The following is a 288,358-nucleotide window of genomic DNA, read 5'->3' on the forward strand; positions in this document are numbered from 1 at the left end:
AAATGAACGTTGAAAAAATATATTTTTATGGATGGAGGTAATTTTCAAAATCTTTGACATTAAGGAAAAACCAAGCCGTTTGAACATAGGTTGAAAATGCATTTATGCAATTTATAACTTTTTTTTTTTTTTTTTTATGTAAAGTGCCATTGACTACCTACTAAAATGTTAAGAATGCCACTGATCCAAAACGGCCGTTACGTAATGCTAGTCGTCCTGATTGGCTCACAGCGGGCATTACTCATCTAGCTCTTCGTATATGTAAGATGTATTGTTTCGCGTTCGCATTGAATTAGGTCTTGTTCTACGCTTTTTGTGCTTGTGTACATCTTCCATAAATATTTTTTTTTTATATATATATATTTTTTTTACAAATAGTCCTCAAAGATGACATTAAATTCAATTAAACTAAAGGCACTTGTGCAGTCAATCACGTATTTCAGTAGACACTGGGTTATTTTTTATTACTTTTAGAAATCTCGAAAGATGACCTTTGGTAGTACTTCATGATCACTTTGAATGTTGTTTTGATAAAGTTTTTAGCTAAAATGTGCTTCATTTTCACATGTAATGTTGTGCATCGCTCTCTCGACTTGCTGCCATCTTGAAGCATGTCATGTCTGTTATCCACAGATAGGTGGGGTGCTAAGCCAAATCTGTCTCCATTATGCGGTTCTACGTAAACCTCAAACTCATCATAGCTGCATACAGTGGTGGATGAAGTACTTTTTTTTTTTTTTTTACATAAGTAGAACTACAGACACAGGTGCAAAAAATAATTAAGTGAAAGTACAAGTATCTAAAAAAAACGACTCAAGTAAAAGTACAAAAGTACTTGTTTTAAAATTTACTTTACAAGTAAAAAGTAAAAGTATTCTCTCCCGATGCAAAAATGTAATATACGTATGTATGCATATCTATGTGCAGTTATGTGGAAAAAATTAGGACACTCTATGGGAGCCTGTGTGTTTTCTAACATATTTGGTCATATGGATATTTAATATCAATTTTAACAATCTTGAGAAATTCAAGCAATAGAACCAAACAATTAAAACTGGGAAAAAAAGATTTTTGGGGGGGTTATAACTTTCGGTAAAAAGTAATTTTAAATAAATGCAATTTCTGTTGAGGAATAAATTAGGACACCCCCACGTTCAATCCTACTTAAAATGGCAAAAATCACACACACGTGTACCACATCAGGTGCACATGATTAGAACATCATTACCCAGTGTTTTGAAGGCGGCTTGCCTTATTTAAACCTCACATGTAGTTTTGTGTGCCCCTGACTGTTGAAGTGAGAGAAAACACCATGGTAAGATCGAAGGAGCTGTCTGAGGCATTCAGAAAGAAGATTGTAGACACTTATGAGTCTGGTGACGAATTTCAGAAGATGTCCAAAGCATATAAAATCAGCCATTCCACTGTCCAGAAAATAGTCTACAAGTGGAGGACATTCAAAACAACTGCCAACATGCCCAGGTCTGGCAGTCCAAGCAAGTTCACCCCGAGAGCAGACTGCAAGATGCTAAAAGAAATCTCCAAAAATCTCTAAAATATCATCACGGGACCTACACAGGCTCTTGCTACTGTTGATGTAAAAGTGGATGCCTCTACAATCAGAAAGAGACTTCACAAGTTTAACCTTCATGGGAGGTGTGCAAGGAGGAAACCTTTGCTCTCCAAGAAGAACATGAAGTCCAGACTGATCACAAGACCTACAGCAGGCTCTTACTACTGCTGATGTGAAGGTGGATGCCTCTAAAATCAGAAAGAGACTTCACAAGTTTAACCTTCATGGGAGGTGTGCAAGGAGGAAACCTTTGCTCTCCAAGAAGAACATGAAGTCCAGACTGAAGTTTGCCAGAGTAAATGTAGACAAAGACCAGGACTTCAGGAATAATGTTCTCTGGACAGATGAATCAAAAATTGAATTATTTAGACACCAGAACAGAGGACATGTTTGCCATAAACCCAATACAGCATTTCCAGGAAAACAACCTCATACCAACTGTGAAGCATGGAGGTGGAAGTGTCGTGGTTTGGGGATGCTTTGCTGGACCTGGCCAGCTCACCATCATAGAATCCACAATGAATTTTATCGTGTATCAGAGGGTGCTTGAGGAACATATGAGATCATCTGTGAAAAAAATAATAGCTGAAGCAAATCTGGACCCTGCAACATGACAATGACCCAAAACATACCTGAAAGTATTCAGCGTTGAGGAGTGGGGCAAACTCTCTTCAGACTGATGTCAAAGACTGGTAGATGGCTAGAAAAAGCATCTCACTGAAGTTATTTCAGCCAAAGGGGGCAACACTACCTATTAGGTGTTTGGGTGTCCTAACTTTTTCCTCAGGTAGAATATGCATTTTTGTTGATATACTGTATTTTGTTGTAGTGAGTAAAACAATGTTAATTATTGTTGCTGACTATATATATATATATATATATATATATATATATATATATATATATATATATATATATATATATATATATATATATATATATATATATATATATATATATATGAAGTACATGTTTGTTCTCAAGTAAAATACAGATACACAAAAATGTACATAAGTACAGTAACGAAGTACTTGTACTTAATTACATTCCACCACTGGCTGCATGTTGCTTGGCTGCATGTTGCTATTTAATGGTAACCTGTAATATCAAAATGTACACTTTGAATCGTAAATCGATCAGCTTTCTTTACAAACTCCAGTTTCAGATATCGAGAAACAAAACACAAGATATATTTATTCATTCATCGTCTGTGCTGTTTATCCTCACGAGGGTGCTGGAGGCTATCCCAGCTAACTATGGGCAGGAGGCGGGGTACACTGTCAATTGGTTTGTTTTTGGGATGTGGAAAGAAAACCCAAGTAAACCCACACAGACGAGAACATGCAAACTCCACACAGGAAGGCCGGTGCCCTGGCTTGAACCCTTGATCTCATGACTGTGAGACTGACGTGATAATTACTCCTCCAGCGTGATACTCCTTTTACAAGTTATTTGGGGAAAAATTGATTGTTAATTCATCTTTACGAGTGTAAAGTTGCCCAACTCTTGTTTCTTATTAGGCCTGCTTAAATTTGAATTATCTTTTTATTATTATTTTATTATTATTTATTATAATTATTTTTATTATTATGAATTATTATTATTATTATATCATTATGTCAGAAAGTGTCAATTTTGTCACTAACTCCATTTATGTCAGCTTTTACATCTATCCAAAAGTGAGATAATTTGCCGGATGACACAAAATGACATCTGTCATAAGCATTCAGTAATGCTCATGGCAGTGTCATGTCATAATTATGATGGTCTTATAACAGTCTTATGGCACCACTCTCAAATAAAGTGTTACCAAATACCATGACTACCAATTAATGAAACAACTGGAACAGTAACTGAAGGAATATTTAGCACAGAACATGAATTTTGATTATTATTTACATCTGTAGTGCTGCAATGCATGCTAGGAGGCATGTTAGAAGACAACAGTGTTGACAGCAGGTGGCAGCTGAGGTTGACTGTCTACCTTAAGGGAGCAGTGGTGGCCAATGAAGCTTCATGAAGCAGTGAAACTTTGCAGCCAATTAGTTGAAAGCTTCATCATGGTTAATTTGTTCTTATGACAGTCTTATGATACCGCCGTCAAATAAAGTGTTATCGGTTAACATCTTTTGGTGAAAATATTCATAGAACAGTGAGGACAGCTGCGGCTTATATTCCGGTGCTGCTTATATATTAACAAATGCGGTTATCGTGTCAAATTTGGTGGGTGGCGGTTTATAGTCGGGTGCATCTGATAGTCCAAAAATTACGGTAATAAGTTTTGCATTAAAAAAAAAAACAAGAGACTGAGAAAGTGTTTATGCGCCGCTAGCCTCCCCGAGTCAAATTGGATTGGACGTCTAACGGTGTCAATGGCAGCCAATGAGGTAAGTGAGGCTATGAGGTTCTGCCCATAACTGTTAGTTATACTCTGTGGTTTCTGCCATGTTTTGCTTGAATTACTTAATATGAACATTTTAATTTTGTACATTGTGGGACAAAAGACCATGTCTAAGGTCACGTGACTGTTTGATTTTTGAAATGGAAACATGTCACAGCGCCAGAGGTGGAAGTGTCACATCTCAGTTCAGCTCAGTGTAACGGAGTAAATGTAACATTACGTCATCACCAATATGTTCAATAAATAACAACATTTAACCACCTCTGATTGACACTTGGATACAGCAATGCCAGAGTACCTTTAACAGTAGCAAACATGGAGATAATAATAGCAATACTTGCACAATAGCCCCACAAATGGACTTGATGAACTTTGCTTTTATGTTTTGCTGTGAGTGAGCTTATAGAAAATGCACGGTTCTACAAGTGTGAATATTACCTCCTCCCACTGCCCCTCTCTGTCTGTCTAACTCACAGACACACCCAAGGCAACACTGGCGCCAACCAGCAAACCCCCCCAACCCCAAACCCCTCGTCATCACCCCCCCTAAGTGACCTCTAATTATGTCATGCGAAAAAGCTGCGTCCCATTGAAAAGCTCTCTTAATCAAACCCAATTAATTCAGCTATTTTCCCTTATTATCCTCTGCTAGGAACGCGTCTTCTCAATAAGACTGTTAACTCCAGCCGCGGCCCTTTCAGATCTGTCCAGGCACCGGAGTGAAATAATAGAGCGCACAATTACTCAATTAGTAATTAGGGATTGTGTTGTTCTTTACGGACACAAGGTCTGTTGTGCATTGTGGGGATGGGTTTGTGGCTGTCCTATTTACATTTTAGTCAATAAGCTTTCAGTCTAATTGCCATCAACGTTACATTTATACTGGAAACATGAATGGTAAACTGGTATCAAGTTTTGTCATTTTATGGGCGGAAAAACACTAAAAAGCCAAATTGGTTCAGTTCATGTCACTATATTAATGTTGACACAGGTGTCACTTAATAAACATAAAGTTTCTTTTCCTTATATTATTACCATACAATTACATTGGACTGTATCTGAGACTTTTTGAGTACTTTTACTATTATATACAAGTGTATCAAACTTCACGCTTTAAAGTTCAAGCTTTAATATTGACAGTACTATATACAGTATGTACATATGTTATATATATTATCCGGTATACATTTAAAAGCACTAATTTGTATGAACTGTATATTGTATTTATGTTTGTATATTAATACCATAAAAGTTAAAGCTTTAACTTTAATCTCCAGAGTTGAAGTGCCTATGACACCAAAAACCATGTTTATTTCATATTTCACACGGTATTTTATGCTCCTGAATTGGATGTGTGTGGAAGCGACCATTTTATTTATTCAATTTTTTTAATCCCGCGCCATGAAAATGAATAACTTCCTGTTTTGAGGAGGAATGCAAATGTGACGTCACCCGGGTCAGCATCTCAAAATACAGCATTGCTTTATACTACAGATTCAGCTGATTTTGCGGATTAATTCGTTTATTTTTCGCATCACGCCAGCCAAATGTGCTGCAGGGATTTGTTGCTGCGCCAGGGAGAGGCGTTGGGTTTCAAAAAGTTCCCGTTCACCCTCGGAGAATGGCCAAAACAAGTCCTGTGTACTGTGGGACCATTGGACTTACGAGGAAGTGAGTAAACACTGTATTTTGTATTATGTCAAATACTGGGATCATGGCACACGTTCTAATACAGAGGTGGCTTGCATTTTGTGACTGACAATGCTCCTTGTCCACCGAGAATGCCACTCGGCCGTCAATCGGTGACTTGTTGCACGAGCTGTAACTTGCTCGCCACCGGGCGAGTTGCCGATCGGCGACTGTTATCCGTCATGACCATACCATTTATTTAGCAATTGGGGGTAAATACTGACATAAAAAGAATATCCTGTAAAAATATTGGAGTAGAGAGATTGAAAAAATGACATTTTGCGGCTCTCTTTGTCACATTTTCCTCGTTCTGAATAATTCCCTCTCAATGGGCTGAATTCTAAATCAGATGAAACCATGACCCCGCCGATGTCATCCTCCTGTCGGGGACGCTAGAGCGCTATAATGACAGGCAGGTGCTAAATGGCAGATTAAAAGTGTAATTTCTCGTCATCTGCGCTTTGCCAAATTCTTGTATATAGTCGAATCGTCTCAAAATATGATTGTTATCCACATAATAATGCTATTTAAGACTTTTTAAAAATCCCGTTAAAGGCACTTTAAAACTCTAACTATGATCCCATTAATTGAGAATTTAATAACTTTATTTTTTTTGCATTTCATATTTCGGGGTTGCATTTAACATAAAATATGTCCTTGTAAAGATTATGATGTTCTGTTTTGATTTCCACAATCAAAAATTATTAGTTTAATAATCCACTTTTTTGGGGGTGTATTTGGCAAAAATCTTAATAAAAATAACAAATAACATTTTGAGTGTTATATCCATTAATTGTCACACAATGTTGAAGAGCTTTGTATGTATATGAGATAATTTTATGCATTTTCATTGAGTCTATTAATAATATAATTCTGTTTAATTTACCGATGAGTCCATAGACAACCACCATTTAAACATATGGTTACATTAAATTATCATCCCGACAGAATTGTTTATATACTGTAAATCTTGCATTTGAGATTAATGTGTGTACCCATTTAAGTTCATAGTGTGTAAATGTGTGACATATGGTGGCCTATAACCTTGCAGACCTTCTGTTGCTCCATGCACGTGCGTCCTCAAGGTCAAAAGAAATCTCCTCGTCGGAGTCTTAGCTGTTGTGACAGAAGAATCGACACGTCACCAGCGCCATTGTCTGCTGTTGCAAAAGCTACTTTGTGTTGAAAAAGTCATTCACTAATGGCTGAAGTCAGTTTGTGCATCGGAAGACGCAATAAGATGACAAATTGATTTTCCCAGTTGTGCCATTGTGCAGATAGGATTACCGTATTATTGTTTTGGAAGCGCACAGTGGCTCTGATTGATGTAATAGCTAATAATCAACGCATTGAATGCAAGAAAAAACTTTTGTTTTATTTTTAAACTCCTAAGCTTTTATTTTGTCCATTCCCATCTAATGTACATGTATGGGTATTTGGTGTAAATTTTTACAAAATCCAAGTTATGTACAATGTACTAATAGCTATGCTGATATTTAGACATGCAGGAAGATAAATTGTTAATCAAAGGTTGCTGTAGGCCGACCTCTACACATATCATCATAAGTTTTGAGATTTTTCACCTGATTTCACGGAACAAATGTGAGATTTTTCATTGAAACTAATCTACACTGCTGGCCAAAAGTATTGGCATCCTTGCAATTCTGTCAGATAATGCTCAATTTCTGCCAGAAAATGATTGCAATTACAAGTGCTTTGGTAGTAATATCCTAGTTTGTCTTGCTTGAAATGAAAAAACACAAAAGAGAATGGAAAAAAAAAATAATTCAATCATTAAAATTACAATTACAATCAAAACTCCAAAAATGGGCTGGACAAAAGTATTGGCACCCTTTGAAAAATCATGTGATGCTTCTCTAATTTGTGTAATTAACAGCACCTGTTACTTATCTGTGGCACATAACAGGTGGTGGCAATAACTAAATCAAACTTGCAGCCAGTTAGAATGGATTAAAGTTGACTCAACCTCTGTCCTGTGTCCTTGTGTGTACCACATTGAGAATGGAGAAAAGAAAAAAGACCAAAGAACTGTCTAAGGACTTGAGAAGCAAAACTGTGATGAAACATGGGCAATCTCAAGCCTACAAGTCCATTTCCAAAGACCTGAATTTTCCTGTGTCTACCGTGTGCAGTGTCATCAATAAGTGTAAAGCCCATGGCACTGTGGCTAACCTCCCTGGATATGGACGGAAAAGAAAAATTGATGAGAGATATCAACGAAAGATTGTGTGAATGATGGAAAAAGAACCTCGACTAACGTCCAAACAAGTTCAAGCTGTCCTGCAGTCCAAGGGTAAGACAGTGACAACCCATACTAACCGTTGAGGTCTAAATGAAAAGGGACTCTTTGGTAGGGTACCCAGGAAGACCCCACTTCTCTTTCCGGAGAAAGCCAAAAACATTTTGGAAGAATGTTCTCTGGTAAGATGAGACAAAAGTAGAGCTTTTTGGGAAAAGGCATCAACATCGAGTTTACTTGCCTGGCACGGCCAGACTTTTCTCCCAGTGTTTTTCAAACACTGAGAGTATAGTCTGGGACCCAGCCCATTAACGGCCTCTCGAGCAAGTACAAAATCAATCGACAAATCAGATTCGTTTATTTGCGTGACGTGTTCTTAACGAGCAACATCACTCTTCCGCGTCGGAAGTCGTCTCCACGACAACACAGATGGCGAAAAGGAGAGCCGAGAATATGTTCCAATCCACAGTAAAATCAGTTTTAAATGACCAAAAACACATCGACACAAGTCATTGACAACAGTCTGTCTCGCGGTCGCCATGTTGAATAAACTCCGCTCTCCTCGTATGTTTACTTCCGCGCGCAAGTCCCTCGTCCCACCCGTCGCTGATTGGTCCACTCCGCTGTCTGTTTGCTGTGGCTTGCTCCGCCCTGGAGATTTTATCCGCTTAATGGTGGCCAGACTCAATAGCTGGAACAGCGGTGAGTCTGGAGTACCAGGCTAAGAGTTTACAGGCAAAAAAACCCCGAGGCCTTCAAAGAAAAGAACACGGTCCCCACAGTCAAACATGGCGGAGGTTCCCTGATGTTTTGGGGTTGCTTTGCTGCCTCTGGCACTGGACTGCTTGACCGTGTGGATGGCATTATGAAGTCTGAAGACTACCAACAAATTTTGCAGCAAAATGTAGGGCCCAGTGTGAGAAAGCTCCCTCAGAGGTCATGGGTCTTCCAGCAGGACAATGACCCAAAACACACTTCAAAAAGAACTAGAAAATTGTTTGAGAGAAAGCACTGGAGACTTCTAAAGTGGCCAGCAATGAGTCCAGACCTGAATCCCATAGAACACCTGTGGAAGGATCTAAAAATGGCAGTTTGGAGAAGGCACCCTTCAAATCTCAGAGACCTGGAGCAGTTGGCCTAAGAAGAATGGTCTAAAACTCCCGCAGCGCATAGTAAGCGGTTGTTCACCGTTATTTTGTCTAAAGGTTGTGCCACCAAGTATTAGGCTGAGGGTGCCGATACCTTTGACCGGCCCATTTTTGGAGTTTTGTGTAAAATGATAATGATTTAATTTTTTTTCTTTCTCTTTTGTGTTTTTTCATTGCATGCAAAATAAATGAAAATATTACTACCAAAGCATTTGAAATTGCAATCATTTTCTGGTAGAAATTGAGGGGTGCCAATACTTTTGGCGAGCTGTGTATTGTTTCGAGTAGATGTCATGATGTTAGGAATGCATATTAGCCACTCTTCCACACACATTTTTGAACCTGAACTGAAATGCAGGCAAAAAGGAAAGTATGCGAGCTTGCCGACCAGGTGGACAATGACAGAGTTGACATTTTTCGTCGGTTTTAATATTGTCCAATTAACCAATAAATACACTAAATATAGTTGTTTTTTGGGGGGGGTCAGATTAATCCAGTTATTATTCAGGTTTTTTTCTATTATGTTATTTATTTAATAATATGAGTTCCGAATGCTTAGAAGTAGAAAAAAAATGTTTGATAATATTTCTTTGGTACTGACATTTCAACAATTTGTTTTCACGATGTGATCTCTCAACTTATTTGCTTGTAAGATGATGAGTGAGTGTCGTAATGAGAGCTTCATCGGGGGTGCTCGTTTCTTTAATTAGCTTCTCAAATAAGACCTATGTACTGTTTCACAGTAAGCAGAGCCAACACATTCACCCATTCACTGGACATATTACCTCTAGTGGCAAAAGTAGACGCTACAGAGCTACTTGCTTGCGCCACTGTAACTTCTGGTTTTGGTATTGTTATTTCCGCAAAAATAAAGCATTTCAGACCGAAATGCCGAAAACCTTCGTCCACTGAATTTTCGGTGCATCTCCAATGTTAAGATTGACAACATCCAACCACACATGTTCTCCATCCACCGGTTTCAGACTCAGATTCGAACTGAGCAATATGTAGGGGTTAAATTGCATGTAATACAACATTTTTTTTTGTGCTGTTGCTCTTTTCCCATGCTTTTGTTTGTGCCACTCACTGCGGCTCAACGCATGCCTACCCTGGCCCCCGGCTGGGACCACGGCCCCGAGTGGGCCCCGGTTGAGCAGTGCCAAGTTGCCCGGCTAGTCAGTGTCTGTTCAGACCCGGTCCGGTTGGTTTCGGCCTGGGTGCTAATCCCCCGGGGCTGTCAAAGGACCCCGCACTGAACTCATCCTGAAACACAGGAAAACGCTCTAATTGGGGGATTTTCTCCATCATTAATTCCGATGAGCAGCCCCCACCAACACTACCTTCCTCCCTACGCCTCCTCTATCTCCCCCTCCCTCTCTCCCACACTTTTCTCCTGCTTAATCTTCTGCTTAATGTTTCCGTTTTTCCTTATTTTCACTCCGACATCCTCAAATTGATGTGTGTGAAGAATGCGCATTCTGTGAGCGCACATGCATTTGACCTACAAGTTGTGCAAACATGTTTTCCAATCTAAATTACAGACTGTTTTGATGTGCTCTACACCACTGCTCTAACAGATGAGATTAATAGTTATTTAGTGAGGCTACTGTTGGTCCACTAAAAGGAGCACGAGTTGAAACTTGAAAGGGCATTCATTTAACACATTGGCTGCCACTGACAGCATTAGATATCCAATCCATTTTGATGGGAGTGCTGCCAGTGATCATTCGATGAAACTTGAGCAGTCATTGTTTTCAATGGCAGGCAATGAGTTAAATATTATGAAAAAAAAAAAAAAAAATCAACTTTAAAGTACTATTGGGGGTCAAAACCAGAGTGTATTTCAATTAAAAAAAAATCATTTTAATATTATTAATTTAGCTTTTATGATTTTTTAAAAATTTATTATTGTAATTATTGAATAAAAAGATATTAACAAAAATAATATTAAAAATACAATAATGATTGATAATAATAATAATAATAATAATAATAATAAGCATATAATTATAATTATTAATATTGCCTACATGACCCAAATTATGATGTCAATTTATGTGGACACCACATTAAAATATTAATAATAATTACTAAAAAAAACAGTGACTTACTCATTTCTCAATTTAGGCTCATATCTCAAACATCTTTCACTCAAGACCCAAAAAAACTAATCTTAGTAAAGTCTACCACTGACAAAACTACAACATCATTAATATTGTCCTTCTATCAAAATATTAACTAATAATAAAGAACACGAGTTTACTCATAAAAGCAACAATAAAAAAGGACAAGGTACGAGACTACGATACTTTCGAAACTGGTTGCCAGTCAATTGAAGGGCACAAACAATTCTAAAACAAATGCAATGTTGTTAATGAAGGCGTTAGTGTATAACGGTGTCCCTAACGGCGTTATTTTTGTCAGTAGTGAGTAATGTAATTCATTACTTTTCCAATCTTTGCAACGCCGTTACCGTTACTGAGGATGTGAAGGCGTGCGTTACTAAAATTTGGTTGAATGATGAGGGAGATGTCTGAAACGGAGAGAGCAGAGCGGGAGGGGGGGTTGTGACGCCGTTGCAAACCCGATGCTAGGTGGCTCGGAGCGTTAGCATAGCACCCACGTTCTCGCTAGCATTAGCATTTAGCGTGGCGAGTGTCATCTTACAGACCAAATGTGAAGTAATTTCATAACATGCCAAATAGGGTCACAATTAAAGTAATTAAACATTGTCCAACAAATAAAGCATGAAAAAATAATTTATATGTTGTATATTTGACAAAACAATTGCATTTCCGAAGTTCGAGTCTGAGAGGGGACGAACCCGGAAGTGATACGTCACACCGGGAACGCGATGGCACCTCCATACATACGGCCGCCATACAAAGCCCTTCAAACAATGATTCAAACGGTGATATAAGCGATAGATCAAGAGCAAGGGAGGAGATCCAAGTTTATGAAGAGTTGGAAGAAGAAGAGGAGGTTGGAATTTTATGTTGGACCTAACATGTATTAGCCAGACGCTAATCAGGATGCAAACAATGTGCCTAGACTACCTGACATGGAATGGAGACAAGACCCATCAAGATTACAAGATTGGTAAAATATAGGCTGTTATTATTTTCATGATTTGAAGATGCAGGCATTTGCACATAATTTTATGTTTTTGTCTATCTGATGACATTGTTTAAAAAAAATAATAATCAGACTTCATATTCATTTTGGCAGATCCGGAAGCTCTCGTGCATATAAAATAATAATATAAAAACGTTGGGGGGAAAGAAGGAAATGAGTCGTTGATGGCTTTCTCCGCTTTATTGTGGCAACAATAAGAAAACAAAATAATAGCGGACTGCCGCCACATTTGACCGCGAAGTTTTGCTCTCGCTCGTCTCCCTTTCGCCTCCTACTACTCACAGCTGTCCAGTCCCAGCGTCTCTTAAACGGATCATGCATAGTGTCTTGTTATGAGCTTTGTGTTTTTGAACACACGACGTGCTGACAACTTTGTTTCTTTATCAACACATGGAGCTAATAGTAGGAACACAGCTTGGGGCTCTTGGCAGGCTGTTCGGAGCGATAGATAGAGCCTGTAGAAGTGGCCTCTAATGGCGTGAGGAAAAGTAGTTTTTTCACACAAGCGAACAGATTACAAAGCACCACTTCAGTATTGTCCCGAGACATTTCCCATGATTCACTGTGTGACCTGCGCCGCTCGCTGATTCGCTGCGAGATTGACTCAATGGCTACGCTAAACCAACACGCTAGTTGTCAACTGTCACCTGTCAGCGGCTCTCGTAAAACACAAACTAGAAGGCTATCATGCAATCACAGTTAAAGAAACGCCGAACCGTCCCAAAGCAATGCAATGCTTGAAGCATGAAGGTGGAAATACATAATACAAATACAAGTAAATGTGCACAAACTCACTGGCGTTGTGTGTCTCTTACGGCAACGTGACCGTGAATTACCGCGACGCCGACCCGCTTATATGCACATCCACACCCCTTTCCCGATTGACAGTGGATTAACCCTTTCGGACAAGATCGGAGATGACGCACATTTAAACACGCTTAACCTAGCGAACGCAACAACAACTATGATCGGGGATTGCCACGAGTTAGCTTTCGGCTAACGTCGCTAGCTTTTACTGTTCATTCCACAACAGTTGGCAGCTCTGCTTTGACAAAGTCATCAGTCATCTATCCAAAAATCATACTTACTTTTTGGCAAATCCTTGATCATAAGCAGACCGGTTGAGGAAGCAGGCATCTTCGAAGTCTTTGTAGCAGAGAACACGACTCGATGATGGCGTGAAATTCATTCGCTTAGTGCGAACAAAAGATGTCCATTTACGTGCCCTGCTATCCTTCGGCCACTCATACAACTTTTCTTTAGATTGAGAACAATACATCGCCAAACACCACCTTCTTACCAAGAAGCAATGCAACAATACTATGTGCATGGCGGACTTCCCTCGCAGTTCTCGGTGTGACGTAATTTCCGAAGATTGTCGAAGAAAAGCATTTTCGTTGTCAAGGGCATTGCTATGGGTTAAACAAAGAATCTGGAAGGGGTGCGTTTAAAAAAATAACGAAAAAATGCTTATAATTGTTTAGCCATTGCTATTATTCAAAAACATGGTTGGCTAACCTTACGTCACATTTGTTCTTTAAGCTCTCGTGCAACTCTTTTTTTTTTTTTTTTTTTTTACATATACAGTGCTGCTCGAAAGTTTGTGAACCCCACAGCGATGGTCAGATTTTTTGTAAAAAAAACTAAAATAACCTTATTAAATGTTAAGTTATACCCAAATCCACAATACTGACATTCCAAATAATGGACTGAAACAAAAGAAATAGTTATATTGTCATTCTTTATTTAACAAAAGTGGTTGATTTAAGAAAAACTCAGATATCATGTGTGCAAAAGTATGTGAACCCCTTCAGTTAATAGGATATTGCGCCTCCTTTTGCAGAGATTACCTCAACCAAACGGTTTCTCTAGTGACTAATCAGCCTCTCACATCTACTTTGGGGGATTTTTGCCCATTCTTCCTTGCAGAACGCAGTCAGTTGAGAGAGGTTTGATGGGCGTCTGGCATGAACTGCTCGCTTCAGGTCCCGCCACAGCATTTCAATGGGATTTAGGTCAGGACTTTGACTGGGCCAGTCCAGAACACGAATCTTCTTCTTTTTCAGCCATTCCTTGGTTGTATTGCTGGAATGCTTTGGATCATTATCATGTTGCATGATCCACCTTCTGCCAAGCTTTAACTTCAAAACAGATGGCGTCAGGTTATGTTCTAGGATTTGACAATATTCCTCAGAATTCATGATTCCCTGGACTATGTGGAGTTGTCCAGGTCCTGAGGATGAAAAGCAAGCCCAGATCTTGACATTCCCACCTCCATGCTTCACTGTTGGGAAAAGGTTCTTTTGGTGGTATGCAGTGTTGACTTTTCGCCAGACATGGCGGTTTTGGTTGTGACCAAACAGTTCAATTTTGCACCTACATCAGTTGATGAAAACTCTTTTTAATTTAGTCTCGACAACACAACTGTTAAAAAAACAAAAAAAAAAACTACTGAATTGATTGATTAGGAAATCAGGTTGAAATAATAGAAAATTCCAAAATGTTGAGGGGGTTCACAAACTTTTGAGCAGCACTGTAGTTCGTGGCGTTCAGGTGGGTACAATTTATTGAAAATAATGGACTGTTCTTCTGTTGAGTATGCATTATCATCACCAAGTGGGCGTTGTCCTTGTAGATGCGTAGATGCTACAATATAATAATAATTTGGTTTTGTTTTATATTATCAAAAATAGTTACTTGCCCTCAACCTTTCTTGAATGGCGTATCCATAAACCTTGTGTGATTTTTTTCCTTTAAATCAAAACAACTACAGTAAAGACAGAAGTGGGAAGAGATTCAGAGCCTCACCTGCATATTGAAAAATATATCTATACAGTCATGTGAAAAATATTAGAACACCCCATGAAATATTCAGTTCTTTGTTAAGAAAAGTTCACATATTGATGTCTGATCTTGTTTTTCTTTATTTCTGGAAAAGAAAGTTATTTAATTGCAGGTAAAGAACAACAATTAACATTGTTTTACTCATTAAACCAAATTTATCAACAATGCATATTGTAACTGAGGAAAAAGTTTGGACACCCTAACACCTAATAACTAGTGTTACCTCCCTTGGCTGGAATAACTTCAGTGAGACGCTTTTTGTAGCCATCTACCAGTCTTTGACATCGGTCTGAGGAAAGTTTGCCCCATGCAGAATACTTTCAGCTGCAAGATGATTGAGGGTTTCTTGCATGTACAGTCCGTTTCAAGTCACCCCACAGCATCTCAATGGAATTAAGATCTGGGCTTTGACTCGGCCATTCCAGTACTCTCCATTTCTTCCTTTTCAGCCAGTCCTTGCTTCAGCTTTAATATTTTCACAGATGATCTCACATGTTCCTCAAGCATCCTCTGATACACGATAGAATTCATGGTGGATTCTATGATGGTGAGCTGGTCAGGTCCTACTATACCAATGCATCCCCAAACCATGACACTTCCACCTCCATGCTTCACAGTTGGTATGAGGTTCTTTTCCTAGAAAGGTGTATTGGGTTTATGCCAAACATGCCCTCTGTTCTGATGTCCAAATAATTCAATTTTAGATTAATCTGTCCAAAGAACGTTATTCCAGAGGTCCTAGACTTTGTCTACAATCACTCTGGCAAACTTCAGTCCGGCCTTCATGTTCTTCTTGGAGAGCAAAGGTTTCCTCCTTGCGCACCTCCAATAAAGGTTAAATTTGTGAGGTCTCTTTCTGATTGTAGAGACATCCACTTTCACATCAACTGTAGCAAGAGCCTACTGTAGGTCCAGTGATGACATTTTAGGGTTTTTGGAGACTTCTTTCAGCATCTTGCGGTCTGCTCTCGGGGTGAACTTGCTTGGACAGCCAGACCTGAGCATGTTGGCAGTTGTTTTGAATGTCCTCCACTTGTAGACTATTTTCTGGACAGTGGAATGGCTGATTTTATATTCTTTTGAGATCTTCTGAAATCCCTTACCAGACTCATAAGCGTCTACAATCTTCTTTCTGAAGGCCTCAGCCAGCTCCTTTGATCTCACCATGATGTTTTTTCTCACTTCAACAGTCAGTCAATGTTGAAAGTACTCTGCGTTGAGGAGTGGGGCAAACGTTCGTCAGACCGATGTCAAAGACTGGTAGATTGCTACAAAAAGCGTCTCACTGTTAGTTAGTTATTTGAGCCAAAAGGGGTAACAGTAGCTATTAGGTGGTAGGGTTTCGTAACTTTTTCCTCTGTTAGAATATGCATTTTTGTTGATAAATTTGGTGTAACGAGTAAAACAATGTTAATTTTTGTTGTTTACCTGCAATTAAATCACTTTCTTTTCCAGAGATAAAGAAAAACAAGATTAGAGATTGATATGTGAATTTTTCGTAATAAATAACTCAATATCTAATGGGGCGTCCTAATTTTTTCACATGACTGTATATATTAGGGGTGTGACAGTACACACAAATCACAGTTCAGTAGGTACCTCACATTTGAAAGTTAAAGTTTGTATACCATTACACTCTTATACTGTACATGTGAAATAAAAAAATGTAAAAATTGTGACCTATGTTGTTTTGAGATGAAAAGACAGTTCAATTCAGTCAGTTAGTTCATGTAGAACATGAACAGTAACATCAGTTACTTTGCCGAGTAACTAATTACTCTTACTTTCAGGTAACTGACTAACTAACTCAAGTACTTTTTGGGAGAAGTAATCTGTAACTGTAACTAATTACTTTTTAAAGGTAAGATTAACAACACTAAACATATGTAACAATCATTGAAGAATCCAAATTGGCTATAGGCATGCATATGAATCATACCCTTCTGTTAGTTTTTAAAAGTTTTCATCTCGGGTCAGTACAGCGTGGTTTATTTAAGTGGGTTCCCTTCCCCCCCATGTTATCAGATAAATATGGATTACGAACTGCTGTACTGTAAGTGGAACAGTTGTGTGTTGTTAAATATTTCAATAGTATTGATGACTTCTCCAATTGCCATATGAAGAGGTGGATTAAGATAAGTAAATCCCCATTCAAGGCCCAAGGACAAAATGTACATTGCAAAACCACAATTAATATGGAAAGCCTCTTTGTAAGCATAAGGGGGCGAAATCAATACTCCACTTCTGTCCATATTACAATTTTGGAAAAAAAACAAGTTATTTTTGGAAAATGCTTCTTTCTTATATACTCTACATCAGGGGTTCCCAACCTATTCCACTAAGGCACACTGTGGGTGCAGGATTTCATTCTTACCAAACAAGATGACAACACTTTTTCCCCAATCTGGTGTTTTACAAGTGCAATCAGTTGATTGCAGTCAGGTGTGGCTTGTTTTAGCAGAAGCCTCATTGGTTCAACTGTCTCTGCTGGATCGGCTGGAACAAAAACCAGGACCCACAGTGTGCCTTGAGGACTGGGTTGAAAACCCCTGCTCTACATATCGCTTTTCAGGACACTCAAAGATACATCGCATAATTTGTTCACTCCACACTAGAGCCATGTAGAAAGAGTTGCGACACTCCCATAGGGTTCCATCATATGATTTTACTTCCGGGTAATGGAGCCTTAACAGTTAACATAGTTTTCAGTTGTTGCCTTATCACTCCAAATGTAAAACTAGCATTTACAAATATGTTATAATTAGGGTTGTTCCGATCATGTTTTTTTTTCGCTCCCGATCCGATCCCGATCGTTTTGAGTATCTGCCGATCACGATATTTCCCGATCCGATTGCTTTTTTTTTGCTCCCGATTCAATTCCAATCATTCCCGATAATTTTTCCCGATCATATACGTTTTGGCAATGCATTAAGAAAAAAATGAATAAAACTCGGACGAATATATACATTCAACATACAGTACATAAGCACTGTATTTGTTTATTATGACAATAAATCCTCAAGATGGCATTTACATTATTAACATTCTTTCTGTGAGAGGGCTCCACGGATAGAAAGACTTGTGACTTTGTATATTGTGACTAAATATTGCCATCTAGTGTATTTGTTGAGCTTTCAGTAAATGATACTGCAGCCATGCCCCAATGCATGATGGGAAGTGGAAGCATGATGGGAAGTAAAACCATGACTGTGCGTCGTGCTACCAATGGATATATCTTCTCTGCTTTGGGAAAGAACTTAAGGTGTTAAGACAAACATCATTTGCCACCTTGCTTCCCCCACATTGCTACCCATGATATTTCTAATCATAGCGAGAGGGATTGCAATGCCTTAGCCAACTGAAGAAAGGCTTCAAAGGCTGTCAAAATTCACTCTACTCATTTTGCGCTGCCATTTATCTCCCTATATGGGTAAAACAGCGTCATACATTAATTGCGGTAATTATTTTAACGTGACACAATTTTTAATAAATTAATTGCCGCCGTTATCGGGATATTTTTGATAGCTCTACCTTAAGCCTAAACTAAAAACTCTGGATGAGTGTAACGTATTATGTCTGTAACGTTAAATACAATTAGAAAACAATTTAATTAAAAAATATATATGTATATATTAAAAAAAGGCATGGCCAGAGTCGTAGCAAGGGTCCCCGAGGGCCCCAGGCAACAAACAACATGGGGCCCTTCAAGCGTGTGCAGGTAAGGGGGACAGTTGGACTTGGAGCAAATTGCTCCAAATCCAACTGTCCCCCTTACTTGCACATGTGTATGTTTAAAGGCTTTACACATACCGTATTCTACTGACTAGCTGTATTGCTTTTACTTAGTAAGGATAACATTCTGGCACAGAAGTGAATCATGTAACATCTTATCAGTTTGGCTGATCAGTGTGTATGTTGATTCTAAACACTGATTTTATGTTCTAGGTAACATCTTTATGTATGAAGAAACGCTAGCATGCTGCAATGCTGTTAGCAAATGCTAACAAGCTAGTTACAACAAGTCAAGGCAGTTAATTGGTTTAGGACATAATACTACTACTACTACTACTACTAGTCTGCAGTGCTTCTACTACATTAGGACATAAAACTACAGTAACATAGTACACTCAGCTCTGTCTTGCTTCCTTTTCTTCTCTTCTGCTTTTTCTTTCTTTTTTCGCTTCCAGAAGGATAACTTCTCTTCATTTTAAAAAAATGCCAGATCGCCGCCCACTCTCACTCTGAGTCACGTGACACGTATACATACTCGTGCAGTATAATGAACACAAGGGTGGGGGGGTGCGAGTACGTGCTGCGTACACGTGCGGTCATCCTGGCCATAAAAGTGGCGAAAACTAAGCACTTTACACTGACTCATATGGATGTACTTACATTCGTTCATGGACACAAACATCAGGTGGCTGTCCTCTGCTCGAAATGCGCACCTTATGCCTATTTTCGCCCCCAGAATACGCAGCGCTTGTGACATATGCCAATAACAGGACTGGTTGCTATGGGAACGTATGCATACCCAAGGAACCTTGCTAAAAGGAGTATTAAAATTGCTAATAAAATCGTTTAAGATTATTTTAGAGGCATATGTTATATTTTTCTTATAGAGTATTCGACAAGGAATACGGTAGACTCATTAATAGACTTTCTTGGAAAAATCACCATTTATTTAAGTAGTCACATGAATAATGAGGTGGCCTGTGAAAATCAACGTAAAACAACTCGGCAAGGACTTTCCAGAGAGTACTTGGTGAGTCACTCTTCAAACAATCATGTGGTGTTAATAGCTGATTGGACTTTCTTCAACATGTGTAATCTCTATGAGATGGTTAATGCTGATTGGGATTGATAACAGAATCGTGAGATAATCTGCCAAATGATTCCATAGTATTGAAACACTCCCAACACTTGTCGCTGTGACAGTGCAGTAAAGCTGTGTGTGCTAATTCTGTTGGTCCTCTGGGGGCCTCTGCTGGCTGGGGGCCCTAGGCAATTGCCTGCGTATGCCTAATGGGACGCTACGTCTCTGGGCATGGCCGATATTTTTTTGCCGATTCCGATACTTTGAAAATGACGTAATCGGACCCGATCGATCGGGATCGGGACATCTCTAGTTATAATGCCATGACACAATCAAACAACATACTTAAATAGGTGATTTTATTCATTTTTCTCATAAATGGCACAATCACCTCTGTCAGTTCCATAGAAAACCATTACAGCACTGCTTGTGCTTGGAAATATTCACGCCTACATGAACCACGTGACCACCTGTTCTAGATCAGAGGGTGTCGCAACTCTTTTTCTACATGGCTCTGCTCCACACTAGGTGGTGATAAGATACTATTTTAACCACAGCTTCCCTGCGGATGACTATCAGAAGCGAGGTAGCCAATTTGCACCATTGACTCTTCTGACCATAGACATCATAGCTATATTTTCTTCTTTTCCTTTCGGCTCCTTTCAGGGTTTATGTATATTGGGAGGGCACCTCTTCCAGTCAAAAAACATTGGACGTCTAGTGCCGTCAATGATTAAAATGAGTGTCCTGCCTCAATTTTTGAAAGTGCCTCAGCTAATCAACACAACATCATGCACTGACGTGGAACACGGCAGCTGATCTCTTTGGTGAGATGTTAACAGAAACATGTCAACATTGCCCTCTTACTGTTTCTCCACGCGCCTCGGCGCATATGGCCGTCCGTCTGTCCAAGAAAGTGATGCAGCGGCCTTTACGTCAACATGTGCTCACTTGCTTGGGGGGCAATTAGGGAGCCGGGCCCTGTGGTCAGAGGCCCCCCCTTAGAAGCCCTGATTGATTGGAGTCTCATCTTCCTAACGGGCTGGCTCCCTGCCATCCAACTTTGGAGGATTGGGAGGGGTGTGGAAAAAAAAAAGAAGAGAGAGAGAGCAGGGAGACACAGAGGGAGTTTGGAGCACGAGTGACAAGCACAAGGAAAAAGAAAGAAAAATGTCTCCGCGCATGTATGTCAGATGATAACGATTATTCTCTTGTAATCTTGGATTTCTCTTTAGACTTACTGGGCTCCAAACTGTGGGAATGGGCACACGGGTCAACATGAAAGTGAGAAAGCAGTGACACATGTTCTAGCAAACTATATTTATTTCCAGTAAATCTTTGTTCACGTCTTTCCAGAATATGCTCGATGTTCCAGACAAAAGGAAAGAAAGTAATTCTATCACTATGACAAACACTGAATTTCTAAAGAACAAAACAGCTTCACAGAGTTGAAGAAATAAAACAAGAGAAACCCTGTGCCATTAAAAAACAACAACAAAACATCTAGTGCAGTTTTGTCTGTAACCTTTGGCTTATTGGTAGTTGCATATCACACATTGCTGGTGTCAGGCAGAAATCATTTAAAAACGAATTAAAGCACCGTTTCATCAAATGTTTCGACTTGCTTCTGATTTGTTGTGGCTGCAACAACTACCGTAATTTTCGGACTAGAAGCTGCTACATTTTTCCCCCTCATTTTGAATCCTTATTTGTTGATTGCTTTGGGTTAATAGGTAACACTTTCTTTGACAGCGGCCATCATAATTATGACATGACATTAATGACATAATGAATTATGTCACTAACTCAATTTATGTCCATCTCAGATGTTTACATCCATTCAAAAGTGAGATAACTTGCTGTATGACACAAAACGACATCTGTCATAAGCATTCATTAATTGGTGTGTCATGTCATAATTATAATAGTCTTATGACAGTCTTATGGCGCCACTGTCAAATAAAGTGTTACCAAATACCATAATTAATGAAAGAACTGGAACAGTAACCGAAGAAATAATTAGCACAGAACATGAATTTTGATTGTCATTTACTGTGTATGTGTAGCTCTGCAATGCATGCTAGGAGGTATGTTGGACAACAACAGTGAAGACAGCTGGTGGCGTCACAGGTTGACTGTCTCCCCCAAGGGAGCACTGATGGCCAAATAGAGCTTCTTGAAGCAATGAAGCTTTGCAGCCAATTGGTTCAAATCTTCATGTTGGTTAATTTGATCTTATGACAGTCTTATGATGCCACTGTCAAATAAAGTGTTACCAGTTTTGGTAAAAATATCCCATTAAACAGTGAGGACATCTGTGGCATATAGTCCAGTGCGGCTTATCCATGAATAAATGCCGTTTTCGTGCCAAATTTGGTGGGTGGCGGCTTATAGTCAGGTGTGGCTTATACTCCGAAAATTACGGTAATCGATTTTGTTGCCAACGAATTTGCTAATATATTTGAGTAGTCCCGTTTGGGTCCCTGTGTGTGTGTAATGTGAGGCTGCGCGCACCCGCCATTGATTAGAGCAAAAGAGAGTGCTACTCTCATGTTAGGTTGCTGAATCAATAATATTACAAAGTGTCGAGAGTTAGATTGTCTTTTGTGTTGTCAGATCAAGTGTGCCTCCGTCACAGGTGAGTATATGAAGCCAATTGTATTGTTTATATTCTTTGTTGATGAGACGTTACTACTTAGCATGGAGTGCTAAGCTAGTTAGCAATTATGCTAATTAGTGTCATAGGTGTCCGTTAGTGTTGGGTTTTGGAGAGGCATATTAGCACTTGAGTGATTGTTAGATAATAAAGTTGTCTCATTTCGTTTTACGAAGAAACCACACACATAAACCTATTCATATAACAGTTTACACGCTCATTTAAACTAGACATGTGCCGATTACCGGTTTCAAGGTATACCGTGGTATAAAAACATTAAGGTTTCAAAACCGCAAAAATTTTCCGTCATAGCGTCCCTAAGATGTTAAGATATTTTTTATGTCCCAAAATGCATGGAGAAATCCCTCGCTTCAGGTGTGAGGCTCAACCCTCCCCCACCGGTGGTTGCTCAGTGTCAGTGAGTTAGCTGTGCTACACGATGGCTGGAGGAGGTGAAACTCCTGAACTTTTTCCCCCATCGAAGAAATTGAAATCGCTGGTATGGGCTACAGAAAAGATACAGAGGGCTGCAGCTTAGCGGAGGAGGGCCAACCAATATGTAAAATATGTTTGCAGAGAGTGGCTGCTGAGGAAGTAATACCTTCAATATGATTTTGCATTTATACAAAATTAAAAAGGTTAGTAAACACTGTCACATTAACATTTCCCACCAGTTACGAGAGTTAACTCCAAAGTGTTTAGTGCTTCTAGCGGTGGTAAAACATGTGTTCTTTTGTCTTGGGCAACTATCTGTGTTGAGAAAGAGTGTGTGTATGATGTAAATATGATCCGAGCATACACACGGGCTTTTTATGGAAAATAATTCAATTATTTTTGTTTTGATGGTAATAATGTTGAGCTGTGGCTTTAGGGTCACCTTTTTTTTCTTCAAATTTATTTTAACTTAAGATTATACTTACTATTTTCCAATTTGCTAATATGTTTTGAAAAATAAAAATCATGTTGAATGGAAAAGGTTTTTTTTTTCCAAACCCAGATTGTCAAAGTAACACATTGTAGTGCTGTAATTGCAGTACTGTGATGCCGTGATATTTTGGCTTAAGGTTATCATACCATCAGAATATCATACATATGCCTACTTTCAACACAAACTTCCATTTAAACTGTACAATGTCATACAAGAGAGTGTGCTTTGAAATTGGATTTGGATTGTATTTATGAACAACTGTTTGATAAAGAAAACTGATTCATTAAAGTTTGCCTCCTCCTTATTTTAAATTTTTTGTTTGGTTTGTTAAAAGAAAATAAATTACTCATTTACACAATTTATATCAGTGCTTTGCCAACAAGAATCAAAATGTAAATCAGTAGCACTTTTATTATTTTGAATGAACAGACTTTTGTCTGATTTTTTTTACTGAGAAATTATTTTTGTTTTATACTCCGGATCTTTATTAAAAAAACTTTAACAATTTTTTGTACTTAAAACAGTACAGTTGTAGACGACAGTTAAGTCAGGAAGTTGTCGTAAAGTATTTGAATGAAATAGTCATCCAATTTGTCTTCATTGTTAAGTACAACATGCCAAAAACAACTTTAAGTTAAATTGTGAGGGTAATTGAAAAAAGTGGCATTTAAAAAAAAAAAAAATCGTTAGTTGCAGCCCTATGATTTGTAATAATATGAATCGAGCAGTTTCCCCCAGGGAAACCATACCTACAATTTTGCCCACAACAAAAGTAAGTTTGACACCCCTGACATAGATGGTTTCGACCTGACGCCAGTGACAACATGTAGGAAACTATTTGTGCAACAGTTTGCGGTCCAATCAGGTGTCTAACCAGTAAAAACCCAATGTACACAAAAACACCATACAATGCAAAAATGAGCAGCTTATTGATAGTTAGTGTTTTAGGTGAGCGTCTTTACCGACAACTGGAGACAAAACTCAGGGACAGATGGACAACACCAACATGGTGTCACTAATGATCATAGCAGCTCTAATCAATGATTCCCCTCCTTTGATTGGGAAAGAAACACAAATGGTTACAAGGGCCTATTTAGTGCTGCCTGAGACCCTCCCCACCTCAAGTGCAGACAAAGAGAATACACTTGGATCAATTGTGCTGAACAAAGGCTGAACTATGTGGGGTGACGCATCACACAGTGCTGCCCCGCACGTACGCGCAGCCACCCAACACTGAGCTGCCAACAGCCTTTCTCCTCCAACAGCCACTCAAGCACAAAAAATGAAGCAAAACTGTTGTTTTTTTTTCCTTACAGCCCTTGTCGGCGTCTTCTTTTTTGTTGTTGCTACATTCCATTCCTCCCTCATTAAAACATAACAAGTGTACCGAAAAAGCAACTGTGCACGATTATTTTTTTGGTATATTCCCACTTAGAAGGTGCCGTCTTAACTCAGTGTCTACCGTCCGCGCTAATGTACCCACACTGAAGTAATTATTGAAGTGATTGTACCTTTGCCAGAACCTAAAATGTACAGCTATCTCTCCGTACAGAAATTAAAATAAAAGCAGTAACCATAGACTTCACTATCAGTTGACGGGAAACGGGGCTCAGGGCTGATCAGTAGGGGGCCTATTTTTAAAAAACTTTAAAATTCAAATATTTTAAAAACCAAAGCACTCGCAAGCTAAAACCAAAACAGGCACCTCCCTTAGGCATATATGAGTCTCCATGAGCAGCGACATAAAAAAAATTCAGTCGTTCCCTAATAAAAATCCTGATTAATTATTCTATTATTCAAGTATAACAAAACTTAAAATGGCGATAAAAGTCTCAAATTTTACGCTTGATGCACAAAAATCACCAAATGTAGAGATATGCACCTATATTTTCAGGATTAATAGCAGTATTCAACATATCATGTAAGTTTTTGCCCAAAATAGCAATTTAAATCTTTTTTAATTTAGTGCAAGTTTTCAACAGCTAAAAAATCACTCAATTCTCAGAAACTTAATACTTGATGAAAACATTCAGAATCATCTTAACTTTACTCAACAAAAGCAAAATTTGCATTTTTTTCTATACCCAATCACTTATTTAGGCAGAAATCCGCTACTGTGTAGAGATAAAAAAAATCCAACATGGCGGCCGTCACAAAACAAAAAGCTTTTTAAATTGAAAATTCTATAGAATAAATGCTTAAATCGCAGAATTTCTATAGATAGGAACATAAAACGGTCTAGATTCTTGGTTAAAAGTGAAAAGCGGGCAGTTATCGTTCATTTTACGTAAATATTTCAAGCCAAAGTTACAGTATTGTGTAATCCAACATGGCGGCCATTACAAAAAAAAAAAAGCTTTTTAAGTTGAAAATTCTTGTCAATAAATGCTTAAATCGCGGAATTTCTATAGATATGAACGTAAAACAATCTAGATTCTTGGTTAAAAGTGAAAAAAAAAAAAAAACGTGCAGTTATTATTCATTTTACGTAAATATTTCAAGCCAAAGTTACACTAATTTTATCCGTTGATTTTTTTTTCCCATTTCAAAGTGCTTGCAGAGTGCTATTTAAAATAATAATTACCTTGAATCCTCGACCAAATCACTCTCGAGACACTCCTGCCTGCTTGTAGGCAGTAAAACCTTAGTCCGGTTTCCAACTAAACCCGGCATTTTAACGCAGCGTGTGTTTATCACAGTGAAAGCCAACTCAAAGTTCTGCCTGGGTCAGCCCCTTATGGGAAGGCGTGGCGCAATGTCTGTGGGAGCCGTCTTGTCAACTGATGGTGGAGTCTATGCAGTAACTTTTAAGTAAGCAACCCAACGACAACTCAATGAAGGACTATCAGAGCACACTGACAAAAAAAAATATGAGGGAGGGGCATTTTTCGGGCGTGTAACTTTAGCAAATTTATAGTTGTTGTTTTTTAATAGGTCATGAATTTGTGAAAACAATCTTTTAAAGGAGAACTAAAAGACCTGAATTTGTAATTTTACGAAAATTAACCATTGGGTTGAGAATAAAAGCAGTAATTTTTCAAATACATTTCTTAAATTCAAGAAAATTTGGATCTTATTATGAAACTAAATTCAGTGCAAGTTAAATTTTAAAAATCTTTGTCAAAAAGTTTAATTTTAAAAATAAATTGGGGGAAATTAAATCTGTCATTTTATGGTGTGTTGCAAGGGCGTAGGTTTGGTCTCAACATTGGTAGGGACGACAGCATAACCTGTATGCACACTATTTGCTGGGGACGGGACATTAATAAGACCAAACAGATTGAGTGAACAGAGGTCAGGGCTACATTTCTCACGAAAATGAACCGAATTATTTGATGGGCTAAATCAGATGTGCTCATTATGTCGGTCGCGAACCAAAAATTTTTTTGTCTTTTTTCCTGGGATGCATTGCTCAATGATCCTTAAATAAATAGCAATTTTTAATGTACATAGTTAATTATGATTAGATTGTGTGAGCAACATATGAGGTTATGCTGCAACACCATTTAATTAAATGTACATAATGCAGCACCTCCACCACAACACTGACGTACTTTTACATTACTTAAACTGGCTGCTGCTGGCCGAAAAAAACTAATGTCCCTCCTCTTTGAAGGGGGCGGAGGAGGTGGCATGTTGTCAACAATCGACATGTAATTTCTATTGGGGCTGTGTGAGCGTGAGCGTGTATGATGTGGCGGCGGTGGGTCAAGTCATCAGCTAATCAAATGTGCGTTTGAGGGTGAAAAAAATGGACCGGCACATTCAGCAAGTGAAAAGGGGTAAATGTAAGTCTGAGCGTAAACAATTCTATCCTTACAACATATGGGAAGACAATCTAAATTACCTGTAAACTGAACCCGTTACAGTGATCCCTAGCTACTTCGCGCTTCAAACTTCGTGTCCTCAGTCCATTGTAGATTTTTTTTTCAATTAAAAAAAAAATTCAGATGAGCTGTCCCGAGCCGATCGTGTTCTCTCACTCTCGCTCCCTCCCCCTGCTCTTTGTTCGTCAGGCACTGGAATTCCCTTTTAAAGTTAACGATGTTGACAGATGTTTGTGTCTGATCTTACCAGAGTCACAAACTTCAAACGCGCCGCATGCATCAATTATCTTTTAACTTGTTAAACAGTTGCTGTAGCAACTCATTGTGTGTAAGTGAGCAGATAAGTGGAGTTTTTTTTTTTAATTATATTTTGGGGAAAAAAAAGAAGAAAAAAAAACGTCTTACATGTATGAATTTCAAATGTTAAATCTGAATAAATACATTGGACATAAATTAAAACTTTTTTTTTTTTTTTTTTTAATTTGGGGGTGGGGTGGGTGTGCGCTACTTTGCGTTTTTTCACTAATCGCGGCGGGTTCTGGTCCCATTAACCGCGAAAAATGAGGGATCACTGTACATAATACAAATAAGGTTGGCTAAAAGTTGGTGGGGACAATTTAAGCTTCCTGAAAAGTTGCTAGTGTTATGTCCCTACCGTCCCTATGCAAACCTACGCCCTTGGTATGATATTAAAACTGTGTAAAACTCATTTAAAAAAGGTTGGAATTTTTAAGGCGGAGGAAACACAGGGAAAAGATATCTTCAAGAATTTTTCATCAAGAAAAAAACGCATCTATTCCCACCCAAAATTTCAAGAAATATATTTTGAGATAAATTGGTCAAAAATTAAAAAGCTTACCAAAAAAAAAAAAAAACCCTCTGTTATATTCATGAAAACAAGGTTGCAATACTGTACAGGCAGTCCCCAGTTTACAATGAACTCGAGTTGTGTGATTTCGACTTTATGACGACGGTGTCTCGTCCACCATTTTGTCTCCAGTCGTTTTCTGTTTTTTTTTTTTTTTTTGCTTGTGGAGCATCCACAAAGGCAACATCTGTATATACACCTGTTGTACTGTGCGTTTTCAGCTGTGGTCAAATACTTGGGGCGACTTTGTGATTGTTTTTGAGGATGTGCAGACGCTAACTGATACATGCTAATCGTTTTTGTGGATTGTTATTGCTGTATCAGCAGCTATGCAAATTTGAATTGCTGTTATTGACCGAGTTAATTTCATTTTTTTATTTTCGTTTCATTCTGCAAGTGTTATGTCATTAGCAGCTGAATAAAGTCAGCAGACCACACGGACGGCCGACATCATTTCAGAGCTTAGCTCTCTGTCTAGTTAGGACTTAGCTCCAATGTCTTGGCGAGGACAGTACAATGACATATAATACATGTTTTTGAATAGTTATTTTAAAATTTAGGGGTACTTAAAGGGTTAACGACGACTTACGCGGAAATTCGGGTTACTTCGCTAGCGTAGGAATGGAACTCGTTCGTAACCCGGGGACTACCTGTATATGAATATCTCACTTTTTAAAAATTGGGATGAAGTGTTACAAAATTCATTTTCTCAGTGTGGCTCTAAAACTTATCACTTTGATTAGCTCATTAATAAATTGGCAATTGGGTTTAAATCGTTGGGGGAAAAAAACACAATTTGGGATGAAAGAACAAAGAGCAAGGTGATTAAGAGTAACAAATGAAAAGCAGAAAGTACATCGGATGGAAATGGCAAATATGGCCCCACTTTCAAAACAATAGGGCAGTTCATAAACATATCACTCATCCACTTTGTCCTTGAGATGTATAAAAGAAAAGAAATACGGTAATAAAAATGTAATAAGAAAGTCTCGAAATCCTCATTTTCCTTCGTATTGTGGGTAACGTCCCTGCCATCACGCTAAGTGTCACTAGTCGTCGCCGGTCACATGGGTAGCCAGGTTTTATCCATGGACTGGATGTGTTCCTTGGCTTTCATCCTCAGTGCGGCAATACTCGAACTGCGCTGGTCCAAGTCCTCCAGCGGGAACTTGTCGGGGTACGGCGCCGGACACTGATAAGGGGGCGGCGCCATACTCTGCATTCCCTGCCCCATGGACGGGTGCGGGTTGGAGTTGAGGAAGCCGTGGCCGGGGTAGTTGGGCTGGAGGCCTTGCGCCGGGCTCATGAAGCCTGGGATACTGTGGACCGGCGTGGCGCTAGACAAGGGGGAAGTCAGCCACGGGTCCAAGGGCAGGGAGTTGCTCATGGGTCCCATGGTGGTGTGGACCGGTGCCGGGCGGTTGAAGGACAGCATGGGCGGGTCGTGGAGCTTCATGGTGCTGGCGTCCATTTTCTCCTGACGCCTCCATTTAGCTCTTCGGTTCTGAAACCACACCTGTGGATTGATTACATTGTATCAATGTATTTCATAGCTTTTCGCTTGGCCGAACTGTTTCCATTGAGTGTATCAGTGTTGTTTTCGTTGTTAATGAAAATAGTATGTCAACGAACAATTTACAAATGCCAGTTTTCATCGGACAAGACGTGAACAAGATAAAAATTCACCATAGTTTCTAGAGCAGGGCGGTAAACCGAAAATTTACCGTCACAGAAATTCTTCACTATGACCGACGTAATTTTGACCATGTCGGTAAATTCGGTAATTTAATAAAACAAGAAAATATAGTCTTTTTATCCCGCTTTGACGCTGTGTTGTTCGGCTGTGTTCATTCCCCTTTAAGAAGGCAGACAGTGTGCTTACGTATGGAGTCACGTGGTTTTCAGGAAGTCCGGTAGCCTAATGCTAGCGGCTAACGCTACTAGTAAACAGGATGGAGTCGGGCTTAAGTTAGCTTCGCCAAACTTTCCCCCGACATTAAGTAAACTCTTGGCGGGTTCCAGACGGGCTTTCACCCGCTGTCCTCCCTGGTTCTCACGATATCAGGAGAGGATGCTTTCAGTGCTTTCTTCTGGTAGCCAAGCCACAGGCTAACGCTAGCGGCTAACAACGGCTACAAATGAATGTGAAAGAGTCGGACAGCGGCTCTAACCTTGTCGAAACGGCTGAAATTAATGAGTGGACTGGGCACGGACTTCATGTAGCAATCATCATGTCGCGTTATTTGACATCTCTGTGTGATTTCTCTGAAAGCTTTCATGATGGTAAAGCACTCAGCATAAAGTATAATCCAACAGTGAAGCCTATATATAATATGACAGTTTAATGGCCGCAGCTATTTTTCTGTATGTGTTTGCTTCATTCTGCCTTCATAAAACCTTAAATGTTTCTTTGGCATCAGAGCAATACCGCTTTAATCTGGTTGTGTCCGTGTGGGGGGTGCATGTATTAAAAAATGTTAAAAAACCTGAAACTTTGACGTAAACACTTGTGTTGAATAATTATGTCACAGCAGCCATTACCAATAAGTTACTAAGTACTGTTATAAGTACTATAAGTATAAGTACTATAGTATAAGTACTATAATAAGTACTGTTAAAGCTGCAAGTCATTTGTGTTAGAATGACATGTTTGCACAATCGTCATATTGATTTTTATAATGTACATTTTTCAAGTCATACAAGCTGTTATAAATGTTCACACTAGAATTCTTATTGTTTACAATATTTTTTTTTAATACTTAATGTTTAGACTGCATGTGGAATTGTTAAATTGAAAGCTGGTTAAATAAATTTAACGAGAAACAGTTAATTTGTATTCCATGCATTGATTCAAATTTTCAAATTATATAACAGTCTGCTTGGGTGAATTTATCGTCATTTATCGTTATCGAGGTAAATCTGTTCAATTTATCGTGATACGTACTTAAGGCCATATCGCCCAGCCCTAATAGTTTCCATCATAAGTTCACAAAGTGAGACATTTTCTTATCGTATGTGTAGTTAGCACGCATCGTAGAAGTGTTTGGCCGTGTCACTCATGTGACGTGCTGGATCCACCCCCATGCACATGTCAGGTGTTGCTTTGTAAATTTAGTTTTCTTGGCTAGATATGCCATATTGATTTTGCCTTTAAAGGTCTTTGATGAGTGATCATCATACACTAATTGTAACTTGTCGCGTTAGAATAGCGTGCACGTTAGCATTAGCATTTAGTGTTGTGAGAGCATTGTTAAAGTTTTAGAAATCTTTTTACATACAGTTGTGGCATCCAGGTGAGTAATTAATTGAAAATAATGTACTATTTTCCTGCTGAGTGTGTTTTATCATCACCAAGATAGTGATGTCCTTGTACACGCTACAATTATGTGCTCGTCTGTCAATTTTCATTAAAAATTGTGTTTAAGTTTACTGTCGAAAAAATTTTAAGTAACTGTCGACAAAAATTAAACGAAAATATTTCGTTTTCGTTGACAAAAAATTGACCAAGATGAACACATTTTGAAATGACTAAAATGTGACTAAGACTAATAGTTTTTTTAGTCCAAAAGACAAAGACTTAGATGAAAATTAAAAGGGCTACCAAAAACAATACTGGAGTGTATGCTAGTTTTTTTTGTTTGTTTGTTTTTTTTGTCCGATCAGATTTCAGCCTCTACGACTTGACACGTCAAACTAATCATTCGTGCTGGCTGATGTCACAAATTACAAATGGGACTAATTCCTTTACCAATTACACTTCAGATTTTTCCTCACAGGGTGAGGGCACTGTACCGCAATGATGTCAATATTTTCTATTCCTCTATTTGGCTGGTTAGGGCAAATTTTTTACAGCTAAATTGAATTGGTAAAATATGTCTGTAGCAATTTGCATAGATATTATAATGAAATACATATGAATATTCCTTTAAAAATCACTGTGTCTGGTGAAATGTTATATTTCTGTCGCGTTCAATATTGATTTAAGGGATTCATGCTTTAATGCAGGAATTTTGATTTTTTTTTTTTTTTTTTTATTTAAAACATGCTGCCCAGGGGCCATTTGAGGCCCACAGGAAAATATTTTGCAGCCCCCATTTGACATCCAATTGTTCCAATTGTAGTACAGGTAGTCCCCGGTTTACGAACGAGTTCCATTCCTACACTGGCGACGTAAACCAAATTTCCGCGCGAGTCGGAATTAACCTTTTAAGTATCCATAAATACCCCTTAAATATCAAAATAACCATCCAAAAACATGCATTATACATCATATTATTATGATTAATAGAAAAATAACAGCATCGTAAAGTCGAAATCACATAAGTCCGGTATGTCGTACGTGGGGACTACCTGTATTACTGGTTCCCGCATTTATTTTGCGGTGGGTAATTTTTTAAAAAAATGTAAATTTTAAGTATAATGAATGATTGAATTGAAGGATCAAACTTGAGGGGAACAATCAATTATTTAAATTGTAATAAATTTAAAAATGGGAAAAATACCAAAAAAAAATATATATATATATATATATACATTTCTCGTGACCTCACATAATAATGCTCTAACTGTAACTCATGGCAATTGACGTCCAATACTTTGCTGTAAATAAGTGTTTTCAATGTCTATTTCCCTCTTTTACTAATGACCACAACATACAGTATACTCTGTGACCTGGGCTGGCAGTGGATGAGTTAGAGTGTAATAAATTTTTGAATAGATGTCCAAGTGACCAGTGTCCCTGAATGGGTTAATTCTGGAGATTAAAGTCTAAGCTTCTTAGCAGCATTCATAAACAGTAAATACAGGTACATACATATATACTGTATATATACACATTTACATATATTAAATATTTACAGTGGTATGAAAAAGTATCTGAATCTTTTGGAATTTCACATATTTCTCCATAAAATCATCATCAAATGTGATGTAATCTTTGTCAAAATCACTCAGATGTAAAAACAGTGTCTACTTTAACTAAAACCACCCAAACATTTATAAATTTTCATATTTTAATGAGGATAGCATGCAAACAATGACAGAAGGGGGAAAAATACTGTAAGTAAGTGAATCCTCTGCCCCAAGGAGACTTAAAGAGCAAATGAAACCAATTGTTACAAAACATTTTAAGTCAGGTGTGTGCCCAATCACTTATGAGTGGTTTAAAGCTGCCATACCCACTATAAAACACACACCTGGTAAGAATTGTCTTCATGAGAAGCATTGTCTGACGTGCATCGTGACTCGGTCAAAAGAGCTGTCAGAAGACCTGCGATCAAGGATTGTTGATTTGTATAAAGCTGGGAAAGGATACAAAATCATCTGTAAAAGTCTGGATGTTCATCAATCGACAGTCAGAGAAGTTGTCTATAAATGGAGAGAGTTTGGCACTGTTGCTTCTCTCCTAAGGAGTGGCCGTCCACCAAAGATGACGCCAAGAGTTCAGTGCAGAATACTCAAAGAGGTAAAAAAGAACCCTAGAGTGTCTGCCAAAGACATACAGAAATCACTGTCACAGTCCAGTATCTCTCTGCACACATTAACTATATGTAAAACTATGGCCAAGAATGGTGTTAATGGGAGGACTCCACAGAGGAAGCCACTGCTCTCTAAAAAAAAACATTGTTGCTCGTTTAATGTTAGCAAAAAAAGATACTTGGACACATCACAGAAGTTTTGGCAAAATATTATGTGGACTGATGAAACCAACGTTGAATTGTTTGGGTGTAACACACAACGTCGTGTGTGGAGGAAAAATGGAACAGCTCACCAACATCAAGATCTCTTACGCACCGTGAAGCATGGTGGAGGGAGCATCATGATTTGGGGCTGTTTTGCTTCCTCATGGCCTGGACAGCTTGCAATCATTAACAGAAGAATGAATTCAAAAGTTTATCAGGATGTTTTGCAGAAAAGCCTGAGGCTGTCCGTCAGACAGTTGAAGCTAAAAAGAGGATGGATGCTGCAACAAGACGATGATCCAAAACACAGAAGTAAATCAACTTCAGGATGGTTTCAGAAGAACAAAATACACATTCTGGAGTGGCCAAGTCAAAGTCCAGACTTGAACGCCATTGAGATGCTGTGGCATGACCTAAAGACAGCAATTCAGGCCAGACATCCCAGGAATCTGACTGAACTACACCAGTTTTGTAGAGAAAAACGGGCCAAGATTAGTCCTGATCGATGTGCCAGACTGATCTGCAGCTACAGGAGGTGTCTGGGTAATGTTATTGCTGCCAAAGAGGGGGCCACAAAATATTCAATGTGATGGTTCACTTACTTATTTTTCCCCTTTCTGTCATTTTTTGCATACTATTGTCATTAAAATATGACAACCTATAAATGTTTGGGTGGTTTTAGTTAAAGCAGACACTTTTTTTCATCTGTGTGATTTTGACAAAGATCAGATCACATTTGATGTTGCTTTTATGTACAAATGTTAGAAATTCCAAAAGGTTCAGATACTTTTTCATAAACTGCATATAGTGCTGTGAAAGCAACAACAAAGTCAGATGGTGTATGGGACAGAGCTATGTGCTATACTGCATTAGCATTGGTACAAAGAAGTAGTTTCAAGCATCACATAGAAAAGACAACGTTGTCAAAATCCAACACTCAAATGCAAAAATAGAAACAAAATGAAACTATTGTTATCAGGGCCGGCCCAGCCTACACGCAGACTATGCAACTGCTTAGGGCCCCTGATCACTAGGGGGCCCCCAATCTGGCAATTGTTAAATTATATTCTATTTTGTTTACTACAGTACTTTATTTGACTTTTGTGAGTTTTGATACTTGATTACAAGATTAAAAAAATAAAAGTTCTTCCTTAACTTCTTTCTTTCCTCTTTTAGAGAAAGGTTTAGCGCTATCTACTGTAAGTACTGACAATCATTTGGGGTGAGAAGTTTGAATTATGCAGTGCAACAAAATCTGATTAATATAGAAAATATGGACGTATGGGTTGGATTGCATGTATGGGTTTCACAGTACACTGTGACGAAATGGTGGGCCAAAAATATGGGCCCCTTTGCATTATTTTGCTTCGGGCCCCCCCTCAAATGGCCTGGGCCGGCCCTGATTGTAATATGTATGCCAAGCCAGTTGGTGATGTTACCGGATTCTTATGTACTGGTACCCTTATGTAATTATGTGACTCTACAGGTAACATTTAGACTGTAGTACACAAAATGCTACGTATTTAGTGTAATACAGATGAACTGTGACATAATTAAACATGACTCCAGTAAATGCCTTACATTTAGATGTAATGATTGATTTTTATGCAACAATTTAACAGGATGATGTTTGGAAACACACCACTGCTACTTGCGTAATTATCTAGTCCAATCACTGGATTTGGCAAGCGAGGCCCATGGCTTGTTGGCACGCTGCTGGTATCCTATAACAGTGTTTACCTAACACAGAGTTAGGGATCCCCAGCCAGTTTTACTGTCGACCCCTGCTCGCAAAAAACAATTTTAGATGTATGGCAGTCCGTGTGTCCCACCTGAACTCGGACTTCGGGGAGGTTGACTTTCATGGCCAGCTCCTCGCGGCTGTACACGTCAGGGTAGTGGGACTTCTCGAAGGCACGCTCCAACTCGTGCAGCTGGTAGGTAGTGAACGTGGTGCGGTTGCGTCGATGCTTTTTCTTGGGCTGATCGTCCTTGCACGGCTCGGGTGACTTGGCTTCGTCGCTCTCCACGCTCTTCCTTAGATCCTCCTCGCACTTGTTGGTAAACAGATCGCCATCTGCGAAAGCACACAAGAGGTATGACTTTAAATCCAACGGCGTAGGTTTACATAGGAACGGTAGGGACATAACACAACCAACTTTTCAAGATGTTCAAATTGTCCCCACCAACTTTTAAGCAACCTTATTCGCAATATATAATGAGTTCAAATATACAGTATAGGTCATTTAGAGTGTCTTCCCATATGTTTTAAGGATAGAATTGACCCTACCATTATTAAGTGAATTACTTTTATGTTTAGACTTACATTGACCCCTTTTCACTTGCGGAATGTGCCAGTCAATTTAATTTTTTTCTTTTTAATCAAACGGACGTTTGATTGGCTGCTGACTTGACCCCCTTCCCTCCCACACACACGCAACCTCAGCCCCGACACAAATATAACATGCCGCCTCCTCCGCCCCCTTCTAAGACGAGGAATATTAGGTTTATTTCCGTCAGCAGCAGCCACTGTAAGTAATGTAAAAAGACGTCAGTGTTGTGGAGGTGGGGAACACACCACTAATTTTGCTCCTGAAAATCTTCGGACAAATGTTTATTTTTGTCATACCTGAATAATTAAGAGATTATTAACAGCTTTGTATTTATTGTGTTTGTTAACATAATTTATGTTCGAATTTTGCAATTTAAATTTGCTAATAAAATGGAAGTTTTTGAAATGTTTCTTTAGTAGGTTTTGAAAACAAAGGTTTGAATCAAACAGTGTATCACCTGTACCAATACATATGCACTGCAAAAACACACCTTCTTAAATCTAGTTCAATTCCCTTGTTTTCAGTGTAAATCTACTAGAAATAAGTGAAAATATCTGCCAGTGCGTCAAGAAAATTTTACTAACTTAGATTTCTTGACACTAGTCTTTAACAATCAAAACAAGATGGAAAAAAACTCTTTGACTACACTTACGAAAAAATTGCAGGTTAAAAGTTAGAATAATACAGATTTATTTTGCATTGATCATTTAGCTGATCAATTAATTAGGTTCATATTCGTGAGAAATGTACCTCTGACCCCCGTTCACCCAATCTGTTTGTTTTTATTAATGTCCCGTCCCCAGCAAAAAGTGTACATGCAGGCTATGCTGTTATATCGTCCCTACCAATATTGAGACCAAACTTACGCTCTTGCTTTAATCCAAGGGCGTAGGTATTAATTAGATACATATTTGGGTGAACGGGGGTCAGGGCTACAATTCTACCAAATATGTATCTAATTAATTGATAGGATAAATGATCAATGCAAAATAAATCAGTATTGACTTATACTAACTTCATGTGTATAAGTTCAGGTGATACACCGTTTGAAGCTTCGTTCCAAAACTACTGAAGAACCATTTTGAAAACTTTCACAATAATGTCTGGATTTTATTAGCAAATTTTTAAATTGCAATATTTGAGAATAACTTAAATTATATTAACATACACAATAAACACAAATTTGTTAATAATCGCTTAACTATCGAGGAATTAAAATAATAAACATTTGTCTTAAGACCACTCAACATTGTCAGTCTAAATAAATAAATATAACTGAAAAAAACCCTCTGTCAGTGAATAACAAAAATAAATAAAAATGGAGCCCTCCTTCATGTAAAACACTATTAAAACACATACAGGTGGACACGTCTCTCTAAGCAGCCTCCTACTCGTGTTTTGCAGGTTAGCAAGTTCACACAGTTTAATCTTATGCTAACTCTGATACAGGTCGGACTTTCAGTAGCAAAATTAGTGGTTTGCTCCCCACCTCTACAGCGTTGACATCTTTTTACATTACTTACTGTGGTTGCGGGCCGAAAAAAAAAAACAACTTCTAATATCCTGCTCATGTAGTCGACATGTAATTCTGTCGGTGCTTTGTTTGTTCAAATCATCAGCCAATGTGTGTTTAAGGGGAAAAAAATGGACCCGCACATTCAGCAAGTGAAAAGGGGTAAATGTAAGTCTGAACATAATGAAAATAATTCACCTAATAATAGTAGGGTCAATTCTATCATTACAACATATTTGAAGACAATATAAATGACCTATTTAACTGAACTCATTATATCATGAAAATTAGGTTGCTTAAAAGTTGGTGGAGACAATTTGAGCATTCTTGAAAGTTGGTAGTGTTATGTCCCTAACGTCCCTATGCAAGCCGACGCCTTTGCTTTAATCATTTATACATATACATATCTGCCTTTATAAATATAATAATGTTCCATTTTAATTGGCAAATGAAGAGAACGTGATCGTAAAAATCCAATGATGTCATGAATTAACGTGCTTTGAGTTGAGTTTAATTTGGTTGCTGATCTACTTGCTGATCTGATCGACTAGCCTGTCGACTTTCGTGAAGCAAAATTAATCCACAATATGCATTTTGACTGCCCATATCATTAACATACCTGTCGAGTTGTACGGTTTCGGCGTAATTTGTACAAGTGAGCACTGATTTTTAAATGTGTACGCCGTGTGTTCAAAATCTGTACGTTTTTTGTGCATTATGTTTTTTTTTTCTCCGTCCGGATTCTGTCACCGTTTCGGCAACGAGACAATGTGTGTTACTATGCGTTACTACGTTGGTTAAATGACGCGAGAAAAGTCAGAGACACAGAGAGAGAAGAGTGTTTGTTGTGACGCTGTAGCAAACGCAATGCTAGGCTGGGTGGCTCCAATATTTCCTGACTGTAGCCGATAGCCTAAAATCTACGCCTAGATATCACATGCATATAGAACTACATGCGAAATGACAGAGTCGGCGGCGTTAGTAAACAGCCGCCATTTTAAAGCAACAGACTTCTCAGAAAGGCTCTGTTGTAGTGAACCTTCCTAGCGAACCTAAGTAACTTTTTATCTAAAATACTCCTGAATCGGCAAACTCTTGACTTGAATCTATCTTTAAATGATGAAACCGTTTTAAAACTTTCACATGTCGAAAGTAGACAGAAGGGAACTAATGCAAAAACGGGAGCAATTTTAACAACTTTAACAGTTGATTCACAACATTAAATGACTTCCAAACATAGCAACGATTAGATCGGGTCCGATCACATCATTTTCAAAGTATCGGAATCGGCAAAAAAATATCAGCCATGCCCTTTTTTATATATATATATATATTTTTTTTAAATTAAATCGTTTCCTAAGTGTATTTAACGTTACAGACATAATATGTTACACTCATTCAGAGTCTTTAGTTTAGGCTTGAGGTAGGGTTATCAAATTTATCCCAAAAGCGGCAGTCATAAGTTTTTAAAAAAATGTATCACATTAAAATATTTAACGCAATTAGTGCATGCGTTACACGACCCACTCACGCATTGTCGTGCTCAATCTGTAATGGCGCCGTTTCACCTATTTAGAGAGATATAAGGCAGCCTTTGGAGCCTTTTTTAAATTGGCTATAGCCTTACAATCCCTCTCCCTACGATTAGAATTATCATGGGAAGCAATGTGGGGAAGCAAGGTAGCAATTGATCTTTATATTAACACCTTACTTTATTTCCCAACGCAGAGAAGATATATCAATTGGTAGCACTACGCACAGTCATGGTTCCACTTCCCATCATGCATTGGGGCATGGCTACAGTATCATTTACTGAAAGCTCAACAAATACATTAGATGGCAATATTTAGTCACAATATACAAAGTCACAAGTCTTTCTATCCGTGGATCCCTCTCACAGAAAGAATGTTAATAATGTAAATGCCATCTTAAGGATTAATTGTCATAATAAACAAATACAGTACTTATGTACTGTATGTTGAATGTATATATTCGTCCGAGTTTTATTCATTTTTTTCTTAATGCATTGCCAAAATGTATATGATCGGGAAAAATTATCGGGAATGATTGGAATTGAATCGGGAGCAAAAAAAAAGCAATCGGATCGGGAAATATCGGGATCGGCAGATACTCAAACTAAAACAATCGGGATGGGATCGGGAGCAAAAAAACATGATCGGAACAACCCTAGTTAGGTAAAAGGTAACACCAGTTACTTCGCCAAGTAACTAATTACTCTTACATTCAGGTAACTGAATTACTAACTCAATTACTTTTGGGAGAAGTAATTTGTAGATGTAATTAATTAACTATGATTAAAAACACTGGTCATAAAGATGAAGTCTGTAAAATGAGGAGTGATGAAAGCGGAGATTTTATTCTGCCAATTTGTTGCCGAACACAATTTGCCCACAACTATTGCTAAACACTTCTCAGAATTAGGAAAAGAAATGTTCCCTGACTCAAAGATTGCATTGGTAAGTTAATTTTATCAATTGACCATTTTAATTTTTAATTGGACACACTAACGAACTACCTTCAAGTCAAACTGAATTGCGAGCTGAATTGCAGCCATCAAAAGACATGATAGAAATTGCCACAAGTGCAACATACAATTATAAAAAAAAGTCACTGTTAAATTTTAGTAATCATGATGTAGCTGAAGATATTGTTCTTTGATTGCACCAGGTTATATGTTAAAATATTACCAATAAATTCATATTATTTAAAAAATTGAGTTTTATTTTTGTTTTATATTGCACACAATATACAAAGCTGTAAGATTAGTCACCAATTTGTAAGGGCATACATCACTATTTGTAAAATTGCCAACGGCCTCGGGTTGACAGGTATGCATATCTCGAAAATACTCAAGTCAAGTGGATTTCAGTTTCTTAGAAGCACGCAGCCACTGAGCTTATAGTACCACAGATTCTCATCGACAGCCTGCAACTGAGACTGGAAGAGGTACAGAGAGGCAAAGAACTGGACATCTTGAAAAGCTGTTGTTTTTTATCGCTTTAGATTGTGCCGGTTGACCATAAAAGTGTAACATTTCAAATGTTATGCAAACATTCCAGACAAGAAGCCATTACTTAGACACATGCATCATTAAGCTACTGTAGATGAGTGAAGCCGTCAATCCTCTCAACCTCAATGAGGCTCGTAAACACTCCTAATCGGATTTGTTAAACGTGTTTCCACCCTTTATCTTCTCCCAAAGTAAAACTGACAAAACGAAATACTGTAGCCTGGATGGTACAGGAAGTATTTGACATACAAAAATACAATGCAGCATTGTTTTCCAGTGGAATAGAAATACATTCCATCATAATGGAATAATTCATTAAGTCTAAATGACGCTTAGAATTTATAATTAAACGGGCTTAAGCCTTCCTAGCCTTTAAATCGAGTTACCTTTTGGAGTAAATATCTATTCTAAAGAAGACTATTATACAAAGTTAATACTAGTACTACCTTTTAGAATCCCCCTACGACAGTGCTTTCAAACCTTTGTGCCACTACACATCAGCGTGTCATGAAAGATCATCAAGTGATTAAATTCTACTGAATAAGTACAGAAATGATATTTCTAAAAAAATAATCCTCATCTTTACACGACTGAGCAATGAAATGCTCATACATTCGATGGCAGAAGGTAGAATTAACTTGTTGGCTCCCATTGACGGTGATAGGCGTAAAATCCATTTGAAGTGGAAGGCCTGGCAGTGATCATTCGATTCACTGATACATGATAATTTACTGGAAACCCTTCTAGAGTGGTACCTCGACATACGAATTTAATTCGTTGCAGGACGTGGTTTGTAAGTCGAAATGGCTGTATGTTGAGTGGGATTTTCCCATAAGAATACAATATAATTCGATGAATTCATTCCACAGCCCAAAAACCTACGCTAAATCCTTAAATAATACTGCAGGTACAATTACAAATAGCAATTACACATAGCAAAACAGATAAATTATAAATACAATTTGGAATAATAATAATAATAAAAATAATAATAATAATGATGGAATGAATCGGGTTCTTATATGACGGTTGTGTTTTGCATGCTGTTCCTGAATGCAGAAGAGTGGGAATTTTTACTTTCTCTTTTCATTTTCTGTTGTTGTTGGCATCAGCTATGTTAGACAGTAGCTGCTTTACATTCCACAATTTCTGAAATGAATTATTAAAAACCTGACGAAGCTGGCGAGTTCCTTGCTGATGTTACATAATAATAATAATAATAATAATGAGAGTCTTGCTCAAGATCGTAGACATACTCCGGCCGGATTGTCACGCAAGTTCACTGATGCACACACCACGCTCATATTTTTCTATTATTTCCTTCTTAATTTCAATTGTAAGCATCACTTTTCCCTTTTTTCCACCACCTGCACTAACCTTCTTGGGACCTATATTGATTTTTCTTACAAAAAAATCCACCGAGCGTCTGTCTTGCGGGAAAACCATGAAGTTGCGATGCTGTCATAAATTGTATTTCGAGCATGTCGTCGTATGTCGAGACAAATGACAAGTCAAATTTTACGTCGGCTGTCTTAAGGATCGTATGTCGATAAGATCGTAGGGTATTGCATTTTACATTCTGAAAGAAGTTTGAAATTAGGTGACTTGGGTATTTCCTAATGTTTGCGTACATACTGTAAAGCAGTGCTTCTCAATTATTTTCTGTAATGCCCCCCCTAAGGATGGCGTAAATGTTTCGCGCCCCCCCAAACTCTAGTGTAAAGCGCTTTGAGCGCCTTGAAAGGTGGAAAAGCGCTATATAAGTAAAACACCATTTACCATTTACCGCCACTGTAAATAGTATCATTTGTCGATAATATTACTATTATAAGTACGCCTCTGCCTCACATTGTATCCTTTTTTTTCGATTAGAGAAAATAACAGAGATCAACTTATAAAGTATAACATTATTAACATCGTTTTGTTTGTAACAGAAAAGACCTAACGCGCATCAATTTGCCTGAATTTAAAAAAAAAAAAAAAAGTCACATCCAAACTGTAAAAATACACTCAAGGTACATTTTTGACTATTTGACACTGAAAAATAAAATCAGTAAATAATAACAAATTCAAATTGATTAGAAACATTAACTCATGAGGACAATATGCCAAAAAATTTGACCGAAAAAACAAAACTGAATAGAAGGGGGAAAAAAAAAAGAGTGTCTTTGGACAGAGGGAGTTTTTATTTTCGCTGCTCACAGTATCACCTCCAGTTTGCAATGGTATGGGGTTATTTTGCACTGAGCATGCTTACAGTGCTCACTGGTTAATAACACTGACAAAGCGGGACGATTGTTGGCTATATTCGTCACGTTTTCGCTGAAAAACAACCAAACGGCTTATCAATGAGATTGGGGTCTCATGTCTTTAAGTGGCGTCTTAATTGATTTGGCTTCCGGCTGTCCGCTATAATCATTTTTAGACACAGTAAACAGTGGTCTTTCCTCATCTACCACTGTATTAAATGTCAAAGCCAAAAGGCAAACGGCCCGCAAAAAGCGCATTCTCGCCGGCAGAGGGAGAACCGTAGGTGAGAGCGGCCATCATGACGATCCCAAGCCGAAAATGGCACTTCTCGGGTGCACACGTGAGAAATGGAGAAGACAGTGGGTTGCTGCGTGAGTCCGGCCGGAAAACGGCTTTCGAAAATGGCGCACAGCTCTCCAGCTCCTCATGAGTCACTTCCGTGTGCTCTTGCTTACTTCAGAAAATACTGCGCGCACTTTGAAAATGAGAGCGCCACTGCCACCGACTGAGTGGATATGCAAGTACACTTTATTCTAGTACGGTGAAAAAAAATAAAATAAAAATAGCATGTTCCCCGAGGTCACACGCGCCACCCCTGGCATCGCTTTGCGGCCCCTGGGGGGGCGCGCCCGCTATTTGAGAAGTACTGCTGTAAAGCAATAGGCATGTGCCAGTAGGGTATGCTGACTGTATGATAACCTTAAGCCAAAATATAACGGTTTCATGGTATCACGGTATTGCAGTTACAGCTCTAAAATGCGTTACTTTGAGACATATTAATAAATTGAATAATAAAATTAAAATAAATGCAGTCATTAAGGTGAGCCTAAGCCCTAAACCCACAGCCACAGCTCAACATTATTACCATTAGGAAAAAAAATAATTATTTTCATAAAAAGCACGTGTATTTGACTTGTATCATGTTTAAATTATACACACACTCTCTTTCTCAACACAGACAGTTGCCTGAGAGAAAAAAAACACAGCTTTTTTTTTTACCACCGCTAGACACACTAAACACACTGGAGTTAACTCTCATATTAGCGTACCGTACGAATGCTATTTTTAGACCGTGAAGTTGCATCATAAAGCGTAAGTGGGACATTATAGACACGCCCTGGCATACAAACCATTATATTTCTGCTAGTTTTTTCCAGTAATCTTTCAAAAACGAACATGCCGATCAAGCACTGCTGATATGGAACTTGTAGAAACGACTCCAGGCATTACGACATATGAAGGATGTTTTCTTCATACGTTTCCCGAAACCAAAAACTTGGAGGAAAAAATGTGAAGAATGGATCAACTTGTGTTTAACGCCAGCAAGGTCAAGTCATTCACATTTCATATGCAGTAAAGATTTTGTTGGGCTGGCATGGTCCTTCAGAGGACAAAGAGGTAAGCCATTTTGATATTTTTCACTTGTTTGTTAGCATGGTGTTTTGCCGTGCTGCTTCTGTCTGACAAAGAATGACCTGAAAAGAATTAAAATGGTATCTGACAGCCACTGTTACCTTTTCTGTTGTGAAAAAACAACTTTAGTAAGGGGGAAGTGTAAATAAATTATAGAATTAAGATTTGTTATTAATGAAAAAATTTAAAGTGTTCGTTGGCTGTCAACGAGTAGCATTTGCGATCGCTACACAAAAATAGCAATATAAATTGCCTCCAAGAACAGTCAGAGATGTAAGACAACTAGAGGATGTAATATATAAGAAAGACAGGGCATATGGCGGTAAAGGATAGATTGTTGAAACAGGAGAATGTCATTGTCAGTGGCATAAGAAAAAGGTGTCGATAAAAAAGCTAAGGCTAAGCTTAGGTGAGCTCGTTTCTTTTTTCCGTCTTTTTCAGCCCTTGACACTCAAGCTATCTCTTTAACTGAACATTTGTATGTTCTTCCACATCTTTACCAGTGAATTTGGAACAAGGGACATCATTTTCGAACAGAATTGGTAGGTTTAGCTCTGTAAACATCTCCTTCTTACACTATTTCCATTCATTTATTATTGGAGACAAACAGGAGCTTGTCCCCCCCTTAGCAATAGTAGCTAATGTCATGAATATTGATGAGCAGAAGTGATGTGTAGTGTGCGGTACGTCATTGGTGGGAAACATTAATGACAGTGTTTACTAACCTTTAATTTTGTATAAATGCAAATCATATCCGAGGTATTGCCTCCCTGGCATCCACTCTCGACATATATGCTTTAAATGTCGGTTGGCCCTCCCCTTCTAAGCCGTGACCGTCTAACTTTTCTGTAGCTGAAGTATTCCCATACCAGCAATTTGTTTTTCTTCGAGGGGGGATAAAATTCAGGAGTTTCACCTCCTCCAGCCATCGTATAGCACAGCTGACTCACTAACACTAAGCAACAAACGGTGGGGGAGGTTTGAGCCTTGCAGCTGCAAGCGAGGGATTTCTCCATGCATTTTTGAGGACATAAATAGCTAACACCTTAGGGACAGTATGACGGAAAATTTTTGCGGTTTTGAAACCTTGACACTTTCGGTAATGAGCACATGTTTTTAAAGCACACTCCAAAAACTTCAGCACGCAAACCTTAAAGTAAAAGTTTCTGAATGGAGCGTTTATTCGTAAATCATATTCAGAAATGTGATCAAAATGCACAGTTAGTTAAACTCATTACTTGGCTATCAATGGCAGTCGCTGAGTTAACCGATGTATCAACCTGTTGCCATCAAAAATTTTTGTGTTAACTAACTGAAGGGACTCATAATTTACACTGAGTAAGTCCATTTGTGTCTTTTTTCCCTCCATTTAATACTGCCTTGCGTCAGAGACAGTTCACAAGTCAGAAATAAACAGTTGATTGCATTCATTAAGAACGTTCCACTCGGTAGCCCGTATGACATCATTGTTTAGAAAAAGCAAACAAATGGGCCATGTAGCAGTCGGCTTGTTTTCTGTGAATGAGCCGCGCCGGTGGCGCATAAAGGAGGGGTCATGGTGTTCTTTCAAGTGGCGAGCTGGAGCGCAGGCGGCGACAATGCTGGATGCGGAGCTTGGTTTATCCAGCTCTCATTAAGCAGCCATGACAAAGGCCGGGCCGGGACAAAGGCCCGAGGTCGGGTGTGGTTCAGCGACTAGCTCTTGTGCCTGTCAGCCCATCGCAGCCACCAGTCTGAAGGCTGCCCACTGTTTATCAGCAAGCGCACGAGGGTGGGGAAGCGGGGAGCTTAGGGGTGGGGGTGAGTGACATCCAACTTGGGAAAAGTTGCCCATCCAAGGGGAAGTGGCCTGACTTCAACGGACGGTTACATACTGTACAAAAGGAGTGATGTCATCGCTGTGGCTGGACGTGCATCGCAAAAGGGTCTATCTAATCAAGTATTCCTCAAAATATGTCGTTTTCTATACGGCCTTTCCGTTTGACATTTACTGTATTTTTCGGGCTATAAGTCGCACTTGAGTATAGGTCGCACCAGCCCTAAAATTCCCAACGAAGAGGAAAAAAACATATGGCGGAAAACACTCAGGTGACTTGAAGTTCCGCTCCGAGACCCCCAATTTGGCCAACTTTCAAAATTGTCCAATATGCATGTGTGATACATCATTGGAAAGCTTAAAATCTCAATTTTCAGGGGGAAGAAACATTTTGAACAGGAGGGCATTTAAAAAAACAACAAAAATTTTTTTAAACAGCGAAACCCTATCTGGAGGTGAGAGCAGAATTAAAGACGCCATGACTTTAACGAGATATTATCGCGAACTTACCTTGTTTCGATACAAAAACTCCATGTAGCATGTATCACTGAGTGTCAAGACACAGCTGTGAATGGCCACAGCTGGATTTTGGGGGTGAAACATGTTAATATAACAAGGGTCGCGATGCAGAAATCGCAGACATCAAGGAGTGGTCGAGATGTTCTTTTTCATATATTTACCCTTTTAAACGTTTTTTTTTTTTTCTTTCAATTTTTCTTTGTTTGGATCCATTATTTATCATCTAACATATGGGTGAAAATGCAACAGTAACAAAAATAAAAAATACAGTTAAGCGATAGTTATGAGGTAGATATCCATGACCTTTTTACAGACATTTTTTTCATTGTGATGTAATTTGTTTAAAAGTTTAAAACATGCGAGTGAATAATTTTTTAAATTTTTTTTTTTTTTTTTTTTAAGCTAAATATTAGACATCAATGAATGACTCTAAGCTAAAAATGATAGACATTTCTACTAATGAATATAATTACTGAGCTTTCTATGGCTGGGTTGAAACAAAAGCGGTTGCGCGACGTCTGTAAACGGGGGTTTTCAGGGTAAAACGGACAAATTAAAAATAGTACGGGGGCTTAATGCGCCATGAACATGCTATGGCAGCATATAGACATATTGTTCTATCAAACACAACAGTTGTTTTTGCTTAAAATACAGAAGTTTATTTTAAAGGGGAGTAACTGCTTTTTCAGTCTTGTCTGTTTTATATAAGTCACATTTTTGGGGGGAAATTTAATTGATAAAATTTAACACATAGAACAGATATGTCATTTTGAAAGGCAATTCAAAATAAAAATACAATAGAGAACAACATGCTGAATAAGTGTACAGTATGATAATGTTACATGATGCATGAACAACAAAATGCGAACGTGGCCAGTATGTTAACGTAACATAGCTATTAAGAGTTATTCAGATAGCTATAGCATAAAGAACATGCTAACAAGTTTACCAAACAATCAAAGTCACTCCAAAACACGAAAGTAACATGTGAAATGATATAATAATGTGTTAATAATTTCACACATAAGTCGCACCCCCAGCCAAACTATGAAAAAACTGCGACTTATAGTCCGAAAAATATGGTACTTTACATTCCAGAATTGGATGACATTTTACATCACATCTTTCAAATTATAGATAATCCACATACTAAAACATGCCGTTTCTGAGTGAATTTGACAGACGAAAATATTTTCAGTAAACGTCGACTAAAACTAAACGAAATTAGTCTTGAGTTTTCGTCAACAAAACTAGATGAAGACACATTTTGAGATGACTAAAATATATGACTAAAAAGTATTATTGTCCGAAAGACTAAGACAAAAAATTAAAAGGGCTGCCAAAAACAACATTGATTAGTACAGATTTGCAAAGCTCTTATTTGCAACCCTGTTACTTTGATAATACTGTACTAAATATTGTATACATCACATAAATCATGTACCGTATTGGCCCGAGTATAAGACTGCCCTGATTATAAGACGACCCCCTCTTTTTCAAGACTCAGGTTTGAAAAAAGACTTTTTGAACACCAAATTAATTTTTATACAGAAAATAATTACAGTACATCTGAAACAAATGATTAGAACAATATATTTGAGAGAAAAAGCATGTTATTTTGCCTCATTCAAATCTATCTGAACATTTAAATATGTCAACTAAAGTGCAATCACATTTGTAAATGAATGGCTTCTGGTTTTTGAAATGTAAATAAGCCAATCTATTGTGATTAAAAAAAAAATGCAATAACTGCATTAACCAACAAAGTGAAGTCTAACTGTAACTGTAATCTTGAAACAAATCTGCATAAGGGAAAAACATTGGGATAAAATAATGCAAACTGATTAAACTTGAGAGTAGCTGAGATCTGTCATGACAGAACATCGCTTCAATGATATCTGGCGCCATCTAGCGTCGTAAATGGGTATAATGTCTAGGCCATGAATATAAGACGACCCCCACTTTTTCAGTCTTATTTCAATGCAAAAAACACCGTCTTATATTCGGGCCAATACGGTAATACAAATACAAAGCTAACCTTCAATTCTGGAATGACCCTACTACTGTTGTTTTTGTGACTGTTCTGGAAACAACTTTCTTCAAGTTTATGATTGGCTAGACTGGCCTCATACATAGGTTTTATATTGCCTCTTGTTAATCTGGAAATCAAAAACATATTTTGAAAAACACACGTGTACTTGAGGATAAATCCTAAATTTGAATCCATGTACGAAAGCATGTACTCCTGCCAAATTCACGGAAATGAATATTTGTCATGTCTGTGCTGCAAAATCATTGACCACCTGTCAGATGTGACGATAGCTTCAGATTAAACATCCGCATAACATGACGGCGATAACCGAACCGAGGCCCGTGCATTCTAATCAGCACACAAGAGAAGAGAAGATTAGGGGGGAATTCCACAAGGAGATGGGATTGGGCTTTGGGGGCATAAACCCATTGCACCATCTTGTTCTGTGATTTATCTCCCAATCTCAGCCCACACAGTTCACTTAATGCAACACGCTGGACATGGCAGCTGGGGGGAACATGTTGATGTCACAGATTTGACATGATTGGAAGATGTTTTTATTTTTATTTTTTTTAATGAATACATTTAATCAGTGTTATTGAAGTTACCCGCTGGTTTGAAAAACACACAAATATCTCATATATGGCTGCAACAACTGATCAAATAAATCGATTAAAATCGATTAATGAATTAGTTTCCAAAGAATTTGATAATCGCCGGCAGCTATGAGCAGTTCCGTTTGGTTTTTGTTTGTGTGTAATGTGAGGCTGTGCGCGCACGCTAGTGATTAGAACAAGAAAATTCACTGCTAGTCTGCTACAATCAGGTTGGTTGCTGAACCAATAACTTTACGAAGTGTCAGGAGTTAGATTGTCTTTTGTGTTGTTAGATGCTGTGTGCCTTTAGTCAGAGGTGAGTAAATGAAGCCAATTGTATTGTTTATATTCTTTGTTGATGAGACGTTACTACTTAGCACGGAGCGCTAAGCTCGTTAGCCATTATGCTAATCAGTGTCTTAAGTGTCCGTTTGTATTGTGTTTTGGAGAAGCATAATAGCACTTGAGTTATTGTTAGATAGTAAAGTTGTCGCATATCTTTCTATAAATAAACCACACTCATAAACCCATTCATAGAAAAGCTAAAAGCGGATGTTCAGAATTTTTGACATTAGGCTTAATCTTCAGGTCAGCAGGGGTTTAATTAGTTGGTGGAGTTGATTCCAACAAATTCCGTGTAGTTCTAACCTTCAGGTTAGCGGGGGTTTCATTAGTTGGTGGAGTTGCTTCCAACAAATTCCGTGTAGTTTGTTAATTATTTCTTAGTTTCATGGCTCTGGAGTGGCTAAACTAGCGCATGTCAATGGGGCCAACTTTGCATGCCAATTAAAAAACGATACAGATCTACGAACAGATTCAACATAGTCAAATAAATTCAAAATGCAGATTATTGTTCCAAAACACCCATGCCACCAAAACAATGTCCCCAAAAAACTGCCGAAATTAATTTCATTCTGCAGGACTATTTTTGTAGATGCGTAATACGACCACAATAGAGAGGAGTGCTTTGGCCACTCGTGCTCACGCTGCATTCGAGGAAGGTGGGAAATCTGACCTATCCCGCTCGGAAGGTACATGTTGCGACCTCAAAGCATTCCAAGCGAATGTAAACAGTAAAGAATGTCTGAAGTTGTTTTTTTATTTTGGCCATCAAAAGACATTTTGACCTCCAGCAAATCTGCCGCTTTGTAAGCGATCAAATAGTTGAGGCGGTTCAATTATATTTTTCCAGATTGGAGGTTGGAAACTCTGACTACCTACTTTCCTCGAATGTAGCATCTTTCTGCTGAGTTAACTGACAGCCGGCAGCATGGTGAAATGTGCATTTAGAGGTTGTGGAAACAGACAGAAGAAATGGGCAAAAGAAAGTTCCACAAATTCCCTATGAAGAAGGAGGAACAACATAAACTTGTTACCGTATTTTTCGGACTATAAGTCACAGTTTTTTCATAGTTTGGCTGGGGGTGCGACTTATACTCTGGAGCGACTTATGTGTGAATTTATTAACAGCTTAATTATATCATTTCACGTGTTATTTTGGTGTTTTGGAGTGACACTGATGGTTTGGTAAACTTGTTAGCATGTTCTTTATGCTACGGTTATCTGAATAAGTCTTTATAGCTATGTTACATTAACATACCGGTCACGTTCGCATTTCGTTGTTCATGCATCATGTAACATTATCATACTGTACACTTATTCAGCATGTTGTTCTCTATTGTATTTTTATTTTAAACTGCCTTTCAAAGAGACATATCTGTTGTATGTGTTGGATTTTATCATGTAAATTTCCCCCTAAAAATGCGCATTATACTCCGGTGCGACTTATATGTTTTTTTCCTCTTCGTTGGGCATTTTATGGCTGGTGCGATTTATACTCAGGTGCGACTTATAGTCCGAAAAATACGGTACTTGCTGCTGGCTACGACATCAAAAAATCAATGGTGGGGAAAAAAAACGATGTGATATCACTCCGCCCTGCTTCTCTGCAGAGCTTCTGGATTGCAAAATGTTGCTCATCATACTGCAATCATTGACTTGCAATGGTAAGTTTAAATAAACTTATCCAGAAAACATACACTATTGATTGCATGGGTCATCAATGATTTCCATGTGTATTTAGGTTATTTTTTTCATTGATATGCTAAATCGGCCCAATTGACTCGCACTAGTTTAGCCACTCCAGAGACCTGAAACTAACAAATAACTAACAAACTACACAGAATTTGTTGAAATCAACTCCACCGACTAATTAAACCCTCGCTAACTCGAAGATTAAGCCTGATGTACAAAAATCTGAACTTCCCCTTTAAGCCCCTTTCAGACTTATATCCAGGTAAATTCCCGTGTAAGGTGATGCGGGACTTTCGCGTGTCATTGCTTTCAGTTATGGGGAGATGTCCCAGAAATAACCTGGGTTGTATGTCTGATTTATCCCGTGTTTGCAACTCGAAGCTCTTTGTGCGGTGAGGGCGACTGGTGTGATTTTATAACCCGGACATTATGTCATTTTTGTTTGGCGTTGGCAACAAAATAGACCACACATTTCCAGAGATGAACAATGAACTGTTTCTTTCTTCCTCGGCTCTACAACTGGAGCAATAGAATTTCTTTATGTTTTCAGTTTCATTTTGCCATTTCCAGTCAGACATGTTGATGATTGCGATGTTTGTTTACCGCTTTTCGTTTTACTGCAAAGAGGAAATGACGATCGGCAGCTGCTGTTTTTACACATGCCATATCCCGGGTAAGTCCCGGACAGAGGTTGCGCTAGACTTTTTCGTTGTCTGTCATTTTGACTGACAGGGTCATAAAAATACGGTCATAATCTATTTTTACCCGTCACTTAAATTTTTAAAATGATGATAATGACATTGTGGTGACCCTTTGTTTGGCATAATTCACCTTCCGTACTTGTGTGTCCATTTGGCCGAGCGCGTTACCGGTGTAGGTTCAAGCGCCTGCACCGGCTACGACAGTCACGTGACGGAGACACTTAAGACCCGTGCGCGGTTCCCTCACTATCCACTCGCTCTCGCTATATGATTGGCCGAAGAGTCGAAATGCTCTCCCGTGAAATGCCTGTTTAAAAATGTTCCCGTTGTTACTTCTTGCGTTCGCTTATAAGTGCCCATTTAAAAAGGAAAAGCGATGGATGATACTACACACAGAGCGTATTATTAACAAATGTTAAAGTTGTATAATCATATAGCGAGAATAAGAAACGTCACTGAGGCCCCAGTAGGTAGGTAGCCTACCATATGTAGCATATGGAACAATGAAATTAACAGTTCACCTGCTGTGGCCTGAACGTAGTCTCACACTTTCCTCCTGGTGCGCATGGACTTGAATTGCGTGCCCGCTTGTGCAGTCCCTGTTTTTTCACCTCTTTTATCAACACCATCGTCGTTTTGGGGCTTTTTGAAGAAACTTCGGACACTCGGTTGCCTTGACATTTTTTCAGAGTAAGGCCAACGACTTCATGCATCAAGAGAGACAATAGCTAATTAATATGCTCACTCGCCACCCTGTGGTCTGGGGTGTGAATTGCAACCGGTCAAAATGACGGATGGACTTCAGTTTTTTCCGTCACTGTTTTAAAAAATCGGTCAACGACGTAAAATATTCGGTTAACGCGACCCCTGGTCCCGGACATTATACGAGGATGCGACCCGGTAAATTTTCGTTTCGTCTCCGTTTCAGTCGACCTGGGAAATGGCTTTCACACATAAGGGCTACCCGTTTAAAATCGTGGGAATTAACTAGAGTTCAGGTATGTGTGAAAGGGGCTTTAGAGTCTCCTTTCAAGTTTCAACACATGCTCCCATTCAAACAGTAAATTGTCATACGAGAGAGTGCTTTGAAATTGGATTTGGATTGTATTTATGAAGTGTTTGATAAAGAAAACTATTTCGTTACAGTCTGCCTCCTTATTCGATTTTGTTTAGTTTTTTTTTTAAAAGAAAATATATAAGTCATTGACACAATTTATATCAGTGCTTCTCCCTCAAGATGAAAAATGTCAATCATCAGCACTTTTTTAAAATTTGAATGAACAGGAGTTTTGTCTGATCTGTGTACCGAAAAATTAGTTTCAATGTTTTATACTCAAAACATTTATTAAAAACGTTAATAAGTTTTATCTACTTAAAACCGTACTGTGTTAGTTAAGTCAGGAAGCTGTAATAAAATATTTTTTAAGGAAATATTCATCCATTTTGTCTTCATTGTTACTTACAACATGCCTATAACAACTTCAACTTAAATTATGAAGGTAATTGAAAAAAGTGACATTTATCCGATTATTCCTTTAATAAATCGTCCTATTAATCGATGATAAAAATAATAGTTAGCCCTAATCTCATCATATTGTATTTGTCGGGCATTAAATCACACTAGTTGTACTGTGTTCATTTTGTCTACACTTATAGATTAGTTGATTTTTTTCTTTTATTACAGACAATTGTTTTAGGTTGTTTTATTTACCTGACATGTTTCAGCAACTACTTCATTGTCTGTGATAAAAGAAAAATTCAACTAATATTTAAGTCACACTTTTCTAATAATTTGGCTGGGCCTACGATTGATACAGAGATTTGTTTTCACACTGACACCTGCAAAAAGGGTGCCCTCGGCAGGGTTGCTCAGAAGAGAAGACTTTTATGGATTTCACAGTGATTTGGCGTGAAATCAAAAGTTTGGTATGGTTTATGTTCTGAAAATTTGTTAATATGTTGTGTTAACAGACATCTGTTTAGCCTGTTCTCATTTTATTGTTATTACCATCATTTACAATGTAACAAAGTTCTTCTTTGTTGTACATTTTTGGGCTGGTGCAACTCACACGCTGATAGTCTGAAAAATGCAGTACTTAGATATACAATATGGATGACTTGGGTGACAATGATGTTTGTTTTGTTGCATTTGTCCAACGCAAATATATGGAAATGTTGTTAAAAACACTGATGTTAAAGATGATTTAGGGGGAAATTTGAATAGTTCTGATGTGGACTTATGGAAAAAAGAAACCAACCAGAAAAACATCTTTTCCATTCTCGTCTTTTGTGGAAACAAAATATCGCTTGACGTGTACCAGACAAAATAAATATGACTATTTATTTGTAATTTAACACTATGAGACATAAATCTCATTTACAGAATTTACATATTTTATGATTGCATTACTTTCTATGATTCTCACTTGTGCCTGGTAGAAATCACGTGGTTTCATTGCCTTATCACAGTACTTATCAAATAGTGGGGAGCGCCCACCCCAAGGAGCGCATGCGATTTTGCAGAACATATATTTTTTGGTCGCAGTAGAATAATGTGTAATTGCACATCCACTCAGTGGGTGGCAGTTGTGCTCTCCTTTTCAGATTGCGCGCAGTATTTTTCCATTAAACAAGAGCGCACAACAAAGAGCAGGATACAGTGTATCACAAAAGTGAGTACACCCCTCGCATTTCTGCAGATATTTAAGTATATCTTTTCATTGGAAAACACTGACAAAATGACACTTCGACACAATGAAAAGTAGTCTGTGTGCAGCGTATATAATAGAGTTAATTTATTTTCCCCCTTAAATTAACTCAAAATATAGCCATTAATATCTAAACTCTGGCAACAAAAGTGAGTACACCCCATAGAAACTACGTACATCCCTAAATGTCCAAATTGAGTACTGCTTGTCATTTTCCCTCCAAAATGTCATCTGACTCGTTACAGGAGTGCTGTCAGCATTGCTGCAGAGATTGAAGAGGTGGGGGGGTCAGCCTGTTAGTGTTCAGACCACACGCCACACTCTACATCAAATTGGTGTGCATGGCTGTCACCCCAGGAGGAAGCCTCTTCTGAAGACGGTACACAAGAAAGCCCGCCCGTCTCATCAGACCATAGGACATGGTTCCAGTAATCCATGTGCTTTGTTGACATGTCTTCAGCAAACTGTTTGTGGGCTTTCTTGTGTACCGTCTTCAGAAGAGGCGTTCTCCTGGGGTGACAGCCATGCACGCCAACATTAATGGATGGATGTAGTTTCTAATGGGTGTACTCACTTTTGTTGCCAGGGGTTTAGGTATTATGGCTATATTTTGAGTTATTTTGAGGGGAAAATAAATTAACCCAATTATATAAACTGCACACAGACTACTTTTCATTGTGTGAAAGTGTAATTTTGTCAGTGTTGTCACATGAAAAGATATACTTAAATATCTGCAGAAATGCGAGGGGTGTACTCACTTTTGTGATACACTACATATGAAGTCTCCCGAAAGCTAAGGCGAGGAAATATGACAAGCACGTACGTTGCGTTTGGCTTCACTTTTAATACAGTGGGAGACAAGGAAAGACCTGTATGTTTATTGTGTCCAAAAATGTTGGTAGCGGACAGCATGAAGCGAAATAATTACCGTAAAGACGTTACTTAAAGACATTAGACCCCAATCACTTTGATAAGCCGCTTTAATTTTATTTAGCGAAAACATGCTTGATATTGCCAACAATCATCCCACTTTGTGACAGCTACATCAGTAAACGAGCGAGCACTGTTAGCATCATACAAGGTAGCATACCAAGTTGTTCAGTGCAAAAAAAAAAAACATTCAATAGCAGAGGAGCTGCTTCTGCCTGCAGCATAGACATGGTCTCCGTCAAGCTGGACGATGCAAGTGCTGCAAAAATAAAAACTGTCCCTCTGTCCAGTGACACTCCGCTTTTGTTTTATTAATTTTTGTTTGGAATATTCTGCTCTGAGTTAATGTTGCAAATCAATTTGAATTTATTATCATTTATTGATTTTACTAAATTTTTATTTTTCAGTCTTCTTTTACAAACAAAAAAATGTAAATAAAGTTATACTTCATTGTAGATTGATCTACATTTTTTTCTGTAATGTTAACATGGAAACAATGTTATGCAGAGGTGTGCCTATAATAAATTAGACAAATGGCAGGGAACATTTACTTCTTTCTAGGGGGTGCATAACAGAAAATAATTGAGAAGCACTGGCTTATGATGAGGCATTCAAGATGCATTTCTGCTCACGTTATCGAATGAAACATATTTTGTCATCTCCGTCCATTATTTGCCACCAGCATATTTCAAACTAGTGGATGAAAACTAATGAGTGAACTCTAATGTTACTCAATAAGTACTTTCAAAAGTGAGTAGCAATGGTGTGAAGCTCCGCTCACCTTGATACTGGTGCTGCTGCGCGGAGCCATTGTCTTGAAGGTGGCCACTGTAGGACGGGTGGGACTCGTGCTGCTTCCCAGGATCCTCCAGGCCCTCCACGCCCACCTTCTGAGGCCCCGGGACCCCGGCGGGGCCGAGCAGGGAATCCTGATCTTTACTGAATCCGAGAATGACGTCGATGCTGTGGACGTGGCCCCCCACCGTGACGCCTCCGCCTTTGGCCAAGTCGTGGAAGTTGCTGGGCGAGAGGCAGCTGTCGTCCACCATGCTCATGGTATCCAGTGATAAATGCATCCGAGCGTGCGGGCCCCTCAGCGGCTCCTGCGGCCAGAGGGGATGAGGTCTAATTGAACGACGTGGCGCAAATGCGAGGTCAGAGATCACCTCGTTACCTCGGAGGAGGCCTGACATGCATCTAAACCCGCTTAGCTGGGCACTGTGGCGGGGGGTCCTAAAGTATACCCCTCCCCGACCCCTGATTTTCAAAGTTGTGACCATTAAGAGGAGGCAAATCCTCACTGTTGATTTTTTACCTCATACATTAAGCCTCTTTGCCCCACCAAACTATTACCAAGAATGTAGTTGTTAACACAGGAGAATGATGGTCAAATATTCACCTATCCCTTATTGACACTGACATTATTATCTTTTTAAGTTTTATTCATTGATAATTTCCTGCATATATTATCAGTTGCACAATACCCAAAAGATTCACAAAGTTTTACAATATTTTAAATTTATACAAATCTAACAAATGAATATTACACAATTTTAAATGTATAAATTTTGAATCGAAAGCAGAGAATACAGTACCATTTAAAAATATATATATACATGTAATATCAGTATTTCCAACAGTGTATAAACTATATGTAATAAAACTTCCAAAATAGTTTTACACAAATCTATGTGTCATGCTTATTTTCGTTTACATATGTGATATTGCTTTTTCAATCAATATGTTTCTATATGTAGGCTGAAAAAGCAGTTTCTGCTCTTGCACCCCTCTTTAAAATGCACTGTTGTGTTTTAAGCCAAAAGAACTGTTGTGTTTGATAGAACAATATGTCCACATGCTGCCATAGCAGTTTCATGGGGCATTAAGCTCCCGAACTATTTTTAACATGTCTGTTTTACCCAGGAGACCCCCGTTTACAGACACCGCCCAACCGCTTTTGTAAGAAGGTAAGTAATTATATTTATTATTATTTGAAATGTCATTTTTTAGCTCAGAATCATTAACTAATGTCCAATATTTAGCTAAAACAAACAAACAAACAAACAAAAAACTTTAAAAAATGATTGACTTGCATATTTTAAACTTTTAAACAAATTATGTCACAATGAAAAAATAGTCCCTGTAAATAGGTCTCGGATATCTACCTATCGTTTATTGTATTTTTCTTTTTTTTTTTTTTTTTTACTGCCGCATTTTCCCTGATATTTTAGATGATAAATAATCGATCCAAACAAAGAAAAAAGACAAAGTTTTAAAGGGTAAATATTTGAAAAAGAAAATCTTGACCACTCCTTGATGTCTGCGATTCCTACGTTGCGACCCTTGTTATGTTACCGTGTTTAACCCATAAAATCCCCAAAAAGGCCATTCATAGCTGTGTCTTGACACTCGGTGAGACATGCTACACGCAGTTTTTGGATCGAAACAAGGTAAATACGCGATAATATCTTGTTAAAATCATGGTGTCTTTAATTATGCGCTTTCATTCTCTCACCTCAGTTCGGGTTTAGAGTTTCATTTTTTTTTTTTTTTTTTTTAATGCCCTCCTGTTAAAAATGTTTCCTCCCCCATAAAATTGAGATTTTAAGATTTCCAATGATGAATCACACATGCATATAGCACAGTTTTTAAATTTGGCCAAATTGGGGGTCTCAGAGTGGAACTTCAAGTAACCCGAGTGTTTTCCGCCATATATATTTTGTAATATCATCTAATATTTTGCAATATCATCTAACATTAATCATATATTTTTCTTACACAAAGACCTGGCATTTACATGTCACGAAGGCTACAATATTAACATTTGGTATATAAGTGTGGACAACATGACTTAAAATGTGATATCCACCTATGTGGATGCCACTGCCAGCTATCATTTATTATTAGAATTCATATAATTGAATAAAAACAGAAATCTGGCTATGGCCCCTAAAAAAGCACTCTAAAGTTGATTAAAAAAACAAACATAGTATTATACTGATTGCCTGCGATCGAGAATGATAGACGTTCAATTCATTTAAATTGGGAGGAGTAGCTGCTCATCTTTCAGTGTCAGTGATGGTGCTAGATGTCCAATTCATTTTGACTGGGAGACCTGACAGCAATCATTTGCTTTGCAGAAAATGATTAAAATGAGTGCCCACGAATGGGTTCAGTACTTTTTAAAAACATTTTTCAATTTTGAAACACCTTCACTTAATCACATTGTGTGGTACATACATGATTATTGGCAGTACAGCACATACATGAGAATGCAAAATATAATCCTCCAATAAATAATACACCCTTGCACGAGCAAAATCATCACACACCAGCTGGTAAAACACATTTGAACTAAATATGTCATTAAAATGTAACGGATACTTAATGAATACAAATGCTATTTTCTTCTCATATCTATGCAAACTAGACCTTTAAAAGCATCCATAAGTTCACGCAACAGGAAAAAAGTAACAGACCAAATAAAGCCCATAGCTTACCTGCTGCTTCAAGTAAACGTGTTGCTCAGTTTCTGATGGTCCTCTCCTCCACGTTCACTCCTGCGGGATCCACTTTGCACTCTCACTCTGCAGCCTTGGCTCACCTTGCATCCCTTTAAAAATTAAAAAAATGAGAGAAAAAAAAACAAAAATCTATATGTAAAACACACTAAACAGTGCAGCCAGAGACGTAGCGTTGTGAGAAGAAAGTTTAGGGAGTGGAGTTCAGCCAGCGTGCACTGCAGAGAGAAGAAGAGTAAAGGAGAGGCGGGTGGAGGCGAGGGGGAGAGGTGGACAAGGCTGGTGGGAGGTGAAACTAGGGGATTACAAGGAGGGTTTATTAATTGGAATCCTTCCCCTTTAAGAGTGATTGGCAGCTGTTTTCTGTTCAACTAATTGTATTAAATGTCAATTTCATTGACGGCCACGGGAGGAGGCCTCGCCTAATGAAGCCCAGCAAAAGACTTTCTTTTAAGAAATTCTTTGTCTTTGGGACAAAAGATGCACTGAAAGTTTTCGCTTGTCATTGTCTTAAATGGCGAGGGAGAGGAAACTTGGGCATTAGAACACTTGAGAGTTGGAAAACAAGTGATTTGCTACGAAGTAAGCCTTACCCATAAAATTCAGCAGAATATTGATGTCTTATCATTCCATCAATACAATAACTGCTAATTATGTTACACAGATACTACCTAATTCAATGACATTGGGTTCAGTTCATCTGTGGTTGCAATTATACGTACATGAGTTGCAAAACACTTTAACACACAAAAGATTTTTGGAAAATGGAAAACAAAAAAAAAACAAAACACCTGTAAATATCACACCTGAAATGAAGGTTTACACTATTGAGCACTGTGAAAAATTATATATGTAGTGTTTATTGATATAAATATGTGCCTTAAACATTTTTACAGTATTTTAGAGCACGAAATGGTCAACGCTAGGAGCACGGTTTGCATAGGGACGGTAGGGACATAACACTAGCAACTTTTCAGGATTCTCAAATTGTCCCCACCAACTTTTAAGCAACCTTATTTGCATTATGAGTTCAGTTTTATATATAATTTATATTGTCTTCGAATATGTTGTAAGGATAGATTTGACCCTACTATTATTAAGTGAATTACTTTCATTATGTTCAGAATTAAGGCCGAGTTATGCCTCCGCGTCAGACCTGCGCCGTCAAGGAAACCCGATTTACGACCATGCGGCGTAGCCAGACGTGCTACTATTGATTTTTCAAACCTAGCGTCACGTCGACGCAAATAACGTGGTGGAAATGGACCGTGATTGGTCCGCTCAGACTGTTGTTTCCGGTTCAGCGTGAAATCACCGCCATTGTCAAACATGATTTTTCTACACATGCAAAAATGGACCAAGCCGACAAGAGTATCAACGAAGAGCAAGTACGACAACTTCTACAGTCTCGTCAATATATTATGAAGATTGCCAAATGGCAAGCAATTCGTCTGATTGCTGAAAATACGGGGCAGGAGGCATAGGCGGATCTACTATTCAGGCGAAGTAGGCGATCGCCTTAGGCCCCCAACCAGTAGGGGGCCCCCAACCAGCTGCCCTTGCCCCAAAGAGCAAGGGCTTGGGTCACCGGAGCCAGCAGCACACCCAACTATATGTCATGTATAATTATGTCAGCATACCAAACAAAAAAATAACAAAACAAAATAAGAAAGCCATTTGAATGCTACATTTATATTATCTCTCCCCCACACACACGCACTACAATGGACTGTTCCACGATGACGGACTGAATATCAGTCGCTTAGCTTCATTTAGCGCCGTTTAGCTTCGCCTAGCTCCGTTTAGCATCGCTTAGCTCCGCTTAGCTGTTCGTTAGCTTCACTTAGCTTTCCCGCGTTTATCACGCCATTAGGCTCGCTATTTTTACAGCTCACTTGCTACTTTGCACGTCAACTATCGTTTATTTCGAACACATGAGCGAAAGTGCTTTCCATGAGAGCCAAAGTGCAGTGAGGGAGAGGTTGAGAACAGGCCGCTAATGCCCCTTTTAACTTTCTTCTTCTTCTTCACACCGAACATAAAATACACGAGAGCATACCCTGTGGCGAAACAATGCAGTACAGTTCCAATCAGTCATACAATAACACTCAACAGCTGGTTAACAGCATTAACAGCGAACGAAAAAAAAAATGGAGTTAATCCCACATACTTTTGAATTAATATTATAATATGTTGAGTAAATACTACGGAATACAGATTCTACACTAAGAATAGCTTTCAAATGAAACTATGACAAATATGATTGCAATGAAAAATTATTATAATTATCATACTACTATTATATATACAGTGCCTTGCAAAAGTATTCGGCCCCCTTGAACCTTGCAACCTTTCGCCACATTTCAGGCTTCAAACATAAAGATATAAAATTTTAATTTGTTATCAAGAATCAACAACAAGTGGGACACAATCGTGAAGTGGAACAAAATTTATTGGATAATTTAAACTTTTTTAACAAATAAAAAACTGAAAAGTGGGGCGTGCAATATTATTCGGCCCCCTTGCGTTAATACTTTGTAGCGCCACCTTTTGCTCCAATTACAGCTGCAAGTCGCTTGGGGTATGTTTCTATCAGTTTTGCACATCGAGAGACTGACATTCTTGCCCATTCTTCCTTGCAAAACAGCTCGAGCTCAGTGAGGTTGGATGGAGAGTGTTTGTGAACAGCATTCTTCAGCTCTTTCCACAGATTCTCGATTGGATTCAGGTCTGGACTTTGACTTGGCCATTCTAACACCTGGATACGTTTATTTTTGAACCATTCCATTGTAGATTTGGCTTTATGTTTTGGATCATTGTCCTGTTGGAAGATAAATCTCCGTCCCAGTCTCAGGTCTTGTGCAGATACCAACAGGTTTTCTTCCAGAATGTTCCTGTATGTGGCTGCATCCATCTTCCTGTCAATTTTAACCATCTTCCCTGTCCCTGCTGAAGAAAAGCAGGCCCAAACCATGATGCTGCCACCACCATGTTTGACAGTGGGGATGGTGTGTTCAGGGTGATGAGCTGTGTTGCTTTTACGCCAAACATATCGTTTTGCATTGTGGCCAAAAAGTTCAATTTTGGTTTCATCTGACCAGAGCACCTTCTTCCACCTGTTTGGTGTGTCTCCCAGGTGGCTTGTGGCAAACTTTAAACCAGACTTTTTATGGATATCTTTGAGAAATGGCTTTCTTCTTGCCACTCTTCCATAAAGGCCAGATTTGTGCAGTGTACGACTGATTGTTGTCCTATGGACAGACTCTCCCACCTCAGCTGTAGATCTCTGCAGTTCATCCAGAGTGATCATGGGCCTCTTGGCTGCATCTCTGATCAGTTTTCTCCTTGTTTGAGAAGAAATTTTGGAAGGACGGCCGGGTCTTGGTAGATTTGCAGTGGTCTGATGCTCCTTCCATTTCAATATGATGGCTTGCACAGTGCTCCTTGAGATGTTTAAAGCTTGGGAAATCTTTTTGTATCCAAATCCGGCTTTAAACTTCTCCACAACAGTATCTCGGACCTGCCTGGTGTGTTCCTTGGTTTTCATAATGCTCTCTGCACTTTAAACAGAACCCTGAGACTATCACAGAGCAGGTGCATTTATACGGAGACTTGATTACACAAGGGTGGATTCTATTTATCATCATCGGTCATTTAGGACAACATTGGATCATTCAGAGATCCTCACTGAACTTCTGGAGTGAGTTTGCTGCACTGAAAGTAAAGGGGCCGAATATTATTGCACGCCCCACTTTTCAGTTTTTTATTTGTTAAAAAAGTTGAAATTATCCAATAAATGTTGTTCCACTTCACGATTGTGTCCCACTTGTTGTTGATTCTTGACAAAAAAATTAAATTTCATATCTTTATGTTTGAAGCGTGAAATGTGGCGAAAGGTTGCAAGATTCAAGGGGGCCGAATACTTTTGCAAGGCACTGTAGTAGTAAACTATAATAATAATGCTAGAATTTTTTAAAAGAATTGTTTTGAATAATGGTGGAAAGACAAAGTCAGTGTTCTGAATCTGTTGACTTTCCATTCTTTTACACTAGTAAATACTATCAGGATTTAACCTCATTGTTTATTTGTGAATATTGTTATTTACATGATTATTTGTACTTCAATAAAGAATTTAAGTGTTCCAAAATGGTTTTGTGAATTAATAAACGTCAACAACAATTTCATTGCTAAATTAGTAAAAAAAAGAAAATTACTAGATTAGTCGACTAATCGTAAAACTAGTCGGCTGACTAATCAGGAGAAAATTTGTCGTTTATGACAGCCCTAGTGTACCGGAACATATTTCCACCACACCCTTCTCACCTTTTTAACCCCTGAGCCATGAAGAGGGCCCCTTGATATGTTCGCCTTAGGCCCCAAAATTGCCAAGTCCGCCACTGGCCAGCCAACGATTGTATAAAAAAATGGAAGAACCACCGGGACAAGTACTGTATGTGTGTGTTCAAAATAGAGTGGCCACACGAAGCGGTGACCCAGTCGCCCAAAAACTGCCAGCTTTTTATCACTTTATCTCGTATTTTTGGTTGGTGAACTTCATCATTTATTGTGTACATATGTTTGCTGTGAGTCTGTGACTTATTTACGTGTCACACTTCAAGTATATGAAAAATAAAGCACAGGTTTGGTGCCAAAATAGTTCTTTTGATGTTTAATCTTCAACAACAGACAGTTCACACACGATACATCATCACTGATTGAGAGTGCCTCGGTGCTTTTGTGATAACGTTAACATCAAGGCTTCCAAAGCAGTTTGGGAAGTTCCATAGATGCCAGAAATCTGCTATGGCTTCCCACTGGCTGGTTGTAGGACGCAGCAAACCAATCGGGCTAGAGGGCTTTGCAGACCTCGGACAAAACGCTGGACGCAGTGCTCGACGCCAGTTTGAAACTAGCCGCTACAGCTAGCTGGTTTCCACCCGAGGCTAGAACTCTCTATGCGGCATCAAAAGTTGGACAGACCGCCTTGAAACAGTCTTCTGTGTCGCCTGCACCTCAACATTTGTATGATCAACATTTAATCAATGTTGATTAGCTGAAGATTCACATTCAAGCGTTCCATCTTGCATTGTTTATTTTTTCTCCATTAAACTAGACAAGAGGAAGTCAACAAAAATGCCCCCGTCACCTGGCCGGAGAACCATCGAATGTTGAATGACGTCGTAGTCGCTGCGCCGTCACCTCAACGCAGGAGCATAACTCAGGCTTTACATTGACCCCTTTTCACTTGCTGAATGTGCCAGTCCATTTTCTCCCCTCAAACGCACGTTTGATTGGCTGATGACTTGACCCGCTCCCCCACACACACGCAATCACAGCCCACCACAAATACATGTCACCTCATCCGCCCCCTTTGAAGGCGAGAAATATTAGAATTTTTTTCCGCTAGCAGCAGCCACTGTAAGTAATATAAAAAGAGGTGGGGAACACACCACCAATTTTCCTGCTGAAAGTCCGACCTGCATCAGAGCTGCATAACATTAATCTGTGTGAATTTCCTGAACTCGAGTAGGAAGCTGCTTTGAGAGAAATATCCTCCTGTTTGTGTTTTCTACTGTTAGTGTTAATTAAACCGTGAGAAATGTAGTGAAGCAAGGTTTACCCTCTTCTGTCCAATTTTAATTTTATTTATGTGGTCTTAAAGCAGCCCAAAGAATCTTTCATTTTTTTGTCAAGTTTGTCTGTGCTTGTGGACAAAAACAGCAGTGAAGGAAGGCTGCATTTTTATTTATTTTTGTTATACGCGAAGAAGTTTTTTCAGTTAATTTAATTCATTTATTTAGACAATATTGCGTTGTCTTAAGACAAATGTTTATTTTTTGCATTCCTGGATAGTTAACAGATTGTTAATAGGTTTGTATTTATTGTGTCTGTTAATATAATTTAAATTATGTTCAAATATTGCACTTTAAATTAGCTAGAAAAATCAAGACCTTTATTCTGGAAGTTTTCGAAATGTTTCTTGAGTAGTTTTTGAAACCAAAGGTTTGAACAGTGACCTGAACCAACACATGTGCACTGCAAAAACCCACCTCCTAAAACGAGCTAAATTCCCTTGTTTTTAGTGTAAATCTACTAGAAATAAGTGAAATTATCTGCCAGTGCTTCAATTTTACTCACTTAGATTTGTTGAAATAAGAAAAATAGCTAGCTGAAAATAAGCTTAAGACTTATTTTAAGCAAAAAGTATGTTTAATATATTTATACGTATATGGCGGAAAACACAGACAAGACTGAAAAAGCAGTTTCTGCTCTTGCACTCCTCTTTAAAAGAAACTGCTGTATTTTAAGTCAAAACAACTGTTGTGTTTGATAGAACAATATGTCTATATGCTGCCGTAGCAGATTCATGGCACATGAAGCCCCCAAACTATTTTTAATTTGCCTGTTTTACCCTGGAAACCCCGTTTACAGACGTCGCGCAACCGTTTTTGTTTCAACCCAGCCATGAAAACAAGGTAACTAATTATATTTATTATTCAAATGTCTGTCATTTTTAGCATAGAATCATTAATTGATGTCTAATATTTTGTTTAAAAAAAAAAAAAAAAAAAAAAAACGACTTAAAAAAATTATTCACTCGCGTATTTTAAATTTTTAAACAAATTACATCACAATGGAAAAAAATGGCGTCTGTAAAAAAGTCACGGATATCTACCTCATAATTATCGCTAAATTGTATTTTTTTGTTACTGTCGCATTTTCCCCGATATGTTAGATGATAAATATTCGATCCAGAGAAAAATTGAAGAAAAAAAAAAAAATTGAAAAGGGTAAATACTATATGAAAAACAAAATCTCGACCACTCCTTGATGTCTGCGATTTCTGCATCGCGAACCTTGTTATATTACGACGTTTCACCCACAAAATCCTCCAAAAATCCAGCTGTGGCCATTTACAGCTGTGTCTTGACACTCAGTGATACATGCAATATGGGAGTTTGTGGATCGAAACAAGTTAAGTACGTGATAATATCTCGTTAAAGTCATGGCGTCTGTTCTGCTCTCACCTCCAGATAGGGTTTTGCTGTTTAAAAAACATTAAAAGAAAAAAAAAGCCCTCCAGTCCAAAATTTGTCTTCCCCCAGAAAATTGAGATTTTAAGCTATCCAATGATGTATCACACATGCATATCGGACAATTTTGAAATTTGGCCAAATTGGGGGTCTCCGAGCGGAGCATCAAGTCACCTGAGTGCTTTCCGCCATATATTTTTTAAACTTGTCAGAAATGTTCTTAATTCAAGAATAGATAGTTCAAAGCATTATTGAAAGCAATTTTTTTCTGGATTTAGGGGAAAAATGACCAACTTTTAGATGTATGGTCTTTAACACTCAAAACAAGATGGCGAAAATTATTCGACTAAATTTAAGAAACTAAATTTAAGAAAAATTATCAGATTTAGACATTATAAATTTGCAGTAAAATTCATCACAGATTTATTTTGCATTGATCATTTAGCCTATCAATTAATTAGATTCACATTGCTGAGAAGTGTAGCCCTGAAACCTCGTTCACCCAATCTGTTTGGTGTTATTAAAGTCCCGTCCCCAGCAAAAAGTGTACATGCAGGTTATGCTGTCATATCGTCCCTACCAATATTGAGACCAAACCTATGCCCTTGGGTAGAAGTGTAAATCATCAATTTCCAGACGACACAACACAATATCAATGCTTTTGTCAATTGTTCGGTGTTTGCAACCATTTGATACAATGTTATGCATACACATTCAAAACAATCAGCTCAATTTTAAGCAATAAAAATATAAATAAATAAAGCAATAAAAAAATACAAAGCAAATTTAATGTTTTTGACAAATCTGCAGCTGTAACATTTCATACATTTGAATGAAAACCATATACAGTGCCTTGCAAAAGTATTTGGCCCCCTTGAATCTTGCAACCTTTCGCCACATTTCAGGCTTCAAATATAAAGATATGAAATTTAATTTTTTTCTCAAGAATCAACAACAAGTGGGACACAATCGTGAAGTGGAACAACATTTATTGGATAATTTCAACTTTTTTAACAAATAAAAAACTGAAAAGTGGGGCGTGCAATATTATTCGGCCCCTTTACTTTCAGTGCAGCAAATTCACTCCAGAAGTTCAGTGAGGATCTCTGAATGATCCAATGTTGTCCTAAATGACCGATGATGATAAATAGAATCCACCTGTGTGTAATCAAGTCTCCGTATAAATGCAGCTGCTCTGTGATAGTCTCAGGGTTCTGTTTAAAGTGCCGAGAGCATTATGAAAACCAAGGAACACACCAGGCAGGTCCGAGATACTGTTGTGGAGAAGTTTAAAGCCGGATTTGGATACAAAAAGATTTCCCAAGCTTTAAACATCTCAAGGAGCACTGTGCAAGCCATCATATTGAAATGGAAGGAGCATCAGACCACTGCAAATCTACCAAGACCCGGCCGTCCTTCCAAACTTTCTTCTCAAACAAGGAGAAACTGATCAGAGATGCAGCCAAGAGGCCCATGATCACTCTGGATGAACTGCAGAGATCTACAGCTGAGGTGGGAGAGTCTGTCCATAGGACAACAATCAGTCGTACACTGCACAAATCTGGCCTTTATGGAAGAGTGGCAAGAAGAAAGCCATTTCTCAAAGATATCCATAAAAAGTCTCGTTTAAAGTTTGCCACAAGCCACCTGGGAGACACACCAAACATGTGGAAGAAGGTGCCCTGGTCAGATGAAACCAAAATTGAACTTTTTGGCCACAATGCAAAACGATATGTTTGGCGTAAAAGCAACACAGCTCATCACCCTGAACACACCATCCCCACTGTCAAACATGGTGTTGGCAGCATCATGGTTTGGGCCTGCTTTTCTTCAGCAGGGACAGGGAAGATGGTTAAAATTGACAGGAAGATGGATGCAGCCACATACAGGAACATTCTGGAAGAAAACCTGTTGGTATCTGCACAAGACCTGAGACTGGGACGGAGATTTATCTTCCAACAGGACAATGATCTAAAACATAAAGCCAAATCTACAATGGAATGGTTCAAAAATAAACGTATCCAGGTGTTAGAATGGCCAAGTCAAAGTCCAGACCTGAATCCAATCGAGAATCTGTGGAAAGAGCTGAAGACTGCTGTTCACAAACACTCTCCATCCAACCTCACTGAGCTCGAGCTGTTTTGCAAGGAAGAATGGGCAAGAATGTCAGTCTCTCGATGTGCAAAACTGATAGAAACATACCCCAAGCGACTAGCAGCTGTTATTGGAGCAAAAGGTGGCGCTACAAAGTATTAACGCAAGGGGGCCGAATAATATTGCACGCCCCACTTTTCAGTTTTTTATTTGTTAAAAAAGTTTAAATTATCCAATAAATTTTGTTCCACTCCACAATTGTGTCCCACTTGTTGTTGATTCTTGACAAAAAATTAAAATTGTATATCTTTATGTTTGAAGCCTGAAATGTGGCGAAAGGGTGCAAGGTTCAAGGGGGCCGAATACTTTTGCAAGGCACTGTATCTTAACAACACGGGATATCCACACGAGGATATTGCTCGATCTTTTGGGTTTTGAGCATGGGTGAAGGTGGGCCAGGACGGTCCGATACGCTGTTCCGGTATAAAATTCGGGGGCGGAATGGTGATTTGATGCCGAAAATATGACGGAAACTGTCAAACCTCCATGTTAAAAAAAAAAAACTGACAGGCTGCCTCACACTCATCTCCAAGAAAAAAAAAAAGAGTCTACTAACATCAAGATTTACATACACAAGTCTTAACGACAAGCCTAATAATGTGCTTGTGTACTCGTCACCCGTCACCCGTTTGCACAGAGATATTTATTAGTCATTTATTCCACGGAATTCTCCCAGTGTGTGTATCGACGAGATAGTCCACTCATGTCGATGCGCGCATGCTCGCAGCGAACTACCCTGCCCTGGACTCCAGTTGTCCGTTTAATTGGCTGACATACTGACATGTGATTAGCATGGATAGTTAGCTCTGGTTTGTTTAAATGCGCATGTTTCTGAGACAGCAAAAAACAAAAAAGCTTGTTGAATTAATGCGATAAAAAAAGGCTAACTGTAACTGTAGTCTTGAAACAAATCTGAATAAGGAAAAACATTGCAATAAAATAATGCAAACTGGTTAAACTTGAGAGTAGCTGAGATCTGTCATGACAGAACATTACTAAGTTCAGCATTCGCTTCAATGATATCTGGCGCCATCTAGCGTCGTGAATGGGTATAATGTCTAGATCCCGAATATGAGACGACCCCCACTTTTTCAGTCTTATTTCAATGCAAAAAACACTGTCTTATATTCGGGCCAATACGGTATTTTGCACTAGACATGTGGTATGAAAACGTCAAGGTTTCAAAACCGCAAAAATTTTCCATCATACCTTCCCTACAGAATTAGCTATTTTTTTATGTCCCAAAAATGCATGGAGAACTGCACTCGCTTGCAGCTACAAGGCTCAACCTTCCCCCACAGGTTGTTGATCAGTGTCAGTGAGTCAGCTGTGCTACACGATGGCTGGAGGAGGTGAAACTCCTGAACTTTTTCCCCCCATCGGTGAAAACGAAATAGTCGGTATGGGAAAACTTCGGCTACAGAAAATGTACACACAGCCGCAGCTTAGAGGAGGGCCAACCGACATGTAAAACATGTTTGCGGAAAGTGGCTGCCAAGGAGGCATTACCTGATTAACGTTCCCACCAGCTACGAGAATTAATTTCAATGTGTTTAGTGTGTCTAGCGGTGGTAAAACATGGTGTTTTTTTTCTCTCTAGCAACTGTCTGTGTTGAGAAAGAGTGTGTGTGTATAATGTAAACATGACACGAGTCATACACACAGGCTTTTTATGGAAAATAATTCAGTTATTTTTGTTCTGATGGTAATAATGTTGAGCTGTGGCTGTGGGTTTAGGCTCACCTAAAGGACTGCATATATTTTAATTTTATTTAGAATATTTTGTTATTTTCTATGCCTTGTTACAGTAAGTGTAATGCAGTTAGCCTGGTACTCCAGACTCACCGCTGTTCCAGCTATTGAGTCTGGCCACCATTAAGCGGATAAAATTTCCAGGGCGGAGCAAGCCACAGCAAACAGACAGCGGAGTGGACCAATCAGCGACGGGCGGGACGAGGTACTTGCACGCGGAAGTAAACATACGAGGAGAGCGGAGTTTATTCAACATGGCTAGCGCTAGACAGACCGTTGTCAATGACTTGTGTCGATGTGTTTTTAGTCATTTAAAACTGATTTTACCGTGGATTGGAACATATTCTTGGCTGTCCTGTTCGCCATCTGTGTTGTTTTAGGGATGGGCGGATCAATACCAAAATATCGATATTTCGATTCAGTTTTAGGTATCGATTCCCAAGCAAAAGTATCGATATTTGGAATTAACACATGATATTTTCTTTGTCTATTTTTTGGTTGTATTTTTGTGCACACTTTTGCACGTAAGCAGTGCACGCACATAAGCAGTGACTTTAATAAAAGTGTTAAGTAAATGGTTTGTTAAATATTTAGAGATTTAAACTATCCTGCTGCAGACTTTAAGGTTCTCAAGAAAAGGAAACCTACTGACCTAATGCCTTAGTTGACCTTATTATTTCTTATTCATTTATTATTATTTCTTGCTACTTTATGTTTAGTATTTATTTTGTTTAATATTTTATTTATTTTTCTGTAAAATATATTTTTCCATAATGTTTTATGTTACATACAATTAAATGCTTGATTTCTTATGTTTTGTTGGTATTTATTTTTATTTTGTCAAAGGTCTGTTTCAATTATTTCAAAATCTGTTTGAAAATTGTGTTAGTAAAATAAAATTCAAAAGCGGCAAGTGACTATTGTTTATTGGATTTGTTTTTAATAATCTACCATTAGAAGGTGGTAACATGCTACTATTAATTCGTTCTTTAATTAGATCAAGAATATTTAACTTAGGTAGAATAAAATTTAAATCGAATACGTGTTGCAGGGAAATGTTCCGTGCATATGAATTTAAGGGTCATGGCTAAAGAGTAAGACTGACTATCAGATTTTGTTGTTGATGGATTGGTTAGTGAGTTTGTAGGGAAACTTCTTTGCTAGTTATTAAAAGCAGCAGTTTTTCCATTGCAATGCATATTTGACACAAAGAGACTTTTAATAATTTTTGAGTGCTTGCTGTAGTTGTACATTAGATGACATCAGAATGGCTGAGAAATCTGCAGGGTTGTGTATATATAAAATATGAACTTCCGGTATCGATATTGGATCGGGATCGCAATATTTGGCTATGTATTACTTGGTATCGGATCGAATCCAAAATCAATGGTATCGCCCATCCCTAGTTGTTTTGGAGACGACTTCCGACGCGGAAGAGTGACGTTGCTCGTTAAAAACACGTCACGCAAATAAACGAATCTGATTTGTCGATTGAGTTTGTACTTGCTTGAGAGGCCGTTAATGGGCTGGGTCCCAGACTATTCTATCAGTGTTTGAAAAACACTGGGAGAACAGTCTGGCCGTGCCAGGCAATAATGCAGTAGTTTAATGTAAATGTAAAACTTGTTGTGTTTTATAGTTATAATTGCCAAAAGCAGTTTTCTTTGCATTTCTGTGGTTTCAGAAGATTTGACCCCCCCCCCCCCCCCCCCAAAAAAAAAAAAAAAAAAAAAAAAACACGAAAAATCATTCTGGCTCTGTTTCGACCTTTATGTCAGGGACTTCTGGTAAAAAAACTCTCACCACTTTCACTCCTGGTTTTGGGTGATTTCAATTTGTTTCACAAATCAATATGTCAATACATATCGACTAATTGTTGTACTCCTAGTAAAAATTGCACCAAATGTTTAAATTGCTTTTGCTACTTCTGTCATATTTACAGAATCAAGCAACAAAGCTTAGCTTTCTCCATTTTAGAGAACCTGTCTAACCATGAGCTGTTGGACATCAGTGGCCTATACTACGAACCGAGTTCAACCTCCCCAGAAGTAATCCAGTTTACCAGCGGGTAACCGGAGTTGACAAAACCTGGTTGTCTAGTTTGTGATCAATCGGTGCTACGACGCTGATTATGAGGTTGATTAGTCGAACCTGTGTCAACCCAGTCAGAGTTACTGCGCGTTCACATAAAAGGGGCCGGAGAGCAGAGTCAAACACTACTTGTGACGATGGCACGGGCACCTCACTTCACAGAGGAGGAATGCGCGATGATTAAAATCCACCCTCACCGCGAAATCCAACACCGATTCGGCGAGTTGAGCGCGACGGGTCTGTTGACAGCGAATTTACAGATCGTGTGATTTGTGAATGCGTCAATATGCCAGTTTACTTATGTCCATGAAAAGAAATAAAGCCTGCTGTCAGGACAATAAAAGAAGATTTGGTACATTAACAGTAAGAAATAATTTATCGCGCATCACCACATGAAGCAGGATGATTGTATGTTTAGTCTCCTTGACTGTATGAACACGTATGTTCTTTTTTTTAGTTTGGGCCTAAAAAATCCAGCTCGACCCGACCCGAGTCCGATCAATCAACTTGATTTGCAGGCCCAAGCCCAACCCCCCCTCCCAAAATTTTATGTTATATTTGTGAGGACTCAGGAGAGGAAGAAAATGCGGGGATGCCATGCGTTGTTGCGTAAATTAAAGCCCGTCTTTTGTAACGAATATTCGCTGACAAACAAGACTGTAAGATGCATATTCAATAAACATTTATATCTTTTATATTTGTGCGTCTGTCCTAGCAGTGGATTTGACAATTTAATCTCTTCGAGTTGGCAGAAAAAAACGCAAGTTTTCTCAATGTTTAAATAGTCTACATATTTCTATGATTATTATAAATACATTTACACAACGAAATAACGCTGGAAAGTCCGTTAAATATATTTCTTGCATGAGAGCAAAGCTCCGCATTCGTTTACATTCAGCGATTTCAACAATCAATTTGAAGCGTTTCCATACCCCACTCCGAATCGCACGGCATACAGTGTTCTTACGCAGATATTCAGCATCACCGATGGACTCATGGAATACATATATTGTTCCTGGCAAAAGAGCGCACGGACAGGCACACAAGCTGCGCGGTTGTGAGGGCCTGACTCGGCGGGTTACATTAGTGACGTCCGCCTCGATCAGTTGGCACAGGTAAAGAATTTCCTCACTTGAAAATATGTCTTTCATGGGGAACATCTTCCGGGTACGCCAGCGAATTTTGGCGGTCCCGAAATACCCGTGCCCTCCGTAGAGAGCCCCTCACAATCCGCGCGCCAATGTCGTATGGGTCGTCCAAGTACGCTGTCATTGTCAGGAGGACACGTCCGCGGAGGGGTGCTGTTTAAATAGAGCGTGGTTAATTGGAATCCTGATGTTAAGCAAGATCTAACTCTGACACGACCAGGTTTGGCGTGTGGCGTGTGTTGCCATGGCAACACTTCTCGGTTCCAACATATCCACCTTTCGTAGTCTCGCATAGCCGCGAACTTACGTCGCACGTGATAAAGTTACTCTCGAAGTTACCCTGCTAAGCCAGAAAACCGGCTTCGTAGTATAGGCCACAATTCTTGTGTATATAACTTCTCCCAAGTTAATACAACTTTTTATATAAAGTCCTCACCTCAGCCCATTAAAAATAAGAAGACACGTTGCTTTGGTATTGTTTTAACTGTTTTATTCTTGTGATTTTGATCATCATTACGAACAATTTGCAGACATTTAATGAATTCCATAGGGTTCACATGCTTTTATTTGTTTACAACAACTCAAAACTAGTAAATATACAAAGAAAAAAAAAGGTAAACAGTCAGCAATGCAAACTGTGTCAGTTGTTCTCACTCTCTTGGAGTGTTTCCCAATTTGGGCAGCGTAGTAGCTCAGGCCAGCTTCGCCATATTTAGCTTGAACCCTGGAGAAGAGCCGGTAATCTTAGAGTAGCCGACCTGAGAGCTTTTCAAGGTTCAATCTGGAGGAGTGTATTTTCAATATAAGCTGTACAGTTTAGTGACGTGATATGTGGCATTTAACTACGATGTCTATTCGCGGAGACGTGCTGCTTTCCATGGCAGTTCAGAATGTGTGCTCCTTCATGTGCACTCTATATGAATAGTGGAGTAATTCTTTTGGTTTTAATGTAATAATATGATATTCGTCAGATGGTTTACTGCACTGTTTCTCAAAGTATTTATTTTTACATTCTCAATTTCTACAGAACATAAGTATAATGATCTCTCTTGAAACACTAAGCTATGGCACAGTGGTTGAGGATCACTGGTGCACTTTGTAGACTGATGTTGGTCTTCAAACATTTTCGAATTTGACTTTTGACAATGACGCATGTTTTTACTGCCCCTTAGGGCCACCATACTTAAAGGTAAAGACAATGCCTTTGTCATATGTATCGCAGCAGAAAGAACGTTGTCTAATAAAATGAAAAAACACAATTTCATTTTTTGATTGTTCAACATTGGAGAAAAACAAATAAAAGCCACTATTTGTAGGAAGTGGCCACTTGTACTGCCAGTGCTATTTAGCCAATCAAATGCACCTAATCTAGATTGCTTGCCCCTTTTTTTGACATCATTAATATCGATTATCACACGCACTTTTGCGCAAGTCTATCAGTGTATATGTAAAATTAACATTACAAAATGACTGCACTCAGAAGTCGGGTCATTTCTGTGTTTATTTAAGGGCTGCAGCTAGCGATTATTTCAGTGATCGATTAATCTATCAACTAGTTAGTTTGAACAATCCAGTAATCGGATTAGGAACATTTAATGCGTTGTACAATAAATTTTAGGAAATGTGAAAGAAAGGCTTCCTAAGACTGCACTTCCAAAAGAGCATTAACTGCGAATACAAATAAATAAGATTCCTGAGTATTTCTTCAATTTATTCAGGATTGCACATTCGTTTCACAAGAGCAATGAATGCATTTAAAAATGAATTAAAATACCTGAATAAATAAATGAGGATCTAAGTACAACAAAAGAACTGGCTAACTCGCATAGCAAAAGTCTCCAAACATAAATGCTATGAAATGCAAACATTAAAAAAAAAAAAAAAAAATACTCTTAACAAATTGTTCAAACCCATCCCGCAAAAAAATGCTAAATATACCTATAAATTAAATTAGGAATATATATATATATAAAAAAACATATCAACTAAAAAAAAAACCTTGTCTTATGTTGGTCTTAACAAGGAGCAGCTGGATTCAGCCTTGTTAAATGAATAAGGTCATATTCCCCGTTGCCACTAGAGGGAAGTGAACTCACCCAAATCAATAAAACTAAATGGAAACACTTTCAAAACAAACCACTCTAATTAAACATATTACTCGAGTTAATTGAGTAATCGTTGCAGCAGTAATTTATTTATCCTGTTCAGAATCTGAGTGTCCTTATGGTCTGAACAGCTTAAATGTGCTTCATAGAAGTTTATTCATTTTTTTCATTTTGATGCTTAGACTATGGGTAAGGCTATAAATCGTTAATTATGATTAATTAATTACACAAGGAAAAACGGTTTTAAAAAATGAATTTTCACGTCGAAGCAACGCGGAACATTTGTCATATGTACATGGATGCAAGTTAATTAAAAAAACAACAACAACAACAACTAGAGACTCGTTATGTTTTTGATACTGTGGTTGAAATCAACCGCAAAATTAAACACACATAACAAGGAAACATCCTGAGGACTGAAATACAAAATAGATTTAATTTTCCTAGAGGCAATGGTGCGTACACACTCAAGGCTGTTCTTTTCATAACTTACAGTAGTGTTGAGGCTATTTCTTATTTTTCTTGACTATATATACCATCGAAAAAGCCCCTACATTGTGATCAAGAGATATATGTATAAATTCTTGCATTGTTGAACAATTTATTTTTTCATTCATCTTCCGTGCCGCTTATCATCACCAGGGTGCTGGAGCCTACCCCAGTTCAGTATGGACAGTAGGCTCAGTACACCCTGAATTGGTTGCCAGCCAATCACAGGGCACAATGAGACAAACAAGCATTCACACACACACTCATACCTACGGACAATCTGGAGAGTGTTCGGGATTGAACCCTTAATCTCAGAACTGTCAGGCAGACATGCTAACTACTACAGTGGGGCAAATAAGTATTTAGTCAACCACTAATTGTGCATTGTTCTCCCACTTGAAAATATTAGAGAGGCCTGTAATTGTCAACATGGGTAAACCTCAACCATGAGAGACAGAATGTGGGAAAAAAACATAGAATCACTTTGTTTGATTTTTAAAGAATTTATTTGCAAATCATGGTGGAAAATAGGTATTTGGTCAATACCAAAAGCTCATCTCAATACTTTGTTATCTACCCTATGTTGGCAATAACGGAGGCCAAACGTTTTCTGTAACTCTTCACAGGCTTTTCACACATTGTTGCGGATATTTTGGCCTATTCCTCCATGCAGATCTCCTCTGGAGCAGTGATGTTTTGGGCTGTCGTTGGGCAACACAGACTTTCAACTCCCTCCACAGATTTTCTATGGGGTTGAGATCTGGAGACTGGCGAGGCCACTCCAGGATCTTGAAATGCTTCTTACGAAGCCACTCCTTTGTTGCCCTGGCTTTGTGTTTGGGATCAATGTCATGCTGAAAGACCCAGCCACGTCTCATCTTCAATGTCATTGCTGATGGAAGGAGATTTTCACTCAAAATCTCTCGATACATGGCCCCATTCATTCTTTCCTTTACACAGATCAGTCGTCCTGGTCCCTTTCCAGAAAAACAGCCCCAAAGCATGATGTTTCCACCCCCATGCTTCACAGTGGGTATGGTGTTCTTTGGAACCAATTCAGTGTTCTTTCTCCTCTAAACACGAGAACCTGTGTTTCTCCCAAAAAGTTCTATTTTGGTTTCATCTGACCATAACACATTCTCACAGTCCTCTTCTGGATCATCCAAATGCTCTCTAGCGAACCGCAGATGGGCCTGGACATGTACTTCCTTCAGCAGGGGGACACGTCTGGCAGTGCAGGATTTGAGTCCCTGGCGGTGCATTGTGTTACTGATAGTAACCTTTGTTACTGTGGTCCCAGCTCTCTGTAGGTCATTCACTAGGTCCCCCCGTGTGGTTCTGGGATTTTTGCTCACCGTTCTTGTTATCATTTTGACGCCACGGGGTGAGATCTTGCATGGAGCCCCAGATCGAGGGAGATTATCAGTGGTCTTGTATGTCTTCCATTTTCTAATAATTGCTCCCACAGTTGATTTCTTTACACCAAGCGTTTTACCTATTGCAGATTCAGTCTTCCCAGCCTGGTGCAGGTCTACAATTTTGTCTCTGGTGTCCTTCGACAGCTCTTTGGTCTTGGCCATAGTGGAGTTTGGAGTGTGACTGACTTAGATTGTGGACAGGTGTCTTTATACCGATAATGAGTTAAAACAGGTGCCATTAATACAGGTAACGAGTGGAGCCTCGTTAGAAGAAGTCAGACCTCTTTGACAGCCAGAGATCTTGCTTGCTTGCATACAGTTTGTGGCGTCCAGGTGGGTATAATTCATTGAAAATAATGAAATACTGTTTTCCTACTTAGTGTGTATTATCACCAACTTGGTGTTGTCCTTGTTGACGCTACGAGATATGTGCTCGTCTGTCAATTTTCATTCGAAATAGTTAGAAACCTTTATTTATTCATTTATGGACTTTTATGCATATTAATGGTACTGTAGAGTATTCAAGGCAAGACAGCCTGAAAATGTTATGATTTAACAACTCCGAGCACAGTTTGGTGGTGTCATGCTAATGTCATGTTTTGACAGAAGATCACTTAAGGCCACGCCAACTCTCACTTGACTGTGGAGTAACTCAATCATCCATTCATCAATCAATCATTAGGCGGAAAGGTGGTGGGACTTTGTAAGTGCAGTCATTTAAAATGTTGGCATTCACTGAGAGGCCACCAGGTAAGCTCATAAGAAGTTTTGTTTTCCGTGAGGAATAATCCCATACACAATAGTAAACAAAGCGGTTGCATAAGGCTGTACAAACTCTCCTCTATTTGATCGTGCGTCCATTACAGAGGTGGGGTAAACTATGGCACATGGGCCATACATGACCAACTCAGTTCTAAGGTTTTTGGTCATTTTTGGACCACTGAGATCCCTCGCCAATTCACGCTTCGAAAATTTAAGGTTTCAGATATTTCGCGGATTTTTTAGATACCGTATAAGGCTCCCTTGACACCTGTGCACAGTGTCATCTTCATCGTTTTAGTCGAAGTGCACAGGTGTTTCATCATCATCATCGTCATTATTGTATGTCAAGGAAGGAGCCACTCGGGTCTAATGTGTTATCTAAATATATTAAGATATATGCATATCTATACATGTACAAATCATTGTTTTCTTTTATATGTGTATATATCTCATTTATATCATCATTATTAAATTTGCCATGCTTAAAAAACATTTATAAAACTATACATATACACATAAGGTTTTTTTTAATTATACTGTGGGGAAAAACATGTCTTGCGTGTATCTGTCTCTAATGCTGTTAAATCTGAACAGATACATTGAACACACAAAAAAATAAAAATAAAAAAGGAAACAGCTAGCTGAAAATAAGCTTAACAGACTTATTTTAAGCAATAATTTAGTAAATTTAATCTTTAAAAAAACTTGATGGTCAGATATATTTTTAATTCAAGAATAGACACATTTAAAACATTTGAAAGCAAATTTTTCAATTAGGTGAAAAATGACCAACTTTTAGATGTACAGTGGTATGAAAAAGTATCTGAACCTTTTGGAATTTCTCACATTTCTGCATAAAATCACCATCAAATGTAATCTGATCTTTGTCAAAATCACACAGATGAAAAAAACAGTGTCTGCTTTAACTAAAACCAACCAACCAAACATTTATAGGTTTTCATATTTTAATGAGAATAGGAACGCCACTTGAACTGCGCGGGCCTAGTCGCAAGTACCCCGACTTCACGAGTTGCTTCAATCAGACGTCACTCGACAAAATCGCTGCCCGTCGAAAAGCAGACTGTCAATAGTAAAACTAACGAAGGCAGTTTACTATGTGGCCATTGTTTTTCCTCCACTATTTGATCGCTTATGAGAAGGCAGGTTTGCTGGAGGTCAACATGCCTTTTGATGCCAAAATAAAAAATAAAAAAACACTTGGAACACTTTGAAGTCCCAACTGGTAACATCAGAGTGGGATATGTCCGACTTCCCACCTTCCTCGAATGCAGCATGAGCACGAGTGGCCGAAGAACTCCTCTCTATTGTGGTCGCATTACATATCTTAAAAAAAAAATACTTTCGCAGAAATAAATTAAATACTTTCGCAAAAATAAATGAATTACGGCAGTTTGGTGTGACATTTTGGTGTTTACATTTTTTAAATGTAAACAGGCTCCACTTTTTGATATTTGCGGGGTTGGGAGTGGTACCCATTAGCTGTAAAAAACGAGGGACCATTGTATTGTCATTGTTTGAAACTCGCGGCCTATAGTCAAATACGCTCTATATACAAACATTAACAACTTTATTACACGTTTATTCATTTATCTTGTGATCCGTTTATCCTTACTAGAGTCGCGAATGTGCTGGAGCCTATCCCAGCTAACTAAGGGCAATTAGGTGTGGTACACCCTGAATTTATTAAAAGTCTACATTTCAACATGACCTGGTCCATCTGTCCGATTTGAAATTGAAATGAGGCCCTCGACCAAGGTTTGCCAAATGTTTGGTCCCAAATAACTCATTACACCCAAAATAAGTGTAAAAAAATTCTACACCCCCCCTACCCCAAACACCCCCAAACACCAACATGTTTTTGAGAATTTATTTCATCCCGTTCTCCTGACTCACATCTCTGAACAACGAGATCAGTAATCATGTGGAAGCGCTCTACGTACCATGGCTTATCCTTTGACAAACAAAATGTCAGGAAAACTATTGTTTTCATGTTAAAAGAGAAAGTACAGTTGTGGTCAAAAGTTTACATACACTTGTGAAGACCATAATGTCATGGCTCTCTTGAGTTTCCAGTTATTTCTACAACTCTGATTTTTCACTGATAGAGTGATTGGAACAGATACTTCTTTGTCACAAAAAACATTCATGAAGTTTGGTTCTTTTATGACTTTATTATGGGTGAACAGAAAAAAGTGATCAAATCTGCTGGGTCAAAAATATACATACAGCAGCGCTAATATTTGGTAACATGTCCCTTGGCCATTTTCACTTCAATTAGGTGCTTTTGGTAGCCATCCACAAGCTTCTGGCAAGCTTCTGGTTGAATCTTTGACCACTCCTCTTGACAGAATTGGTGCAGTTCAGTTAAATTTGATGGCTTTCTGATATGGACTTGTTTCTTCAGCATTGTCCACAAGTTCTCAATGGGGTTTAAGTCAGGACTTTGGGAAGGCCATTCGAAAACCTTAATTCTAGCCTGATTTAGCCATTCCATTACCACTTTTGATGTGTGTTTGGGGTCATTGTCCTGTTGGAACACCCAACTGCGCCCAAGACCTAATCTTCGGGCTGATGACGTTAGGTTATCTTGAAGAATTTGAAGGTAATCCTCCTTCTTCATTATCCCATTTACTCTCTGTAAAGCACCAGTTCCATTGGCAGCAAAACAGCCCCACAGCATAATACTACCACCACCGTGCTTGATGTTAGGCATGGTGTACTTGGGGTTAAAGGCCTCACCTTTTCTCCTCCAAACATATTGCTGGGCATTGTGGCCAAACAGCTTGATTTTTGTTTCGTCTGACCACAGAACTTTTCTCCATAAAGTCTTATCTTTGTCCATGTGATCAGCAGCAAACTCCAGTCGAGCCTTAAGGTGCCGCTTTTGGAGCAAGGGCTTCCTTCTTGCACGGCAGCCTCTCAGTCCATGGAGATGCAAAACACGCTTGACTGTGGACACTGACACCTGTGTTCCAGCAGCTTCTAATTCTTGGCAGATCTGCTTTTTGGTGATTCTCGGTTGAATCTTCACCCTCCTGACCAATTTTCTCTCAGCAGCAGGTGATAGCTTGCGTTTTCTTCCTGATCGTGGCAGTGACAAAACAGTGCCATGCACTTTATAGTTACAAACAATTGTTTGCACTGTTGCTCTTGGGACCTGCAGCTGCATTGAAATGGCTCCAAGTGACTTTCCTGACTTGTTCAAGTCAATGATTCGCTTTTTCAGATCCATGTATGTATATTTTTGACCCAGCAGATTTGATCACTTTTTCTGTTAACCCATAATAAAGTCATAAAAGAACCAAACTTCATGAATGTTTTTTGTGACAAAGAAGTATCTGTTCCAATCACTCTATCGGAGAAAAATCTGAGTTGTAGAAATAACTGGAAACTCAAGAGAGCCATGACATTATGTTCTTCACAAGTGTATGTAAACTTTTGACCACAACTGTACATTTCCATGACATTCACAAACGACACAATAAAAGCTTTAGACATTCTCATTATGCGTGCGCGCGCGCGTCGTAGACAAGTGTCCGCTTTAAACAAGGGGAGGCCAGAGAGTTGAAGAAGCTGATGCCAGCTTAGTGTCCTAGAAATCAGCCATGACTCTAAAGACACTAAAGAGATTTCCGTTGACCTCAAACAAATCTAAAGATAAAGTTAAAAGGAGAACATTTACTAGAGAGACTGTCCAAGTGTTTACAGGTATAAACTGTTACACAATAAACTAAGGATGCTGCCAAGCGCGAAAGACAGTGATTGTGATTGTCTTGATTTTGTTCTGCCAACAAGTGAGTTAAAGGCGTCCCATGTATGATGTACTTTCCATTAACCTCATTAGAGATTAGTTTGCTGTGCCAACGATGCTCTTCACAATAGCATTCCCTGTACGTTCTGCATGTTCTTGATTAACCCATGGGTAAACATACGCCAAGTTTGACTTTTGTATGTGTGTGTTGGGGGGGACATGTTGAGACCCCAAAACGCAGTGTCAGCAATAATATTAACTTACAATATATATACCAGTTGAAACTTTTGAAAGCTTAGGTTTAAAAAAATTCTAAATATCCATCTAGCCTCCTCAGGAGTAGTTTTGGTTAAGCAAAGCAAAAAGAACGTCTCTAAGGTGCTAGTCACATGATCTGTTGGAAAATTAATTTTGACCAATTATGAAATACTCTGTGGGATTCTTGTTCATTTCATTCATTTTTGTTGTTTGTTTTATTGCTTTACAACTTTACAACCTGAAGCTTTTTTAAAGATTAAATTTACTAATTTATTGCTTCAAATCTGTTTAGCTTATTTGCTAGCTATGTTTCTTATTTCAAGAAATCTAAGTAAAATTTACTTGAAGCACTGACAGATAATTTCAGTTATTTCTATTCCCGTAATTTTCGGACTATAAGCCGCTACTTTTCTCCTTCATTTTGAATCCTGTGGCTTATAGTCCAGTGCGGCATATTTGTTGATTTATTTGGGTTATTTGGTAAAACTTTTTTTTTTTGACAGCGGTGTCATAAGACCGTCGTAATTCTGACATGACTCTATCATGAGTAGGGATGGGAATTGATACGATTTTTACGATTCCGATTCCATTATCGATATTGCTTAACGATTCGATTCTTTATCGATTCTCTTATCGATTCTAATTTCGGGAAAAAGAAGAACAAACATTTTGATTGGCATCAAGTTTGTTTAATCAGAAGTCACAACCTTACAAACTCACAACGAGGTCAAAAGAGGCCCAAAGCCTCAATGTTAACTGTGGCAATAAGTGGCAAATGCACAAGAATGTGTAACATTTTACTGAAACATTTTTCAAATAGAAATAAAAAATATTGGTATATTTTGGCATATAGGTCGTTGTTCTTCCTTTGGCAATGTCCCCAAACTTTTTCCTGTGAGGGCCAAATAACTTTTCCCTTCTCTGATGAGAGGCCGGGGTCAGTTTGTAACAGAAAGAGTGTGACGATTGCAGGAGTGCGAAATGTAAAAAAATTATTGTTTTTCAGAAAGCCACAATCAAATAACCCTCTGTGGATTCTTCACGGAACAAAAGTAAATAAAATAAAAATAATAATATAATATAATATAATACTAATAAATAATAATAGCACTATTAATTAAATAGATAATAACCAAATAACCCTCTCTGAGTTATTCACTGAAAAAGGCCAGGAAATAAATAACACTACTGAGGGAGAAAAAAACAAAAAAAAATTCAAAATGCTCTCTGGAATTGTTCAGGGGGCCAGACCAAATATGGAGCCGCGGGCCGTAGTTTGGGGACCCCTGTTTTTATTTACCAGTATATTGAAATGCATGCCTTTTACTTTTTATGGCGCTTTCACGCTCAAGTGGTGGTGCCCTTGCGCTTCCTCACGCGAAGAAGAGCGCGAAGAAGAAGAAATGCCGCATCCAAGCCAGTGAGCGAGTTAGTGAGAAAGGGAAACACTGCCACGAGCCTACGTTCTTTGTTAATGTTTGTAAAATATCCACAGAGCCAACGCCTGTATGTATCATCTTCTGTGTTGTTGTTGTGTGTTTCCACTCGCGATCGGACACTTAAATCCAGTTGTGTAGTGGTTTAAACGATGTGCTAATGCTAGCGAACGCATGCTAACTGTTTGTTATGACTGTGTTAGCAGCTAATCATCGCTGATTTACGTTGATGCGAACCTGTTTGTTATTGGGGACGAAATTGATTTGTTTCATTTCTATTTTTAGTTTCAAATGATGGTTGAATAAAGTCAGCAAATTATAACAACGTCTTCTGCATCGTCATTTGGGAGTTTAGCTAGCTGTATAGCCAGGACTGAACCTTAGCGTCTCGGTGAGGACAGTGCAGTCTATTCCCTCCCGATGCAGTTATTTCCATCTCGCAATGACTGCAAGTCGCTTTGTTGTAATTTTTCCTCGTGAAGTGAAGACACACTTTCGAGCGTTCGAACCTACGTCATTGTTATGTTTACGGCGGCAACGCTCGTGCTAAACTATCGTAACCTTTCATTTTCACTCTTTTTCCTGGTGAAGTGTAGCCAAACTTTGGAGTGAGTGGTTCGTGCTAGTTTGATGCGTCTGGACAACAAGACACGTCACGACGCAATATGCGTCTTTAGGGATTGTTAAAGGGATCGTTAAGGCTTTTTCATTGTGATGTCGAGGCCTCGAAACACTCGGAACCGGTTCTGAATTGGAATCGGATTTCGATTCCCATCCCTAATCATGGGCATTACTGAATGCTTATCACAGATCTCATTTCGTGTCATCTGGCAAATTATGTCACTAACTCCATCTATGTCCAGCTCGGATCTTTTACATCCATTCACAAGTGAGATTATTTGCCGGATAACACTAAATGACATCTGTTTAAAGCGTTCATTAATGCTCATGACAAAGAAATGTCAATGTTAAGGTGCCACTGTCAAATTAAGCGTTGACAAATATCCTAACTAGCAATTAATGAAACAACTGGAACAGTAACTGCAGAAATAATTAGCACAGAACATGAATTTTGATTGTTCTTTACATTTGTAGCGCTGCAATGCACGCTAGGTGGCATGCTGGACGACAACAGTGTTGACAGCAGGTGGCAGCAAAGGTTGACTGTCTCCCCAAAGGGAGCAGTGATGGCCAAATGAAGCAATGAAGCTTTGCACCCAAATGGTCTAACGCTTCATGGTGGTTCATTTAGTCTTTTGACAGTTGTATGATGCCGCTGTCAAATAAAGTGTTACCGGTTAATATCTTTTGGTGTAAATATCCCATAATACAGTGAGTGCGGCTTACAGTCCAGTGTGGCTTGTCTATGAACAAATGACGTTTTCGTGTCAAATTTGGTGGGTGGCAGCTTATAGTCAGGTGCGCCTAATAGTGCAAAAGTTACGGTAGATTTACACTGAAAACAAGGGAATTTAACTAGTTTTAAGGAGGCTTATTTTTGCGGCGTAGATGAAAGAAATGGTAACTACTTTGAAAGCTCCAGTAATACGTTTTTTTGCAGAGGATAAAAAATACTTTATCCTCAAAAAGTAGCATATTGTGATAAAGTTCATTATTTTCTGTAATGTACTGATAAACATTAGACTTTCATATATTCTAGATTCATTACACACAACTGAAGTAGTTCAAGCCTTTTATTGTTTTAATATTGATGATTTTGGCATAAAAGTCAAGAAAACCCAAAAATCCCTATCTCAAAAAATTAGCATATCATGAAAATGTACTCTAAAGAAGCGCCTAAACCTGGGCTACAGAGAGGCAGCACTGGACTGTTGCTCAGTGGTCCAAAGTACTTTTTTCATTCATTCATTCATTTTCCATGCCGCTTTTCCTCACGAGGGTCGCGGAGGTGCTGGAGCCTATCCCAGTTAACTACGGGCAGTAGGCAGGGGACACCCTGAACCGGTTGCCAACCAGTACTTTTTTCAGATGAACGCAAATTTTGCATGTCAAGGTGCCAGAGTTTGGAGGAAGTCTGGGGAGAAGGAAATGCTAAAATGCCTGAAGTCCAGTGTCAAGTACCCACAGTCAGTGATGGTCTGGGGTGCCATGTCAGCTGCTGGTGTTGGTCTACTGTGTTTTATCAAGGGCAGGGTCAATGCAGCTAGCTATCAGGAGATTTTGGAGCACTTCATGCTTCCATCTGCTGAAAAGCTTTATGGAGATGAAGATTTCATTTTTCAGCACGACCTGGACCTGGCTCAATTGGCCTGCCAACTTTCCTGACTTGAACCCCATAGAGAATCTGTGGGATATTGTGAAGAGGAAGTTGAGAGACACCGGACCCAACACTGTGGATGAGCTTAAGGCCGCTATCGAAGCATCCTGGGCCTCCATAACACCTCAGCAGCCTCCATGCCACGCCGCATTGAAGCAGTCATTTCTGCAAAAGGATTCCCGACCAAGTATTGAGTGCATAACTGATATAATTAATTGAAGGTTGACTTTTTTTGTATTAAAAAACACTTTTTTGTATTGGTCGAGTGTTTTTTGAGATAGGGATTTTTGTTTTTTCTGGACTTTTTTTGCCAAAAATCATCAATATTAAAACAATAAAAGGTTTGAACTACTTCAGAACTTTATCACAATATGCTAATTTTTTTAGAGGGACCTGTATACGTGTGAATATTGTTATATTGTTTGTCTCCATGTGTTGCATTGTCATTTGGGTTCAAATATCTGTTGCATAAAGGGTTGTTGATGCAGCAAATACAGGGTAATAAATACAGCAAGAACGAAAAGGAGCAAAAGGAATATTTCAGTGGGTTCCTGCTACTTAAAACCTGATCTAAATTCATTCCCTAGTAAGGTAAACAAAACCATAATGGTTGCAAGTTAAACGTCAACTCCCTCAGAGCCAACAAGATCGCGGTGATTATCCTGTTCCAATTTTGCTCTTACAAATCTTTGTCCTTCTACTGTTTGCCCGTTATCCTGTGCATAAATTGGCTAAAGGGGCAGCAGTGTAGTTTTCAAGCTGCTTGGTTTTATCAAATGACAACATAAGTCGCCCTGATCCTATTAAAGGTAAAAGCAGCTAACGCGTAAATGCGCAGTGTCAGCTTACCCAGAGTGGTGGACGGACAGCCTGTGGGGGGGATGGCGGATGAATAAAAAGAGGGAAGAGTGAGGTAGCGAAGGTGACGCTCATGTGATTCACTAGTGCTACTTTACTAAGACATGCTGCATGCATGGAAAATATTAAGACTTTTCATGTCAAGTAATGACAATTCTATTGGTTTTATGCCTTAAAAATGTTGGACCGTTTTTAAAATCGGGACTATATTCTTGAGATACTATGAATTGTTTTATTAAGACTTTGATTTAACACATCACCGCAAATATAAACATTTATTGCTAAATTTATTATTTGATTCATCATAGTATTAATCATATATTTTAAGAATGTTAGCACTACAAAGTAATTTTTCAACAACAATCACTTAATTTTTATGTCAATGGTGACATTTTAATCCTGATTTTGAAATAGCAAAGGTTTTTTTTCCCGGTATTTTTCAATAAAAATTAAGGCAGTCCTTAATAAAATTAGTGGCGCAGAAGTCACGCGTTTCGAGCCTGAGCATGACCTAATAGCTGGCACTGAAACACATTGTGGACTAAAACATAAAGTCCTTAGCGGGTTAGAGGTAATCAATGCAATTGCTCTACTCCAATGATCTTAAAGATTCCCTGTGTGTAACAGTTATACTTAAATATCTTATTGTAATAGTGTTAATCAGTGGAGAATACGGTAATTTAGATAAGATGTTGATTAGAAATTATGGAACAGAATAAAGAATACCATGACTTAATAATAATGTGTATAAAAAGTAGAAAATGCCCAAACTAAATGATTGTGATTGATAGACAGTCATAGATAGTGATAAAGATACAGTACAGTATAGGCACAGATAGACTGCGATTTAAAGTACTAGTGAAAAGAAATTAGACAGCTTGCTCTCTGTCAAAGTAAAGTAGAAAGCCCACCTTAGAAGGTATTAGATGCACCATTAACATATGGCCAGTGGGATAAAAGCACCAGTATGTCCTGTGACACAAAAACAAGCCTCCAGTACACAGCAAGCAAAAGTAAATCCTTCACGCAACCCCATCAAATCTTTTTTTATTATTATTATTATTATCATCATTTTTACATTTGATTTTACGGTAAATCCTTGTGTGGAAAATTGCAGCGCATCCTATTATTGGTCTGGAGGAAAAAAAAAACATGAAGCAGATTGAAGCAATACTTCTGGACTCTGGTTCATTGGGTGATCAGGATCAAGCCTCAATTTGGGTTTGCGTCTCACGGGACAGAGACAAATACTGAGCTTACACCGATTTAAATCTCCTCAGAGTGCTCATCCAATGTGACAACAATCCAGCAAAAGAGACTTCCATTTTCTGCTGACTCCTCAAGTGAAATTGCTTGTAGGCCAGCAGCAAAATAATGTTTTCCCCCCGTTTCTGCTACAAAGTCTCTCAGGGGGTAGGCATTTCAACGGAGTCTAATTGAAATAACAATAGATAAACAGGAGGTTATTTACAATTTTCTCCCTTTACCAATTTAGACCAATTTCCCTCCTCTAATTTGAGCCTTTTTGCTAATGTTTCATTAAGTGTCATCCGGCAAATTATGTCGTTAACCCCATTTACCTTTTACATCCATTCAAAAGTGAGATAATTTGCCGGATGACACAAAATTATACGTTTCATTAATGCTCATGGCAGTGTCGTGTCATAATTATGATGGTCTTATGACAGTCTTATGGCACCACTGTCAAAGTGTTTCAAATTCCAACTAGCAAATAATGAAACGACTAGAACAGTAACTGAAGAAATAATAAGCACTGAACATGAATTTTGTTATTTACATTTGTAGCACTGCAATGCATGCTAGTAGGCATGTTGGACAACAACAGTGTTGACAGCAGTGGCATCAGGGGTTGACTGTCTCCCCCAAGAGAAGAATGATGGCCAAATGAAGCTTCTTGAACCAATGGTGGTTCATTTGGTCTTATGACAGTCTTATGATGACACTGTCAAATAAAGTGTTACCGGTTAATATCTTTTGGTGTGAATATCCCATAATACAGTGAGGACATCTGTGGCCTATAGTCCAGTGCGGCTTATCAATGAACAAATGCCGTTTTCATGACAAATTTGGTGGGTGGCGGCTTATAGTCAGGTGCACCTTATAGTGTGAAACTTATGGTATATTGCCAAGGCTCCACACTTACTTTTTGCATAGGTTGCACTGGTGCGCCAAACGTTTTTCTTAAGTTGCACCAGCACAAAATGTAGGCGCACACACGTTTTTCATTGCATCAACTTTACCGCCATATTTTTAATCCCGCTCCATAACATTCAGATAATTCAGTCATCTTCTGATCGGTTTATTCTCACGAGGGCCCATATAGACACACAACCATTCACGCACACTCACACCTTTTGAGTGTTCAATCAGCATTATATTCACATTTTTTTGGGATGTGGCAGGAGCCCGGAGAAAACTCATGCAGGCAGAGGAAGAACATGCAAACTCCACACAGGAAGGTCGGACCTGGGATTGAACCCACAATCCTAGTAGTGGACGTGGTAACCACTGTGCCACCGTCAAAATGTGAATTATTTTTAGACTAGAATAACGTGGAAAAATGCTTGTCTTTATTGAATGCTTAATTGAGTGAGTCCACTCAAATATGCTCACGCTGCCGAGAATAGCCTCTCACTTACACAAGGAGTTGCCACAGCACACTACCGCTAGTGTGAAACAAGCTAAACAATGATTAACACATTTGTACCTTCGATTCATAGAGCTACCGAGCCTCCTCTGCCAGATCAAAGCTACAAACCTGTCAATCATCGTTAAGTTGAAGTACCAAACGTGAGCTGCACTGGTAAGGAGGGAGGTGTGAGAGGCAGTGGCACTGTACTACCATGAAGCAGAAATATGAGTTTGCGTGTTCAAAAATAAATAAATAGATAGATGGATATCGCGCGTCCATGCGATGCGAGTATTACGCATCCACACATCGCAATGGCGATGTTCAAACTATTTAGGCCTAGTTGAAATGACAATCATAATTCAGGGGCCGTTTACATGGTGACTCTCCGAGAATACGAAAATTTTCAAATTTGCATTTATATGGGCCTGTTTTCATTCAAATAATGTCGCAATTCCGTATGAAAACAAATGTAGTATTCATGCCAGGCCCTAGGGGGCAGTTCAGATTTACAAGGCGACAGCGAATGATGCACTTTGACCCCACCAAGTTCCTCAGCCCGGAAAAAAATATGCCCGCCCACTCGAAGCAATGGCAATTTTCTTTTGTTCAAAAAGGCAAAAAAAAAAAATGAAACATTCAACATATTGAATATATAAATATTATTATAACAGTAAATTAAAGCCGACATTAAGCTGTTTTTAATGTTTAGTAGCACCGCTAATGTTTAGTAGCACCGCTGCGCATGCCCAATGTGACGTGTACGAGTGCTGACGTTATCGGCGCGGTCTCTTGCCGCAGGAGCCTTTGATATGTATGCGGAGCAAGCCCCCCTCAATCGAGTTCTTCCACTTGGAGGCAGGATTCAGAATTTTTTGTCTCCGCCTTCAGTCTTCGCCGACACCATATGCACGCGAGGCCATTCCGCTACTCAGTCATTGCGTCTTTGTGTCGCCATGTAAACTGCCCCTCAAATGCCATTGGAAATTACTAGTGAAGTTTTTGGTTTAACACCTGTGAATATATTCACTCGTGATTGTCATAAAAAAAGAAGAGGGAAAGTTTCGAAGCTGAATTTTTTTAATGTGTAATTGGCAATTAATGGGATTTTTTTGTTAAAAAATAGTGAAATATTGGAAAAACCGTGATTTTGGGAGGGGGGGTTGGGGGGGTGATTTTTGGAATACGTTGAAGTTTGAACGCAGTCAATCAGTAAAAGGGTGCAGAAGGAGCATCGAACTGAAAAAGTGAGTAGAATAAGATTAAGATGAAGAAAGGAATTTTAGAAGATAGTAACTTTCCATTACATGCAAAGCTACCAACAAATGAAATGCACTCTAGTTATGGCCCTCAATTATAATCCAAGGTTTATATATTTACAGTATTGGATTAAATTTCATAGAATTTAACTCATTACCTGCCCGACGATAGATGTCCAATTTATTTAAACTGGGAGTGAACTGATTGTGAATGTTCATCTTTGAGTCCACGAGGGGTCCAAATGATTGCTACCATCCCTTCCAGTCCCAACGGATTGGACATCTAACCTCGTCAATAGCATCGACTGATTTAAATGAGTGTCCTATAAAGGATTTAAAGGTCCCTCTTCAAATGGATTGGCAATGAAACATGAACTACTTATCAGTGACATTCCAAAAGATGCAATTCAAACATTGTAAAATAGCCACCTGCACATCCAGATCCAAGCCAGACTCCCATTTGATATTCCGACTCATAACTCGTGCTGCATTTAGCCATCGCTTGTTCAAGTTTCTCCCCGAGTTTGTGGAAAGTAGGTCTTCTGTGAGGCTCCCTGGCCCAGCAAAACGTCATTAGGGCGTCAACCGTGGGGAGACAGTCCTCTGGTGCCTCCATACAATAACCACTCTCCACTAGCTCTCTTACTTCATTTATAGACTGCATCAGCCAAAAACAAAAGAAAGGATACTTCAGGCATTCTAAACAAGCAGTTCAATTCATAGCACATACTTTTTGTTGTAAATGCAGTTAAAGTATAATACAATATCTTTCTGGGACCCTTGCCAAGTATCTACATCCTTGGCAAGGGTCCCGGAAATCTGGATCTGAGTCCAAACATCATAGGAATCAGCCATAACTCTTGAAAAAGTCACTTCATTAATACAACAATATCATTCTGCATTTGAGGCAGTGCCCCACCAGAACTTAATGCTTGGGCTTTAATTCATATTAACATGGTAAGCTTATAAATGCACATATAGACCTCAAGTGACACACTGTATCGTGTACTCTACCGTAGGTACATACCATCTTTGGGTATGGTTGACGACCATAGGAGAAGATTTCCCATAGAAGAACTCCAGACATCTGTCTTTGTGGAGTAATTCTGCATCATGGAGAAAATATTATTCAAATACAATTCAAATGGTGACATATTAAACCTTTAGAGGGCACTCATTTAACTCATTGGCTGCCACTGACAGTGCTGGCGTCTAATTCATTTTGACTGGCAGGGCTGTCATTCACAGCCTGTCAGCCCAATTCAAATGAATTGGACCTCTATCATTGTACTGTAGATAGGCAAAGAGTTATTGAGGCCCATAACAAGTGTATTTCTGTTTTGAGTAATCTGATTAATCTTTTTATTAGCATTTTATTAATTTATAATTTTACTTTTCATAAAAAAAACAAAACAAAAAAAAACATAAAAATACTACAATGATTAAGAATACAAAATATTTCATACATAATAATAATTAAGACCTGGCATCCACATATGTGCATATCAAATTTTAGGTCATGTAGGCCATAGTTCTTTACCAATTGTTAATTATGGGCGGCACGGTGGAAGAGTGGTTAGCACATTCACCTCGCAGTTATGAGATTGAGTTTGCATGTTCTCCCCGTGCCTGTGTGGGTTTTCTCCGGGTACTCCGGTTTCCTCCCACATCTCAAAAACATGCATGGTAGGCTGATTGAACACTCCAAATTGTCCGTAGGTGTGAGTATGTGCGTGCAAGGTTGTTGGCGTCTATGTGTCCTGTGACTGACTGGCAACCAGTTCACATGACCTCCTGCCCATTGTCAGCTGGGATAGGCTCCAGCACCCCCGATCCTTGTGAGGGTAAGTGGTTCGGAAGATGAATACATGTGATGTCCACGTTCAGACACCAGGTCTTTATTAGGTTTTGTTTTTTGTTAAATGACCAAAAATTGTCACTCACGTAAATATAGAGAATAATTCTCGATTTTGATTGACATAACAATAAGTGCATATGATCTACAATTTGTGAATGTCACAAGAAATTAATGGACAATGATGCTTTCTTCATTAAACTGTAGGTGCCCATTTGGATATTCTCCGAAATATGTAAATTTATCTGCTTCTAAAATAAATGCGTTGAGTTCTAACGGCCGTTTATGGACAAAAAGAAACCATGTAAAATTGCACTAGATCATCTTGAGAACTGTTTCTAATGCTTTGGTTTCACTCACAACCTACCTAAAGGAGTAATAAAAATAAATACCCCAACCTCTCAGTATGAAGCAGTACAGTTTTTAAACAGCTCTCATCTTAAATCTTTTTACAAGTATGATTATGCCTAGAGGTGCAACAATTAATCGATTAATCAATAACTGATTAGCAAATTAATCAACAACTATTTTAATAACCAATTAATCGTTTGGGACCTTCACCATAAACTTGTCTAAATTCTTGAAATTATAACATATATACAACTTCTCAGTTGTAAATGTCAGATTTCTTCATTATATTTTTGTTAAGTCAAAGTAAGACATGAACAAAAATCAGCTTTTACTTTGAAAAAACAACAATTCACATTTTTGCCACTTTTCGGACATCTTACAATCTAAACTAGCTTTTTAATAAGGCTGCAACAACTACTGGATTAAATCGATTAATACATTTATTGCCAACAAATTTGATAGTCGATTTTTGCCGGCAGCTATGAGCAGTCCCGTTTGGGTTGTTGTTTGTGTGTAATGTGAGGGCCAGTGACTAGAACAAGAGAGAGTTCCATCTACACTAGGTAGGGCTACTGAATCAATAATCTTACGAAGTATCGAAGAGTTTGATTGTCTTGTGTGTTGTTAGATCCAGTTTGCCTCCTTCAGAGGTGAGTAAATAAAGCAAACTGTATTGTTTGTATTCTTTATTGATGAGACGTTACTACTTAGCACGGAGCGTTAAACTAGTTAGCAATTATGCTAATCAGTGACTTCAGTGTGTTTTTATTGTGTTTTGGAGATGCATAATAGGACTTGAGTTATTTTTAGATAGTAAACTTATCTCATTTCTTTCTATAAAGAAACCTCACACACAAACCCATTGATATAACAGCTTACTTTCAACACAAACTCCCATTCAAACTGTAAATTGTCATACAAGAGAGTGTGCTTTGTAATTGGATTGGGATTGTATAAGTGTTTGAGATTGAAAACTGATTCATTACAGTCTGCCTCCTCCTTATTCGATTTTGTTGTTTAGTTTGTTTAAATAAAATAAATAAGGCATTACCACAATTTATATCAGCGCTTTGCCCACAAGAAAAAAAAAAAGTCAATCAGCAGCACTTTTTTTATTTGAATGAACGGGACTTTTGTCTGCTTTATGTACAGAGAAATGTTTTATACTCGGAACCTTTATTGAAAACCTTAGCAAATTTGATGTATTCAAAACAGTGGACTACGGTTAAGTCAGGAAGCTGTGATATTTTTTCTCGTTACTGACAACATGCCTAAAACATCTTCAAGGTAAATTGTGAAGGTAATTAGAAAAAAAAAAAGAAGAGACATTTATGTGATTAATCGTTTAATTATCGTCCCAATTATCGATTATAAAAATAATCGTTAGTTGCAGCTCTAATTATGCTTTTATAAATATAGTGGTCAGCAACCTCTTTCCACAGAGCTTCAGGGGCACTCCAGCGGACAGGCAGTTTAGCATGTTGGTTAGCTGACACCCTCGTCAGCCCGAAGTCGCTGACCTCGGCCACATCGTTGTCAGAGACCAGGATGTTGCTAGCCGCCAGGTCTCTGTGGATCAGCTTTTTGGATTGCAGGTACTCCATTCCGTCACACACGTTGCTGTGTAGAAGCAAGAAAGAATTCCAATAGCAGTCTGTTTACACATACACATACTCTGACTTTAGTAATTTACAGGGCAAAGCGAAGAAGCTGAACGAAGCTGATGTGTTAAGGGCCTTTTGTCCTAAGGATGTTTGCCAGACTTCCCTTCAACATTAATAAGTTCAGTCAATTATAAAGAGGAGCTATAGGCACTTTTCAGTTAACATGATAACAATTATTAATTGCCCATCCCATATTTCAAAGGTCATTTGCTGGATTTCCTTCATAAAAAAACACTTGATTTATTATAGGGCATTGCTTTCTGTAATGCTATTCAGTTATGTTCTGAAGAACTTGTCGAAATGTTACTTAATACAGTCTTCTCTTCGAGTCCAATTTGTAAAAGCCTCAAAATTGAAAAATGTGCCAGAGTAGAATGCATGCAGTATGTATTAAGCTAATGATTCCAGCTTTCTTTGTACAAACAGATCTGTGATGTACCTTCGCCATGAGTTCTGTGACAATGAGAAGACCTTTGTGCATGATGACACCCAGCAAATACAACAAGTGTTTATGTCAAAGCTTCCAGGAACGAACAGATCAACACAACCAAGTTAAAACACTTAGTAGAAAATAAATCACATGGTTAAAGATGTGCTGCTGTCAATTTAGTGTGATCAAAAAGGAACCACAAAACACCTCCAGACTCACGTCATCACTGTGGTCTCCTGCAGGAAGCCTGTGACATCACACTTAATGGTCTTTACTGCCCCCCTCTGGCCTCGCCCTCAAACACAGCTGAGGACACAATCGTACTCACTCAGCAAACTCATTGTGGAAACAGGCTATAAGGCTTAATAGGAAAATGAGCTCTACAAAGGGTTAACTGTTCAAAAAGAGCTCAAATTCAAGCCGTGTAAAAATGGAATATAAAGTATTTCTTCATATTTGATTCATAATTTCAGAAAAAATCACCCAATTAAGATGTGATGTAAATTTGCATTTAGAAAATATACAAAATTCTCCCCTTCACCAATGGAGAGTCCAAGTTCAGCGGAGTGATGTCCAGAAGCCAACCAGCTTCAAAGAGGGACATTTCTAAGATCAGCAATTATTTAAAAAGACCGCATTTTCATTCTTACCTTTTCTCAGCTCCAGCTCAGCTGATTTAGCGCCGTGTTTTGGTTTCGGCTTAAGTAGAGTTTGAGCAATAGCCCCATTGTTTTGGGAATAGAACTGCAAACAAGGAAAGAAACAGTAAAAAGGTTACACTTATATGCAACACATGAAAATGGCATTATATTATTCCTCTTTTGGCCCTGTTTTGTGTTCCACATTTAGAGGTTATGAATAAGTCACATTACCAAAAAGGCAAAATAATGGACTTCTCTCTATGCGTTTTTTTATGCATGGCTTTAGGCTGCAAATCATAGTACAGTCAAAGGTGAAAGTGGGCCGGAACGGTCCAGTACACCGTTCCAGTAAAAGATTTAGGGGCGGAACGGTGCTTTGATCTTGAAAATATGACGGCAACTGTCTAAACCCCATTTAAAAAAAAAAATAAAAAAAAACTACCAGGCTGCCACACATGCATCACCAAGAACAAAACAATATACTAACGTCAGATTTACATGCAAAAGTGTTAGCAACAAGCCTAATTAAGTGCTTGTTTAGCGTAAATCCATTTTCCACAGAGATTTATGATTGAGTCACGCCAGTGTGCACATGCACGCAGCAAACCACCTTGGTCAGTTGTCCGTTAATTGGCTCACAGACTGACATGTGATCAGCATGGATGGTTAGCTCTAATTGGTTCAAATTAAGCCTGAACGATATATCATTTAAACATCGCCATTGTGATGTGCGCATGCGCGATAGTCCCATCGCAAGGACGTACGATAGTTTTATTTCTTTTAATACACAAATTTATGTTGCTTTATGCTTTCTTTGTCCCGAGCTGATCGCTTTAGTCACGGATGTCTACCTCATAACTACCGCTAAATTGTATTTTTTTGTTACTGTCGCATTTTTCCCGATATGTTAGATGATAAATAATCGATCCAAACAAAGAAAAATTGAACAAAAAAAAACGTTTAAAAGTGTAAATATGTGAAAAAGAAAATCTCGACCAGTCCTTGTTGTCTGCGATTTCTGCATCGCGACCCTTGTTATATTACCATGTTTCAACCATAAAACCCCCCAAAAATCCAGCTGTAACCATTCACAGCTGTGTCTTGACACTCAGTGATACATGCGACATGGAGTTTTTGGATTGAAACAAGGTAAATCCGCGATAATATCTCGTTAAAGCAGTACTTCTCAAATAGTGGGGCGTGCCCGCAGAGCGATGCCAGGGGGGGCGCATGTGACCTCGGGGAACATGCTTTTTTTTTTTCTTTTTTTTTTTTGGGCCGTACTGGAATAAAGTGTACTTGCACATCCACTCAGTGGGTGGCAGTGGCGCTCTCATTTTCAGAGTGCGCGCAGTATTTTTGAACTAAGGAAGAGCACTCAAAACACACAGAAAACAGATATGAAGAGCACTGTACCGCCGCCGTTTTTGAAAGCCGTTTCCCGACCGGACTCACTCACGCAGCGACCCACTGTCTTGTCCGGTTCTCACGTCGCCGCCCGAGAAGTGCCATTTTCGGCTTGGGATCATCACGACGACCGCCCTCACCTACGGTTCTACCTCGGCCGCCGAGAGTGCGCTTTTTTCGTGCCGTTTGCCTTTTAGCTTTGACTTTTAATACAGTGGGTGATGGGGAAAGACCACTGTTTACTGTGTCTAAAAATAATTATAGCGGACAGCCAGAAGCCAAATCAATTAAGACGCCACTTAAAGACATTAGACCCCAACCTCACTGATAAGCCGCTTGATGTTTTTCAGTGAAAACGTGCCGAATATTGCCAACAATCATCCTGCTTTGTCAGTGTTATATCAGTAAACTAGTGAGCATTGTTCGCATGCTCATTGCAAAATAACTCCACACTATTGCAAAGGAGGTAATACTGTGAGCAGCAAAAATGAAAACTGTCCTTCTGTCCAAGGACACTTTTTTCTTTTATTCACTTTAGTTTTTCGGTCAAATTTTTGGCATATTGTCCTCATGAATGAATGTTTCTAATCAATTTTAATTTGTTATTATTTACTGATTTTATTACATTTTATTTTTCTGTATGAAATGGTGAAAAATGTACCTTGAATGTATTTTTTAGTTTGGATGTGACTTTTTTTTTTTTTTTCAGGCAAACTGATGCGCGTCAAGTCTTCTCTGTTACAAACAAAACAATGTTAATAAAGTTATACTTTATTGTAAGTTGATCTATGTTACTTTTTTTCTTTAGAAGAAAAAAAAGGACACAATGTTAGGCAGATGCATATTTATAATAGTAATTTTATAGACAAATGATACTATTTACAGTGGCGGCAGAGAGTTGGGGGGGCGCGAAACATTTATGCCTTCCTTGGGGGGGCGTAACAGAAAATAATTGAGAAGCACTGCGTTAAAGTCATGGCATCTGTAATTCTGCTCTCACCTCCAGATAGGGTTTTGCTGTTCATTTTTTTTTTTTAATGCACTCCTGTTAAAAATGTTTCCTCACCCAGAAAATTGAGATTTAAGCTTTCCAATGATGTATCACACATGCATATCGGACAATTTTGAAATTTGGCCAAATGGGGGGTCTTAGAGCAGAACTTCAAGTCATCTGAGTGTTTTCCGCCATATATGCATATTTTTTAATATCAGATTATAATTTCGCAATATATTGCAACCCCCCAAAAAATCGCAGCAATAGTTTTTTTCCAATATCGTTCAGGCCTACCTAGTTAGTTCATGCATGTTTTGTGGAACAGAAAAAAAAAAAAAAAAACATGCGAAAAAATGACAATGCTACGGAAAATTTATCGGATCTTTAAGAGAAAGGAGAGAGTTGAAGAGGCTCATTTAATTTTATTTGTTCAGATGAGGAGCTTCAAAATATCCTCCATGTTAATGGGCACATTTGGACTTGTGTGTTTGTTTATGTTAAGCTACTTATTCCTTTCCTTATAATTAAAAAAAAAAAAGTCAATATTTACATTACCTTTAAAATTTATTCCATTTTAATGTGCATAACATAAGAGTCATCTGTACTTATTTTCATTCATGTATGTTATTCTTTTAATTAAAATATAAGTTAGTCAACGTTTACAATATCTTCAGTCTTAATGTACAGTTCTGGCCAAAATTACTGGCACCCCTGCAATTCTGTCAGATAATGCTCAATTTCTCCCAGTAAATGATTGCAATTACATATGCTTTAGTAGCAATATCTTCATTGATTTTGCTTGCAATGAAAAAACACTAAAGAGAATGGGAATAAAAAAATAAATCATTAGCAGTTCACACAAAATTCCAAAAATGGGCCGAACAAAAGTATTGGCACCCTTTGAAAAATCATGTGATGCTTCTCTAATTTGTGTAATTAACATCACCTGTTACTAACCTGTGGCACATAACAGGTGGTGGCAACAACTAAATCACACTTGCAGCCACTTAAAATGGACTAACGTTGACTCAACTTCTGCCCTTTGTCCTTGTGTGTACTTGCCTGGCACGGCCAGACTGTTCTCCCTTAATTTTTCAAACACTGTGAGAATAGTCTGGGACTCAGCCCATTAACAACCTCTCGAGCAAGCACAAAATCAACCGTCCAATCAGATTAGTTTATTTGCGTGACGTGTGCTTAACGAGCAACGTCACTCTTCCGCGTCGGAAGTCATCTCCACAATAACAGGAGAAGAACGAACAGGCGAGCCGAGAATATGTTCCAATCCACGGTAAAATCAGTTTTAAATTACCAAAAACAAATCGACAAAAGTCATTGACAACAGTCTGTCTCGCGCTAGCCATGTTGAATAAACTACGCTCAACTCGTATGTTTACTTCCGCACGCAAGTCCCTCGTCGCTTTAATGACATGACGTTCGCCCGTCACTGATTGGTCCACTCCGCTGTTTGCTGTGGCTTGCTCCGCCCTGGAAATTTTATCTGCTGAATGGTGGCCAGACTCAATAGCTGGAACAGCGGTGAGTCTGGTGTACCAGGCTATGTGTGTACCACATTGAGCATGGATAAAAGAAAGAAGACCAAAGAACTGCCTGAGGACTTGAGAAGCAAAATTGTGTGGAAGCAAGGGCAATCTCAAGGCTACAAGTCCATCTCCAAAGACCTAAATGTTCCTGTGTCTACCGTGCGCAGTGTCATCAATAAGTGTAAAGCCCATGGCACTGTGGCTAACCTCCCTTGATGTGAAGCTAAGCCTTGGATCCACTTACAGAGCTTGCCTCTCACGCATGTTTTCATTGTTGATGAGCCCCTCTTCTCTGGCGGAGTTGTGTCTGGCTATGTGGCTTGTCTTTCGCTAGAAAACAAACAAAATAAATAAATTCAAGCGCTACGTTTGAGGACATGTTCATTGTCGGAAACAGCCCGAAAACCTACACTAAATCCTTAATAAATACTGCTGGTACTATTGCAAATAGCAATTACACAGTGCAAAACAAACAGATTATGAATAAAAATAGGAATGATAGTATAATAACAGTAATAATAAAAATCCCTATAATAATGTAACGAATCGAGTTCTAATGTGGCGAATGTGTTTTGCGAGGTGTACCTGAACGCACCGCGTGGCTGACGTGACGGAGTAAAAGAGGACTTTTTACTGTCACTTTTCATGTTCAGCTGTGGTGGACAGTTGGCATGTTGTGTTGCACAAGTTCTGAAATAAATGATTAGAAAACCTGACAAAGCTGGCAATTTTTTGGGTGATGTTACAATCATAATAACTGTCACCTTAACTTATAAAGACTGGCAAACGGAGGTCGGAGGAGGACCGTCGAGATCGTAGACATGTACGGCCGTATTGTCGAGCCAGTTCACGGACGCGCACAACACGCTCACATTTTTCTATCATTTCCATCTCCATTTCAATGGTAAGCCTCACTTTTTTCCTTTTTTTCACCACCTGCATGAACATTCTTGGAAACCATGATGATTTCTCTCACAAAGAAAATGCGCCGTGCGCCCGTCTTGGAGGAAAACAAAACTGCGGCGCTGTCACAAATTGTCGTATTTCAAACATGTTGGCAGATGTAGAAACAAACGGTGGGTCAAATTTTACGTCGGCTGTCGAAAAGATCGTGTGTCGAAGCGATCGTATGTCGAGGTTCCACTGTTCTCTATTATATTTACTTGAGTAGGTTTTTGAGAAAAATGTACTTTTAAAAGTAGTTTTACCACAACATACATTTTACTTTTACTTGAGTAGATTTGTGAAGACCAAACGCTTCTCTTACTCCGCTACTTTGGGTTACACTAGAGTTACATTTTTCCTTTTTATTCTTAATATTAGATGTGACTATTTTTGCCAGAAATATCGACAATGGCTCTACCAGTTTCACCAATGAGATGTCGCAACAAGAATCACATGACATTACAGTATACCAACCAGACATACCAATGCAGGTTTGCAGTTGGAAGTCATATGATCACGCTGTTCAATCAAGTGGCGTTTTTAAAGCGCCATAAAAAATAAACTATTTGACCTAAAGTCAACATTGCTCAAAAGCACAGATTTGTTTGAACCTTTCACCCAGTTTTTATTTGGCATTTATGTTTTTTCTCTCCATGATGTCGGGAGGGGGGATTGGGCATATGACCTCTGGGAACATACTTTTTTGCCGTACTTGAATAAAGTGTAACTCCAACTGTGCTCTCATTTTCAGTGTGCGCGCAGTATTTTTTAAACCAAACAATAGTACACAGCTACGAGCACGGAGATTTGAAGACGAGGAAATATGACGAAGCGTATGTAGCGTATGGCTTCACTTTTATTACAGTGGGAGACGAGGAAAGACCTGTATGTTTACTGTGTCTAAAACTGCTGGCAGCTGATAGAATGAAGCCAAATCAATTAGGATGTCATTTAAACACATTACGACTCCAATCACATTGATAAGCCACTCTATTTTTTTCCAGTGAAAACGTGACGAATATTGCCAACAATCGTCCCGCTTCGTGTTACATCACTAAAACTGCGAGCATGTTAGCATCATATAAGGTGGCATATCAAGTTGCTCAGTGCAAAATAACCCCACACCATAGTGAAGGAGCTGATACTGCCTGCAGCAAAAATAAAAAAACTGTCCCTCTGTCCAATGACAGTCATTTTTGTTCTATTTTACTTTTTTTTTCGGTCAAATTATTTGGCATATCATACTCCGAGTTAACATTGCTAATCAATTTGAATGTACTATTAATTATTGATTTTATTAAATTTGATTTTTCAATATCAAATGGTCCAAAAATATGTACCTTGAGTGTATGTTTACAGTTTGTACATGACTTTTTTTTTTTTTTTAATTCTGGCAAATTGATGTGCTTTGTCTTTTCTGTTAAAAAAATGTTAATAAATGTATTTACACAGGATATGTTTAGTTGTGTGCATGTAGTAACAACATAGTAAATAGGTAAACTGCTGAGAAAAATCTTGACATGAAGAGAGAAAAAGATCCGTTTTGGATTGTGCACTCACAACTTGTTTAACAAAAAAAAAAAAAAAAAAAAAAAAAAAAAAAAGAAAGTCCCCCCCCCCCAAAAAAAAAAAATACTGAAATTTTGTTTAAAATTGTTGTCCAGTGTACTGGTACAAAATAAGAATTTGGACACACCTCATATATTGCATTATATTACTTTGCAGATCTAATAAAATGTACCTCAGTGCACAAAACAAAAAAGGATTTGAAAAGACTGCGTACAAAAGCATAGTGCTACAGTAATTAAAGTGTTCACAAACTATTTATAATGGATATAAGTCACCTTACACCCCTGATAAAAATATACAGGGGCTTACCTTTGCTATGAAAAGGTCAGGCTTGGAAGTCCTGTTGAACACCTGTCAAAAAAGAAAACTGGTCAGTAAGTGGCAAAGTGCTTTCTTAGAACGTCTCCTAAATATTCTATTACCTGATGCAGGCTGACATATTGTTCAGGAATTAAATGTTTTGCTGTATTTTTGTTTCGTGGCGGCATTTGCCATCACAAGGAGAGGAGATGCCATTTTAAGTCCATCGGTCACCACACTTCAACAGTCACGTAAACGTGTCTTCAGACAAATGATGCATTTAGTCACACGAAGGTTGGAGGATTTTCTCTGTATTTTTATTTACAATGCCCCCCCCCCCAAAACATGAACAAAAACTGTTTAAAGAACAAATTGCTTAAAAACCTGTTCAAAAGAAAGAAAAAAACGAAGACGGGAATATTTTCCATTCAAACATAAGAGAGACAGACAACTAAAATAGTTGCTCGTGACAATTGCTACGAAATCATTCATACAGGACCTTTAAAGAAAATTTTTGTGCAATCGTCCCTTCGTTAGCTCACGTTGCAGTGACGTGAGACGTCATCTTTCCTCCTCCGTCTTCAGTGTACTGCAGCCTGCACCGATAAGCAGGCACAAAAGTTCCTAACCACAAGATCATTGCTCAGGAATTAGTCATACATCTCTTCTGAAAAGTTTACAGACGGTACACAGTAATTACTGGATAGGTGCGTTCTTTTTCATTTGTTGACCACTATATGAAACAGACATCTCAAAGACATTTTTGCTCCTCAGCTGGACGTCCATTAATTCATTAAATTTGATTTTGGCTTAAGGCACCTCATATGACTTTCTATAGTTTGACAGATTTCAGGAAACATTTGATCTTTTTGAATTCAAACAGTTTATACCGCATACTCTTCACAGCCATGATGGTGCCCCCTTAAAACTATCAACCTTTGTCGACTGAGTTTAATGGTTAAATAAAATAAAGGAAAAAAAGGAAGCGGAGAGGTGCGAGTTATCTATTCTGACTAATTAGAGATGTAATAAAAATGAAATGGAATGGAATGATGCAATCAGCCACTCGTTTTTGCACATTCTAAAATTTCTATACAGATATAAGTAATAATCATATAGGGGAAAGGAGTTGCAGTTCTTACTCAATGAATATTGATTTTTCAGGAAATGATCCTTCATCCCTCAGCTCAATTCTTTTATTTTTAATGTATCAGATACTAAATTAGAAAGCTGCCTTTCAGAATGTCAAGCACTCATGACCTCCTCTTCCTTTTTGTCCTTCTTGCCTTCCACTTCCCCATCGCTTATATCGCTAGCGTCCCGTCGGCGTTTGCGGATGCGAACGCCGGCCTTGGTCACAGGCCCAGAGTCCATGCCAAGTACCTCATGGATCTGACGGAAGGCAAGTAGCCGTAGTGCATGCTGGAGTGAAAGGCAACAAGGTTAGCGGATTTGCTTGTCAATGATATACATGCTTAACGGTATATTTTCATCCTGTAGTTTACCTGCGCGCTTGCGGTTACGTCCTCCCTGTCTTGAACTTTCATGCTTTCCAAAACGTCTGTCGGCTCTCTCTCGCAGGGGTCCAACAATCCAGAGCCATCTGAAAAAAGGCAATGAATCATAATGAAGCATCCAGGTGTCAACCTTTGAGAACTGCAACCCAATAAAAATATATTTTAATAAATGTTTAACCTCGTATACAGTATATTGTAGTAGTTAAAATGTGCACTTAACAAAGCTTTAATTTCATACAGCGTTCTCCTATTGTTATACAGTATTTATGTTTGCATTAATTCAACAACCAAGCATGTTTTCATGAACAAGGGAAGAAAACTTTATTATTTGATTCTGACACTGTTTACTGAATGGAAATAGCCATAGAAAACATCTCAACCATGCTTTCTTAAGGGAAAACACAATACTGATTTTTTGGAGCAGGGGTGTTTCACCAAAATAATTATGGTGAGGGGGAATGAAGGAAGATGGTTCATTTTTATGTTTCAATATAACGACTTGAGACACGTCTTATTTGGCTTTGACTTCAACTGAACATTTGCTCTCACTTTGCCAGGATTATTAGAGGTGTGCATCGGTACTGCCCTCACGATTCGATTCGATTACGATTCAGAGGGCCACGATTCGATTCAATTCGATTCGATTCGATTAAGAGGGTCACGATTCGACTCGGTTCGATTCGGCAATGCATTGCGATGCCTTAAAGCCTGGGATGCATTAAAATTCTAAAGCAAAGCATATTTTTCGTGAATCATGAGGCAACACAAGCGGTCAGACATTAAACAACTTTTTATTGGCTCTTGTGTCACTCCTGGTTGAAGTCAATTGAAAATACTTTTAGATATATATTTCTTTTAAAAAAACAAAAAACGGATCACAGCATTTAATTGATTTGAATGAGACCAGGGCTTTCTCTTTTTTTTTACACACAGTAGCAGCCTTTCACACAATGCAACATCTGAACTCCTGTCCAAAATCAGTAATAGCAGTCACTGTATTTTAGTCACAACAACCCATCGATAAAAATATTCAAGTAAATATTAAAGAAAGCGACAAAGAAGATATTGTAGTGCAGCAGCATCTTTATCGCAATATCAATCCAGGGATCAGTTCAGTTGCAAACAAAACATCCAACTAAATTGCAATGTAGAACAAAAGTAAAATGTAGGCCTAGCCCACTATATATGTGCAATCAACTTAGAAATGCAATTAGTAAGTACCACATAACAATAAAAAATAATGAATTAAAATGAAGTGCAGCAGCATTTTAGCAGCCATAACAATCTGTTTCAACATGAGGAAATATCATTTTTTTGCAATTGAGAGAGCAGAGAGATAGTAGAGGTTAGATGGGGCCTAAAAAATCCAGCCCGACCCGACACGGCCCGCTGGTATTGAAGCCCGACCCGGCTTGGCGTGACGCGAAAAAAAAAACAAAAACGCAGCAGCAGCAAGTTATTTTCATTTCTTCGAGATGGCAGAAAAAACGCATGTTTCTTAATGTTTAAATAGTCTACATATTTTTGTGATCATTATAGAAGCAACGCGTTAACGAAATAACGCTGGGAAAGTTTAATATTTAAAAAAAAAAAAAAAAAACATCCGATTTTGCAAACACACAGAGGAGAGGATTCAAAAGGATCACATTTGTGTTGCCTTTGTGTGCATAAAAAAGTGTCTTTCGTAACGAATTCTCAGTTGGCAGGAAAAAAAAAACGCACGTTTTATTAATGTTTAAATAGTCTACATATTTTTGTCATAATTATAAAATGATTTACACAACAAAATAACGTTGGGAAAGTTTAATATAAAATAAAAATTTAAAAAAACGAGTTTGCAGACACACAGAGGAGAGGATTCAAAAGGATCACATTTGTGTTGCCTTTGTGTGCATAAATAAAAGTCTTTCGTAACGAATTCTCAGTTGGCAGTAAAAAAACGCAAGTTTTCTTAATGTTTAAATAGTCTACATATTTTTTGTGATAATTATAAAATCATTTTCACAACGAAATAACGTTGGGAAAGTTTAATTAAAAAAAAAAAAACGAGTTTGCAGACACGCAGAGGAGAGGATTTAAAAGGATCACATTTGTGTTGCCTTTGTGTGCATAAATAAAAGTGTCTTTCGTAACGAATCGCAAGCGCCACAGCGGAGGAGAAGAAGAAAAAGCGGGCGGCGCCACTGCTTCATGTGAGTGCACAAGCAAATGAACAATACAGAGAGCCTGCTCTCGGTTTTATCCCATTTAAAAAATTTTTTTATCATAATTAGTCCGGCGCGGCGCGGGGCGGGGCGGGCCGACCCGACCCGAACGTGAATGCTTGACATTTTGGGCCCGACCCATTCGGGTTCGGGCACAAGATCTAACCTCTAAGAGATAGGACATAACATAACAATGGCTGAAGCGGAGAAAGAGGGAGCAAGAAAGATTCTTGATGCACCTAAGACATTGAAAGCTGACATCTGGAGACATTTTGGCTTCTATTAGGTTGGTGGGAAACTTGACCAGAGTTATGCAGTGTGTAAAAAATGAAACATGACAATAATAATACAAATGGGGAAACCAAATCCATTGCATCACCGGAATTGCGCAGGGAAGATTTTTGAACGTACTTATATATTTTAAAATGCGCTGAATCGATTCGGCTTGTTGCCCGCATTGAATCGAATCGTCCATGCCCCGCATCGGGATGCATCGCCGCATCGATTATTGTTGACACCACTAAGGATTATACAGTGGTATCTGTACAGATGAAATTAATTGGTTCTGGAAGTAGTTTCGTGACTTGTAAATTCTCTAAGTAGAGACGTGTTTTCCATGTAAAGGTTAAATCTGTTCCAAGCCCCCCAAAATTCAGACATAAATCTTTTATAATGCATAAAAATGCATCAAAACATGGAACAAATACATGTGACAATTAGATTATTGCACAATAAAAATAAAATCTGAGTTGTGCATAATGTAAAAAACCAAGAATAAAGAATAAAAGTTAATAGTCTCACATAGACTTCATAACCTAGTGATGATGTCTATGAGTCTCATGTAAAGCTGTCGGAAAACGAGGGAAGAATTAAGAGAATGCTTGGATACACACACACTAGGGCTGTCCCAAACGACTAATTTTCTCCCGATTAGTCAGCCGACTATTTTTACGATTAGTCGACTAATCTTATAATTATTTTTAAAAAAAAATTTCCCCCTAATTTAGCAATGAAATATTTGTTGACGCTTATCACTTCACAAAAACATTTTGGGACACTTGAATTCTTTATTATAGTACAAATAAACAGATAAATAACAATAATAACTCACAAATAAACAATGAGTTCAAATGCTGATAGAATTAACTTGTGCAAAAGAATGGAATGTAAACAGATTCAGAACACTGACTTCGCCTTTCCAACACGATTCAAAACAATTCTTAAAAAAATACCTAGCATTAATATTATAGTATACTGTAGTACTATATATAATAGTATTATAATAATTATTCATTGCCTATCAGAAATTTCATAAAGGGTGTCATTTTAAAGGTATTCTTAGTGTAGAATCTGAAGTATGTGGGATTAACTCCAGAACTCGTTATTTATATGACGAACATCACATGCTTTTATTTTGAAATGTTCACCGGAAGTATGTTCGCTAAACCGCTAATTTAAGCTTTACACTCTGCAAAAAAAAATAAAGCACATTTTGTCATTGCATGTGGTGTCAGTAATAGATTTTTTTCCTTTTGCAAATGCTGTTAACCAGCGATTTTTCATGTTTGAAGTGTCACCTTTTAACTGCAAGTTTTGGAGAAGGCTGCCTGTTTTATAGCCAGCTAAAGTAGGTAGTCTTTTCCCCCCATTCACCTCAATGTAGCAATGCTAACGTATATAGTGTTTAATATAGAAGTGTTTCTTATTTTGTATGTCTGAACTTTAATTCTACAGCGTATTGATGAGAAAAAAGAACTGGAGTCTCATATGCCATCAGCACGCACGCACAAATGTACGCACGCGCGCGCAGCGATAAAACGCAGCCGTGAAAATGACCGCCCTCATTTTTATTTACCATGCAATAAATGGACTCCTTGCATATCGCGACAGGCTTAGCAACTTCAATAAAACATGTCATTAGTTAGTTAGATGGACTTACAATCTCCTGTTGTTATCATTCACGGCCGATGTGCAGCAAAGCTTGGCATTGAAGAGACAGGACACAAGACTGTACCCTCCTTTGTTTCTTTGAAATAAGTCAATGTTTTGGACACTCTGGTGCGCTTTTTTGGCTTTGTGCCGCTTTCCCCGCTTGCATACAGACCGTCCGACATTCTGAACTTTCCACGTATATATATTTTTAACCCTTCGTTAACCGTCGACGAGATGTTGTGCTTGTCGACGGATTTACGTCATTGATGACGTCGACTATGTCGACTAGTCGGGACAGCTCTAACACACACACACACACACACACACACATACAGTCCCTGACAAAAGTCTTGTCGCTTATCCATTTTGTAGAAACAATTACTAATAACCTGAATTTTAATTATTCAATTGGTTTCAAAAATGGCTCATATGAAAGCTAAGACCCTCCCAAATTATGTTGAATGTACAAAAATATAGTTGTTTCACTGAAAAAAATGATTTATCGTTTAATGAAGACATAAAGGTCAAATTTGATGAACAAAATGAACAAAAAACGTACTTTAAATACAAAAATATGTTACATAACATAAGCGAATTAAGTAGTGGTGCTTAGAGATCCAATTTAATATTTTGTACGACTTCCATGGGCTTGAAGGACTGCATCCATGCGGTTCGGCAATGAGTCATACAATTTATTGATGAAGTCATCAGGCACATCAAAAAAAGCAGTCTTGCATACCTCCCAGAGTTCATCAACACTCTTGGGTTTCGTCTTCCATGCTTCCTCTTTCATCCTACCCCAGACACGCTCAATGATGTTTATGTCTGGTGACTGGGCTGGCCAGTCCTGGAGGATCTTGATCTTCTTTGCCTTAAGGAACTTTGATGTAGAGATTGAAGTATGCGATGGAGCACCATCCTGCTGCAGAATTTGTCCCTTTTTATGGTTAGGAATGTAAGAGGCAGCTAAGATTTGTTGATATATTTGACATTTTTGGTTCAATTTTCACACTACTTTTTGTAGGCGACAAATCTTTTGTCTTGCCAAAATTTGACCTTTATGTCTTCATTAAATGATAAATCTTTTTTCAGTGAAAAAAAAATATTTTTGTACTTTCAACATCATTTGGGAGGGTCTTAGCTTTCATATGAGCCATTACTGAAACCAATTGAATAATTAAAAGTCAGGGTATTAGCAATTGTTTCTACAAAATGGATAAGCGACAAGACTTGTCAGGGACTGTACAGTAGTGGTCCCTCTTAGCCAATTGGATGCCAGTAATGCTAGGCAATGGCCAATGGCAGAGCAGCTAAAAGTATGTTACGTTCAGTAAACTCTGGGAGCTGCGAGTAGTAGCCATAATGTATTCTTGCCTTTTGTTTCCTGAAATTTCTTTCTTAACAAGAGGCAATATTTTCCTGAAAATTCTGTATGTAGAGACGTTCTTAAGCACTGAATGGGGGATATAATGTACATATCAAGATATGACTTTTGGTCCATATTGCCAAGACCTAATATGGGCACACAAATAAATTTCAATTTTTAGGTTACCACCCCAAATTTGAGTTACAGGCAAGCTACAGATGTGCTGCTGGTTGACTCAGGTAAGAAAAAAAATGATAGCCTCAGTCACAGAAACCATCTATAATCAATAAATGAAAACCGAGGTCGCTCAACAGGCCATCAGACCTCAAGACAAGGCAAGACTGAAAACAGTAAGAAAAGAAAACTGGTTACATAACAATGAACCCACTATGATGGGGAACACTACCTGATAGCAGTATCCCTGTGGCCATACACTCGAGCACCCTGCGCAAAGCTTCTCCTGGGCTAAGCGGGCCCGTGGCACTGCCGATAACCTTCTCCACCAGCAACTCCATCGCCTAAATAACAGGAAATTTGTATTGACTTTCACAAGTTGACATTCTCCCTAATAACTCAAACCCTCAAGCTTTATTTAATTTCGTTATGGATAGAAAAAAAACATAGAAAACTCACCCAGCTCGGAACTTTCGCCCAGACGGGTACTCGCTGACTTAAATCACGCAAGACTCGAATGATGATCACACAAGACTGCAGCCCATTGGCACGAGCCTTTAGCATAAGGATTAGTGTACATATGATGATTATATTGTCCACAGGGTTAATGGCTTCAGTAAAAATCTTATGCATGCAAAACATTTACCTGAAACCATTTGGCATGACGCAGTGTGGCCAAGTGTTCCAAACATTTTTGCCTATTCAGAAGATCGGTCGGATCATTGTCTGCCACATCTGATTGAGATAACACACGGACATTCTTGGTTATCACAGTAAAGAAAGGTGCAGTGGAATCTGTTTTTCACGAGGGACCAGAGATTTCCTTTCTTCCTTTAAAATGAGTTTTTCCTTCTTCAAAATGTTAGTGAGAAACAGAGGAAGAAGGATCAAAAAGTATGCAACTCAAAAAAGAAGCCACACTGTCTTGTGCTTGTTTATTTTGTGTGAAAAAAAACTTTTCATATAAAAATTGTTGAAATCTATAATGGGCCATTGTGGAGACATTGCTGGCATCTAGTTATGAAAGTGCCGATCGTCACACATTAATAGACGTCCTTATATTTCGGTTCCATTTGGCTACGAGAGAGAGAACCTCTGAGTGCGATACTGTGCAGTTCTACACCATTGTAAATTCTGACCAAAAAAATGACTCAGAATTGTTGTCTTCTTTTATTAGATTGTAAATCTTGTATTGGTTATCAATTGCAGTGATATACAAACCAGTGTACGATGGCACATTACTAGCCTTGCAGGGCAAGACGGACCTGCCAGATTCTCCACGCAGTACTGTCTTGACAACCTAAAGTCGTCCAACCAGCTATTGGTCTTTTGTGGTCCGCACCAATCAGGGGAAAGAGGTGGGAGCTACAGACATCACATCACCAGTAAGTGACTATCTGGTTGAATACAATGACGGCGTGCAAAGCGGTTTTTGAAAATAGGTCCGAACGCTGAAGTTTTGTCAGAAACTGAATTTACTCAATAAAAGAGGAGCAAAGATCACTAAAAGCTTTTGTTTGATGGGGAAAATGTTTTTGCTCTTCTCCTGACCAGCGTACATCCAATACGTCATACTATACTGTAGCTCAATTTGGATTGGTCAGTGATGAGTGTGACGAGAAGAGCCATCATCCAATTCAATCAACAGCCATATGATTTTTGAAGGTTCCTCCCATGAAAAGTTCCAAATGGAGCTTTCCCTGATGGACTTGCGAAATATTTCCATGGCGCATATACAGTGATCCCTCGCGAATTTTGCGGTTCACATTTCGGGGATTCAGTGCAGCACGGGGTTTTAAAAAGTATTTATCAAAAAATAAAAATGAAAAAATACGCATCGTTTCATTTTGAGGCGCAAAGGACATTGTTTTGACAGGACTCAGGGGCTTTGCACCTTCCCACAGGCACTCATACAAAGTGTGGAATTGGTTCCTGCTGCGAGATTGACACATCAGAGCACCAATGAGCATTATTTGCAGCCTCTCAAAGCGATGAGACCGCCAATAAGTGCACTATCGCAGTCTCCCCCGTTATGATCGACGGACGAGTCCACCAGATTCATCTCGTGAGCTGATTGGCTGTACACATCACAACCACGGCCAGGCTCTTACCTTTTTCTATCCATCAGTCTCATGAGGCAATTTCAACAAGAGGACCTACCGGGTCATTTTCAGTAGTACCATTTAGCTTTTTACCCACTTTGAGAGCACCCAAAACCTGTTACGAACCTCCACAACCTCTGGGGGGATTTTAACCTCTTTTACCATTTTTTTCCCCCAAAAATGGAGCACTCTATCCTCGCCAAACAGCTCCAGGACCTCTGAGGGGATATTCATCTTTAATTTTCACCATTTTATCCACTTTGAGAGCACTAAAAGCCTGGTATAAACCTCCAACATCTCTGGGGGAATTTGAACTTGCTTTTTACCTGCAAATGAAGCCTCATATCTCCACTAAATGCCCCCATGTGCCAAGTTTCCCCCTCGTATCACGCAGGTACTGTAATTTAACTCTGTTTTTTAACTTTTCGCAGGGGGTTCTGGTTCCCATTGACCACGAAAAAGGAGTGATTACTGTAAGGAACAGTCCATCTGGCATGCCAGGCTAGCACAATACTGAGCAATAAGAGCTCATCAGGTGTGCTGCGGTAAATAAACAAGTGTCACAAATTTGGACTAAAAATGATTATAAAGAATAACAAGTTAATGTCATCTACCTATGTCAATGGCAGATGGTAACAGGCAAAAGAAAATGCTAGCTAGAAGACATTACCAAATTAATCTGTGTATTCACGTGTAGTCACATTTTAAGTGGCGTGGGGTTTGCTTTTTTTTTTTTTTTTATGTGAAATGAGTGTCTTGCCTCAATCAGTGTTGTTTTCGTCACTAATGACGATAACGAAAATATTCCGTCAACGAATTTTTTCTTCATGACGATGACAAGACGATAACAAGCTAAAAACGTGTTTTGGGAGGCTAAAACATAACGAGCCAGTTGCCAGTTTTCGTCTGACGAGACGAGAATGAGAGGAAAATCGCAAAGGTTTCAGTCACGTGTTCACAATGTGTGACATTTTAAGTGTAGTTAGCCTGCATCGTAGCAGCGTCTGCTTGTGTCACTCTTGTGACATGCTGCAGCCGCCCCCCCACCCTCATCAGTGTCCTCCAGTCTCAAGGCTTGCACACACGGTAGGATTTGTTTTCTCATCTTGGCCAGAGAGAATATGCAATGTTGCTGTAGCCCAGACATGTCCAAAGTCCGGCCCGGGGGCCAAATGCGGCCCGTGGTCAAATTTCATCCGGCCCCCAGGCGCTGTCATAGAATCAGTAACGTGTGGCCCGCACACAAACTTAATAAATTGGTCGGCAGTACTGCTACCAACATATGAAGTAGCTTACACACTAAATGCTGCTCCTCATTTACCCACTAAGAGGCAGCAGCACTCTAAGCAACATTACCCCGTGTGACCCTTTACTTCCAATTTTCTAAAATGGCGACAATCAATAAAAAAAAGAAAGTTGACTGCGATGGCCGACGCTTCAAGGATAGGTGGAAATTGAACTATTTCTTCACTAAAATACGCAACAACTGTGTCTGCCTCAGTTGCAAAGAGACAGTCCATGTTTTCAAAGATTTCGATGTGAGGCGATATTACCAAACAAGACACGCTGACATGTACAAGATTACAGGGAAGATACGCAGCAAGAAATTGAAGCAACTTGAAGCTAGTTTAATTTCACAGCAGCAGTATTTCGCAAGAGCCCGAGAGTCGAAAGAGAACGCCACAAAGGCTAGTTGCGAGATCGTTGAAATTATGAATTAAAAAAAATAATAATAAAGCAAATGTGACACACAGAATGGCTTGCTACAATTTGTTTAAATATATTGTTCTACGTAAAGGACGTCAGCCAAGGTCGGCCCCCCACATTTTTACCACACCAAATCTGGCCCCCTTTGCAAAAAGTTTGGACACCCCTGCTCTAGCCTTCAGATTTCTGTGCTGAGTGATCATCACACACTACATGTGTGTTGGCGTTAGCATAGCGTTCGTGTTAGCATTAGGCTAATGTTAACGGCGAGAGTCCTCTTAAACTCTCTAACAACTTTTTTTTTTTTTTTTTTTTTATACATACAGTTCATGGCGTCCAGGTGGGTATTATTCATTGACAATAATGTACTGTTTCTATAATCACCAAGTTGACATTGCCCTTGTAGACGCTACAACATGTGTTGGTCTGTCAATGTTCATTCGAAATAGTTGGAAAAATTTATTTTAGAGTCTTTTTTTTTTTTTTTAATTTTACAGACGAAAAATTTTTTGTAAACGACAAAAAACAAGATTCAGACAAACATATTTTGAGATGACTAAAATAAGAGTAATAAGTATAATCGTCCAAAAGACAGACGAAAAGTAAAAGGGCGGCCGAAAACAACACTGGCCTCAATAAAGGTTGTGAAAAACTGTTGAATTGTAGATCTGTCTATTTTACCTATCATCAAAGAGCCTCCATCAAGCAAAAATATTTTTATCACTTGGAAATCATTAAAAACATGCACTTTAAATTTTAACTTTGTTTGTAGATAGAAGTTTCTCCCCAGGCAATCTTAAATCAAAAAAGGAACACTTTCTGCTGTCATAAACAATTGACATCATGCGTTTCAAGGGAACTACATGTCAGTAACAATTTTAATATTTGATCCTAATATGCCTTTCCTGCTTTGGCACCTATATTAAAAATTAACCTTCCTGGGTAAGGATGCTTCTGTCTTATCATTCCTCGATGTAAGAAAACAAGTTTAAAATGAACCACTATCGCCCGACTCCCTCTACTGGTTAACTCAAACCTTCATGGAATTATTAATAAAATTAATCAGCCCTGGGACAAAAAAACTGAAACAGGGCTCAGAGGATCGTTGTGCATACATACTTAGCATATACCCACCAAATGGCTAGATAAAGAAAATATTAGGGAAATTAAGTCATCTTACATTCCTTAATGAGAGGAACACAATTGAGTAATACTAAAACAGAATATATATAGTAATTTGCAACAATCTTTTGTGTGGAGATTTTTTGGGAGCAAGAAGGGGTTCGTTAATTGAGCTTGGTCATAAATTTAGGGCACTTTTTGTAAACTGCATATTTGACTTCAAACAGGCTAATTAATGAAAACAAATCCAGCCCTTATAAAGTTCATGCCATCATGCCACTTAGAATGAATGACCATTATTTTGACAAGGTATAATTGGTTGAACACCATTAATATGTGTTGCTGCTCCACAAAGCTCATTAAATATGGGCCACTTGGTGTCATTCACTTCTCTATTCCTTATGCTGCAAACATGACTTTCATAACAGTCATATCTAGGTCAGCTTATATATATGATCAGTGACAGAAAATCAATGAAAAAATCTCAACCATGCTTTCTTAATGGAACACACAATAAATACTTATTATTTGGAGCAAGGCTGTTTCACCTCAATAATTATGGGAGGGGAAATGAAGGAAGATGGATCCGTCAATAATGTCCAAATGTAATGATTGAATGAATGCAGCATCTGTGCGGAAAACACTCAAGCTCCTTGAGAATGCCACTTAAAGACGTCAGGAGGAGCTTGATATGGATAAAGATTGACGTCGCCTCATAGTTAACTTGTGGAAATGCAATAAATTTAGAACCCACAATATGGACAGAGGTTTTTGGCCACCTACAGGTGGTGTTATAGCACCACATTATTATCACTGTAATGTATTATGGTCCCCTAAAACAGTTTTTGCAACTATTTTCAGTGTGTCTGTAGGGATTTTTGTCATTTAAAGAGGTCAGATATCAGATAGGATTGCAAAACTTGAATTTCATGGGTGGCCCAATACTTTTGTCCATATAATAATACTGTATTTTTCAAACTATAAGGCACACAGGATTATAATGCGCACAATTAATGTACGAGTTTTTTCATACATATGGCGCACTTGATTATAAAGCACATGAGTAATCATTGTACTGTATTTGTTTTAGCTCTCCATCTTATTTATCGATTTTAATTGTTGTATGTTGGCTTTCATGAACAATGTGTGTCTAGAGCACTTTACCGGAGCAGTATAGTATAATTCAGTTATGTACCAACAATATAGGTTTGAGGTCATTAAGTACAACCCCAATTCATACATAAAGTGCACTAGATTATAAATTGCACTGTCAATTCTTGGGGAAAGAAATACTGATTTTAAGTGTGCCTTATAGTCTGAACAATATGGTAATACAGTGGTCCCCAAACTCTTGAAACTGCACACGTTTGGGGAATGTGAAAGGCCACAGGTTTGAGACACACTAATGAAATAACAAATAAGCAAAAGTATGTCTTGAATTATGTGTTCTTATTAATTATATCCATCTGTATTAAGACAGTGATAGAATGTATGATTTTTCACAATGATTATCAACAATGATTTGGGAAGATTTGAAATAGACAATTATGCAAAACCTGTTGTCAACGGCACAATGTGGGTGACCCCTGTAATAGCGTACCAACATATGTTTTCCTTAAAATTACGTACTCATTTTCTCAGTTTAAACCTTTGACCTGTCATCTATATATTCTATTCTGAAGAAAATATGGAAATTTGGTACTTCCACATCATCGTCACAATCTGTATAGTGTCCCAATTTTTTCTGGAATCGAATATGATCAAAAGCACAATAGTTTAATAATGCATTTGATCTATGCATTAAATGTATACTACTGTGTTGCTGAGATCTCTAGTAACATGCCAATATGTGATTTTATGTTTTTTTAACACATTTTTGGGGGGGGGTAGAAGAAAATTGTGATATTGTGGTAATGTCCCTTGAACATGAGTGTCTGGGTTCTCGCAAGATAAATCTAAAATATACACTTCTAGTGGCACAGCATACACTCTAGTGCAGACATGTCCAAAGTCCGGCCCGGGGGCCAAATGCGCCCCGTGGTCAAATTTCATCCGGCCCCCAGCCTCTGTCATAAAAATAACATCTGGCCTGCACACAGACTTAATAAATTGGTCAGCAGTACTGCAACCAGCATATGAGGTAGCTTACACACGAAATGCTGCTCCTCGTTTACCCACTAAAAAGCAGCAGCACTTTAACTCTTTATTGCCAAATGTATCACATTTGATGCACCAAAAATTTCATGATTTTCAGACAAATTTAGAATTTTGACATTTCTTTTTGAAAAAAAAAAATTAAATAAAATGATGGATGCAAGTCAACACATGCATCTGTAGGTTCCATGAGAAAAAAACATGATTTAGCATGGGTTATAGATATTAGAGGGCTTATTACACATATTCATTTTGACTTTTGCCTTGAAAAAAAAGGTTTCGTTAGGACATTATTTTTCAAATTTTGTGATTCTCTGATAATTGCTTCATGTTGCAGGTATTTAAGGGCTAAGCAACATTACTCAGTGTGACTCTACTTCCAATTTTCTAAAATGGCGACAATCAACAAAAAAAAGTTGACTGTGACGGCTGACGCTTCAAGGATAGATGGAAATTGGACTATTTATTCACTAAAATACGCAACAACTAAGTCTTGCCTCATTTGCAAAGAGACAGTCGCTGTTTTTAAATATTTCAATGTGAGGCGATATTACCAAACAAGACACGATGACATGTACGACAAGATTACAGGGAACATACGCAGCGAGAAATTGATGCAACTTGAAGCTAGTTTAATTTCACAGCAGTAGTATTTCGCAAGGCCCGAGAGTCGAAAGAAAACGCCGCAAAGGCTAGTTGCGAGATTATTGAAATTATTCATTAAAAAAAATAAAGCAAATGTGACACACTGAATGGCTTGCTAAATTTTGCTTAAATATATTGTTCTACGTAAAGGACGTCAGCCAAGGTCGGCCCCCAACATTTTTACCACGCCAAATCTGGCCCCCTTAGCAAAAAGTTTGGACACCCCTGCTCTAGTGGCACAGAAAGGTCGGAGAGCCCGGCTTTTGATTCCCATGTTGTAAAGTAAACAAAATATTCAGGGTTGGTTGCAAAAAAAAAAAGCGGGGGTGAAAGCATTGTGACAAATAAGTATGAGGATTATTTAAGGTTTACAGGGTAAAACACAGCTTGGATCTGAATCAGGTCCAATCCAGCTAAAATTTGGGCAATTCCGACTGCAAAAGGGTAGGAGTGGGGTTTATACTGTGAGTGTATTAGACACAGTGCCAACATGTGCTTCTCTGGTACTAAAAGCTTTGGCTTCTCTAACCTTTCTCAGCCGCTTTTCCTCCTGCCTGCTTGTCCTTCTCAGCAGCAGGGTCGTCCCTCATGAGTGGCGATGTGAGAGAAATGGTCACTCGCATTATGGGCTCCTTGCTCGATATAATGACGATGTTGGCCTCCTCTGGGTGAGCCTGCACCTCATACTGATCTTCAGAAAATGTCTGCCGGTTAAAAGGACACTTGGAATTACTCACTACAGAGGAGGTGGGGTACATATGAGGGGGCAATGAGCCTTATTAGGTAAAGTTACAGGGCAATTATTTTTTTAAAGACTACTAAAAATACAGTTCACTTGACAATATATGTACAAAAATAATGTTTTGGGAAGGAGCATGAACAGTTTGAAAACCCCATATCTCACTCTGTAGGATTCAGGTGTCATAACCAGGCAGTGCATCTAAAGATCAGTGGATTCAACATTGTGTGTACAGAAGGTACACTCTTATTTTAACACAACAATCAAGTCATCGACTTCTGCCTTTCTTCCAATGGACCTTCAGACAAAAATGTTGTTCCTCTCTTAAGCAGTGGCCTAATTCGTTGAGATAATTCATATTGATCGGTAAGCTAAAAACCACTCTGGGACGTGAGAGCAACCCATATTGCAAAAAAAGTGAGATTGTTAATAACAATCAAAACCTTGAGGTCTCCTGCAATGCAAGTTATTTGACACAGTGCTGACATAACCTACAAAATACAACGCATTCATTTTGAAATCCTAAGTTATCCGACCACACAGCCAAGCAAAAACAAGAAAATAAGCTCTTCCTGCAAAAGAATGGAAGAAAAAAGCTTTTCACATTTTTGTAGAGAAGAGCACCATGACTGCTTCCAAATGGATTATTGATAAAACAATAGTGATACATGGGTGAGTTTTTCTTACCGCCATTTCTTTGGGCAGCTGCTTAGCAATGCTCATAAGTAAGGAGACGGTGGGTTTCTTGATGGTGAGAAGGATGAGATGAACATTCGTGTCGCCCCGAAGTAGCAGGCCTTTGGCCAAGATGCCCGCACGCATGACACCTTTTAACAGATGTGTGGAGGTCCCAGTGCTAACAGAAGATGGGGGTGGGGAGGTGCAAAACTCAATAGATTGAATGGCATTTTTAGTTGCAATATTTTTTCAATTGTTTTGTTGTCTTAATAAGTTAAAACTCCTTTTACAGTCTTGTCAATATAATTAATCTTTATGTATTTGAAAAAACTAACCAAATTCTTTTTACAAAAGATCCTCAGTCCACGGGCTTCCTACCAACACATTCATACAATTATAATAAAAAACAAATTAACATTAAACCGAATAAAATAAATACACTGGTTTTGAAATCAATTAACAATAATTCATTTCTCATATTTTTTTTAGACATCCAATTCATTTACACTGGGAGGATTGGTTGCAAATGCTTCAGTGCTGCTGAACGCACTTGACGTCCAATCCACTTTGAGTGGGATGTCAAATTAAAACAAAAAATAACCAGTAAAAACAGAAATCCACTCTGGTGGAGCTAAAGTTGATTATTAATATAGTTTCCTTTTTAATTTCATAGTACAGTATTTAATTCATTGACTGCTATTGACAATGATAGACGTCAAACTCATTTAAACTGGGAGGAATAGCTGTGAATGTTCATGTTTCAGTGCCACTGATGGTACTGGACGTCCAATCCATCGCTGTCACCCTTTCCCAGTGAAATTGGATTGGACGTCTAGTGCCGTTATTTGTATGGTTGGGAATCTCTGGCATGAAGCCGATTCTATATGTATCTAGATACACAGGTTACGATTCGATTAAAAAACGATACATTTTTATGGCCGAGCGATTCGATACGGTTCGATACAGAGTGAAAACGATACGATAGTAAACATTTGTTGTGTGTGTTCGTACAGTATTTTACACATATAAAAAAGACCACATTTCTAAGAGCAAAATTAAACAACAAAATTTCATACCAATGTTATGTTTTTTTTTTGTTTTTTTGTTTTTTTTAATGAAAAAAAAAAAAAAAAAAAAGGCTTACTATATGACCGTTATTTTGTTGGATGGGATTGATAATAAAACTCCAGTGACAGAAAACAATAAAGAGCAGTAATTCAATTACTGTATTTCCTGGTGTTTTGAACACAAGTGGTAAGTAATTTAAGTGCAAACTTTCAACGTAAACATCTTACAAACAAAAAATATTAATTATATGCAGCAGCTCTAGAAAAAAAGAATTAAACCTGCAATTTTATCATAAATAAATAATAAATTATGCTTTACCACTGGTATAATTGTTTAACCTTATACACAGCAAAGTCTTTCACTTATGCCTGTGTTTCCACATTTTTTACTCCTCATCACTGTCCATATCTTTTTTGAAGGGCAGATTTTTTTTTTTCCTGAGGAAGATCAACTAATCCACATGTTCATGTTTAAATAGACTGCATTTCGTGGAAAAAAAAAATCTCCAGAGGGTTGTGCTGCCCTTTCTACCATTGTAGTGGGTTATTTTTCAAGGTTAAAAACTCACAATCTCTGTACCGCTCCACACTTCACACTAGCCCTGTCCCATGCGAACAGATCTGGCTGCCTTCCTCACTTCAAAGTCCGACTTTTGTTTTCCTGGGTGCGTTGAAAATCAATCGCTGGACGTCGCTAGCGTCGGTGCTCAAACTGTCCATTGTTTTAGCATGTTGCTTTGTTGCCACTACTAGTTTCGTTTTGGGCTGAGAAGAAAACGCTACAGAGCGTGCGTTACAGTGGTTTTGTTTGCTCTCGTGTTGTTATGACACGCCCGTGACGATCAGGTAATGACGGTGACTAGTAGCGGTTCTGTCGAAATGCATGGGAAGTTGAGGCAACCACGACCGTGAGTTGTGCTTGTCCATATTATATCATGCGTGCGGTCTCAATCTAAGTGCGCTGTATGGTGAATGACACAAGCGCAGCATGTGAAGTAAAAGCTAAATTATTATCCCATTAAGCAATGCATTAAACTAGGCCTAAGAAGCCGATTCTTGTGCTCGCGATAGCCGAATTCTATCTCTACTATCGGTTCATTGAATATTTAATGGCTAATTACTGTTGAATGGTAACTTTACTATCAATACAGCTGTATCTCTCACCTGTAAAACCGGATATCCAGTCGTATCGGTTTATCATTCTCAAGCTTACTTAGTTGCCTGAGTTAAATGAGTGCCCTGTAAGGGTTTTACGTTTTGTGTATTGCTGTCATAACCTGCAGTGATGCCTAAATTCCTACCTTTTCACGTCTTCATTCTCAGTAGCAGCAGTAGAGGTGTTCTCCTCAAACAGATTGTCTGACACCATCTTCAGGGCTCGTTCAGAGTGGGAGACAATCCTCTGGACAGCCTGCAACAACTCCTCCCCCGGGTAAATAGTGGCATGTTTGGCCATCACAAGGCGGTCATCGGGTGAACCTGGTCGCCTCATACAAGGCTTAAAGGGTGTAAATACACTTGTCAATAATCGATCACGTTGGAGATAAAGAGGGCAGATTATATGAAGTGAACCCAAAAAAAGTCATTGGCGAAAACTCACCAGCAGAGGGGGCACAGGCATACCAGGGTGGCTCATGAGAGGTGGGGGAGCCATACTGCGTCTCTGCTCCCCCCAGTACATATGCTCCTCCTCCATTCTTCTCCAGTACATGTCCTCCTCGTATCGCCTGCACAAGAGGGGAATGCTAGTCCTGTATTTTTCAGACTATAAGTCACAGTATTTTTCATAGTTCCACAGCATGTCAAATGTGGCCATTGTAACAAAAATGTGCGTGAGATATGAATGGCGTGGCCGTCGGTAATGTCCAAAAAACTGAATGCTCCCCGGAAAAAAAGGCCAGCTGTTCTGGAAAAGGTACTTTCTGATCTTTTTCCAAGCCAAATTATCTAGCAAACCTGATCAGAGGAATGAAGGAACATCTAAAAAAAATAATACTAATTGACAGAATGGGACATTTAAGAAATATTCATTTTAAAGCAAACGTGTAATCCACCTTACAATAAGTAGTATGTAAAAAACATCCCCACCCAAAAAAAAAAATATATACATATATATATACATATATATATATATATATATATATATATATTTTTTTTTTTCCATTATCATCCAGACCTCATTTCCATGTGCCAGCGCTGCTGGTCTTCTTGCTGTCTTTTCAGCAACGCCTTCTGCTTCTTCAGATTAATCTCCTGAAGCTTTCTGTTTCGGTTATTGGCTTTAATTTCCACTGGGAGCTCTGGGTTCACTTTCCTCTATAGGAACAGCAATATCACCATAAAAGACATGTAAGTAATGTATCACAAAATACAGCTGTAACTTTAGTTACCTTGTATTGAAGTCTGTGCCGTCTTCCCTTCAGGTGCATGTCTTTAGCATTTGGATCATTGAAACTACACTCACATAGTTTACAATGGAACCAAATCACTTTGCCGTCGCTGTTATGCACCTATAAAGCACACTGAGTTATGTACTGCACAAAATAAAATCATACCTTACGGTGATTTTCCTTAGTTACCTCCTCAACATAGTCATTCCCAACTGGCTGGATGTCCCCCTGGACCTTGATATAATCTTCTGGCACAGTTGGCTCTACATTCCCCGCTGCCGCCAGAGGTGGTGCGGCTGTCAAAGCTGCTTGAGCACTGGCTGGTTTACACGCTGCAAGAGAATAACCCTTTTTATGACACTAATTTAACTGCCATTGACGGCTTAAAGCGTCCAATCCATTTTTACTGGGAAAGGCTCGCAGTGAATGATAGCTGCTATACCTTCTAGACAAAATGGATTGACGTCATGCGCCATCAATGGCACAGAGACAAACATTCACAGGCATTCCTTCCAGTTTAAATGAATTGAATGTCTATCTAAATAAGTCTTTCTCAAATAGAGGGGCACGTCGTCCAGCTTTGTGTTACATCACTAAACCAGCGAGCACTGTTAGCATCATATACTGTATTTTTCGGACTGTAAGTCGCACCTGAGTACAAGTTGCACCAGCCATAAAATGCCCAACGAAGAGGAAAAAAACATATATAGGTCGCACCGGAGTATAAGTCGCATTTTGGGGGGAAATTTACTTGATCAAATCCAACACATAGAACAGATATGTCATCTTGAAAGGAAATTTAAAATAAAAATGCAATAGAGAACAACATGCTGAATAAGTCCACAGTATGACAATGTTACATGATGCATGAAAAACGAAATGCGAACGTGGCCGTTATGTTAATGTAACATAGCTATTAAGAGTTATTCAGATGACTATAGCATAGAGAACATGCTAACAAGTTTACAAAACAGTGTCACTCCAAAACACCAAAGTAACATGTGAAATGATATAATAATGTGTTAATAATTTCACACATAAGTCGCTCCAGAGTATAAGTCGCACCCCCAGCCAAACTATGAAAAAAACTGCGACTTATAGTCTGAAAAATACAGTAAAGTGGCATAACAATATGCTGTGTAAAAAAAAAAAAAAAACACATCATAGCCAAGAAGCCGATACTGCCTGCAGCAAAAATAAAAACTTTCCTTCAATGACAATGACACAGTCGTTTTTGTTTTATTAATTTTTGCTTTTTCAGTCATATTGCTCAGCATATTGTGCCCTGAGTTAATGTTGCTAATCAATTTATAATTATTATTATTCATTGATTTTATTAAATTGTATTTTTCAGTATCAAATGGTCAAAAAATGTACTTTGCGTATGTTCACAGTTTGGACTTTTCTTTCTTTTTTTATTCAGGAGAATTGATGCGCTTTGATTGTTTGAAAAAATACTAATAATAATAATTAAAAAAAAAAAAAAATGTTCATGAAGTTAGGGGGTTTCCTTATTTTATATTCTCCAGAGGGCTGATGACCAATAAAAATCTGTGAAAGGAACTCCGAAGTCTCATATACAATCAACACGCACGTGCGCCGAGTGCACGCAGCACATGCAAACACACGCAAGCACAAATGTATGCAGGCACCCACGTGGCGATAAATCGCAGCCGGGAAAATTACCGCGCTCATTTTTATTTACTGTGCGATAAATTGACTTATTGCATATCGCGACAGGCTTAATTGTGCATTGAGTGTATGTTTACAGTTTGGATGTGACTTTTTTTTCATTCAGGTTAATTGATGCACTTTCAATCTTTTCTGTTACAAACACAGCGGTGTTAATAAAATTCTCCTTTATTATAAGTTGATCTGTATTATTTTTCTTTAATGTTAACATGGAATCACTTTTATGCAAATGTGTACTTTTAAATTTATTGACAAATGTTACCATTTACAGTGACGGCAGAGTTAGGGGGGAGGTCACGAAGTGTTTACGTCTTCCTGAGGGTGGGGGGCTGCAACATAAAATTAAGAAGCACTGATCTAAATCAACTTTCGTATCACTCGGGTACATAACCAGAGTATTTCATTTTATTTTAATTCTATTAATTTTGTTTTTAATTAATATTTTATTGACTTATAAATGTATTCTATTCATTTCAATGTGTGTATTATATATAAATGGGTACCGCACGAATGCTATTTTTAGACTGCAAGGCTGCGTGACGTCACCATCGTAACCGGGAGAGGGTCAACATACAAGTGCGCTCGCATACAACCCATGCTAGTCCTGCTTGTTTTCTGCCGGTAATCTCTCAAAAACGAACCTGCCGAGTAAAATCTGCTGCTATGGAACAAGGATGAGTTCTTCATACGTTTCCCGAAGCCAAAAAAACAGAGGGAAAGATGTGAAGAATGGATCAACTTGTGCGGACGTCCAAAAGACCAGTTTAAAGCCAGCTAGGTGAAGCCTTTCACCTTCATATGCAGGAGACTTTTTGTTGGGGGCCACGGTCCTACAGATGAGTATGCTGATCCATTGCCTGCCACAGCCTGCCCCGAAGAGGTAAGCCATTTTGATATTTTTACTTTTTTTTAGCGTGGCGTTTTGCCATGCTGCTTCTGTCTGACAATGAATGACCTGAAAAAAAATGGTATCTGACTGCCACTGTTGTTACCTTTTCTGTTGTAAAGAAACAACAAGTAAGGGGGGAGTTTAAATAAATCAATAGAATTAAGATGTTTTTAATGAAAAAAATCAAAAGTGTTCGTTAGCTGTCACAGAGTAGCATTTGCGATCGCTACACAAAAATAGTAATATAAATGAATTCCAAGAACGGTCAGAGATGTAAGACAACCAAAGGACATAATATATAAGAAAGACAGAGTATATGGTGGTGAATGTCACTGTCAGTAGCATAAGGCAATTTACACAGAAAAAGGTGTCGATAAAAAAAGCTACCTCTGGATCAGGTCGGCTCTTTTTCCCCGTCTTTTTCAGCCCTCGACACTCAAGCCATCTCTTTAACAGAACATTTGTATGTTCTTCCACATCTTTACCAGTGAATTTGGCACCAGGGACATCATTTTCAGACAAAATTGATAGGTTTAGCTCAGTAAACATCTGGTTCGTACACTATTTACACGCATCTAGCATGAGGGACAAATGCGAGTTTGACCCCCCTAGCAACAGTTGCTAACGTCAAGAATATTTGATGAGCAAAGGGTACGTGTTACGTGCGCTACGCTATTATAATTGAGATCTGGCTTCCACATGTGCGAACAATATATTTTGATGATAATATTGTGACCTCGGTAAGTTTTACTAGATTACCAAAAATAGCCCCCTTGCCCTAAAAAGAAATGTAAACAAAGCTTTTAATAATTAATAGTAATAATTTGATGTTGTAGGTATGTGTACATTTTTGTACACTGGCACGAGCCAACGCAGATGCGGTGGCGAGGCCGGAAGTGATTCATAGCACATATGGAAACACTATTATTTGCCTTGTTTTTTTTTGTTTTTTTTTTAATTAAAAAAAGATTAATTAAAAGTACACAAATGTGTAAGGGAACTCCCAATATTTTGCGTCGTTTTTTTTTTATTTTTACTATTGGCCACCTGAAAGTGTCGGACTGCTAGTTTGAAGTTTACTGATATTTTGTTCAACAAAACCCCTTACCAACATGTATTTAAAAGAAAGAAAATATACATCTTGCAACCATATTAGCAATAATTAGCTCATATTGAATGTGGAATGCCTTCTCAACTTACCAGTCAAAGTTAACTTGGACGGAACGAGTTTCTTCACATTTGTAATTGTTTTTGCTGCAGTGTTTAAAGAAGGTTTGGGTGCGGCAGTAGACGCAGCAGTGTTTGCTTCCGAGGCCACGTCGGTGGAGGAGCCCGATAGCTTGGTAGTTGTTGATGTCTTCACCAAAACAGGCTCAGTGGAGGGAATAGGCTTGCCCAGTTTGGTGTGCAGTTTCAACACCTTTACAAACACATGCACAAAAAAAGGGGAAAAATAACTAATATTTATCTCATGGTCCAATTCCTGTTGGGTATCTGTCTCGAGAAGATATCAGAACAGTTGAAACATCTGTTTAATGAAACATGGAGCATGCTGGTTGACTTCCTGCCGATCTAAAACAAAGAATTGAACAGCTGCACAAACCTTCTGGTGTTTGGCGCCCCGGATGTGCGCAGTGTAGGCATCAATTCCAGTGCAGGACACATCACACAACTCGCATCGTAAGTGAGTTTGAACCCCTTTGGTTCCATTGCAAGCCCCCGTCTGACTGCCAGTCTTCAGAGCAGCTTCTTTTTTCTTATGTTTCTGGCCCTCAAGGTGCTCCCAATAAGTCTGATTCAAGAAGAAAGAATGTTAAAAAAAAAAACAAATCAGAAAACAATCCTAACACATAAATTGCAATAAAATTAAACCTTGAATAAATATCTAACAATTTATCATTCTCACCTGAGGGCCTGCACAGCTTATCTTACAAATGTCACAGTAATGAAGCTGGGGTGGCTTGGCGGGTCCTTTAGGCTTCGGCAGCTTGTTCTGGTGAAATGCAGGCCTTTTGTAGGTGCTTCCCATTGAAGTCGTCACCATGTTGCTACCGGGATTGCTCCAAGAAGCGCTCGTCAGTTGCTTGGAGCGTGGTTGTTGTTGAGGCTGTTGGGGTGGCGGCTGTTGCTTTCGTTGGTGTGGAGGCTGGGCCGAAGACTGCTGGGCTGAGCGGTAATAGGTGGCAGATGTAGAGGTGTAGCCAGTTGACCCATACGTAGAGTAGCTATGGCCTGTGGGGAAGATAGAAGAACAAAATTAAGTTCAACAGGCAGAAATTTTAATTCACCTGAAACTTCACACTGGCCAGGAAAAAAAGATTAATTTATTTTTTTGACCATCAATAAAATGCCAATTGAAGTCATCTCCAAACTTACCTGACACATACCCGACTATTCATCTCCATTTACCAAATTTAAAGGCAATTATTGATACAGCTCTTCATTAGATTTCAATATGCCATATAGCAGGGGTTTTCAACCCAGTCCTCAAGGCACACTGTGGGTCCTGGTTTTTGTTCCAGCCGATCCAGCAGAGACAGTTGAACCAATGAGGCTTCTGCTAAAACAAGCCACACCTGACTGCAATCAACTGATTGCACTTGTAAAACACCAGATTGGGGAAAAAGTGTTGTCATCTTGTTTGGTAAGAATGAAATCCTGCACCCACAGTGTGCCTTAGTGGAATAGGTTGGGAACCCCTGCCATATAGGACTACTTCATGTCAGGCACATTCATAATAACTTTGTTTTACAAAGTTGAGTTTGACATCTGGTGATGTTGGTAATTTCTCTAGATACAGTGCAAACATTATGATGTTGAGTGTTTTGGCATATAAAAAAGCAATTGATGGATTGTATACCATTAAGTTGATTTGCAGTCTTGTATCTAAAACCAGAAACATTGGCAATTACCGGTAGTCATCAAGTTACGACATACCCAACTTATGTTATTTGGATTTGCGACGTCGGCGTCTCATACACAGTTTTGTCTCCAGTCGTCTTTTTTTTTTTTTTTTTTAAGTGGCGTAACAGTGTGTCTTGTCTGCTACCTCTCAGCATTGATGGGAAGTGCAGTACTGTATATTATTTGTCATTTAATTTAGTTATTTATTAAATCTAAATAGTTGATCTGTAATTGTGATGCATATCTGGTATTTCATTATAATAAGAAGGCAGAGAAAGGGTAAACGGCGCCAGCTTGGTGATGCCCCCCGTTAGCTGCTATTAGCCAACTAGCTTATTAAGCAGCGTCCGTTTTCACCGCTGGACCGGTGCCACTAGTAGCTGCCGTTTTCCTTGTTGAATTGCTCAAGATTTGGACCTTATTTCCCTCGGTATTATTGTGCAGCAAATTTTTTTGTGAGCAAATATGTCTCTATTGATTTACTTTATAGCATAATTGTACGCTCTGTCATGAATGATTGTATTTTCTAGATATGTGTTCATAGTTCGACGGTGACAAATGTCAGTTGTAAGGAGAACTATGGTGTGATCAATGTTAAAGAAGGGAAGAAATAGCTGTCTAATTTTTTTACTTTATTTCATTAATATGATGTATAATACATGTTTTTGGATAGTTATTCTGAGATTAAGGGTATTTAAAGGGTATGTAGCGGCAAAGGGGGTGTGAGACATCAATAGAACCGTTATGTGCCAAGATAACAAATATTGATAAAGTTAACAAAAAAATCAATCACATTAATGAGCAATTATCGAAAATAGATCGAAAATGACGAACATTTCCGAAAGTGTTCCGTAAACAGCCGAATGGGGCGGAGACGTCACGACAAGTGATTGACAGTCGAGGCGGAGCCAGGTGCCATTGTTTTTTAACGACGAGAGAGTAGCGTTGGGGTTTGTTTGACCAAAACATCACAAAAATGGTTCAAAACTGCTGTGCTATGTGGTGTACAAATAGTTATTTATCGGAATATAGTATCCATGAGTTCCTGAACGCGAAAAAAAAAGCTGGACTACACAGACAATGGGTAAAGTTCGTCCGTGCAAAGAGGGCTAATTTTCTAGACACAGCCTCCGGCACGCTTTTCTGTGGAGTGCATTTTTCACCTGAAAGCTTCTCGAACTATGGACAAGTGAAATCGGGTTTTGCTAAAAGACTGCTGCTCAAAGGAGATGCGGTGCCGACCATACAGGCGCAGCCACCTAAATGTCCCGAGATATCAAGAAAGACGACGATGACTGGTAAAGGAGGCTAAAGCTAAGCAAAGGAGGGGAGCAGCCAAGCTCGAAATGGCCAGAGTGAGTATTCTTTTATAATAAAAAAATGTCACACATTGGATACAGGACTGGACACATGTATAAATTCTCGTTCGTAAAATATATAGAACAAATCCTCTGATCCCATTCATATTTGTGTCTGTTGGCAGAGCGAAAAGCTATGATAGCGCAATAAATGATAATTATTCTATGCATTCCTTTATTTTGCAGTCACGGTGTATCAGCTTCACAAAAAGAAATGCAAAACAAATCATTGGTGTTTCCCACACGATCTGCTGCCGATGTTTCATCAGTGTCATTGCTCCCCTCAATGACCGTTTCATTACGGTGCATTGGCGTTCGTTTGAGCTCAAATTGGTAACCTAAAACACCGATTAAAGCTTCGTAACTCTCCTCGTCATCATTAGATGAACATTCGTTACGTCCATCTACGTCAGATTCGTCGCTGAAACTAGAAACGAAATTGTCTGCCATCATCGCCGCCATTCAGTATTAAAGCACTGAGCCTTTTTCTTGTTGAAGAAACACCCCTCACTGTCAATTCTGAATTCTCTTTTATTGACAACGAGGGGTGTTTCTTCATGAGGGAACCTGGAATATGTGCAGGACGAACACAATGCATCAGCATAAACAGCTCAAAACACCCCTAATTCTCCCCTCACTAGAAGGAATTATATTGATGCAGACAGGCGCTGCCCCCCTAGTGGCCGGTGGCACTCTATTCACTTGTCGTGACGTCACGCACACAATCTGCCAGATCTCAGGAGCCGGTCGTTTTAGCTTGACAATCGAGCCAAATTTCTCTCATTTTCTTGTGTGTAATTACACGAAGTGGCATGATATGAATACAAAAGGTATGCTTTTATGGATAAATGATGGAATATTAAAATTTTCCCAGGGCACTACATACCCTTTAAAGGGTTTTGTCCTATTTGCGCGGAAATTCGGGTGGTATCGCCAGCGTAGGAACGGAACTGGTTCATAAACCAGGGACTACCAGTCTTACAAATTTTCTAAACCGTTAACCATTATTGTATCTTACATTTTGTCAAGGTAAAAACACATCACATAGAATTAGATTAATGTGTCAAATTGATCTAATTCATAATGCTGTTATTCATTAATATGCACCTGAATAGTAACAATTGTACTATACTGGTATACTAATTTTTTGAGAAGGACTACTATACTAGTATATATGCATATGAATAGTAACAAGAACATTTAGCTAGCCATTTAAAATTTTTAAAGCGAAAATATCAAAACCATAAGTATAAAAGCTGCAATCGTAAACAAATGTGGGTAAATGAATTTCGAGATATATTTGTTTAAAATGTTATGATAGTGATCATTTGACAACATAAAATAACACACAAATCAAGGCTGCACTTACCTGCAGGTTATTTATGCATGGACACAGCATTTCAGAACACCAGATTTTATCATAATAAAGCACCAATTACACTTGGTAATATGGCTTTAAAATAAGATCCCTGATGTTTCGCACCAAAATCTATTTTCTATTTTACTATAAAACTTTGCCTATAAAACTTTTTCAATGTTTTCTTTTCCAGAAAAGCTCCTTTTACGCCAGGCGGCCGCTAGCCTAATTCGCTAACATAGTAGCATGGTACTTCGTCAATATACATAAAATAAACGCTAACTGTACGGTTTCTTTGCTTTTAACTAAGAATAGAGACTGTTTTACGTCCATATTTATGAAGAATTCGGGGATTTAAGCAGTTATTCACAAGAATTCTCGCCAGAAAAGCTCCTTTTACGCCAGGTGGCCGCTAGCCTCATTCGCTAACATAGTAGTATGGTACTTCGTTAAAATACGTAAAATCAACGTTAACTGTATGGTTTCTTTGCTTTTAACCAAAAATCGAGACTGTTTTACGTCCATATCTATGAAGAATTTGGGGATTTAAGCATTTATTCACAAGAATTTTTGCCAGAAAAGCTCCTTTTATGCCAGGCGGCCGCTAGCCTAATTCGCTAACAGTATATAGTGTATAATGATAATAAAGGAATATTCTATTCTATAATAAGTTGTGATTGTATATAGAATTTATTAATTATCTATTTACATTTTATTTATGATTGATTCTGCATGTTTACCTTAAGTATTAAGTTTCTGATGTTAAATTGAGTGACTTATTAGCTGTTGAAAACTAAACAAAAAAAAAATAAGTTCCTATTTTGGTCAAAAACTTATATGTTAAATATTGCTATTGATCCTGAAAATATAGGTGATTATCTCTGCATTTAGTGATTTTTGTGCATCTAGTGCAGTGCTTCTCAATTATTTTCTGTTACGCCCCCCCCCCAAGGAAGACGTAAATGTTTCGCGCCCCCACCAAACTCTCTGCCGCCATCAGAGTATCATTTGTCTATTACTATTATAAGTACACCTCTGCCTAACATTGTGTCCTTTTTTTCTATTAAAGAAAAAAAGTAACATAGACCAACTTATAATAAAGTATAACTTTATTAACATTGTTTTGTTTGTAACAGAAAAGACTTAACACGCATCAATTTGGCTGAATTAAAAAAAAAAAAAAAAAGTCACATCCGAACTGTAAAAATACACTCAAGGTACATTTTTGACCATTTGATACTGAAAAATGAAATGTAATGAAATCACTAAATAATAACAAATTCAAACAGATTAGAAACATTAACTCATGAGGATAATATGCCAAAAAATATGACCAAAAAAAAAAAAAACTAAAAAGAAAAAAAAGTGTCTTTGGACAGAAGGACAGTTTTTATTTTCGCTGCTCACGGTATCACCTCTTTTGCAATGGTGTGGGGTTATTTTGCACTGAGCATGCTAACAGTGCTCACTGGTTTACTGATATAACACTGACAAAGCGGGACGATTGTTGGCAATATTCGGCACGTTTTCGCTGAAAAACAATCAAGCGGCTTATCAATGAGATTGAGGTCTAATGTCTTTAAGTGGCGTCTTAATTGATTTGGCTTCCGGCTGTCCGCTATAATCATTTTTAGACCCAGTAAACAGTGGTCTTTCCTCATCTCTTACTGTCTCTTACTACTACTATTAAAAGTCAAAGGCAAACGGCCCAAAAAAGCGCACTCTCGGCGGCCGAGGGAGAACCGTAGTTGAGGGCGGTCGTCGTGACGAAAGTCGAAAATGGCACTTCTTAGGCGGACACGTGAGAACCGGAGAAGACAGTGGGCCGCTGCGTGAGTCCGGCCGGAAAACTGCTTTTAAAAACGGCGCAAAGCTCTTCATATCTCTTTTCTGTTTGCTGTTGCTTAGTTCAAAAATACTGCGCACACTCTGAAAATGAGAGCGCCACTGCCACCCACTGAGTGGATGTGCAAGTACACTGTATTCTAGTACGGCAAAAAAAAAAAAAAAAAGCATTTTCCCCGAGGTCACATGCGCCACCCCTGGCATCACTCTGCGTCCCCCTGGGGGAGCTCGCCCCACCATTTGAGAAGTACTGATCTAGTGTAAAATCTGAGACTTTTATAGCCATTTCAAGTTGTGTTATACTTATATAGAAAATAATTAATCGGGATTTTATAAGGGAACGACTACATTTTTTGATGCCGCTGCTCATGGAGACTCATATATGGCTAAGGTACAAGCCCGTTTTGGTTTTAGAACGGTAGCAGCTTTGGTTTTGTAAATATTTGAATTTGAAGTTTTTGAAAATAGGCCACCTACGAATCGGCCCCGTTTCCCGTGTTATGTCAATAGGTTATGAAGTCTAAAAAAAAAAATGTGTTTCTCAGCGGTAGCGTTGTGTGTGTCTGACAGTTTTAAATGCTAAAATATTTCACCCAACTGACATTGGTATCAACATCATTTAAACACCCAAAGCCTCTGAATCTTACAAGATGAGTCATGATTCTTACCAGAGTATGAGGTGGCTGAAGCGGTCGAGCTGAAGGTGGAGCCAGGCTTATAGGATGAAATGGAAGTTTGCGGTTGCTGCGCACTGCTGGACGGTGAGTAGATATTATAGCTGGTGGACACCAAGCTGCTAGGCGTCAGTGGTTTCATCGTTGTAACCTGCCTCTGGAGAGGAGATGGGTGGCTGTATGCGGTGGTGGGGGCTGGAGTGTAAGCACTTTTCACGCCGACTAAAAGAGCAAAGAGGGCAATGAGAAGGGTGACAGGACATCAGATATGCCTGGCGGATCTTCCGGGACTTCCTGTCAAAGTTTTGACCGAGCATTTAACTGGATGCATGAACACCATATGATTATATCATATTATGTATGAAATGATTAGAAAATGCAGGTCAAGTGAACTCCGAGTCCCCTTCTAGCCACTAGAGGGGCAAAGTATTACTAACAGTCCTACCCCATGATTGTAAACTACATTAACAATCTACATATTTTTATAGCTCTCTGATCATTTCAAAGTCGAAATAGTGTAATCGAGTCACTATCTTTTAAACGAATCCTAAAAATACCTGCAGACACATTTTTAAATAATTCAAATCAGAAAATGCTAAGAAAAAAACTTTCTCACCAGTTTGGTAGTAATTGTCAGCAGTACTCCTCTGGGCAGAAGCAATACTCGTCTGGTAGTACTGTTTATTGTCATATGTGGTCACAACAGCAGGTCGGGCATAGTTGTAGTTATCCTGCTACAAATAATATATACAGAATCAAAATCAGGTCAAGCCATTTAACTGTATGGCTTTTAAACTTGAAAGTGATGTACAGTGATCCCTTGCGACTTAGCGGTTTGCGGATTCAGTAGGGTTTGCAGGGTGTTATAAAGTATTCTTTAAAAAAAAAAAAAAATACACGTTTCATTTTGATGCGAAGGAGACATTGGTTCGCAGCAAGGCAGACATGACTCAGGAGCGTTCTACATACCCACGAGCACTCATACAAGGCGTGTGATTGGTCGCTGCTGCGAGATTGGTCCCCATTAACCGCAAAAAAGGAGGGATCACTGTATAGGAAAACTACACGGCAATGCTTGAAACAACATTAAAAATATGAGCCCACCGTGTCAGAGTACACCTGATACGTCTGCTGTGTGGTGGTGGGCAGAGGTGGTGCCGGGGGGTCTGGTTGCCTGTAGTTATAATCCTGAGGGGGCTGGTGGCTCTGATAGGCGTAAGGAGAACTGACTACAGGCTGGGCCGCCTGCACTGTGGCTGGAGAGTATGAGGCGGTCACGGCATGAGGCACTGTGGGAGCCTGCTGGACACTGTAAGTAGCTGTTGAGGGATGAGAGTAGGCTGGGGTAGGCTGGGTACTGAGAGAGGAAACACACGGGTTAGAACAATGAGCAGGACTGACCTAATGTAAACATCCCTATTTATATTAATTACTAGGGATGTCCCTGATCCAATCATGTGACTGGAATTCGGGCTGATCAGATCAGATTTTTCAGGGGATCGGAATAGGGTGTGTAGATATATATTTCCATTCATTGACTTGAACATATATCTGTCCATTTCACATGGTTGCACAAAATCATTCTTTGTTGTCATAACTGTGTGTTTATCTACAGTACTGCTTGCATATAAGGACTTTTTCTTCCATTGTTTTATCTAGGTAGGGGCCGGCACTAGGCTGTTTTTTTCCCCACTGTTAGTAGAAAATATAAACGGTATGAACTTAAAGTACGAGTACAGGTGCACGACCAATAATATAATATTTGACACAGTGTCGGTGGATTGTGATCCGTGGTGTTTGTTTCCGCTCCTGTTTGGCCACTATGCAAAGTTTTGTTACTGTTCTAGAGGCCATATTTTTCCATCACTAAGTGATGAACATTACTATGGCAATTAGCAAATGTTTGGATTTGACAGGGTTATGTTTACAAGTTCTTGAGAGGCCTTGTGGTTCTTGATAGGCTTGCCGTTTATAATTGCCAGGTTAGGAAAATTGTTCCATGGACCAAGACCACAACAGTATCCTCTCCTGTTGCACCAAATGTTTTATCTGCTGACAAAGCACAATACCTGTTGGCTGTGTGTTTGTTTTAATTCAGTGCTCACTGTTCAGGTGAACACATCTTCCTGACACTGACCGATTGATTGTGATCGACTCAAATTATATTTATTTGAAAAAATAAATACGGGCACTTTATTTGACGTCAAAACTGTGTGTCTTTGTTTTGTTCATTATAATAGTGTTCATGTCATCATGTAAAAATCTGGTTAGGTCAAAGGCAAATCTACATTGAATCCAACAGTAGTATTTTTTACCTCTAGGTGTTCAAAAACTCAGGTGAATATACATTTAAAAATTGTATATATATTATCGGTTATCGTATTGGTATTGGCCTTGAGGAGCAGGAAATTATCGATATCGGTTTCAAAAAATGGTTGAAAAGTTGCGTTCCGAATTGAACCAATACGGAATATATATAAATAGATACATTTCTTTCTATTTTAGGAGTTTTTGGGATGACCGTTTTTTTCGTCACCTGTAGGGCTTTGGTGCGAGGGGGGCGTCCTTTATTTCTATATCTGAAAGGCGGCAACCCTACAAATACATCAAACAAAAACATTCCTAATGTTGGTCTTAACAGGGAGAAGCAAGACACCGCCATGTTACAAAAGTGATGGCATATTCACTGTTGCCACTAGAGGGCAGTGTATCCATCCAAATCAATAAAACTAAATGCAAAACTTTAAAAACAAACCATTACAATGACATGCTAATTAAACGAATCCCCGAAGCAGCAAAATTTGATTTGAAGTTTTTTTTTTCTCATCGAATTACTCGAGTTAAAAGAACTAACGTCAAAATGGATTGGACCAAGGGTGTAGGTTTGCATAGGGACATAACACTACCAACTTTTCAGGATGCTCAAATTGTCCCCACAAATTTTTAAGCCACCTTATCTGCATTATATAATGACTTCAGTTATATAGGTAATTTAGATTGTCTTCTCATATGTTGTAAGGATAGAATAGACCCTACCATTATGAAGTGAATTATTTTCATTATGTTCGGATTTTACTTGCTGAATGTACCGGTCCATTTTTTCCCCTCAAATGCACATTTGATTGGCTGATGAATTGACCCCTTGCCCCCTCCACTGGCCAACCACACTCACACAACCCCACCGACAAAAATACAACATGCCCTCTCCTCCACCCCCTTGGAAGGGGAGAGATATCAGGAAAAAATTTTCGGCCAGACCGAGCCACTGCAAGTAATGTAAAAAGACGTCAATGTTGTGGAGGTGGGAGGAAACCCCACTAATTTTGCTACTAAAAGTCTGACCTGCATCAGAGTTAGCGTAGCATTAACCTGTGTGTGCTTGGTAAGTTGTTAAACTATTGTGGTCCATCCAGCCTCCACAAGAAACAACGAAGTCAAGCTAGCTGTCCATCATTTGGATCATTGTTTGCATTATATGCAGTACCGTAATGCAACGCGGTGGCTTCAGAGTGCAAGTCCCAAGAATAAGTCCACTTCAGAGGGACACTGACATGAACATGAACTGACATGAAAAAAAAATTCTGTAAAATGAAATCACACATCAGAATTTCATGAGAGTACTTTGGTTCGAGTCTTGGGGTTGTCTAGGATGCCTAAGATGTAGTTTTGTCCTTGGATATTTCAGATTTTTTTTTTCATCATTTTTTCCCCAAATCACTTATTACAATACTATAGTTTGACTCTAGGGGGGCTCCAGTGTTCCCCAGAAGTGTACCCATTCTTGGATAGCACCCCATTTTTTTAATAAAGGGACTTGCACTTCAAATTGTTTCTTTAGTATTTTTTTTAAAACAAAGGTTTGAATCGAACGTGGTATCACGGGAACCAATTCGTATAAAAGTTAATATAAGTCAATACAGAATTATTTTGTGTTGATCATTTCGCCTATCAATTAATTAGGTTCATATTCGTGAGAAATGTGGCCCTGACCCCTGTTCAATAATTTGTTCTTATTAATGTCCCCTCCCCAGCAAAACGTGTACATGCAGGCTATGCTGTTATATCGTCCCTACCAATGTTGAGATCAAATCTAAACCCTTGGATTGGACGTTTAGCGCCGTCAATGTTCCTAAAACAAGAGCATTCACAGAGAGTCTTCTTGGTTTAAATGAATGGCGTACCGCACGCATGCTATTTTTAGATCGTGACGTCGCATCATAAAGCGGAAGTAAAGCAAGAGTGGGACACTATAGACCTGCCCTCGCATAGAAACAATGTTAATTCTGCTACTTTTCTCTGGTAATATTTCAAAAACGTACATGCCGATCACACATTGCTTTTTGGAACATGTAGGAACGACTCTAGACATTACGACATATGAAGGATGTTTCTTCATAACTGCTTCATAAGTTTCCCGAAACTCGGAAGAAAAATGTGAAGAATTAATCAACTTGAGCGGACGTTTTAACGGCAGCTAGGTGAAGCCAGGGTGAAGCCATTCACATTTCATATGCAGTAAACATTTTGTTGGGTTGGCATGGTCTTACAGAGAACAAAGAAGTAAGCCATTTTGATATTTTTAACTTATTTTTTAGCGTGATGTTGTGCCGTGCTGCTTCTGTCCGACAATGAATGACCTGAAAAGAATTAAAATGGTATCTGACTGCCAGTCAGATACCAGTCTACCTTTTCTGTTGTAAAAAAAAAAAAAAAAAAAAAACAACAACTTTAGTAAGGGGGAAGTGTAAATAAATGATAGAATTAAGATTTGTTATCAATGAAAAAATTAAAAGTGTTCGTTGGCTGTCACTGACTAGCATTTGCGATCGCTACACAAAACTAACTAAATTACACCCAAGAACGGTCAGAGATAGGACAACCAGAGGATATAATATATAAGAAAGACAGGGCTGGTGGTAAAGGATAGCTTGTTGAAACTGGAGAATGTCATTGTCAGTCGCGTAAGAAAAGGGTGTCGATAAAATAGCTAAGGCTATGCTTAGGTCGGCTCGTTTTTTTAGTCTTTTTCAGCCCTCGAAACTCAAGCCATCTCTTTAACTGAACATTTTTATGTTCTTCCACATCTTTGCCAGGGAATTTTGCACCAGGGACATAATTTTCGGAGAGAATTGGTAGATTTAGCTCTGTAAACATCTTCTTCATACACGATTTCCATTCATTTCCTATTAGGGACAAACGGTGGTATGTCCCCCCTTAGCAACAGTAGCTAAAGTCATGAATATTAATGAGCGGAAGTGACGTGTTGTTTGCGGTACGCCATTGGAGGTATGCCAATATCAATGGCTTGCAATGAGTTAAATGTTATGAAAAAATAAAAACTGATCTTGTGTTGAGGCCGTAACCAATTTGTATTTCTGTTTTTATGTCATTAACTTTTTAACAACATTTTATTAAGCCATTGTTTTATTTATTCATTTGAAAACGATAAAAATACAATTGAGATTGATAAATTAAACAAACATTATGATTGATAATATTAAAGTTCTTTTTAATTACCAAAAATAGTCACTTGCTTTATAAAGGGTTAAAGCTCTTAGGTGTCAACTTTTGAATAGCCATCCACTGTCGTAGACCATCGTCTCTGAAAGGGTTGAATGGACAGTTCAGGGTAAACGTAAATTCATTATCTAACGTTGGACAATATTAACGTTTACTTGGCCTTAATAAAACAGGACTTTTCAATTCTGATAGGCAAAGTAATCAGGAACGAGCTCTTAGCGAGTCGTGCGAAGCTTATCCATCGTAGGACATTACATGATTGACTGTGTCTGACTGACCTCGTGTTAATCACTTTTCATCACCACTTTGTCAAAGACAACATAAATCCACCGCAGCCGTGCCTTCCTCTTTATGCACACTTAACTCTCAGGTGAAGTCTGCTCACTCGCCGACCATTTAGCCATTAGCCATGTTTCATCCATCAACAAAGCTTGGGTAGTGGACACTCTTCACGCACAATTTTTCAGAGTGACGTTTAAGTAAGTCAGCACGCGACTGAATGATGGCAGTCAAACAGAAACAGACAGCATGAACTCGGGTTAGCGAACGCAGTTTAGCTTAGCTCAAGGTAGCTTTGTCAGCAGAGCGGCACTTGTGGAAACTTCAACACACAACGGGCACCACGACGACTATTATAAGAGCATAAATGTTAGGTTCAAACGGCCGTATATCATTTTAGTTACCTGTACTGGGCACCGGTGGCATGGGTGAAGCCGAAATAATTGCTTGATGCCATCTTGGCTTCTCTAGTCTACAGCGCTGCCAGTAATCAAAGAGTCAAGGTATGGCACATAGCAAGATAGTTCCCCTCTTGCAAAAGCCAAAGGTAACGCCAGAACGGCTGGATTTTGTTTGTACTTGCAACGCACCTGTGTATTTCCATAATATTTAGGCGTAAATTTTCAACATTTTATGCGAAAGGGCGAAAACTGAAAGGGTCCAAAATTACGTATAGGGTTATGGGGAAAATAGACAAACAATACTTTGGAAAACAGAAACAGGGCGATACAAAGTCCCACCTCTACATTTGAAGTTAATTTGTTCCAGGACCTTGATTGCAAGTCGAAATGGTCGTATATCGTGCAGGAGTTTCCCATATGACTGCATTATAATTCCATTAATTTGTTCCACAGCCCGAAAACCTACATTAAATCCTAATAAATACTGCTGTTACTATTGCAAATAGCAATTACAAAGAGCAAAACAAATATATTATGAATAAAAATTGGATTAATAATATAATAATGGTAATAATGATAATAATAATACCTGTAATAAATCTGGTTCCAATGTGGGACTCGTATTTTGTGTGGTGTACCTGAACGCACCGCGGGGCTGACGGCAGATAGTGACGGGATCTGTCGTTCACTTGAGTAAACGAATCCATTCCGGTTCGTTCAGTAAAACGATTCGTTCAAACGAATCGTTCAACGAATCGTTCGCCCCCCTCATCTCCCTCCCCACCCAAATGAATCGTTCGGTTAGTGAACGGGAAGTGACGTTACCGAACGAATCACCAAAGACCGCTTCGCAGTATAACTGAACGGGAAGTGACATTGCTTGGTCCCTCCCTCTCTTGCACATTGACCACTCGTCGTAGTTTCAGAAATGAGTGACAGGCGATATCATTCTGCTCTCAGAGACAGCCTCGTCTCCCTCCCGCTGCTGCAAAAGCGAGGGAGGACTTCCGCGTCGTCTGTCCTAGTTCTATGGGCTCAAAGTCATGGCTCGTGCTTGCATTTCGAATTAGGACACGGTTAAACATTTTCCTTTTGAGGGGGAAGTCGGGGTTTGGGGTCGGGGGCGCACGGACTTTCTTTAGCATGATCTTGCTCACATATACAATGCTGCTGCTAACAGCCAACGCGGCATGCTTGCTGTCACGAAAATAAAAATAAATCGAAAGTTTAATTTCTAATTATGGAACGGCCAACACATCATATTAACCTCTCGCTCTGTTGTATTTTTGTTTTTTATTATTAAGATGATCGTTTTGAATTTTTGCACTGGTATTAATAAATAAAATAATCCGGTCAGCTCCCCTGTCGTCCCCGCATCTCAGATCGTCAAATGCTGACGAGAAATAATTGTTTGCTTTATGATTTCGCCTTTCTACTCTCATTAGTCTGTTAAGAAAAATGTAGACATATTGCGACATCTCCCGTGTCCGCGCGCTTTGTTTTTGGGGCGCTTGAGTAGCACATGATGGACGGATTGACATAATTTGTCAAACCAACCGACACCCTCTGACACGAAAAAAAAAAAAAACACTCGGAAAAAATTGACATGTATATACAGTTTCATTGCAAATCAGTATTATGGTGATCATACTAAATATTATTTTTTTTCTGTGCACATATGAGGTACATATCGCTGCCATGAAGCCTCCATATAGTGACAGTTCTCTGCCCGCTTCACTGCCGTCACGCGACCGCAGCTCAGGTTTTGCTTGCCTCGTAGCTACGTGTGTTTTAAATTACTGTAAATTTGATAGTATATCGTCATAGGCACAGTCCCGAGTCTGTTGAGAAAAGTAGAACACTAAACCATGCTCGCTAGATTTGTGTGGTGTTTTTGTCTTTTTGAGCAGCATTTGATAGGCTCCACGTTAACAAATATGTGACAAAGTCGTTTCCTTTCATTTTATGACTCGTTCACCGCATAGTCATTACTGGAAAGTCAAGTTAGCAGCAAGCTAGGTCAGGAACCGGAGGACCGAATCACTGAACGGGAAGTGACAAAACTCTGTCTTTCCCCCCTGCCTGCACGCTGGCTGCTTATTGGCCACACGTGGAAATGAGTGACATACGCCATGATTCTGTTTCCGCTCCCTCCCCTGCCCGCGATGAGGCTGGCGTCTGATTGGTCGTGTGCGATGTCAGAAGACGCTGCCGCTTGCTCAACGCCCTCCCACGCAGCGAACAAGCGCCACCAACTTCATAGAACGAATCAGTGCAGATGGTGATTAGTTCGGTCTCGTTCACCCAAACAATTCGTTCAAAAAGAACGAATCGTTCGCGACCGATACAACACTAACGGCAGAATGAAAGAGTGCAGTTGATATCTTCCTTTCACTTTTAAAGTGCGTACGACAGGATTAAAAAAAAGTCTTGAATAGCATTATTATGTGAATTAGAATCATATTTTTGAGACGATTCGACTATATACAACAATTTGGCAAAGCGCAGATGACGAGAAATTAGTCTTTTAATCCGCCGTTTAGCCACGCCTATCATTACAGGGCTCTAGCGTCCCCAACAGGAGGATGAGGTCAGCCCCATACGACAGGGTCATGGTTTCATCTGATTCAGAATTCAGGCCATCAAGGGGGAATTATTCAGAACGAGGACAATGCGACGTAGAGGGCGGCAAAACATCATTGTTTCAGTCTCTACTCCAATATTTTTACAGGATCTTCTTTTTATCGAAGTACTTTTCCCCAATAGCTAAATAAATGGTATGGTCATGACAAATAACAGTCTTGTGCTAAATGGAATATGAAATAATAAAAATTCAGTACGGCATGGCAAAATTACTCCATAATGGTCAAAACTGTCTACTTCTTGCACTTTGCACCTCCCGAACGTTTTTTTATGCCACCGTAGTTAGTCAGGTTTTTGTCATTTCCCTGCCCCGGCTTCGGAGAATGTAAACAAACCAAGAGGCGTGACAGCTAGCCGACATGCTAACCCAAACCGAGTGGTGTTTCAAAGTCTATTATCGGCTTTCGAAGCAAAAAATCATTCAAAACTACCCGAGATCATGTCACATGGTGGCGGTGTTGTCGGTCGTTGAGCAAGTTACAGCTCGTACCCCTTCTACGGACAGGTGAGCTCACCGGGGAAGCAGCTGGAGAGTACCGCCTGATTGAGTGCCACCCGTCCCTTGAAATAAGGAACAATCCGTAATTTGGAATTAAATATTACATTCCGTATTGAACCAATACAGAATATATATGAATAAATACATTTCTCTGCATGCGACAAACTGCGACTGGCATTCTCGGTGGCCAATCAGCCACAAAATGCAAGCCACCTCCGAATTAAAACGTGTGCCATGATCCCAGTATTTGACATAATACAAAATACAATGTTTACTCACTTCCTCGTAAGTCCAATGGTCCCACAGTAGTAGGGCTTGTTTTGGCCAATGCCGCAGTGAACGGGAACCTTTTAAAACCCAAAAAGGCTCACACGCCTCACCCTGGTGCAGCTACAAAAGGCTGCAGCCGTTAATGTGATAAATAAACGAATTAATCCGCAAAATCAGCTGAATCCGCAGTCCATCTGCATACTATAACGTAATGCTTTATTTTGAGATGCTGACCCGGGTGACATCACATTCGCATTCGTCCTTAACCCGAGACTGAAGCAGGAAGTCACTCATTTTCATGGCGCGGGATTCAAAAATTGAATATATAAAACGATCGCTTCCACACACATCCAAGCGATTTCATTCAGGAGCATAAAACACAGCATGAAATATGAAATGGGGTTGTCAAACGATTACAATTTTTAATCGAGTTAATCACAGTTAAAAATACACAACAATTCAATAGCATAGTTTTATTTTTTTGTCCATTTTTTTCATAGATTTTGTATAAAAAGAAAAAAAGTGTCAGTAATCGTAATTAATTGCAGTTCAAACCATCTCTAAAATATGCCATATTTTTCTGTAAATTATTGTTGGAATGGAAAGATAAGACACAAGACGAATATATACATTCAACATACTGTACATAAGTACTGTATTTTTTTATTATAACAATAAATCCACAAGATGGCATTAACATTCTTTCTGATAAAGCGATCGACAGATAGAAAGACTTGTAGTTCTTAAAAGTTAAATGTTAGTACTAGAGCTGAAACGAATACTCGAGCAACTCGAGTAACTCGAGGCTGAAAACTGATCCGAGTAATTTTATTCACCTCGAGTAATCGTTTATTTTGATAGCTCTAAGCATCACATTTTGCTCGGACTACTTTTAATGCGGGACAACGCGCTGATGTCACGTGCGTAGAGGAAGAAGCAAAAAAAAAAAAAAAAATAAGAAACTTACATCAGCCGACAGCCGCTACAAATGACGCCGACGTTGCTAAATACTAGCCCGCGCGATGCTACGTTGATAGCAGGTAGCGTCCGATGAGTCTCATATAGATCACATGTATGTCGAACTAGATGCGAAATGACAGACTTGGCCGCGTCTGGGCAGCGTTAGTAAACAGCCACCATCTTAAAACAGTAGAGCGCTAAGCGCTAATAAAGAGCGCTAAACGCTAATAAATAATATTAATGTTACTGTCACTAGCTCACGCATACAGGCTTTAACATAACATAGCGTTGTGGAGTGATGAGGTTGTAAAATAAAAACTTAATAAAGGTAACTATCAATTTTAGCTCAGTAGTCATTGCTGGATAAAACACCAAGTAGCACTGGTCCCTAATGTGCTCCAATACAGCCTGTATCATACATTTATTTTGAACACTGCAAAAACTCAAAATCCTATCAGGACTTACAGTTTAGACTAACTTAAAACTTGACTAGAACTTAAAAATGGCTTGACACAAATAGGAATTCAATTGAAACACGTGAGAAAAAAAACCTAACTTTTAAGTAACGTGTGTTATCAAGCGTAACGGCATTTTTAGGTATATACAGTATATATATTTTTTAATAAGATCTAAAGGTTTTTTGAGTGAAAGCAGTGACTTAGTCTTTTTTTTTTTTAATTCTAATTACATCTGAGATGCAATTGTTGGCTGTTTTCAACAATATACATCGAAAATAAAGACATTGATTGACTGAAAATGGTTCAAGATTATATGAAATGTCTTGTTTTCTCATGTATATTTTTTTATTGCTCTTCACCTAAAAATATATTTGTTTTCTCCAATTACTCGATTAATCGATAGAATTTTCAGTCGATTACTCGATTACTAAAATATTCGATAGCTGCAGCCCTAGTTAGTACAAGTTATAGTAATTTTATATTAACACCCCTCTTAATGTTTTCGTTTTAATAAAATTTGTAAAATTTTCAATCAAAAAATAAACTAGTAGCTCGCCATTGTTGACTTCGCCGAGCAGTGACGTCACTCTTTACGTAAGGTACTAATTGAAATACACCACAAGGTGTCAATGGTGAGTTTTAAATTACTTAAAAATCAAGCCAATGAGTGTGTTTTGTCCCTCGACTGACGCCGTAGTTCCCGGTTTCCATTTTACTTCACGGTCATTTGAGTGCTGGCTTCAAAACGTACGAGACATCTGATTGTTTGCATATTGTGTCTAAATATTGCCATCCAGTGTGTTTGTTGAGCTAAACCAGTACTTCTCAAATAGTGGGGCGCGCCCCCCTGGGGGGGCGCAGAGCGATGCCAGGGGGGGCGCATGTGACCTCGGGGAACATGTTTGTGTTTTTTTGCCGTACTGGAATAAAGTGTACTTGCACATCCACTCAGTAGGTGGCAGTGGCGCTCTCATTTTCAGAGTGCGCGCAGTATTTTTGAACTAAGGAAGAGCACTCAGCACACACAGACAACAGATATCAAGAGCAGTGTGCCACCGCCGTTTTCGAAAGCCATTTTCCGACCGGACTCACTCACGCAGCGACCCACTGTCTTGTCCGGTTCTCACGTCGCCGCCCGAGAAGTGCCATTTTCAGCTTGGGATCGTCACGACGACCGCCCTCACCTACGGTTCTACCTCGGCCGCTGTGAATGCGCTTTTTTCGTGCCATTTGCCTTTTAGCTTTGACTTTTAATACAGCGGGTGATGATGAAATACCACTGTTTACTGTGTCTAAAAATAATTATAGCAGACAGCCAGAAGCCAAATCAATTAAGACGCCACTTAAAGACATTAGACCCCAATCTCATTGTTAAGCCGCTTGATTTTTTCAGTGAAAACGTGCCGAATATTGCCAACAATCGTCCTGCTTTGTCAGTGTTATATCATTAAACCAGTGAGCATTGTTAGCATGCTAATTGCAAAATAACTCCACACCATTGCAAAGGAGGTAAATACTGTGAGCAGCAAAAATAAAAACTCTCCTGTCCAAGGACACTTTTTTTTTCTCTTTTATTCAGATTTGTTTTTTCGGTCACATTTTTTGGCACATTGTCCTCATGAGTGAATGTTTCTAATCAATTTTAATTTGTTATTATTTACTGATTTTATTACATTTTATTTTTCTGTATCAAATGGTCAGAAATGTACCTTGAGTGTATTTTTTAGTTTGGATGTGAATTTTTTTTAAAAATTCAGGCAAATTGATGCACGTCAAGTCTTCTCTGTTACAAACAAAACAATGTTAATAAAGTTATACTTTATTATAAGTTGATCTATGTTACTTTTTTTCTTTATTAAAAAAAAAGGACACAATGTTAGGCAGATGCGTATTTATAATAGTAATTTTATAGACAAATGATACTATTTACAGTGGCGGCAGAGAGTTTGGGGGGGCGTGAAACATTTTTCTTCTTCCTTGGGGGGGCGTGACAGAAAATAATTGAGAAGCACTGAGCTAAACGAAGTGTTTGAATAGAGTTTGACCAAAGTTTGAGTAAGTTTTATGTGTATTTTGCATAGCTATTTTGATTGGGAATGCCAGCTTTTCTTTTTGTGAACATTATTTTTTTTTTTAGAGATAGCAATATTATTTTTGTTGTGCTTTCACTAAATGATACTTATGTTTGTTGTGAACGAGTTGCCGAAGCTTATGTCAATAAACGGCGCGGTCCAATGAACGCCAGTGTCCACTCGCCTTTCTCTTCCTCTTAGCTCTCAATATGCGAAAAACGGTGTAATTGTAATCTGTTTAAGGCAATGCATGAGCGGGTCATTCCGTGCGTGCGTTAAAAGCGTCAAATATTTTAACGTGATTAATTTAAAAAATGAATTACCGCCCGTTAATGCGATAAATTTGACAGTACTAACATGAAATAAACATGCTTTTTGGTGTCATACGCACTTTAACGTCCTATTGTTGCGGACATTTTGCGTGTTGTGTTGCACAAGTTCTGAAATAAATTACTGAAAACCTGACGAGGCTGGCAATCTCTTTGGCGATGGTTGTCACCTTTACTTATAAAGACTGGCAAACGGAGGTCGGAGGTGTATTGTCAAGCAGTTCACGGACGTGCACCCCACGCTCATATTTTTCCATTCGTAAGCCTCACCTTTTTTCTTTTTTCACCACCTGCTTTAACAGTCTTGGAAACCTCGTTGATTTCTCTCACAAAAAAATCCGCCACGTGTGCGTCTTGCGGGAAAACAACGAAATTGCAGCGCTATCGTAAATCGTCGCATTTCGAGCATTTCGTCGGCTGTAGAAATTAATGGCGAGTCAAATTTTACGTTGAATTTCGAAAAGATCGTGTGTCGAAGCGATCGTATGTCGAGGTACCGCTGTATTGCGCTAGAAATATTTAGGAATGAATTAACGACCACACGACCAGTCCAGGGTGTTCCAAAGTCAGCTTGAATGGGCTCAAGCTTGCCCATGTTCCTGTTTCCAGGATAAGAGCCAAAGAAAACTAGTGAGTTTGGATGGATGGATGGATGGATGGACGGACGGACGGATGGACGGACGGACAGACACATACTTAGCACTCAGCTCCATTTCATCTAGAGCTGATCTGATTGGCTGAGTGCATTTCAAGTAAGATCTTGAATAATGAATGTGTGCAAAGGGGATTTGAGAGTTGGGGCAGTGGGTGTGAAAGAGAGATGGGTGGGAGGGGAGAAAGGGATGCTGTTGCCAGGGAACACTGGCGACAACGAGAACCACTGAAAACAGCAGCAGGATTATAACAGAGATCAGTGTTTCTTTTGCTCAAGTTACTGCAGGATTAAAAGAAAGCCTCTCCAGTGGGAAAATCTGGATGTACTCAATAGAAGCAGCCTCAGAAGAAAAGGAATATTTGGAGCCAGTATTGAAACGAGTAACAAGATCATGATGCTACAGCCGTTGGACTTTGACTGCAGAATTTGGTTGGGCTATCAGGGGTAAGAAGGAGCCTGTCGACTCAATCTTCAAGGCGAGTCTTTTTCCTAACAAAGGTGGACAGAGACGAAGGAAAGGAGACGAGGAGGGTAGAGAGGGGGGTTCCACACAGAGGTGCCTCCTGTCCTCGAGCACCTGCTGCTGGCTAGCGCCTGACATTGAGGACACTGTCTGTGTGTCTGCATGAGTGTATGTGCATGTGAAGTAGGGCAAGAGAAGACAAATTAATTTGTGTCAGTTTGGAGGATCGAGTCAATGTTATAGGAGGAGAAAGGACGTACACACATACACGGACAGACAGACCATCGTAAGAATTTGAAGGAGGTCTCCAACATCACATGTGAGTATAACCACTGACGTCATGCCAGATTCTGAGCTGACCTCATATGAAATCCAACTGTTGTTCTGGGTCACCTTAGAAATGCAACGGGGCCATCTTGTTGTCATCAATATGTATATTTTGCAAGAATTTTAGAAATTGGAGCTCTAGATTGTATTCGTATTCAAAATGTTCATGTATGTTTCTGTATATTTATGTTTTAAATTGTATTGTTATTTAATTCAGCGATTCTTTCGTGTCCCACTAAAGAGATCCCGACTTCCGCTAGTGGTACTTTTAACACACCTTGAGAATGACTGCCATAATCAATTATGGTTGTAGTGTTTGGAGGGTTTTTGTTGTTCTTGCTATTTTGCTCACTTTTTTTTTTTTCCATAAGTTCAATTGGATACTTCGATCAATCCATGTTCTATAGGACTTTCCCACATTGGGTTATCACATGGACTAGAGTTGACTTTTACACTCTACACTGGTTTGCACTGAATAGGGAAAAACAAATAGGCTACTGTAATATGTTCTTCATGGCAATTTAGTAAGTCTTCATTTACCCTACCATGGATTTGCAATTTACAAACGGAGTGTCTCTCAAAAGGTCTCTGTGTTGATCATTACACCGAGAACATGGGTAAAACTGAGAGCGGAAAAACCTGTGTGCAAAATGTAAAACATGCTGCTACACACCGAGGTTGAGGATTAGGAAGAAGTGAAGGAGAAATAAGTGTCAATGCCATTCTTAACAATGGTCTTTTGATTTTCACTCAGAGGGAGGAAGTTAGTCCAATATTTGACTTGAGCCACAAAATGGGCTTCATCACATGCCTCTCACGTGTACTCCAGCGGGCAGGGGTATAGAACAACAGTGCTTTCAACCCTTGAATGTCACCATAAAGTGTATTTTGGTTGGATTTAATCCACCTACATTTGGCAAATGTTTTCCTTTTCCATTTAAATCAAACATTTCTGTGCTGGAGCTGATAAAACCGTTCATTGCCGATTTTTACGTGTCAGTTTTCCTCTTGCATATAAAAAATTTTTTTTTTTTCTCTCTCAAACATGTGTCCACTCTTATTTATAGGCCCCCTGTTCTCCTTCCTGAGGGATGGGAACCACAGAAGCAACTTTACGAATGGAAAACATGGAAGTGAAAGATGAGTGGCAAGATGAAGACTTCCCCAGGTGAGATATTGATGATTTGTGTTTTTACGAATCATCTGACTTGCTCTGTTTGACAAGATTTAGACTGTGTTGATGTGTTTGCTATATTCCTTCACTCTTCACCTATGCCAGGCTAATTGGGCTTTAAGAGTGACAGTAGTTTTAAACAATGTCATACTACGGCATTTCAAAGGAATGGCTTAAATTTAGAGGTGTTTTCTTTGTTTCTGTCTCATGTGTTTCATGATAGTGACTAAAATATTGGAGCACTCTGTTTGGTATACTGAAGTTATTCATATTTGAAAATCACAAACACAATAAACACGTTGTTTAATGAGGGCACATACCTCATTGAAGGTTTAACTACTTGTGATATGTAACACAAATTACAGGATTTAACAGTCACTAAGCTATCCAGTTATTATTATTATTATCAGTCTCATTTTTATTTTTTATGGCATGAACTGTCAAAAGATAAAGTATGCGATTAAAAAATTGGAAGATTGCTTAATTTTTTTTTTTTCGTCTACCCGTATTAGCCAGACTGTAAGGGGCACTAGGATTATAAAGCGCTCCATCAAAGAACGATTTAATTGTCATACAATAAGTTACACTTGATTATTAGGCGTATTGGTGTACTGCATTTGTTTTTTATCTGTTAATATTGTACTAATTGTTTAATTTATCAATTTTATTTATTATTTTTATTCACAGTAGACATGTGCCGGTATGAGATTCTGACGGTATGATAACCTTAAGCCAAAATATCACAGTTTCACGGCATCACAGTATTGCAATTACAGCTTTAAAATGTGTAGGTTAAAATAAATTAAAAAATACTTAAATATTCTAAATAAAATTAAAATAAATGCAGTCCTTTCGGTGAGCCTAAACCCACAGCCAGAGCCCAACATTATTACATCCAGAAAAAAAAAAAAAAATTCATAAAAAGCACATGTGTATCATGTTTACATTATCTACCCAGTCTCTTTCTCAACACAGACAGTTGCCAGAAAGAAAAAAAACACGTTTTACCACCACTAGACACACTAAACACGCTGGAGTTAACTCTCGTAGCTGGTTGGAACATCCATGACACTGTTTACTAACCTTTAATTTTGTATAAATTCGAAATCATATTGGAAGTATTGCTTCCTCAGCAGCCACCCTCTGCAAACATGTTTTACATGTCGGTTGGTCTTCCTCCAGTTAGCCACGGCCGTCTGTAACTTTTCTGTAGCCGAAGTATTCCCATACCAGCGATTTCGTTTTCTTCGATGGGGGAAAGAGTTCAGGAGTTTCACCTCCTCCAGCCATCATGTAGCACAGCTGACTCACTGACACTGAGCAACAACCGGTGGGGGAAGCTTGAGCCTTACAGCTGAAAGCGAGGAATTTCTCCCTGCATTTTTGGGACATTAAAAAATAGCTAATAATTTAGGGACAGTATGACGTAAAAATTTTGCGGTTTTGAAACTGTGACGTTTTCATACCACGGTATACCCTAAAAAATGGTTGGGACCAGTTAAGAGTTCAGAATGTGCGGTTGTTATTACATTAAATACATTTTAGAAGTGGGAATTGTGAAGGCATGTATTTCTCTAAAAAATAAACAAAGATGATGAAAATTATGGTACTCATGATAATACATGTGGACTCCGCAGCCCTCTTGCGTGCATACCAAATGCTTTGATCATACCAAAATGTGAGTTCATGATGCAGAGGTTGGTGGGTGTAAACGAGCACAAACATTATGACACAGGACCCTCTCTCCCTCCCTCCCTCACCCAGGGAAGCAGAGAGCAGGTGCGAGACTCTCTTTGTGAATGGTCTGGAGATGGTCACATGATGCAGCAGCAGTCACCGATCCAAAACAAAACATCGCCATAGGTGGAACGGTGTCAGGTTTAAATGAAGGAGAAAGAGAGAACAAGGAATAAGATGAGGAAGATGCTCTATTAAAGTGGCCTTGGAGAGATGCTATGTATGACGCTAATGAATGGAAGACAGAAGATGAATAAGAATACTTAGCAGGATAAAGGCGCGTGTGTTATGGTGAAAGTACTGATTGAACCTCACTTTTGCAAGGTAAGCGTTGTCTAATTGCATTCATTGGGTTGACATGTAGCCAGACTGTAATAAACGAGATTATCCCTCTTCTGTTCCATTGCCATGTTATCCTGTACTGTATAGGGAAAAAAGGAGGGCTAGTTACACAAAGGGGTCCTTGAGGGAGAGGCTTTTTATTTGTGGCTCGGGTTGGGGCGGGGGAGATGGGGGTGCTCGCCATTGCCCTGCAGAAGGGATGATAACGCATACGCAGGAATGCAGCACACGTGGAGATGTGCTAAAACCATCTCAGCTGCAAAAACACACTGCAGTAAAACTCCCTGCATCACTTTTACCAAGCGTTACTGCTCACATTTAGCTGGTGATGTGTACATGTATTGAAAAGGCAACTAGCTGGTCTTCCATAAGGACAACACATACAAAGATTCTTTGGCTGCACCCCATGTTTTTTTCTCTCCAATCTCCCAGAGTTTCTGTCTTCCCTTTTTCTTTCTCTCCTCCTCCTCCTCCTCTGCTCTGACTCATGTTACTTGGCAGTCTTGCAGTCCTCATGTCCCACAGAGAGAAGTTAATTACCATTCTCTTCTTTGTACTCTCAGTTTTCTGTGTTTAGATGGATTAGTGGCAAAACCATTGTTTTATGTTGTCCATTAGACATAATATTAATTGGAATGATGAAGGTCCACAATTTTTTAATTTTTTTTTTCATACAAGCATGGGTCCATTTATTAGTGTCGGTCAAGTACAAGGCAGGTCGAAGGTGGTTTTCTTTTGACCATACAAAAATACAATGCACCTTCTGATTAAATTTAAAAAAAAAATACCAAAACAGTTTCTTGACTTAAAATATAAATACAAAAAAAAAAAACATGCAAGTACATCTTTACACATGCACACTAAATAATTGACAAGATCTGTCATTAAGATGCAAACAATAACTATTGACAATGCATTTTGTAACTGTAAAACACTACTGGACACTGCTGAAAAAGAAAACATGTGTTAAGTAGTACAGTACATGTTCACTTGTACAGAATATAAATGACAAGCTCTGTCATTAAGGTGCAAACATGATAATTATTGATTGTAACTTTAACTGTAAAACACTGCTCAATGAGAGAAAAGGCATTTGGGGGTCACAGAGCTGTTTACTCACATTTTCAGCCAGTACTCTTGTGGTTGATGAATCTGAGAGTGAGATTTGTTTGATTTTTGTTGTCATTTCCTCCTTTTCTTTTCCTTCAAACATTGCTGCCATCACTTCATTCATACACTCTTTTATTATTTCTCCATCAGAGACAACTTCTTATGTTTGGCCTTTGGCCAACACCCACAACACTGCGTGAGCACTCCTTTGCAACTTGTTGCTGTGTCATACATTTGACAATAACCTTATTTGACTCTTGATATGACTGCTTCAACTTGTTAATTTCTTGCCTTCTAAATTCTTTTTATTTTTATTTTTTAAATTTGTTTTTTATTGTTTTCCAGTCACGTGTTAAGTTGAGCATCCATTTCTAAGCAGTGGAATCAAACTTGCGAACTATGTGACAATGTATAAAAGAACAATACCCCCCAAAACAGAAAATACAAATCAAATCCATACATGCAAACACAAAAAATCATACTTAAACACACAAACAGTACCTCGTCGGTCCTAAAATATACTGTATATTAGCATCCTGTCTCCGCAGTTCAGCAGCAGCAATTAGTCCCACACAGCGCTCCCCAAAAATCAGAATCCAATGCTGTATACATAGAAATATATGAACCTTTGGGTCCAGCGGAATGAGCAGTCTCATACCGTACATCACTAACCGAAAGGGGAAATTTTTATTTTATTTTATTTTTTTAAATTTTTTTTTTAATTCTGATTTAGGAGGAAACTTAGCTTTAAAAGAGCTGTGCTCTTTAAAATAATGGCGTCCACATTTTCACTTTTCAGAGCAACTGTCTTTAAGCATATTAAGCACATAGGTTTGATACTTGCAGTTGATAAAATCGACGCACATGTTAGTGTCTCAATGAAACGGTGATTTTGGTTGTCCACTGTTCTTCTCCTGGTCAAACTTGAGCATGCCATTTTGTTAGATTCGGTCTTCTACTGGTGGCATGTAAACAAACAGACAGCAAAGTTTCACACTGCTGCGGTCCATCCATTCTATCTAGAAGCATGCAGGCTCTCTCAGCCGATCAGCGCATAAATTCACGATCTCTCAGCCAATCAGCGCATCCATGCAGGCTCTCTCAGCCAATCAGCTCATCGTTGTCATAGAGATGACAACAGAAGTGGGAACATGGAAGATATTTGACTAAAAATGAAACAGAATTTAGCGATAGAATAGTAGCGCATAGCGGTAGATCGGCGATATACAGGGCGACCCCAAAAAAAAGTTTACACTCAGTTGACTGCTTGTTTAAAAGCCATTGAAACATATCTAAATAGGTTATCATGCTTAAGTGATTCATTAAGGTCACTCAATGCAGCTGGTAATGTCTCGTCTCTACAATTCCTGTGCTTCTGCTGAAAATGAAGAAAATTTTAGCTGTACCTGAATTGCTGCGTGCCGGTCTGACACCTACTGAGATTGCAGCAAATCTGAGAATATCCAGATGTGCAGTCTACAAAGTTAAAAAGAAGCTGAAAGATACTGGAACAGCCTCACGAAAACTTGGTTCTGGAAGTGCCGATCTGTGCGGACCAAAAAGTTGATTGACAAGGTGATATGTGGCCACCCCAGAATCCAGATCTCAATCCCCTGGATTATAGCATATGGGCAACTGTGGAGGACAGTGCCTGTAAGAAGCCACAAACTTCTGTGGAGAGGTCCATTGTTAGATCTTGGGAAAAGATGACAGCATCCTACATAAAAAAGACCTGTCAAGCGTTCCGCAGGCGCCTGGAGGCTGTTGTGACACTTAAGGGAGGACACATTGAAAAATAGAGTGTACTGTACATGTTCTTTACAATAATGTATAATTTGTGATTAAATTCTAATTCTAAGATGAATAAACATGGCATTTAAGTTGTATTATGGCAGTGTAAACTTTTTTTGGGGTCATCCTGTATACAATAAAATATGTTTAAAAAAAGGTTGTTGTTTTTTAAAAGTCCCGTTTGCTCTGAGTCCGCAGAGAATCGTGCCTTGGTCCGGTCATGGACCGCGGTCCGCTAATTGAGGACCCTGGGTATATAATAAACACACAATCACTAGACCACGACAGAACTACAATACTCCAAGAGTAATTGAAGATTTTGCCCTTACATCAATATTAATGCTCAGTTTTGATTGACGATATCGTTGCAGTGGCATTCATTACCTCTGACGAGGTTTTCATTGCTGTACATTATCAGTATAACATAACGCTACAGTACTTAATCATGCTTTATGAAGGGTTTAAGGATGGCCTAAGAAGGAATGTATTAAATTGATCCAAACAACTTACCATAATGTATTCAACACTTTCCTTAAGACTGAATGCCATTGATTTGTTACAGCAATGTTTATTGTCATCCAATTGTTCAGTAAATACAGTGAGGCAAATAAGTAGTTAGTTAACCACTAATTGTGCAAGTTCTCCCACTTGAAAATATCAGAGAGGCCTGTAATTGTCAACATGGGTCAACCTCAACCACGAGAGACAGAATGTGGGGGAAAAAAAAAACAGAAAATCACATTGTTTGATTTTTAAAGAATTTATTTGCAAATCATGGTGGAAAATAAGTATATGGTCAATACCAAAAGTTCATTTCAATACTTTGTTATGTACCCTTTGTTGGCAATAACGGAGGCCAAACGTTTTCTGTAACTCTTCACAAGCTTTTCACACACTGTTGCTGGTATTTTGGCCCATTCCTCCATGCAGATCTCCTCTAGAGCAGTGATGTTTTGGGGCTGTCGTTGGACAACACGGACTTTCAACTCCCTCCACAGATTTTCTATGGGGTTGAGATCTGGAGACTGGCTAGGCCACTCCAGGACTAGGCCTGTTGCGATAACAGATTTTAGTGTGTGATAATTTATCTCATAAATCATTGCGATATGCGATATTATTGTGGCCCCCCCCTAATTTTTAAAAAAACCAATTTACAATAACACAATGAGAATACAGTATATATTATTAGATCAAGTACACCCATTTAAACGCGATAAATATTTACTCTTAAATTCAAAAATACTTTAATACTATAAGGAATCACAACTAAAAACAATAGACCATGCCTCTTAAGTAAAAGTCAACAATATTAATACCGCACAGAAACACAGAATAAATAAAATGTGTTTTTCAACAAAAAAATAATAAAATTGCACTTAATAACTTAAGCATTTAAGCAAATGAAAACTTTTCCCCTCATAGCTTCTGCAATGGTGTTCCATAGGGATGCAACGATACAGTTAAGTCACGGTTCGGTATGATTTTCGATACAGGGGACACAGTTTTCGATCCGATTCAATACATTTAATGCTCTGGGACAAAAAAAAAATGTATTTTTTTATTCTTTTTTTTATTTTTTATTTTTCCTAACGAGCAAAAATTAAATTGCCATCATATAAACATGCATTTTAGTGCATAATATTTATGTGCTTCTTACTGATCTGAAGAAATTTTGTATAAAAGTGCTGAGAACAATCTTTACTGTTTGTAAAGTGAGGCGGGGCACACTGTTGATTGCTACAGCTCTCTTAGCAGCGAAGTTTACTACATGAGCAAGACATCCTATTTGTGGTCCGAATCCATCTGTGTCATGTACTGAATTAACAATATTTGCAGCATTATCTATAGTGACTGGTATGGACTGATTTGGCCTTCTTAACTTAACTTCTTAACGGTTTATAATTACGGTTTATGACTACGTGTCCTATAATCGCTCTGGGCTCATGTAGCCAATGGCATGGGACATTGCACATCTAGTTTGATATTTCATGATATCTAGTGTGTGCGCGCACAGAAGTCCACAGAAGTCACGTCTACTCATTACTGCACAACACCAGCATATGACAATCAACTTTCATAAACAGGACGAGTTTGAAGCACAGCGCTTTTAATTTGCCACTCAATGTTCATGTCCATTCAGCTGTCCGTTGTCAAAGCGAGGTTGTTCGTAGCAGCCAAATCGGTAACAATGTTTTGGCGGACTTGGTTGTAATTATCCGGTGTTGTGCCGAAAAATAGCCGCCCCGCGTGAAATGTCACCCCTGACGGGAGCGCCCACACATCAACAACACTGGCACGCCGGAGATGGTCCACAGTCAATCCGGAGCACTGGCGCGGCCGGTATACGTTGAACAATAGGATATAATGGGAACGCTATTTTTTGCCGGACCTGGAACGAAGATGCATTTTGCGCAGTTGGTAACAAGGAATTCAAACTTTTAACAGCATGTCTGCCGCACGCGCGCATGCATGTGCCCGCAAGGCGATAAATCACAGCGGAAAAATTACCGCCTTCATTTTTATTTATCGTGCGATAAATGGAATTATTGCATATTGCAACAGGCTTATCCAGGACCTTGAAATGCTTCTTATGAAGCCACTCCTTTGTTGCCCTGGCTGTGTGTTTGGGATCATTGTCATGCTGAAAGACCCAGCCACGTCTCATCTTCAATGCCCTTGCTGATGGAAGGAGATTTTCACTCAGAATCTCTCGTTTCATGGCCCCATTCATTCTTTCCTTTACACAGACGCACTGGTCACTTTGCAGAAAAAACAGCCCCAAAGCATGATGTTTCCACCCCCATGCTTCACAGTGGGTATGGTGTTCTTCGGATGCAATTCAGTATTCTTTCTCCTCCAAACACAAAAACCTGTGTTTCTACCAAAAAGTTCTATTTTGGTTTCATCTGACCATAACCCATTCTCCCAGTCCTCTTCTGGATCATCCAAATGCTCTCTAGCGAACCGCAAACGGGCCTGGACGAGTACTTTCTACAGCAGGGGGACACATCTGGCAGTGCAGCATTTGAGTCCCTGGCGGCACATTGTGTTACTGATAGTAGTATTTGTGACTGTCGTCCCAGCTCTCTGTAGGTCATTCAATAGGTCCCCCCGTGTGGTTCTGGGATTTTTGCTCACCGTTTTTGTTATCATTTTGATGCCACGGGGTGAGATATTGCATGGAGCCTCAGATCGAGGGAGATTATCAGTCTTTTATACCGATAATGAGTTAAAACAGGTGCCATTAATACAGGTAATGAGTGGAGCCTCGCTCGACCTCGTTAGAAAAAGTTAGACCTCTTCGACAGCCAGAAATCTTGCTTGTTTGTAGGTGACCAAATACTTATTTTCCACTCTAATTTGGAAATAAATTCTTTAAAAGTCAAACAATGTGATTTTCTGTTTTTTTTTTTTCTTTCCACATTCTGTCTCTCATGGTTGAGGTTTACCCATGTTGACAATTACAGGCCTCTCTAAGCTTTTCAAGTAGGAGAACTTGCACAATTGGTGGTTGACTAAATACTTATTTGCCCCACTGTATGTACATATGTGTTATTGTTGGTTTGGGTTTTACACAAATCAAACATGTTGTTCTTTTCTTTTTTTAAATCAGACTTCTACCTGAGTACGGGGACATGGACTCCTCTTGTGGCCTCACAGACAACAGATGTAAGTCAATACCTATTGAGTGATCATTTACGTATATAAATTGGTTGTGTGTTATTCCTGCTGATTATTGTTTCCGCTTTTCACTCCATAGCACCTCCCAATTCCCTAAATGTGAGCCCACCTGGAGGAGGCGCTGCAGTGTCTTCCTCGCGTCGAACACGTCGTACATTGGTTGCCCCGGAGATGAACCTGTCCTTGGATAAAAGCGAGGGATCTCTGCTGTCAGATGACTTGCTGGACACACCCGATGACTTGGACATCAATGTGGACGACATCGATACACCAGATGAGACTGATTCGCTGGAGTTCATCACTAATGGCAACGACCTGGAGTGGGAAGGTAGAAAATTATTGTTGACATTGTAACTAAATGCAGCACAGAGACTCATTGGTTGGCATCTGCCTCGCCTTTCCTCTACTACACTGTGGTTAAACATGAGGCTCAAGGACCAGATCTGTCCCGCCGCATCTGTGTGTGTGGTCCGCAAAAGTAAATTATGTGCATTGACTTCATGTTTTTTGCTAGTATAAATTTTGAATAAAATGTCTGTTTTCCTCGATGAAAGATTGAGCAATACAGAATTTTTTTTTTTTTTAATGTAAAATATATTTTTTTAAATGCAGCTTTAAATATTAAGTAGAAGAGATTTACTTAATTTCTTTTAAATTAAGAATGAATTTTTTTTAAACTTAATTAAAATGAGAATATTTCCCTTTTTTGCCTTTTTATCAATAGTTTTTATTAATTAATGAGTTATTAATCAGTTTTTCCTTTTTTGATTAGAATTCCAAAAGTTATAAATATATAAAAGATTTTTTGATAGTGAGAGGCTCAGAAAGACGATTTCAACAATTTTTAGATCAACCACGTCTCTAAACAATTTGTTAATTATCAAAATAGTTGCTGAATTATCTCTGAAGGAAACCGTAAGTACAATGTACCCGCAACAAAGATGAGTTTGCCACCCCTGCTTTACTTGATTTCATCACATTAAACAGGTGTATACGTTATTTTGAACAGCAACTATAATGTTTTTTTTTTATCTTTGGATGGAGCCTTTTATACGTCCGCAATAATCAGCAGTACACATCGTTGTGTCGATCCAGATGACACTCCAGTGGCCTCAGCCAAAGCAGGTCCAACTGGTGGTTCGGGAGACTTGGAGGAAGAGGGAAATGCCAACAATGGACGTCTCTGGAGGACGGTGATCATTGGAGAACAAGAACACAGGATTGACATGCAGATCATCCGGCCCTATCAAAGAGTCATCACCCATGGAGGTAGTGTTTAGTGAATCATTTACTTTGACTCTAATTTTCAAAATCTATTTCTTCTTTGCAAATCCCTGTATCGAATATTATCCAAATACTCTCCTCAGGTTATTTTGGGGAGGGCCTGAATGCCATCATTGTATTCTCTGCATGCTACCTGCCTGACAGTAGTATTCCAGAATACCACTACATTATGGAAAACCTCTTCCTGTGAGCTCACTCTTGCCAAGCTCTAAAGTATTGTATTGTAAGAGTTGATATGGAGCATGTAAAGATATCACATTTTCTCCTCTTCCAGGTATGTGGTGAGTAGTCTTGAGATGCTTGTGGCTGAAGATTACCTGATCATCTACATGAATGGAGCTACACCCAGGAGTAAAATGCCTGGAATTAGCTGGCTAAAGAAATGCTACCAGATGATTGACAGAAGGTGGGACCTGGGAAGGAAGCTGTTTCATCAACAAACTTGCACATGTTCAAGTTTTTTTTTAATTGCTCTCAATGTTTTGATACCAGGTTGAGGAAGAACTTGAAATCTCTGGTCATTGCTCATCCTACCTGGTTCATTCGCACTGTACTGGCTATCTCCAGGCCCTTTATCAGGTAAGACTGACAAGTAAGCCAAGGTTTTCCATTTAAATCTCAGATGTGGCCTTTCTGTTTGAAATTGGGGTTGTTCCCCAAGATGTAGCTTGAATTTCTCTGGCAAATACAGTAACAATTAAACACACCTTCGAAAACTTGCATGTAAAATGAAGAATGGGGGGGGGGGGGGGGGGGGGTGACGTGACAGTTACCTCCCTGCCACCAGCCCTGCCATTCCCGCACCTCTTATAATGCACCACATATATGATACTCCACGGGGGAGCTACATTGAGAGGTGGTGGGATGTGCGGCTGGGAAGAACTTCTATGCGGCGGTCCCACTGCCCTCAGCCGGGCCCTCATATTTTAATGCATGCAATGCACAACCCTCCCCAGTCCTGCACAATTCCATCACATGCTGGATAATGGTTGCCAGTTGGCAACCTAGCAGCCACAGTAATAGGGCAGGTTTAGGGTTTCGGTCCTGTGCCGCCCCGCAGCGATTTCTCGCCATTTTCCTGCTCCCGCTTTCATTTCTCTTTTCTACTCGGGCATCCTCCTTGAGCCCTGGCGCGGGTAGCCGGCTGAGTTCCGGTGGGTCGTCGTGCTGTCGCCTCCAAAATGGTGGCGATCCTGTCCTGACCCGGGCCTAGTGGGCCATTGGGGTCCAACGGTGTGCCGTATCGGTTTGGGGGGGGTTGTAGCTGTGGCTGGTGGGCCGGGTGGACAGACGGTAGGAGGGGTGTGCGTGGGGGGGGGCCGTGGCGCGTCCCCTAATCCCTTCCCTGAGGGCCGGTTAATGGGGGCGCTGATGGTCTGAGGGACCACCGCCCGTTTGCCGGAGCTGCGGGAGGAGGGATGGTCAGGCGGCCCCCCACCCCCACCCCCTCCGATTGGCTGGGGAGGTGCCAGGGCCAAGTCTGAATGGATTCATGCAGTACTGGGTGCAATGAGACACACTCAAGTAGAGAGATTGGTGCCAGGATTAGCGATCAGGCAACATAGAATAGGATGTCAACTGTCAACAAATTCACACTTACACTTAATTCACATAATACTGGGTTCCATGCTGAATTATATGAAATATTGAATGGAAACAGGGACATCTTGAGGCAGATTGGTGACACTATGACATATGGAATCCCATCAATGTAGCTAGTCAGCGCAAATTCGGCGGCATCTGCTGGCTAAAATATGCATTGCAGGAACCGGTCTGTTTGTGGTGATGATAACGATAGACGTGTAAAATGTTGATAGAACGTTTTATATCGATTTGGCAATATACTGTATATCGTCATATTGTACTGCACTTATATTGACTGTGTTCTTCCTTTGTTGGTGTTTGCAGTGTGAAGTTCATGAATAAGATCCAGTATGTTCACAGCCTGGATGAACTTGCCCAAATGGTACCCATGGAGCATGTACATGTCCCGGAATGTGTTGTGCAGTAAGTTCTTCTCACCACAGAGTGGCATAGTCCTGACTCCTAATTTGCCTACAGTATACAGTATACTGTAGTTTGTTTGTTTGTTCTTTTTGAAAAATGTCTTGATAGGATTAATAGAGAGTATGAAACACTTGTATTCATTGCAGGTTTGACGAGGAGAGAATTAAAGCCCGACGGGAAAGGTGAGTTTTTAGTCATATACATTTGTTTCTCACATTATTTACTCACACATACTTCAGATCATATTCTATGTGTGTAGAATGGAGCAAGAGCAGAGACAGCAACAGTCCGTCCCTCAGTCAGAGAGGTATTGGTCCAAAGTGTTTCACTACTGACTGCCATGCTTGGAACTTTTAACCATCTTATAAGTGTATTTTTCTCTCTTTCCAGGCCAAAGTCAATGATTGTAGAACAAGGATTATAAAATGTGAAAAACCTTCTTACTTAAGGTAATATGATCTTTTGTTATATAATTTTGCTTTTATTAACATCAAAGTTATCCCATGCTTTGTAGTGGACACAGAAGATCCTCCTGCTTTGCATAAATTCGTGGGTAACATTATCTAAAACCTTTTTTATAAAAGGATATTAAAGCTCCATTTTAATTACGAAAAAAGGTCAGAGCGGTATTAATTGAACAATATGTTGACTGTTATGGTTGTCCTAGCTGTTGCTGATATGTCAATTATATTGATCACATGAACAACCTAATACTTGGTAAAATGCAATGAGGTTCTACAGTATTCCAAAACCCCAAAACAAATTAAGGCATAACTATCCTCAAGCATAATTTGTATTGTGACACGCATTAGATTGTGTAATGTCTATTACAATTGTTTTCTCTTTATGTGTTAATTAGCGGTGCAACGGTTTGCGGTTCAAAGCCGAACCGTACGGTTCGCCCTGTACGGTTCAATACGCCTTTATGAACCGCGCCTTTTCGGTTTTGCAATTAATGTATTCTGAACGCTTGTGGAATGAATTGATCGAGCACTGTGTGCCTGTGTGTGACGTGAAGCACCACTGTGGAGAAATTCCCGCCCCACAAGTAAATGTCGGATCGCTGTCAAGCACCTGTGTAATAGAAGCCGAGTAACGCCCTCTCTCACTTACGAGCAAAATGAAAGTGAAACAAGAAAGAAAACAAATAGCTATGGCGAGTGGAGAGACCGAATTTTGAGGAAGCACCGGCTTCTTTCAAATCTACGGTGTGGCAACATTTTGGTTTCCCCATGGACTACAATGCGGATGGAGAGAAAATATTGAAGAAAAAAAAATTGCAAGCATTGCTCAGCGCTTGTTCCCCATGCTAATGGCAACACTTTTATAACATGACTCCGGCACTTCAGCCGGCATCACCCACAGATATCACTTTCTCAGGGTAGGTCAACCCCGAAGATGACACCAGTAAAAACACACGGCGGGCTTCGTTAATTTATTTGCAACGCTTGACCCGCGTTACATTGTTCCCTCGCGGACATATTTCTCCACCTACGTAATCCCCAACATTTATGAAATGGCACGCAAAGCCATCGAAGATGATTTCGCTAAAGCACATAGTTTAGCCCTGACCACTGATAGTTGGAAGTTGGACGTCCCGTGCTACAGAGTGCTACTACCTAACTGTGACGGTCCACTATAATTCATACCTGCCAAATTGTACGGTCTCGTCGTAATTTGTACAAATGAGCACTCATTTTTAAATGTGTACGCCGTACGTTACGTTCAAAATCTGCACGTTTTTCGTGCATTACGTTTTTTTTTCATCCGTTCGGATTTTGGTCACCAGTTACTTTGCCAAGTAACTTTTTTACTACTGTGTGTGTATTTCAGTAGTCAGTCACTACACTAGCCAAAGAGCTAAGAGGCATTTTAACAGTCGAAAATGTTTTTAAGTGTTTATTTCATTTTTTTAAAAGCAAAATAAAGGCAGTTTAAAAAAAAACAAAAAACGCAAACCGAAACCGAACCAAAACCGTGATCCCAAAACCGAGGTTCAAACCGAACCGTGGGCTAACTGAACCGTTGCACCCCTAGTGTTAATACGTATGTTCAAATAAAAACCAGCAGTCAATCACTCACTCTTCCCACAGTGTGCCACATGGAAGTATGACTGTTCATCTAAGCTCCAAGATCCAACGTGTCCACATGTGCGTATCATTTTTTTTGACCACAGTACAGTGGCAAATACAACATCCCATCCTTTTCACCCCTTTATCGAAAGGGATTCATTCACAAATGTAACATTTGAGAATTTCGGGGGAAAAAATTGCACTTTAATGTTGGAACGTTTGCCGTACACGAGTCACTGGAAAACTGAGCAAAGATGTACAAGTTGATCAAGTGAGATACAAGCAAAAGATCATTGGATGTAAATACTGCAATATAATGTATTTGTTTTGCTCCATACTGTACATCCTAAAACCCTTATGAGCTTTCTATTTTTGCTGTACTGACCTGAGAATTGATCATGTTAATATGCACTGGCAAGGCCATTTTCTCTGACCTCCATCTGTTCTTAGACACCTTATCATGTGCCTCTGTCTGCTCGCGTGTGAAACGTGGAACTATTAGCCCATGCAGATGCTCTTATTAAATTATGTACTGTACTGTATTTAACCCCTTTTTTGGCCTAGAGCTAAGAAATAACACAACAGAACAACACTCAAGTTAATCATCCAGGAACCCTCCAAAAATGCAAACAAAGATCAGTAGAAACAAAATGCAGGCTCCTTGGAGGAGGTTATAAACACAGCTGTTATAAGCCCATCTGTGCACTTTTGTGGTGTCATTATAAATTAAACACATCAACAGATGGGTTTATGATTACATTGTACTGTATTAATGCTGCTCATATCAAAATATGAATGAATCAATGTGTTCCTACTTCTGCATAGCATGTTTATGATCCTACAAATGTATTCAATCTAAAATATGCTATTTTCACTTAGTTTTGCTTTTTTTTGTCTGTTGGATTTCACATTTTGCACGTCTTAAAAGCACATTCAGATTTTTACTCACATTTTGTTTTTATAAATGGAAACTAAAAGTTCTCCAATGAAGAACATTCTGGGAAGAACAAACACAAAAAAATCTCTTAGTATTTTAATGTCAACTTGTTCATTATAATCACATTTTTTCAGTTAAAGACAAAACTTTAATTGTTTTGCTTGTCTGACAAACTTTTTTGGTGCCAGTTTTCTGAAATATCTAATTTTATGGAGAGTATTTTCCCCCTTTCTGCTCTTTCCTGTCTTCCATTAGTGCAACACTTACAGTAGCAGGATGACATCAATTATTATTTTTCTAATAAATCATCATCATTGTGTTAGTTTTAAACATAGAGTTATAGTGATTGTTTCCGAAAATATATTTTGTTTTGTCAGTGGGCACTTTTGTATAAGAGGACGGGCTATCAAATTGACAATTTTTGCAAGAGATCAAATTCTGTAATTGTCTCATATTTAGGGACTTCACTGTCTATCTTGATTCTTTGAAATGTTTTATCAGGCCTGATGTTCCAAACAATATTTTGTTTTTGTTTTGCTGAGTGCCTAATTTTGATGTCATTGGGAAAAATTTATTTCAATAATTATAAATACGTATATATATACACATTCATATAATAAATATGACAATTAGACTCATAATATTGTATGTAGCTGAACTATGTGCTATGATATTTCAATGCTGTATGGACAAACATGAACTTTCTAAAATGATTTTCATTTTTTGGGGGTGGATGATTGAGAATGATTTTCCTTTTGACCATAAAAGCACAATATAGACTGACTCTGGTTATTTTTGCTATTTTGATTTTTATGAAATGTGTTGGTTTTGTTGTTCATATAGTTTGATGATTACATCTGCCATGGGAATAGAGCTAATAAATAGTCCATGCCTAAAATCCATTTCGTATTTGCTTGTACTAGTTGCTTCATTTTCATTCACGGCATGAGAGTGCCTGAAATTTCATTTAGTCTGAAATAACTGTTCTGGAGGAAAAACTACCATTTACTCTTATTGTTCTCCCCAGTAAATGAATGGCTCCCCGTTCCACCTCAGCAGTGACTTGCACTCTGCTGCTCATATTTCGCCCCACGAGAACCGTACAACTTCTTAGATAAGAGTCAGTCTCGCGACATCACATTATGACATGAGACATGAAGCACACCCTTCCTCACAAGGGGACTTTTAAGGGAGACAACAGCTGACCCCCTAACCTTTATCACTGTGACAGAATTCTCACAGACACAAATAGAAACATCCTAATGGAGGAAACCGAATTCCATTCAAAGTTGTGGTTTATGTTACAATGGGAAAACATTTTTAATTCTATTGTTTGGACCATACTCTTCCCCTTCTATTTTGACATTTATCTGTCGAAATCATGGATAAAGCAATTCTAAAGAATCTATTCAAATGAAGGAAATAATCTGATGAAGAATATAGATTTACAAATAATTCAAATATGTAGTAAGAAAATTGGAATGACAAATCCATCTGTCCTATTTTTATAGTACTTTTCCCACATGGGTTACAGATGAGCTGACTTTTTTCCTTTTTTCTTTTTTTTTGCTATCTCTGAAAACCCCTGCCTCATATCATGCCAAAGCAGTTGATATGCACAACTAATGTATATGTTCTGTATATGAAATACTATGCATCTGTTTACACGAAATTATCAAATTATTCACAATGATGAGAATACAGTAATACAGATGTATACAGTACATAGATATATTGTTTTACTGTAGCAATAAGCAGCTAGACCTGTTGCTTTTTTTATGGATCGGCTTATAAATATTGACAAAGAAAAAAATGCAATTCAGGTAATATAACTATTGAATTGTAAGTCACATATTTGATAAGATGGGTCAGTGTTTGGATGAATGCGTTCAAATGATATAGAATTAGTTACAATAATTTACAAAATAAAGTAACTTTTAGCTGAGGGTTGTTAATACTGTATTTCTGTTTTGTAAATACAAATATTTTATTTTCCCCATCTAAATGCTAGCATTCTGGATTTTATTGATGAAGAATGGGTTCCATAATTTTTTTTTAACAAGTACAGTACACGACTTTGGGAGTTTTCCACGCTCCTGTTCCGTCATAAGGAGTTTTGGGATCAATTGGGAGGGAAAATTACGGAATAGATTGATGGTGATGATCGATATGAGCAGGTGCAGCCAAATATAATAATAATGTACGTGAGAAGATTTTGATTGGCTGGAAATTCCGGCTTATGGTCACCTGATTGGTTGAAGAGGGGCACTGACGTAACTACGCAAGGAAAATGAAGCACGAGTGCCTGCCTACGTCTGTTGTGACGTCACGCGTTTTGGACTAGCTATAAATTCAAGCGACTGGAATACGCTCAACTTCAAAGAGCCAGCAAGACTTGAAAGAGTGCATTTCACCAGAAAGACGTAAATTTGACCACCTTTTGGGTTTTTGTTTCTTCATTTGCTTGAGGAAGGCCACAAAGAAGAGACGGAAATGAAATACGTTATAGGAATTGGGGGGTAAGTCTTTAAAACTGCACTAATGAGCCTTTAGCATTAAAAAAAAAAAAAAAGTTTAACTACTTCTCGTATTAACATTACCTTAAATTGACACACGACTAGTTACGAATTTGTGAGTCAACGAAGAAGGATTTTTAGTACGAGTCGTGTTGTTGGTAACTGATTCAAGGACCGTGAAAATGTTGTTGATTTGTTTTTCATTTTTAACTCCATTGTGGTTTAATTAGTGTTATCATCCTCCCGCCGTGTAAACTGACCAGTCAGGCAGTTTCTGGTAACATCCGGCGTTCTTTGGTTCGTCACGTTAAAATGAGCGGGATATTTGAAATGGAACCGCGGAACTCATCCGAAAAATGGAGGGAGATTTAAAAAGCGAGCTTCTTCTAAGGCTACAAATGACAGACTTCCCAATATTATTGTTCTAATATGACTGCCATATATTCATATTTTATATGCACTTTAAACATGGTTAGCAATTAGAATGTACTGCCTTTTACAGTAGTGGTACTACAAGTAGTAATAAATAATGGAAAGCTTCCCCACACATGGCACCATGTTTACATTTTTTATGTGTTTGTGAAACTTTATTTAACAATATTGTTGTACTGTCTGTACCTAAATAATGGTTACTTATTTTTACCACAGTTCTGTGCGAGTTTGGCGTCTTTTGGGAATTTTGTTATATTTAAAGAAAACACTTTCCTCCAAAAATAATGGAAAATATGAAGGATTTTTTTAGAATGCCCTTGTTGTTGTTTTCTATTATACAAAATAATTGTATTTTATCTGTTTTTAGAAATGTTCTTAAGTGTGTGATGACTACATTACACAAAAAGTGTATTAGGCTTTCGGGGGACATTTACATTAACATGTAAATACTCAATAACCGGGTAACTACTGAAATAATAAACATACTGTATTCCAATTCGTTGCGATGCACCTCACATGGCGCCATGTGGTGCAGCATTCTACTGTTATGACAAAGACTGCTAAAAATACAGTGAAACCACACTCGTTTCTAATTAATATAAAATGGGAATAATTGTCAGCCGTTTTAAAAGATGTTTTTAGTGGGTCTGAGCTGCTATTTACACATTTGTTCAAAGGTTGTTTCAATTTCCCTCCATTTTTGAAATGACTCACATGGTAATGTTTCAAACCTCCCGCTCTTCAGTTCATTGAGATAGTTATAATTTGACTGTTTATTCTCACAGCACATTTTGTTCTATATTCCCAACAAATGTTACTAATATTTATCATCTTCTAGAACATATTGTTAATGGTTACAGTCGTTGAGTCATATTTAATGTTTAGCTTTTTTTTTTTTTTTTTTTGACAAATTTCTCCCGTTTTCCAGGGTCACTAACGGTGGCAAAACCACCCTGACTAATAAGTTGATTAAGACGTTGCCTAACTGCTGTGTCGTTCACCAGGATGACTTTTTCAAGGTGAGTTTTGGCAGGTACAAATTAATTTGGGGTTGTTGTTTTCCCACCATTTTTCATCTTTTGAATATAGCCTGCATGAAAGCCAAGTAATAATTGCTCCCTCGACTAAACTGCATGACGTGGCCATGCTACTGTAACATCTGCTTATCTTTTTTTAGTAACTGCTTCAGCAATACTTTTTCTACAGCTTGTACAGTGAACCTCCATTTATCTTGAGGGATACATTCCAAACAAGGTATAGAGATACAAAATATTGTTATATGCATAATTTTACCCTTCCCAGGTCCTACACAATTTAAATGCTTTTAAATTAATTTAAAAAAAAATATTCCTTAGTGCCTGTTCTCAGTCTTGCATAGTTCTCAAAGTAAATAACTTGGTGTGCTTTCTTTGAGTGGAAATAAACTTATTTTAATCACGATTTAATTTTTTAATTCATTAACTTTAAAACATCTGAAAAACAAAACAACATGTACATTAAAACAACAAAATGTTCAACCAAACAAAAATACGGTATATTATAATTTTCTCCAACCATATTCAAATTTGGTCAAAGGTTTTGAGACTCATTCAACTGAATGGTAAAAAGTCTCAAAACTTATGACTGTGGGTGTAATGCTAAATGAAAGGCTAGATTTTACAGTAAGGCTGAATGTCCGAATAACTAGCTATTACTATTATTATTATTATTGTTGTTCTGCGTTGAAGGTGCAGAGCTCTAAATCAGAATTTGCGTGTACATTTTCCAAAGCAAAGAATTTTTATGTGATAGGAGGAACACTGTACTTGCTTGACCCACACGCCTTTACTAATTATGGCCAAAGTATTTCCGTCATCTTTCCTCCTTCCGCTTCAAGTGTTTAGATGGCTGTCAGGTTGCTGCAATGTTTTATTGGTGACTGTTATTTCAGAAACCCGATCAGATACAAGTCGGGGAGGACGGCTTTAAACAATGGGATGGTAAGACCTCACTGAAGACTGCCAGCCCCTCCATGACACTGTATCATTAAAGTGCTAAAGAGTGTCCATTCTTTTTGGACAATCCAGAAACAATTTACTTTACTCCACAATACTTGCTTCAGCTTTACTAATCTTGTACTGTTTGTATCTGTCTCTGCAATGTTTTTTTCCCCACAGTGATCACTTCTTTGGACATGGAGGCCATGACCAACACTGTCAAAGGCTGGATGGAGAACCCAGTGAAGTTCGCACGTTCGCATGGTGTCCCGTTGTCATCATCCTCTGATGTGGCCAACCCTGATGAGCAGACTCACATCCTGATCGTGGAGGGCTTTTTGCTCTACAATTACCCGTAAGAACGTTATTTTGGATAATCCATGGGAAATCCATCCCTCATCTTCCACTTGTTCTGGGGTTGGGTCGCGGGGGCAGCAACTTTAACAGGGAAGCCTAGACTTCCCTCTCCCCAGCCACTTCAACCAGCTCCTCAAGCGGGATCCCAATGTGTTCCCAGGCCAGCCGACACATGGTCTCTCCAGCGTGTCCTGGGTCGTCCCCGGGGCCTCCCGCCAGTGGGAAATGCCCGGAACACCTCTCCGGGGAGGCGTCCAGCAGGCATCTGAATCAGATGCCCGAGCCACCTCAGCTGTCTCCTCTCTATGCGGAGGAGTAGCACCTCGATACAGAGTCCCTCCCGGATGACTGAGCTCCTCACCCTATCTCTAAGGGAGAGCCCAGACACCCTGCGGAGGAAACTCATTTCGGCCGCTTGTATCCAGGATCTTGTTCTTTCGGTCACGACCCACAGCTCGTGACCATAGGTGAGGGTAGCAACGTAGATCGACTGGTAAATCGAGAGCTTTGCCTTTCGGCTCAGCTCCTTCTTCACAACTACGGACCGGTGCAGAGTCTGCATTGCTCCCTCCTACCCTCACTCGTGAACAAGACCCCAAGATACTTGAATTCCTCCACTTGGGGCAGGATCTCATCCCCGACCCAGAGAAGGCACTCCACCCTTTTCCGACTGAGGACCATGGTCTCTGATTTGGAGGTGCTGATCTTCATCCCAACCACTTCACCCTCAGCTGTGAACCGCTCTGGTGAGAGTTGGAGGTCACGACTTGATGAAGCCAACAGCACAGAGAGATTCAATGCTGTGGTCACCAAAACCGGACCCCCTCAATGCTTCGGCTGCGCCTAGAAATTCTGTCCATAATAATTATGCACAGAATCTTTGACAAAGGGCAGCCTTGGCGGAGTCCAACCCTCACTGGGAACGAATTCGACTTACTGCCAGCAATGCGGACCAAACTCTGACACCGGTTGTACAAGGACTGAACAGCCCTTACCAAGGGGCTCGGTACCCCGTACTCCTGGCGCACCCCCCACAGGACGCCCCTCGAGGTCTCACTGTCATTGCCCTCGTGAGCACTGAAGTCCCCCAGGAGAACGAGGAAGTCCCCAGAGGGGGCGCTCTCCAGCACACCCTCCAAGGCAGAGGTCACGGAACTGCGGACCTCTGTCCGGTTCCGGACCCCCAAGCCGTCTGGACCCGATCTCAAGCTGTCCGGACTAATACACGTTGCAACAACAAAAATCTTTTTTTTTCTGCGGGTTTACAGAGCGGAGGGTGGCAACAAACAAAAACCTTAGCGGTGACGCGCGTGAGCCAGCCAATGGGAGTGAAGCATTTGAAAGTTATTTTTAGAACAGCATGTCTTACTCGCTTTCCAGACTCCGCGGAGTAACAGCCAAAGACTGAGCTGAATGAAGTTGGAGAAAAGGCGAAAAGGTACGGCAAATGGCGTGCTCAAAATGACGCAAGGTTGATGCAGAAAACAGAGTGTTTAAGGAGGAGTAGACCAACACATTTTTGTTCATTTTACCTGGCGGCAGCACATGCCTCATCTGTTCAGAGACGGTGTTCTGCCAAAATCTGCTACATTGGCGAAACGTCCTACATTACTCGAATTTGACACTCAAAGCACTACTGTGCGCGCTAAACTTGTTTTGTTTGGATGCATACAGGCAGAACGTACTAAAAATGCCTTAAGAAAATACTTAAATGCAGTTATACAAAATAAGGACGGTTTAAATTCGCTACGTAACTAATGTGGTCAACTGCTTTAAAGCTAACACATAAAAACACAATGGTTAAAAGTATGAGAGGGTAATACATGCAAAAAGTATTTTTGAGGCAATGAAAAGGTTCTAAAAAACTAAATAAAAACAAAAATAGTGAGTACTCGCCGCTTCTGACCGATGTGCGCATGCGTTCGGATGCTTGCGCAAGCGCGCTGAGCGTTGTGTAGACGTTTCGCTGCGTAGTAAGGAATGGCCGAACAACGGTAGCGCTTGTAAAAAGCAGCAATTTGAAAAGGCTCTATGAGACGAAGCACGTAGCTGTTTCGCAGTTTCCCTATGAACTCTGCCATCCGTTCTCAAAAAATAGCGGAATTAGGGACTCAATATGATCGCTTTATTATTTATTACTAATTAATTATTATTAAATATTATTTATTACTTCCTATAAATTTATTTTTTATATTTTATTTACATTTTTGAATGTTGTAATTATCAGCATGGCCACGTAAAGATACGTTTGTATTTTTTGTAAAAAAAAAAAAAAAAAAAAAAAAGCATTAAAAATATTTCTGGATCAGAGATTGTCGTAATTTTTTAATTTCGAACCCAGAGGATTTTTAATTCATGACCCCTGGTCCAAGGACTCCAAAAAGGGTGGGTATTCTGAGCTGCTGTTCGGTGCATAAGCGCAAACAGTCAGAACCCGTCCCCCCCCACCCGAAGGCGGAGGGAGGCTACCCTTTCGTCTACTGGGGTAAACCCCAACGTACAGGTGCCAAGCCGTGGGGCAATTAGTATGCCCACACCTGCTCGGCGCCTAACACCATGGCCAACTCCAGAGTGGAAGAGAGTCCAACCCCTCTCAAGAGGATTGGTACCAGAACCCAAGCTTTGTGTGGAGGAGAGTCCAACTATATCTAGTCGGGACTTCTATGCCTCACACACCAGCTCGGGCTCCTTCCCTGCCAGAAAGGCGACATTCCATGTCCCAAGAGTTAGCTTCTGCAGCTGGGGGTCAAACTGCCAAGGCCCCTGCCTTTGGCTGCCCCCCAACTTCCTATGCACCTGACCCCTTTGGCCTTCCCACAGGTGGTGAGCCCATGGGCAGGGGAACCCACGTTGCCTTTTCGGGCTGTGCCCCATGGGGACAGGCCCAGCCACCAGACGCATGCCTTTGAGCCCCACCTCCATATATTATTCATCATAAGGGGTCTTTTTGAGCCATACTTTGTCTGGCCCCTCACCGAGGACCTGTTTGCCATGGGTGACCTTACCAGGGGCTTAAAGCCCCAGACAACTTATCTCCTAGGATCATTGAGACATGCAAACCCCTCCACCACGATAAGGTGATGACTCACGGAGGGGCCATGGGAAATTGAAAATTATTTAAATGTTTATTTACCTGATTATATTACTGTCCACTGGGGTTATTTGGGGTGTTGGGGCCACTATAGGACTCACGTGCTTATTTAGCATGTATCTGTGCACATGTCATGTATGCGTCCCTGTAGCAAGAGATAAGCAGTTAAACGGAAAGGGGCTCTCTCTCTCTCTGTGCTCAATATGAGTGCAAAGATAAAGCCACTGTGTGACGGGGCTGATACGCACGACTCTACTGTGTGTCAAGTGTTGTTCATCACCTTTTCACGTGTGCCTTGCAGACAGCTGCTGGATGTTTTTGACAAGTGCTATTACATCTCTATTCCCTATGAAGAGTGCAAGAGGAGGAGAAGGTGATTCGTTTAGCTCATGTTTCAATCTCAGTGATGTCTTACAATAAAAAGTGTCAAACTAAATACTTGATTATGTTTCAGTACAAGACAATACACTGTACCAGACCCTCCCGGCCTGTTTGACGGCCATGTTTGGCCGATGTACCTCAAGCACCGCAGAGAAATGGAAGACTGCTGCTTAGATATTGGTAAACTTGCCTACCAGACACTCCCCCCCCCCCCTTTATTCTTGCAACTCTTGTCAATTTTATTTTTTAAGTGACCCTTTTTTCCTTTTGCAGAGTACTTGGATGGCTTGAAATGCAAAGAAGAGCTCTACAACCAGGTGTATGAGGACATTCAGAACAATCTGCTCAATCGTTTATAGGCAAGTTCTCGAACTACCCTTTTACGATTGTTTAGGAGAATAAGAAAACAGTTTGGTATTATTTCATCATACATTTTTTTTGTTTTCTTGCAGCACGAAGACTGCACTCCTGTGGTGTGCAAATATTTGTAAATAGCTCCAAGGATTTTTTTAATGGGCATTTTTGCATTAGTTTTTGTAAATACAATGAATTTTATTTTAACTTATCACTGTCTTTTTTTGTTTTTGTGTTTTATTTTATTCCCCTCCAGCCGCAAAGAAATTGTTGAACTGATTTTTATCTGTAATTCACATTGGGCATTTGGTAATCAATCACATTCTTCTTCCACAATAAACTTGTATTCGCGGTGGAAATGAACACAAAGCATTTGAGTTGTCTTTTTATGGTATTGTGGTGATTGCATGTCCTGTACAAAGTACTGAAACGAATACTGTACAGTGGTACTTCTTAAGAACGTCTCTACATACAGAATTTTCAGGTTAAGACCTGCATCAATGGGAAAATATTGCCTGTTGTTAAGAAACATTTCAGGATAAGAAAGGCAAAAATACAGTATGGCTGATAACTCGCAGCTCCCACAGTTTACTGACCGTAACATACTAGCTGCTCTGCCATTGTCTATTGCCTAGCATTCCTGGCATCCAATTGGCTAAGAGGGACCTCTACAGTATGTGTGTATTCCAGCTTCCTCTTCATTCGCCCCTCATGTTCCGACAGCTTTACATGAGTGTATTAACTTTTATTCTTGGTTTTATACATTATGCACAACTCAGATTTTAATTGTGCAATAATCTAATTGTGACATGTATTTGTTACATGTTTTGATGCATTTTTATGCATTATAAAATGTCTGAATTCTGAGGGGTTTGGATCGGATTAGGGCATTTACATGGAAAATGTGTCTACTTACAGAATTTTCAATTCAAGAAACAAAACCAATTTTGTAAGTAGAGGTACTACTGTATGATTAATCAATTAATTTGCTGATTGCCTCTGCATCATACTGTATTAAGAATTTCCAATAGCACAATTCCATATTATACTGTAGTATGCTCCTTAAGTTTTTGAATATCAGTACAGTATTAAGGAATTTAAACTACTTTGTCAAAGTTTGGAGACGGCCTTTCCAGTTTCAGCTGGCTCGCTGAAATTAAGTTCTATTTTCCATTCGTGCATTTTGACTTCTGGTATGTTTGGAAAGCTTCACCTGCTCACTCAAATGCCAGGATCAGTCATTTTTAATTCCTTTTCTGCAGTGCCACCTTGTTAAACCTCTAGTGAATGCCAGAGTAGGTCACGACAATTGAGCCTCAAGATTTAGCATATTAACAAAGGATCACCAACACGTGAGGTTACAAAGCACGTGCTAACATTGCCCTCATAAAACCAGGCTACAATCACTTCATGTATCCCCTGTGGAAATCTGTTAATTTTCCAGTCCTAAGGTCAACAAGGCCTCTCATACTGCTGCTAAATAAAGTGCACGGACTGTGGTTTGACTTATGAGTCATTGCAAGGTGGAATAACCAAGTAATTTAATTATAAGATAAAAATAAAATTCATGTAAACCCAACATGGTCCAAAAGGTGCCAGGACTCTATAAAGAGTAAACAGTCTTCATTTGATTTGTATATTTTTATTGAAATAGAGAATCTATAACTGCTGAGCTCCTGTTTCCACACATATTTGGTATGTATTGAGCAGAATAATACTGTCTGGAGTAAGTTATCATTGCGTGAATGCGGCTCAACCTCGAATGGCTGACATTATACTGTGTAAATCTTTAGACAGTAAAATCAACATTGCCTCCGCCGAATGCAGCAGCTACTGTATAACCAAGTACGTTTGTGCTCGTCACTCCTTAGTATTCCTGACATCAGCTGTGGCTTTGTGCAATGTGACACGTATATGTCTAGTGGAAATGGATTGACAAGTGAATTGTTGTGACGCCTTAACAGGTGGACGTGGTCGGAAAAGCTGCTGGCTTGGCTTCCCCGTGCTAAAAGTGACAGGCGTGTGAGTGAGTCAAACCTGCAGACGAGCACACGCTCGCACCTAAAAATCCCCTCATCAAGTACACTCAAACAAGGTAAAGAGTCATCAAGGTCACTGCCTATCTGTGCGTGTCCTCTTGTGAATAGAATAGACATGTAGGTTAATACAAGAGAATATGAGTGAACACAATGGCAACATTATTCCAAGCTGCTTAACAGTGAAAATAAAACCGATCTAGACCTTTTCCGGAATGGAATTGACCTCAATATGCCACAGTGACGGGATTCTGGAGTATGTCCAAGACCTGCAATCATCTTAATACCGTAGAAAGTGAATGATCAATGAACTGCTAGTTCAAATGTACCCCCATCACCGTCAATGTCAACAAATGAGTTCACAACTAATAGAATTTTTTTTTTTTGTCATAGCCAAATTTCAGATCCTGAACTTCAGGCCTCTGGGGCAGGCATGCTAAATAATAGTTTGGCATGTTCCCCAAATCTCTATCACTTTGTTAACTCAAACAAATGCCACACAAGCAACTGCATTTTCTATACTCTTGTCTTCATAAGGCCAATTTTGCTGAAACATTTACATAAATGACAACAACAGACTGATTGGGAGTTCAATTACTTCACTATCAGGCCTTCTCACAAGTATAACATTTTAAAAGCAGGTTAGAAAGTCACTCATTGATTGTATCGCATCACATCTCTCCTTGCGGGACATGCCAGGAGACCTCACGTCTGCCAGAAGGTTGTGAGAGCGACGTGTGAGTACAAGACGGGACAACCACAAGCATCCCGACGTAGTGGAGGAACCGCACTCATGCGGTTCCCGAATGCCACGAGACCCGGCTGTCCGGACCGTGTGATTCAACCCCGGTCGAACATGTCCAACTACTCGTGTTGCTCACACTTCGTGGATTTATATTTACAGATTGTTTAGAGGCTCTGAGTTCTTGTCACTATGTGTGGTTATATTTAGACATGCACTAACACTGTTCTTGCGCAGAAAGACACGGATGGTTTTACATAGGGTGACCATATTTTGATTTCCAAAAAAGAGGACACTCAGCCCGGCCTCAAGATACTTGAATTTTACTCTAAGTTCACTCAAAGATCAATATCACTTTAATATATTTAAAGTGTGCCCCCTCACTCTGGATGGAAAAATGCAGTTTGAAAAAAAATAATAATAATGACATATATATATATATACTGTATATATACAGGGTGACCCAAAAAAAAGTTTACACTCAGCTGACTGCTTGTTTAAAAGCCATTGAAACATATCTAAATAGGTTGTCATGCTTAAGTGATTCATTAAGGTCACTCAATGCAGCTGGTAATCTCTCGTCTCTACAATTCCTGTGCTTCTGCTGAAAATGAAGCAAATTTTAGCTGTACCTGAATTGCTGTGTGCCGATCTGACACCTACTGAGATTGCAGCAAATCTGAGAATATCCAGATGTGCAGTCTACAAAGTTAAAAAGAAGCTGAAAGATACTGGAACAGCCTCACGAAAACCTGGGTCTGGAAGTGCCGATCTGTGCGGACCAAAAAGGTGATTGACAAGGTGATATGTGGCCACCCCAGAGTCCAGATCTCAATCCCCTGGATTATAGCATATGGGCAATTGTGGAGGACAGTGCCTGTAAGAAGCCACAAACTTCTGTGACAGCCTTGGAGAGGTCCATTGTTAGATCTTGGGAAAAGATGACAGCATCCTACATAAAGAAGACCTGTCAAGCGTTCCGCAGGCGCCTGGAGGCTGTTGTGACACTTAAGGGAGGACACATTGAAAAATAGAGTACTGTACATGTTCTTTACAATAATGTATAATTTGTGATTAAATTCTAATTCTAAGATGAATAAACATGGCATTTAAGTTGTATTATGGCAGTGTAAACTTTTTTTGGGGTCACCCTGTATATATATATATATATATATATATATATAAAATGCAGACCCATGGAAATGTATAAATCATGACAATTGTCCTTGACGAATTGTTATTCCCATTCAATTGATATTCTCATTCGTTGTTCTAGATTGCACACAAACAATAACCGAAATAAACTGACAAACTGTTCAACCAGCATGTTTCCAAACGTAGCAGTTCAAAACTACGTTTCCCATAATGCTTAGCGTGGTTTAGCTTACTGATAGCTAGCTGAGGCAAAAATCAAACTTTGCTATAAAAGTTAACAATCATCCGCAGCGCAACGATACGACACCAAACGGGATTTTAGTGTCAAAGCTCCGACAGAAGTCAACAGTTGCCATTATATACGTATTTATCGTAAAAAACAACTGGGCAGGCGTTGTAGCCAAATCGTCAACCCAGTAGATTGCGGTAATGCTTCATGATAGGGGTAAACTGCCAACAAACACAAGAAGAACTACTCCTTTCCTCCCTACTAATAGGAGCCATGTCATCGCAAGCAGGAGCTGCCACCCAGCGGCCGGAGGGATTCTCTTGAAATTGGTCCCGTGAAAAATCATAAAAACCAGACATTTTTATGAATTTATAAAACCTGCCCGGACGACGAGGATACTACGTGAAAGTAGGACTTGTCCGGGCAAAAGAGGACGTTTGGTCACCCTAAAAAGTTTTACATACTCTCCAGAACCTCTTTTAGGACTCTTAAAGTTGCAAAGAAGAAGAAGAATATCACAGGAAGATGGGATTTTTTGTTAAGCAAGGTTTTCAGTTTGAATTTCATCAATAAACTAGCTAATGTATCTTAGTATAGGCACAACTATTGATACAGGTATTGGAGTTAACATTAGGGAGCTGAGCTGTTAATTTTATTGGGCGTTTACTGCCCTCATGTGGTTAAAATGCTGTATTGTGGTTTGTTAACTAGGCTTTTGGCTTCCTATCACTGAATATCAGCGAATTTCAGCTGTTCTTTAAGATTATCCTGTAGTGTTGGGTTTGTTAATAGTGTTTCCCCATCCCGATTTGCCCAAGAAATTGTCAAAAATTGTAAATCTTGTTCATTATTTATGATCACAATATTTTGTCTGATTTGTATCAGATTTGCCATTGGAATAAAGCTAAAATACTGAGAATTATTATTTCATATAAAGTGTGATGTTAAAGAAAATTTAATACACATTTATCCTGAATCAATCATTTAGGTTTTGTCAAATCTCACCACACTGCAACGAATGACTGCGCAATTTTCAGATTTATTGCATCACGTTTGCTCCCAAGTGGAATATTAGGAAGCAACCACACCAAGAGAATACAAAAAGGCCTCTCACACAACTTTTTCACTGCACAATTTTTTAAAGATTATTTTTCAAATGTTTGTTTCAAAAGTTGTCTTCCATGATGCAAAATCGTCTTTGATTCCCTTGAACGATATCCAATCCATTACTAACTAGTGTGTTCTTCTTCTCGACCATTCACAGAGATTAGTCTTCCACAAGATGGCGCACATTCCCCATGCAAACGCTCACGAATAAAGTCATTACACTTTAGAAACTTTTTTTGAAGGAGCCAAGAGATAGCTTCCTACACTGCTGGCCAAAAGTATTGGCAGCCCTGCAATTCTGTCAGATAATGCTCAAATTCTCCCAGAAAATGATTGCAATTACAAATGCTTTGGTAGTAATATCTTCATTTATTTTGCTTGCAATGAAAAAACACAAAATAGAATGAAAAAAAAAATCATTATCATTTTACACAAAACTAAAAAAAAATGGTCTGAACAAAAGTATTGGCACCCTCAGCCTAATACTTAGTAGCACAACCTTTAGACAAAATAACTGCGAACAACCCCTTCCGGTATCCATGAATGAGTTTCTTACTATGCCCTGCTGGAATTTTAGACCATTCTTCTTTGGCCAACTGCTCCAGGTCTCTAAGATTTGAAGGGTGCCTTCTCCGAACTGCCATTTTCAGATCCCTCCACAGGTGTTCTATGGGATTTAGGTCTGGACTCATTGCTGGCCACTTTAGAAGTCTTCAGTGCTTTCTCTCAAACCATTTTCTAGTGCTTTTTGTTGTGTGTTTTGGGTCATTGTCCTGCTGGACGACCCATGACTTCTCAGGGAGACCCAGCTTTCTCACACTGGGTCCTAAATTATGCTGCAAAATGTGTTGGTAGTCTTCAGACTTCATAATGCCATGCACACGGTCAAGCAGTCCAGTGCCAGAGGCAGAAGTGCAACCCCAAAACATCAGGGAACCTCTGCCATGTTTGACTGCGGGGACCTTGGTCTTTTCATTGAAGGCCTCGGTTTTTTCCCCTGTAAACTCTATGTTGATACCTTTTCCCAAAAAGCTCTACTTTTGTCTCATCTGACCAGAGAACATTCTTCCAAAACGTTTTTGGCTTTCTCAGGTAAGTTTTGGCAAACTCCAGCCTGACTTTTTTATGTCTCAGGGTCAGAAGTGGGGTCTTCCTGGGTATCCTACCATAGAGTCCCTTTTCATCCAGACGCTGAAGGATAGTACGGGTTGACACTGTTGTACCCTGGGACTGCAGGACAGCTTGAACAGGTTTGGATGTTAGTCAAGGTTCTTTGTCCACCATCCGCACAATCTTTCGTTGAAAGCTCTCATCAAATTTTCTTTTCCATCCACATCTAGGGAGTTTAGCCACAGTGCCATGGGCTTTACACTTATTGATGACACTGCACATAGTAGACACAAGAACATTGAAGTCTTTGGAGATGATCTTGTAGCCCTGAGATTGCCCATGCTTCCTCACAATTTTGCTTCTCAAGTCCTCAGACAGTTCTTTGGTTTTCTTTCTTTTCTCCATGCTCAATGTGGTACAAAGAAGAACAAAGGACAGAGGTTGAGTCAACTTTAATCCATTTTAACTTGCTGCAAGTTTGATCTAGTTATTGCGACCACCTGTTATTCGCCACAGGTAAGTAACAGGTGCTGTTAATTACACAAATTAGAGAAGCATCACATGATTTTTCAAAGGGTGCCAATACTTTTGTCCAGCTCATTTTTGGAGTTTTGTGTAAAATGATAATGATCTATTTTTTTCCCCATTCTCTTTTGTGCTTTTTCATTGCAAGCAAAATAAATTAAGATATTACTACCAAAAGCATTTGTAATTGCAGTCATTTTCTGGGGGAAATTGAGCATTATCTGACAGAACTGCAAGGGTGCCAATACTTTTGGCCAGCAGTGTATATGTTTTCCATATTTGCCTGTTTTTCTTGAGGTTAAATTTAGGTGCCTCAACTGGGGATGTTAACTTTGATTGATGATGATGATGAGGCTTTCTTACATTTTATAGGCTACTGTACATAAGGGGTGCACATACATTTTTTGCTCCAAGAGCTACTTTTCAAGGAGACAACCTCCCTTGATTTACCTTAACAGCATAATTAACTAGGTCTGTATTTTTTTTAAATTTTTTTTTAATGCCGCGAGCGACCCACACTAGCGTTGCGATTGACTGGTCGATCACGATCGACGTAATTGGCACTCCCGCTGTACATCATACATCAGCTTGTACGATATAGCCGCTTTCTTAAAATGTGTTTATTTATTTATTTTTTTTAGATTTTTCAAGTTCATGAACAGGAAAAACTGAAACATTTGTTGATTTTTTAATATATATATATATATATATATATATATATATATATATATATATATATATATATATATATATATATATATTAAAAAACAATACAAACAAGTTTTGGAAGAAAAGAAAACTCATGAATGATATGTTCTATTAATGTAGCTATTTTTCTCTGAAACTGATTAATTGAATATTTTCTTTCACTGCAATAGGTTCGTTGTTGTATGGAAATTAATACAATAAAACATATTCCGGCAGTAAAACTATTAAATAACAACAGAGATGAATAAATGATTCATTAACTGTAATTTGAATCAAAAATTAAATTTGAAAATGAGAAGCAATATCTTTATTTAAAATACATTATTTGCCTCACATATTAAAACTTTTTTTTTTCTCCTCGATTCATGACCTAGCTAATTTAAAAAATTGGCGTCTTCCTTGAGCACAAAAATGTACCCCCCCTGTTCTAAATCACTGGGTCTCCTAAGTGAAGGTCTGCTCTTGTTGACTGTGTGCTGTCAAGTGACTCATAATGGTCTCAACTTCTCAAGACAAACATTTGCTCAAAATGTGTCACGGAGCTGTGACGGAATGGCTTGAGTGTTTATAACAGGGGCTTTTTCCAGCCCACTCACACGTACACGTTTGAGCAGCACTGCACTGGACCTCCTCGAAAGCAGCAGCAGAAGAAATAATCCTTTTTACAGATGGAAAAGCTGACCTTCCTGCTGCTCTGCCTTCTGGATGTTCTGGTGCATCTGAGTAGCGCACAGCATCGCCATCCTCCGCGCCCCCGACGAGACCCGTGGAAGCACCGGTTCGAGTGGGTGAACAACGGCCGGGTGTTTAGCTTGCTGAGCACGGGGACCCAATACCGAGCTCCTGTTCAATCCAGAGGCAGAACCCAGCTCCTGTTGACCACCTTAAACCGAGCTCACATCCCACCTCCAACGAGAAGAACATCCAGAGCTCAGGTTGGTGCAGACACTGCTGATCCTGGACAGAATTTGGTTCAGAGAGACCAACCATGGGCACCACGCAGGGCAGCGGCCTTCAATAATCAGGAGGTTTCGGGAGATGGACAAAGCCCAACTTTGGATGTCACAAGTGCGCCGACGCAACCACCTGCGGTTTTTACACGCAGACCCGAACCCTTGACATCGACATCCCGGTCCACAGTAGCCAGTAAGACAGAAACTCCAAATAGTGTGCAAAGAGCTCAACCGGAATCAACTGACGCACCAGTGATCCTGTCCAGAAATGTGGTGGAGGTTCACTATACTCAACAGAGAACCGATCCGATTCGCACTACCAACTCAAGTGAGCTGCGACGCGATCCACATAGGAACTCCGTTTTCTATAACGTATACCCACCCGACCAAAGGAACAGGGTCCCTGCGCGACCAGTTCTACCAGGACCTGGCCAGAGTACTAGCTTCTTCCATAATGGTGAGACACACTCCATGGCAAGCCGTTATTATACCATTTTTTCCACCCTTTAGTTTTCCCTTTCTCATCTATGTAATTGGTGGCGCCTCATGGCGACCCATCAGTTCTCCCTGTCTTTTTTATAGTACTAGAGTGGGTCAAATGTGACGAATTAATTCCTTGTGTTTCTAACATAATCAAGACGACTGGCATTCTCAAACTACCGATATGCTGAATTGTTGGTGTACCAGTGTCAATGTCTAAGTAAAACTATCTATAGTTATGTTTTTTCCATTACTGTATGATATTTCAATGCACAATATTTCAGAGCAATGAGACATCGTTCCAGGTTTTACCTGCCAAAGAGACGAGTTATAAAAAAAACACATAAAGGGGTAGACTGAATAAGTTACCTGCTCGATCGCGATTAAAGATCAGATTTCACTTGGAAAGTGATGTCTTGTCTTTTACTCCATAGGTCTCCCTGACTTGATTCCTGACCCCTACTACATCCAAGCTGCATCATACATCCAGAGAGTGCAAATGTTTGCACTCCGCTGTGCCGCTGAAGAGAACTGCCTGTCTAGGTGCGCTTCTACTATACAATCAATCTGAGCCCTTCTAGTTTCTTTGGTAATCATCCTGTGCAAGGAACATGTGGGGCTAAGTCTGTAAGGGCATTTATTCTGCAAGCAAATGCAGCGTACAAAGTATGTCTAAATAAATTGTCTATTGAGACGCTTGCCCCAGCAAACTGTCAAATTGAACCCACCGCCGTACTTGGATCTTTAGTCTCTTGCTCAAAATCATGCAGTGTGCAAAATCCAAGTACATAAAAACAGGAGGAAACATGCCTTCCCTTGAGTTTCACCGCATTATGATGTGTGCTGGCCTTTAGCCCATTTGCTAACTGAGTGGCACATCAGCTGGCATGCTCAGAATATTTCTCTGCCAAGTAAAATAAAGATTCCTGTGATGAAAACAGCGGGTAAAACCACAGAAGCTTGTGATATTAAGGCCCATTCAGTTTCTGTAATAAAACAGGTTCCGTCACAAGCTACATTCCAAACCACTTGACCGCAATTTCTCTCTTTACATCTGTGCTCTGCCAAGATCTACTGTACATGATGCAGCATGAGACAAATGCATTTAATGGCATTTTATGACGTGCAGGTCCGCGTACGATCCAAGTGTGAGTGAGCTGGATTACAGAGTTCTTCTCAGATTCCCCCAGCGTGTGAAGAACCAAGGAACGGTGGACTTCCTCCCGAAGAAGCCTAGGCATGAGTGGGAATGGCACAGCTGTCATCGGTAAATTCACAACTCATTTGCTGCTATGTATTGTTTTTCTAGCTATTTTGTTACTTCTTCGGTTAGGTTTTCTGACCATTCTTTTTAATTGTTGGTTTGTCTATCATCATATTTTGTTATCTATCTTTCCTTATTGGTCTGTATGAAGGCATTACCACAGCATGGAGGCTTTCAGTAACTACGACCTGCTGGATCCCTCCAATGGACACAAAGTGGCAGAGGGCCACAAGGCTAGTTTCTGTCTGGAGGACACGTCATGTGAGCGTGGTGTACGGAGACGCTTTGCCTGCACTACTCATACACAGGTTTGTTCACAGATTATTTACAAGTTTATTATCCAGGATAATGTATAAAAGCAAGCTATACTTATTTTATTTGTATTTTTTTAACCTCTGCCAGGGGCTTAGTCCTGGTTGCTTTGACACCTATCATGCAAACATCGACTGCCAGTGGATCGACATCACTGACGTGCCGCCGGGAAACTACACACTCCAGGTAAAACAAACTCAACAAGAAGCACAAAGTTCAGTGACTTCATCTCACGTTTTCCACATATTTCTCAGGTGACTGTAAATCCTTATAAACTCGTCGAGGAGTCGGATTTCTCTAACAACGTGGCCAAGTGTGACATCCGGTACACAGGAAGCTACGTGCAAGCAACAAATTGCAGGATCACGAAGTAAGGGGCTATTTAATTTGTCATATTAGACTTTTGTTTACACAACCAAAGTATTTTGAATCTTAAAACATTATTCTCCCAAAATATTCCAGTTAATCGATCGAGTAGATAGTACTATGGAAATTTTTGTCTAGATCAGTTTCATTAGTGTGCTGAAAACACAAATGTTGAACACCAAAAAATGCTGTATTTTAAAATTTGTATTCATTATTTTCCAGTGTTATGATTTGGCAGTTTCAAGTTACCAACACCCATTTGTTTCATGCGCATTATTGGGATGCACAGTGTTGTCCTGTCCACGAATGAAAACACAAAGAACTTCTAACTGATATTAGTTTCTTTGTTCTGCAGGAGCTGACCTGAGTGACAGCACGTTGCTGTAGATACATCCTGCTGCTGAAATAGTTCTACAAAGAGGGCTAAAATGTTGCGACATTTTAAATTATTACAATATTTTTTTAGGATAATGTTCAGCTTGTGTAAAATGCACGACTTTTGTCTATTGTGTAATAACAGAAGCATGAAACTGGGTTTGTGCTTCTTTTTATTGTTTTGTTTTGTTTTATAAAAGGGAACGGAATAGCAAAGGCTGTGAACAGGAATGTGTTGTGTGCCAATGGGGTATTGTGATCTTTCTTGCATGTATTATTTAAAATGTTTCTTGTTTTTTTTTACCCTGACAAGTGTGTATTTATAAAAGTGCATTTTAATGTATGAACTGTTATTATTTAATAAAACAAATTAACAAAGTAATATTCTATTTTCCCACTCTATAACTCCTTTTATCTTTTTAAGCCCATCATGGGCATGCTTAAAATGACTTCAAACCAGTCATCATACATACAAAGTATCACAAAGTGAGTACACCCCTCGCATTTCTGCAGATATTTAAGTATATCTTTTCATAGGACAACACTGACAAATTGACACGTTGACACAATGAAAAGTAGTCTGTGTGCAGCTTTTATAATAGAATTAATTTATTTTCCCCTCAAAATAACTCAAAATATAGCCATTAATATCCAAACCCCTGGCAACAAAAGTGAGTGTTGTCCAATGTCCAATTTGAGTACTGCTTGTCATTTTCCCTCCAAAATGTCATGTGACTCGATACAGGAGTGCTTTCAGCATTGCTGCGGAGATTGAAGAGGTGGTGGTGGGGGGGGGTCATTCCCACCACCATGCTTGACTGTAGGCATGTCCCACTTATCTTTATGCTCCTCACCTGGTCGCCGCCACACATGCTTGAGACCATCGGAACCAAACAAATGAATCTTCGTCTCATCAGAACATAGGACATGGTTCCAGTAAGCCATGTGCTTTGTTGACATGTCTTCAGCAAACTTTTTGCGGGCTTTGTTGTGTACCGTCTTCAGAAGAGGCTTCCTCCTGGGGTGACAGCCATGCACACCAATTTGATGTAGAGTTCTGCGTATGGTCTGAGCACTAACAGGCTGACCCCCCACCTCTTCAATCTCTGCAGCAATGCTGACAGCACTCCTGTAACAAGTCACATGAAATTTTGAAGGGAAAATGACAAGCAGTGCTCAATTTGGACATTTAAGGACGTACGTAGTTCCCATGCAGTGTACTCACTATTGTTGCCAGGGGTTTTGATATTTTTGGCTTTATTTTGAGGTATTTTTAGGGGAAAATAAATTACCTCTATTATAAAGCTGCACACAGACTACTTTTCATTGTGTCAAAGTGTTATTTTGTCAGTGTTGTCCCATGAAAAGTTATACTAAAATATTTGCAGAAATGCGAGGGGTGTACTCACTTTTGTGATACACTGTAGGTGTCACAACAATAATCCTACTCTCACTGAGTGTTGCCCCTGCAATAAATTAGATATTTTGTAACAAGAAGAATAGTAAGGTGTTTAGGACCATTCTCTCTCCTTAATCACGTTCACCCAACGGATACATTACTGGTAGAACATTAATGATCATACATCATGGAAAGGTGACACATTGTCTTAAGTGACAGTACAGTAATTCCATCCATTTTATGCCAATTATCCTGTTTAGGGTTGTGGTTGAAATGGAGGCTGACTAGAAAAACACTGGTTATTAAATGTCAGTCAATTGTAACAATGGTTTGTGGCGGGACTGATGGTAATGGGTTTATATAGTGCATAATCATAAATCAAGTTTTATATTTATAGTTGACCCTCATGATACGAGCGCCTCACCTTCAGGGTATTTCATGATGAGAGCATCATCTCCAGAGAAAATGAGTCTCACCAAAATGAGTATCAGTCTTCACTATTGGAGCGACCAGCGAATCCAAAAAAGCCTCCCTCTCGCTTGGTGTGTCCGAGTGCTTCAGGGTCCCACTCGGTGACATAAGAGCGTCTCACATCAACAGAATACCCCACCTGCTGTTTATCCTCGTAGTCTCCGGTGATAGTTTTGCATCGTAGTGCATCCAAATTATTTATGCTTACAAGTAAACATTAACCATGTACGCCAGTTTACTCACTCAAAACATTTAGGTTTTTTTGCATGTCATGCTATCGTTTTCTTTAATGTGACAGTGTATGTATGGCTGTTCATTCTCTCTCTCCTCGTGCTCGACTGGCTCACACTTTCGTTATGTCGCTAAATTTCAGCCCTCATGGTAAAGTGCTTATATGTATATAAATAAACTAAAAATTGTTTTTAGACTTTTAATATCTTTTTCAGATTATTTGGCCTCAAAAATTGGTGCATTGAATTATTATTTAGGGGTAACATGGGAGATTATGGGAAGTGTTCAGTCCAGTCCAGTTATTTCTTATGGAGAAAATACAGTGGTAACGCTACACACGAATTTAGTTCGTTCCAGGACCTGGTTTGTAAGTTGAAATGGTCGTATGTCAAGTGGAATTCTCTCATAAGAATACATTAGAATTGGAATAATTCATTCTACAGCTCAAAAACTTGTTAGGGTGCGCTGAGAATTGGACCCCGAAGCAGACAAGGGAGAATGTCATTAATTATATTAGATTTATTGACACAAGGGTCACAGCAGCGCACGTGCACGGTGGGTCGTAGCTGGCAAAAGTTGACGGACTGTCAATCGGGCGACAGTACAACTCAGGGATCAGGCACAGGGAATCCTGGGACCGAACAAGAAGTCAGATTAGCCGGGTATGATACAATACGAGAACTACCTGAATGCTGGACGTGACTGACCAGGATGCCGAAAGTGTTGGTCTGGCGATGAGCGGCATCGACGAGCAGGCTTATGAAGCCGGCTGATTGTGATCGCTCGCAGCTGTCGTCGTTCCCCGTCTGGCCTCCAGCCTGCAATCAAGGAACCCCAACAAAACCTAGGCTAGATTCTTTATAAATACTGCATGTACAATTACAAATAGGAATTACACATAGCAAACAAATAAATTGGAAACAGAAATCATAATAATGATAATAATTATAATAATGTAAAAAATCGGGTTGGCCATCGAGCATCGATGGGAACCGGTTCTATCACTCTGATGCTCCCGGAATCGTTCAAATTTTTAAATTTCGATTACATGTTTCAATGCCCTGACCGCTGAGCGGAAAAAATGGCTGAAGTTCAAAGACTTATATTTATATACAAGTTAATATTAGCCTTGTGGGAAGTTCATATAGTTTTTTAAAAAATCATTGAGAAGACTTTAATATAAACCATGCAATTTTTTTTACCCTGCCTCTTAAAAGAATCGGAATCGAGAATCGTTCGGAACCGGAATCAAAACGTGGAATCGTAATCGGAACCGGAATCGTTCAATTTCAAACGATGCCCAACCCAAGTAGAGAATCGGGTTCTAATGTGGCAGTTGTGTTTTGCATGCTGGACCTGAACGCACCGTGTGACTGACGCAAGAGTGAGAGAGGTGTGGAAGAGTGGGAAGTTTTTATTTTTACTTTTTGTTTTCTGTTGTTTTTGGCAGACTGTTGCCGTGTTGTGTTGCACAAGGTCTGAAACAAATGATTGAAAACCAGTCGGAGCTGGTGACTTCCTTGCCGATGTTACAATAATAATAATAATCATACAGTAGTAATAATAATGAGAGTCGTCCTCGAGATCGTAGACACATTCCGAACGTATTGTCGAGCCAGTTCACTGATGCGCACACCAAGCTCATACTTTTGTACCTTTCCTTCTAAATTTAATCGGTAAGACTTGCCTTTTTACTTTTTTCACCACTTGCACTGACCTTCTTGGGACCCATGTTGATTTATATCACAAGAAAATCTGCCGTGCATCCGTCCTGAGGAAAACAATGAAATTGCAATGCTGTCATAAATTGTCGTATTTCGAGCTTGTTGTCATATGTCGAGACAAATGGTGGGTAAATATTGACGTCAGATGTCGAAAGGATCGTATGTCGAAGCGATCGAATGTCGAGGTACCACTGTACATTCATGATACGAGAACATTCACGTTATGAGCTTGGTCAAGGAACAGATTGTACCCATATCATGAAGGTTCACTGGAATTACCAGTAAAAGTGTTTTCCTAACTGCTATACTTAAACACAATTTACTATCTTTTTTGTTTTACTTTTACTTCAGTGAATTTATAAGGGTCATCGTCATTTAACCAGATAATTTCTCTATGTTAATTTGTTCGTTTTTGTTTTTTAAATACAAAAAAGAGAATGCCACTACATTTGCCAACTCCAGTAAAAGTGTAAAGAGGCAAAATCATATAACCTTTGTCATCATATCATTACATAACAGGACCCTGATTCCTTTCTCTTTTCCTTCTGGAAGATAGCCATGAGGTGCATTTGAAATGCTGTGGCACAACTCCCCTCCCCTCTGTTGCCCCTTACGAGCCTGTTTGCTGATGGCAGTTCCTCGTGTTGTGAGGCGAACAGGACGGACTGAGCTGTCTGTAAGCATTCCTTCTCCACCCCAAATGACAAGGAGGAGAGACATTTCACAGATCCGCAGGACAAGAGGGAAAGCAGCACAGCGAAATATGTACGTCAGCACGCTGTTCCTATCTTGATGTGTGTGAGAGGCTCCCAGTCAACAAGTGTTGGAGCCAACAGACACAACAGTGACATAAAATGAAGCTGGAAATTCCTTAGTCACCTTAGTCTACCTCTCATATTCTCAAACAATGATGACATAAAATATTGTATGTAGTTGTGAATATAATTATGAATGAAATGTGAGGATATGTGGTTGAAGATGATGCATAGATGGTAATTGGCAAAGCAGTAACTGTAAATTGAAAGTTTCCTTCATCCGATGCTGTTTATGACTATTTAAGTAGTTGTACATGTAGTTGTGCTGAGACACAACCACAGACATGCTGACATTTCTTTCACATCCCCAGTGTGTGCTCAAAGTCTGGGAAATAAGCGTCATTAGTGAAAGGCTGTTGCTCTGTCTGAAAGCACTGCATGTGTTTGCCTATCCCAAATGGTTTGTTTGCAGTCGAGAGAGGAAGTTAGTGTTGGGGTGAACGCGCTTCAAATGAACAAATTTATTTCTCTGCTTGACATCCTCCAAGAGGAAAACATTCGTATTGACATGACATGTTGTTCCCTGTTAGAAATAGAAGAAAGTGTGCCCATTGACCTTGGTATTTTCCTAATGAGTTGCGGTGTACGTAAACACTGCGCAAAAGAAAAAACAGTTGAGAGCACATTACAGAGCAGAATAGTGGCCTTGAGGTCAACACATTTCACACAGAGTTCTGGTTCTGAGTCACACTATTGTCTTATTTTGGACACATGAGATCCAATTGGACAGAAAGGTGCCAGGTTAACATTCGGAGAAGACAGACTGTACGGACATTTATTTTTAATCTTCATGTTTTGTTTGCAGGTTTCACACATGGCTGTCAGACTATGTTGAGGTTTCTCGATTCAGGCCAAACATATGTTCATCTGTCACACTTTGCCGGGAGGATACTTTATGACTCCAAATACATATGTGTAAAAGTAGACGCACATGCTGACATACAGCAACAGCGACAGTACAGTGATTTTTTTCCCGCCTCTTGCTTGGCTTTACTGTGCAAAGAGGGGGATCCCGTTTTAGTACAGCAAATATATTACATATGGGTTAAGATAACTCGGTGTCTTCTTTTAGACGAATGTTATTCACAGGCCCTTGTGCTTGTGTGGGATTTCTCTGAGTTCTACGACTTCCTCCTACATTCCAAAAATATGCATGTTAGGTTCAGTGAAGACTAAATTGTCCATAGGTGTGAATATGAATGCATGTTTGTCCTTAGTATGTGCCCTACAATTGACTGGCGAGAAGTCCAGGGTGTGCCCCAACTTTCACCCAATGTCAGGACGTGTAGGCTTGAAAAAGATGCTTGATGAAGTCGAATCCATTTTTTCATTCAATTTGCGAAAAAATGCTATATTGTCTGGTTAACGTCACTCTTCTTTTAGTGTGTCAAATATCGGAGAATTTTATATGAATGAAGGAAGGAATTTCATACATACAGTATCTAAGGGATGCACGGCTAGAAAGAATTGTAGTTCTTAAAAGATAAACCTTGTTATGAGTTAAAATAATTTGATATTGAAACCCCTCTTGATGTTTTCGCTTTTATACAATATGTAAAATTAGTTTAACTAGTAGGTCGCCATTGAGTATGACTGGCAACATAAACATGTCATCTGTTCACCCCTTTAAATTTGAACCCGAGAGGAATTAATTAGCATGACAGCACTGTCGATATTTCACAAAACTAGCAGAAAAAGCAAAATGAACAGGGAAGACGGGATGAGACGTGACGAGAGTAGGAAAAAAAAACACAAAAAAAAAAAAACGGTGTTCTGCCAAAATATGCTACACCGGCAAGACAAGAGGCAAATTTGACACCCATAGTACTACCGTGTGCTTTCAGCTTGTTTTGTTAAGATGCATACAAACAGAACATACTACAGATGCCTTAAGAAAATGCTTAAACATAGTAATATCAAATAACGGTGGTTTAAATATGCTACGTGAACAACATGAACAATCTGCTTTAAAGTTACCACAAGAAAACATTATGCTTAAAAGGATGAGAGGGAAACACATGCAAAAATTATTTTGAAGCAATGAAAAACACAAATAGTAAGAACTCACCGCTTTTAAGGAATGGCGTAGAAGGAATGGCATACCACAAGCATCACATCACTTTTGCTCATTAATAGTCATGACGTTAGCAATTGTTGCTAAGCGGGTCAACCTCCCGTTTGTCTCTAATTGTAAATGCATGGAAATAGTGTACGAACGAGATGTTTACTGAGCAAAACCTACCAATTCTGTCTAAAAATGATATCCCTGGTGGCTGGTGCTAAATTCACCTGTAAAGATTTGGAAAAACATAAAAACGTATGAAGAAAACATCCTTCATATGTCGTAATGTCTAGAGTCCTTTCTACAAGTTCCATAGCAGCAGTGTCTACTCAGCATGTTCATTTTTGAAAGATTACCGGCAGAAAACAAGCAGTAATAACATTAATTGTATGCGAGGGCGTGTCTATGTTGACCCACTTCCTGGTTAAGATGACGACGTACGTTCTAAAAATAGCATTCGTGCGGTACGCTATTCCTTGCAGAGACGTCTACACAATGCTCAATGTTTTTATTATTTTTTATTACCTTTTCATTGCCTCAAAATACTTTTTGCATGTATTTCCCTCTCATACTTTCAACCATTGTGCTTTCTTGTGGTAGCTTTAAAGCAGAGTGTTGATCTGTTGACCACATTAGTCACGCAGCGTATTTATTTATCCATCCATCATCTTCCGCTTGCTCCGGGGTCGGGTCACAGAGGCAGCAGCTTTAACAGGGAAGCCCAGACTTCCTTCTCCCCCGCCACTTCAACCAGTTCCTCCAGCGGGATCCCAAGGCATTCCCAGGCCAGCCGAGAGACATAGTGTCTCCAGCGTGTTCTGGGTCGTCCCCGGGGCCTCCCGCCGGTGGGACATGCCCGGAACAGCCGAACCAGATGCCCAAGCCACCTCAGCTGGCAAAAATCTCTTATGATGATAAACACAAATGGAGTCAGTATTCCCTTGCCTGGACGCCCCCCCCCCCCCCCCACCCACCTGGAGCCAGGCCTGGAGGTGGGGCTCCAAAGCAAGTGTCTGGTGGCCGGGCCTGTTCCCACGGGGCTCGGCCGGGCACAGCCCGAAAAGGAAACGCGAGTCCTACTTCCCATGGGCTCACCACCTGTGGGAGGGGCCAAAGGGGTCGGGTGCGTAGGGAGTTGAGCAGTCTGACCCCCACCTACGGGTGCCAACTCTTGGGATGTGGAATGTCACATAGCGTGTTTAAACCGTCATTAATGGAAATCACTACAATTAAGTATTTTCTTAAGGCATTTTTTAGTACTTTCTGCCTGTATGCATCTAAACAAAGCAAGTTGAAAGTGCACGGTAGTACTTTAGGTGTCAAATAGGCCTCATGTAGACGTTTCGCCGATGTAGCACATTTTGGCAGAACACCGGTAGTATTCATCGAGTGACAGTGACAATCTACGTCATCCATAAAACATGGCGCCCTCTGTAGGTCAAAACATGTACTAACCAATATAGATTTTAAAATCAATGGCAATATTTATGTGTTTCTAATAACATATTTTAGTAAAAGAGAACAATAGGGAATGGGACGTACTACGTCATTGTTTGGACGCGCCTCCATGCTGATAATATGCTTTACTTCCGGTCCGCCAAACTCAACGGGGATTGTAACGTGTGGTGGTGCTAAGCTAATTCCTTCGGTGTATTAGAAAGAAATTATGGGTGTGTATTGTTGTGTTACCGGGTGCAACAGCGTCTCCCACCCACGATAAAAAAGGGCAAGGAAAACTGAACTCACTTTTCACCGTTTTCCTTCATGGAGGACCAAATATCAGATCACGAAGGCACGACGGATGGCTTGGGTTGCAACGGTTCGTCGGAAAAGCATTTCTTTTGATCATATTTCTGCTGGAATGAGAGTGTGTTCCCGTCATCTCTACTCTTGTAAATTGAACGATTTATCCACTGTTTTGGTTTCAATACGTTTTTTTTTTTTTTTAACCGTTGTGTAACCTGTTATGTTCCTAGGTAAACCTGCATATGGAATGCTGACAACACATCCCAATTGGTCACCGTCTCTCTTCTTGGATTATTTGACAAAGAAATTTGTTCCATTTGTCTTGTGTCGGACTCAAACAAGCCCCTGCAGCAGACGCCATCTGGGTCTGCCCTTCTTGTCAATGGACTGCGGGCTTTTAACTTCAAAATGCAAGAACTTAAATGCACATATTTATTCTGCCTGGCTATTTAACTAAGGCCAGTGATTTTTTTTTTTTTAACCATTTTGACAAAGATACGTTTCATTGTAATATTGTATTCTATTATTTCTTTATAATATATTCTTGTTTGCTCTAATGTAGACTTTAGACTGTCAATTCAAATAGTGTTGGAAAAGTTGCAATACCTAAAATAGAAATGCAAGAACTGTAATGTACATATTTATACACCTTTATTTACCTAAGGCCACTGAATTTTTTAAAACTGCTTTGAAAAAGACAGGTTTTGTTGTGATCTTGTATTTATATAGTATATAGCTTTTAATAATGTATTAAATTATGTATTATAATATTTGCTGCCCCCTGTCAGAGTGTGGGCCATTTTGCACTAAAAGGATTTTAAACTGTCAGTTCAAATATAGTGTTGGAGAACTTGCAATACTTAAAATGGAAATGCAAGAACTTTAAAGCACACATTTATTCTGTCTGGCAATTTACCTGAGGCCAGTAAATAGTTTTTTTTAACTGCTTTGACAAAGACATGTTTATTGTAATCTTGTATTTGTCTATTACTTATAATTTATTATATAATATTTGCTGCCCCCGTCAGAGGGTGGGCCTTGTTTGCACTCATTTAAAGATTTTAAACTGTCAATTCAAGTATCGTATTGGAGAAATTGCATTACTTGAAATAAATCTATTGCAACTTATCAGTCCCAGTTCTTGTCTACAACACTGTCCAAACATTGTCAATGCATATTCCATATAGAATAACAAAATTAAATCACCTGACTTTGTAATTATTACACCTGTTTATTATGAAGAGCTGAAGTAAACAAGCAATTAACAGTTTGTCAAGAACTTGTTCAAGTCATGTTTTTCATGACTTTTCACAACACTTGGGCTCATGTTTGGAAGAGCACAGCAAACAGAGGTTTCAGCGTGCACTCTTCGCCTTTCCAACCTCTCATAACGCTCTGATGTGGTGTGCTTGACCTCAGAATAACCCAAGAAGAGAGACGGTGACCAATCGGGATGTGTTGTCAGCATTTCATCGCAGGTTACCTAGAACACAACAGGTTACACAACGGTAAAAAAAAACAAAAAACAAAACGTATTGAAACCAAAACAGTGGATGAATCGTTCAACTTACAAGAGTAGAGATGTCGGGAACACACTCTCATTCCAGCAGAAATATGATCATAAATGCTTTTCCGACGAACCGCTGTGACCCAAGTCATCCGTCGTGCCTTCATGATCTGATATTTGGTCCTCCATGCAGGAAAACGGTGAAAAGGGAGTCCAGTTTTCCTTGCCCTTTTTTGTCGTGGGTGGGAGACGCTGTTGCACCCGGTAACACAACAATACACACCCATAATTTCTTTCTAATACACCGAAGGAATTAGCTTAGCACTACCACACATTACAATCCCCGTTGAGTTTGGCGGACCGGAAGTAAAGCATATTATCAGCATGGAGGCGCGTCCAAACAATGACGTAGTACGTCCCATTCCCTATTGTGGCTTTCTATAGCCTACAAGTCTCTAAAGGCTCAAACACACCAGCAACGTGAACGTCGCGTCAACGATCTCGCCGCGGTTACGCTTCGAAATGCGGCCGTTAAAGTCAATCAGCCAATGCACACCAGTCGCAGTGCGTCCGTGTGTTAGACGCGTCCCAGAAGCGCTAAACGCGACGCATGCGAAAAGAACAGCAGAGTTTGTTTTTTGACGCGAGACGTGTTGTGCCGAAAAATAGTCGCCCCGCGTGAAATGTCCCCCCTGACGGGAACGCTTGTTTATAAGGCTTTATTGAGTGTTTATTTGATTTATTTGTTTATTTATTTTATTATTGAGCGCCCACACGTCACGCGTGCAGCTTTTTCTTACCAATCGATGGACATGGAAACGATTTTTTGTACCGTGAATATATGTATTATTTTACTCTGCTTGAACTAATAAATGTCATACCTGTGTGATTGTCATTGAGATATGGTCGTGAAAATCTGTAGACTAATACATTTCTGTTCAAAGATGGTTATGTGGCCCAGTGCACGATTTCTTACTAAAATGAAGTACTAGTATTTTGTCTAATTTATTTATTTAAAACTGATTTTACAGTCGTAAATCCATTGCTGTAATGCGTCCATGAAAGCATTTGATGTTTTCACCTCAATAAAGCGTTATAAATAAGCGTTCCCGTCAGAGGGGGCACTTCATCCGGGGCGGCTATTTTTCGGCACAACACCGGTCGATTTTCAAAATAATATGCAATCGTTACTTACTATATAAATAAAATAAACTGAAATGAGCTAAAACACCTGCAATTAATACGAATAATACACAAATCCTGCTACACAATTAAATTAATTCCTGCGTGGTGCTTTAACTTGAGAAAAAACATCAATAAAGCTTAGAAAAATGTTCATAAGAAAAAAATGTTAAAATCTTTGTCATTGGGATTGCTTTTTACTTTAGCACATGACTTCTTTTTTCTTCTTTCTTTCAAAAAGAAAGCTGGCCAATACGCGGGGTCTGAAAGGCAAAGTGTTGTTTTATTACCTTTAAATACCCGCTATTCTCGCGCGATCTTGCAATCCTCGCGTGAACCGATCGAGACGCTCCACAGACGCGCTGCTCGTGAAACGCGTCCTATGGAAATTGAAGCCGAGCGTCACTGGCGCGTTATCGCGGCGGGATCGTCGTTGACGTTTCTAGTGTGTTTGAGCCTTAAGTCTCGTTCCCTTTAAAAAGGAGAAACATAAATGCAGTTCATATGACTCATCAGTGGGGGTCGATAACGCACCATAAGACAGTTTGCGGCCGCCAAACAAACAAACAGAAGAAGCAGCCATTCATAACATAAATTGACTAGTCTTTACATCTCCGTACTCACTCTTCTTACTAAATACACACAGAAGGGTAAAATGCCTGCGACAAAGAATATCCGTGTTACTGACTTGACAGCTTGTCTTTTCTTCGTTGTGCTTCTGTCACATTACCCGGCCCATGCCTCGAGTGAACAAACGAAAACGGTGGAGTTTGACGTGAAACCGGGAGGAACGTTGTACGAGTTCACCGAATCTATTGTATGTATTTCTTTTTTCTTTTTTTTTTTTTTGCACGAGAAACATGCACCTGAATCATTAATATCCTGTAATTATTATTGAGAGAGAATAAAATTTAAAACGTTATCAGTTTACTAGTGTTTTCAAAACCACCCACCAACAAACGTGTTTTTCTACAAGTTAATTTCTTTATCACGTGCATTAAAGACAAATACTTTCGCTTTGTGATAGTCTTATTTGGCGTTAGTTTTGGAAAATCAACGAAAATCAAGTTCTGCATTCCTGAAAGTCTGGATCTTTGTTGTATCAGTATGCTAGTTTTTAGCATATTCCTTTACTGTACCCTTGTATCATGCTAATTACATCACCTAACGAGGGTTTCGACCGTGTTTTGTGTTTATTTTTCCCCGGAGCACTTGAAAGTAAACGTTAATAAGCTCTGGGTGTCATATTTACTACTTGGAACATGAAATCGGACTACATTTTGTCGCTGGTTGATGACGTCGTGGCCTGTGAACGACTGACACGTCGATGGTTGCAACAAAGATGCCATTCATTGGCCGAGGATAATAATGCGCTGCATTAACTTTGGGGTCTTATTTGATCAACCTTTAAATCCATTAATTAATTTTGTTATGGATACCCAGCACACCTTTATATTGATTTGAACTTCATATTATTGTAATTAGTTTGCAGAGATCACTCATTTGCAGATTGCAGGATAAATGCCCTGCAATCACACCTATAATAGAGGTAGTTAATCCTCAGAGTAACTCACTCATCAATCTAATTTACAACGGAACACAGCCTAAAAATAATTCACCAGTCCAATTTAAACCAGACCACATCCCAAAAGCAAGACAAGCTCAAATTGTTATTTTTAATGCACTGTTGCTGAAGGTGTCAACATTACTTTTTTTTTCTCCCCCCTTAGGGGGGTTACGAATGCTCGTTCTCATTTGTCGCACAAGGAGGAACCAACGAGGTGAGTGACACTCAACCTTTTTCACCTTCACAGGAAGCTGCAGTGCTTGCATCATTCTTTTAGTATTAAGATGCACAAAAGCTATGACTGCCTTTCCATCAAAAATATTCCCAATATTTCTTTCTTTGGGCATCCTTTTCATCTCAAAGCCTTCTTCATATTTCTTCATACAAAGTAGTTCATTTACTATGTCACTGACGAGGTCTGTGTCTCCCTTCCTCAGAATTGGTTAATGAGTGTGGGCCTCAGTGATGACAAAACCCATTTTTCCTGCTCCGTGTGGAGGTGAGGCCAACACATGTACACACGCATGCAAGACACGACCTACAGACTGTATTAGCAATTTGGAAAAACTAAGAAAGAGTAACACAAAGAAATGCTGCATGTTTTCCTGTAGATGGCAGTAATGTCATTTGTCCTCACACATATCCTCCTTTAGTGGTGCTTAGGTGCAAGTAATAATAATACAGTGGTACCTCAACATATAAAGTTCATGCATGAACATCTCTCACCTTTCGGCGAAATTCACTGTTTTCAAGTCAAAAAGGGTGACCTATTTGAATTGTGTAGATCCGAGGAGAAAATTTGTGTGTGTGTGTGTGGGGTGGTTTCGGGAGATTTAAAAAAAAAAAAAAAAAAAATGTCGGACGCTTGATATTCCAGCGAGGAAAGCGGCACAAAGCCAAAAAAGTGACCAAAGAGTGGCCAAAATATTGAGTTATTTCAATGAAACAAAGGAGGGTACACTTTTGTGTCCAGTCTCTTCAATGCCAAACTTGGCTACACATTGGCATGGAATGAACACCTAAAGCGCCGTCGCCCAGAAGTGTTTTATTGAAGTTGTTAAGCCTGTCGCGATATTCAATGAGTCCATTTATCGCACGGTAAATAAAACTGAGGGTGGTAATTTTCCCGGCTGCATTTTATCGGCGCGTGCGTGCATGCATTCATTTGTGTGTGCGTGTACACGTGCGTGTTAATGGCATATGAGACTCCAGTTCTTTTCACAGATGTTTATTGGTAATCAACACACCGTAGAATTAAAGTTCAGACATACAAAATAAGGAAACACATTTACTCGTATATTAAACCCGTTAACATTATCATTGCTACATTGAGGCTAATGGGGAAAAAAGCCAACCTACTTTAGCCTGCTATAAAACATTTGCAGTCTCCTCTAAAATGCAAACTTGCAGTTAAAAGGTGACACTTCAAACTAGAAAAATGGCTGCTTAACAGCATTTGCAAACGAAAAAAATGAAAAAAAAAAATTGATTACCGACACCACATGCAATGGTAATGATAAAAAGAACTTTTTGTGCAGAGTGTAAAGCTTCCTGTTAGCAGTTTAGCGAACGTACTTCTGGTGATCATTTCAAAATAAAAGCACATCATGTTTGTCATATAAATAATAAAATCTGGAGTTAATCCCACATACTGCAGAATTCAGATTCTACACGAAGAATAGCTTTAAAATTACACCCTTTATGAAAAATCTGATTGGCAATGAATAATTATTATACGACTATTATACATACCGTATAGGCCCGAATGTAAGACAGCCCTGATTATAAGATGACCCCCTCTTTTTCAAGACTCAAGTTTGAAAAGACTTTTTGAACAACAAATTAATTTTTATACAGAAAATAATTACAGTAAATGAAATGTAAATAATTAAATCTATTGTGATAAAACAACAAAATTGCAATAACTGCATTAACCATCGAAGTGAAGTCTAACTCTAACTGTAACTGTAGTCTTGAAACAAATCTGAATAAGGAAAATCATTGCAATAAAATAATGCAAATTGGTTAAACTTGAGATTAGCTGGGATCTGTCATGACAGAACATCACTTCAATGATACCTGGTGCCATCTAGCGTCGTGAATGTGTATAATATCTAGACCGCGAATATAAGACGACCCCCACTTTTTCAGTCTTATTTCAATGCAAAAAACACTGTCTTATATTCAGGCCAATACGGCAGTAGTATACTATAATATTAATGCTCGATATTTTTTTTAAAGAATTTCGAAAGGCGAAGTTAGTGTTCTGAATCTGTTTACATTCCATTCTTTTGCACTAGTTAATGCTATGAGCATTTGACGTCATTGTTTATTTGCGATTTATTGTTGTTATTTACATGTTTATTTGTAATGAATGAATTTAAGTGTTCCAAAATGTTTTTGTGAATTAATAAGTGTGATAAAAAATTTCAGTGCTAAATTAGTTAAAAAAAAAAAGGGGGGGGGGGATTTTTAGATTAGTCGACTAATCGTAAAAATGGTCGGCTGACTAATTGGGAGAAAATTAAGTCGTTTGGGACAGCCCTAGTTGTACAGTGTACCAGAACATATTTCCTCCACACCCGTCTCACCTTTTTTTTTTTTTTTACCCCAACCTATTTTCATGCCTGAAAGTTAATCCGTTCCAGGACCTTGTTTGTAAGTCGAAATGGTCGTATGTTGAACAGGATTTTCCCATAATAATACATTATAATTCCATTAATTCATTCCACAGCCTGAAAACCTACACTAAATCCTTAATAAATGCAACTGGTACTATTGCAAATAGCAATTAAACAGAGCAAAACAAATAGACTATTAATAAAAATCGGAATATATAATAATAATAATAATAATAATAATTCCTGTAATAATTAAAGATGCACCGATACCGATACTAGTATCGGCAGGGGGCGCCGATCCAGCCCGAAATGGTGGTAACGGTATCGGCGAGTACCAGCAAAGACGGCGCCGATACCATTTACCGGTCCATTATTATAACATTTGACCGCAGCCTTTTTTCCCTCCTGGCGCTCACTACACTCAGTCTCTGTGACATGTCTCACCTTTGTGTGATGACACGTGAACACCAAGCAGCTATCGCTATTGGCCTACTCCAGACCATTGAGAGCGGGCCAGTAGCCACTCCTAACCAATGACAAGGCCGCTTTTTCATATGGAGAAACCAGGAGAAATGGTGGCGGTCGGGCAGTATTTCAAAATAGAAATCACGTCGATTAAAATCAATGGCTGCATGCAAGATTTGCGGCCTGAAAGTTTCCAGATGTGGAGTTAAATCGGCCAACTTCAATACCTCGAACCTGATAAAACATTTGAAGACGAAATGTGAACGAACACAACGAGTTTGAGCCTGCAAGAGCAGGACTGCTATCCAGAGGAAGGGCGCTGGATCGGAGCAACAATCTCTGGTCAGTTCACTACGTCTACTTTACTTTTATTGTGTTTTCCTGTAAGAAATGCCGCAGTAATTTGGGAACTGTTTCCAAAGTAGGGTTGCCACCTTTCAGAAATATAAATAAGGGACTCCCCCCCCCTCCCGAAAAAAGGAGGCTAATAGAGAGACGGGATGCTGTGGTCAATTATTATTACTTTTAATTGTTAGCGTCCGCAAATGCGGAAACAAGGTTGAACCTCGAAGCAGACAACAAGCGGGGGATACGTACAAGAGTTTAATGATTGCAAACAAAAAAATAACACGTGATCGCAGGATAGAAGAAATAACAAAAGGACCCCGTGACAGCAGGAGCTCAATACTACAAACTCGAAGGTTAACTAAGACGATAGACAGCGAGCCAAAAAGCCAAAATAAAAACACTCAAATGGCTGCACATGGTAGAGGATACAAACGAGAGCAGCACACTAACAGAAAAAAACCCAATGCAGGTCCGTAACAAGCAAATGTAGCGAGACTCTAGTGCGAGATGTCAAATTGCGATCAGCAAGGCAAATATCTTTGAGACCACCCGTGCTTAAATGCTGCGCTGATGAGCCTGCATTGGATTCAGGTGCGACGTCAGGAACGCCCCCACGACCAGCCCAGCAACAAAACACAGTCTAACCAGCAGCAGAATGTGACAGTAATTTCATGAAAGTTGCACTGTTTGGCCTTTGAGAGGTTTAAAAAAGTTTATTCAGTTCATTCAGAGTTTATTATTATGAATTTATTTTTACTTTCTTACTGTTGGGCTAGCATTATACATGTTTTATTAATTTCACAAATGTAGCACTATTTTGGCCTTTGAGAGCCAAAGGTTTATTCAACTATTGTCTACTAGGGTTTAGTAGACTATTCACTTTGTACTAGTCTTTTTCCTATTTTGCAAAGGTAAGCAACAGCCTGACAAAGCCTTGATAGAATGATTTCACATCCAATTATGTAGCTCTTTGGGGAAAAAAAAAAAAAAAATATATATATATATATATATATATATATATATATATATATATATACAGTGGGGAGAACAAGTATTTGATACACTGCCATTTCCCATTGGCAGTGTATCAAATACTTGTTCTCCCCACTGTATATATATAACGGGGTGGTATCGGTATCGGCCGATACTGCACAGCCAGGTATTGGTATCGGTATCGGGGCCAAAAAATGGTATCGGTGCAACACTAGTAATAATGTAACCAATAGGGTTCTAATGTGGCAGATGTGTTTTGCGTGGTGTACCTCAATGCACTGCGGGGCTGACTTGACAGAATGAGAGAGTAGATTTTACTTTCAGTTTGTTCAGCTGTGGCGGACAGTAGGCATGTTGTGTTGCGCAAGTTCGGAAATAAATAATTAAAAACCTGACGAAGCTGGCGATTTTTTTGGCAGTGTTACCACAATAATAATTGTCACCTTAACTTATAAAGACTGGCGAACGGAGGTCTGAGGAGGAATGTTGAGATCGTAGACATTCTACGGCCGTATTGTCGAGCCAGTTCACGGACGGCACACCACACTCATATTTTTCTATCATCATTTCAATGATAACCTTCACCATTTTTCATCACCTGCACTAACATTCCATTTTTCATCACCTGCACTAACATTCTTTGAACAGATGTTGATTTCTAACACAAGAAAATCCGCCATGCATCTGTCTTGCGGGAAAACAAAGAAACTGCGTCGCTGTCATAAATCGTCGTATTTCGAGTATGTCGTCGAATGTCGAAACAAATGGCGAGTAAAATTTGTATCGGATGTCAAAAAGATTGTGTCGAAGCGATCGTATGTCAAGGTTCCACTGTGTAATGAATGAGGGGCAGTGATCACCCCTGTGGACAGCTTTCAAAAGTTGCTTTCTCCATTATGAATGTAATCAATGTTGGGGGGTGGGGGGGGATCAAATATGCATGAAAAAGTTAACATGCTACTTCTAGGTTAATGTCACCCCTGAAACTTCCAGTTTAGGGGAGGTTCCTGTGGTAATTGAACAAAAAAAAAAAATCCCTGTTTGAATGTTTTTGTGTTATATTAGAAGACTGAAAAACTAGCAGCTGATTAAAAAAGAAAAACATGTTTTGGCAGCCTTTGTGTGTGTTTGTTTTTTTAAATTAAGATTTAATCAAAATACTTTTAGCAAGGCAGCTGTGCTGCTTTCTAGTTTTCCACACGCTTTTGTGGGATTTTTTTTCAAGTACTTTGACTTCCAGCCACGCACCAAAGACATGCTTGTGCGTTGAAGTAATCCATTCTCATGTGACTTCAGCTGAGTTCTTGAAAGCATTCGGTCTTGCATTGTTATTTATTTATTTTTTATGTGATGCCAGCACAGAAGAGTACGAATGACATCAACCACTGAACCAGAAATGTAAATTACTGCAACATGGAAAAGGGTGTGGAAGCCCTTTTTTCCCTCTTGCTTTAAACTGAGAAACAATAGAGCTTACAGCAATTGTGTTATGGGAGGTTTTCATGATGTAGGCCTTAGCGACAACTTGTTGTTCTTTCAAATACAAAGTATACATTAAAAAAATAGTGCGCTCTAATTGCTTCAAGACACAATGAAGTAATTTAATACCAGCAGTTTTTGGGGGGAAAAATGCCCACTTAAGTGCCAACAGTTTTGGAGGATTTGGACAAATCTTTCAAGTCCCCCTATCAGAACAGTCTTTTTCTGTTATTATATACATCCAATCTACCGAAAGAAAACGGTAGATTCCTTTGTTTCACCAGAAAAAGTTTATAATTATATTGTTTTAATTTATTTAATAATTATCAATGGACCGTTCAATACATTTTGCGAAGTACTTTACTTAAAAAAACTGAGTGAATGTAACTTTTTGTGAAACCAAAAAATATCAAGCAGAACTGTGACTTTACATCTTTGGCAATTAATGAGCTAAACACCAATCACATCAATCAATCGTTTAATTAACAATCCGTTATTGTCCATCCTTAGTTACACAAATTAATGTATGCAAATGAAGTAATATGCATGACAACTAATCATTTTGTTTGTTTTCTCTACAAAGGCCTACAGGGAAATCATACTTGTTTTTCACTGCTTTCAAAATGGAGTTGAAGGGAACCAAAGTTGAATATGCAAATGCTTTCGTAAGTATAAACAAACCACTTTGTGTCATTGTTGTCTTTTCAAGTTGACAAACATGAATTGTCCGGTGTTAGGTGCACAACTACTTGGTCAAAGACTAAGGAGTATAAGTTATTTTTAAATGGTTTTGCATGTGTGTACGACCACACATTTGATTGACACGGACGTTTGGATTTGAAATAAAACCGCAGTGATGCATTATTTTCACAATTTTAAATTGTTCACAAATAATGTTATAATAACATATTGCGATATGCTTTAATCAAAATAATCCAAGGTTTGACAAGTGAAATTAGCCATATTTTTCAGATTGGCCACAGCATACCACATTCCTGCACGTTTCATGATTGGGATAACAAAAGATTGGCTGCTAATGTCACTACCCGATCGTGACGGGCTACCGGATCGCGATGGATTGGTACTGTGCATGCACGAAACAACGTCACTTCCTCTCGAGCGGTGATGGCAGCTACTGATATTTATGTGTTAGGTTAAACGATAAAAAAACATTCTGCTTTTTTTTATTTAGTATTATTTTTGGGGGGTGATATTTTTTAGAAATGACTCGTAAGACAGCATCCAATGATTATGCGTTCAAATTAGGCATGTGCCGTTATGATATTCTGACGGTATGATAACCTTAAACCAAAATATCACGGTTTCACGGTATTGCAATTACAGCTCTAAAATGTGTTACTTTGAGATTCCTGGGTTTGAATTTTTTATGTTTTTTTCCATTGAGCAGCATTTTTATTTTTCAAAACATATTAGCAAATTGGAACATGAGTATAATGTTAAGTTGAATTTAAAAAAATAACAAAATATTCTAAATAAAATTTAAATAAATGCATTCCTTTAGGTGAGCCTAAACTCACAGCCACAGCTCAAAATTATTACCATAAGAACAAAAATAATTGTATCATTTTCCATAAAAAGGAGGCGTGTATGACTCATATCTTGCTTTACGTTATACACACACAGTCTTTCTCAACACAGACGAAAAAACAAAAAAACAACATATGTTTTACCCCCGCCAGACACACTAAACACACTGTAGTTAACTCTCGTAGCTGTTGGGAAATGTTTATGACGGTGTTTATTGACCTTTAAGTTTGTGTAAATGCGAAATCAAATGGAGGTATTGCCTCCTCGGCAGCCACCCTCTGCAAATATGTTTCACATGTCGGTTGGCCCTCCTCCTCTAAGCAGTGCCCGTCTGTAACTTTTCTGCTTCCGAAGTATTCCCATACCAGCGATTTCATTTTCTTCAATAGTGGAAAAAGTTCAGGAGTTTCACCTCCTCCAGCCATAGCACAGCTGACTCACTGACACTGAATAACAACCGGTGGGAGAGGGATGAGCCTTGCAGCTGCAAGCGAGAGATTTCTCCATGCATTTTTGGGACGTAGAAAGTAGCTAATTCCTTAGGTACGGTATAACGGAAAATTTTTGCGGTTTTGAAACCTCGACGTTTTCATACCACGGTTTACCTTAAAACCGGTAATAGGCACATGTCTAGTCAAAAAGTCCTTTGTTCGGATATCTAACTTGTAAACTATTAAGAGTCCATACCTTGTAGTAAAAATAGGAAAGAAAACATTTTTGAGCCTTTTTTTCCCCCGCAAACCAAACAAAACAACCCCACGCACCCACCCAAAACAAACAAACAAACAAACAAACAAAAAAAAACACACCAAAAAAAAAGCTATTGAAGAACCAACCCCATTATTATTCCCCTTTAAGGGGGAGAAGAACACCGATCAGAAACAAATATGTACACATATATAACGTTTCCCAGGCATAGTGTAAGAATCCACATCAAAATTACAATCTGTGCTTCTAACATATGATGAAAAGGGGTTCTAAGTTTTCTCAAAGGACTCAAATGATCCACAGAGTGTCAGTTTGATTTTCTCCAATTTGAGAAAATACAGCATCTCCTTGATCCAATAGCCTTGCGTAGGCGGGACTGAACATTTCCATCGCAAAAGAATTAGCCTCCTAGCCAACAAGGTTGAGAATGCAATGAAGTCCCTCTTCAGAGGAGGTAGAGAACGTACAGATGGAGCTACACCAAACAAAGCAGTCAAGGCATTTGCAACAATGTCGACCTCTGTGATTTCGACTTTTTATATTCTTGAAAGACATTACGTTGATGTATAGATCAATAGGGTGGAGGAATGGGTGCTGCACATTCTTGTACATTAGGTGCCGATATGCACCTGAAAGTTGCTTGCAACCCGGCATGAATCACAAGAAGAATTTTAACACGCATGCGCAGTACGGCTACCCAATTGCAACTGGGTGGTCACGTGACTTCGTTATTTCACGTCTTTTGTTGGTTTTATGCTTATAAATGCGAGAGATTCAGACATATAATTTTATATTTATATATTTTATACAATATAATGTTTTTATATGTCGGAATTTAACACCTTAGGGGCATCATGGCAAGTTAGAGAGAGGAGAGGAAGTGATGTCATTTTGTGCATGTACAGCAGCAATGCGTCGCGATCCAGTAGCCCGTCACAATCGGGGAGTGACAGTTCAGTTTCCATCGTGTTGACACTTTATAGTGTTTTGTTGGGCCAAGGAATTGTTTATACAAATCAAAAGTCAAGTTTCTATAATATGGCCTCTTTAGAAATGCTTTCATTGGTTTTGCTAGTGCACCAGTAGAGTAAATTTTTTTGAGTTATAATAAATTTGTGCCTAGTCAGCGTCCCCCACCAATAGCGTGTGATCAGCTGGCACTGCACAAGTATTGGACAATAAAAAGCTGACACCAATTCACCGCTATAGCAAAGACACAAGATCCGGTGACAGTTTCGACTTGCTATTACATCGGATGTTCGCCGTACTGATCCCAGCCCCCTTCATTGTGCTGATCAAAGTGCTTCCCCACACTCTGAGGAGGTTTAGAAAGTACAGAGTCTGCACAAATGTCACACAATCAAAGCAAAGCGGCACTGAGGATGAACTTTTTGTGTTCTTCGTGTAGCCTGTAAATAAGGACGCCTCCAGCTTGGCAGTACAACAAGGCTTAAGATGTCTGTGCTTTACGCTTGCCTAAGTTTGCCTAGATTCATAAAGATGGTAATGTTCGGTTTTGAGTGATACTGCCGGCAAGGTATTACTTTATTAGGGACATTATATGGAGAATGGACTTTTCTATTACTTGAACATAGTTTTTGGTACGCAAAATGCCTGTCCAATGTCCAGTCATCAAGTGTGAAATGATGCAAATAAGTTACAAGTGCATGTTTATGAGCTGCCGATGTTGGAAATGGGTAGTTTAAATCATACTGAGCTTTCCCAACGTTACTTGATATGATTTTTAGACTGCTCGGAGGGAGGGCTCAAGGTCTCACTCGCTTTGCTGAGAACACAAACTATTCCTACTCCTGTTATACGTGTACAGATTAGAATGAAATTTGGTAGATCTATACTAGGATTTTACAAGATCTGATCCTCGGAGCTTGATTCTTAATTTATTACTATTTTTTTTTAAATTATTCATTTAATGGATTATTTAGATTATTTTTTTGTGGACTTGTTGTTTCCATTAGGTTCCAAGTTAGCCAGTAGAGGGCATGTGCGCTCTTTGGGTGAGCTGATCATGTCTCTGGGGTTATGAGAATTTGCCTGTAGGTGCAGAGCTAGCCAGTGGAAGGCATACGGGCTGTTCGGTTTCACTTATCATGCCTCTGGGTCAGAGGTTGGCAACCCAAAATGTTGAAAGCCATATTGGACCAAAATAACAAAGAACAAATATGTCTGGAGCTGCAAAAAATTAAAAGCCTTATATAAGCCTTATAGTCAGGGGTGCACATAATTTTTTTGCCTAGGTTCTCAGAGGAGGACCTGGAGATGTGACTTGGTCCTCATTGAGCTTGAGAGCCGACCCGCCTGATGCGATAAAATTATGACAAGCTTTACTTAGAGCCAATTACCTTTAATTAATTATATTAACAATTAATGCTCGATTAACATCAACTGGCACAACAAAATTGCCATTACTTCGAAGTGAAATGTAAAGAAATAAACATAAAAACACCAATTCAAAATAAAGGGCATTATGCGGCTCCCACATTAACTCCAAGCCTTTGTAAAAGTGGGATGCCCTCCTCCTCATAAGAGCTAATTGAACGTACATGTTTAGCTTTGTGAAATGCGAGCAAAAACATGTTTGTCAGTGCATAGCGCTGTGCAGGGCGAGTGGGGTGCTGTCTGACATCAATAGTTTGCTTAAGTGCCACATGCTCTGTTTTTTTCATGCTTTTCAAAGTTTGGATGGCTGAAATTCTTTGACCCTACTACATAAAATGCGCTGCTTTTATTAGCGACATTGGAATTCTCACGGCAAATTTTGTACCACATTTCCGTGCAAGCATCATTTGCTTCTAGCCATGGTACCTACCTCCTGCAGCCACTTTTCAGCAAAAGTCCTTTTTTTCGGTAGCTCCGGTGACGTCTCTCTCGTCTGTCTTTCTTTTGACGGGGGTGGGGGAACACGGAAATAATTACCGGTACTCAGTGGGGCCTGCCTCTTTGACATTTTGAGAAGTGATTTTCTCGTGTCCGCCGCAAAAACAGTGGTCAGCCATCGGTATGCAAAAGCGTATGGAATCCGTTGAGGGCCCGCGCGTTTGTCTACGTCCAGTACGCATGCGCGCATGCGGACCACTTATGTGCACCCCTGCTTATAGTGAAGGCAACACATTCTGTGTGTATCTATATTAGCTATATTAGCTTACTATCAAAATGACTACCGGTAAATTGGCTACAAATTCATAATGAGCCTTCATGATTAGATGTTTATATTCCCTGCAGTGCATCCTATTGATAACAAATAACGCACCACATGACTACTCTGTTGTATGATGCCACCTCAAGTTTAACTTCATTACAATAATAAGAGATTAAGTTTCATTGGTTAGAAATCCAATTTTTGGTATAATTTTTTATTTTGAAGATTCGAAAAAAACAACAAAATAGAATGTGCATAACGTGACCCTTATCTGGGCAACCAACATATAGTGCAACAAAACGCAGCCTGTATTTTTAAAAACTAAAACAGCCCCCTTTTGAAAAGGTAAATATACAGTATTATCAGAGTTCACGTACCTGCATAAAAGTGCACTGTGTTCGATATCGATCACATCACACCACTCATCACAGGCAATTGAGAACGCTGGTGCTGAATTATTAATGTCCTTGATTTGCCGAGGCGGTGATGTTGCCTGCCATTTTTATGGCCCGATCTTTCACTGTCTTAGCGGAGAAAGGCATGTCTTTGATTTGCTGTATTATTTCAGTTTTGTTTTTGAAGTCTGCAATTAGGTGTTCTAATATGTTGATGAATGACTTCTTCATTTACTAGTCACCATCTGTGAACGGTTTTCCACGCTTTACTATCTCCCAGGTTGCAACAAAACTTGCAGCGCTAGTGTAGTTTGGAGATGCAATCCACTTCTTAAATCTGTTTTTGTGCTCCTCTAATTTCTCCAGAAGTAATGCAATCGCACTTTTTCTCTCACTCCCAACTGGGTACTCTGCTGCAAATGTAGTATGCCTTACCTGGAAATGTCTCTTCACATTACCAGAGGTGGGTAGAGTAGCCAAATATTTTAGTCAAGTAAGAGTACCGTTACCTCGAAATAATATTACTCAAGTAAAACTAAAAGCAGTCGTCCAAAAAATGTGCCCAAGTACAAGTAAACAAGTACTTGGTGAAAAGAATACTCAAGTAATGAGTAACATTGTGAGTAACTGCTTATATTTTTGTTGGATTTTTTTTTTTTTAAACAATGGTATTTTTTTTTTCTGAGCACAAAGTTATCTATACGGACTGTTGTTATAATGAAACTGAACAATAACCCATTACATAACCACGTTAAGCCAAAAAAATATCCCCCAAAAAATCATTTTCTGACGAGAGAAAAATAAACTACATTAATGAAGCATCATTCATCCAAAGTGCATGACTGCCCTCTGGTGGAGAAAATAGTTCCGCGTTTGAATTGTGAAGAGTTCCTTCATATTTGCTATTATGAAATTAAAAGTGTCATATCTCCGGTTTTCTTTGGTTAGTCGGTGCCAAATAAAAACTGGGAAAGAGGTTAAAATCCACGCTTCCGAGTCATGTTGAGGGGAGCGCTCTATATCAAATACTTCATTTTTTCACGGTGCTTTAAAGACACCACATGATGGAACATGCTGGCGTGAAGATAGAACGGCAAGCTTGGGTCTGATTGGTATAATGAAGTCATGTGATTATTGTTGCAACATCTCATTGGTGAAATCTTTACAGCCACTCTGGTAATACACCAGGCACGTCCCTCCTCTTGGCATTGCTGGCGAAAAAAATGGTAAATCTAATATGTAGAATAAAGAGGAAAAATGTAGCAACTCTTGTGTAGCCCAAAGTAGCTGAGTAATACTACTCTTAGAAGTATAATTTCTTAAAACGTTACTCAAGCAAATGTAACTGAGTACATGTAACGCGTAATCACTCTTTTTGTGATTTGACAACTTCTCACTACAGAGCAAACATTCAGACAATCCTTCCGCATTGGCAATGAATGCAATTGATTAGGCCCAAGAAACATTGAATCCTCTGTACTCCTGAATTATTTTTCTCTTTTCCTCTTTGGCATCCATGGCCCATCACACAGTCGCCAGTTTGTTTACAACAGCCGCCCTGCTGATAGAAATGTCTGTCGCAGACTATGACTCAAATCTTCGTTGACCGAAATGTTGAAATGTAATATTTATTCTACACATTTTTACAGCATTGGAAAACATTAAGACTGTTTGTGTCATGTTTGTCCTCCTACAGAAACAATATTTAAACAAAAATATATTTCCCTCCCCCATCTTTTTCCATTTTCAAACATTTTTGAAAAAGCTCCAAGGAGCCACTAGGGCAGCGCTAAAGAGCCACATGCGGCTCAATAGATGCCTGTTGACGACCCCTGCTCTGGGCTGTTGAGATGTTTTAGGAACAAGTCGGTTAGTTGTAGTTCATTTGAACTTGTTTTTAGCAAGTAATGTTCACGCTACACATCAAAGCTAAACACTACTCAGAGCTAATGTGTTATTGGATGCTCATATTGGTATTAGATGCAATTTATTCATATACGTGTATGTTATAAAAATCTGCTGCACAGTGTTAAAACTGAAGAATGATCAAGATTTTACTTTCCTGTATTGGATGTCACTAAGTCAGAGATTCTCAACTACTTGGCTCAAAAATCTTGTGAAGCACGGTAATAAATTGGGCAGTTGTGCCTAATGTTATAGCCCAGTGGTGTTTTTTTTTTTTTTTTTAATTATTCAAACAAAGCTAGACATTCTGTGCTGGCTTTGATGCGGGCCATGAACGTGAATTATGCGTTGCCAGAGATGCACTATTTATAAGTTACACTGCATTTTTATTAATTATTCTTCAGGCGTGATAAGATTAAGTCTCTAATAGGTTGGCTTTACATTACTGAGCCAAAGTGAATGACGCACATCATCAGCACCACCACTTTGCTTTCCCTTTGATTTATTGTCTCATTTTTCACCTCATCTTCCTTCACTTGTCTCCATGGAAACCCGTTTTATCACCCTCGGGTTGTAACCGCCATACATCCCAAACAACAAATGAAATCAGGCAGAGATGAGGAAGAGAGAAAAAAAGGTTGAAACTTTATTTGGGTTTCATGAAGGGAAGGTCGTGTTTGGACTGTCTTCCTGAGCGATTGTTGTGGCCACGCCTCCTTCCACCATTCAGGACGTTCTCTTGGTGTTGCCCCCACCTGCTGTGGTCCACAGACATGCACACAAAGAAATAACCTGAATAATTGAGTACACAAACAACTCTTGGCTACACCCATTGACCTTGTCACACTTTTATCCTGAGCTGGGCAATATTATCAGTACATTGTGATAAGAAATGACACAATACATATATTGATCGCTTTTCAATATATTGCGTGAATCTTTTTGAGAAATACTTCATGATTATTCATTTATTTTGTTGACCCCCCCACAAACGCCATCTGACCTTGTGACGTCGCAGGTCAAGTTCACATTTATGGACAATTCTTGTTTGAAGGGAGCCATAACTATAGGCAATGAATACTAGGTACTTAATTGAATTGGGCGTGCCAGATGCAAATACAACCATTTCACGATTTTTGTTTAACTGATTTTCACACAGTTGCTATAAATGTCAGATATGTATTAAGTCAAAATGGTCGTATGTCGTGCGGGATTTTCACATTAGAATTATACATTACATACACTAACATTATAATTCGATTAATTCGTTCCACAGCCCCAAAACTATGCTAAATCTGTAATAAATACTGTAGGTACAATTACAGACATCAATTACACATAGATAAGCAAATAAATTATAAATACAAATCAGAGTAATAATAGTAATAATAATATTACGAATCGGGTTCTAATGTAACGGTTGTGTTTTGCATGCTGTTCCTGAACAGTTGTTGTTGGCAGCTATGGTGGACAGTAGCTGTGTTATGTTGCACATATTCTGAAATAAATGAGTAAAAACCTGACGAAGCTGGCGACTTCCTTGCTGACGTTACAATAATAATAAATCGGAGATTAAAACGCTTTTTCATCGTCACCTTATCCAGACTGTTAAACGGAGGTCGGAGGAGGCAGTGGGTGGATTAAAAAAGGATACATCTGCTTGAGGACCGCTGAGATCGTTGACAAAATCTGGCCGTATTATCGAGCCAGTTCACGCGCACCACGCTCATATTTTTCTATCATTTCCTCCTTAATTTCGATAGTAAGCCTCACATTTTTCCTTTTTTCACCACCTGCACCAAAGTTTTTGGGACCCATGTTGATTTCTCTTACAAGAAAATCCGACGTGCGTTCATCTTGCGGAAAAAAATTAAACTGAGACTCGGTCATAAATTGTCGTATTTCGAGCATGCTATCACAAGTCAAATTTTATGTCAATGTTGATGCGATCGTATGTCGAGGTACCACTGTAAGTTACAAAAGCTAGCTAGCTAAAATTTCTGAAAATTGTTTGCAGTAGCAAGTAATGAAGAGAATTAGTTTGACTGTTTTCTGTTTTTCATTCATCTGTAAACATAACATTTGATGAGCATTGCACAATATACAGTGCCCTCCATAATTATTGGCACCCCTGAAAAAGATGTGTTTTTTAGCTTCTAATATTTTTTTTTAATTCAAATAATATGGGACCTTAATGGAAAAAAGAGAAAAATCCAACCTTCAATACAAGTGCATTCATTCAGTGGGGAAAAATCCCACATAAATAAGAAATTATTTGATATCAAATAATGTGTGTCAAAATTATTAGCACCCCTGGTGTTAATACTTTGTGCAACCCCCTTTTGCCAACAAAACAAGGTCTGGGGACTGAGATGGCCATCTCATCTGACCAAAGCAAACGGTCCCAGGCTGTATTTTTGTGTGAGACCAAGATTGAGCGTTTTGGCAACAAACACTCTAAGTGGGTCTGGCGTGCCACGAAAGATGCGCAAGCTGAAAAGCACCTCATACCCACTGTGAAGAATGGGGATGGGTCAGTGATGCTGTGGGGCTGTTTCGCTTCCAAAGGCCCTGGGAGCCTTGTTAGGGTGCATGGCATCATGAATGCTTTGAAATACCAGGACATTTTAAATCAAAATCTGTTGCCCTCTGCCCGAAAGCTGAAGATGGGTCGTCACTGGGTCTTTCAGCAAGACAATGACCTTAAACATATGGCCAAATCTACTCTGAAATGGTTCACCAGACACAAAATCAAGCTCCTCCCATGGCCATCTCAGTCCCCGGACCTTGTTATGTTGCCAAAAGGGGGTTGTACAAAGTATTAACACCAGGGGTGCTAATAATTGTGACACATATTATTTGATGTCAAATAATTTCTTCTTTATGTGGGATTTTTTTCCCCACTGAATGAATGCACTTGTATTGAAGGTTGGATTTTTCCTCTTTTTTTTGCATTAAGGTCCCATATTCTTTGAATTAAAAAAAAAACTAGAAGCTAAAAAAAACACATATTTTCCAGGGGTGCCAATAATTATGGAGGGCACTGTATTGCAATCTGCCATTTCCCTATTGGATCATATTTAGGGCCCGAGCACTAAGCGTGCGAAGGCCCTATTGTTTTGCAAAGGATTATTTTTAGGGCCCGAGCACTAAGCGTGCGAAGGCCCTATTGTTTTGCAAAGGATTATTTTTTTTTTTTTTTTTTTTTTTTTTCAGGGCAAATGAAAACGGCCAATTTGGAGGCCTGAACATGCACGAAAAGTCACCAAAATTTGCACATACGTCCGGAAAATTGTAAATTTCGATAATTTTGCAACGTTGCAAAAAAATATTACAAAATGGCTCAGTGGCGCCCCCTTGAAATTTTAAAATTGGCCTATAACATTAGGGTCTGTCAGCGTAGAGCAATGAATTTCGGGGGGTCTATACCTTGTCCAAAACCGCTCCAAAAAAGCATTTACACCCATATTCCAAACCCAACAGGAAATCGGTTATTTTGGATCAAATATGAAATTTTTATCGATTTACAGGGTGCACATTTGAGACCTTTTCGCCGAGGGAGTTAGTTGGATCATCTTCAAAATTGGTGAGACTGTTCAGGAGACATATGAAATCTTAAGTTTTGAAAATGGTGCGTTTTCATTCACGGGTCTGACCTGGGCGTGGTCCCAAAGTCGGCCATTTTTTCGGCAAAATGACAAATTCAGTAAATGACTAATAGTTCCTTGACACAACGTTCAATCTTTTTCATATTTGGCATGTATGTGTGGTATCCCACCCTAAACACGATTGCATTGAAATATTACCCATTAGGTCTAGCGCCCCCTAGTGAGAACAGGAAATGCCTTTTTTTACGAGACAGGTTCCTCCTCCAAGGGAAAAAACTCTGTTGGCCTCAAACCTGCATCAGGGGAGCCTTAAGACCTGTGTTCAGGTGCCTGATGAAAAATATTGAGGTTTCGTTGAGGCGGAGGGGTCCAAACAGGAAAGTGAAAATGAACGTCAACAATTTGTCACGCAAAAAGCTTTGAATAGTCATAACTCGGCAGATATACAACATATCTGCGCCAAACTTCCTGTGTTTGTTGAGAGTCATACCCTGAAGGTTCTTGTAGGGGTCATTTGCATCAACTCTACAGTGCCAACTAGTGGCGACAGAAAGAAGTTTTAAAAAAGGCCTTTCCTATTGGGTTTTTTCAACATAGAGCGAGGAAATTTGGGGAGTAGATACCTTATGCAAAACTGCTCCAAAAAGTCTCTTGCACCCATATTCCAAATCCAACAGGAAATCGGGTATTTTGGATCGAATGTGAAATTTTCATGGGTTCACAGTAGGAGTTTACATTTGGAGGCTTGAACATGCACGAAAACTCACCAAAATTTCGACATACATGCGGTTTTGCATAACGTTCAATAATCTTGCAACGTTACGAAACAATTTAACAAAATGGCTCAGTGGCGCCCCCTTGAAATTTTCAAAAAGGCCTCTCCATATAGGTTTTTCTAACATAGAGTGATGAAATTTGGAGAGTCAAAACTTTGTGCAAAACTGCTCCAAAAAGTCTCTTGCACACACATTCCAAATCCTACAGGAAATCGGGTATTTTAGATTGAATGTGAACTTTTTATCGATTTACAGTGTGCACATTTTACACCTTGGCACCTAGGGAATTAGTTTGATCATTCTCAAAATTGGTGAGACTGTTCATGAGGCATATGAAATCTTAAGTTATAAAAATGGTGTGTTTTCATTCACGGGCCTGACCTGGGCGGGGCGCCAAATTCTTCCATTTTTTCGCCAAAACACCGAATTCGGAAAATGACTGATAACTCCCTCATACAACGTTCAATCTATTTTAAATCTGGCATGTGTGTGAGGTATACCAGCCTGAGCAGGACTGGATTGAAAATTTACCATTTGTGCCTGACGCCTCCTAGTGGGAACAGGAAATGCCCTTTTTTACGGGACACACTCCTCCTCTAAAGGGAAAAAATCAATCTACCTCAAACCTGCATAAGGGAAACCTTAAGACCTGTCTTCAGGTGCCTGATGAAAAATATTGAAGTTTCGTTGAAGCGGAGGGGTCCAAACAGGAAAGTGAAAATGACTGTCAACAATTTTTCTCTCCAAAAACTTTGAACAGTCATAACTCGGCAGATATACAAGATATCTGTGCCAAACTTCCCGTGCTTGTTGAGAGTCATACCCTGAAGGGCCTTGTAGGGGTCATTTGCATCAACCCTACAGCGCCAACTAGTGGCGATAGAAAGTCACTCGTTTTTCCAAAACATGTCCAGTTCTTTTCATGTTGGTCATTGTAGTTTCAAGACCTATTAAAATACTTTTTTACGGCCCATGTCCACGTGTCTCTGTCTGTTGCCGTGACGACCCTTTGTTCGCCATTTAAAGGAAATATTTTTTTTCAGAGACTCAGGGAGCTTATAGAGCCACAATAGTTGGCACACTTGGTCGAATTGGCCCAGTTAGAAGATTAATTTTGGTTTTGAATAAGGGCTTGGCTGCACAGCTCAGTAGTGGCTCCTTTTTTGTAGTACTCTCTCCAATAGGGGTTTTTATCTCTTGGGTGTGGGAATGTAAATAGGCGACTTTCGAGCATGTTAGGTTCTAATGAGATGATTAGAGAGGAGGATCTCCCACCACCCTGACCTGCACACAGTCCGAGTTGCGTGACGTCCGAGTTGCGCTAGATTGCGAGGGCCCGTTCAGTCCTGCTTGCAGGCCTAGTTTTTTTATTAGGGCCCGAGCACTAAGCGTGCGAAGGCCCTATTGTTTTGCAAAGGATTATTTTTTTTTTTATTTTTTTTTTTTTTTTTTTTTTTCAGGGCAAATGAAAACGGCCAATTTGGAGGCCTGAACATGCACGAAAAGTCACCAAAATTTGCACATACGTCCGAAAAATTGTAAATTTCGATAATTTTGCAACGTTGCAAAAAAATATAACAAAATGGCTCAGTGGCGCCCCCTTGAAATTTTAAAATTGGCCTATAACATTAGGGTCTGTCAGCGTAGAGCAATGAAATTTGGGGGGTCTATACCTTGTCCAAAACCGCTCCAAAAAAGCATTTACACGCATATTCCAAACCCAACAGGAAATCGGTTATTTTGGATCAAATATGAAATTTTTATCGATTTACAGGGTGCACATTTGAGACCTTTTCGCCGAGGGAGTTAGTTGGATCATCTTCAAAATTGGTGAGACTGTTCAGGAGACATATGAAATCTTAAGTTTTGAAAATGGTGCGTTTTCATTCACGGGTCTGACCTGGGCGTGGTGCCAAAGTCGACCATTTTTTCGGCAAAATGACAAATTCAGTAAATGACTTATAGTTCCTTGACACAACGTTCAATCTTTTTCATATTTGGCATGTATGTGTGGTATCCCACCCTTAACACGAGTGCATTGAAATATTACCCATTAGGTCTAGCGCCCCCTAGTGAGAACAGGAAATGCCTTTTTTTACGAGACAGGTTCCTCCTCCAAGGGAAAAAAATCTGTTGACCTCAAACCTGCATCAGGGGAGCCTTAAGACCTGTGTTCAGGTGCCTGATGAAAAATATTGAGGTTTCGTTGAGGCGGAGGGGTCCAAACAGGAAAGTGAAAATGAACGTCAACAATTTGTCACGCAAAAAACTTTGAACAGTCATAACTCGGCAGATATACAACATATCTGCGCCAAACTTCCCGTGTTTGTTGAGAGTCATACCCTGAAGGTTCTTGTAGGGGTCATTTGCATCAACTCTACAGTGCCAACTAGTGGCGACAGAAAGAAGTTTTAAAAAAGGCCTTTCCTATTGGGTTTTTTCAACATAGAGCAAGGAAATTTGGGGAGTAGATACCTTATGCAAAACTGATCCAAAAAGTCTCTTGCACCCATATTCCAAATCCAACAGGAAATCGGGTATTTTGGATCGAATGTGAAATTTTCATGGGTTCACAGTAGGAGTTTACATTTGGAGGCTTGAATATGCACAAAAACTTGTACAAATTTGCACATACATGCGGCTTTAGATAACGTTCGATAATCTTGCAATGTTACGAAAAAATGTAGCAAAATGCCTCAGTGGCGCCCCCTTGAATTTTTCAAAAAGGCGTTTCCTATTAGGTTTTTTTAACAGAGAGTGATGAAATTTGGGGAGTCGATACCTTGTGCAAAACTGCTCCAAAAAGTCTCTTGCACCCGTATTCCAAATCCAACAGGAAATCGGGTATTTTGGATCGAATGTGAAATTTTTATCGGTTCACAGTAGGAGTTTACATTTGGAGGCTTGAACATGCACGAAAACTCACAAAAATTTGGACATACATGTGGCTTTGCATAACGTTCAATAATCTTGCAACGTTACGAAAACATGTAACAAAATGGCTCAGTGGCGCCCCCTTGAAATTTTCAAAAAGGCCTCTCCATTTAGGTTTTTTCAACGTAAAGGGATGAAATTCGGAGAGTCGATACCTTGTACAAAACTGCTCCAAAAAGTCTCTTGCATGCATATTCCAAACCCAACAGGAAATCGGGTATTTTGGATTGAATGTGAAATTTTTATCGATTTACAGTGTGCACATTTTACACCTTGGCACCTAGGGAATTAGTTTGATCATTCTCAAAATTGGCGAGACTGTTCATGAGGCTTATGAAATCTTAAGTTATCAAAATGGTGTGTTTTCATTCACGGGCCTGACCTGGGCGGGGTGCCAAAGTCGGCCATTTTTTCGGCAAAATGACAAATTCAGTAAATGACTAATAGTTCCTTCACACAACGTTCCATCTTTTTCATATCTGGCATGTATGTGCGACATCCCACCCTTAACACGAGTGCATTGAAATATTACCCATTAGGCCTAGCGCCCCCTAGTGAGAACAGGAAATGCCTTTTTTTACGAGACAGGTTCCTCCTCCAAGGAAAAAAAATCTGTTGACCTCAAACCTGCATAAGGGAAGGCTTAAGACCTGTCTTCAGGTGCCTGATGAAAAATATTGAAGTTTCGTTGAAGCGGAGGGGTCCAAACAGGAAAGTGAAAATGACTGTCAACAATTTTTCTCTCCAAAAACTTTGAACAGTCATAACTCGGCAGATATACAACATATCTGCGCCAAACTTCCCGTGCTTGTTGAGAGTCATACCCTGAAGGGCCTTGTAGAGATCATTTGCATCAACCCTACAGCGCCAACTAGTGGCAATAGAAAGTCACTCGTTTTTCCAATACATGTCCAGTTCTTTTCAGGTTGGTCATTGTAATTTGAAGACCTATTGTAATACTTATTTACAGCCCATGTCCACGTGTCTCTGTCTGTTGCCGTGACGACCCTTTATTCGCCATTTAAAGGAAATATTTTTTTTCAAAGACTCAGGCAGCTTATATAGCCACAATATTTGGCACACTTCGTCGAATTGGCCCAGTTAGAAGATTAATTTTGGTTTTGAATAAGGGCTTGGCTGCACAGCTCAGTAGTGGCTCCTTTTTTGTAGTACTCTCTCCAATAGGGGTTTTTATCTCTTGGGTGTGGGAATGTAAATAGGCGACTTTCGAGCATGTTATGTTCTAATGAGATGATTAGAGAGGAGCATCTGCCAACACCCTGACCTGCACACAGTCCGAGTTGCGTGACGTCCGAGTTGCGCTAGATTGCGAGGGCCCGTTCAGTCCTGCTTGCAGGCCTAGTTATTATTATTATTCTTCTTCTTTCTTCATGGCAAATGAAAATGGCCAATTTGGAGGCCTGAACATGCACGAAAAGTCACCAAAATTTGCACATACGTGCAGATTCGCGTAAAATTTGATAATCTTGCGTCGTTTTGAAAAAATTTCAAAAAATGGCTCAGTGGCGCCCCCTTGACCCTTAAAATTTTCAAAAAGGCCTCTCCTCTCAGGTTTTCAACGTAGAGCGATGAAATTTGGGGAGTAGATACCTTATGCCTAACTGTTCAAAAAAGCCTCTTGCACCCATATTCCAAATCCGACAGGAAATCGGATATTTTGGATCAAATGTGAAATTTTTTCGGTTCACAGTTGGAGTTTACGTTTGGAGGCCTGAACATGCACGAAAACTCACCAAAATTTGCACATACATGCAACTTTGCGTAAATTTTGATAATCTACAAAAAAATTTAACAAAATCGCTCAGTGGCGCCCCCTTGAAATTTTCAAAAAGGCCTTTCCTATTAGGTTTTTTCAACGTAGAATGATGAAATTTGGTGAGTCGATACATTGCGTAAAACTGCTCCAAAAAGTCTCTTGCACCTATATTCCAAATCCAACAGGAAGTCGGAAATTTTGGATCAAATGCGAAATTTTATCGATTTACATTTGAGACCTTGTCGCTGAAGAAAATAGTTGGATCGTCTTCAAAATTGGTCAGACTATACAGGAGACATATGAGATCTTAAGTTTTCAAAATGGTGAGTTTTCATCCAAGGGTCTGGCCTGGGCGTAGTCCCAAAGTTGGCCATTTTTGGGCAAAACACCAAATTCAGAAAATGATTAAAAACTCCGTGATACAACGTTCAATCTTTTTCATTTCTAGCAAGTATATGAGATATCCCAGCCTGAACACGACTGCATTTAAATTTTACCCATTAGGCTTGGCGCCCCCTAGTGGGAACAGGAAATGGCCTTCTTTACGAGACAGGCTCCTCCTCCAAGGGAAAAAAATCTATTGACCTCAAACCTGTTTCAGGGGAGCCTCAAGACATGTGTTCAGGTGCCTAATGAAAAATATTGAGGTTTTGTAGAAGCGGAGAGGTACAAACTGGAAGTGAAAATGACCGTCAACAATTTGTCTCGCCAAAAACTTTGAACAGTCATAACTCGGCAGATATACAACATATCTGCGCCAAACTTCCCGTGTTTGTTGAGAGTCATACCCTGAAGGTTCGTGTAGGGGTCATTTGCATCAACTCTACAGTGCCAACTAGTGGCGACAGAAAGAAGTTTTAAAAAAGGCCTTTCCTATTGGGTTTTTCCAACATAGAGTGAGGAAATTTGGGGAGTTGATACCTTGTGCAAAACTGCTCCAAAAAGTCTCTTGCACCCATTTTCCAAATCCAACAGGAAATCGGGTATTTTGGATCAAATGTGAAATTTTTATCGGTTCACAGTAGGAGTTTACATTTGGAGGCTTGAACATGCACGAAAACTCACAAAAATTTCGACATACATGCGGCTTTGCATAACGTTCAATAATCTTGCAACGTTACGAAAAAATGTAACAAAATGGCTCAGTGGCGCCCCCTTGAAATTTTCAAAAAGGCCTCTCCATTTAGGTTTTTTCAACGTAGATGGATGAAATTCGGAGAGTCAATACCTTGTACAAAACTGCTCCAAAAAGTCTCTTGCATGCGTATTCCAAACCCAACAGGAAATCGGGTATTTTGGATTGAATGTGAATTTTTTATCGATTTACAGTGTGCACATTTTACACCTTGGCACCTAGGGAATTAGTTTGATCATTCTCAAAATTGGCGAGACTGTTCATGAGGCATATGAAATCTTAAGTTATCAAAATGGTGTGTTTTCATTCACGGGCCTGACCTGGGCGGGGTGCCAAAGTCGGCCATTTTTTCGCCAAAACACCGAATTCGGAAAATGACTGATAACTCCCTCATACAACGTTCAATCTATTTTAAATCTGCCATGTGTGTGAGGTATACCAGCCTGAGCACGACTGGATTGAAAATTTACCATTTGTGCCTGGCGCCTCCTAGTGGGAACAGGAAATGCCCTTTTTTACGGTGACACACTCCTCCTCCAAGGGAAAAAATTAATCGACCTCAAACCTGCATAAGGGAAGCCTTAAGACCTGTCTTCAGGTGCCTGATGAAAAATATTGAAGTTTCGTTGAAGCGGAGGGGTCCAAACAGGAAAGTGAAAATGACTGTCAATAATTTTTCTCTCCAAAAATTTTGAACAGTCATAACTCGGCAGATATACAACATATCTGCGGCAAACTTCCCGTGCTTGTTGAGAGTCATACCCTGAAGGGCCTTGTAGGGGTCATTTGCATCAAACCTACAGCGCCAACTAGTGGCAATAGAAAGTCACTCGTTTTTCCAATACATGTTCAGTTCTTTTCAGGTTGGTCATTGTAGTTTCAAGACCTATTAAAATACTTATTTACGGCCCATGTCCACGTGTCTCTGTCTGTTGCCGTGACGACCCTTTGTTCGCCATTTAAAGGAAATATTTTTTTTCAGAGACTCAGGCAGCTTATAGAGCCACAGTATTTGGCACACTTGGTCGAATTGGCCGAGTTAGAAGATTAATTTTGGGTTTTGAATAAGGGCTTGGCTGCACAGCTCAGTAGTGGCTCCTTTTTTGTAGTACTCTCTCCAATAGGGGTTTTTATCTCTTGGGTGTGGGAATGTAAATAGGCGACTTTCGAGCATGTTAGGTTCTAATGAGATAATTAGAGAGGAGGATCTGCCACCAGCCTGACCTGCACACAGTCCGAGTTGCGTGACGTCCGAGTTGCGCTAGATTGCGAGGGCCCGTTCAGTCCTGCTTGCAGGCCTAGTTATTATTATTATTTTTTTTTTTCAGGGCAAATGAAAACGGCCAATTTGGAGGCCTGAACATGCACGAAAAGTCACCAAAATTTGCACATACGTCCGGAAAATTGTAAATTTCGATAATTTTGCAACGTTGCAAAAAAATATAACAAAATGGCTCAGTGGCGCCCCCTTGAAATTTTAAAATTGGCCTATAACATTAGGGTCTGTCAGCGTAGAGCAATGAAATTTGGGGGGTCTATACCTTGTCCAAAACCGCTCCAAAAAGCATTTACACGCATATTCCAAACCCAACAGGAAATCGGTTATTTTGGATCAAATATGAAATTTTTATCGATTTACAGGGTGCACATTTGAGACCTTTTCGCCGAGGGAGTTAGTTGGATCATCTTCAAAATTGGTGAGACTGTTCAGGAGACATATGAAATCTTAAGTTTTGAAAATGGTGCGTTTTCATTCACGGGTCTGACCTGGGCGTGGTGCCAAAGTCGACCATTTTTTCGGCAAAATGACAAATTCAGTAAATGACTTATAGTTCCTTGACACAACGTTCAATCTTTTTCATATTTGGCATGTATGTGTGGTATCCCACCCTTAACACGAGTGCATTGAAATATTACCCATTAGGTCTAGCGCCCCCTAGTGAGAACAGGAAATGCCTTTTTTTACGAGACAGGTTCCTCCTCCAAGGGAAAAAAATCTGTTGACCTCAAACCTGCATCAGGGGAGCCTTAAGACCTGTGTTCAGGTGCCTGATGAAAAATATTGAGGTTTCGTTGAGGCGGAGGGGTCCAAACAGGAAAGTGAAAATGAACGTCAACAATTTGTCACGCAAAAAACTTTGAACAGTCATAACTCGGCAGATATACAACATATCTGCGCCAAACTTCCCGTGTTTGTTGAGAGTCATACCCTGAAGGTTCTTGTAGGGGTCATTTGCATCAACTCTACAGTGCCAACTAGTGGCGACAGAAAGAAGTTTTAAAAAAGGCCTTTCCTATTGGGTTTTTTCAACATAGAGCAAGGAAATTTGGGGAGTAGATACCTTATGCAAAACTGATCCAAAAAGTCTCTTGCACCCATATTCCAAATCCAACAGGAAATCGGGTATTTTGGATCGAATGTGAAATTTTCATGGGTTCACAGTAGGAGTTTACATTTGGAGGCTTGAATATGCACAAAAACTTGTACAAATTTTTACATACATGCGGCTTTAGATAACGTTCGATAATCTTGCAATGTTACGAAAAAATGTAGCAAAATGCCTCAGTGGCGCCCCCTTGAATTTTTCAAAAAGGCGTTTCCTATTAGGTTTTTTTAACAGAGAGTGATGAAATTTGGGGAGTCGATACCTTGTGCAAAACTGCTCCAAAAAGTCTCTTGCACCCGTATTCCAAATCCAACAGGAAATCGGGTATTTTGGATCGAATGTGAAATTTTTATCGGTTCACAGTAGGAGTTTACATTTGGAGGCTTGAACATGCACGAAAACTCACAAAAATTTGGACATACATGTGGCTTTGCATAACGTTCAATAATCTTGCAACGTTACGAAAACATGTAACAAAATGGCTCAGTGGCGCCCCCTTGAAATTTTCAAAAAGGCCTCTCCATTTAGGTTTTTTCAACGTAGAGGGATGAAATTCGGAGAGTCGATACCTTGTACAAAACTGCTCCAAAAAGTCTCTTGCATGCATATTCCAAACCCAACAGGAAATCGGGTATTTTGGATTGAATGTGAAATTTTTATCGATTTACAGTGTGCACATTTTACACCTTGGCACCTAGGGAATTAGTTTGATCATTCTCAAAATTGGCGAGACTGTTCATGAGGCATATGAAATCTTAAGTTATCAAAATGGTGTGTTTTCATTCACGGGCCTGACCTGGGCGGGGTGCCAAAGTCGGCCATTTTTTCGGCAAAATGACAAATTCAGTAAATGACTAATAGTTCCTTCACACAACGTTCCATCTTTTTCATATCTGGCATGTATGTGCGACATCCCACCCTTAACACGAGTGCATTGAAATATTACCCATTAGGCCTAGCGCCCCCTAGTGAGAACAGGAAATGCCTTTTTTTACGAGACAGGTTCCTCCTCCAAGGGAAAAAACTCTGTTGACCTCAAACCTGCATCAGGGGAGCCTTAAGACCTGTGTTCAGGTGCCTGATGAAAAATATTGAGGTTTCGTTGAGGCGGAGGGGTCCAAACAGGAAAGTGAAAATGAACGTCAACAATTTGTCACGCAAAAAGCTTTGAATAGTCATAACTCGGCAGATATACAACATATCTGCGCCAAACTTCCCGTGCTTGTTGAGAGTCATACCCTGAAGGGCCTTGTAGAGATCATTTGCATCAACCCTACAGCGCCAACTAGTGGCAATAGAAAGTCACTCGTTTTTCCAATACATGTCCAGTTCTTTTCAGGTTGGTCATTGTAATTTGAAGACCTATTGTAATACTTATTTACAGCCCATGTCCACGTGTCTCTGTCTGTTGCCGTGACGACCCTTTATTCGCCATTTAAAGGAAATATTTTTTTTCAAAGACTCAGGCAGCTTATATAGCCACAATATTTGGCACACTTCGTCGAATTGGCCCAGTTAGAAGATTAATTTTGGTTTTGAATAAGGGCTTGGCTGCACAGCTCAGTAGTGGCTCCTTTTTTGTAGTACTCTCTCCAATAGGGGTTTTTATCTCTTGGGTGTGGGAATGTAAATAGGCGACTTTCGAGCATGTTATGTTCTAATGAGATGATTAGAGAGGAGCATCTGCCAACACCCTGACCTGCACACAGTCCGAGTTGCGTGACGTCCGAGTTGCGCTAGATTGCGAGGGCCCGTTCAGTCCTGCTTGCAGGCCTAGTGTGATATTCTTACTTGAAGCTGCAAAACCAGTCCTACTTTCAACTTTTTTCCTCATCCTCTCCAAATCATATGTTTGTGTGTACTGTATTTCCAGTCACAGTTGGCAGGGGCAGGACAGACTGATAAGGATCTTAAGTCAGACGAATACACTATTCAAGAGTCCACAGGTGAGTTATAATCTTCTCCCGGTGTTTGTTGTGTCTAGGTCACTCCATCTTTCATATGGCCACACCATATTAGAAGTCACTTTAATTACAATTTTTAGCTTGTTGGCTGGCCAGAATGATGATTAATTAAAAAAATAATCACCCATGCAGATACTAGAATTAGCCAATTTGAGTTCTACAGACTCCTCCTAAATGGGGGCATTTCACTCTTAAATTTTACACAGCGCAAGTTTTTCCATCTACTCGCCCCTGTGCAAGTAGGACTTTTGAGAGATGTAAAGATTCAATTAAAAAAAACTTTTTTTTTTCTTTAATTTTTTGTGGCTGACAAACTTCTATTCCACACTTTTCACCTAAACGTTGGCGGCAAATAAGCTGCTAAAGCATTGCATTTATCAGTAATATCAGTAATATAGTGAAAATGAGTAGAAATGAAAATATTGACAGAATTCCTCCAGGTCATGGAATGTTCAATTTAAGACTTAGTAATGTTGTTTGAGACCAACTTGACAAAAAACAAAATTGTGGTCGGGGGCGGGCACAACAGAACGTCAAGTAGTGTGATCTAGTCGTTGCTAAAAGTCAAACCCAATCGATCGTATGACATTCGACAAGTGGAGCCACTTAAACTAAATAAAGTATTGGGAAGTGATATCGCTTGATGTATCCGTTTTATTCTTACCACAAAATAAACATTTCTTGCAATAGACCTCCAAAGTCAAGATTCTTTGTTGAATTTAATTGTTTTGACAGCGCCATTGTTTACTTACGCTTGCCTTGAAATCTCGGAAAAACATGACATCGGTGCCATATGGCTCTCAGAAATTCTAAATGGGCTGAGTTTTAAAAGTATGAGTATAAAACATGGAAAAACAGCAGAAGAAAAATACAACTGAGGAAAAAGAAGGTGGAGGTGAGCGATGTGTGGAGCAGGTCAGGGGCTCGACACACGGGTGCTGAAAGCCAACACACGGGGCGTGATGTGACTGCATAGGCAAGCGACAGTGACACGCACTGCCCTCTGCCCATGCGTTATCGCTAGTCTCTGACTAGCTATGAATTTGGAGGGCATATCAAAATGTATTTTCTGAGCGCCAACAACTTTACATACTGCAGCTTTTTTTAATTTTATCCTGAAAATCATGCCGAAAGTTATCATGTACGTTTTATACACCGCAACACTCCTGGTAAAAGCGGAAGAGGAAGTACTGTAACATGTTTGGAAGTTTTGTTCAAATAAAACTAAACAAAATTTTCGGTATTGGATCGAGACTCGGTATCGGCAGATTCTCAAAATCTGGTGACTCTGACTCTGGTGCAAAAATATGATATCGGGACAACCCTACTTTTTATACATAATTTTTAGCACTTTTTTTTTTAGCATTTTTTTTTAGCCTGTCAGGGGGGTGCCAGACAAGTCTTATAAAGTACTTGAGGAAACCCTGGTTTTGTCTGTGTCAGTGTTGTCACAGATTACTTGAAAAAGTAATTTGATTACTGATTGCCCCTCAAAAAATTAATCTAGTTACTTTACTGATTACTTTATTATCAAAGTGACTGTTACATTAAAAGTAAATTATCAGTTACTTTTTACGAATTTTTCTCCATTTGCCGCCTCAACTTAAAAATGACAACAGAAATATGTCCTCGCATGTAACTGACTTTCCGATAATTAAATTTAAAGGGGACCATCAGAATTTTTTACATAAGGCTTAATCTTCAAGTTAGCGGAAGTATAATTTGTCAATGGAGTTGATTTCAACCACCATTGACTAGCGCTTGCTTAGCCACTCCGGAGCTGTGAAACTAACAAATAACTGACAGACTGCATGGAATTTGTTGAAATCAACTCCACCGACCAATTAAACCCGATGTCAAAATTCTGAATTTCGGGTTTAAGGGTTAGGGTTAACAGCATATTTGTGCCAATGTAAAACAATGCATATTGACCGCACAATAATCAACATCATGCAAATGAATTGCACAGTGCAACAAACACAAAGGTGGGGGCGGGCGCAGATGCGCTCGCACACACGCCATAAACACACGCAGTCAATTTGGCCACAAAACGTGGCGGCAACTGAGCACTTTACATTCAACCGGACTTACAACACATTCCAAAGATGCTAAACGAACATGTCACCTCACGGGATAAATGTACAACACAACATGATGTAAAAAAATGCTTGCCGACTTGGTTGATTACCCACCGTTGCAACGGCAAAGCTATGAAACGGCCGCACATACAGCGGCTCCAACCGATCGCTGGAACCCTCCAGAATGAAGGAAAAATACGTTCATTTATTGATGCACTGGGATCAACATTCCCTCGCATATTTCAACAGGTGGCTACACTCGGCTCAAATGTGCACCCGCACTCAGTCCGAAAACATTTAGCACGTGTGACTAGAGACCAAAACAGGAAGTAATTATGAGCGGTTACCATGGAAACGAACACATCCCAGGAACCTTTTCAACATTTTATATTCAAAATGCTCTTCGTACATGACTACAATATTATTCATTCTACGTACATTATGAGGCAATAACAAAATAGTACCGCACAGACACTAAGGAAACTAACTGTAATCAGATTACTGCTTTGGAAAAACGACCGCGTTAGATTACTCATTACTGAAAGAAAGTAATCAGATCACAGTAACGCGTTATTTAGTAATGCGTTAGTGACAACACAGGTGTTACATGTGTGCCTTTAAGAGGTGGGGACTGCTTGGGGTGCCATGTTATTTTGGGCAATGCTGCTTCTTCATTGTCTTTGTTTTACTCTTCTCTAGGTGTTCAATATGTGTTCAATATACAGCTGAAAAGTGGCTCAAAGACGGGATGGGCATGACAGTAGATGTAATGCTAAAACCCATAAAACCTATCGCTTTACAATTTTCAAAAATCAGGAGCACAAATTAAGCAATTTAATCTACAGAGGGAACACCGTGTTGAAAGTCTATAATGATGCACATGCGATTTTCTTCCTTGAATTGTTTAAAAAAGAACATTAGAAAGACCCACGACAGCAGCTTCAGGGTTAAAAAAAGAAACAAAAGAAAAGCTGCAGCCTTCAAGAATGAAACGAGCCATAAATGCTACATTTATGGCCCACTTTTCTTGTCAAGATCCGATCTTCAGTTGAACGACGACAACCGCATTGTGTCTCCTTCTTTAAGTAATCGCCTGTTCCTTCTGACCCCAGTGACCCATACAGAAGGCAAGTTCAACGCTCAACTGTGCAAACTGATGGTAGTTGGACGCACGAGACACCAAGAGCTGTGAGCGCTCAAGACGCCAGGTCAGGCGTGTTCTCCGGGTGAGCTTCTACGCATTAGCTCATGTTTCAATGAAGGATCCGTTTTGTATAAATGTGGGACTGACGACGATAATGATGATTAGATAAGTGGATGAGAATTTGCTCCTCCATGAAACAAATACAATAATCATTTTTTTTATTCCCACCATAATTTTTTACATTACGAACCATTTCTCTTCATTCTCAACATTTTGATGCATAGTGTGCGCCGATCAATGTGGATTCATAAATGTGCATTTGTAATCAGAATTTTAGAAATATAATAATAATTTTAGTATGGGCGAGCCCCCTACAGCAATGTAATCCTCAGTATCATCGCATGCAATATCTCCATTTATTCACTCTTATTTGCAGCATATTTCACAAATCACCACCACTTGTGATGGTTGACTTTTCCTATTTTGTGGAATGTTTTGGCTGGAGGGTATTTTTAGAATGGGAGTCACTTCATCTGAAGAGTGACAGGGTGCCTTTTTTGATACATCTTTAATGTGAAATGAATTTTAAAGCTTTGGAGAACTGATTTTCGTGCTGTACATCCTTAAAGCAAGATGCCATCCTGTTCCCAAGAGGAAACATTTCCACAATTCCCAGTCCACATAAATCCACAGATGTGATGTTTGCACAGCACCTCGTTTGTTTTGATTTCGAAAGCTTTAGAAAATATTTTTTTAACCCGATAATTTCTGGGGGTGCTGTTGTCCTGGAGCAAAATGCCCTCTTGTTCCCAAATCTGTTGCTTCTATCCCTCAGTGAAAAAAAAATCCCAGTCCCACTTCACTCTGGAGAATAAAAGTAGGGTAAAAAAGCACAGATGTGATGTTTATACCTTGTTTGATTTGCTGCGTCATCTCTCGTTCTGGCGGAGGCCCATGTAGGTTGAGGAAACTGTTTTTAGTATGTTTTTTTTTTTTGTTTTTTTGCCACCAGCCAGGTGTCCATCGGTGGTCCCAACAGGAAGTAAAGCACATCTAGGTGATAGCTGGGGAAAAACACAATTCAATGAAATGTTACTTATGTACAAAATGGCTTTTTTTCATCTTGTGATTCTTGATTCAATAAATTGGAGCGGTGACTTAAAATGTCTGTTTTTTTTATGTCTGTGATACTGCACAAGTCCAAAATTCTGATGTTTTTTCCCCCCCACAGCACCTGTACAAAATGGTCAGAAAACCATCTTGGTTGTTTCTATAAAGGGGTTTGTTTTATGTTTACATGTGCAAGAGTACTTTCATGTGACTTTTGGGAGTTTTCACTTTAGTTGTTTTCTGTTTGAGTTCACAAACGGCAGAAACGTCTTGATTTGTTTTGACAGTTGACAACAAGTTGTGATGTGCTGCTACAGCTAAGTGAGTTCAGCTGCTTTTGAAAGTAAGATTTTCATCCATATCTCAGAGAATGTTCAGAATGTTTAGGATTTCTAGATCAGTGATTCACAACTGATGTGCTGCGGCAGAGTAACTCATTCACTGCCATTGATGGCGATAAATGTCTAATCCATTTGAACTGGGAGAGTTTGGAAATGTGCATGTTCCGGTGGCCAGGTTAACCTCGATTTAACGTTTTATTACCAAATGTGCCACATTTGATACTTAGATTCTCAAAATCATGAAATTCTGATTCAGAATTCTGAAATTCCCCCCCCCCCCCAAAAAAAACCAAAAAAGGATGCAAGTGAACACATGCATCAGCAGGTTCCATGAAAAGACAAAATCAGGATTTAGATAAGGTTATAGATATTAGAGTGCTTACTACACATTCATTTTGATTGGTCTTCTTTACGAATTTGGAAAAAAAAAAAGTATTTCTAAATAAAACGTATATAACTAATATATAACTATATTATAACTTCAAATTTTGGGATCCTCTGACAATTCATGTTGCAGGCCTTTAAGCATTAATGAAATTTGGAAAACACTGAAATACATTAAATAAAATGGTTTAATTTTTTCTGAATTATATTTTGGAGTAATTAGCATTGGACCCTTGGTTGTAATTTTACTCCATGGTCAACGTTATTAATGGATAGATAGATTGATTGACGTTGAATTTCAACCCACTAACAAATTAGGGCCCACTGGGGCCCACAAAATCTATATACATTCTACCTCCATCAACTCTTGTAGCCACAAAAAAAAAACCTTCAATGTCAGTCATTGTTTTTTACCAAAACCCAGCATTAAATCTCTGACACATTGAAATACTATGTCCACATTTACTACTATTACTCGTATTTTCTCAACATATTACCTAAACTATTGAGTCACCCGCTGCATTGCTATGCAATTTTCTCATTTTAAGTAAAATGTGCCTACCAGGGAAGCATTGTCAAATCTTTTGTGCCTTGTCATGCCCAAGATAAATTAATTTTACAGGCAAATATTCTTAATCTCTACTATGACTCTAACAACATGAGACAGTTGCTCAGCAAACACGACTCCATTAAAATAAATGTTTCCAAATTTATTTGCTCTATTAGCATCCATCGTCCTGGGATGCATGTTTTCCATGAGATAAAGGGCTTTCATTGTTACTGCTTCATTTCAGGGGGAAAAGGCTTTGCGGGAATGGACCAAATCCTCCAGTACTTATGGGGATGTATATGATACTGATCATTGTGAGCTTATACATAGAGTGTATAGTGTATATATTATATATAAGAGTGAGGGATTAATTCATTTTACGTTAAGCCAGGAGAAAGCAGCTCATCTTGATTGCCCCTCCGCAACCTCCAAAGCAGTTTAAATGTATGATAAATGTCACATTGACCTGCAACACTCGACCATTCCGTGTTGACTACAGCCATGACACCCACGAGGCATCCTCCCTGTAATAAAAGCATCAAAAGCCTTCCTAGCGAGCCATATCTCTGTATCACTTCACTCGTGTCCTCTTTATGACACTCCAGGCAGCCTTTATGTTGACATCGCCACTCTTTTGCACTTGTAACGTTTCCCCCCCGCACCACCAACAGAATATGAAAATCACTTTTTTGTTCTAAATACACTCGACGCTGGCAAGAAGCGAGGCAGATTGTGATGGCGTGCTATAAAAGTCCACTCATGATGTTGCTGCTGGGCAGACACGACTTTGTTTGCCAGCTGGTCCGCCTCTCCGCTGCTCTCTCCAAAATATCTCAGCGGCCATCTGATAAAGGCTGTCATGAGATGTTGTAAATACTTTCATGTTCCACTTTTGATGAGCTTAACTTGACTTTGGAGATTCGAGTCAAAGGTCATAGCGGCAGATTGGCTGCACTAAAATGGGAAAATAAAGATAGTCTCTGTTCTTTTCATTTACCCCCAACAGCAGAGCCCTCCATGTGACACTGCCTAAAAGTGGTGTAATTTAGAGGTTAACTACAATAAATATTCCTCAAAAGTCTTAGCAACTATGTGTGTGTGAGTGAGGTGAATAGCAAGCACTTGCAAGTAATTTACATCTCCAAAAAATTTAATAATGCATACATATGCCACAAGATGGCGGTAATATGATGCTTTATTATGAGACAGGGCTACTGCTAATGAAATTCATCTCCACACTCAAACATAGTTCCTTGGGTTTAATATGCCACAAGATGGTGCCCAATAAATGAGACCGTGCATTAACCTGACCTTAAAAAACACATATAGACAGATAACATAACAATACTCTCACACATATATTCCTTATCCTTTAGAACAGTGATCCTTAATCACCAGACCGGTACCGGCCTGTGGCTCATTTGCTACTAGGCCGCAGGGAAATAACAAATAATTTGTTAACGACTGCAATCTGGCCTGTGCCTCTTGCGACCTCAATATGCCTGTCTACTCTATTGACTAATCCGAGTAGAGATTTGTGTATGTCACCCTCCAGTGGTTGGCCGCCATTACTGGGGTGTTGGCACAACTATAGCCGCCCAGCGTCAGTCAATGTAAATAGTAACGTTAGCTGCTGTTGGGGTGTGCTGCAGGCGGTGACGTCTTTGGACACCTTTTTTACGGGGAAAAGGCCACCCTCTGAGCCAGAAGCGGAGCCTACAACTAAGTCAGTACTGCATAATATGTGGCCAAAAGCTAGCAAACGAGGCAACAAAAGCGAATGCAGTGAGAGCATCATACCTCGTGGCGAACCGTATTGCTAAAGCTTGAAAGCTTGATTGGAGAAGAATTCGTTATGCCTGCGACCAAGGATATTTGCCGTCAAGTTTTAGGAGAGGCCGCTGGTAAAAAAGGTTGATGCAGTGTATGGTGAGTTACAATTTCCCTGCAGTTAATGTTCGTTTTTAGCCCCGTTGTGTTATAAACACAATTACAATATGGCTACAAACCAAGATGACTTTCACACCTCTAAAACTGTTAGAGCAGTAGGGTCATCTTGATGGCCCAGGATTCTTTGGCCGCAGCCGTAGGCCTGTCGCGATAACAAATTTTAGTGTGCGATAATTTATTGCATAAATTATTGCGATATGCGATATTATTGCACCCCCCAAATGTAATTTTTTTTTTTTTTTTTTACAATAACAGTGTGAGAATACAGTATATATTAATAGATCACATACACCCATTTAAAAGCAATAAATGTTTACTCTTAAATTCAAAAATACTTTTCAAGAAATCAAAACTAAAAGCAATAGACCATGCCTCTTTTAAGTAAAAGACAACAATATTAATACTGCACCTAAGCACAGAATAAATAAAATGTGTTTTTTAAGAAAAAAATAGAATTCCGCTTAATAATTTAAGCATCTAGGCCAATGAAAACTTTCCCCCTCATAGCTTCTGCTATGGCGTTCCATGTGTAATACAGTGGTACCTCGACATACAAAGTTAATTCGTTCCAGGAGCTTGTTTGTAAGTCGAAATGGGTTTATGTCAAGCAGGATTTTCCCATAAGAATACATTATAATTCCATTAATACGTTCCACAGCCCCAAAACCCACACTACCTCCTTAATAAATACTGCCGTTAGTATTGCAAATAGCAATTACAAAGAGCAAAACAAATTAAATATGAATAAAAATCAGAATAACAATAATATAATAATAGCAATAATAATAAGAATACAGTACAGTACCTGTAATAATGTAACGAATCGGGTTCTAATGTGGCAGACCTTTTTTGCTGCACCTGAACGCACCGCGGGGCTGACAGTGAGCAGGAGAGCGCTATTTACTTTCTGTTTCAATCCTGGCGTCAACAGCAGTGGACACTCTGCGAGTTGATGGAATAAATGATTAGAAACCTGACGAAGCTGGCGATTTCTTTGGCGATGTTACCACAATAAGAACTGTCACCTTAACTTATAAAGACCGGCGAACGGGGGACCGCCGGCCGTGATCGACATTCTACGGCTCTATTGTCGACCCAGTTCATGGATGCACACACCATGCTTATATTTTGCTATCATTTACATCTTCATTTCAATGGTAAGCGCCACCTTTTTTTTTCTCCACCTGCACTAAACTAAAAAATAGCCTACCATCAGGCGGGCTCTGGCACGCCGGAGATGGTCCGCAGTCAACCCGGAGCACTGACGCAGCCGGTATACGTTGAACAATAGGATATAATGGGAACAAATTGGCTCCGACGCTACTTTTTGCCGGACCCAAACGAAAATGCATTTTGCGTAGTTTGTAACAATGAAGCCGAACTTTTAACTGCACGTCAGCCGCACACGCACGTGCACGCGAGGCGATAAATCGCAGCGGAAAATTTACCGCCTTCATTTTTATTTACCGTGCGATAAATGGAATTATTGCATATTGCGACAGGCCTAGCGCGCAGGGGGGTGTAATAACGTAGCCTAGAATGCTTGCTTTATCACTCCTACCACTTTATAAGGCTAGGCGCTGTCAGTGGTTTCTAGCATGATTTCAACTTCGGCATCAAGCTATGCCGACAAGTTACCGCCTCCAATCCTCCAAATACTAGTATAACACCTCTTGCTTATTTATGTGTTTTATGTTATAGGGGCTTTGCCCATTTACTGTATGCTCAAAGCACTGCCGTAACACAGCAGTGCAGGACGCCCCACTGCAACACTGGCCCAAAGTAGGTGAGTTCCGGTCTGCTACAATTGTGCCAAGGGCCCGCTGAACTTCTAGCGTTACTTTTGGGGGGGGGGGTCAATGAATAAGTTACAACCTCAACAAGCCTCGTAACCAATATGCATCTTCTGCAGGTGTCAATGTGTATTATGTAATGTGGGGTTTGTGTAATAAAAAAATCAGCATCAGGACATCCCGAGCCTGCAGGGGGGAGTGTTCGCGTAAATGCTTTTCGTGTTTTGGGCTGCAGCTATCGATTATTTATGTTGTCGATTAATCTATTGATTACATGATTCTAATAATCGAGTACCTATAGTTCGATTACGAACATTTAATGCGTTGCAGAGTACATTTTAGGAGATATTAAAAAAAAAAGAGACAAGTGTTTACGGACTTACGGGATTTGGGACTTTCAGAAAAGCATAAAATGCGAATATAAAATAAAATTCCTGAGTGTTTCTTCAAACTATGCAGAACTGCACCTTCATTTCACAAGAGCAAAAAAAATGCATTTACCTGAGCTTGGCCTCAAACAGTATAAAAAAAAAAGAATAAATGAGGATCCATGTACAACAAAAGGATTGGCTAACTTGCGTTGCAAAAGTCCGCTAGCTGAAATGCTATAAAATGCTAAAAAAATATATATATATTTTTACAAGCACATAACAAATCATTCAAACACATATTCCCACAAAAACGTGCTAAATATACTTGTGAACTAAATAACAAATGCATAAATAAACATACAGAGGGGGGTTGTAACGCGTTACATGTACTCAGTTATATTTACTTGAGTAAAATTTTAACAAAAATGTACTTCTAAGACTAGGTTTACTTAGCTATACTTTTTACTTTTACTTGAGTATATTTGTGGACAAAAAACGCTACTCTTACTCTGCTACGTTGGGCTACACAAAAGTCATTTTTTTGCCAGCGGTACCAAGAGTGGAGACGTGCCTGCTGTATTAATGGGGTAACTCTACCGATTTCACCAATGAGACGTCGCAACAATAATCACATGACTCCATTGTACCAATCAGGCGCAAGCTTGTCGTTCTAGCTTCACGCCAGCCTGTTCAATCATGTGGTGCCTCTAAAGCACAGTAAAAAATGAAGTATTTGCTATAGAGCGCTGCCCTCAACATTTCTTGAAAGCGAGGATTTTAACCTCTCTCCCAATTTTTATTTGGCAACAATTGACTGCCTCCTCCGTGAGTCATCACCTTATCGTGGTGGAGGGGTTTGCGTGTCCCAATGATCCTAGGAGCTATGTTGTCTGGGGCTTTAAGCCCCTGGCAGGGTCACCCATGGCAAACAGGTCCTAGGTGAGGGGCCAGACAAAGCATGACTCACAAGACCCCTTATGATGAATAATATTAATGGACTCAGGTTTCCCTTGCCCGGACACGGGTTACCGGGGCCCCCCTCTGGAGCCAGGCCTGGAGGTGGGGCTCTAAAGCAAGCTTCTGGTGGCCGGGCCTGTCCCCATGGGGCCCGGCCGGGCACAGCCCGAAAAGGCAACGTGGGTTCCCCTTCCCATGGGCTCACCACCTGTGGGAGGGGCCAAAGGGGTCGGGTGCGCAGAGAGTTGGGCAGCAGCCAAAGGTGGGGGCCTTGGCGGTCCAACCCCCAGCTGCAGAAGCTAACTATTGGGACATGGAATGTCACCTCTCTGGCAGGGAAGGAGCCTGAGCTGGTGTGTGAGGCAGAGAAGTTCCGACTAGATATAGTCGGACTCTCCTCCACACACAGCTTGGGTTCTGGTACCAATCCTCTCGAGAGGGGTTGGACTCTCTTCCACTCTGGAGTTGCCCACGGTGAGAGACGCCGAGCAGGTGTGGGCATACTTATTGCCCCCCGGCTTGGTGCCTGTACGTTGGGGTTTACCCCGGTGGACGAGAGGGTAGCCTCCCTCCGCCTTCGGGTGGGGGGACGGGTTCTGACTGTTGTTTGCGCTTATGCACCAAACAGCAGCTCAGAATACCCACCCTTTTTGGAGTCCTTGGAGGGTGTGCTGGAAAGCGCCCCCTCTGGGGACTCCCTCATTCTACTGGGGGACTTCAACGCTCACGTGGGCAATGACAGTGAGACCTGGAGGGGCGTAATTGGGAGGAACGGCCCCCACGATCAGAACCCGAGTGGTGTTCTGTTATTGGACTTCTGTGCTCGTCACGGTTTGTCCATAACGAACACTATGTTCAAACATAGGGATGTCCATATGTGCACTTGGCACCAGGACACCCTAGGCCGCAGTTCAATGATCGACTTTGTAATCGTGTCATTGGACTTGCGGGCACATGTTTTGGACACTCGGGTGAAGAGAGGGGCGGAGCTGTCAACTGATCACCACCTGGTGGTGTGTTGGCTCCGATGGCGGGGGAAGTTGCTGGCCAGACCTGGCAGGCCCAAACGTATTGTGAGGGTCTGCTGGGAACGTCTGGCAGAATCCCCTGTCAGAAAGAGTTTCAACACCCACCTCCGGCAGAACTTCTCCCTTGTCCCGAGGGAGGTGGGGGACATTGAGTCCGAGTGGGCCATGTTCCGCACCTCCATTGTTGAGGCGGCCGATCGGAGCTGTGGCCGTAAGGTGGTTGGTGCCTGTCGTGGCGGCAATCCCCGAACCCGCTGGTGGACACCAGCGGTAAGGGATGCCGTCAAGCTGAAGAAGGAGGCCTATCGGGCCTTTTTGGCCTGTGGGACTCCGGAGGCAGTTTACAGGTACCGGCTGGCCAAGCGGACTGCGGCTTCGGCGGTCGCCGAGGCAAAAATTCGGACATGGGAAGAGTTCGGTGAGGCCATGGAAAACGACTTCCGGACGGCTTCGAGGAAATTCTGGTCCACCATCCGGCGTCTGAGGAGAGGAAAGCAGTGCACTATTAACACTGTGTATAGTGAAGATGGTGTACTGCTGACCTCGACTCGGGACGTCGCGAGTCGGTGGAGAGAATACTTCGAAGCCCTCCTCAATTCCACCGACACGCCTTCCTTTGAGGAAGCAGAGTCTGGGGACTCTGAGGTGGGCTCTTCGATCTCTGGGGTTGAAGTCACTGAGGCGGTTGGTAAGCTCCTCGGTGGCAAGGCCCCGGGGGTGGATGAGATCCGCCCGGAGTTCCTAAAGGCTCTGGATGTTGTAGGGCTGTCATGGCTGACACGCCTCTACAACATCGCGTGGACATCGGGGACAGTGCCTCTGGATTGGCAGACCGGGGTGGTGGTCCCCCTTTTTAAAAAGGGGGACCGGAGGGTGTGTTCCAATTATAGAGGAATCACACTCCTCAGCCTCCCCGGTAAAGTCTATTCAGGGGTGCTGGAAAGGAGGGTCCGTCGGGAAGTCGAATCTCGGATTCAGGAGGAGCAGTGTGGTTTTCGTCCCGGCTGTGGAACAGTGGACCAGCTCTACACCCTCAGCAGGGTCCTCGAGGGTGCATGGGAGTTCGCCCAACCAGTCTACATATGTTTTGTGGATTTGGAGAAGGCGTTCGACCGTGTGCCTAGGGGAATCCTGTGGAGGGTGCTCCGGGAGTGCGGGGTACCGAGCCCCTTGGTAAGGGCTGTTCGGTCCCTGTACGACCGGTGTCAGAGTCTGGTCCGCATTGCCGGCAGTAAGTCGAATTCGTTCCCAGTGAGGATTGGACTCCGCCAAGGCTGCCCTTTGTCACCGATTCTGTTCATAATTTTTATGGACAGAATTTCTAGGCGCAGCCGAAGCGTTGAGGGTTTCCGGTTTGGTGACCTCAGCATTGCATCTCTGCTTTTTGCAGATGATGTGGTGCTGTTGGCTTCATCAAGCCATGACCTCCAACTCTCACTGGGAGGGTTCGCAGCCGAGTGTGAAGCGGTTGGGATGAAGATCAGCACCTCCAAATCCGAGACCATGGTCCTCAGCCGGAAAAGGGTGGCATGCCCTCTCCGGGTCGGGGATGAGATCCTGCCCCAAGTGGAGGAGTTCAAGTATCTTGGGGTCTTGTTCACGAGTGAGGGTGGGAGGGAGCGGGAGATTGACAGGCGGATCGGTTCAGCGTCTGCAGTGATGCGGACTCTGCACCGGTCCGTTGTGGTGAAGAAGGAGCTGAGCCAAAAGGCGAAGCTCTCGATTTACCAGTCGATCTACGTTCCTACCCTCACCTATGGTCACGAGCTGTGGGTCGTGACCGAAAGAACAAGATCCCGGATACAAGCGGCCGAAATGAGTTTCCTCCGCAGGGTGTCCAGGCTCTCCCTTAGAGATAGGGTGAGAAGCTCGGTCATCCGGGAGGGGCTTGGTGTCAAGCCGCTACTCCTCCGCGTTGAGAGGAGCCAGTTGAGGTGGCTCGGGCATCTGGTTCGGATGCCTCCTGGACGCCTCCCTGGAGAGGTGTTCCGGGCATGTCCCACCGGCAGGAGGCCCCGGGGTCGACCCAGGACACGCTGGAGACACTATGTCACTCGGCTGGCCTGGGAACGCCTTGGAATCCCGCCGGAGGAGCTGGCTGAAGTGGCTGGGGAGAGGGAAGTCTGGGCTTCCCTGCTAAAGCTGCTGCCCCGAGACCCGACCCCGGACTAAGCGGAAGATAATGGATGGATGGATGGAACAATTGACTGCGGAAAACTGGAGATATGATCATTTTACTTTCAAAATAGTAATTATGAAGGAACTCTTCACTATTCAAACTAGGAATTATTTTCTCCACCAGAAGGCATTCATGCTCTTTGAACAAGTGCAACAACTGCATTTACGTTTTTTTTTTTTTTTTTCTCTCGTCGGAATTTAATGTTTTTTATCATTATTATTATTATTTTTATTTCTTTGGCTTAATGTGATTATATAATGGGTGGTATTACAGTATCATTAAAATAACAGTCCATATAGATAACTTTGTGCTCATAGAAAAATACCATTGTTTAAAAAAAAAAAACAACAAAAATATCAGCAGTTTTTTTATTATTATTGTTATAATTATTATATTCACAATGTTACTCATTACTTGAGTATTCTTTTCACAGGATACTTTTTTACTTGTAATTGAGTACATTTTTTGGATGACTTTTTACTTTTACGTGAGTAATATTGTTTTGAAGTAACGCAACTCTCACTTGAGTAAAAATTTTGGCTACTCTACCCACCTCTGCAAACACTTTAGCACAAATATCAACATACCTTATGTTGGTCGTAACAGGGAGCAGCTGGATTCAGCCATGTTAGGCCAGTTATGGCATATTCACTGTTGCCACTAAGAGGGCAGTGTATTTACCCAAATGAATTAAACTACATGCAACTCTTTCAAAACAAACCAATTCAACATCACTGTAATTAAGCGAATCCTCGAAGCAGCAAAATTTGATTCGAAGCTTTTATCTAATCGAATTATTTGAGGTAATCGATTAATCGTTACAGCACTAGATGTGTTATATAAATGTCTTGAGCCAACACCAGTCATTTTCCCTGTGTGGTAAACCTTGAGTTTAATTATTGGATGAAAAATATTTCTTTGAATGAACAGCAGATGTCAACCATTCATAATAAATCGCTTCCATATACTCTAACAATGAATTCCCCAAATGTCTTTTTTCATTATTATTCTTTAATTATCATCCTTTTGTGTCATTTCCCTTTTTAGTCCAAACTAAAGCCCAGCTGGTGTTTTGTCATTGGCAAACCAAATATCTCCTTCAGCATGACCAAACAGGCTTTTCGCTTAAGTGATGCTAAAGCCAGCAAGCAATCTTATCTTAAAAAAAAAAGAACCTTCTTGAAATAAACTACATAAACACCTCCTGTGTGAGCAATGAGCGACCTAAATGAATAAAACATGACTTAACTGTGCTGTAATGAATCTGTATTCGAGTCTCTTCTCACACTCACCTGCCCCCAACTTCTCCCCCTCTATTTAGCATCTCCTAATATTTAGAAGCGAACAGATGGAGATTGTGGCCCTGGTCAGTCAAACCATAGGCAGCAAAGGCGATAGGATTTTTCTAACACCAGGGGTCCTTGAAGGACTCAACCAATTGCCAGCTGCCCCCTGTCGAGGGGACGGCGACCCTGTCGGCTCAGCGCCGTTAGACCCTGCCTAGTCTTATCTGGCCTGGATACGATTTATCACTTCTCCCCCCACTCGCTACAAGTACTTCTGTGCACCACTGAGCCAAAGTAGTCTGAGCTGCAATTAGTTCCTATTATATCCCAACGCCTTGTGGCGTTTATGTAACCCCCAAGGTCGTATTGCGCTCAGGAGTTGTTGCTTGTCATTTTTGCAGTAACAAAGTTGCTTTAAATTCGTTAATTGGATCCTTTTTGTGCTATCCTTTAAAGGCTTGTTTTACTAAAGGTTTGCGTGCGTAAGAAATAGGGGCAAATTTGATTACCTACGGAAACAGATGTGCAAGCTGATCTCTTAACCGTGCATATCCAGGATTGTGTCTGGCAATTGCTGCACAATTCATTTTGGGTGTTTCTTCTGGGAGGAGTAGATGCAAATGGATTAATGGCGCCAACATAATTTGATTCATCCAACCAAATCAGCTATGACAAAAGTCATTTCAGTTCTGCATTAACTGCTTTCTAGGTCATTTCAGTGCATCGTGCTATGGTTGTTTACCTTTCCACAAACACAAATTTCATTTTGTACTTGCGGTGCTCTTTAAAATGATGTCAAAACCATCAGCGATACCTAAAGCGTAAAACCAATCTTTTAAACACAGGGGTTTACACCTGCGGCCAATTGTGGCAAAATCATCGTAGACCCAGCACCACACAACTGGCACTAGAACCTACAATCTGTTAAAGCGAACATGCAGTTTAGTGCCCACAATTTGGGATCATCAGTCCCTAAGAGTGCAATCTGTGGGTGCAAAGGGAGCATCTGCACAGGGGCTCTTATTACCAGAACATTAACCCAGACAGATGTTACGATGGCCTGTGTGTGTTCAGCCTAAGTACCGGTGAGATTTGTAGACAAGCTGTTCTTTCCTTACTCACCCCAAGTCTATGTCCTGTCACCTTGGAAACCCTGGTCTGTCTTAGCTTGATGTGGCCCCCGGCCTTGGAACGCTCCTGTTGGATAGAAATGACCTAGAAATTATCAGTCATGATTTTGTCACCTCATGTCTTGACTATTGCTGTTCTTTCTTCACTTGCCTTTCTAAAACTGCATTAGACAGTCTAGTTTCGTACTAGGGGGGGCAACGGCTCAGTTAGCCCACGGTTCGGTTTGAACCTCGGTGAATCACGGTTTCGGTTCGGTTTCTGTTTGCGTTTTGCATTTTATTTTTATTTTTTTTAAACTGCCTTTATTTGGCTTTTTAAAAAAATGAAATAAACACTTAAAATGTAAACATTTTCGACTGTTAAAATGCCTCTTAGCTCTTTGGCTAGTGTAGTGATTGACTACTGAAATACACACACAGTAGTAAAAAAAGTTACTTGGCAAAGTAACTGGTGATACCTTTCAGTTTTTTTTTTTTTTCATTTAAAAAAAAAAAAAAAAAAAACTGTAACCTTTGCTATGTTTGGAGGTTATTTAATGTTGTGAATCAACCGTTAAAGTTGATAAATTGCTCCCATTTTTGCATTAGTTCCCTTCTGTCTACTTTCGACATGTGAAAATTTTAAAACTGTTTCATCCTTTAAAGATAGACTCAAGTCAAGATTTTGCCTATTTAGGAGTATTTTAGATAAAAAGTTGCTTAGATTCGCTCGTAAGGTTTACTACAACACAGCCTTTCTGAGAAGTTTACTGCTCTAAGATGGCGGCTGTTTACTAACGTTACCGAGTCTGTCATTTCGCATGTAGTTCTGTATGCATGTGATATCTAGGCGTAGATTATATGTTGTCGGCTAAGTCAGGTAATATTGGAGCCACCTAGCCTAGCATCGCGTTTGCTACAGCGTCTCAACACTCTTCCCTCTCCGAGTCTCTGACTTTTCTCGCGTCATTCCACCAATGCATTGTTTTGTTGCAGAAACGGTGACCAAATCCGAATGGATGAAAAAAAAAACGCAATGCACAAAAAAGTGCAGATTTTGAACGTAACGTACGGCGTACACATTTAAAAGTGAGTGCTCATTTATACAAATTACGACGAGACCGTACAATTTGACAGGTATGAATTATAGTGGACAGTCACAGTTAGGTAGTAGCACTCTGTAGCACGGGACGTCCAACTTCCAACTATCAGTGGTCAGGGTGAAACTATGCGCTTTAGTGAAATCATCTTCGATGGCTTTGCGTGCCATTTCATAAATGTCGGGGATTACCTTGTTGGAGAAATATGTCCGCGAGGGAACAATGTAACGCGGGTCAAGCGTTGCAAATAAATTAACGAAGCCCGCCGTGTGTTTTCACTGGTGTCATCTTCGGGGTTGTCCTACCCTAAGAAAGTGATATCTGTGGGTGATGCTGGCTGAGGTGCCGGAGTCATGTTATAAAAGTGCTGCCATTAGCATGGGGAACAAGCGCTGAGCAATGCTTGCAATTTTTTCTTCTTCATTATTTTCTCTCCCTCCGCATTGTAATCCACGGGGAAAACGAAATGTTGCCACACCGCAGATTTGAAAGAAGCCGGTGCTTCCGCAAAATTCGGTCTCTTCACTCCTCCGCTCGCCATAGCTATTTTTTTTCTTTCTTGTTTCACTTTCACTTCGCTCGTAAGCAAGAGAGGGCGTTACTCGGCTTCTATTACACAGGTGCTTGACAGCGATCCGACGTTTACTTGCGGGGCGGGAATTTCTCCACAGCGGTGCTTCACGTCACACACAGGCACACAGAGCTCGATCAATTCATTCCACAAGCGTTCGGAATACATTAATTGCAAAACCGAAAAGGCGCGGTTCATAAAGGCGTATTGAACCGTACAGGGCGAGCCGTACGGTTCGGCTTTGAACCGCAAACCATTGCACCGCTATTTCGTACCATACGCATTACAAGTGTACAGTGTTGTTTTCGTCAACAATGACGATAACGAAAATATTTCATCAACGAACACTTTTTTCATGACAATGAAGAGACGATAACGAGCTAAAAATGTGTTTTGGGAGATTAAAACATAACAAGCCTAATGGCAGTTTTCGTCTGACGAGACAAGAACAAGACAAAAATAATTACCGGCAAATGTTCACAATGTGTGACATTGTGTAGTTAGCTTGCATCGTAGCTGTGTCTGCTTGTGTCACTCTTGTGACGTGCTGCCTCCCCCAACTTACCTGTGCAGTGCTCTCCAATCCCAAGGTTTGCACACACGGTAGGATTTTATTTTCTTATATTGGCCAGAGCGAATAAGCAATGTTGCTTTAGCCTTTAAAGGTCTGTGCTGAGTGATCATCACACACTAAATGTAACTCGTAGCGCTAGCATAGCATTCGCGCTTGCATTATGCTAATACTAAGGAGGAGCGTCCTCTTAAACTCTCCGACTTTTTTTTTTTTTTTACAAATCGTTCCCGTTTTCCTCCTGAGTGTGTATTGTCACCAAGTTGGCATTGTCCTTGTAGACGCTACAATATGTGCTCGTATGTCAATGTTCATTCGAAATAGTTTATTTAGTTTATTTATTATTTTAAAAAACTAGATGAAATTAGTCTTGAGTTTTTGTCAACAAAAACTAGACAAAGACAAACACGTTTTGAGATAGCTAAATATGACTAAGACTAATAAGTATTATCATCCAAAAGACTAAGAAGAAAATTAAAAGGGCTGCCAAAAACAAGACTGGAGGTGTAAGGACAAATCGGTCTGTATTGAGGTATATAATCGGTTAAGCAATGACCCTATCAAATCTATCAAACACAAAAGAACAATCAATATCGTCATATGTTGTTTTGTTAGAAAGACTGGTTTCATGCAAAAGAAATGTTCAAATATCAAAATTGATTTTATTTCTTTTACATATTGATTTTGGTAAAAGCAATGTGTACATAATATCGTATTAAATCACAAGGCTCTTGAATCGAAACAATTTATGGCAGAAATGGTAATACAGTGATCCCTCGCTACTTTGAGCTTCAAACTTCACACCCTCAGTCCATCGCAGATTTTTAAAAATAAATTTAGTCGCTCGCTCCCTCCCTCCCTCTCCCTGCTCTTTGTTCGTCAGAGAGTGAACTGGAGTTGCTTATTAAAGTAAACGATGATTGACAGACTGTTAAGCTTTTATTGAGACTCGACCTTCAAAGGGCCGCATGCGTCAGTCATCTTTTAACTTGTTAAACAGTTGCTGTGGCAACTCATTGTGTGTAAGTGAGCAGCTGGAGCAGATTTGAGTTGACACTCAATGAAGAATTTAATAAAGACATTTTTTTTTACTTCTTTTAAACGGGTTAGTGTTTTTTCTTGTTTAAAAAGAATTCTGTGGGACAGTAACATGTTTAAAACAACAACAAAACATTTTTTGGAGGGGGTTTGCTACTTCGCGGATTTTCACTTATCGCGGCTGGTTCTGGTCCCCATTAACCGCGAAAAACAAGGGGACCATTGTATTAGCAAATGTCGTAAAAATCAATATTGTATCGTCATTAAATCGGCACATTGGTAAAATGCATTGTATTGTATTGTGACGAGTCAGTATTGTATTGTGTTGGAGTCAGAATTGACTAGTTTTCAAATCTTCATTTAAAAAAACAATGGTACTTTTAACATACCCAAACCTAAAAAATGCGTTAATCTTGACCCAGAAAACAATATACTGCAAAGATTCAGTATTTTCAGGCCAAATTAATTTACAGATCAAATTTAATTCACTAGCAAAAATATGGGCTGATTTCTAACACAAGACAAGGAAGTGAGTGATGAGAAGTCTATTGAATGACATTATTAAAAAATACAAGCCATTGTGGCAGGAAAAATTAAAAAAAAAAAGTTATAAAACTTATTTCTTCACATTCTATTTTAGTCAAGTTTTACAAACTGTACAATAGTGTAGTACTAGTTTTAAAATCATCATCTAAATAATTATCTTTTGGGGACTGGAACTGATTAATGACATTTCTGTTCTTTTCAATGGGATAGTTAATTTGAGTTATGAGCATGGTTACGGAATAAACTAAGCTCATAAATTGAGGTATCACTGGATAGTGTGGACGCAGAGTGATTCTGAACAAGGCCAATGTGAAGCTGTGGAAAGTGCAACATAAATAAAACTGACTTACTTGCTTTTGGAGGGGCCGCAGTCTCACACCGTGGTTGAGAGCAGTCTTCTCTTCTCGGGGTACGGAGGAGCTTTGCGGGGATCCTGCGTTGTCTTCGCGGGGTCCGAGAGTCTATGGTGGGGGTACGGCGGAGGCTTGCGACCCTTTCGGCCTTGCCCCGTTGTCTGTTTGGCGGCCCCGGCCAGGGGTGGCCCAGCCGAGGACGCTCTTTTCTCTCTGTCAGCGTGGACAGCTGTTTCCGAGTCTGTGGGTGGGCAGCTGGCAGACGGGTGTCGAGATGTCGCGGACGGACAGAAACGCACGGATGCCGGGTGGTCGCTTCGCGGGGGCTCGATGATGACAGATGGGCTGAGCACGGCTGTCGGATGACACTTCGGGGACACTGGGGAAATGGGGCTGATCATGATGGGGGAGGACGGAGGAGACCGGGGGCTGCCGGGCGCTTGTAGGTTGACTGTCAGGGGGGACAGTCCGGGGGTGGGCGGCCGAATGGGAAGGCTTCTTTGAGGGGACGATGTGGGGTGAGACTGAGTGGAAGAATCGGGATTGTTGAACGTTAGCAGCCCTCCTCGCCGGGGAGAATTTCCAAAGCGAAGAGTTCTGGTCAACTCAGTGCTAAGTTGGCATGGCAACTCGACGGGGGGTGTTCTCCTCCCACTGGGATGGTCTCTTCTCAGAGTGAAAGTGGCTCCTCGGTGGTCGATGGACACCGATGGCCTCGGGTGGCCGCTGATCACTGTCACCTCATTGGAGCCTGAAGAGGAGCAGCTTTCGTCTCCCGCTGCCTGCTGCTCCTCTTCATCCAGGTCTATGCAGGAGGTCAGGTAGTCGATCTGATGCACCACCTAAACAACACACAGGACCTTTAGGGAATTTGACCTTGACATACACTCGCCTTCGAAGGTCAACTTCATTCGAACTTCTCAAAACATTTCACCAAATACTGTAAGTCCAGAGGCTTTATATTCATGCCTGACGTAAATCCAGACTGACCGAGGCAGATGTGCAAAACATTTCCAAGAGGGACGTTCACGCTGATTTCATTTGCTGCCAATCAAAGCAGCTCCTCTTATTCACTTTAAATGGGCAACATTCTGTACATGACCTGCCATTGTCACTGCATGTGACCCCTGCAGCAATAGACAAACAATAATTGAGTCATTGTCTGCCATTGACGGCAATAAGCGTTTATTCCGTTTTTACTGGGTGTGTGGCAGTGATTATTCACTGCCATCTCCTTCAAGTTCAAAATAACTGGACTTTTATCATTGTAAATGGCAGCCAATGAGATACATGAGCGTATGATGAGCAGATTTTATACTGATTACGTTTGTGAGTAAATTGAAATAAAATCAGTACTGTGCGTGCAATGAGATTGATTAATGTAAAACATAAGCCTTGGAAAACTGCAGTACAGGCTGTCATATGTAATTATCAGTTAAGCACACTGTGCTTTTAAGTAAATAATGTGCTTTTCGACAATCTGACCATGGTTTCATCGGATATATGAGACAGTTAAGTGCAGGGTTTTGATTATTAAATATTAAATAAAGTCTGTGAGGTTATTAATGATGAAGATTAATCTCCAAAAGCTTAAACTGTGTTCCTATTATTTTGCACATTTTGAAACACATTATTCACTATTACATTTAAGAGAGGTACAGATAGTGAATTGAATCAATATTTTCTTGGCATCGTATTCTGTGCAGTCATCAGGTTCATATTTGATCTTATTAGTTAGTAAATAAATGCAGTACGGTGCTCACATGGTTAGCACACTAACATTATCTATAGGTGCTTGATTTTCTCCAGGTAAACTCTTGTCTTCCTCCCACATTCCACACTCAAGCCAAATTCCCCAAACTATGAATTTTAAGTACATTGACATACTGGCTGCCACAGACGGCAACAGATGTCCAATCTCTTTTACTAACATGTTAATAGTTAGCATCATTAGTTTACAGCATACAATTCCACAAAGGGCCACAGTGGGTGCAGGAATTTGTTGTCGTACAGGTGCAATCAGTTGATTGCAGTCAGCAGAGGTGGGGAGTAACGCGTTACATTTACTTGAATAACTTTTTGAGAAAAATGTACTTCTAAGAGTAGTTTTACAAAGCCATACTTTTTACTTGAGTAGATTTGTGAAGAAGAAACACTACTCTTACTCTACTACGTTTGGGCTACACTATTCATTACATTTTCCCTCTTAAATCTACATATTAGATTTTTACTTTTTTTAATGCCAAAGACGCCAACAGTGGCTCTACCAGTTTCACCAATGAGACGTCGCAGCAATAATCACCTGACTCCATTATACCAATTGGACTCAAGCTTACTATTCTAAGATCACGCCAGCCTGTTCAATCACATGGCGTCTTTAAAGCACCATAAAATATGAAGTATTTGACACAGAGCGCAGCCGTCAACATAACTTGGTATTTGGCACCTGCCACCGAATGACCACAGAAAACAGGAGATATGATCCTTTTAGTTTCATAATAGGAAATATTTTTTCTCCACTAGAGGGTACTCATGCTCTTTGGATGACTAATGCTTCATTTCTGTAGTTTTCAGATTTTTTTTGTATTTCTTTGGCTTAGAGTGGTTATATAATAGGTTATAGGACAGAATAATAATAACAGTTCATAAAGATAATGTTGTGCTGAGAAAAAAATCCATCGTTTAAAAAAAAAATCAAACAGTGGAAACCGTTTGCACAATGTTACTTGTACTTGAGTACATTATTTGGATGACTAATTTTATTTTGACATTAGTAATATTATTTTGAAGTAATGCTACTCTTACTTGAGTAAAATCTTTGGGTACTCTACCCACATCTGGCAGTCAGGTGCTTCTTGTTTCCCACAGAAACCTCACTGGTTAAACTCTGTGCCGGATCAGTTGGAACAAAGTCAGGACCCACAGCAGCCCTTGAGGACCGGTTTGCCCACCACTGATTACTACGGGGTTCTCAACTCTCACTCATTTTGGGCCAATCTAATGGAATATGCTCCAGCCTTACATTTGTCACACCTACCAACAAATCTTAACTTGACCATCGTCATATTGTAAAAATAAAATAAAATTCATCAAATTTTAAAACCTTTCCATTTACATTAGCTGTGCAGCTGTTATACCTAGGCCTGTCGCGATAACAAATTTTAGTGTGCGATAATTTATCTCATAAATTTTTGCGATATGCCATATTATTGCGCCCCCCCATTTTTTTTTTTTTTTTTAAACCAATTTACAATAACACAGTGAGAATACAGTATAAATTAATATATCAAGCACACCCATTTAAATGCGGTAAGAAATCACAAATAAAAACAATAGACCATGCCTCTTAAGTAAAAGACACCAATATTATTACCGCACAGAAACACAAAATAAATAAAATGTGTTTTTCAAGAAATAAAAAAATACAATTGCAGTTAATAACTTAAGCATTTAGGCAAATGAAAACTTTTCCCCTCATAGCTTCTGCTATGGTGTTCCATAGGGATGCAACGATACAGTTAAGTCACGGTTCGGTACAATTTTCGATACGGGGGACACGACTTTCGATCTGATTCAATATATTTAATGCTCTGGGAAAAAAAATTAATTACTGCACAACACCAGCATATGACAATCGACTTTCATAAACAGGACGACTTTGAAGCACAGCACTCTTAATTTGCCTCTCAAATATCCCGTGTTGTGCCGAAAAATAGCCGCCCCGCGTGAAATGTCACCCCTGACGGGAGCGCCCACACATCAACAACACCGGCACGCCAAAGATGGTCCACAGTCAATCCGGAGCACTGACGTGGCTGGTATACATTGAACAATAGGATATAATGGGAACGATTGGCTACGGTGCTATTTTTTGCCAGACCTGGAACGAAGATGCATTTTGCGCAGTTGGTAACAAGGAATCCGAACTTTTAACAGCATGTCTGCCACACGCGCGCAGGCACATGCAGGCGAGGCGATAAATCGCAGCGGAAAAATTACCGCCTTCATTTTTATTTATCGTGCGATAAATGGAAATATTGCATATTGCGACAGGCTTAGTTATACCAATCTGAAAGAACGTGTGATGGCAAAACATTGAGGTCTGCATAATATTACATATATAAAGCTAGCTTTCCAAAGGTGAAGTCGGACAAAAATATCAACTTATTACAACACATTTTTGAGTCATGTTGCAAGTTCCAGGCAAGTGTTTTGTTGGTTGAACATAAAAACAACAAGTTACATTCTGAGGTGGGTAGTAACATGTTACATTTACGTGAGTAACCTTTTGAGAAAAATGTACCGTATTGGCCCGAGTATAAGACGGCCCTGATTATAAGACGACCCCTTCTTTTTCGAGACTCAAGTTTGAAAAAAGACTTTTTGAACACCAAATTAATTTTTATACAGAAAATAATTACAGTACATCTGAAACAAATGATTATAACAATATATTTGAGAGAAAAAGCATGTTATTTTGCCTCATTCAAATCTTAATATCTGAACATTTAAATATGTAAACTAAAGTGCAAACACATTCGTAAATGAATGCCTTCTGTTTTTTTAAATGTAAATAAACCAATCTATTGTGATAAAACAACAAAATTGCAATAACTACATTAACCATCAAAGTGAGGTCTAACTGTAACTGTAGTCTTGAAACAAATCTGAATAAGGAAAAACATTGCAATAAAATCATGCAAAGTGGTTAAACTTTAGAGTAGCTGAGATCTGTCATGACAGAACATTACTCCAAGTTCCGCTTCAGTGATATCTGGCGCCATCTAGTGTCGTGAATGGGTGTAATGTCTAGACCCCGAATATAAGACGACTCCTACTTTTTCAGTCTTATTTCAATGCAAAAAACACCGTCTTATATTCGGGCCAATACGGTACTTCTTAAAGTAGTTTTACCACACCATACTTTTACTTGAGTAGATTTGTGAAGAAGAAACACTAGTCTTACACCGCTACGCTGGGCTACACTAGTCATTACATTTTTAGAAATAATAAATAAATTGAGCGGCACGGTGGCTGAGTGGTTAGCACGTCTGCGTCACAGTTCTGAGATCAAGGGTTCAATCCCGGGCGTCGGCCTTCCTGTGTGGAGTTTGCATGTTCTCCCCGTGCCTGCGTGGGTTTCCTCTGGGAACTCCGGTTTCCTCCCACATCCCAAAAACATGCATGGTAAGCTGATTGAACACTCTAAATTGTCCGTAGGTATGAGTGTGTGCGTGAATGGTTGTATGTCTCCTTGTGCCCTGCGATTGGCTGGCAACCAGTTCAGGGTGTCCCCTGCCTACTGCCTGTAGTTAGCTGGGATAGGCTTCAGCACCTCCGCGACCCTCGTGAGGAAAAGCGGCATAGAAAATGAATGAATGAATGAATAAATAAATTGCTAACGACCGCAACCTGGCCTGTGCCTCTTGACTAATCCGAGAACATATATATATTTTGTTTGAAGCAACTTATTTTTTGATTGAATAATAAAGACACAAATGTCCTAGCCAAAATGTGGTCCAAACGCAAAATTACATGACTTCAATCAAAAATGTTGTTTCAATAAATAAAAAAAACTAGACTTAAAAAAAAAAAAAAAAAAAAATTCAATCAAAGAAAAATACTTTTCAAATATATTTTTTTTGAGTTTCAAATTAATTTTTGTATTCAAACACTTTTTTTTTTTTTTTATTAAAGTGACTTTTTGTTCAATTGAAAATATATATTTTGATTAAAGCAACTTTTTATTTGATTGAATAATAAAGACACAAATCTACTTCCACAGCTGCTTAGGACAGCTAAACTTTTTCGCCAAGATCGTCATCCATTCAATATGGTACGCCCACTGGTGTATTCCCTGGGCGGAGCCACTGTGTTTCACTAATTTGGTTGATTTCCATGTTTTGGTGATGTAGTTATCGATGAGGTTTTAAAACATGACCCATCCATCAAAAAAAATGTTTTTTTCTGTCGTATAACGTAACATACGTACTGAACCTAAAAAAAGGCAATGTTTTACTGTTTTACTCTAGGATACTAGGATGACCTGTAACTGTTATTACAGAAATTCAAGTCCTGTATGCAGTTTCTCCAGTTGAATAAACATCAATGTCCAAAATATATAACCATGGTTCTTTTCCGGCTTCAATTAATTGTTTAAGTCGACATAACTCATAACTTATATGTGTGTGTGCGCTCCTGCGGCCAAGGGATACAATTTTTGAAGGGGGTAACTACATTGGCAAGCATTGGTGGCTCTGTTGTACGATTAGCGCCCTTAGTGGGGCAAATTGGAACTCAGCTCACCATCTTGGCGGTGCTCTCTGGCGTTTCATGGTCCACATTTTCAATACTGGATTTGTGCTCAGTAGTTGTCGCTTTTGAATGTTTAGATGTGGAAAAAAATTACGTATATCCATCTTGCCTCTTCGATCCTCGGGTGGTTTTGTTTAAGCAAAGCAAATGACCCTCTAATGTGCTAGTCACATGATCTGTTTGGAAAATTTTTTTGACCCATTATAAAAATATCTTTTTTTTGTTAATTTCATTCATTTTTTGTCTGTTTTATTGCTTTACAACTTTTATAGACAATAGTTTACCGGAAAAATCTTAATTTAAAAATCATATATAGGAGCGTCAGCTACATGCAATGACACTTTTCGACCACCAGGAAGGTCCAAACTTTTGGCCTGTACTGTACATTGGTACGACACCTGTCCGTGGTGCAAAAAACCACTGGGCTAAAGTACAGTATAATAATAACAGTTCATATAGATGAAATTGTGCCAAGAAAAAAATATCTTTATTTAAAAAAAATAAACAGACATTGTAAGTAGTTACAATGTTACTCGTTACTTGAATATTCTTTTCAAGTAATACTTTTTTAATTGAGTACATTTTTGGGATGACTAATTTTACTTGAGTAAATTTATTTAGAAGTAACGCTATTCTTACTTGAGGAGAATTTCTGGCTTCTATACCCACCGCTGGTTACATTAATGGTATACTTAATGTTTTTGTGTTTTCTAAATTGCAAAAGGGAACATGTACACTATGAATGCTTATATAAAGCAGTCACAGAGGTGCAGTAATTTCTGTCTTTCTAACACAGACAAAAATAATGGCAATTGCACTGACTGGAGAAAATCACTCCGGGGAAAATGTTTGACCTCTTCCTCCACCTGTGCGCGGATAAGTCCTGAGCCGGAAGAGAGGTATTATAGTTTTATTTTCTATGTTTAAAAAAAAAAAAAACATCATTGCTGATGTCAAAGCATGACCTGTTTTTCCCCTCATCTAACTTTGTGGCAGAGGGAGGCATTTGCTTTTACTTTGAAGTGCAGAGTATGTGAGCATGTGTTTGTGCGACGCTGGCCTAGCAGCTTGTTAGAATGTCAGGAATCACAAGAGATAAAAGAGCACAGGACCCTGATTTAGTGCTGCTGCTCCCAAGTGTGTTGATTATAAACAATCATTGTTCCTAAAGTAATGCTGATGAATGCTGGGAGACTCACGTTCTCAAGAAGCTTCAGAGCACGTGCAAACTTTAGGGTTCGATTTGCACGAGGGGCGACTAATGACAGTAATGATGTGCTTTTAATGGTCCTGGCATGGTCAATCGTGTAGCTTGTTTGTTTACTATTGAATAGTTGAACTTATGTCACTGATAAAAAGCAAAAAAATAATATTAAAAATACATTTTATTTGTAGAGCGCTTTTCAAGACACGCAAAGACGCTTCACAAGAAAGATGGGAACACAATAGCTTAACAACAGTAACAAAACAACCATCAAATTAGATTAAAAGGTGTTAGGTTTTGTGTTGGTTATCTCCTAGTGTGACTTGTCCCTGTGATTGCCCATTGATTTCACCTGATGTGCCTTCTCCTAGTCTATCCTCCTGTGCTCACCTGTTCCTTGTTGTCTCGTTACCCCTTGTCTGTGTGTGTGTATATAAGCTCCCATTTTCTGTTCACTCCTTGTTGCGTCATTTGCCACGTTTACATGGAGCCAAATATTCCAATTACAATCGGTTTAGATGTTCAAACCGAATAAATGTGTTCCATATAAACACCTCATTCGGAATGAACAGGCCCAAACCGAATGGAATTTCATTCCGATTCACAGGGGTGGAATATTCCTTTTCCCAAACCGATTAGAAGTAAAATTATATCATGTAAACAGGGAAGCGGAATGGTGTCTGGTTGCGTTCTTTCTGCGCATGCTCCGTACTGACGTGGTGACGTCACTTGGTGACGTAAGTAACGTCACTTGCAACATGGCTTCCAAGCACAGCGCACCTAATTGGAGTCCGGCGGAAAGATTGTATTTAATTCAAACTTTAAAAGAATTGAATATAATTGCTCGCTTAGACGGGCGTAAAACAAGGAACAGTGAACTATTCAAAAAAGTTCACGAGAGGTTACACGAAGCCGGAATAGACCGCAGCGTTGACCAGATTAGAAACCGGTGGAAAACGCTGACAATCGGCTACTGCAAGGCAAAAGAGCAAAACAGCAGAAGCGGATACGACCCCACAAACACAACAAGTGGGTTAAAGTTAAAACAGCAGCACTCTGACGATCGATCTCCATGTTTTACAAAGTGACGCTTTGTTTTGATTAATCTGCGCATGTCAGACGGCAGTTGTCAAACGTCCTTTCGGAATAAAGGCAGACACATGTAAACGCTTGATCGGAATAGATGAAGTGACATGTAAACAGCTGATCTGAAATTTCCATTCGGAATGATTTGAATCGGTATGAATAAAAGTCAGCATGTAAACGTGGCTATTGTCTATGTCAATGTCAGTGTCTGCGTCAAAGTTGAAGTCCTGTCCAAGCCCTCGTGTATTAGTCCCTCCGGTAAAGTAAGTTTTGTTTGAACCTTGCCTTTTTGATCCACAGTCCTTTTGTTTGTACTTTGTGCCTTTGGTTAGTTATAATTAAAACGTTTTTTGAGTTCCCTGCCTTGCTGCCTTGTTTTTGTTTCCCTGCATTTGGGTCCACACCACCTGCCTGCCCGCTCATTCCTGACAAAAGGAGGATTAGAGAAAATAAAAATTTAGGAAGTCGAGATAAAAACGGGATAAGGATCATGGTGGGTAAGAAAGAGTAAACAGCTGTGTTTTGAGTCTGGATTTGATAAGTAAGAGGGTAGGTATATTGCAAAGATCAAGGAGTAGGGAGTTCCAGAGCTGGGGGGCACAGTGACTAAAAGCTCTGAAACCGAAGGTGGCCAGACGGACACGGGGGACCGGAAAATAGAGGAGAAGTGAAGTGAACGGGGGGTACGGTTAATACAGAGGAGATTGCATAGGTAGGGAGGGGCCAGGCCATGGATTGCTTTAAAGGTAATTAGTTTAAAGGTAGTTGATTCTTTGTTTGACTGGGAGCCAGTGAAGTTAACAGAAGATGGGGGTGATGTGGTGTGTGGTGGGGGCCCCAGTGATGAGGCGTGCTGCTGAGTTTTGGAGGAGCTCCAGTTTCTGGAAGGACTTTTTTGGGAAACCAAAAAAAGCAGTGAGTTGCAGTAATCGAGCCGGGAAGTGACTAGACTACAGACAGTAGGTGAATTTGGTAATCCTAATTTGCAGATTGTTTAAGGATTGTGTTCATGGAGGAATGTGGTCGTCCTGGTAATATCTTTCTCACTTGCCATTGACCCAGCAGAATATTGAGCAGGATGTCAAACTGGCAAATTTTAGCATTAAATTAAATATAGTGTGTGAAGCATCCAATTATTCTGCAGTTTGACGGGCGGGCGCTTGTCATCTTGCTGGCAAGTTTGCGCGACTGTCAACTACATGCTTCTACTTCCAGAGTGTGAGTGTACTTTACTTCATTAGTAGAAATAGCACTTCATATAGAGGTTCGTCTAGTTAGGTCATGTGTGGAGAAATTTGGTGTCTGACAGAAAAGAATTGATGAGTGGTCTGAGAGACCCAACTATTTGTTTTCAAGCATTTATGAGCTATATTACAGGAAGCAAATTTGGGATTCGGTAAAGAATAATAATTTACAATAACTCCGGATTGTTACAGTTGACACGACTGTGATGCTAATGAGCCGACAGTAATCCGGTAAATGCCGTAGCAAAACATCTTCTTTCTACTTTTGCTCTACTGTTGGTAGCGGCTGTCAAACGGGTTTAACTTTAAAGCAGCTGCAGGATCATTAGAATTCAACCGGTAATTGGTTCTTAAATCAAACTGAGGAAGCGGGTTCATGCAACAGAATGATATAACAGTGCTTTGAAATAAAGAAACGCGACAAAAAGTCGTCTGTGCCATGTCTGTCTTTGATGTGCTGACTCTTTTGTGAAAATTGGGATTTTTTTTTTTTAACAGAAGTGTCAGGCTGTTGCCAACCTCCTGCTGAGGCTACATGCTCTTTCATCAGTGATATGGTGACACAAGCACACGCTAACCATTCTCCCCCCCCGACCCTGGATGATGAGGTTAATGCTTGAGCTTTATTACTGACCCGGCCTATGCGGATAAAATGTGGATAATGTGCAATGCGAGGGGCACGATCACAAACGGGTAGTGAAAAGCGGTCCAGCTGAGCCTTGAGCAGCATCTGTCCAGGAGAAAGAAGAGTTTGGAGCAAAGGGTGGTGATGACAGCACAGGAGGAGGAAAAACGCAGAAAAGCAGGTGGACGCTTCGCCTGATGTCACAGCGCATCATATCAGCAAGCCCGTGAACGCATGTGGCAAATGAGGCGTGACTCTCGTCTCATTCACTCCCATAAAAAAAGAAAAACTACGCATGACTTGAGAGCAAACATTGCACAGCTTTGGAGACAGGAGATGTGGGAGCGAGAGCGGAGTTGCGGGAATTATGTGCAGACTCCGTTGGATGCACCTAACCCAAATGCTGACTCTCTAATCCATATTTAATTTTGCTGAAGGCGTACAGTTAAAGTATGCAAAGTCATATAAAAGTCTAAAGATGGATTTTGAAAGGAAATGGGGGCCTTTTTGACAGAGGCCAGAGAAAATAGTATACTGTTACCTAAGGGTAATCTATTCTGTGATCAATCTCAAAAACTCAAAAATACTGTACTGGTATACCCATGACCCGAGATGCCGGTGACCCAACTTAGTTTTTTTAAGACTTGAGCTGTCATTTGGCTGATTTTAAAAAAATAATTGGCTTACAAGCTTGATCAATTGTTGATGACTTACATGTTTTGTAGACAGTATGAATAGATATGTCCCGATCTGATATTTGGATCGGATCAAACGCCGATATGGGCAAAAAAATGCGCATCGGTATCAGATCGGCCGACACGGAAAAATTCCGATCCAGACTTCCGATCCAGTTATTTTTTTGAAAGTCTGGTCCGGGTTTTCCAGCGATTCCACCGAGTTACATAATCCATTCCAGTTTTTGCTTCGGTTTCCCTAAAATCCGATCCGCATTTTACGGCACACCTTCAACAACTACATTACCGTCTCCCAATTTACCAAGAGACTATCGGTAAAAATGTCAGCTGTGTGGGATCATTTCACCTTAAAGGACGACAAAGACGAAGAGGCACCACAATAAAGTCAAGCGTGGTGGTAAAGCTGTAAGAAGTTTTAATACAACCAACTTAATCAAGCATTTAGTGAAATACCACCACAAACAATATAGGGAGTATATTAAGAAAACTGAAGACAAAAAGAAAGGTCCTACGCAACTAACACTGGCAGAAACTTTTGCTATGCGTGACAAACTGGCAATCGACAGTCCCAAGGCCCAGGGAATAACAAGAGTCAGTGCCGAAGAATTTATTCTGGATGACGAGCCATTATCTCTCGTGAGTAAAGACGCTCAATCCAACACTTAGAACCACGGTTTAACATGCCCAACCTTCATTACATCCCTGAGCTACTCGGCCGTAGAAGATTCGAGAACGATTCACAAACATCCAAATTCCGATTATTGAAATATGTCAAGTAAAGCGGAACTAATACACAGCGCGGTCTTCGGGATGCAATGAGAAAATGACCGCATTGCGTCCCGAAAGTAAACATAACTTGTCTTAGACCCGGGTAATGCCATTGCTCAACTCACGGCTTTAGCTCAACACATGCCGCTGGATAAAAAACACAAGAATACCTGACTGCTGCTGACAGCCACTACAAACTACGTTGACATCGTTTTACTGTAGATAACAGATATCGTATGTATATAGAACTCGATGCAAAATGACAGACTTGACGGCGTTAGCAACATTGAAGTATTGAAAACTAGATGAGTTAATAAACAGCCGCCATCTTAAAGCAGAGGACTTCCCTAGCCGGCTTTTGTGAACCTTCCAAGCGAACCTAATTAACGTTTTATCTAAAATACTCCTAAATCGGCAAAATCTTGACTTGAATCTATCTTCAAAACAGTTTTAAAACTTTCACATGTCGAAAGTAGACAGAAGGGAAATTATGGAATAACGGAAGCAATTTTAACAACTTTAAACAGTTGATTCGCAAAATGAATGAATGAATGTAGTTTAAAGCTACTGATACAGAATGGGGACTTGAGTATTTTATCACTGTTTTAAAATGTTAACTTGATACTGAAATAGTCGTTTATTTTAACCTGAGAGGCTTTTTATACAATTATTGTAACTAATGCACGAAACATTAAAAGCATCTAATAGCTTGGGGGGTTTGTGGGATTTTCCACTGAGGTTGTTTATGTGTTTTGCTTTTTTAAAGACAGTTTACAATAATATTTGCACGTTTTACTGACTGACTATGCCATTTCTGTTTGTTATTTATAATGTTTTGTGTTTGCCACTGAATAAACAGGTCAGTTTCTTGTTACCAACTGTTGTGTGTTATTCAAATTCACCTAATTCAGCTGGCTAATTGTTATCAAGAGTACTAAAACCCTTTTCAACGAGTCTGACAACTAAGTAAGGAGGCTAAATAACTTTAAACTTTAATACATGCTCAGATAGGCCGGTATCGGCATCGGCCAGTATCGGTATCAGATCGGAAGTGCAAAACAATATCGATATCGGATCGGAAGTGCAAAAACCTGGATCGGGACATCCCTAAATATGAATGCTGTATTGTTGCAGTGAACTCAATTCAAGTAGTAAGAAATGCTCAATCAAAAATTGCCTTTAACATGCATAATGGCACTCGCAGTTGAGTTTTGCTGTCAAACTGAACATAAATCAAGAACTTTGTCTGTTTAAAGCAACAACTTTGGCTTGTACAGTCCACCAACATGGTGCTTTTTTATCATGAGAAACCCCATCGGCGGGCTAAAATTAGCATGTCTGGTTGAGGTAACGCTACTATATAAACAACAGTTATTTGAATACAAACAGTACAGAAACACTTTTAGACAAGATAACATATACAGTGGTACCTCTACTTAAAAACGTCTCTACATACAGAATTTTCAGGTTAAGACATGCTACAACAGGAAAAAAATGCCTATTGATACGAAAGAAATTTCAGGATACGAAAGGCAAAAATAGAGTTTACTGAATGGAACATACTTATAGCTGCTCAGCCATTGGCTAGCATCCAATTGGCTAAGAGGGACCTCTACTGTATGTGTATGCGTGTATCCCAGCGTCGTAATCATTCGCCCCTTGTGTTCCAACAACTTTCCATGAGTGTATTTTTTATTCTTTATTCTTGGTTTTTTACATTATGCACAACTCACATATTACAGTGCCTTGCAAAAGTATTCGGCCCCCTTGAACCTTGCAACCTTTCGCCACATTTCAGGCTTCAAACATAAAGATATGAAATTTAATTTTTTTGTCAAGAATCAACAACAAGTGGGACACAATCGTGAAGTGGAACAACATTTATTGGATAATTTAAACTTTTTTAACAAATAAAAAACTGAAAAGTGGGGTGTGCAATATTATTCGGCCCCTTTACTTTCAGTGCAGCAAACTCACTCCAGAAGTTCAGTGAGGATCTCTGAATGATCCAATGTTGTCCTAAATGACCGATGATGATAAATAGAATCCACCTGTGTATAATCAAGTCTCCGTATAAATGCACCTGCTCTGTGATAATCTCAGGGTTCTGTTTAAAGTGCAGAGAGCATTATGAAAAACAAGGAACACACCAGGCAGGTCCGAGATACTGTTGTGGAGAAGTTTAAAGCCGGATTTGGATACAAAAAGATTTCCCAAGCTTTAAACATCTCAAGGAGCACTGTGCAAGCCATCATATTGAAATGGAAGGAGCATCAGACCACTGCAAATCTACCAAGACCCGGCTGTCCTTCCAAACTTTCTTCTCAAACAAGGAGAAAACTGATGAGAGATGCAGCCAAGAGGCCCATGATCACTCTGGATGAACTGCAGAGATCTACAGCTGAGGTGGGAGAGTCTGTCCATAGGACAACAATCAGTCGTACACTGCACAAATCTGGCCTTTATGGAAGAGTGGCAAGAAGAAAGCCATTTCTCAAAGATATCCATAAAAAGTCTGGTTTAAAGTTTGCCACAAGCCACCTGGGAGACACACTAAACATGTGGAAGAAGGTGCTCTGGTCAGATGAAACCAAAATTGAACTTTTTGGCCACAATGCAAAACGATATGTTTGGCGTAAAAGCAACACAGCTCATCACCCTGAACACACCATCCCCACCGTCAAACATGGTGGTGGCAGCATCATGGTTTGGGCCTGCTTTTCTTCAGCAGGGACAGGGAAGATGGTTAAAATTGACGGGAAGATGGATGCAGCCAAATACAGGAACATTCTGGAAGAAAACCTGTTGCTATCTGCACAAGACCTGAGACTGGGACGGAGATTTATCTTCCAACAGGACAATGATCCAAAACATAAAGCCAAATCTACAATGGAATGGTTCAAAAATAAACGTATCCAGGTGTTAGAATGGCCAAGTCAAAGTCCAGACCTGAATCCAATCGAGAATCTGTGGAAAGAGCTGAAGACTGGTGTTCACAAACACTCTCCATCCAACCTCACTGAGCTCGAGCTGTTTTGCAAGGAAGAATGGGCAAGAATGTCAGTCTCTCGATGTGCAACACTGATAGAAACATACCCCAAGCGACTTGCAGCTGTAATTGGAGCAAAAGGTGGCGCTACAAAGTATTAACGCAAGGGGGCCGAATAATATTGCACGCCCCACTTTTCAGTTTTTTATTTGTTAAAAAAGTTTAAATTATCCAATAAATGTTGTTCCACTTCAAGATTGTGTCCCACTTGTTGTTGATTCTTGACAAAAAATTAAAATTGTATATCTTTATGTTTGAAGCCTGAAATGTGGCGAAAGGTTGCAAGGTTCAAGGGGGCCGAATACTTTTGCAAGGCACTGTATGTTTATTGTGCAATAATCTAATTGTAACATGTATTTGTTACATGTTTGATGCATTTTTATGCATGCTAAAAGATTTATGTCTGAATTGTGGGAGCTTGGAATGGATTAGGGCATTTACATGCAAAACGGTTCTTTACTTACAGAATTTTCAAGTTACGAAACTACTTCCAGATCCAATTAATTTCGTAAGTAGAGGTACCACTATAGATATACAGTGGTACCTCGAAATACGATCGCATCGACAAACGATCTTTTGGAGATCAGACGTAAAATGTGATTCGCCATTTGTTTCTACATCCGACGACATGCTCGAAATCCGACGATTTATGACAGCACCGCAAGACGGACGCACAGCGGATTATTTTTTGAAAGAAATCAACATGGGTTCCAAGAAAGTTAGTGCAGGTGGTGAAAAAGTAAAAGGCTGAGGCTTACCATTGAAATGAAGATGGAAATGACAGAAAAGTATCAGCGTGGTGCGCGCCTCCATAAACTGGCTCGACAACACGGCTGTAAAATGTCTACGATCTCGACGGTCCTCCTCTGACCTCCGATAGCCAGTAGTTAAAAGTTAAGGTGAGAATTATTATGGTTGTCACATTGCCAAAATAATCGCGAGCTTTGTCAGGTTTTTTGTCATTTATTTCAGAACTTGTGGGACACAACATGCCTACTGTCTGCCACAGCTGAATAAAGTGAAAGTAAAAAGTCCTCTCTCGCTCAGTCAAGTCAGCCACGCGGTGCGTTCAGGTACACTACGCAAAACACATCCGCCACATTAGAACCCGATTCCTTACATTATTACAGGTATTATTATTATTATTATTACTATTATTATAAGATTAATCTGATTTTTATTCATAATTTATTTGTTTTGCTCTGTGTAATTGCTATTTGCAATCGAACCAGCAGAATTTATTACGGATTTAGTGTAGGTTTTCGGGTTGTGGAACAAATTAATGGAATTATAAATAATTCTAATGGGAAAATCCTGCTCGACATAACGACCATTTCGACTTACAAACAAGGTCCTAGAACGAATTAACTTCATATGTACAGGTACCACTTTACATAGAGCATATATTTATCCTTTGCTAAAAACACAAATGCAGTGGTACCTGTATTTACGAAATTAGTTGGTTCTGGAAATAGTTTCGTAAAGTGAGAATTCCGTAAGTAGAGACGCATTTTTCCTGTAAATGCCCTAATCTGTTCCAAGCACCCCAAAATTCAGACATAAATGTTTTATAAAGCATAAAAAGCAAGGGAAGGCAAATTTATTTATATAGCTTAATTCAACACAAGTCAATTCAAAGTGCTTTACATCACATGAAGATCATAAAAATCACATTAAAATCAATAGGACGTAAAAACAAAGACAATCGAAGTAGGAAATAAATTTATACATTCAAATCGCATTTATCATGAATTAAAATAAATAACTAAATAAATAAATAAATGAATCAAGACACGAACAATGAGATTATTGCACGATAACAATAAAATAAGAATTGTCCATTATATATATATATATATATATATATATATATATGTATATGTATATGTATATATATATATATATATATATATATATATATTTATATATATATATATATATATATATGTATGTACATGTATATGTATATATATATATATATATATTTATATATATATATATATATATATACGTATGTATGTATATATGTGTATATATATATACGTATGTATGTATGTATGTATATATATGTATGTATATATATACGTGTATATATATATATATATATACAGTAGTTGTGGTCAAAAGTTTACATACACTTGTGAAGAACATAATGTCATGGCTCTCTTGAGTTTCCAGTTATTTCTACAACTCTGATTTTTCTCTGATAGAGTGATTGGAACAGATACTTCTTTGTCACAAAAAACATTCATGAAGTTTGGTTCTTTTATGACTTTATTATGGGTGAACAGAAAAAAGTGCTCAGATCTGCTGGGTCAAAAATATACATACAGCAGCGCTAATATTTGGTAACATGTCCGTTGGCCATTTTCACTCCAATTAGGAGCTTTTGGTAGCCATCCACAAGCTTCTGGCAAGCTTCTGGTTGAATCTTTGACCCCTCCTCTTGACAGAATTGGTGCAGTTCAGTTAAATTTGATGGCTTTCTGACATGGACTTGTTTCTTCAGCATTGTCCACAAGTTCTCAATGGGGTTTAAGTCAGGACTTTGGGAAGGCCATTTGAAAACCTTAATTCTAGCCTGATTTAGCCATTCCATTACCACTTTTGATGTGTGTTTGGGGTCATTGTCCTGTTGGAACACCCAACTGCGCCCAAGACCCAATCTTCGGGCTGATGACGTTAGGTTATCTTGAAGAATTTGAAGGTAATCCTCCTTCTTCATTATCCCATTTACTCTCTGTAAAGCACCAGTTCCATTGGCAGCAAAACAGCCCCACAGCATAATACTACCACCACCGTGCTTGACGGTAGGCATGGTGTACTTGGGGTTAAAGGCCTCACCTTTTCCCCTCCAAACATATTGCTGGGCATTGTGGCCAAACAGCTCGATTTTTGTTTCGTCTGACCACAGAACTTTGCTCCAGAAGGTCTTATCTTTGTCCATGTGATCAGCAGCAAACTTAAGTTGAACCTTAAGGTGCCGCTTTTGGAGCAAGGGCTTCCTTCTTGCACGGCAGCCTCTCAGTCCATGGAGATGCAAAACATGCTTGACTGTGGACACTGACACCTGTGTTCCAGCAGCTTCTAATTCTTGGCAGATCTGCTTTTTGGTGATTCTCGGTTGAATCTTCACCCTCCTGACCAATTTTCTCTCAGCAGCAGGTGATAGCTTGCGGTTTCTTCCTGATCATGGCAGTGACAAAACAGTGCCATGCACTTTATACTTACAAACAATTGTTTGCACTGTTGCTCTTGGGACCTGCAGCTGCTTTGAAATTGCTCCAAGTGACTTTCCTGACTTGTTCAAGTCAATAGCCACGTTTACATGCTGACTTTTATTCATACCGATTCAAATCATTCTGAATGGAAATTTCACATCAGCTGTTTACATGTCACTTCATCTATTCCGATCCAGCGTTTACATGTGACTGCCTTTATTCCGAAAGGACGTTTGACAATTGCCGTCTGACATGCGCAGATTAATCAAAACAAAGCGTCACGTTGCAAAACATGGAGATCAATCGTCAGATCAGCTGCTGTTTTAACTTTTCGAGTGGAAACAAAACTTCAGAATGATATGCCGTTCATTTAAAAAGTTGTGTGGGTGCGCTGTGCGTGTGCTTGGAAGCCATGTTGCAAGTGACGTTACTTACGTCACCAAGTGACGTCACCACGTCAGTACGGAGCATGCGCAGAAAGAACGCAACCAGACACCATTCCGCTTCCCTGTTTACATGATATAATTTTACTTCTAATCGGTTTGGGAAAAGGAATATTCCACCCCATGAATCGGAATGAAATTCCATTCGGTTTGGGCCTGTTCATTCCGAATGAGGTGTTTATATGGAACACATTTATTCGGTTTGAACAAATATTCCGATTGTAATTGGAATATTTGGCTCCATGTAAACGTGGCAATTGATTCGCTTTTTCAGATCCATGTATGTATATTTTTGACCCAGCAGATTTGATCACTTTTTCTGTTAACCCATAATAAAGTAATAAAAGAACCAAACTTCATGAATGTTTTTTGTGACAAAGAAGTATCTGTTCCAATCACTCTATCGGAGAAAAATCAGAGTTGTAGAAATAACTGGAAACTCAAGAGAGCCATGATATATGTGTGTGTGTATATGTATATATGTGTGTGTGTATATGTATATATGTAAATGTGTATATATACATATATATATATATGTATATATATATATATATATATATATATATATATATGGCGGAAAACACTCAGGTGACTTGAAGTTCCGCTCTGAAACCCCCAATTTGGCCATATTTCAAAATTGTCTGATATGCATGTGTGATACATCATTGGAAAGCTTAAAATCTCAACTTTCTGGGGGAAGAAAATTTTTGGACAGGAGGGCATTTAAAAAAAAAAAAGTTTTTTAAACAGCAAAACCCTATAGGCGAGAGCACGCGAGAGCGGGAATTACAGACGCCATGACTTTAACGAGATATTATCGCGTCCTTACCTTGTTTCGATACAAAAACTCCATGTCGTATATATCGCTGAGTGTCAAGACACAGCTGTGAATGGCCACAGCTGGATTTTTTGGGGATTTTATGGGTGAAACAGATAACAAGGGTCGCGATGCAGAAATCGCAGACATCAAGGACATCAAGGAGTGGTCGAGATTTTCTTTTTCATATATTTACCCTTTTAAACATTTTTTTTTTTCTTTGTTTGCATCGATTATTTATCATCTAGCATATTGGGGAAAATGCGACAGTAACAAAAAAATACAATTTAGCAATAGTTATGAGGTAAATATCCGTGACTTTTTTACAGACGCCATTTTTTCATTGTGACGTAATTTGTTTAAAAGTTTAAAATTTGTGAATGAATAGTTTTTTTAAAGTCGTTTTTTTTTTTTTAATGAAATATGAGACATCAGTTAATGATTCTACGCTAAAAGCGACAGACATTTTGAATAATAAATATAATTAATTACCTTCGTTTTATGGCTGGGTTGAAAAAAAAAACGGTTGTGCGAAGTCTGTAAATGGGGGTCTCCAAAAGCACACGGTCCCAGTTGAAGCCTGGACCGATTTTTTTTTTTTTTTTTAAATGCCCTCCTGTCCATGGTGAGATGAGACCAAGATTGAGCTTTTTGGCAACAAACACTCTTAAGTGGGTCTGGCGTGCCACGAAAGATGCGCATGCTGAAAAGCACTTCATACCCACTGTGAAGTATTGGGGTGGGTCAGTGATGCTGTGGGGCTGTTTCGCTTCCAAAGGCCCTGGGAACCTTGTTAGGGTGCATGGCATCATGAATGCTTTGAAATACAGTGATACCTCAGCTCACGAACATAATTGGTTCCCAGAAAGTGTGTGTAAGGCGAAAAGTTCGTCTTCTGAACATTTATTTTCCATAAGAAACCATTAAAATGAGAATAATCCGTTCCCAGGTCCCCATAAAACATAATTTTCTACTAAATAAGCCTTAAAACTACACAAAAATATACCTTATTTTCTTTAATGTCTTCTTAGGCTTAACACTAGCCTGTGGCGGGGTCTTTTTCGGTCCCATAATAGCAAAAGTACTCTCAATATGGTCCAAAATGTCTATCAAACACAAACCACGTCCGCACTCAACGAAAGGGAGGGGACGAACTGGGACGCCGTGAGCGTGTGTCAGCTTCTCGTGGCGCTGTTCGACTGCGTGGTTTGGTTCGTCCGCCGAAAACTACTTCGTCAGCAGAGACTATATACTCGCGAATTTAATGTTCTTGAGGCGAAAAGTTCGTGAGCTTAAGTGTTCGTGAGCTGAGGTATCACTGTACCAGGACATTTTAAATCAAAATCTGTTGCCCTCTGCCCGAAAGCTGAAGATGGGTCGTCACTGGGTCTTTCAGCAAGACAATGACCCTAAACATATGGCCAAATCTACACAGAAATGGTTCACCAGACACAAAATCAAGCTCCTCCCATGGCCATCTCAGTCCCCAGACCTTGTTTTGTTGGCAAAAGGGGGTTGTACAAAGTATTAACACCAGGGGTGCTAACAATGGTGACACACATTATTTGATGTCAAATAATTATTTCTTTATGTGAGATTTTTAACCCCACTGAATAAATGCACTTGTATTGAAGGTTGGATTTTTCTCTTTTTTTCCATTAAGGTCCCATATTATTTGAATAAAAAAATATATATATATATAAGAAGCTAAAAAACACATCTTAACCAGGGGTGCTAATAATTATGGAAGGCACTGTATAAATGCGTTAGGTTCAGTAAACTCTGGGAGTTGACAGTAGCAGCCCCTACTCTATTTTTGCCATTCGTATCCTGAAAGTTCTTTCGAAATGAGGCAATATTTTCCCGTTGAGGCGTGTCTTAACCTGAAAATTCTGCACGTAGAGACGTTCATCAGTAGAAGTACCACTGCATCGCTGCAGTACACTAGATGTGCAACTCTTTTTATTATTGTATAAATGATTGTATTATACAGACCCTCTGTTGACAAGTCACAGACACCTGAAGCAGCCATTAATCATAATGTTTAATTCTTTCCATCCCCTCTGTTTATGTTAGTACAGTTTTTTTGTCAAGTAGAATATTACAGAGTGCTGTTTTGCTCATTAAAAACACAAATATTTATTATTTTTCGGCCATTGGGTGATTGGGAGAGGCTCGTTCTATCATGCAATTATGACAAAAATAATTGAAACCTTCAGTCTTTTGGGAAAGGGATTTTAGATACATTTGAGATTTGATTTGAGATGCGCGTTATGAACTATTAGTGTGCTCAGGGAACAAATTGAACTTGTGTCTCAAAGCACTACAGTAAATAAAATCACTTTTTGAAATGAAACACTGGCCTATTCACGGTCACCCAACAAACCTAATAAAGTGATGTTTGCGAAGCTCACTCATAACTTGAATTTTGACTCAACACAAAGCAACAAAATGTCAGACTCAAACGTCAAGGTACCACAGTCTTTTTAATATGCACCATTGATATGCAGCTGCCCTTAGGTGACATTTTTATTCATGCTTCACCCAATATCCCTGAGGCTCCATTATTAAATCATGCAAGTAAAAACAGTTTTGGTCCAAATCTTTAAACCATTCATGTCAGTTTTGTTATTCAGTAATCATTTACTGTGTAGGTTAAGGCAATTCAAGGTCTCGTGATGTGTGGGTGCTAAGAGAACCAATGTTGAAAGTTGTTTTCAACAAATTTAATAACTCATTGAAAAGAATTTGGGATTCCCATAGCATGTATAAAAAGGATGCAGTCTGTCTTTTATGGCGCTTGTTCTCATTTGTGTCTCAGGTGCGCAATCATAATGGTGCACTGATGGAAACTTTAACACAATATGGACTCATGACATAAAGGTGTTTGGCACTATCATTTTTAGGAATTTGGGAGCACATACTCAGAAAAAGAATGAGCAAAAAACAGAAATTCAGGAATGCCAAAGCAGAGGTTGGAACACTGAATTTCAGAACTGTGAGGCAGATGCGCAGACTGCTTAATCATTTTTCTCCTAAGTACTGCAAAAACATATTTACCTCTTTCATTTCCTGCTGGACATCCCTCAGTGCAGTCAGAACCTGTTCCAGATTGTCCACCACCCGCTTGAGCTGGTTGCGAATCACTTTTCTACTGCAGTCCGTCCCCTTCCTCGGTGATTCCTCCTCACTCTTTGGTTTGTGGCGGAGCCACCTGGCTTGGTTCGGGCCCAGTGCCTGCAGACGCTTCCCGTGCTTTCCCGGACCTCTCAGAGTGGTTGTAAAGCCTAGACCCCTGTGAGGAACCTCAGTGGAGAAGATGACTCCATTGAGTGGTGCACTGGAGCCTTCCACAGGTGGCTCTCTGAGTACGCTCAGGTCTCTTTGGCTCTGGCAGTTCCTGCTGATGTAGCTGAAGCTGGATTTGAAGCTACGCTGTCCATCTTTTGTCGATCCCTGAGGGTTTGAACTGAGCCAGACGGATGACTGCAGGTCTCTCTGATGAATAACATGGCTGGTGTAGTCCCAGACGTCCGCCCTCCTCTCTTCCATGCAGACGCCGACCTTAGCGTCTGGACCGTCAATTAGAAGAGCGGGTGCAGGAACCAGGGGACTACCCGCAAGAGGCGAGTATTTGCTGACTGGGGAGACAGATGTGGGAGCGTCACTCAGGTTGTCGTGACTAATGGGATCTAGTTCCACTTCTGAGGACTGCTTGGACTTTGCGGGACTGCCTTCCTTCTGTTTTCCCAAGATGTGGTGGCCCCTCAGCACCACCGGCAGCATCCTGGCCATTCCCACGCCGTTGCAACGCAGATCGCTCTTCTTGGGCTTGTTCTTCCCCGGGATGGAGAAGATCCCGATCCCTTTGGTTCTTTCCAGAGGGGCCAGATTGTCATGAAGCTCAGGATTGGATTTGTACGGCCCGTTGAGCCCCATGTCGGAGCTTTGCTGGGACTTGAGACTGTTGCGCAGCCACGGGATGAAGTGAGGGGCGTGAGGCTTGAAGGTTCTGTGCTCTCTGGCCGCCGGAGCCCTGCTGTCAGAGAACATGCTGACGGATGATGTCCACGAGATGCACGGGGGGAAAGGACTCCTGCGATAGCGAGAGCTTCCTTTTCTTTTGCCATAAATCTCCTCCCACTTTTGCCATCAACTTGGGCTGTATCTCCTCAATCTGTCTCCGCTCTCCGCTGCTGCCTTTTTTTCTACAACTTTTATCCGATTTGCTCCCACTTGAAGCTCACTCCCAAACCACTGGAGCCCCGTTTTCTGTTTGTGATGTTATCACCCTGCCTCCTTTTTTTGCCTTCTACCCCCACTCCTGTCTCTGGAGCTCCTCAATCCTTCTTTTGGACCTGCGTCTCCTCTTCCAGCCCTCCAGCGCCTCACTGGCTCACAGCAGCAGAGGCTTCTCGTCTCTACAGCTCACTCGCTCCCTCTCTTTTCCATGCTCCCCCCCTGCACTGCACTGCACTGCCTCCAATTCCCACTCTTTTTCCTCCCACTCCCTCTCACGGCACTAACTCGCTGCCCTCGTCTCTCCCTGTTTCTCTCTCCACTGTCAGTCCTTTATTGTCTCCTGTCATTGTAACTGTCCCGCTCGTCTCTCTTTTTCTTCGCCTTTTTGTCACCAAGCCTCCTCCCTCGCACTCCGGGAGGGAGAGCAGCTGAACTCCAATCAAGATGCCAGTGTTATTAATCCCTGGTTAGCCAGCATGCGTGCCCATGTGACTCCCCCTGCCTTGCGTCCTCATCTGATTACTCCTTACCCCGGCTCAGCCCTCCACAATTAAATGCTGCTCTGGCTACCAGAGGGGGTTTAGAGGAGGGATGCAGGAGATGGAAAAAGGGCAAATAATTGCAACCTACAAGCTCAGGCATCAGCAGTTTGACAGAAACTATAAGCTGCCCAGCTGCAAAATGTTTTATCTGCAAAGCAACTTTCATTTGTTCCAATTGTGCAGCGACAACTGCTATTTTCAGCTTTCCTCGTCACACGAGTAGTAATTCTTGGCGGCATGGATAAGATTTCTTGTGTTTGACAAGCCCGGAGATGCCTCCCAGGTACCCTCCTCACTATTCATGCGGCTGCTTGAGTCCCTCCCTTTCCCATGAAAAGACAGCAGCACATCTCTGACAGTTTTGCTATCACTCAGCAACAAGCAACTCAAAGCGCGTCATTCTTCGAGTCAGCATTCCGATGTATTCTTCTGTTGATGTCCTGTTGATATGCCTACATCAAGTGACATGTACAGGTACATGAAGGGGAGGAGAATATAAACGCGGGAGGGGTATTATCTGTGAGCTAAGAAGATTCCCGCCTACATGTCGACAGACTGCCGTCAGCCAGTAATGACCGCTAGTCTGGATAAAAAAAACAATAAAGAGTAATAGAGCAGCTTCTCTTAATCCTGTAGAGCTTTCTTGCTCTGCACGGCATACCAGTGCATGCAGAGTGTGCACAAAGTCGGTCCCTGTACAATCATGAAGATGCTCCAGTGAATTAAGAGTCTTATAATGAAAGCATGTACTCTATATAGTCTGCTGTTACACAAGGCCAGAATAATATACACAGCTGTTTTGGTTAGTAGTTGCGAGTTCGGGCCTCAAGTCTCATGCAAAAACACTGGCCGCAAAGTTAGGGCTGACTGCATACACTGTTCGAAAGACAGTTAAAAAAAAAAAGAATACTGGCAGTCAGTGTTGTTAATAACGGCGTTATGGTATAATGGTGTTACTAACGGCGTTATTGTTGTCAGTGGTGAGTTGTCTAATTACCATAATTTTCGGACTACAGTTTATCACAAAAGTGAGTACACCCCTCGCATTTCTGCAGATCAAGTGGGGCAAATAAGTATTTAGTCAACTACTAATTGTGCAAGTTCTCCCACTTGAAAACATTAGAGAGGCCTGTAATTGTCAACATGGGTAAACCTCAACCATGAGAGACAGAATGTGAAAAAAAAAAACCAGAAAATCATATTGTTTGATTTTTAAATAATTGATTTGCAAATCATGGTGGAAAATAAGTATTTGGTCAATACCAAAAGTTTATCTCAATACTTTGTTATGTTCCCTTTGTTGGCAATAACGGAGGCCAAACGTTTATGTAACTCTTCACAAGCTTTTCACACACTGTTGCTGGTATTTTGGCCCATTCCTCCATGCAGATCTCCTCTAGAGCAGTGATGTTTTGGGGCTGTCATTGGGCAATGCGGACTTTCAACTCCCTCCACAGATTTTCTATGGAGTTGCGATCTGGAGACTGGCTAGGCCACTCCAGGACCTTGAAATGCTTCTTACGAAGCCACTCCTTTGTTGCCCTGGCTGTGTGTTTGGGATCATTGTCATGCTGAAAGACCCAACCACGTCTCATCTTCAATGCCCTTGCTGATGGATGGAGATTTTCACTCAAAATCTCTCAATACATGGCCCGATTCATTCTTTCCATTACACAGATCAATCATCCTGGTCCCTTTGCAGAAAAACAGCCCCAAAGGATGATGTTTCCACCCCCATGCTTCACAGTGGGTATGGTGTTCTTCAGATGCAATGCAATATTCTTTCTCCTCCAAACAAGAAAACCTGTGTTTCTACCAAAAAGTTCTATTTTGGTTTCATCTGCCCATAACACATTCTCCCAGTCCTCTTCTGGATCATCCAAATGCTCTCTAGCGAACCACAGACGGGCCTGGACATGTACTGGCTTCAGCAGGGGGACACGTCTGGCAGTGCAGGATTTGAGTCCCTGGCAGCACATTGTATTACTGATAGTAGCTTTTGTTACTGTGGTCCCAGCTCTCTCTAGGTCATTCACTAGGTCCCCCCGTGTGGTTCTGGGATTTTTGCTCACCGTTCTTGTTATCATTTTGACGCCACGGGTGAGATCTTGCATGGACCCCCAGATCGAGGGAGATTATCAGTGGTCTTGTATGTCTTCCATTTTCTAATAATTGCTCCCACAGTTGATTTCTTTACACCAAGCGTTTTACCTATTGCAGATTCAGTCTTCCCAGCCTGGTGCAGGGCTACAATTTTGTCTCTGGTGTCCTTCGACAGCTCTTTGGTCTTGGCCATAGTGGAGTTTGGAGTGTGACTGACTGAAGTTGTGGACAGGTGTCTTTTATACCGATAATGAGTTAAAAGAGGTGCCATTAATACAGGTAACGAGTGGAGCCTCGTTAGACCTCGTTAGAAGAAGTTAGACCTCTTTGACAGCCAGAAATCTTGCTTGTTTGTAGGTGACCAAATACTTATTTTCCACTCTAATTTTGAAATAAATTCTTTAAAAATCAAACAATGTGAGTTTCTGGGTTTTTTTCACATTCTGTCTCTCATGGTTGAGGTGTACCCATGTTGACAATTACAGGCCTCTCTAATCTTTTCAAGTAGGAGAACTTGCACAATTGGTGGTTGACTAAATACTTATTTGCTCCACTGTATTTATTGTATTGTATTTGTATGTATCTTTTCATGGGACAACACTGACAAAATGACACGTTGTCACAATGAAAAGTAGTCTGTGTGCAGTTTACATAATAGAGTTAATTTATTTTCCCCTCAAAATAACTCAAAATATAGCCATTAATATCTAAACCCCTGGCAACAAAAGTGAGTACACCCCTTAGTGAAAGTTGACAATATTAACATTAGTGCTGTCAAATTTATCGCGTTAAAGGGCGGTAATTAATTTTTTAAAAAATTAATCACGTTAAAATATTTGAGGCATTTAACGTATGCGCGGAATGACCAGCTCATGCATTGCCTCAGATTACAATGACGCCATTTTTTTGCACATAATAAGAGGCATAGAAAGGCGAGTGGACACAGGCGTTCATTGGACCGCGCCGTTTTTTGGCATAAGCTTCGGCAACTCCTGTCTTGTTTTGTGCTTTTTCTTAACAAAGGTATACCACACACGACGTGCTGGCACTTTGCTTCTTTATTATCACTTTTAGCTTCAACATTAACACAACTTACGGCTTTCGGCAGGCCGTGTCTCTAACTCACCCTCGCATCATGTGAGCAAACATCATTGGCGCCGCTTGCACTTCAGGGTGCCTCGCATAATTCTATATCAGAATATTACAACTCCTTCACAACAAGCATAAGTATCATTTAGTGAACGCGCAAAAAAAAAAAAAAATTCCTATCTCTCAAAAAAAGATAATGTTCACAAAAAGAAAAGTGCTTCAATCTGTATTAATGAGGCCTTATTGTCACACAGTTAAACAACAATGCAAAGTGAACTGGCATTCCCAATCAAAATAGCTATGCAAAACACACATAAAACTTACTCAGACTTTGGTCAAACTCTATTCAAACATTTCGTTTAGCTCAACAAATACACTGGATGGCAATATTTAGTCACAATATACAAATTATCAGAGGTCTCGTACGTTGTGAAGCGAAAACTCAAATGAACGAACCCGGAAACTACGATGTCAGTCGAGGGGGAAAACCCACTCGTTGGATTGATCTATAATTAATTTAAAACTCGCCATTGACACCTTGTGGTGTATTTCAATCACTACCTTACGTAGTTAAAGACACTGTGGAAGAACGGCAGGGAGCCCATGTGACCTCCCGCTTGGAGACGTCAACAATGGCAAGCTACTAGTTTATTTTTTGGTTGAAAATTTTACAAATTTTATTAAAACGAAAACATTTGCAGGGGTTTTAATATAAAATTACTATAACTTGTACTAACATTTATATTTTAAGAACTACAAGTTTTTCTATCCGTGGATCCTATTAACAGAAAGAATGTTAATAATGTTAATGCCATCTTGTGGATTTATTGTTATGATAAACAAATACATTACTTATGTACAGTATGTTGTATGTATATATCCGTCTTGTGTCTTATCTTTCCATTCCAACAATAATTTACAGAAAAATATGGCATATTTTAGAGATGGTTTGAATTGCGATTAATTACGATTAATTCATTTTTAAGCTGTATTTAACTCGATTAAAAATTTTCATCATTTCACAGCCCTAGCTAACATTCAACATGTCAACGCTCAATATTTTGTGTGGCCACCACTATTATCCAGAACTGCCTTTACTCTCCTGGGCATGGAGTTGATCAGAGCTTTACAGGTTGCCACTGGAATGCTCTTCCACTCCTCCATGACGACATTGCGGAGCTGCCGGATATTTGAGACTTTGCGCACCTCCACCTTCCGCTTGAGGATCCCCCAAAGATGTTCTATTGGGTTCAAGTCTGGAGACATGCTTGGCCAGTCCATCACCTTTACCCTCAGCCTCTTCAGTAAAGCAGTGGTCATCTTGGAGGTGCTCATGCTGTAACACTGCCCTGCGACCCAGTTTCTGGAGGGAGGGGATCACGCTCTGCTGCAGTATTTCACAGTACATGTTGGAGTTCATGTTTCCCTCAATGGAATGTAACCCTCCAAAACCTGCAGCACTCATGCACCCCCAGACCATGACATTCTCACCACCATGTTTGACTGTAGGCATGACACACTTATCTTTGTATTCCTCACCTGGTCGCCGCCACACATGCTTGAGACCATCAGAACCAAACAACTTAATCAGACCATAGGACATGGTTCGAGTAATCCATGTGCTTTGTTGAATATTCAGCAAACTGTTTGCGGGCTTTCTTGTGTACCGTCTTCAGAAGAGGCTTCCTCCTGGGGTGACAGCCATGCACACCAATTTGATGTAGAGTGTGGCGTATGGTCTGAGCACTAACAGGCTGACCCCCCACTTCTTCAATCTCTGAAGCAATGCTGACAGCACTCCGGCGACGATTTTTAAATGAAAGCATTTGGATGTGACGCTCAGCACGTTTGCTCAGCTTCTTTGGACGACCAACCCGAGGCCTGTTCTGAGTGGACCCTGCTCTTTTAAAACGCTGGATGATCTTAGCCATTGTGCTGCAGCTCAGTTTCAGGGTGTTGGCAATCTTCTTGTAGCCTTGGCCATCTTTATGTCGCGCAGCAATACGTCTTTTAAGATCCTCAAAGTGTTCTTTGCCATGTGGTGCAATGTTGGAACTTTCAGTGACCAGTATGAGAGGGTGTGAGACCTGCACTACAAATTTGAAAACACCTGCTCCCTACTATGCACACCTGGACCTAGTAACACTTACGAGTCACATGACATTTTGGAGGGAAAATGACAAGCAGTACTCAATTTGGACATTTAGGGATGTTCGTAGTTTCTAAGGGGTGTACTCACTTTTGTTGCCAGAAGTTTAGATATTAATGGCTATATTGAGTTATTTTGAGAGGAAGATAAATTAACTCTATTATATAAGCTGCACACAGACTACTTTTCATTGTGTCAAAGTGTTATTTTGTCAGTGTTGTCCCATAAAAAGATATACTTAAATATCTGTAGAAATGCGAGGGGTGTACTCACTTTTGTGATACAGTGTATAAGCCGCTACTTTTTCCCCTCATTTTGAATCCTGCGGCTTATAGTCTAATGGGGCTTATTTTTTTATTTATTTGGATTAATAGGCAACACTTTATTTGACGGAGGCCCCATAAGACCATCATAATTATGACATGACACTCTCATTGGGATTAATGAATGCTTATGACAAATGTCATTAAGTATCATTGGGCAAAATAAATGACACCTGTCAAAAGCATTTATTAATGCTCATGGCAGTGTCATGTCATATTTATGATGGTCTTATGCTCTTACGCCACTGTCAAAGTGTTACCAAATACCATAACTGGCAATACATGAAACAACTGGAACAGTAACTGAAGTAGTGCTGCAACGATTAATCGATTAACTTGAGTTTTCGATTAGAAAAAAATATTTGAATTAAATTTTGTTGCCTCGAGGATTCGTTTAATTAAAGTGCCGTTGTAACGTTTTATTTTGAAAGTGTTTACATTTAGTTTATTGATTAGGGTGGATACATTGCCCTCTGGTCTGCCTTATTTCACATGGCTCAATCCAACTGCTCCCTGTTAAGACCAACGTAAGTTTTTCTTTGGGCTAATGTTTTTTATTGCATTCGTAATTTAGTTTATATGTACATTTAGCCGTTTGTGTGGGAATATGAGTCTGAACTATTTGTTAAGAGCATTGGAAAAAAAAGTTAGCATTTTATAGCATTTAAGCTAGCGGACTTTTGCCATGTGAGTTAGCCAATTGTTCTTTTGTTGTACGTAGATCCTCATTTATTTATTTTTAATACCATTTGAGGCTCAGCTCAGGTATTTTAATTTTTGATGTTCCTTTTCCGGTTACTCGATTATTCGAAACAACTATTTCATCGATTAGTCGAGTACTAAAATAATCGATAGCCACAGCCCTAAACTGAAGAAATAATTAGCACAGAACATGAATTATGATTGTTATTTACATCTGTGGGGCTGCTGCAGTGCATACTAGGAGGCATGTTGGATGACAACAGTGTTGACAGCAGGTGGCAGCACACACGGAAGCAGTGGTTGGTGGTTCATTTGATCTTAGACATTCTTATGATTGTTAGGATTCGCGGAATGGAGAGGTTCCCTATGCAGACACAGGCACGGTGTACCAATGAACCAAAATACTTTATTTGTGTCCAACACAAAAGCAGCAACACAGAGCTTTCAGATCGGGGGTAGTTGAGTGGGCGTGAGGCGATGAAGCCCGGGAAGGACGCAGGCGTGAAATCCAACAAGGGGCGCGCAAAAAACAGGACCTGGGATGAGAGCAAAAATGTCGTGAGCCGGTGATCAGAGAAATAAATAAAGAATGCAAGATACAGCTGACTTAAAAAACAGACACCTTGATCGGGCGACGAGGTGGCGGCGTCCATTGCTTTTAAAGAGGGCTGATTATCATCGCCATCACCTGTGGCTGCTCCACCCGTCTGACGTCCAATCTGTAATAAGAATAAAAACACGCACACCTGCCAGAGGTGGGCCAAGGCTCAGAAGGGAGGGACAGAGGCCCTAACAATGATGCCACTGTCAAATAAAGTTTTATCGGTTAATATCTTTTGGTGTAAATATCCCATAATACAGTGAGTTTATAGTCCAGTGCGGCTTATCTATGAACAAATGCCATTTTTGTGTCAAATTTGGTGTGTGGCGGCTTATTTTCAGGCGCGTCTTTTAGTCTGAAAATTACGGTAGTTACTTTTCCCATATTTGCAATTTACCATTACTGAGGATGTGAAGGCGCTCGTTACTACAATTTGGTTGAATGACGTGAGAGATGTCTGAGAGACACGGAGAGAGCAGAGCGGCAGGTGGTTGTGACGCCATTGCAAACGTGATGCTCGGTGGCTCGGAACGTTAGCATTGCATTCACATTCTCGGTAGCATTAGTATTTAGCGTGGCAAGCGTCATCTTAAACTCTTGGGCACCTTTTTTTTTTTTTTTTTTTTTTTTAACATACAGTTCGTGGCTTTCAGGTGGGTACAATTAATTGAAGATAATGGACTGTTTTCCTTTTTAGTATGAATTATCATCCCCAAGTGTGTGTTGTCCTTGTAGATGCTATAATATAATAACCCTTTGTTTTTTAGTACCAAAAATAGTCACTTGCCCTAAACTTTTCTTGAATAACATATCCATACACCTTGTGTGATTCTTTTTTTTTTTTTTAATTTTTTTTTAAACAAAACAACTAGAGCAAAGATCGATGAGGGAAGACATTCAGAGCCTCTCCTGCATATTGAGAGATAGATCTACATGTATTAGGTGTGTGATGGTACACACAAGTCAGAGTTCAGTACGTCCCTCGGTACGGGGTCACGGTTTGGTGCGGGTTCAGTACAACAGGAAAAACAAAAAGGCTTTTTTTTTCTCACAGCATTTAAATGTTAAAGTTTGTATACCATTGCACTCTTATATAGGTGAAATTTTATGCTTTTTGGGGGGGAATGAAAAAGACAGTTCAATTCAATCAGTTAATATAACATATTTGATGTGAAACACGTTACAAAATGGATCACGTAATAACGTGTAGAACATGAAAAGTAACGTCAATTATTTTGCTGAGTAACTAATTACTCTTACATTGAGGTAACTGAGTTACTAACTCAATTACTTATGGGAGATGTAATTTGTAAGTGTAACTAATTGCTTTTTTAAACTAGATTAACAACACTGCTGGCAGCTGATTTATTCCCACTCAGTGGTGGTGTGATTGTGAATGTGAATGATTGCCTGTCTCTGTGTGTGCTCTAAACAGCCTGGCGACCAGTTTAGGGTTCAGTCTGCTTTCACCTAAAGTCACTTAGGATAGGCTCCAGCACCCTTGACCCTGTCAAGGATAAGACAGAATTTTCAGGTTAAGACACGCCTCAACGCCTCTTGTTACGAAAGAATTTTTAGGATACGAAAGGCAAAAATACTGTATGGCTGGTACTCGCAGTCCCCACAGTTGCTGAACGTAATGTACTTATGGCTGCACTGCCATTGGCTATTGCCTAGAATGGTTTTTTTTACATTATGCACGACTCTTATTTCATGTTTATTGTACAATAATCTAATTGTAAAATGTATTTGTTACATGTTTTGATGCATTTTTATGCATTATAAAAGATTTATATATGAATTTTGGGGGGTCTAGGAATGGATTAGGGCATTTAAATGTAAAAGGCGTCTCTACTTACAGAATTTTCACGTTAAAAAACTACAGTGATCCCTCGTTTTTCGCGGTTAATGGGGACCGCCCGGCACCACCCCCTGCCGCGATAATAGAAAATCAGCGAAGTAGAGGCAGAGCTTATTTACATTCCTTTTGTGTGTGTGTCTGTGTGTGCGTGTGTGTGTGTGTTTTCAATGTATTTATTGAGATTTAGCATTGGGAAGATACATATAAGGCATGTTTTTTTCCCCCAAAGTGTATTTTAAATTAAAAAAAAAAAGTTTTAAACATGTTAATTTCCCACCGAATCATTTTTAAACAAGAATAACGTAGCAAAATGCGTGTCTTTATTAAATGCTTTATTGAGTGACTCCACTCAAATCCGCTCATGCTGCTCACTTACACACAATGAGTCGCCACAGCACCCTACCGCTAGTGTTTAACAAGCTCAATGAGCTGATACATTCAGGCGCCTTTCAGGGTAGGTGGTTCAGAGCTGTCACTCATCGTTACTTTAACAAGCAGCTGCTTGGTGAGCAACCAAAGCAGAAGGAGAGAGAGGCTGTACGTGATCGGATCGGCCATATCTATAAAATACTGTATTTATTTATTTTTTTAATTGAAAAAAAAAATCTGCGATGGGCTGAGGGCATGAAGTTTGAGGCGTGAAGTAGCGAGGGATCACTGCACTTCCAGAACCAATTAATTTCGTAAGTAGAGGTACCACTGTAACTGCCGCTGTGGTTGATGAAATACTATGTTTAAAATTTTTTTAAATGGATCATTGCAGTATGTTTCCTGTAAAACTTAGAACTACATTTCAACTATTGTTTTTGTAATGGTTTGAAGAAGCAACTGGTCTAAAGGTGACATCACTGCGCTCCTTTTTTTCGTTTTCAACCCTGTTCAGCCGTGATTTGAACCCTTAATGTCGATCTGGTAGTCAAGCTTGCTGACTGCTCAGCCAAAAGGGCAGTCTGTTTTCTGTCACCAGCGCAGCACCTGCTCTAGTTGTTGTAGTAGCTCAGCTGTGAGCACGCTTGACTGCCAAGCTGCCAGTGTGGCTTTTGAGAGGGGGAACAAAGAGAAAGGGAGCGCAGTGACATCATCACCACCATCAAAACTGATTAATTAACAATATTTTTTTCCAACCATGATTTTCAGTTTTTAAACAAATCAAAAGCGCTGTAGAATTTTTATCTGTGTTTTATAATTTGCCCATTATTTTAAACATTGAAATTGTGGCAACTACAGCTGCCAGTGCTATACTGTAAATGTAACTTTTTTTTAAAACAATTCATTAAAAGAAGTAAAAAGTAGGGGTGTGACAAAATATTAAAATGGTGATATATCGTGATACTTTGTATCCCAAAAGGTTATCAATATGCACCTGCCAAAATTCAAGATACCGTTTTATAAAAGGTGTCAATGTTTAAAAAACAAAACAAAAAAAGGAACTAACAAGTTGCGATCAAAATCCTCCACCGTAATAGTGTTTCAGTTTACACAATGGCTACCATTGACAGTGCTCGACGCCCAATCCATCTAGACTGGGAGGGGCTAATGAACCAGGGGTCGTGTTAACCGAATATTTTCCGTCGTTGACCGATTTTTTAAAACGGTGACGGAAAAAACTAAAGTTCATCTGTCATTTTGACAGGTTGCAATTCACACCCCATACCACAGGGTGGCGAGTGAGCATATTAATTAGCTATTGTCTCTCTTGATGCATGACGTCGTTGGCCTTTTTCTGAAAAATGTCAAGGCAACTGAGTGTCCGAAGTTTCTTCAAAAAGCCCCAAAACGACGATGGTGTTGATAAAAGAGGTGAAAAAACAGGGAGTGCACAAGTGGGCACGCAATTCAAGTCCATGCGCACCAGGAGGAAAGTGTGAGACTACGTTCAGGCCACAGCAGGTGAACTGTTAATTTCATTGTTCCATATGCTACATATGGTAGGCTACCTAACTACTGGGGCCACAGTTAGCTGTTTTTGTCACTTCGGAGAAAAAGTTACATATTCATCTGCTTGATGTGTGATGGCACGGTGTGGATTCTCTGTTAAGCTTGTTCGGACAGAATATTAATTTAAAATGAATGAAAACTAAATACTATTGAATATGTTGAAGCGGTATGCAATGTTAAGAGTCTTGTTAGCTCGAATTGCTGTGTCCAGCCGCTGTAGCTCTGCTGCTCCCTGTGAACTCTCTATTCAAGCCGGAACGCGCGCGGCTCTTAAGTGTCTGTCACGTGACTGTGTCGTAGCCGGTAACGCGCTCGGCCAAATGGACACACAAGTACGGAAGGTGAATTATGCCAAACAAAGGGTCACCACAATGTCATTATCATCATTTTAAAAATTTAAATGACGGGTAAAAATAGATTATGACCGGATTTTTATGACCCTGTCAGTCAAAATGACAGACAACGAAAAAGTCTAGCGCAACCTCTGGAATGAACGTTCGTTCATTCAAAACCAGTGCATTCACAGTCACTCTTTCCATTTTTGGGGGGAATTTACAGGTTACTTTCTGTTAATTTTAGAACATTTACAAGTCACTTCCTGTTGAGTTTGAGTCACTGCCTATTCATTTGGGAGATTCCCAGGTCCCTTTGTGTTCTGTGACCCAAAATCAACAGGAGGTGACCCATAAAATGCCCCAGAATCAACAGGAAGTGACCCACAAAATTCCCCCAATAAGCAGGAACTGATTGAAATGCCTGAAATGCCCCCAAATTACCTCTTGGCCTGGCATTAGTAGCCGCTGACAGCCATAGACGTTGAATCCGTTTGAAGTGGGAGGGTTGGCAGCGAATGTTCATTCGCTGCCACCCTCCCACTTCAAACGGATTGGACGTCTACTAGTGATAAACTCATTCCAATTCACAGCAGAAGCTTGTTTTTCCTGTTTATTAGTTGTTTTGTAAAATATCCTAGAATGATTTCCTGACCAATGTATCGATAATCATTGTATCGCCATATGATGAGATCGTCGTTATCGTGACCTTTGTATCTCAAATTGTATCGTATCGTTAGCTACCAAGAGGTTCCCACCCCTAGTACAAATAGATAAGAGATAGCTTTGAAATATTCTAATCCATAATTTTCTTTAACAGTAAACTAAACATGTTTTATGATTGTTTTTGTATTTGCAGTTTTTAATGGTGCAGTGCATTACAACAAGAACTCATTCCTAGGTTTTGCATTAGAGAGACACGAAGTGGCATGCAACCCTCAATATGATGCAATAAACAGCATAACAACAAACATTCAAATGTCAAAGTCCGCTCATCAATTGCAGCAACAGTACCGCAATATTGAAGAAACCGTGGTAAGAGTGGTCCACAGAAACAATGCATTAAAAAGAATGTAGTGAGTGTCCTAGTGGTTTTGTGGTTCATCATTGGCGCCCCACATTACATCATGTTTTTAAGCATACAGTAAATCACTGATGTTGTAGTGGTACACTCGTCTGACTTGCCTGCCGGCAGTGTGGGTTCAGTCACAACTCAAAAATTGTGAATATGAGTGAATGATTTTGCCTGAAGCCAGATCCCACGACCCTTAACAGGATAAGCAGTACGGGAGATGGATGGATCGAGTTATACAGTGCATTGACTATATTGCCATAGTTTTTGCCCACCTGCCTTGACTCGCTTATAAATTTAAGTGACATCCAGTCATAAATCCATAGGTTAATCCATAGGTTTTAGTATGACGTCGCCCCGCTCTTTGCAGCTATATCAGCTTCAGCTCTCCCGGGAAGGCTTTCTTCAAGGTGAATAATCTGTCATATGTGTCTCTGTATTGTTTTGTAGAAATATCTACAGTCACTGGACTTAAGTTGAATTATCTGAGAATGCAATTAATCATTTCTAGTCCACCACAAAAACACCCAAATTTGTTTTTTTAAACCCTGTTCTTTCATGAGGAAAAACTGCACTCAATTGTATTTTACGGTATTAAATCACACTGTATGACATTTACCCTATACACAACCTGCAAAATATGAGCACAAGAGCATCCTTGTTCTTCTGTGGTGTTTACTGGCTTTACAATTTGAGCAGTGGATGAGCACCACCAATTGATATTGTTCCTCCACTGCACGGAAACCCAAATATATTGATGGTGCTACAGGGCTCCAGACTGATATTTTTAGCTTGGAGCACAGTGGCCTCTATCTTAAAATTTTTGGGTTGCAAACAGAAGATTCAGGGGCGTACACTGTACTGTCGCTGTCACTGTACTATTTAACCTATAGACCCTTCTCACCGACGTCACAGAATGACGTGTCGCTGTATCCGGCCGCCATATTGTCCGTCTCTGTTTAGCCTTATTCTCAATGGTTTCAATTAGTCGTTCAGTTTATAGAGCAATTCATGGAAGCCCCGGTGCTTTCAGACACTGTGAACTCATTGGATGCATTGCATAAAAGGCGTTATGTGGAAAAGCTTCAGTCTATCCATTCGCCCGATCCATATTTGATGCCTAAATCGATATTTTTCGATCCGCTGTCTTCGCCCTCTCTGCCTGACATCTGCTACCCTGATATCTGCAACTATCTTTTCCACAGAAACTCGGCCTATTCTCACGAAACTTTGAAAAACTTTAAGAGCAGCACTCTAAGAAACATTACCCTGTGTGATTTCTAAAATGGCGACAATCAAAAAAAAAAAAAAAAAGGTGACTGCGATGGCCGACGCTTCAAGGATAGGTGGATATTGGACTATTTCTTCATTAAAACACGCAACAACTGCGTCTGCCTCATTTGCAAAGAGACTGTCGCTGTTTTCAAAGAGTTCGATGTGACGCGATAATATTACCGAACAAGACACGCTGGCATGTACAACATTACAGGGAAGATACGCAGCGAGAAATTATAGCAACTTGAAGCTAGTTTAATTTCACAGCAGCAGTATTTCGCAAGAGCCCGAGTGTCGAAAGAGAACGCCACATAGACGAGACTGTTGAAATTATGAATTTAAAAAAATAATAAAGCAAATGTGACACACAGAAGGGTTTGCTAACATTTGTTTAAATATATTGTTCTATGTAAATCAGCCAAGGTAGCCCCCCGCATTTTTACCAAACCAAATCTGGCCCCCTTTGCAAAAGTTTGGACACACCTGTTTAACTGATGATCCGTAGACGAGGCCAGCTTCTTTCACTTGGTACCAGCTAAATATTATTCAAAATGTAATGATGGTGGAAGAAATAAGCATCTTGAATTTGAAACTGTATGTTGTCGGCAATTAGCCTCGCAATGATCTTAATTGTGGTTGTCAGCCCAAAACCGTCTAAAATATATATTAAATGCATCTTACCAGATATAAAATGACTACTACATAATCCGTGGTTATCGTTTGGAGCCCAGTTTTCTCGTCGAATTGCAGCAGTCCATCTCGCTCTCCTCTCCGGGTCTCTCGGAATACGGTAGAATTTCAAGTCTCTCCGTCTATCTTCTCTGTTATTGCAACCAACCGCCACACACGCCTTCACCATTTTGATTATTAACGTTAACGAGCAGAAAAACACGCCATAATAGGAGGAATTTACGTAGCGGTAATGCGTCAACACGACAAGTAGACGGACAACATGGCGCGGAGGCGTGGTTGTGACGTCATGTGAGTAGGGTCTATATATACTTTCGTAACAAATGCATAACAACTACAATCTTATGAATAAATATTTTATTCTCTACAACTTTTGACATCAACCAGTATACTCCTTAGAAATTAGTTTAATATGGGAATTTTGTTCTATTTCTGTCACCGTCACCTGGCACTACAACCAATCGGCAACGGATTTATTGATCGACAAATCACCTGCGAGAACACTGGCCAACTTGGAAATTTATATCCACACGCCACACTTTGTCAACATGGAGGAGCGTATCATTCTAACAATGTGCGACCAGCACATACTTTATGATACAGTGGTATGAAAAAGTATCTGAACCTTTTGGAATTTCTCACATTTCTGCATAAAATCACCATTAAATGTGATCTGATCTTTGTCAAAAACACAAAGATGAAAAAACTCTGCTTTAACTGTCCCAACCCTCTCCGCTTCCTTTTTTTCGTTTATTTTATTTAACCATTAAAGTCAGTCAACAAAGGTTCATAGTTTTAAGGGGGCACCATCATGTCTGTGAAGAGTATGCGGTATAAACTGTCTGGATTCAAAAAGATCAAATGTTTCCTGAAATCTCTCAAACTATAGAAGGTCATTTGAGGTGCCTTAAGCCAAAATCAAATTTAATGAATTAATGGAAGTCCAGCTGAAGAGCAAAAATGTCTTTGAGATTTCTTATGTTTCATATAGTGGTCAACAAATGAAAAAGAACGCACTTATCCAGTAATTACTGTGTACCATCTGTAAACTTTTCAGAAGAAATGTATGACTGAATCCTGAGCAATGATCTTGTGGTTAGGAGCTTTTGTACCTGCTTAACGGTGCAGGCTGCAGTACACCGAAGACGGAGGAGGAAAGATGACGTCTCACGTCATTGCAACATGAACTAACGAAGGGAGGATTGCACAACAATTTTCTTTAAAGATCCTGTATGAATGATTTCATAGCAGTTGTCACGAGCAACTATTTTAGTTGTCTCTCTTATGTTTGAATCGAAAATATTCCCGTCTTCGTTTTTCTTTCTTTTGAACAGGTTTTTAAGCAATTTGTTCTTTAAACAGTTTTTGTTATTGTTTTTTTTGGGGGGGAGGGGGTATTGTAAATTAATAAAAATACAGAGAAAATCCTCCAACTTTCGTGTGACTACATGCATTATTTGCCCGAAGACACGTTTACGTGACTATTGAGGAAGTGCGGTGACCAATAGACTCAAAATGGTAACTCCTCTCCTTGTGATGGCAAATGCCGCCACAAAATGAGACGAAATACAGCAAAACATCTGATTCCTGAACAATTTTTCAGCCTGCATCAGGTAATACAACATTTAGGAGACGTTCTAAGAAAGCACTTTGCCACTTACTTACCAATTTTCTTTTTAGACAGGTGTTCAACAGGACTTCCAAGCCTGACCTTTTCATAGCAAAGGTAGGCCCCTGATTTTTATCAGGGGTGTAAGGCTATTTATATCCACTATAATTAATATGTGACCACTTTAATTACTGTAGCGCTATGCTTTTGTACGCAGTCTTTTCAAATCCTGTTGTTTTGTGCACTGAAGTACATTTTATTAGATCTGCAAAGTAATACAATGCAATATATTACACACACACACACACACACACACACACATGTATATATGTATATATATGTATGTATGTATGTATATACACTCACCGGCCACTTTATTGGGTACACCATGCTAGTAACGGGTTGGACCCCCTTTTGCCTTCAGAACTGCCTCAATTCTTCGTGGTATAGATTTAACAACGTGCTAGAAACATTCCTCAGAGAATTTGGTCCATATTGACATGATGGCATCACACAGTTGGTGCAGATTTGTCGGCTGCACATCCATGATGCGAATCTCCTGTTCCGCCACATCCCAAAGATGCTCTATTGGATTGAGATCTGGTGACTGTGGAGGCCATTTGAGTACAGTGAACTCATTATCATGTTCAAGAAACCAGTCTGAGATGATTCCAGCTTTATGACATGGCGCATTATCCTGCTGAAAGTAGCCATCAGAAGTTGGGTACATTGTGGTCATAAAGGGATGGACATGGTCAGCAACAATACTCAGGTAGGCTGTGGCGTTCCAACGATGCTGAACTGGTACCAAGGTAAGCTTGAGAACGATAAACCGATACGACCGGATATCCGGTTTTCCAGGTGAGAGATACAGATGTATCGATAGTAAAGTTACCTTTCGGCAGTAATTAGCCATTAAATATTCAGTGAACCGATAGTAGAGATAGAATTCGGCTATCGTGAGCACAAGAATCGGCTTCTACTGTCTAGTTCAATGCATAGCTTAATATGATAATATAGCTTTTACTTCACATGCTGCGCTTGTGTCTTTCAGTGAATGACACAAGTGCGCGTCATTCACCACACAGCGCACACTGAGATCGGGACCGCACGCATGATATAATACTGCACTACTCACAGTCGTGGTTGCCACAAGTTACTTCCCATGCATTTCGGCAGAACCGCTACTAGTCGCCGTCATTACCTGATCGTCACAGGCGTGTCATAACAACGCGAGAGCTAACGAAACCACTGTAACGTACGCAGTGTAGTGTTTTCTTCACAGCCCAAAACGAAAACGAAACTAGTAGTGGCAACGAAGCAACTTGCGAAAACAATGGACAGTGTGATCACCGACGGCAGCGACGTGCTGTGATTGATTTTCAACGCACCCAGGAAAACAAAAGTCAGACTTTGAAGTGATGAAGGCAGCCAGATCTGTTCGCATGGGACAGAGCTTGTGTGAAGTGTGGAGTGGTACAGAAATCGTGAGTTTTAACCCTGAAAAATAACCCACTACAATGCTGGAAAGGGCGGCATATTGTTTCCACGAAACGCAGTCTGCTTAAAAAGATATGGACAGTGATGAGCAATAAAAAATGAGGAAGCACGGGCACAAGTGAATGACTTTGCTGTGTATTAGGTTAAAGTAATGATTATTGACCTGTCGAAAATGCTATGTTTTTATTCCCCCAATTATACCAGTCGAAAAGCATAATTTATTATTTATTTATGATAACACTAGCAGGTTTAATTTTTTTTTCAAGAGCTGCTGCATATAATTAATATTTTTTGTTTGTAAGATGTTTACATTGAAAGTTTGTACTTAAATTACTTACCTCTTGTGTGAAAAACACCAGGAAATACAGTAATTGAGTTACTGCACTTTATTGTTGTCTGTGACTGGAGTTTTATTGTATTATCAATCCCATCCAAGAAAATGACGGTCATATAGTAAGCCTTATTTTTTTTCTCATAAAAAATAAAACATAACATTGGTATGAAATTTTGTTAATTTTGCTATTAAAAAATGTGGTCTTTTTTATATTTTTAAAATACTGTACGAACACACACAACAAATGTTTACTATCGTATCGTTTTCACTCTGTATCGAACCGTATCGTTCTTAAACTATATCGAATCGTATCGAATCGCTCGGCCTTAAAAATGTATCGTTTTTTAATCGAATCGTAACCTGTGTATCTAGATACATATCGAATCGGCTTCATGCCAGAGATTCCCAACCCTATACCAAGGGGCCCAAAGAGTGCCATGAAAATATTCTCTACACCATTACACCACCACCACCAGGCAGGATGGATCCATGGTTTCATGTTGTTGACGCCAAATTCTGACCCTACCATCCGAATGTGGCAGCAGAAATCAAGAATCATCAGACCAGGTAACGTTTTTCCAGTCTTTTATTGTTCAATTTCGATGAGCTTGTGCAAATTGTAGCCTCAGTTTCCTGTTCTTAGCTGAAAGGAGTGGCACCCGGCGTGGTCTTCTGCTACTGTAGCCCATCAAAGTTCAACGTACTGTGCATTCAGAGTTGCCGCAATGTGATTGGCTGATTAGAAATTAAGTGTTAACGAGCAGTGGGACAGGTGTACCTAATAAA

General features: G+C 39.6%; 8 protein-coding genes across 17 annotated transcripts; 4 read left to right on the forward strand and 4 right to left on the reverse strand.

Annotated features, from left to right (window-relative positions):
* Positions 1–27,671: 27,671 nt before the first annotated feature.
* On the reverse strand, positions 27,672–91,239 carry rx1 (retinal homeobox gene 1). The gene is made up of 5 exons (XM_057841314.1): positions 91,114–91,239; positions 59,200–59,312; positions 56,481–56,802; positions 35,656–35,900; positions 27,672–29,658 (listed from the first exon to the last, which is right to left on the reverse strand). Exons 3-5 carry the CDS (start codon positions 56,773–56,775, stop codon positions 29,206–29,208), a joined length of 993 nt encoding a protein of 330 aa, XP_057697297.1. The 5' UTR covers positions 56,776–56,802; positions 59,200–59,312; positions 91,114–91,239; the 3' UTR covers positions 27,672–29,205.
* On the reverse strand, positions 91,234–102,640 carry LOC130918976 (tyrosine-protein kinase CSK-like). The gene is made up of 6 exons (XM_057841315.1): positions 102,394–102,640; positions 99,815–99,900; positions 95,204–95,728; positions 94,321–94,510; positions 91,712–91,790; positions 91,234–91,342 (listed from the first exon to the last, which is right to left on the reverse strand). Exons 3-6 carry the CDS (start codon positions 95,206–95,208, stop codon positions 91,332–91,334), a joined length of 285 nt encoding a protein of 94 aa, XP_057697298.1. The 5' UTR covers positions 95,209–95,728; positions 99,815–99,900; positions 102,394–102,640; the 3' UTR covers positions 91,234–91,331.
* A 119-nt stretch (positions 102,641–102,759) lies between these two features.
* On the reverse strand, positions 102,760–139,270 carry zfr2 (zinc finger RNA binding protein 2). Of its 4 annotated transcripts, none has more exons than XM_057841312.1 (20): positions 139,104–139,270; positions 134,005–134,257; positions 133,517–133,634; positions 133,056–133,122; positions 132,895–132,980; positions 126,669–126,994; positions 126,366–126,554; positions 125,963–126,182; positions 122,371–122,513; positions 122,182–122,301; positions 121,968–122,107; positions 121,392–121,518; positions 121,093–121,289; positions 118,734–118,902; positions 117,837–118,011; positions 110,224–110,312; positions 110,037–110,132; positions 109,810–109,921; positions 103,890–103,987; positions 102,760–103,806 (listed from the first exon to the last, which is right to left on the reverse strand). In XM_057841312.1, exons 1-20 carry the CDS (start codon positions 139,154–139,156, stop codon positions 103,630–103,632), a joined length of 2,955 nt encoding a protein of 984 aa, XP_057697295.1. In that variant the 5' UTR covers positions 139,157–139,270; the 3' UTR covers positions 102,760–103,629. The 4 variants fall into 4 exon arrangements, with proteins under 4 accessions (XP_057697295.1, XP_057697294.1, XP_057697296.1 ...); XM_057841313.1 differs by having other exon boundaries at positions 102,761–103,806; positions 132,895–132,977; XM_057841311.1 differs by having other exon boundaries at positions 132,895–133,122; positions 133,517–133,631.
* Positions 139,271–146,944: 7,674 nt separating this feature from the next.
* atcaya (ATCAY kinesin light chain interacting caytaxin a) lies at positions 146,945–164,816 on the forward strand. Of its 3 annotated transcripts, none has more exons than XM_057842286.1 (13): positions 146,945–147,084; positions 148,846–148,944; positions 157,544–157,599; positions 157,691–157,939; positions 158,707–158,880; positions 158,979–159,081; positions 159,170–159,301; positions 159,388–159,474; positions 160,804–160,902; positions 161,049–161,084; positions 161,162–161,209; positions 161,293–161,351; positions 162,996–164,816. In XM_057842286.1, the coding sequence occupies exons 2-12, from the start codon at positions 148,868–148,870 to the stop codon at positions 161,324–161,326; spliced, it is 1,095 nt and encodes a 364-aa protein (XP_057698269.1). In that variant the 5' UTR covers positions 146,945–147,084; positions 148,846–148,867; the 3' UTR covers positions 161,327–161,351; positions 162,996–164,816. The 3 variants fall into 3 exon arrangements, with proteins under 3 accessions (XP_057698269.1, XP_057698267.1, XP_057698270.1); XM_057842284.1 differs by lacking the exon at positions 146,945–147,084 and adding an exon at positions 147,162–147,768 and having other exon boundaries at positions 148,844–148,944; XM_057842287.1 differs by lacking the exon at positions 146,945–147,084 and adding an exon at positions 150,715–151,011 and having other exon boundaries at positions 148,844–148,944.
* A 1,427-nt stretch (positions 164,817–166,243) lies between these two features.
* On the forward strand, positions 166,244–173,402 carry mibp (muscle-specific beta 1 integrin binding protein). 2 transcript variants are annotated; one of them, XM_057841380.1, is made up of 8 exons: positions 166,244–166,430; positions 167,788–167,878; positions 168,790–168,838; positions 169,016–169,190; positions 172,585–172,656; positions 172,738–172,844; positions 172,938–173,023; positions 173,117–173,394. In XM_057841380.1, exons 1-7 carry the CDS (start codon positions 166,405–166,407, stop codon positions 173,021–173,023), a joined length of 606 nt encoding a protein of 201 aa, XP_057697363.1. In that variant the 5' UTR covers positions 166,244–166,404; the 3' UTR covers positions 173,117–173,394. The 2 variants fall into 2 exon arrangements, with proteins under 2 accessions (XP_057697363.1, XP_057697364.1); XM_057841381.1 differs by lacking the exon at positions 168,790–168,838 and having other exon boundaries at positions 166,254–166,430; positions 173,117–173,402.
* Positions 173,403–181,239: 7,837 nt separating this feature from the next.
* Positions 181,240–184,705, forward strand: loxl5a (lysyl oxidase-like 5a). The gene is made up of 7 exons (XM_057841651.1): positions 181,240–182,040; positions 182,498–182,606; positions 183,193–183,330; positions 183,479–183,635; positions 183,730–183,825; positions 183,894–184,009; positions 184,361–184,705. Exons 1-7 carry the CDS (start codon positions 181,299–181,301, stop codon positions 184,365–184,367), a joined length of 1,365 nt encoding a protein of 454 aa, XP_057697634.1. The 5' UTR covers positions 181,240–181,298; the 3' UTR covers positions 184,368–184,705.
* Positions 184,706–196,021: 11,316 nt separating this feature from the next.
* Positions 196,022–229,670, forward strand: mydgf (myeloid-derived growth factor). 2 transcript variants are annotated; one of them, XM_057841156.1, is made up of 7 exons: positions 196,022–196,334; positions 197,248–197,298; positions 197,522–197,583; positions 203,574–203,655; positions 225,194–225,266; positions 228,475–228,588; positions 229,519–229,670. In XM_057841156.1, the coding sequence occupies exons 1-6, from the start codon at positions 196,173–196,175 to the stop codon at positions 228,552–228,554; spliced, it is 510 nt and encodes a 169-aa protein (XP_057697139.1). In that variant the 5' UTR covers positions 196,022–196,172; the 3' UTR covers positions 228,555–228,588; positions 229,519–229,670. The 2 variants fall into 2 exon arrangements, with proteins under 2 accessions (XP_057697139.1, XP_057697138.1); XM_057841155.1 differs by having other exon boundaries at positions 196,026–196,334; positions 228,475–229,670.
* LOC130918914 (uncharacterized) lies at positions 210,970–270,033 on the reverse strand. Of its 3 annotated transcripts, none has more exons than XM_057841152.1 (5): positions 268,271–270,033; positions 245,741–246,585; positions 241,578–241,670; positions 229,418–229,570; positions 210,970–211,461 (listed from the first exon to the last, which is right to left on the reverse strand). In XM_057841152.1, exons 1-2 carry the CDS (start codon positions 269,261–269,263, stop codon positions 245,764–245,766), a joined length of 1,815 nt encoding a protein of 604 aa, XP_057697135.1. In that variant the 5' UTR covers positions 269,264–270,033; the 3' UTR covers positions 210,970–211,461; positions 229,418–229,570; positions 241,578–241,670; positions 245,741–245,763. The 3 variants fall into 3 exon arrangements, with proteins under 3 accessions (XP_057697135.1, XP_057697137.1, XP_057697134.1); XM_057841151.1 differs by having other exon boundaries at positions 210,971–211,461; positions 241,578–241,652; positions 268,271–270,032; XM_057841154.1 differs by lacking the exon at positions 241,578–241,670.
* Between the last annotated feature and the right edge of the window lie 18,325 nt (positions 270,034–288,358).

The sequence above is a fragment of the Corythoichthys intestinalis genome, chromosome 7 (genome assembly GCF_030265065.1).
Source record: "Corythoichthys intestinalis isolate RoL2023-P3 chromosome 7, ASM3026506v1, whole genome shotgun sequence".
Lineage (NCBI taxonomy): Eukaryota > Metazoa > Chordata > Actinopteri > Syngnathiformes > Syngnathidae > Corythoichthys > Corythoichthys intestinalis.

What these genes read in the sequence shown, in the direction of transcription:
- rx1 (XM_057841314.1), bottom strand. Translation starts at nt 56,775, where the DNA reads ATGCATTTATCACTGGATACCATGAGCATGGTGGACGACAGCTGCCTC. An exon ending in GCAGCAGCACCAGTATCAAG is followed by an intron (nt 35,901 to 56,480) that starts GTGAGCGGAGCT and finishes GTGCTTTCGCAG; the next exon opens with ATGGCGATCTGTTTACCAAC. An exon ending in TCCCCGAAGTCCGAGTTCAG is followed by an intron (nt 29,659 to 35,655) that starts GTGGGACACACG and finishes ATCAATCCACAG; the next exon opens with GTGTGGTTTCAGAACCGAAG.
- LOC130918976 (XM_057841315.1), bottom strand. An exon ending in CTGAAGCTCTGTGGAAAGAG is followed by an intron (nt 91,791 to 94,320) that starts GTTGCTGACCAC and finishes TCCATGATGCAG; the next exon opens with AATTACTCCACAAAGACAGA.
- zfr2 (XM_057841310.1), bottom strand. Translation starts at nt 139,156, where the DNA reads ATGGCATCAAGCAATTATTTCGGCTTCACCCATGCCACCGGTGCCCAG. An exon ending in CGCTGGCACATGGAAATGAG is followed by an intron (nt 121,519 to 121,967) that starts GTCTGGATGATA and finishes CCTCTTGTGCAG; the next exon opens with GCGATACGAGGAGGACATGT. An exon ending in GGGCGAAAGTTCCGAGCTGG is followed by an intron (nt 109,922 to 110,036) that starts GTGAGTTTTCTA and finishes CCTGTTATTTAG; the next exon opens with GCGATGGAGTTGCTGGTGGA.
- atcaya (XM_057842286.1), top strand. Translation starts at nt 148,868, where the DNA reads ATGGGAACCACAGAAGCAACTTTACGAATGGAAAACATGGAAGTGAAA. An exon ending in CAACGACCTGGAGTGGGAAG is followed by an intron (nt 157,940 to 158,706) that starts GTAGAAAATTAT and finishes GTGTCGATCCAG; the next exon opens with ATGACACTCCAGTGGCCTCA. An exon ending in ATCTCCAGGCCCTTTATCAG is followed by an intron (nt 159,475 to 160,803) that starts GTAAGACTGACA and finishes TGGTGTTTGCAG; the next exon opens with TGTGAAGTTCATGAATAAGA.
- mibp (XM_057841380.1), top strand. Translation starts at nt 166,405, where the DNA reads ATGAAATACGTTATAGGAATTGGGGG. An exon ending in ACCAGGATGACTTTTTCAAG is followed by an intron (nt 167,879 to 168,789) that starts GTGAGTTTTGGC and finishes CTGTTATTTCAG; the next exon opens with AAACCCGATCAGATACAAGT. An exon ending in GAGTGCAAGAGGAGGAGAAG is followed by an intron (nt 172,657 to 172,737) that starts GTGATTCGTTTA and finishes ATTATGTTTCAG; the next exon opens with TACAAGACAATACACTGTAC.
- loxl5a (XM_057841651.1), top strand. Translation starts at nt 181,299, where the DNA reads ATGGAAAAGCTGACCTTCCTGCTGCTCTGCCTTCTGGATGTTCTGGTG. An exon ending in GAATGGCACAGCTGTCATCG is followed by an intron (nt 183,331 to 183,478) that starts GTAAATTCACAA and finishes GTCTGTATGAAG; the next exon opens with GCATTACCACAGCATGGAGG. An exon ending in CGGGAAACTACACACTCCAG is followed by an intron (nt 183,826 to 183,893) that starts GTAAAACAAACT and finishes CATATTTCTCAG; the next exon opens with GTGACTGTAAATCCTTATAA.
- mydgf (XM_057841156.1), top strand. Translation starts at nt 196,173, where the DNA reads ATGCCTGCGACAAAGAATATCCGTGTTACTGACTTGACAGCTTGTCTT. An exon ending in ACGAGTTCACCGAATCTATT is followed by an intron (nt 196,335 to 197,247) that starts GTATGTATTTCT and finishes CTCCCCCCTTAG; the next exon opens with GGGGGTTACGAATGCTCGTT. An exon ending in CACAAGGAGGAACCAACGAG is followed by an intron (nt 197,299 to 197,521) that starts GTGAGTGACACT and finishes TCCCTTCCTCAG; the next exon opens with AATTGGTTAATGAGTGTGGG.
- LOC130918914 (XM_057841154.1), bottom strand. Translation starts at nt 269,263, where the DNA reads ATGTTCTCTGACAGCAGGGCTCCGGCGGCCAGAGAGCACAGAACCTTC. An exon ending in TCCAGCAGGAAATGAAAGAG is followed by an intron (nt 246,586 to 268,270) that starts GTAAATATGTTT and finishes TGTGTTGTTTAG; the next exon opens with GTGGTGCATCAGATCGACTA.